This window comes from Crinia signifera, chromosome 8, assembly GCF_055691185.1.
Source record: "Crinia signifera chromosome 8, ASM5569118v1, whole genome shotgun sequence".
Lineage (NCBI taxonomy): Eukaryota > Metazoa > Chordata > Amphibia > Anura > Myobatrachidae > Crinia > Crinia signifera.
In genome coordinates this window covers 9,549,210-9,776,236 of record NC_139224.1, presented here as the reverse complement: position 1 = coordinate 9,776,236, position 227,027 = coordinate 9,549,210, and the positions used below count along the sequence as shown (strand labels likewise).

Sequence of the window (227,027 nt, the reverse complement as noted above, 5' to 3'; positions counted from 1 at the left end):
AAATATTTATAAACATTATGACATAACAAACATGATCTGTTGTTTCTACAATAAATAGGAAACGTTTGTTGTTATTAATAATAATAATAATAATAATAATAATAATAATACAGGTGTAAAGTAAACATAACAGGAACTCTGGGCAGCAGAACATTGTAACATTTACATTTCCCATTAGGAGATTCCTTGTAATCGGCTCCAAGCATGGTGTGTACAGGGAGAGGGTCCCACCATCCCAGCCTCTGCTGGAATGCTGATGGGCGGGCACACCTCATTAACCCCTCCATGACCAGTGATGGATGGATGATTATCCAGGCAGGCTGAACAGGATGCTGGGCTGTAAATAAGGGTGTTGTTGCAACATCCATCCTCAGCTCCTAACCCTTTATGAGGCAATAACTGGGTGTGGCTGCGTGTGTAGTGGTCGGGAATCTGGGCTCAGGGACCTGCATTCTCCTGGCTCTTATAAGGATTCCTGCCTGCAGGAGCTTCCTCGTTATCTCTTGTCTGAGGCCCGTCCCAGCTCACAGATCTGTTTTTCTATGAATCAGTTGTTTCCTTTATTTTCCTAGGTTTTTTTTTTTTAACTTGATAGAACATTGTATACAGTGTATTCATTTATTACCAGTTTCTTGTATAGCGCACACGTATTCCGCAGCACTGTACAGAGAATAGTTGAGCTTTCACATCAGTCCCTGCCCCAGTGGAGCTTACAATCTATATTCCCTACAACATGTACACACGCACACATTCTAGGGTTAATTTTGTTGGGAGCCAATTAGCCTACCAGTATATTTTTGGATTGTGGGAGGAAACCGGAGAACCCGGAGTAAACCCACACAAGTACTGGGAGAACATACAAACTCTGCACAGTTAGGGCCATGGTGGGAATCAAACCCATGACCTCAGCGCTGTGAGGCAGTAATGTAACCATTACACCATCCGTACTGCCCCTTATATATAACACATGGTGGGGATAGAACCCATGACCTCAGCGCTGTGAGGCAGTAATGCTAACCATTACACCATCCGTACTGCCCCTTATATATAACACATGGTGGGGATAGAACCCATGACCTCAGCGCTGTGAGGCAGTAATGTAACCATTACACCATCCGTACTGCCCCTTATATATAACACATGGTGGGGATAGAACCCATGACCTCAGCGCTGTGAGGCAGTAATGCTAACCATTACACCATCCGTACTGCCCCTTATATATAACACATGGTGGGGATAGAACCCATGACCTCAGCGCTGTGAGGCAGTAATGTAACCATTACACCGTCTGTACTGCCCCTTATATATAACACATGGTGGGAATAGAACCCATGACCTCAGCGCTGTGAGGCAGTAATGCTAACCATTACACCGTCCGTACTGCCCCGTATATATAACACATGGTGGGAATAGGACCCATGACCTCAGTGCTGTGAGGCAGTAATGCTAACCATTACACCGTCAGTACTGCCCCGTATATATAACACATGGTGGGTATAGAACACATGACCTCAGTGCTGTGAGGCAGTAATGTAACCATTACACCATCCATACTGCCCCGTATATATAACACATGGAGGGTATAGAACACATGACCTCAGTGCTGTGAGGCAGTAATGCTAACCATTACACCATCCGTACTGCCCCGTATATATAACACATGGTGGGAATAGAACCCATGACCTCAGTGCTGTGAGGCAGTAATGTAAACATTACACCATCCGTACTGCCCCGTATATATAACACATGGTGGGGATAGAACCCATGACCTCAGTGCTGTGAGGCAGTAATGTAAACATTACACCATCCATACTGCCCCGTATATATAACACATGGTGGGGATAGAACCCATGACCTCAGCGCTGTGAGGCAGTAATGCTAACCATTACACCGTCCGTACTGCCCCGTATATATAACACATGGTGGGAATAGAACCCATGACCTCAGTGCTGTGAGGCAGTAATGTAAACATTACACCATCCGTACTGCCCCGTATATATAACACATGGTGGGGATAGAACCCATGACCTCAGTGCTGTGAGGCAGTAATGTAACCATTACACCATCCGTGCTGCCCCGTATATATAACACATGGTGGGAATAGAACCCATGACCTCAGTGCTGTGAGGCAGTAATGTAACCATTACACCATCCGTGCTGCCCCGTATATATAACACATGGTGGGAATAGAACCCATGACCTCAGTGCTCTGAGGCAGTAATGCTAACCATTACACCATCCGTACTGCCCCGTATATATAACACATGGTGGGGATAGAACCCATGACCTCAGTGCTGTGAGGCAGTAATGTAACCATTACACCATCCGTACTGCCCGTATATATATAACACATGGTGGGAATAGAACCCATGACCTCAGTGCTGTGAGGCAGTAATGTAACCATTACACCATCCGTACTGCCCCGTATATATAACACATGGTGAGGATCGAACCCATGACCTCAGTGCTGTGAGGCAGTAATGCTGACCATTACACCATCAGTACTGCCCCGTATATATAACACATGGTGGGGATAGAACCCATGACCTCAGCGCTGTGAGGCAGTAATGTAACCATTACACCATCCGTGCTGCCCCGTATATATAACACATGGTGGGAATAGAACCCATGACCTCAGTGCTGTGAGGCAGTAATGTAACCATTACACCATCCGTACTGCCCCGTATATATAACACATGGTGGGAATAGAACCCATGACCTCAGTGCTGTGAGGCAGTAATGTAACCATTACACCATCCGTATTGCCCTTTATTATTTATTCGCCACATAGGGGGGGGATTCATTAATGGCAAATCCACTCACCTGGCCTACTCAGCGTGCCAATAGTCGCGCTGTACAGCAGACCGATCTCGCACAAAAGTAATCTCTGCCACACAGGGCAAAGCGGCATAGGGAGCTGGCGAACCAAATGGGTATGCACAGTGGCACAAGCCAGATCAAAGTTGGCATTGATTCTAACATCTATACTTTAGCACATAAACTCCTCCAAAATATATGAGCCAAAACAGCAGCACACACTTCTACAGCATGTGCCGTGCTGACAGCAGGCTCACTGACAGTGTGAGAGCTCATGCTGAGCCTGCTGCCAGCACAGCACATGCTGTAGGTGGCCACACCTCCCACACTTAGGCCACACCCAATTTTTTTTACCAGGGACCGGCATTCCTTTCGGCTGCCCTGGGGGGAAGAGGTACCAGGTTCTGCGCTGGCACTAGTGGTGTAAGAACAGCACCGCAGCCCAAGCAGTGGCAAGGGGGAGCTGGCATTGAGGGGCACAGAGTATCAGGAGCTCTGCAGTTTCCATGTGGTCTGGCCATCCACAGGGGATGTGCTGAAAATGGCCATCCAAAAATGGCCACCAGCTTGTATGAGACAGATGCTATAGGACTTACTGGACCTCTGGCACCTGTCTGGGGAGCACGGCGCGTACAGCGCTACCTGGAATTGCCAGATTATGGGAACGCTGGCGCGTCTGTCAGCACTAAACCCCTGGCAATGAGCAAGAAACCCGCAGGCAAAGAGCATGTAACCACTGACATCGAGCAAGCTATCACTGTCAATGAGCATGAAACCCCTGGCATTGAGCATGGGGGGGAGGGGGGGCACCAGATACTTTTTGGCAGGGGAGGGACAAATAAAATTCTAGTTATGCCACTGGCCCACTGCTTCAAAAAGCTTCACAATCTAAAGTCAATCCTTGGGGTAAATTTACTAAGATGGGATTTCTAACTAATTAGATTTCAATTCTTATTTATTTAGCGTCTTCTAGATGATAATAGCCTAGGATCTGATTGGTTGCTATGGCAACATCCTTTTTCAATGGAAAAATGTAAGTAAATGTACCCATCTAAGTAAAAGATGACATTGGAATCCTGCAATGTATAAATGGGAACTTCCTCCTAATAGATGGAGTCTCCCGTAGGTTTTACACCCAGCGGATGGAGGACACTGAGCTAGACTATTTGGAAAGGGTGGAATATTGCCTAAAGCGGATCGGAATCTTTGGGCAATGCCGGATTTGGCAGGTGGACAGAAACACATTTCATTTGATATTGCAGATACTCACCACCAGGTGGAGATGGGGGACAGGTGTAAACTACTACCTGGGGCTGCGTAAAAAGGTTCACGGCACCCCAGGCAAAAACGTAATCTTAGGCCATTACCAACCCCGTGCTGCCACCTGTACCCACATCCCAGCCCCTCAAGTGAACGGGTTGCGATGGCATCCTAGAAGTTCCTCAATAATTTTCATCATGATGTGCCTTGTGCCTAGCACTCTGCGGACACTGTGGGAGCTGACACACCACAAGGGTATGCACAGTGGTCAGAAGAGTGTGATGGGGGGGGGGGGGGGGGGGGAGTACAATAATCCCTACATACAAAATATGAATTATTATTATTATTATTAGTTACCAGTCCATCAAAGTGCTCACCGGCATGCAAAACGCTTTAATTCCCCTATAGAGGTGAGGAGCAGCATTAGGCTTTCATTATATAGGATTATAATAATAATAATAATAATTATTATTATTAGTGTTCTTGGCAATGTGCAAAAGGAAACAGGGTACTTGTGTATTATAGCGGCGCCCCCGATTTCCATCGCACAATGTTTTAATCGAATCGCATCGCATGCCATGCACCCGATGGCATGCGATGCGACGCGATTTTTGCCCCCTATACGATTAAAGAATGTATAAGCACCCTAAAGGGTGCTTTTAAGCACCGTAATGGGTGCTTATGTGGTGGCCGGGGAGCACAGGGAGGATTCTCCCCTTACCTTGCGTCTTCGGGCACTTCAGGTTCTTCAGATTTTCCGTGGGCAGGAGAGGGACACTTCAATGAAGAGGACACGTGCTGCAGTACAACTCGGATTTATTATGAATTAGATGCAGTCCTTGCCCACTGACCCTCACAGCTGAGTAGTGACTGCAGGGTAAGGCAACGGTAATGAACAACAGGCAATTACAAACAATTTTCCTGAATACAATTGGTTCTCAATGAAACAATAGTACAGAGTCTATCAGAATACAAACGTACCCACTCGGGCCTGCAGGCTTCACGTGTTCGAAGCACCGTGACGGCGGTCGGGGTCAAACACCCCCGCTTTGACGTTACTACTGGATTAATACGTCGACACGGTACCGTCAACACTGAAGGCTACGTTCAACGTGTAAACATATATCAGACCGTACATAAATACCACAACAACAATCATATCGGTAGGCAAAAATCTAACTAACTGGTGCACCAGGGTACCCTCTTTACCAACCACCCGAGGTGATGTCACCATCTGTATAACTCAGTCCCAGGCTACCTGTGCACAGGGCTTCTTCTTTAGGGTATAAGGTCCCGGCGGTCCCCTTGGGGTACAGGCTTGGGGCCTAGGGATCAATTGAACAAGTCCCCCAATGGCAATCACACTTTATGGTCCAGGAGCAGGAGTTCCTTGTTTTCACCAACACGTGGCGCTGTTCCCTCACAGACGGAAGGGGTTTCTATATAAAGGGGTGGCAATGGGGCATGCAATGTACCCGGAGCCCCTGAGTAGGTCTCCCTGTGGCGAATGATAGCCGTGTTCACAGGGGGGTTGAACGCTGGGGGTCCTGAGATGTATCAGGGAGGCATTACCACTAGGAGTGTACGAGTGGGGAAAAGGCTGTACGTGGGGCAAGGAGTCGATACCTGGGTACTGGATACTGCTGCAGGCTCCTGCCCGTCACGATCTCCGACTTGTTCTGGACACCTCCTTTCCTTGGGGACACTCACTAGTGCGGGCGCTGCAGCCGCAGCGTTGCCGCACTCAGTGATCCTCCTGGCGTCTGCTAGCTCCCGCAGCGTGGCACACGACAGCCTCCCTCTCCTTAGCTGCACGGGGTGAACGGAGCTGTCCGTCACCCGCCGTGGCTACCGCTCGGCTGCTGCTGCCGGGATCTCCCTCCTCGTGCTCTGGCGTCTGCTGGTAAGGAGGCGCGTCGCGTCTCCCCTCTCTTTCCTCTTGGGGTCGGCGGGGGTCACACTGCCGGGTGCTGCGGCTCAGGTGCCCGCTCACTAGGGCTGCTGAAATTCTCTCCGCGCCATCTCCTGCCTGCAGGTCAGCGGGGGTCACGCTGCTGCTCGCCTCTCTCCTCGTCTTCCTTCCTTTGCTTTCCACCGCACTCTCCTCAGTCAGTCCTCCTTCCTTCCTGTCTCCCCCAGCCAATCACCTCCAAGCGCGCGAAGTCCCGGGGGAACGTTAACCCCTTGCGCACTGAAGGAGGGTTGTGTGGCCAGCAGGAGGCTGGGGCACCACATTCACCCCCGCTTTAACGGATGCGTGTCCCCGCGCATCATAACACAATAACTAATTGTCTCTTGGCTCCAATTACATATTTACAACAGTTATGATAACAGTGCCTTACATTTCACAGTACGTACACAATAAGTTGTTAACAAATATCTAATCCTGGTACCGCCGGGGAAGTGTACCCCGAGTACTCCTTTCGGAGCGCCTTAGCTCGGGCTCGGGGGCCACCTCCTCGGCCGCGCGAGGCGCGATTAAGTCAACTGGCGACCTAGACTGGGCTCGCTGTGGCATAATGGACCAGCCCACCATCATCAATAGCTCGAGAGGGTCAGTGGGCAGTGGAGGCGAGAGGACCGCTTCACCCTTCGGCTCTTCCTCCCAATCATCCTTTGGTGCTTCCTTTAGCCTTTGGTCCGGTCTTAGGCGGAGCCTGCGCTGACTTCTGTGGGACGATGCCGGAGGGGCGCCGTCGAACTTCGAGGTCTGGCCACCTGCCACTATCAACCTGGATTCGGCTGTGTGCGAGTTCAGCCCCCGCTTGGGGTTCACTTCGATATGTGGCCGCTTCTTCCTCATTGGCTCACTCCGTACTCGAACCTGAGAGCTCTGTTGGCCGCATCCGTACGCTTTCCTGTTACTTCTTCCTACCCCATCTTCTGTTTCTTCGGGGTACACACGGCTCCATCGGGGTGGATCTTTCGGGGGGTAGTACCGTGGATGACTTCTGTGGCTTGGGTAATCCCAACGGCGCTCTCTTCTTGCGGCATATTGGGTACCTCTGACTGGAATGCCACCAGGGCCATTGACGTTGACTGCCCGGAGGCCCCTTTTTCCCCTGATGATGTCGAATTCCACCGGCTCTCCGGCCCCAAGGCTTCGATAGGAATCTGTGGCATTTTTCTTCTCGATAGCTGTGAAGTGGACAAAGATATCCTTTGCTGCGTCAGCACACTTAATGAAACCGTATCCCCGTTGTACGTGAAACCAAACCACTCTCCCCTGGTTCTTCATGCGGGTTGGAGGGTGACGATCCGGGGTGGCAGATAACTCGCTTGCACCTATGTAGCATTGTCTGCCGTAACAAGCCTGCCCATCTTCGGGAGCTGGACCGATGCTTCCTGTCCCCCCCGAGGCTCAGCCCTTGACCTCGGGGCGTTGGGGTTTAAAGCTTCGTTCCGGTCGCAACCTCTCTCTGTGTGTCCAGCCTCTCGGCTGTGATGGTGCATCAGACATCCCTGTCCCTCAAACTGGTCGGGGGGGGCTGTCGTCCATACTCTCGGGGCGGTTCCCACCTGCTTCGGGCCGGTCTTTGTCTTTCGGCTCTCCATCTTGGCCCCGAGTAGTTCTGTGCCGGCGAGCTCGCCATTCGGCGCATCTCCCTCTGCATCTCTGCCATCCCTACGACCAACTCCTCCATTTGTTTCTGGAGTGTCTGCATCGCGTCCCCGTCAGGCTGTTGGCCACCCTGTACCGCCAAGTCGTAGGGCCATTTCGTCTTCTCCGTGCCGCTGGCTGTGGCTCCGGTTGAGTTTGCTCCTTCTTTGAAGACGATCAGTTCTGGATACTCCTCTTCCCTATTTTTAGGGTTACCAATGATAGCGAGGGCAGCCGTCTTGAAGTCCCGGAAGGTCTTGCCAGGTATCTGCGACCTCAGCAGCCGTAACTGGACCTTGACATTTTCTTGGGCCACCCCTTCAACAAATTGAACTGTTAAGGCCTTGTATGCATTTCGCACCTCCTCCGGGTCCACTGCTTGAATAGCCTTTAACGTTTCCTGTAGGCTCAGAGCGTAGTCCCGTAGGGACTCATTTGGCCGTTGTTTGCGAGCGTACAATTTCATCTTCAGCTCAGGGATGGTCTTCGTTTCGAACGTCGTGAAGATTTTCTTTAGCATGTCTGTCACACTTTTTCTGTCTTCCATTGGCCATGAGGCCACTTCTCTGCGCGCCGACCCCGTCAGCTGCCCCATCAGCATTTCCACCTTCTGCTGTTCGCTAGGCTTGTACATCCGGAACGTGGATTCTATGTTGTTCCTGAAGTCTGCGAATGTGGTTTTCTGTAGCAAGTCATCGTCTCCGCTGTAGGTCGGGAGCCACGGGGCTCCGAAGTAGTACGGCAGGGTGATGGCCGCGGCCGGTGTTGCATCTTCTGCGTCTTGGTTCTGTGGGTTTGGCGGCTGTGCCGCCCCTCCGCCTTGTTGCTGTTCCATTTTTCACTGGGTTGTCGCTCTCCTTGTTAACACGGATCCTGTTCGTGACGCCAAAAAGAATTGTGGTGGCCGGGGAGCACAGGGAGGATTCTCCCCTTACCTTGCATCTTCGGGCACTTCAGGTTCTTCAGATTTTCCGTGGGCAGGAGAGGGACACTTCAATGAAGAGGACACGTGCTGCAGTACAACTCGGATTTATTATGAATTAGATGCAGTCCTTGCCCACTGACCCTCACAGCTGAGTAGTGACTGCAGGGTAAGGCAACGGTAATGAACAACAGGCAATTACAAACAATTTTCCTGAATACAATTGGTTCTCAATGAAACAATAGTACAGAGTCTATCAGAATACAAACGTACCCACTCGGGCCTGCAGGCTTCACGTGTTCGAAGCACCGTGACGGCGGTCGGGGTCAAACACCCCCGCTTTGACGTTACTACTGGATTAATACGTCGACACGGTACCGTCAACACTGAAGGCTACGTTCAACGTGTAAACATATATCAGACCGTACATAAATACCACAACAACAATCATATCGGTAGGCAAAAATCTAACTAACTGGTGCACCAGGGTACCCTCTTTACCAACCACCCGAGGTGACATCACCATCTGTATAACTCAGTCCCAGGCTACCTGTGCACAGGGCTTCTTCTTTAGGGTATAAGGTCCCGGCGGTCCCCTTGGGGTACAGGCTTGGGGCCTAGGGATCAATTGAACAAGTCCCCCAATGGCAATCACACTTTATGGTCCAGGAGCAGGAGTTCCTTGTTTTCACCAACACGTGGCGCTGTTCCCTCACAGACGGAAGGGGTTTCTATATAAAGGGGTGGCAATGGGGCATGCAATGTACCCGGAGCCCCTGAGTAGGTCTCCCTGTGGCGAATGATAGCCGTGTTCACAGGGGGGTTGAACGCTGGGGGTCCTGAGATGTATCAGGGAGGCATTACCACTAGGAGTGTACGAGTGGGGAAAAGGCTGTACGTGGGGCAAGGAGTCGATACCTGGGTACTGGATACTGCTGCAGGCTCCTGCCCGTCACGATCTCCGACTTGTTCTGGACACCTCCTTTCCTTGGGGACACTCACTAGTGCAGGCGCTGCAGCCGCAGCGTTGCCGCACTCAGTGATCCTCCTGGCGTCTGCTAGCTCCCGCAGCGTGGCACACGACAGCCTCCCTCTCCTTAGCTGCACGGGGTGAACGGAGCTGTCCGTCACCCGCCGTGGCTACCGCTCGGCTGCTGCTGCCGGGATCTCCCTCCTCGTGCTCTGGCGTCTGCTGGTAAGGAGGCGCGTCGCGTCTCCCCTCTCTTTCCTCTTGGGGTCGGCGGGGGTCACACTGCTGGGTGCTGCGGCTCAGGTGCCCGCTCACTAGGGCTGCTGAAATTCTCTCCGCGCCGTCTCCTGCCTGCAGGTCAGCGGGGGTCACGCTGCTGCTCGCCTCTCTCCTCGTCTTCCTTCCTTTGCTTTCCACCGCACTCTCCTCAGTCAGTCCTCCTTCCTTCCTGTCTCCCCCAGCCAATCACCTCCAAGCGCGCGAAGTCCCGGGGGAACGTTAACCCCTTGCGCACTGAAGGAGGGTTGTGTGGCCAGCAGGAGGCTGGGGCACCACATTTACAATGTTAAATGCACCCCCACGCCACCCCCCCCCCCCACTATAAACGTGAACCCGAAGTGTGGCGAGCGCAGCGAGCCCGCGAGGGGCGGCGGTACGCGTCCTCCGACATTTTCATACCCCCACTATCCAAGTCGGCGTGGAGTTGAGAATAGAAAGTGTGGCGAGCAACCGAACCCGAAGCGTGGCGAGCGCAGCGAGCCCCGCGAGGGGACGCGGATACCTTCACAGGTATCGGAGTCCCCTCGCGGGCTTCACAGGTATCCGCGTCCGCTCGCCACGCTTCAGGCTCGGTGGCTCACTGCGCTCGCCACACTTTCTATTCTCAACTCCACGCCGACGTGGATATTGGGGGTATGAAAAGGTCGGAGGACGCGTACCGCCGCCCCTCGCGGGCACGCTGCGCTCGCCACGCTGCGCTCGCCACGCTTCATGTTCAGGTTTATAGTGGGGGGGTGGCGGGGGGGTGCATTTAACATTGTAAGCACCCATTAGGGTGCTTATACAATATTTAATCGCATTGCATCGCATTGTATGGCATTGTATGCCATATACAATGCCATACAATTTTAAAATTGTATGGCATTGTACAATATCGCGCGATATCGCATCGCATACCATCGCATACCATCGTATGCCTTATGGTATGCGATGCGATGGGCGCCGCCAAAATACACAAGTACCGGAAACAGTAAAACAAATATTATAAGCATCATAAGTACAATGTAGAGCTGCAATGCAGCCGTGCAAAGCATAAATACAAACAGTACAATACACCACAGACAAGACGCGACAAGCACGGGGAGGGGGGTTCGGCAGCCTGCCAAGATGTCACCAACCTCTTCTTATTCATCATTATCACAGCTTCTTGCGAAATCTAGTAACCGCAGTCTTCCTCTGATGCCGGTATTTACCACATATCGGAAATTGACGGATTCCGGATTATCGGTCAACATGCATTACATTGAGAAGTTCAAAGGGTCGACATGCATAGCCTCCAGTGTGTGCGCCCCTGTTTCCCTTCCACCCTTGAATGCATTTTGATTTGTGTCTAGTTTAAAAACATAGTTACCCACGGACGCCAATCGACACTGGGTCCGTAGAGTCAGAGCAGCGGTGTATGTGCCCATCACTGTTGATTGCTGATTCCAGGGCGGACAGTGCATCGGAGGTGCCACACTCATACACCCCGGTCCTCTTCCGTCTGTCAGCGGTGACCGCAGCTGATGGCTGCTCCTCTGAGCGGTTAGGTGATTGAGTGTCGGAACTCAGGGGTAGATTTATTAAGCTCCGTGAAGTGATAAAGGGGTAGATTTATGAAGCAGTGATAAGGGAGGAGAAGCATACCTCCCAACACACACGATTTCAGCGGGACAGTCCCGATTACCGGGTCCTGTCCCGCTGTCCCACTCGCGGCCGGAGGTGTCCCGCTGCGGGGGGGCAGTTGGGAGCCCCCCCCCCATTTAACAGAATAGACGCTGTGCGCATGTGCACAGCGTCTATTCCCGGCCGAAAACGGGGATGTGGCTCATTTGCATAAGCCACGCCCCTCATTTACATAAGCCGCACCCCATTTTTGGCCGCTCGCGCGGCTTCGCCGCACAAGTGTCCCTATTTCTGCAGCTACAAAGTTGGGAGGTATGGAAAAGTGATACAGTGCCTGGTAATTTATCTCCGGCCAATCAGCTCCTATTTAAACCCAGCCTGTAACAGTCAGGAGCTGATTGGCTGGTGATAAAGTACCAGGCACTTTATCACTTCTCCTCCCTTATCACTGTTTCATACATCTACCCCAAAGTGTCTGGTTTTTATCACCGGCCAATCAGCTCCTGACTGTTACAGACTGGGTTTATATAGGAGCTGATTGGCCGGTGATAAATTACCAGGCACTGTATCACTTCTCCTCCCTTATCACTGCTTCATAAATCTACCCCTTTATCACTTCACGGAGCTTTATAAATCTACCCCTGAGTTCCGTAACTTCACAGTCAGGAGATGATTGGCTGGTGATAAAAATCAGACATTTTATCACTTCACCGAGCTTAATAAATCTGCCCCCAGTCCGTACACTGCGCCTGACCGGCTCGAGAAAGTGCAGCAAGTCGGAGCGTGTACGCGTCCTCTGCACAGTGATCCAGGCATTGGATTGATACGTATCGCCCAATATTGTATCAAAAAAATAAAAATAAATTTAAGAATTGTGTCTGCCCACCACACTGTAACTGTATGATTTAAAAACAACCATCTCCCTGTCTTTCATATACCGTGACACACAAGCAGCTACACTTATAAATAGGGAACATCCCTCCCTCCAGTCACAGTATACTTGAACCTTTAATGAATGTGCATGGGTAACTGCATACTATCAGCAGGTTACAGCACATTTTCATACCTCCCAACAGTCCAGATTATCAGGGCCTGTCCCGCTGTCCCTCCCGCGGTCGGCAGTGTCCTGCGGTGAGGGGGGGCTGTTGGGAGTCCCCCCTGTCGGCAGCTAAACAGCGGGGAATAAACGCCGTGCGCATGCGCACAGCGTCTATTCCCGCAGCCAGGGGCTGGGGGCATGGCTAGAGGCTCACAAAGCCTCTGGGTCATGCCCCCATAGCGGCAAAATGGGGGCGTGGCCTCGCGGGGGAGCCGTGCATATAGGCCACGCCCCCGAAATTAGGCCACGCCCCGACATTTCCAGCGCGCCCCCGGCGCGAAGGAGCTGCGTCCCACATCGACGTTGCCAAAAGTTGGGAGGTATGCATTTTGTATTTATTTATTTATTTATTTGCAGTTTCTTATATAGCGCAGCAGATTCCGTTACAGCGTCTTATATAGCGCAGCAGATTCCGTTACAGCGTCTTATATAGCGCAGCAGATTCCGTTACAGTGTCTTATATAGCGCAGCAGATTCCGTTACAGTGTCTTATATAGCGCAGCAGATTCCGTTACAGGGTCTTATATAGCGCAGCAGATTACGTTACAGTGTCTTATATAGCGCAGCAGATTCCGTTACAGTGTCTTATATAGCGCAGCAGATTCCGTTACAGCGTCTTATATAGCGCAGCAGATTCCGTTACAGCGTCTTATATAGCGCAGCAGATTCCGTTACAGCGTCTTATATAGCGCAGCAGATTCCGTTACAGTGTCTTATATAGCGCAGCAGATTCCGTTACAGTGTCTTATATATAGCGCAGCAGATTCCGTTACAGTGTCTTATATAGCGCAGCAGATTCCGTTACAGGGTCTTATATAGCGCAGCAGATTCCGTTACAGTGTCTTATATAGCGCAGCAGATTCCGTTACAGCGTCTTATATAGCGCAGCAGATTCCGTTACAGTGTCTTATATAGCGCAGCAGATTCCGTTACAGCGTCTTATATAGCGCAGCAGATTCCGTTACAGTGTCTTATATAGCGCAGCAGATTCCGTTACAGTGTCTTATATAGCGCAGCAGATTCCGTTACAGTGTCTTATATAGCGCAGCAGATTCCGTTACAGTGTCTTATATAGCGCAGCAGATTCCGTTACAGCGCCTTATATAGCACAGCAGATTCCGTTACAGTGTCTTATATAGCGCAGCAGATTCCGTTACAGTGTCTTATATAGCGCAGCAGATTCCGTTACAGTGTCTTATATAGCGCAGCAGATTCCGTTACAGCGTCTTATATAGCGCAGCAGATTCCGTTACAGTGTCTTATATAGCGCAGCAGATTCCGTTACAGTGTCTAATATAGCGCAGCAGATTTCGTTACAGTGTCTTATATAGCACAAAAGATTCCGTTACAGTGTCTTATATAGCGCAGCAGATTCCGTTACAGTGTGTTATATAGTGCAGCAGATTCCATTACAGCGTCTTATATAGCGCATCAGATTCCGTTACAGTGTCTTATATAGCGCAGCAGATTCCGTTACAGCGTCTTATATAGCGCAGCAGATTCTGTTACAGTGTCTTATATAGCGCAGCAGATTCCGTTACAGTGTCTTATATAGCGCAGCAGATTCCGTTACAGCGTCTTATATAGAGCAGCAGATTCCGTTACAGAGTCTTATATAGCGCAGCAGATTCCGTTACAGTGTCTTATATAGCGCAGCAGATTCCGTTACAGCGTCTTATATAGCGCAGTAGATTCCGTTACAGCGTCTTATATAGCGCAGCAGATTCCGTTACAGCTTCTTATATAGCGCAGCAGATTCCGTTACAGCGTCTTATATAGCGCAGCAGATTCCGTTACAGTGTCTTATATAGCGCAGCAGATTCCGTTACATTGTCTTATATAGCGCAGCAGATTCCGTTGCGCTTTACAATAGTAGACAGTGATAAAACAAACTGGGTAACAGACAGACTTGGAGGTTAGAGCGCCCTGCTGCAATAAACAGTAACGCTCTTCAAACAAAGAATTGAAACAATATATTGGGGAAGACAGTGCAGAGGGGGATCCACTGTGCGAGGATATAGTATCCTTTATAAACACACTGTCTATGTCATTAAGTCATTATATATATATCATTTTATGTCCATGTTTCTCATTAATTTTTTTAAGAATAATTAAATAGCACGGCATGGAGAACGATACGGGTCGGCAGTAAACAATATTCGGTCTTTCTACCATTTTGGCGTAACCCAAATTTTCCACCGAATCAGTATATGTGCATCTTTAATAAATGGCATAAAGAAGGGTTAAAATATGTGGTAAACATGTTAAATAGGGATATGAAAACACTGTTAACTTATATAGAAATAAAAGAAAAGTACCCCCAATTGAACATCCCGCACTTTGTATATATTCAGACACTAAGGGCCTTATTTTGGTTCACTCTTTCTGACAAAATCCTTCTTAGATGGACAAAACCATGTGCACTGCAGGGGAGCAGATGCAAAATGTGCAGAGAGAGTTAGATTTGGGTGGGGTTTTACTTCAAAGTGAGATCTATATTGCAGTGTAAAAATAAAGCAGTCAGTATTTTCCCTGCACAGAAACAAAATTACTCACCCAAATCTAATTCTCTCTGCACATGTTACATCTGCCCCCCTGCAGTGCACATGGTTTTGTCCATCTAAGAAGTATTTTGTCAGAAAGAGTGAACCAAAATAAGGCCCTAAGTTATGTTTATTCAGTGGTGCCAAAATGCCAAGCTAAAGAAGAACTTGTAATACTAGACAAACATGTAAGTGTGGGGAAAAATATTACGACAGCACAAGTATATGAGTTATGTCGGGTGAAAATAAACTTCATCAAAAACCCAAAAGGGTTGTTAAAATGGCAACTGGACTTTCCAGACATAAAAATGAGAGAGATGTTTAAAGCATATAACCAACTAAACAGAATATTGGTATCCACAACATATGTAGAAATGCATCAAAAGCTACTACACCGAGCTTATCTGACCCCTAAAATGAAGGAGCTGATAGGAGAGGCTACTGATGCGAAATGTTACAAATGTGGGGAAGACAATGCTGAATTAATACATTATATGTGGTCCTGTAGGGTGGTTCAAACCCTGTGGCGAGAGCTAAAAGATTACGTAAAACAGACCTTACAAATAGAGTTCATAATTACGAGAAAATGGGTATTTTGGGGCTTATACTCACCTCAAGAGCAAAAAGAACATACACTACCCATTAGGAAACTGCTCATAACATTAGCAGCCTCCACAAAGAAAACCATATTAGCACAATGGATTAAAACTACCCCAACTTCTATGTCCCTAGTACAGCCTAGAATAATGTACTTATTTCTTATGGACAGGACAGAAACAACAACACACAAAGAAAAATTGACAAAGAATTTTATAGAGACATGGTTACCATATATTAGAACGACATCATCATCATTAAAGGTGGCCCTAAGGAATTCATTTGCAGATACATCTTGGTATAGACAAGAAACAGTAATGCCCCTTTCAGACCGCACTTTTAAAACGGTAAATTGCCGTTTTTTTACCGTTTTAAAACGGTAATGTGTGCGGTCTGAAAGGTCCAGTCCCACTTAACCGGTTAGAAAATGCCGTTTTTTCTAACCGGTTAAAATGCAGGGTCCTACCCGTTTCTGAACCGGTATTTTAGCGCAAAAATCGGCTCAGAAACGGTATTTAGGACCCAGCCAATGAGCTGGGTCCTAAATTCAGCACAGTGAATACTTAATGAGCGCTCATTAAGTATTCACAGCACTGGAGCCCCCCCCCCGCGCGTGTCGACACCCCCCGCGCGCGTGTCGACGCCCCCCCCGCGTGTCGACCCCCCCGCGCGTGTCGGCGCCCCCCCCCGTGTCGACTTACCCCGTGCCGGTATCTCCGTTGTGGTTCCCGGCACTGCAGCTCAGTATGCTCGGAAAGCACTTATGAAAAAAGTGTCTTTCAGAAAATGGCTGCCCCCTATACGGAAGACAGTTTTTTTAAACAGGGTTTCCTATGGGGCAGCCATTTTCTGGAAGACACTTTTTTCATAAGTGCTTTCCGAGCATACTGAGCTGCAGTCCACAACGGAGGTACCGGCACGGGGTAAGTCGACACGGGGGGGGGGGCGCCGACACGCGGGGTGGGGTGGGGCGCCGACACGCGCGGGGGGCGTCGACATGCGCGGGGGGGCGTCGACATGCTCTCGGTCGACACGCGAGGGGGGGGGGGGGGGGAGCTGCACGGAGGGGAGGGCTGAAGGCTGCACTGGCTTTGACCCTGTATTTGGAAAGTTTCCAAAAACGGGTCTGCCAGTGTCAAAAAATCGGCACTTAAACGGTAATATACCGTTTAAGTGCTGCGGTGTGAAAGGGGTTTTATCTGGCAGACCCGTTTTTGGAAACGTTTCCAAATACAGGGTCAAAGCCAGTTATGCGGTCTGAAAGCAGCATTAATGAGGAACCCCCCTTTTAGGGAAATAAGAGAGAGAGGAAAGGGAAGAGGAGTGATAGAGTGGAATTATAGGTAGGACAAATGTGTTATGTTTGCTTTGTTACTGGATTTTAATTTTGTACTGTAAGTGATTGTCAATAAAATTTATAATTAAAGAATAATTAAATAAAGGTTATATTTTATGGAAATTTCTTCTATGTAGAGTGACACTCCTTTTCTTCTTATCTCTAAATTGTCTCTATTCTGTGTCCGATGGTAGCACCCCCTCCTAAAAATACAAACTTACTAGAGAATATATAAACCTATCATGGTGAATACCAAATAAGAGGGGGCATAACACATGTACCAAGTATAATACTTTCCAGTGCGACAGGCACCATCTCGGTTTTTGTGGTTTGGATCTCACCTCTTCTGTGGGTTATGTGGTCGCTGTTATCTCCTGTAATGGTTCCAGTCATCGGAGAACCGAAGCCTCCCAGTGATTCTGTCTGTTCCATTTTCATGATATTGGCAACAGAGTATTTAAGGAAGTGATTATGATTCCTGTTTCATCAACATGATTGCAAATACATTTGTAACTGTTCTCTGTGTGTGGCTGTGACACAATGTACAGGGAACACATCTTTTCCCTGACACATATTTTCAAAACAATATTTGTCAATTATATTGGTGATTCCGCCGCTAATGCAAACATGGTGAAAATAACCATTTCCAGGCATTAGGGATACTGTGTCCTTTTTTTGGACCCTGCATGACTGAAAATTTGTACTAAAGGTGCATACACACGGAACAATGTCGAAAACGTTCAGGAGTGTATCAAATCGTTCATCGCGCGTAAACACAAATGATTTGAAACACTTCACAAAAGATTGTTCAATGATCTTCCTACATGCATGGAAGATCATAGCCCATCGTTAACGATCTGCGGATCCGTGCATCGTTAATGATGCATGGAACCATTTGAACGATTGGTTGTTCTGATCAATCGGGAGCACCCATATTGTCCTTCAAATCGTTCCGTGTGTAGGCACCTTATGAACGCAAAAGAAGATCCCGCAAGAAACTATTCACACGTAGTTAGTATTTGAGAAACCAAGGTATATTATATGTGCCGACTCTCCCTGATTGTCGGGGAGACTCCCTTAAATAGCAGCAATCTCCCTGACTCCCAGAGAAGGCTAGCCATCTCCCTGATGCCTCCCAACATTGATGGTCAGATGTGTGGGACGCTGCATGCACCAGAGTCATGTGCACAAACTACAAAGGGGGTGGAGTCTAAGGAAACAGGCGGAGCTTGCAGCATCCCTGTTCCTGTCATTGTGGTAGCGTGCGGCACAGTGATGGGAACAGGGATGGGTACAGTGCGTGCCCACCACTCTGCAAGATGCTGTGCAGCTCCAGGGCTCCTCCTACAGTTTGAATAGATGTCATGCATGGGCACATAGCATCTATTCACCTGCCACTCACGCGAGGAGAGGTGCATGCTCCCACAACTCCCCACCCCAATGCATGACACTGCGGCCTGTGAGTGTGACATCGGGACAGTCCTAAGAAAACTTGAGTGCAATTTAAAACTGCGCTATTAGGTGTTGCTTCAATATCTCCCAGGAAATATAATTCAAAAGTACATAACATAACTTACAGTAGAGGTGGCCAAACCTGTCCTCAAGATCTACCAACGGTGCATGTTTTCCAGGCAACCTGTGGATCTATAGTAGGAATGAATGCAGCATGTTTGAAAATGTGACAGTTAGTAATGTCTACAGCTGTGCAGCAGCAAGGTGATCTGGAAAACATGGACCATTGGTAGATCTCGAGGACTGGTTTGGCCACCCCTGACTTACAGTATATATAAATCTGGTTGGTGGTGAAATGACACTACTGCAAATAAAATGAGAGGACAGCAGACGATTCTTCCTAATCTTTGCAGCCACCGCTTACGCTATGGAACTTCATACTTGCCTACCTGACCCTCTCCATGCAGGAGAAAATGCTCTGTTCCTGGACTTCCCTGGTAATGTATGATTGCCATCACCTGTGGGGAGCTAGGTAAAGGTGTTTGGCCACAGGTGATGGAAATCATACATTACCAGGGAAGTCCAGGAACAGAGCATTTTCTCCAGCATGGAGAGGGTCAGGTAGGCATGTATGTGGAACTTACGTAGCGTACGGCGAGCCGCAAGGGTTATTTTCGGGGTCCACGCCACCCTCCTTTGTGACCATGCCACCATCTATTACCCTTAGTAAAGTTGTGGCGAGCAATCGCGATTCACGTAGCAGCTAATATAACTGGCATAAGCGATGGCCGCAAAGATGAGGAAGTACCAAGAAGACTATTGCTGGGGCACTCTTACAATGACATATTAATGTGTGTGAGGAGTGTGTGCATTTATATTATAACATAACTTATTAACACTTTTCTTTAACATATGAAGTCTCAGGCAGTTGTTTTATCCACCAGCCAGCTAACTACTTGCACTAGTGTACACAAAATACTTCTTTATTTCTGATTTCACTGTCACATGGGAGGATTTGTGCTGTAACTATGTAGGGACGCAACCTGACTCCAGTACAGGAGACATTTCCCTGGAGCTTACACCGTTATCGCCAAGCAGGTTTGGTCTTCAAAAAAATGGAGTCGGCACCACACCAATGTAAGGCACGCTGGGACATGTTTTAGTTTCGTTATTGGAGCCAATCAGAGAGTGGGACCGGGCTGTTGCCATGGTACCCTGACGGCAACAATAAGCCTGGAGAGAGGAATGTGAGAGACCCAGGTATGTATGAGATGGACATGTACTGGAAGCCTCTTGCACCCCCCCTGCACTACACAGTAATGCTGGGGGGCTACTGCTTTCTCCTGTCAGGCAGGATACTGTACTTGTTTCATCTGTTGCAGAGAGCAGGGGTATGCACTGCGTCCAGCTGCCGTGGAACTACACATCCCAGCATGCTCTGTTGCAGTTTGGCTTAGTCAAACTGTGGCAAGGCATGCTGGGATGTGTAGTTCCACAGCAGCTGGAGTGCCACATGCAGGGGTGACACACACACACACACACACACACACACACACACACACACACAATTAATCCAGGACTGAACTCTCCTTCTCTGTAACTGTATGATTACTATCAGCATAGTTGCCCCCTGTCCCTATTTTCTGGATCTGTCCCTGTGTTTCCCTGCACAGTACCAACCTCAGCTGCTGGAGTCTATTATCATTCGCTGTTTGAAATGGCCATTTCAGCAGTGGCCGGTGTCAGTCATTTAGGTACTTGTGGAGTATCACGGCTCCCATCGCATGCCATATATAGTGGCATGCGATGGCATGCGATTGGATACGATTTTTGCAGTTTTTAACTTTTTTTTTTTACAAAATCGCATGCGTTTTTTAACAGAAAAGCATTGAAATGCATTGAAATTATTATCAAACATGTTCAATGGCCCCCAAATGTCATTTTTGAGTCTGTACCACCCCCACTATCAACGTGAACCCAAAGCGTGGCGAGCGGCGGCGGTACGCGTCCTACGACCTTTTCATACCCCCACTATCCACGTCAGCGTGGAGTTGAGAATAGAAAGTGTGGCGAGCGCAGCGAGCCACCGAGCCCGAAGCATGGCGAGCGGACGCGGACACCTGTGAAGCCCGCGAGGGGACGCATATACCAGTGAAGGTATCCGTGTCCCCTCGCTGCGCTCGCTGCGCTCGCCACGCTTCGGGCTCGGTGGCTCGCTGCAATCGCCACACTTTCTATTCTCAACTCCACGCCGACGTGGATAGTGGGGGTATGAAAAGGTCGTAGGACGCGTACCGCCGCCGCTCGCGGGCTCGCTGCGCTCGCCACGCTTCGGGTTCGCGTTGATAGTGGGGGTGGTACAGCCTCAAAAATGACATTTGGGGGCCATTGAACATGTTTGATACTAATTTCAATGCATTTGGATGCTTTTCTGTTAAAAAACGCATGCGATCGCATGCGATGCGCTTTTTTGCTATACAATGCACATCGTGGGAGCCGTGATTGTCCACAAGTACCGTCATTTAGACCAGACGGTCGTGGAACTACAACTTCCAGTATGACCTACAAGTTACACAGTTTCTCTCTAATCTTTCTTCCTCTTAATTACGATGATCTTTAAAATCACTTTAATTTAGTAATTGTCTATTATATGCTTTGATTTTGTTTTTTTCAAAATATCTGTAAGACCGCGGGCCTTATGCCTAATGTCCCGGCACCATAAAAAACTTTGAAACTTGATCGGTTCTCCTTTGCCATTGATGTAGGGAAACCATCTGGTCCTCCCACATCGATGGCAAAAGTATTCAACATCGGCCATAAACCATCGATGATTTGAAATCATTAATGGTCGATGGGCATCCCTAGAACTGGAAGTGGGTGGGGGACAGTATGCAGCTCCCGGCAGTGGGTGAGCGTCTCCTCCCACTTAGGGAGGTGTATGAGAGCAGGGGGCTGTATAATAGTGGTATGTGGGCAAGACATTGATAAAAGTTGTGGCGCTGGTGCAGAGGACCGTGGGGACACTTCTGGCAGTGGGGGAACCTGCAGCATGGCAGATAGGGCCGGATTTCCCACCTAGGGGCGGCACCTGCTTGTGGCGGTACAGGATCCCCCATTCTCATGGGGGTATGTGAAATGCGGGAGCGGGGTCACAGGGGTCCGCTGGGGGAATTGCCGGAAGGGGGTCAGGGAGGTCTGCAAATTGCGGGAGGGGTGGTGGTGCAGGGATCTGCGATTAGCGGGAGGGGGCGGGGGTCCGCAAATCGCAGGAGGGGGCGCGGGGGGGGGGGCCTTGAATCGCTGGAAGGGGGGGTCCGCAAATTGCGGGAGGGGGGTTGTCGGGGTCAGTGAATTGCGGGAGGGGGGGTCCGTGAATCGCGGGAGGGGCGCGGGGGGTGCCGTGAATCAAGGGAGGGGCGCGGGGGGGGGGTGCAGGGGTCCGCAAATCGCGGGAAGGGTCGTGGGGGGCCACAAATTGCAGGAGGGGGGGTGCCGTGAATCACGGGAGGGGGGGGTGAATCGTGGGAGGGGGTCTGTAAATTGCGGGAGGGGGTGTGTGAATCGCGGGGGGTGCCGTGGGGGTCCGTGAATCATGGGAGGGGGTCCGCAAATCGCGGGAGGGGTGCGCGGGGGGTGCCATGAATCGCAGGAGGGGGCGGGGGTCCGCAAATCGCGGGGGGGGGCGCAAATCAAAGGGGGGCTAGAATCGCGTAAGGGGGGCGCGAATCGCGGGAGGAAGGGTCGCGGGGGCCGCAAATCGCAGGAGGGGGGTGCCGTGAATCGCGGGATGGGGGTGGGGTTCGCAAATCGCGCAAACTTTAATTTAGTAATTGTCTATTATATGCTTTGATTTTGTTTGTTTTTTCAAATATCTGTAAGACCGCGGGCCTTATGCGGCTAGAGTACTGCGCCAGTGGGCATAGCGTATCTATCGTGAAATCAGTATCACCATCACTATCATTATTACAACAAGTAAGTTGGGAACAGGGGTGGATTCATGGGGATGGGGGGTAGGGCAATTGCTCCCCCTAACGTTGTGTGACTGTGATCACTATACCTATATGCTATTGTCCCCGACCCACACTCACTGTACTGTGGAGGCAGCCAAATATACATGTCATTATTCAATATGTCAAAGTTACTAAAACAATGATTGTGGACCCTTACGTGTTTCTCCATTCCAGGATCAGCTGTATTATGATCTGCCGTCCATGGAAATACTCAATAGATAGCAGATTGGTGCCACCATTGCCCGGCGCATGTAACGCACACGGGCTGGTCCTATGAGCTTTCCCTTTGTGGAACTATACTGAATGATACAATGTCTACAAAAGTGGCATTTCAGGACTTACATCCACCAACGGATAATCGCTTCAAGGGGTACAAGCAGCGAGATCTGTCCCAAACTCGTTACTTCAAGGCGGCCTGCAGGACGTTTGGGCCACCACAGTCAAGGACACGACGCATCATTGCTCCCCCCATGGAAAAACTGCAATCTGGATCAGCGGCGTTCACGGAACCGTCGCCTGTGGCTTCCGGCAGCAGCATTACCTGGGAATCAGATAGGATGGCAGAGACGGGAGAGACCGGTATCACCGGTCAGAGCATTTCAGACTGGTTGCGGGAAAGGCAGACGTTCAGGTCCCAGCTGGACAGTATGGGAGATGTGGAAAAATGGCTGCAGGGAAAAGCGGACCGGACAGACCTAGAAACACGGGTGCAGGATCGGATGGAAGAGAGAAGTCTGAAAAGCCGAATGTCCCTAGAAACCGCTCATGAAACGGTGGGTTCAGCTCCTGGAAATCACAATTCCCAGCACCTTTAATCCTCTGGACCGTCAAAGGGGCAACCTCCAGCCACAGGGCTCCTTAAGGAGGAACGTAACCAAAATGTCAGATCATAATCATCATTCAGACCTTTCATAGTGTCATATGGGTATTTTATACGGAATCTTAGTGGGAGCTGCCATGTTGGCTTTGCAGAGCCTGTTTTACACACTGAGAGCTAAGAACATGTTACAGGTTGAGTATCCCTTATCCAAAATGCTCGGGACCAGGAGGATTTTGGATAACGGATTATTCCGTATTTCGGAATATTTTAATATTTCAATGATGTATTTTGAAGTATCTTGCATTTATGCTGTATAAACACATAATATACACACAAATATATTTTATTACCACATAAAATACACACAAATATATTTTAATTGTTCAAAAAACAAGGTTTCAAAACGTGAAACAAAATGTGTGTACTATCTCAGCACTGAATTTGAATGCCAAGCAATCATTGTCTTGCACATATATAGTGCCAGTTACATATCATGTCCCCAGTGATGCTGTTACAAATGTCCCCAGTGAGTTTTTAGCAAAAAAAATATTTTTTTTCACTTTCTGGAATGTCCGTATTTCGGAATAATTTGGATAACGGATATTCGGATACGGGATACTCAACCTGTATTGTTACACAAGGGAAGTATTATATATATATATATATATATTTATTAATTAGACAATTAAAATGAGGACTTCTGCAATGTACTTTCACTTTGAGCTGTGACCATTTTTACTTTCACTTTGAGCTGTGACAGTTTTTAGCCCACAAACTCTCCACCCCACCCCCAGTCTCTATCTGCCCCTACCTCCAATCTCTGTCTTCACAGCTCCCTCTCTTCATACCCAGCAAGCTTGATCAGTTTCCCTGCAAAAATTGCCTTCACTTTCTGTTATGACACCTTTTAGCACACAAAGGAGTAAATTGATCTGCCGAGTGGCTTCTAGTGGTCAGTGGCACTACTTCACCTCATAGAGGGGAGACGTAGTTAGCCTTTTATACAGGGGTTAAAGTGAGGGGGAACTGAGTTCCACCATCTCTAATGGTAGGGGGAACTGAGTTCCACCTCTACCACAGTCCTGAACAGTAATTCCAATAGAAAATCTTGTCCCAGCGGCTTCTTCTTCTGGCACGGCGTATGTAATATAAAGTTAAGATGGACAACTGTGGACAATATGTGTATAAGGGGCATTACTTTGTGATTTGATATGAATTAAGGGCACTACATGTGGTGTAATGTGTATACAATTGTGCTACCATGTGTTGTGGGACCATTATCCCTTTATGGGCACAAATTCCCTGGCGCTGGTCTAGGCTCTGCCTAATAAGGGGGAGGGGGGGGGGGGGTGTTAGGGGAATGGAGTTCCACCACCTCTCTAGGACCACTTTAAGCCCTGCTTTTATATCTATCTATTTATCTATAAATCTTACTAGTGTATGGGCACCTTTACCAGATCACTGAGGTCTTGTGCTTCCAGGTGTCTAAAACGAAGGAATTCGGTGGAAGTATGGCGAGAAGCGCGCAGTCCCGTGTGATCACACCCTTCATCCAGCAGCCTAGCCCGGAAGCCCTGACTATCCTGGAAGGTTACCTGAATCAGCGCCGGCTCCGCCTTGTAGACCTCTATAATCAGACAGACAAGAGCAAGAGGAAGCAAATCTCCAGCCAGGACCTGAAGACAGTGAGGAAAGAGGTGACGTTCTGGGAATGGAGGCTAGGGAGTGCGGCTGAAGGATAACGCTCTCCTAAATTCTTATTAGTTCTTAAGTCTATGGCAAGGGGATCTTGGAATGCACATCCTAATTACACATATAGGAAGAGGTTCCATCATGCTGAGACTTGTAGTCCGACAAAGGAAGAAAAGATAGAGAGCCGGTGCACACTCTACAAGGTTCTTCACATACTTTTAGGCCATAAAATACCAGCCCTGAGCCCACCAACCAACGTCTAGGGAACCTCATCCTGGTGGGTCCCTAATGCTAAGTTTAAGGTCTAGGGTGCAGAACCCCACTAAGCCAGTGAAGGTCAGACCCCCCCCCCCCCCCCCACCGAGGGCCATGTAATAGGTCCAGGTCCAGGAATTCAGCTGCCTGGTGCAATGTGACTGTGACCCTGCTCTGTCCTAGGCCAGTATTCCCATCAGCGACGTGCAGTTTGACGACCTGGTCATCTCTCTCAGTGGCAAGCAGCCAAATAAAATCGACTACAAGGAGCTGTCAGTGGGACGTTCTTCCTGGAGGAAGAAGAACATGGAAGACCGTAAGAATGGAACCACCGTCAGCCCAGGTAGACTTATACGTTCATGGTATAGCATACATTCTATTGATGTGTAATGCGAGCTGCGGCGCTGTGTGTGTATTGTCTCCGGTCACCATTGTCATGTAGGACATGTTTCTCCTGTCCTTGCAGCCGCGGTGATGCGTTTCCAGCCTTCCACTGACCTCAACACCGAGGGAGGCGATTCTCAGCCCACGGCGACGCTCTCCGGGGTGCCCGATGGCTTTGGAAGTGCGAAAACGGGTTCACGGCCGGTACACAGTGTGCAAAGCGCAGGGAGCGGGTCACAGTATCTACAAGTGCCCCCGGTCAGCCTGGAGGAGAGGAGACCCCTCAGCTATGAGGACATGGAGGACATTGGGAAGAACTACAGAGAGAGGAAGCGCAGAGTGAAGGTCAGGAGGGGGGCGGATTATTAAATAGACAGTCAATAGGTCTACCCCAAGACGTCGACATGCAATAGGATGACAGGGTCGACATGAAAAAGTTAGGCACATAAAAGGTAAACATGATTTTGGATCACTTTTTTTGCTGTCAGTGTCGGCAACTGTTGACATGGACACCTAATTAGTGTAAAGCGCGCTCCCCATTCTTCATGCTCGGTGCCACACTACTGACGGAACACTGATATTTTCTCCCTCTATGCCGACATGGATGGTGAAGTAAGAACAAGCCAGTTTTTAAAACATATATGAAAAACTCATGTTGATCTTGTCATGTGTCTACTTTTTTTCCATGTCGACATTTTGACTCTGTCGACCTTTTGACCCTGTTGATCTTTTGAGATAGACCTATCTAAATACTGTAGATCTATCAAGCGGAACCAGGTGAGGACGCCATCGATGGAAAGCAGGGCCGATGATGTTGCCCACAGCAACCAATCCGATTCTGTCAATCATTTTCAAGGATGCAATAGAGAAATGATAGGTAGAATCTGATTGGATGGTACGGGCTCCGCAGTGACACGATGGAAGCATCCGGTGTTCACCTCTGTCTTCCATCCCCCAGAGTAACACTCGGCTCTTGGACTGGTTGGAGCAGTGCCGGTTGGTGCGCAGCGGTAACGCTGCCTTGGATGCCCACTCCCTGCCCTCTACACTGGGAGGGGAGACAGCAGAGCTGGTGGAACAGTTCCGGAGACAAGGGCTTCAGCAATACTACAAGATCCTGAGGCTGTGTCAGGCCTATGAGATTCCTCTATCCGAGCAGCTGCTGGAAGGAGGTGAGGAGTCACTTCTACTACCTGCGTCATTTGGCATTGGGGACTCTTCTGCAGGGAGGGTCCGGTCAGCTGTCAGCAGCAAAGGCAGAGAGGGGGATTAATGGGGGGATGGGACGCTTTATCTGATTGGAGCTGAGGGGAGGCTGAAATGTGCAGAGAAGTGACACTATAGTCCAGGGCTGGCGAACTGGTCCTCGGGATCTACCAGCAGTCCATGTTTTCTAGTACACCTGTGGTTCTGGAGAATGTGTCGGTTAGAAATTAATGCACCTGTGCACCAGCTAGGTGGTTTATGAAATGTGACAGTTGGTATTGACTACACCTGTGCACCAGCTATGTGGTCTGGGAAATGTGACAGTTAAGGTCCCCATACATGCTGCGATAAGCAGCGTGCAATGCGACGTGATGCGCGCTCCCGCGGGCATCGCATCGCACAGTACAAAAAGTATGTGCTACACATACTTTTTGTACTGCCCGCGGATCGCATGCAAATTGCATGCAAAACGCACGTGTGCGATCCGATGAGATCCACTCGATAACGTGTCGCATTGCACGCTGCTTATCGCAGCCTGTATGGGGACCTTTAGTAATTACTGCATCTGTGCACCAGCTATGTGGTCTGAGAAAAGTGCTTCCAACAAGTCGATTCTTTAACTGCGCCAATATTTTATCTGACCTGTCTGAACAGAACTACTTATTTACGAAAATGTCGTTTTCGCTCTCTTATGTGGCTATTCCAGTGGTTCCCAAACTTATTGAATCACGGCACCCTACAGTAGCAGAACATTTTTCATGGCACCCCTAAGCCAAAAGTTTTTTACTAAGAATTTCAGACAAAAATATTAAATTAAATAAGTTGTGATAAGATTTTATACTTAGGCCAAGCTATGTGGTGAGGAACATGATTCACTCCTGTTTCCCCACATATGTTATAATTGAAAGCCCCAAGCACTGATTTTGTCTTTTTCATTGACCTTAAAAAAATTGAATTGGTTCTGGACCACCAGCCTGAGGGACCCCTGCAAGTGCTCCGAGGCACCCCAGGGAGCCTAGGTGCACAGTTTGGTAACCACTAGGCTATCTTCAACATACAGCCTTCCAGCTATTGTTGAACTACACAACCCAGCATGCTTTGCCACAGTTTTACCATCTCCTTATAGCAAAACTGTATCAGGGCATGCTGGTATATGTAGTCCCACGCAGGCTATTGCATGCTCCTGCTCCATTATATAACCACAACGACACTGAATCCCCCTCGCAGGTGCTCCGATTGTGTCGGCATGGTGATCTGCGGGGGTCATACTGTAACACAAATCTGTGCTTCCATAAACAGCATTATTATATCCCGGGGACAAACTGATCACGTGCGGACCAGGGCAGCAGCTGCCGCTGCGACAGCCCGGGACGGTAACCATGTCCAAGGAAAAGTTCAAGAGGAAGAGCAGAGCTGCATGGAGTGGCAGCCAGGAGAGTGGGAGAGGGATGCTTGGACGGCCAGGGACAGCAATGAGGACCAAGGATAGATCCATGAAGGAGAGCAGCCTATCAGCGGATGGCACCCAGGACACAGGGAAGGTGCACATGGAGAGATCTCCTGGGACTGGGTGAGCGTCCATTTTGGATCAGGTCATGTGACACTCAGGGTGCTGGCACTATGCTGAATGGGAAAGGGAACACACATCCATAATTATAATATATCATGGGTGTAACTAGACATAGCAACATTCTGTAAGGACCCCATGTACATATTGTCCTTGTGAAACTGTCAGCCTTTTAAATCTGAGTTCCAGTCGGCCGTTCTTCTGTCGACCTTCTGTCACTGTCGACCAGTGGTGATTTTTACCTATGGGCTGCGGGACTCCATCAACCCCAGGAAACATCCGCCACTGTGCTCAGTCTGTGAGACTGCACTGGCTTCACTCTGACTGACAGTGACTTCCTATTGGAAGTCCTGTCTGCCAGTCACCTGCAGAATGGCAGTCCCAGTGGGAGGTGTTCCCTCCCTCTGGGACTGCCAGTCTGGGGTGCTATAAGCAGAGAGCTGGCTTCCTGGAGGAAGCCACTCCCTGCCTTGCCATGCAGCCCAATTTGGCTTCTGTGGGCTGCAGCCGATGCAGCCCATAGAAGCTTGGAGCATGCACATGCTCAGTACACAGGCACTGGGACCATGAAATGAATGGGAGCAGCGCTGAGCGGCAGCAGTGGCAGTGAGCGGCGGCAGCAGGGGGTTTGTCGCCGACAGCAGGGCCAGCGGCAGCCCCCCTCCTTCAATGAGGTAGGAGCCGCCGCAGCTGTCGACCTAATGCATGTTCACCTTTTGTTGACGTAGACATTGTAGATCTTTCATTCGGACACCACTGTATTGAGAAGTATTCCTTTACTCTCCAAAATATTTTCAGAACCCAAGTAGCCCCAGGCAACAGTTAGATAATATGAGGGCGATTATTCCAGTTGCTTATTCCTTGCATGGAAGTTTTCTGTTCCTTGAGTCCTTAATCAATGTTTCCTCCATATTGTGTTTTATTTCTTAGCGACGGCCCGTATCCTCCGGAAACTTACGTCAGACGGGTGAGGACCAAAGTGAGGGGCAGGAAAGGAGGGCGGAGAGAAACTCTGAGATGCTGGACCACATATGAGCAGTTTCAGGAAATGATTGGGTGAGTTGAGGACAAAGGAGTCCGGAGATCTGGTACAAAGTTCGATCTGTTCCTGCAATTCAGCAAATACCAGTAGCCAGTCGGTCCATATCTAGTAGCAGAAGACGAATGTAGTGATGTAGTGCGCCTCCTCGTGCCCATTGAGAAAGGGGATGTGCTCAGTGCTTTGTAAGTTCAAGGCTAAACCATACCCTCTTGTGGTTCCCTTAGTTCTGGTTCTCTGGTGCTAGTAGTAGTTACCATGGTGGTGTCATCGCTTTCATCTTCTTACAGGTTAGGACAGAGGGGAGACCCCTCCACACTTCACCTTATTGACTCCCGCCTACCACATTACCTCTCTCCTTCTGCCTGCTCCCATCTGACCTACCTGTCCAGTCTTTGCCTCCCATCAGACACTGTCCCCGCTGCCTTCAAGCATGCCCTGTCTCCCCTATTCAGCAAAAATTCCACCCATTCTCTTCCCTCCACGCCACTTCCTCTCTTTCCTGTCTCCAAGATGTTGGCCATACTGCTCACTACCTCTGGAATTCTCTACCTCTCCCTATCAGACTTTCTATTTCTTCACCAAACCCTGTAATTTCTCATCCAAACCCTCTGTGCGCATGTGTCAAGGGGGCGTGGACTAACGCTTTTCGCAGCCCACCACGATAATTGGCTGCTTCTTTACGCCCCCTTGACACCTGAGCACTACAAGTGTATGCTACAGTCTGCAGTAAAGGAGAACCAAGCAGCCATCGGTATCCTGCCCAGCTGGATTTGCCCGTATGATTACTGGTTTCACCGGCTTGAGCGCATGCGGCTCTCTTCAAGCTGGGGTAAGACAGGTGGACACGGCTGAGCGGAAACTACACTCGGTAGAAAGGTTCTACCACTGCAGCCTCCACCCCATCCACTGCAGATCCATGTGGACACCGCCGTGACGCAGTCCTCTAGCCCAGGTTCACACAGCCCAGAACCGACCGCGGCAGTACCAGCAACTGGTGCCATCACCGAGGCACTGGGTCACTGACTAGAGATGTGGGGTGGTTTTTCCTATAAATAAGTGGACAGAGCTGGCGTGTCATTCATGGAAGGGGTCAATGATGCAGGTCCCGATTTTTCGTACAATTTGACTTGGATTACAATAATAAGAAAGAGGCCCCGCCCATTTCCAACAAGACCTCGCCCCACATTCCACATTGAATATGTGACGTATATATTGATATTATCTTCTTATCCTATGTAGAAGCCTGAGGCGGCGGTTCCCTCACAGTTTCTTTACGTCGGATGACAACGCGTTCTGGCCAGGACACCTTGCGGAGAAGCTTCGTGTCTATCTGCCGACGGCTGCTGAGAGAGACACAAACCCGTCACTGACGAGGAACCAAATCAGTCACAGGGGCTAAGCCGTCTCCGAGACGTCAGTGTTAAATAAATATAATAAAATCAGATGTTACATTTGTAACCTGTGTCGCTGTTTAATAGTCAGGGATAACTTGGTATAACCTGGTATATGCGGCTTATTGCCAGCCATACATAGTGCGGTGTGTGTGCAATATATCAGACTTGTACAGTGCTATCACAATAACCTGTTACACAGAAGTGGAACCAGCCTATCAGAGCTGAGTATTTTACTTATTTACATATGTGAGCAACGGCTAAAGACACATGTGCATACATAACACATACCTCCCAACATGACCCATTCCAGGAGGGTCACAATGCTCTGTTCCTGGACTTCCCTCTGCATGTATCATACCTCCCAACATGACCCATTCCAGGAGTGTCACAATGCTCTGTTCCTGGACTTCACCCTTCATGTATCATACCTCCCAACATGACCCAGTCCAGGAGTGACACAATGCTCTGTTCCTGGACTTCCCTCTTCGTGTATCATACCTCCCAACATGACCCATTCCAGGAGGGACACAATGCTCTGTTCCTGGACTTCCCTCTTCGTGTATCATACCTCCCAACATGACCCATTCCAGGAGGGACACAATGCTCTGCTCCTGGACTTCCCTCTTCATGTATCATACCTCCCAACATGACCCAGTCCAGCAGGGACACAATGCTCTGCTCCTGGACTTCCCTCTTCATGTATCATACCTCCCAACATGACCCAGTCCAGGAGGGACACAATGCTCTGCTCCTGGACTTCCCTCTTCATGTATCATACCTCCCAACATGACCCAGTCCGGGAGGGACACAATGCTCTGCTCCTGGACTTCCCTCTTCGTGTATCATACCTCCCAACATGACCCATTCCGGGAGGGACACAATGCTCTGCTCCTGGACTTCCCTCTTCGTGTATCATACCTCCCAACATGACCCATTCCGGGAGGGTCACAATGCTCTGCTCCTGGACTTCCCTCTTCATGTATCATACCTCCCAACATGACCCATTCCGGGAGGGACACAATGCTCTGCTCCTGGACTTCCCTCTTCGTGTATCATACCTCCCAACATGACCCATTCCGGGAGGGACACAATGCTCTGCTCCTGGACTTCCCTCTTCGTGTATCATACCTCCCAACATGACCCATTCCGGGAGGGACACAATGCTCTGCTCCTGGACTTCACTCTTCGTGTATCATACCTCCCAACATGACCCATTCCGGGAGGGACACAATGCTCTGCTCCTGGACTTCCCTCTTCGTGTATCATACCTCCCAACATGACCCATTCCGGGAGGGACACAATGCTCTGCTCCTGGACTTCCCTCTTCGTGTATCATACCTCCCAACATGACCCATTCCGGGAGGGACACAATGCTCTGTTCCTGGACTTCCCTCTTCATGTAAAATACCTCCCAACATGACCCAGTCCGGGAGGGACACAATGCTCTGTCCCTGGACTTCCCTCTTCATGTATCATACCTCCCAACATGACCCATTCCGGGAGGGACACAATGCTCTGTTCCTGGGCTTCCCTCTTCATGTATCATACCTCCAAACATGACCCATTCCGGGAGGGACACAATGCTCTGTTCCTGGGCTTCCCTCTTCATGTATCACACCTCCCAACATCACCCATTCCAGGAGGGACACAATGCTCTGTTCCTGGGCTTCCCTCTTCATGTATCATACCTCCAAACATGACCCATTCCGGGAGGGACACAATGCTCTGTTCCTGGGCTTCCCTCTTCATGTATCATACCTCCCAACATGACCCATTCCAGGAGGGACACAATGCTCTGCTCCTGGACTTCCCTCTTCATGTATCATACCTCCCAACATGACCCATTCCGGGAGGGACACAATGCTCTGTTCCTGGGCTTCCCTCTTCATGTATCATACCTCCCAACATGACCCATTCCGGGAGGGACACAATGCTCTGTTCCTGGGCTTCCCTCTTCATGTATCATACCTCCAAACATGACCTATTCCGGGAGGGACACAATGCTCTGTTCCTGGACTTCCCTCTTCATGTATCATACCTCCCAACATGACCCATTCCAGGAGGGACACAATGCTCTGTTTCTGGACTTCCCTTTTCATATTAACATAAGTCTACTAACGCACTGGATACTGCATGTTATACAGCAAGGCTGGTGAAACTGGTCCTCAAGGTCTACCAGCAGTCCATGTTTTCCAGACCACTTACTGGGTGCACAGGTGCAGTGATTACTCTCAAATTTTTAACCATGTGCTGCATTCATAACCAATACATTCCAGTGGCGCATGCAAGGGGGGGTTCTGGGTACCTCCCTCTGGGCAATGAGCATTTAACTCCCTCTGGGCAATGAGCATTTACCTCCCCCTGGGCAATGAGCATTTACCTCCCCCTGGCAATGAGCATGTAAACTCCTTATAGCAATGATCATGGAACCCCTGGCAATGAGCATGTAACCCCCTATGGCAACAAGCATGTAAGTCCCTTGGCAACAAGCATGAAATCCCCTGGCAACGAGCATGTAGGTAAGCAGCACCAACAATGCGATTAATAGCAAAAAAATCATGCGGTTAATGGGATTTAAAAATTGTATTTGTTGCCCGGCACTATGTATATAATCTTTATATCTATTTACACTGCAGGCAGGGGAGGCACTACCTCCCCTGCCTGCACGTTCCTGCTCTCCACCCCTCTCTGGAACTGCCCCCCCCTTGCAAAAATCCTGCAATTGCACCTGCATTTTACAGATCCACAGTTGGATTGAAAAACATGGACTTTTGGCAGGTCATTAATATGATTCGCATCTCGAGATCTCGCACTTAATAGGAACGACCCCATGGACTGTTGGAGTTAAGGTCCATACACACTAGAAGATTATCTTTCCAATCTGGCTGGTTGGAATGAAAATCTGGAAATTTCTGGAAACAAAAGCAGTCATCTGCATGAAGGCCCTTACACACTAGAAGATATTGGCATTAATCTCCTTCAGAAAGGGGCTTCTGAAAGATATTGATGGCAATATCTTCTAGTGTGTATGCCTACTATCTTTAACAATGCGCCACCCCCAGCTCATTGTTAAGGATATTGACATTTTCCGGACATGCAGGTCAATCTGCCAATATTGCTTATGCACAGTGTTCAGTGTGTATGCACAATATCTTTCATGATTCAGCCAATATCTTTTGTCTTTCATATCTTCTAGTGTGTATGACCAATTTGTCTGTAGGACCATTTTGTGTCTGTTTTCCATGTTTAGGAGCAAATGGACAATTGTCATTTGCTCCCCAAAACGTCCAGATTTTCATTCCAACCAGCCAGATTGGAAAGATAATTTTCTAGTGTGTATGGGCCTTTATTGTCAGACCATACTTAGGAATCAATGCTGCAGGTGAGCCTCACTCTCACCCTCAGTTGTAGCACCTGTGGAGGAGGAGGGATAACACAAGCTTAGTTTAGGGCTGCAGTACTTATAAGAGCCGCTGGGTGGTGATATTACGTCTGCCGGAAGTGCTGAGCTCCTCTATACCTCGGCCTGCGTCGCTCGCTCTCTCTCTCTCTTCCTCGGTCTGCCTGCGGAGAAGGCGGACGCTCCATACCGGTGAGTGAATCTGCCGCCATCCTCCGTTCTGTGGCCGTATATCGGTACCGGCGGGTGCCATCCGCCTTTATCAGCCTGTCCCGCACCCTGCACACCGCTATTGCCGAGGGTTTAGCTGAGGTTCAGGTCGTCCCAGCCTCTGAGGCCTGCGGGGAACATGGCGGCCTGCATGGGTCCCGGGCCCGCTCTGTGACTGCTGTGGTTACTGGGCATGCGGGGTCCGTGTGGGGCCCACTGGTCAAATTTTGGGCAGGCAGCCCGGGTTACCCAGTAGAATAGTTCAAATGTCCTCTGCTCTAGGCTCCCCGCTACTGGGAACTACAAGTTCCAGCATGTCTGTGAGCTGGATGGGATGTGACCTGACACTGCAGCAGTTATGTGGGAGAATTACTGATCTTCCCTATGTCACTGCTCATAGCCCAGCATGGGATACACAGACATATAGGATACGGTGTAGCTTTGGCTGTGTATATAGTCCCTGTGCTGCCTGTAGGCTCCCTGTATAGGGTACGGTGTAGCTTTAGTCCCTGTGCTGCCTGTAGGCTCCCTGTATAGGGTATGGTGTAGCATTAGGTGTGTGTATAGTCACTGTGCTCCAGTATATCAGGGATGGGGAACCTTCGGCCCTCCAACTGCTGAACTACAAATACATACCAGCATAACCGGCTTTAACTTTCATATTTGGCCATGCTAACTGTTGCTGGGATATGTAGTTCAACAGCAGGATGTCCGAAGGTTCCCCATACATGCGGTGTAACATTAGATGTGTGGGGTCACTCTCCTCTATAGCCTTCCTGTATATAGTCACTGTGCTCTGTAGGCTCCCTGTATATGATATGGTGAAGCATTACATGTGTACATAGTCACCATGCTGCTTATAGGCTCCCTGTGTTGGTTCCCATGTGCTCCATGTTTTGGGCAGCATCCCTGTTGAAGTGTTGCTACAGATTGGAGATGCTCGATACTGAATGTTATACAATACAAACACATCTAAAGTGCTGTAATACAGACACAAACTGACCTGTATTAGTTTCAGTGTGTCAGAAGCTAAACTTTAATGTGGGTTTTTTCCTCTGTCCTCCGCTGACCTCATGGGATAACCAGACGTGTGTGTGTGTATGTATATAGACTGGTTATACCATAAGGAAGACAGCCTCAAGCTAAAGTTCAGCTTTGATATTCTGTGCTGTTACTGCAGTAAAAGTACCACCAGGTAACAGTATAAGGCCTTCTCCCAACCCTAGTCTGTGGAGCGTTCCGTGCTCTTGCAGCTTGGTCTGTAGGAGGCAGATGACCGCAGCGTTATAACCCATTCCGTGGCTGGTCTGTGGTATTGGTTGACGGAAGTGACTCTGCTACATGTGCTGCTATCACATTGTTCTGCACCTATAACACGTAATCATTGTGCTATACAGTGGCTGGGAGCCAGGTTCTAGGGCAGGTATGTCCAAACTATGGCCCTCCAGCTGTTGTGAAACTACAAATCCTAACATGCCTTGCCACAGTTTTGCAATTAGGGAATGCTAAACTATGGCAAGGCATGCTGGGATGTGTAGTTTCACAACAGCTGGTGGGGCACAGTTTGGACATTAGGAAAAGGTGGCATTATTATTTTTTTGCAGTATGTGTTGTAAGTTCTTAAACTTGGCCCTAGACGTGTCTGCGCCATTGTAAATGATGGCCATTGTTAGAAATGTGCTACATATACTGTGGCAACTGTACTCATGGTGTCTTCTGTTTAGGCGTCATGGCGGCCCTGAGACCGCTCATCAAACCTAGGATCGTCAAGAAGCGGACAAAGAAGTTCATCCGCCACCAGTCAGACCGTTATGTCAAGATTAAGGTCAGTACAAATAACTGAAGCACTAGATGGCTTTATAGTCAGACTATATAGTTCAGCATCTTGCTTGGTCCCCTATGTACTCTTGTTTCTGTCCTGATTACACAGCAATATCGAACTACCATATTAGGAACCTATGGGGTCATTAAGTGTCCTGTGCTTAATGGTTCTTCACATTTTGGCCAGATCTGTACTAATATAACATGTGTATGTCCAGCTGTTGTGAAACTACAAGTTCCAGCATGCCCTACCATAGATTTGCTATTGGCTAATTCAAAAACACTGTCCGGTCATGCTGAAATGTGTAGTTCCACAGATTGGCTGGGTATAGCATGTTCTGTGTGCTTATAAGTGACATATTGGGCACTTGGTTCCTCCTGTACCAAACAATACCCTTTGTTTTTCTTACAGCGTAACTGGCGCAAGCCCAGGGGTATTGACAACAGAGCTCGCAGGAAGTTCAAGGGACAGGTTCTGATGCCCAACATTGGTTACGGGAGCAACAAGAAAACCAAACACATGCTGCCCAGTGGCTTCAGGAAATTCCTGGTGCACAACGTCAAGGAACTTGAGGTTCTGATGATGAGCAACAAGTAAGTAGCAATTGGGGGGGGGGGGGGGGGGGGGGGAGAGATACGTGTGCATGGGGAAATACCGCTTGCAAGATGAAGGGGAAATAGGATCCTGGGGGCTGTGGGGTTTTTTTGGGGGGAGGGGGGGTAAACCTGTGTAGTTCACCGGTAGGTGCCAGACGGAGATCCTTCTAGGAGCAGGGTACAAGGGTGATCCCACTGCTGTTGGCATTAGTGGGCTTCCCTCGAGTGTGCCAGACGGCTCTAGCAGGGCTCTGCTAGAGGGACAGAGCCCAGCTAAAATAGCCCAACATGAACACTAGGAACAGCACAAGTATACTATTGCGAGCGAAGGCAGCATGCATCGCTGTGCAACTGTGTACTGCAATGACTGGTGTGTACACACGGTGAGATATGGCTTCCGATGTTGCCGATATAGTGACCACCGCATACCTCCCAACTTCCGTAGTTGGGAGGGCAGGACTCCCAAAAAAGGGGGCGGTATGACGCATCCTCCGGCCACGCCCCCGTTTTCGCCACTTGTCGGCGCTGAAAAGCATGTGCACTTAATCTATTCTTGGTGGGCTGGGGGCTCCCAACTGTCTCCCCCCCCCCACCACCACCACCACGCAGGACAATGGCAGGATGTGGGAATGTCCCTGACTATCGGGATGTTCCCGCGGTAAGCGGGACAGTTGGGAGGTATGCATCGGAAGCCATGTTGCATACGTGTTTTTGTTTGGGTTTTTTTTTTTTTTGGGCTTGCTCCCGTGTGAGCTAGAGATGGGCAAAACGGATCTTTTCGCGGACCCGGCTCGACCCGGGTCGGTCACTGAAAAGATCTAGATCCTTTGGGCGGCTCTACGGATCAGTTTGTGTAAAAAAGACAGTTATTTATGGTTTGAGTTAGTGTACCATACCTCCCAACATGACCCTTTCCAGGAGGGACACAATGCTCTGTTTCTGGACTTCCCTCTTAATGTTTGATTGTTATTACCTGTGTGGAAACACCTTTCTTACCCATTTACCTGTTTAGAACAGGTAATAGCAATCATTCGTTAAGAGGGAAGTCCAGAAACAGAGCAAAGTCGTAGGTCAGAGATGGGGAACCTTTGGCCCTCCAGCTGTTGTTGGACTACACATCCCAGCATGCCCTGCTACAATTTGCTATTTGGCCATGATAACACTGTTGCAGGGAATGCTGGGATGTGTAGTCCAACAACAGCTGGGGCCAAAGGTTCTCTAACCCTGACCTAGGTGGTGCACTTAACATAGATAGTCGTTTGGTCGACTGATCTAGGTCGACATTAGGTCAACAACACTAGATCGACATGCTGAAAGGTCGACGTGGAACAAGATCGACATGGTTATAGGTCAACATGAGGAAGGTCGACAGGTCATAAGGTCGACATGGGGATTTTCACTGTTTTTTGAGCCGACATGTGCCGACAGGCGGTATTTCATGCCCTACCTTCCACTAGGGCATGGAGTGAGATTATAATAGTGTGGCGAGCGAAGTGAGACACTGTGCCCAAAGCATTGCGAGCGATGCGAGGGTCCGATTCTCACTTCCAACTGTGTCCATGTCAACTGTGTTGACATTCGGGTCAAAAAACAGCGAAAACCCCATGTCGACCTTATGACCTTCCTCATGTCATCCTAACGTCCATGTCTACCTTTTCCCATGTCAACCTTTTCCCATGTCGACCTTTCTGCATGTCGACCTAGTGACTGTCTGACCAACGCTTGTCTGACGAACAATCCAGTTCCCAGGACCTGGGTAGAAGTCCCGTGTAAAGGGACACGGCGTGTCCCATTTACACTGCCGCTGACAGGGGTCTGACCCGCTGAAGACCCGGGGTTTTGCAGCGGTGTAAAAGGGGTATTAATTTGCTCGTTGCCAAGGGAGACTAAATTTGCTCATTGCCCCCCTCCCCCCCCCCCCCCCCCAAATGAAAGTTAAAAGAAGGCCCCCTCCCCCTCCAAATTAAAGTTAAATGTACTACACAGCCCAGCAAACAGAGATCTAGTAAAAAAAAAAAAAACACATGTGCACTGCCTAATTTATGTCTGTGTGTCTGTGTGTTCATACTTCTACTACACACCTTTCTGTGATACTACTGGTGAACTCAGGTGAAGCAATCTTGAAATGCCTGCCAGTGCCAATGCCTCTGCTCTGCTTAGTCTGCTGTTGATGTGTAGTCACCAGACCTCCCTCAGGGCTTCCAGATTCAGAAGAATCTAGATCTGCACGTGACACAGCAGCAGCAGCACAAGCAGCCAATTAGAAGAAAATATCTCAGCTGCCAAAGGGGGCAGTGCTGAGCTCAAGCAATGCAATGTGCATTGTATTGTATGTAATGCTAAGCGAAACCGATCCGGATCACCATTTTGGGATCGGCGGCTCGCTCGTTCTTTTGATGGATCCGTTCAAAAGAACCGCATCGTTCGCGAACGACACATCTCTAGTGTGAGCGCAAATTGGCAGGAAAGACTATATAGTGCAGATCTGCACTATATAGGCTAAATTGTGCTATGCGATCTGATCGCATCGGGACTCTCCTATCGCCTCCGCGTGTACACACCATTACTTGTTCCTTGTCCCTTCTGTACTCTATAGCAAACCATATAAAATGTTTCCTGTTCTGTCTGCTGGGTGGATCCATTGCCTGCACTATGACCCTGCAGTTGTGTGGACAGTACAGATGCAGGGTGGATTGGTTCTCAGTGGAAAACCTGATCCATCAGTGACCAATGTGTAGAAGAGTCTGTCACTTGTCAGCATTGGTGGCTCAGTCACTTTATCCCGTGTCCCTGCTCAGAGGGGACACTGCAGTGTACAGAGACCACACCTCCTGCCATATCTTACATGTGACTAATCACTGGTCTCTCCCTCCAGATCCTTCTGTGCAGAAATTGCTCACAACGTCTCCTCCAAGAACCGAAAGACCATTGTGGAAAGAGCGGCCCAGCTCGCCATCAAAGTGACAAACCCCAACGCCAGACTGCGCAGCGAGGAGAACGAATAAACATCTTTCCTGCTATGTGTAAAATAAAAGATAAAGTACAGCTGAGACTTGTGGTTCTGTGAGTGCCTGGCAGCATGGCGTGGGTGGTGTATGTCTGTGGGCCTGGCAGTGAGTATGGTCTGAGTGAGTATCTGCAGGCGTGAGTGAGCCTGATATCTGCAGACAGTACAATGGGTCTGACTACGATTTGTAAGGTATTGCACAACAGGGAAGCGCAACTGCAATACTGTATAGATGTAGTGTATGAGGTGCCTGTACAACATGGACACCTCCTACGTGCAGGAACTGATGTGACCTGTGATGGTAGCAGTTTACTCAAACTTGTCACCAGGGTCCAGGAGGTCTTCATCTAACATGGGCCCTTATCACTGCTTCCCCAAAATACTGCATAGTGTCCATCATACTGCAGCTATGGGGGCTGCCAGGGTTATTGCAGGCCCCCAAACATCTGACTTGTATATGAAACAACCTGGCTTAGGTCTATGGGTATGGGGCCAGTGGTACATTAGGGATTATAATCCAAAGCATTCCGCCTGACCATTGGGCACATGATAAACACTGCATAATCTGGATCTATATGGTAGACTTTCCCTATACCACCTGATATCTCCTGTCAGGACCCGTAGAAGCGCGGTACAAGTCCTCTGCCTTCAGCGTTATGCTGTGTACACACGGTGAGATTCCTTTGCTATTTGAGTGCTATGCAATCTTTGCTATCTCTGTACTATTTGCATACAATCAGCATTAGATTTGTGCTATAGTCATTGCTGCCCTGTCTATCGGATTCGATTTGTACTGTCCAAGGAGTGCGCATCTGGATCGGAAGGTAAAAACAAAAAGCAGGGGACAATATAAAGAACTGTCCAGCGCACTTTTTATATAGTCAAACCTCAGTGTGTAGACAGCATTATGTCTGTCACTGACCAGATAAAAACTTCTGCCTTCATTGGGTTGTGGTTACTACAATATAAAGGTTATGGGTCTGTGCTCCTACAACGTTATCGGCTGCAGTGCTTTTATACAGGGGACTGATCTCCAGGGTGACTTGTATCTTATGGGAGCAGTCAAACATAGCTCAGAACTCAGCAAATCTCCCAGTGTGTAGGCTGCACTAGTAGATAATCTGCAGAGATCTCTGGACATTTACATTCGTCACCACCGGCTCCTGGTGTCAACGGAACCGCACAGGTGTTCGGTGGTATGCCCGTACATAGCGTGATGCACTGGTATATTGGCCATGAGCTGATGCCATGGGTCTGAGTTATGCGTTTACAGAAACCTATCACAGTAGCTGATCACTGATCTGCCATCGTGTACTCACCATTAGTGCAAGATACACACTAAGCCGCATGTACCCAGCCAATCTCATAGCCCTAGCATCAGCAAGGGCATAGTTGTGGTATTTGTAGAGATGGCTTCTGTTGGCCCTGCAGCAGGACTATCCAGAAAACATGCTAACAATGGCTTGGCATGCACATATGGGAATGATAGGTCAGTCTGATCCTCTGAAATTGTGTGCCTAGCTTTACATGCAATACTGCCGAGGTAGCCAGCGTCTGGCCTTGTTGGCTACCAACAGGTTCATTTTCCCGACCTAGCTGGTGCATAGGTGTGCATTACTTACTGATACACCGATCACATTGCAAAGCTGGCTTGCGCCTGGGATTTTGTATGTGTAACCTGGCTGTGGCTGGCACCCTTATCTGGCTTAACGCTGGGGTGCGGAGATCACTGCTGCCCGGTCCGAAGCCGGTCATTGGAGAAGCACTGGCTTTAGGCTGTGAACCCGGTACTGGATCCCATTGACCCAGCTTACTTGTTCACACTGCACTGTGAGCTGGGTTAAACCAGTTTTTGTACCCTGCTCCATACCAAGTTGAAATGCAGAGTACCTTGACCTGGCTTATTTGGGCTAGTTGCGTGCACACGGCACAATATCCCCAATTGCTGTATGTTTGTGTGATAATCTGGTATTATAAGATGACAAATTTATTGTAAGCAGTGCATTGGTTCCCAAACTAAGTCTGGGTACACACCAGAATGACAATGATTTAGTTTGAAATCGCACAATGATCTCACGATGGATTAGAGTACACAATCGGTACCCAATCAAAGGTAGCATTACGAATCTCTACTGCAGTAGCTACACGCTCCAATCTGAGATGACCGGCGCATTGGATCGGAACCGTACTGACAACTGGTAAGCTTCTGCTCGTTTCACATACAATCAGTTGTACATTGCGTTGAAATCAGGGGATTGGGGCCTAAATCGTCCTGGTGCGTACTTATACTGTCACCTGTGCTTAAACTTTGATATTAATAAATCCTGGATTGTAATGGCGGTACGGGAAGCTGCTTTGTCATCTGCAAAGAGAATCCTTATTAATGACCACCATTGCAGTCTCCGTAAAAGGATTGGTTACTATCAGACCTTAATCTGTGCAGAGTTTGTATGTGCTCACCTCCTTCTGATAGTTACCAGTAGTGCATGTTTAGGTACTTGTTTCCTATCTGGGCGCCCAGGTTTTCTACGTACGGCACCGTAATGAAATCGCATTGCATCGTACACATACACGATATTGAACGATGCGATCCGATTCGATTTCCCATAGGAAACAATGTGAAATGGCTCAATTTAGCCAAATTATCATAGAAACAATAGTAAATGGGCCAAAAACACCCCTGAACATTGAAATGTCCCCCCAAAAGTTGTTGACGCCACCCCGCCATCAACGTGAACCCGAAGCGTGGCGAGGGGCGGCGGTACGCGTCCTCCGACCTTTTCATGCCCTACTATCCACTAGGGCGTGGAGTGAGAATAGAATAGTGTGGCGAGCGCAGCGAGCCACCGAGCCCGAAGCGTGGCGAGCGGACGCGGATACCTTCACAGTTATACGCGTCCCCTCGCGGGCTTCCCAGGTGTCCATGGCGACGCGGACACCTGGGAAGCCCGCGAAGGGACGCGTTTACCTGTGAAGGTATCCGCGTCCCCTCGCGGGGCTCGCCACGCTTCGGGCTCGGTGGCTCGCTGCGCTCGCCACACTATTATATTCTCACTCCACGCCCTAGTGGATAGTAGGGCATGAAAAGGTCGGAGGACGCGTACCGCCGCCCCTCGCGGGCTCGCTGCGCTCGCCACGCTTCGGGTTCACGTTGATGGCGGGGTGGCGTCAACTACTTTTGGGGGGACATTTCAATGTTCAGGGGTGTTTTTGGCCCATTTACTATTGTTCCTATGATAATTTGGCTAAATTGAGCCATTTCACATTGTTTCCTATGGGAAATCGAATCGGATCGCATCGCATCGTTCAATATCGTGTATGTGTACGATGCGATGCGATCAGATTTCTCTACGGAGAATAGCATGGTGCGCAATTAACTTAGTGGGCGCCCAGATAGGAAACAAGTACCCATGTTTATCTGTGGTTGGTCATATAAGCTGCAGTGGGGACAGTTGCTGATATATCCAGTGTAATGTGCTATAAAATATGTTGGTATAATAGATGTAATATGCCCCTTTTTCCCCCGCAATCCAAAAATATACAGATAGGTTAATTGGCTCCCAACAAAATTAACCCTAAAATGAATGTGTGCGTGTGTACATGTGGTAGGGAATATAGATTGTAAGTTCCACTGGGGCAAAGACTGATGTGAATAGTCTCTGTACAGCGCTGCGGAATATGTGTGCGCTATATAAGAAACTGGTAATATTCTCTGTACAGTGCTGTGGAATATGTGTGCGCTATATAAAAACTTAATAAATAAATAAATAATATAACTAACACATGCTGTTATAGAGCAACATTGCCTGTAGTGGGGGTCCTTTTGTATGCGCTTGCATCACGGATATAAAGAGGTGCCATCTGCCTACACAGTACCCTATATACAGCATCCCGGAACGGTAGGAATTTACAGAGTCTTGTGGCACAAACGTCATTTATTCATAGCCGCTACAGCAGCGGTGTAACCACTAGTAGTGTCCTCACGGGACGCATAGGTAGCCACTATGCAGGGACACAGCAATGCAACTTCTCCTTATATGTAATACTATAGGGACCGCTCAGTGAGCACATGCACCATCGCCATCCCCCTGGGTGAAGGGTCGAGTGTGTCGGCAGGTGTGTATCATGCCTGGTATATTGCACCAGTGGCGCTGTCTTTGGTTTTGCAGCAATAACTGATGGCGGTAATGGCCGGTTCCTAGCTGATGTCCATGGTCTCTGCGCTGCACACTGCCGCTGAGTCTTTCTGGATGTTGTCAAACAAAGAGGAGAGTTCGGTGTTGGCTCTGATCTGTGTCAGGAACTCTGCCATGTGACAGCTCTTCTCCACCTCTGGGATAGTGAGAAGCGCGGTGATGGTTCTCATGGCTGACCGCTTCAGCTCGTCCTGCTTCTCAAACTCCTGCTTCACCGAGCCGGCTTTTACCTGCAAACACAGAAGCGGCCGTCAGGGTGTCTGTAACTCCTGATAGGGCTTCCTGCAGCCTAATATGTGCTGGGCCAGATAATAAGATGTGCCCTGGTGTGTTTGGAACCTATTCATAGTTTGGTCTATAGTGTCAGCCCACTGCATTTCATGTTGGTGATCTCTTGTCTTGGACCATGATCATCTCAAAAGTTTGACTATAAAAAGACAGTGGTTGGAGCACTTCCCGGACTGGCAAAGGTGGCATATCAATAAGTGCCATGGCCACATACTGCCTCATAGCCAAATACTTTTCCCAAAATATACCCCATCACCTCTCCAACGTCTCTCATGCTGTCCATAGCTGACTAAACAGCGGAAAAGTTATCACTTGACGCCTGCCAAGCATTGACCTGCCTATAGCGCCGTACTTGGGTGAAATATACGTACTTTGGTGGTACAGGTGGCACGGAGGGGCTCAATCAGCTGGTCTAAGCGCTGGAGGACCGCGCTGGGGCAGAGGGTGGTCAGACGGGTGAGAATGATGAAGTTTAGCATCTGCAAGAGAGAAGGAGACATTGGTCACACCAGATAACAGGCGGGTGAGTGATATAGAACCGTGGAACGTCTGACGACCGATACCCCATAAACCCCTCACTGCGCCGTCCCCTGACGTTACCCTGATGTCATAGTGATCTCTCAGTCCATCCTCCACGTGATGCAGGTACTCGTATATATCCAGCTGGTCCAGGCAGCCCTCCAGCAACGTGTACATGCACTCGAACGCGGCTTTCCGTACATCCAGGCCGTCGTCCACGGTGTGCTTAAAGGGGCCCATCTCCACCTTACCAGAATACAAGTGGCCAGATATTACAGGACGAAGATTACATACATGGCGTACACGCACAGAAGAATATAAGGCCCACCCTGGCACCACTGGCTGGCATTACGGTAGTAGTCGCACATGGCGGCATCTCAGAACAGCCACCACATGTAGATGTCCACCTCGTGGTCCGCTCACCTCTCGGATAAGCTCCCGCCGCACCTTCGTCTCATTATACATAGGGGGCAGGACGGTGCCCAGCAAGTTCCTGACCAGAGATGGTTTGTTATGTGCCGCTGAATTGAACATGACCAGGGCCACACGGCGGACATTGGGGTCTGGGTCCTGGAGCGGTTTTAAGAAGTCTCCTGTGAGCGGGGGCAGAGAAGAAAGTGACCATCATATATGCCTTATGCATGCGCAGTCTACTGGTAATCTAACTCGCAGCTGTGCAATCGGGCCTGAATTAGCCCCATTGCCGGGCACTTACCACAAAGAAAGAAAAGTTTGATATGAACGTCCCCCGTATGGCAAAGCCGGGCAGGGGCGGTTAGTAAATCCAATTGTGAGGGTCAAATGTAAAATTGAATATAATATATTTTATGTAAGAGACAATAGTCTACAGTACAGACGTATATGGTTACTGGGTTTCATTATTAGGGGGCGATAATGTCACAATGGTACAGTCCGGCCGGATTAATGGTCTGTCCCAAAGTAAAAGGAAACTATTTAGATAAATGTTTTATTTACAGAGAGATATAACGTAGAATGGCATTGTATCTAATGAAAGGGAAACCACACAGGGAGAGATGTACAAAGCCTTGGAGAGTGCTAAAGTGAGGAAAGATAAAAGTTCCGGCCAATCCGCTTCTAACTGCCATGTTACAGGCCGGGTTTAAAAAAAATATGACAGGAGCTGATTGGTTGGTGGTTACAATGAATTAAACCTTTGAGTGCCAATATCTCTGTGAGAGATGGGCAAAATATCTGCCAAAAATGCCAGTGTCGCTCACATTTGTTATATAAATTCAAATAAAAAATGCAAAAAAAATTATAATTTATATTTCCTATATAAGGTAACATTACAGGGCATTATGAGGAATAAAATTGATGTTTGCGTGGCAATTTTCACACCTATTTTGAGAAATTCACTTGGCACTCAAAGGGTTAAACCATATAAAATCTTATTACGTTGCCAAACTGGGTGTTGTGTCACCCTCAATTTGGGGACCACTGGTTTAAGGTTTTTAGGTTTGCCTGTCTATCTGTACAGTTTCCACTAGGTGTCAGTCGTGTGCCTCACTCACCTATACAGTTCTTCAGTAGAGAGTCAATGGGAGCGGGCTGGTCCGATATGGTGAACTTGATGGCAGTAACCAATGTGCTGCGGATATGAGGGGAACCTACAGACGAGGAAGGATCATTAGTGCAGGTAACAGAAAATAGTATTTATTTTGTAATTCACCCTTAGAATCTATTTAGTTATTAGTGCATCTTTCCCCTGGGAACGTCTCCATGATCCTCTGTACTCTTCCCTACACACATCAGCCCCTGATATTGAGCATACACACTAAACGATATTGTGACATCACCGGGTCGTCCACTCCGCACCTGCATCATTGAGGATATCGTTAACATTGAGCATGCATTTACAGTCAACGGGGAAACAATGAGAGACAGCTTGTTCATCCGATTCCAGTCCATACATCGGTGCTAGGCAACTTGTGGCTCTCCAGTGGCTGGTGACTACATGTCCCAGCATGCCCTACCACAGTTTTATCACAATTATGGAAGGGTATGCTGGCATACGTAGTTCCACCACAGCTGGAGTGGCACTCATTCTCCATCCCTGCCTTTATTTGTTCCCAGCTTCTGAAACTCTCTAGAGTTTGTATATTCTCCTTTGTTTAGGTGGGTTTCCTCTGGGTGCTCTCTTTCCTCCTATAGACCGAGTATGTACTGCAGGTTAACATATGTGATGATAATTAAAGTTTACAGCTATTGATGACCACACATTCTGTATCGGAGAGACAGAGGTCCAATGGCAAAGTTCTACTTTCCCCATGTACCCCTCCCACAATAAATCTGGTGTCCGAGATTACCTGAGCTCATCTGCTTGCACAGTCTGGGCAGGAGTTGTGTAGGGTTCACCAGGGTCAGCTTCCCCAGACATTCAGCCACCACATTTCTGGTGCCTTCTTCTGCCGCCTCACAGTGCTCCAACAGAAGCTTCCACACATCATCCTGGTATGGCCTCAGCTCCTCGCTGGGCAGGGATGTCAGGGCTTCCTTCAGAGAGTGTAGCAGTAGATACTGTCTCCGCAATTGGCCCCCAATCTCATGCAACAAGAAGGGCAGGAAATCCGCTGGGCTTCCCACACATGCGTTCCCCAGAGCGTAAGATGCCGCAGACTTCACCTCCTCATTGGGGGATGCAAAGGCCTCCAGGATCACACTCTTCAGCTCCTTCTGCTGGCTCCCAAGGCTCCTTTCTCGTCCAATCTCTGCCAGTGTCAAGAAGGCTAGGACCTTCACTGGGTCTCCGACGCGAGAGTTCTTGGCATCTTGTACGAACTGGACAATGGAGGCGTTAGACTCCTTGGGGCAAGTGCTTGCCAAAGTGGCTACGCACTTGGCCACAGAGTGAAAGGCCTGTTTATGAAGTGTGGGTCCAGCCGAATATACTGGGGCTGTAAGTTGCTTGAGGAGATCAGCATAGCCAAATTGAGAGGTGTGGCTGGTAACTAGCGTTCTCAGGAAAGACAATATAGAGGCCAGAGCACCACCTTGGAGAAGTGGAGAGTGGACTAGCTGGAAGAGCTGTGGGAGGATGCGGGCGCTAAGTTTGGGCAGAGATGCAGGATGAGCAGAGACCAGGGTAGTCAGAAAGTCTACCGTCACCTGAGCCACATGCATGTCCGATTCAGCTAGGAGGGGTGGAAGTTCTCCAAGTAGAGGTTCCAACATTGGCGGCTTTAAACAATCACTGTAATTCCTCACTAGCACTCCTAGGGCAGAAACAGTCCCAAGCCGGAGGGCTCGCTGGTTTTTGCGCAGAAAGGAGGCCAAAATGGGCAGCCCGTCCTTCAGCACTGGGCGCAAGTCAATCTTGAGAGGAGACCCTGCAATGAGAGTGAGGACCTTCACTGCAGTGAGCCGAGTGATCTCATTGCGGAGACGTTCCAGGATGAGCTGGAGAGTGGGGGCCAGGTCACTTCCCAGATGGTTCCCAAGGTGACTAATCAAATGGCCCATGCAGGACAAAGCCCTTTCCTTTACCTCCTGGTCTATGTCTGTTGCCTGGAGCCTCTTCAAAGTGGCTGTGAACACCTCCCTGGTGTAGGATCCGGAGGAGGATCCTGGGGTCTGGTCCAGCAGGCAAATAACTTTGACCAGCTGCTGGGCCACCAGCAGAGCCTCCGAGGTAATCTTGTAGAAGGGGTCAGAGATGCAGGTGACCACAGGTAGCACCAGGGCTGGAAGGTGTGGCAGGAAGCATTCGGGAACATGGCTGCTGAGGATAACGTGGAGGAAGGTTAGTGTATCCAGGCGCATGTTGGAGCTGCTGGATCTATCAGTCAGGGAGAAAACAAGCCCTGTGGGAGGAAAAATACAGAGGTCCATCAGTAAAACGCGTGGACGAGGATTTCACTTTTTGCAATAAGGATCTACCACACACATTTGTTTTCAACTGAACTCGTACCTGGGACCAGCGCAGGTATATGTTGGGCAAGGCAGCCTGGGAGTGCGCTGGTTAGCTCTGTGAGAACCGCAAAGCAGCCCTGCCGGGACTTGGGGCTCTTATCCCTTAGGAGCTTGTGAAGAGACTTCATTACGAGCGGAACCTGTGGGTACAGAACTGCTGTAAAGGCAAAGACTCGAAACGAGCACAGGAGGCGGGGGGGGGGGGGAGGTTCGGTGTGCGTTCCAAAAGGAAAATTTGAAGCTGAAAAGCGCCGGTTAGTTTCAGAAAAAACTTTGAATGTTCCAAACACCAGTGGTTGAGTTCATTAATCTACGGTTCCACAATTCACCACCAAACCCATCCATAGCAATTCCCCTGTGACATCATAGTTTATATTGGCCAACTAGTCTGATGTTTGGATCCAGATAATAGTGTTATGGTAATAAACAGGATCACCATCAGCCCGAACAATTATCGAACAACTGGAAATGTGCACGGTCCGCAGTGCGCAAGCCACCCTTGAGCACACAGCCAGCGATGGCTAGCCGTCACAAGGTTCCGCCTGTGCGTTCCGCCTGTGCTTTCTGGGGCACTCCCCAAAATGCCGGCCATTGGCAGGGAGGGGCGCTGACGTTAGCAGTGCCCTCCTCCCCACGCCCATTGTAGAGCAGAGTAAGTCTTGGCTTACTCAGCGCTGCGAACAAGGGGGGGATAAACATCGATGGTGAGTGATTCCCAATGGTTTTCCCTTCAAACGTATTTGCAGCTGTGCACATGGGTGGGATTTAGCCCATCATCCCGGGGGAGCCTATGTACTAAGCCTTCGTCAGTGATAAACTATCAACCAATTAGCTCCTGTCATTTTCCCAGCTTTCTATAACATGGCATATAGGAACTAACTGGGTGCTGCTTTAGCTTTACTTTATCTCTCTCCGAAGCACAGTACGTAGAGCCCACAGCCTGTAAAACGACAGTTAGAAGATTGGCTGGTCATTTATTTCTCTCCACTTTATCCCTCTCCAAGGCTTAGTACATCTGAGCCCAGAGACAGCGGCCTTGGCTTACCTCCCCACAGCCATCCTTCCCTCACCTGTTTCTGCAGAGCGTTGAGCGGAGCCTCTCCTTTGCCCGTGGCATCGGCGCTCTGCCTCCAGTTCTGAGAGCACCGCGTCTGCCTCAGCAGAGCAATGTACGCAGAGAAGATGTCCGCTTTGACATTCTCTTCCCGTTCCTTAAAGCGGGCAATAATGGCGGGAGCTGCCGTCCTGTAGAACTCTGTGAGGAGATCGGGTCTGGCCGTGATCAGAGTATCCAGGCACTTGGCTGCGGAGCGTCTGACTTTCCAGCTCATGTCATCATCATCACTGTACTCGTCCTCACTCTCTGCGGAGACCAAACAATCAGTCAGAACCCTCCGGTATCAGCATTTGTCTGACACATTACACCGCTTTTACATCGCACCCGGGATTTGAACACAGGTCCATCCCGGGAGCGACCCGGCATTTGCAAGGTGAAGCTCCCACAGCGACCCAGCAATAAGCCGGGTCGCTGATGTAATCAGGTGGGACTGAGTGGCGGGGCACTCGGAGCTCCAGGTTACCCGTTCACACTGCTCAGCAACCAGGGTCCGACCAGGGTAAAACCCTTCTTTTAACCCATGTCGGATTGCCAGGTTGCTGGACCGAGGATTTTTCAAAAGGCCCTTTCACACCGCACAGTGACCCGAGTCGACTGCAACAATTGTATATGTCAGCTAGATGCAGGGCTTCTCAGGCTGGACCCTCAGGAATCCCCACAGTTCCTGTTCTCCAGGTAACCTGTGGATCTTTAAATGTGACACCTGTGCACCTGATGGGTGGTCTCAAACACGTGAACTGTTGGGGCTCCTGAGGATCAGCATTGAGAACCACTGGGATAGAGTCAGTGGCGGATTTCCCACTAGGAACTTTCCACCTTCTGGGGACAGCACAGCAGGCCCCCCCCCCCCCCCCCCCCCCCCCGCACCAGAGTCACTGAAGCGGTTGTAGGTGGCAATTTGTGTGCTCAAGGTGTGGGAGAGGTTGGCCATACTGGCCTATTTGCTTTGTGCTGGGAGGCTACAGCTTCTGGACTGGGGGGCAGAACCTGGGCCAAAAGTGACATTATAATGTTGTCTATACAGAGCTGGCTCTGCAGCTATGAAATACAACCGTCAATGCTGAGGCTAAAGGGATTCGTTAAGGGGGCATCAAATAATATTTTGCCTAAGTTCAGCTTGATCATTGAACGGGCCAGATTTCATGGGTCCCACTGGGACCTGCCGGACCCTAATGTGAAAAATCCGGGGGTGCTTTTATATCTTTCACTTTTGAAGTTGCATGGTGCCCACCTTGCTCTTCCTCACTTTCTGTCTCCATCATCTCATCCTCCTCCTCACTGTCGTAGTTGTAGTTGGGGTCATACGCAATGTACTTCAGGCTCAGCTCCATGATGGTGGAGACGTGAGGCGAGATCTCCTTGGGACAACGTCTGATGAAGGAATCCAGGGCCTGGAAACACTGCTCCTGTAACTCGTCGTCTTCCACCTTGCAGAAGCCCAGCACCAGGGGCAGGATGGTCTCCAGGTGAGGGCCTGGAGAGGGGAGATGATAATATGTGGGTGTTAGGGCGAGAAGTGTGGGGCACGATGAACACGGGTGGCTTCTTCTCCATAACAACACAACAGCTGACGGAATTACTGAGCCAGTATCCCACCCCCAATCTGCTGCATCCCTGAGACGCTGCCAGTCAGGAAGCCGCGCCCACCATTAGCAGCATGTCAGTAAATATTAGACCGGATAAGAGAGTTTGCAGATTGCCATATATACAGGCATCTTTTCTCCGCTGCTGAGACCAGCGCGACACTATTCAATTGCACGGCAAACACAAAGATACCGAATGTCATTATGCTGCTGCAGAGATATGATCAGCAAACACACATGAGATAGCAAAAACCGTAGGCGCTGCTCCTGTGCCGCCATCTCCTGAGACATAGAAGCCCCACACGGACACAGGGACACAGGGACACAATAGAGACAGCTGGAGATAGGGGCCTGTTTCTGAGTCGCACATATATGCTGCAGATTTATCACAGCTTGGAGAGAGATAAAGTTGATAGAATAAATTACCAGACAATCAGTTCCCCACTGCCCATTTACAGGCTGTGTTGGAAAAATGACAGTTGGGGGCTGTTGACTGTTCCTTTGGGGTCTGTGAATAAATATATTTATCTCTATCGAATTTATCTCTCTCCAAGCGTTGATAAATTTGCCATATAATGCGGTAGTGATTCTGGGCCTCATTCATGATTGTATGGAATTGTGCAGCTGCAAGATGTCTGCAGGAGATAGACGCCTTCTTCGTGAATTTGCGAGATCCGAGTGCTGCGTTCAGGAACTCAGCCTTGGATAACTTAGCAACCGCCAGTCAGTCAGTGTAAGGTGAAGCTTCCTCAGCCAGTATCCACCGGTCCAATAACTCTGCGTCTAGCAAACAGACCCTGGACCCAGGCCGACTTCAAAATGGGGCTGAGGCCCCTCATTTTTAAGAACGGTGGCAGATCCTGCCCCCAAACATGCTGCTACTGATGGCGGACTGTGAGCTATATCCCAAGACCCATTCTCCATATGTGCAAAACGGGTCTTTCACTCCATCGATGTGACTTCGCCCTCATTTTGAAATTGGGAGCAGCTCAGAACCAGGCCCAATATGAATGTGAAGTAACGTAGTTACAGGTGTTCTAGGTGGGCTGAGGGGGTTCCCTGGCTCTCAACGCATTTTGGCCAGCAAAGACCACGAGATGGGCCCTCCTTACCCAGTCTGTGCCCTGCTTGCCAACTGACAGCTGCCAGGCACTGGATATACGTCCGGGTGGTGGATGTGGATTCATTCTTCTTCAGTTCCACCACTAGATGCTCGACAAGCTCCGTGAAGAGGTTCCCATTGCATGTCTGTACCAGAAGCCCCAGGGCCAAGACCGCTCTCTTCCTCACGGCAAGCCGGGGGCTGGTGAGCTGGGGCAAGAGACAGCTGAAGATGGAGGGATGGAAAGAGAAGAGAGCACCTCCCAGCCTGCCAGCGACACAGAGACAGACATTACACTGAGGAATGTGGAGAATATAATGTACACTAATATCAGCACCCTATATAGTATATTCCCACCTTCCCAACATGTCAGACAATATATCCAGGGCCTCCAACTGTACGGCTGCGTCGTCCTGCTTTCCGATGGCGCCGGTCAGCTGTCCTGTGATCTTCCTGCACACATTCACAGCTAGCAGAGAGCCTAGAGGGAAAAGGGTGTGTTATTTCTCCATCTATGGGGGCCAATTTATCAACAAGTGATAAAACTCATTGCGAGTGATAAAACTTGTTGTGCTCCAGCCAATCAACTCCCAACTGTCATTTTTCAAACACATGGCAGTCGGGACCTGGACACGTGGCAGTTGGGGGTTGAAAGCAAGACGTGCTGGGACCTCAACACATGGCTGAACACGTGACAGTTGGGATCTGAGCACATGCCAGTTAGGGGCTGAACATGTGACAGTTGGGAGCTGAGCATATGACAGTTGGAAGCTGATTGGCTTTAGCACCCTTTACCATACACAGCAAGTTTTATCACTCAATAAATGAGCCTGTTAATTCCCCGTGACCCCCCTGGACTATACAGAGGTCTACCTGAGCTTGCCATGGGCAGTTCGGATATAACAGTCTTCAGCCCCATGCTGCAAATGTCTCTCAGCTGCTCCTTCTCTGATAACATGTTACTGCACAGAGTGTCCACTATAGTCTCCACCTGGTGCTCTTTCACCTTCCCCACCAGAGGTCCCAAGCTGGAATCAGAGAGATAGAGCCATAAAACACAGGAACTGCCCCACTGGGCAGCCCACAAACTTCATTGGACTGTCAAATTATTGTTTTGTTTTTGTTTGGCCTTCAGCCTTCATTTGAATGGTGAACTGCGAGTAGGTGGTGGTCAGATGGAGGTCAGCTGTGACTAGGTTCGGGTCAGTTGGATGGAGGTCAGCAGTAGGTAGGTGGAGGTTGGTTGGATGAAGGTTAGCTGTGAGTAGGTGATGGTCAGATGGATGGAGGCCAGCTATGTGTAGGTGGTGGTCAGACTGAAAGTGGCCAGCTTTGAGTAGGTGGTGGATAGTTGGATGAAGGGCAGCTGTATGTAGGTGGTGGTCAGATGGATGGTGGTCAGCTGTGTGTAGGTGGTAGATAGTTGGATGAAGGGCAGCTGTATGTAGGTGGTGGTCAGATGGATGGTGGTCAGCTGTGTGTAGGTGGTGGATAGTTGGATGAAGGGCAGCTGTGTGTGGGTGGTGGTCAGATGGATGGTGGTTAGCTGTGTTTAGGTGGTGGATAGTTGGATGAAGGGCAGCTGTGTGTGGGTGGTGGTCAGATGGATGGTGGTCAGCTGTGTTTAGGTGGTAGATAGTTGGATGAAGGGCAGCTGTGTGAAGGTAGTTGTCAGCTATGTGCAGGTGGTGGTCAGCTGTGTGGTGGTGGGGGATAGTTGGATGAGGGGGTAGATGTGAGTGGGTGGTGGTCAATATGATGGATGTCAGCTGTAAGTAGGTGGTGGTCAGATGCATGGTGGTGAGCTATGTATAGGTGATGATGTGGGTGGACCTTATCTGTGAACAGTTGGTGGTGAAAAGCCGCTGAATGGAGATGGCATATGAATTCTGCAGTGGTGAACTTTTGATAGGATAAACTCTGATTAGGTGATGGAGAACATTGCAATGATGGAGAGAACCTGTGACCGATGTTGTACTGTGGATAGAGGTATGGTAACTGTGGTTGGAAGTAAGAGTAAAGCTTTGGTGACTTATCGGTAGATGGGAGAATAGGTGAGGAGTTGTTACTATGGATGGCACAAATGATCAGTGATACATATGGGTCCCCACACCTCTCTCACCACTTTACTGCCAAGTTCTGCACCTCTCCGTTCCTGTCCTCCAGCAGCTTTAGAAGCATCTTCACCACTCTCCGCTCACTATCCTCATCCAGCTTGATGGAGTCCTTCTGCAGCTCCATCATCAGATCATTGGTGGCCATGAACCTGTGACATGAGGAGGACGCATGGTAGAAGACATCTGTCCAGGACAACAGTCTACCAAGATGTTTCCCTGTTGCATTACTACAGTATATACATGGAGCAAAATAATTTTTTTTACGGATTTTGGCTGTCAATGTCGACACCTGTCAACATGGACCCCCAAATAGTTTAGCGCGCTATACTGCTTTACCATTCCCTATCGTAGTGCGAAAAAAGTGAAAACTCAGGTCAACCTTTTTATATGTCGAATTTTGCATATAAACCTTTTGGCAATGTTGATTATCTATCTAGACCAGGCATGTCCAACCTTTGCCCTCCAGGTGCTGTGAAAGTACAAGTCCCAGCATGCCTTGCCACAGTTTTGCTATTAGGGAATGATAAAACTATTGCAAGGCATGCTGGGATGTGTAGTTTCACAACACATACCTTGTCACAGTTTTTCTATTAGGGAATGATAAAACTATTGCAAGGCATGCTGGGATGTGTAGTTTCACAACATCTGGAGGGCCAAGGTTGGACATGCCTGACCTAGACACTGTTGACCTATTCTCCGGATTCTGTATCAGCAGACCGCCAAATACTGACTGTGAGCCGTACGTAAAAGCGCCTGTAAGCGCGGATGGCCGCAGCAGCCGGATTGATGGCCTTATTCTAGCCTTAGTATCAGCATGACGCCATGTGTATGCTCACAAAGGCCGCTGTTGTCCGCAGATGCCATCATTGTAATTGGCACTGAGCAGTATGCCGGAGCATGCGCTGGACTCCGGTAACATGGCGCCATGTGTACACTCACAGCCCGCTGTTGTCCGCAGGTGTCATCATTGTAATTGGCACTGGGCAGTATGCCGGAGCATGCGCTGGACTCCGGTAACATGGCGCCATGTGTACACTCACAGCCCGCTGTTGTCCGCAGGTGTCATCATTGTAATTGGCACTGAGCAGTATGCCGGAGCATGCGCTGGACTCCGGTAACATGTCTCCATGTGTACACTCACAGCCCGCTGTTGTCCGCAGATGCCATCATTGTAATTGGCACTGGGCAGTATGCCGGAGCATGCGCTGGACTCCGGTTACATGGCGCCATGTGTACACTCACAGCCCGCTGTTGTCCGCAGATGCCATCATTGTAATTGGCACTGGGCAGTATGCCGGAGCATGCGCTGGACTCCGGTTACATGGCGCCATGTGTACACTCACAGCCCGCTGTTGTCCGCAGATGCCATCATTGTAATTGGCACTGGGCAGTATGCCGGAGCATGCGCTGGGCTCCGGTAACATGGCGCCATGTGTACACTCACAGCCCGCTGTTGTCCGCAGGTGTCATCATTGTAATTGGCACTGGGCAGTGTGCCGGAGCATGCGCTGGACTCCGGTTACATGGCGCCATGTGTACACTCACAGTCCGCTGTTGTCCGCAGGTGTCATCATTGCAATCAGCATTGGGCAGTGTGCCGGAGCATGCGCTGGACTCCGGTAACATGGCGCCATGTGTACACTCACAGCCCGCTGTTGTCCGCAGGTGTCATCATTGTAATTGGCACTGGGCAGTATGCCGGAGCATGCGCTGGACTCCGGTAACATGGCGCCATGTGTACACTCACAGCCCGCTGTTGTCCGCAGATGCCATCATTGTAATTGGCACTGGGCAGTATGCCGGAGCATGCGCTGGACTCCGGTTACATGGCGCCATGTGTACACTCACAGCCCGCTGTTGTCCGCAGGTGTCATCATTGCAATCAGCATTGGGCAGTGTGCCGGAGCATGCGCTGGACTCCGGTAACATGGCGCCATGTGTACACTCACAGCCCGCTGTTGTCCGCAGGTGTCATCATTGCAATCAGCATTGGGCAGTGTGCCGGAGCATGCGCTGGACTCCGGTAACATGGCGCCATGTGTACACTCACAGCCCGCTGTTGTCCGCAGGTGTCATCATTGCAATCAGCATTGGGCAGTGTGCCGGAGCATGCGCTGGACTCCGGTAACATGGCGCCATGTGTACACTCACAGCCCGCTGTTGTCCGCAGGTGTCATCATTGCAATCAGCATTGGGCAGTGTGCCGGAGCATGCGCTGGACTCCGGTAACATGGCGCCATGTGTACACTCACAGCCCGCTGTTGTCCGCAGGTGTCATCATTGCAATCAGCATTGGGCAGTGTGCCGGAGCATGCGCTGGACTCCGGTAACATGGTGCCATGTGTACAGTCACAGTACGCTGTTACCTACAGATGTCATCATTGCAATCAGCATTGGGCAGTGTGCCAGGTGCCATGTTCCCGGTGGTTCTTGATCTGCACATGCACCAATGTGGGACCCCAGAGAGGTAAGTATTCCACCCCTGCACCCATTATATAGATATGCCACTCCTGTTATGAGACTTTAGGGGAAAATTTACTAAGATTTGATATTGCTATGGGCAACCAATCTGATCCTGTCTATTATCTTCTAGAGGGTGCTAAATAAATAACTAGGAGATTCTATAATAATAATCGGATGACTCAGTTCGTTGTACAAGATCGTGACACATGCGACAGCCACATACACTATATAGGAAGCCAGAAACGGAGCAGAGCAGGTCATTGCTATAGCATAAGCTGGGGCAGCGGTGATCAGTGTGACACAACCGTCCACATGATCTGAGCCTCAGCAATGCAGTTTATGTAACTGAACACGGCTGGGTCTGGGCTGGGAACCATCCCAGTGACTCAGTCAGGGTGGAACAGGTGCAGGGAGTCGCTGGGTGACACAGATGACATCGGCCTGCGCGCTGCTGCAGTTATATGGGGCATATCTATAGTAATGATTATATGACCTGGGGTAGTACTCTGGGGCGTAACGAGATATTTGTAGGCCCCATAGCAAAAGTTTTTAAGGGCCCCTATTTAGGAACTGATGGTGTTAATTTTGTGCATAAAACATTATTTAAACAGTAAAGATGGGCCCCCTTCAGCTCTGGGCCCCATAGCAGCTGCACCCCTTGCACCTATGGTAGTTACGCCTTTGAGAGTACTGCCTGTTACCCAGGAGGGCGTACAGCTTTCTACTACCTAATGCTGGCTGCCCCCATTCAATACATTATCCGATTAATGGTTTGTGCCATTCTAGGCTAATGTAGTGCCCCTACCCCTAAACAATTCTAACATTCGGATGGAGAAACCCTAGCTGCAACCATTCAAGTAATCACTACAAGGATGCGCAGGGAGGCTTATCATGTATACAGGGAGCTTCCCACCGTACAGTACAGAGAGCATTATAGTGACTAGAAAATACCAGCATCCTAGTGACCACCATACAATACAGAGTGCACGGTGGGGGCTGTTATACCATACAGAGAGCCTCCTCGTCACCATCATACAATACACAGTGCACTGTAATGGCTGTGAAACCATACAGAGAGCCTCCTAGTGACCACCATCCAATACATACTGTACCAATTTGGTATATCATAATACAGATAGCATCCTAGTGATCACCATACAATACACAGTACATTGTAATGGCTGCCATACAATACAGTTTTCACCATGGTATACCATACAGAGAGCCTCCTAGGAGACGAGCTGTACTGACCTTGAAAAGTGATAAAATGGAGAATGATTAAGTAGCAGCCAAACAGCTCCTAACTGCCATGTCTCAGACTGGGTGTGATAAAATGACAGTTAGGAGCTGATTAGTTGGTGGTTTATCACTTTGACCCAGTGACCGCCATACAATACACTTTGTACTATTAGGCTTATTCTTATTCAGCCATTACTTGTGTAAGAGACCCAGGTTGGAGCGTAGTTGTTGGCCACATTAAACAATCTGGGACACGGGTTGGTCTGTATATTGGGATACAGTCGGTTGGTCCACCTAAAGATGGTCGACAGTCATTAGGTCAACACTGTTGGGTCGACATACTGCAAGGTCGACAGGCGTCTAGGTCGACATGGGTCATGGTCGACATGACATTAGGTCAACATGGTCTAGGTCGACAGTCAAAAGGTCGACATGGTTTTTTTCACTGTTTTTTGAGGCGACATGTGCCGACAGGCGGTATTTTATGCCCTACCATCGGCTAAGGCGCGGTCGGAGAATAACATAGTGTGCCGAGTGCATCGAGGCACGGCGAGCGGACATGGTACACGTATACAGTGTCCATGTCAATTTAAGTCGACATAGACACCCCAAAACAATTTCCCACCATGGTGACCTTTTTCATGTTGACCTTTTATAGGTGTCGACCTATGGCCTGCAAACCTAAGGGTGTTTACCCAATGACCCATACCCACTGAGCCAGCTGTGAGGCCTGGACCACACTTGCCAGAATGTGGTAGTTTGGTGCCAAGATCACGCCATCCTACAAAGCCATCATTCTCAGGATTGCAGTCCCATAATGCATTGCAACATAAATCACATCATCAATCTGCCCGGACCATCACACAGGACACCGGCCTATTCTCCCTGCAATCCAAGCAGTGTCTGAGGAGGCTGCAGCCTGGGGCACCAGGACTGGGGGGCGCCTTGCAGGAGACAGCCGAGGAATAACATAAAGGTCTAATTTATTCCATACTGTGGGGGGGTATAGTTATTAAGGTGACTGCCAGATGACAGTGCCAATGTAACTTACTGATTACATTACCATTACATTATGTACATTGTGCTACAGCACCAGCCGGGCAGCCTAAAGCCAAAGTCTCCTTCACACACCACAAGCATTAGATCATACATGCCAGCTGTATAACCTGCGTTACATGCACATGGGCAGTATGACTGGTGAGCCCCTGAGCGCCCATAGGTGCTGCTCAGTCGCTAAGGTAGCACTAGCCACGCCCCCGAAATTGATAACAACAGGGGTCGCGGTAACAGGTCATGCCCTCTGTACCCAAGACCACTCCCTTCTGTCCTTTAACTATTGCGTCATCTTAGTCAGACGGAACTTGGACAGAATTGTCTTTCCGTTAAATAGATCATTTTGGGGCAGGAAATGGGCAGTGATTATGCAAATGCATGTGACCACCCTGACGTGGGCGTGTCCTGGTCATGGGTGGGTGTGTCATAGGCGTGTATCTAAAGCCCCATGTGATTCTGAGACGTGCATAAGGGGAAGATAAGCTTGTGTTCCGCTCGCAGAAATCACCTCATTAGCGCTACAGATTCTTGCATTAGCATAAGGTAGTTTTTCAGGTTGGCGCAGCTTCCGGCAAATGCAGCCCCACTAGATGTGCTATGTCTTATACTAACACTGAATCCCAATTAGTAAGATAAAACCCCTAAACCCCCTCAGTCCACAATGTATCACTCATTGGGGCAGATGTATTAAGCCTTAACAAGAGATAAATGCAAGGGTGATAAAGAGAGATAATCATCCAGCCAATCACATCCTAACTGCCATGCTACTGGCTGTGTTTGAAAAAAGTCAGTAAGCAGCTGATTGGCTGGATGTTTATCTCTCTTTATCACCCTTGCATTTATCTCTTGTTAAGGCTTAATACATCTTTCCCACTATATAAAGCTATTAACTGTTTCATCTCCAGATCGCTCCTCTATAAGGCTGCGGTTATCCCATGCTGTAACACTAACCCCCCCCCCCCCCCCCCACACACACACACACACACACACACACATACAGAATGCATGCACACCTGTTCCTATAACTCCGCCTGTCCCCTCCTCACCTGAAGTCCTTGTCACTGGATGTCATCTTCTCCAGCAGGCTGGAGATATGATAGGTGACGTTGCTCATGGTGACAGTCACAAACCTGCAGCCACTCTACAAAGGGCCGTATGGTAGATAGCTGCTCCCTCTGACTATGGGAGACTATGGCGAAAGCAGGGACATGCGAGAGGGTGGAGGGGGCTCTTGTTTGCTGTCCCCTCTTTAGAAGTCGCTGGAAAACCTGACACTGCACTGGATATAAATAGCCAGTGAGTGTCCCAGGAAAGACCTCTGCTGGTCACCGGCCTGTAATACACTGGTAGGCCACAGTGCAAATAATATACACACTGCTGGGAGCTGCACACCGGTAATCCTAATGACATATAGAGGAAACAACATTAAACGCCAGTATATGTATTTTCAAAAGGGAGGACGGGTTGGCACAGCCTTGAGTTTCTCCAGCCATTGTGGAAGTCTCAGAATCCCCACTACCTGTGAAGTCTAAGCTAAGGATGTCCATCGACCAGAACAGAGCAGCAGTGATTTCCTGCTTCCCCCAACTGCCCCCCTTCCCGCGGGACATTGCCACCCACAGGAGGGACAGTGGTACATTCTACAAATAGCGGGACTGTTCCTCTGTACTCCGGACAGTTGGGAGGTATGGGGAAGGGATGGCAGAGAGGACGGGTGCAGGATGACGCTCCGACAGTGGGGATCCCAACAGTCAGTATCCTGGCTGCCGGTGCTCAAACAAGGGGGATCCCCACTCACAGGGGCTATTCTCCCTTGCGGGGGTCCGCGACCCCCATAGAGGGAGATTAGAACCTGTGGCGAATGCAGCGAGCCACTGGGCCCGCAGCATGGTGAGCACAGCGAGCCAGCAAGGGGCTTCTTTGCACTTGCCCCACTGTCGGAGCCCCATACCACAACCGAGAGGTCAGTTTTCTTCCAAATCCATCCAGTGGAAGACTCAGAACAGGCTTCATAGGTCACAGTTCTGGCCAGCATATGCCAACTGAAGGCATGGGCATTCTGCAGGAGACTCCCTGAAATAGCAGCAATCTCCCTCTCTCCCTGATTATTCTAGCAATCTCCCTGATTTCACCTAGCCCACATTACACTGTTACATCATAGTTACCTCCCATCCTGCATTCTGCAGGAGACTCCCTGACATAGCAGCTATCTCCCTCTCTCCCTCATTAGTCTAGCAATCTCCCTCATGTCACCTAGCCCACATTACACTGTTACATCATAGTTACCTCCCCTCCTGCATTCTGCAGGAGACTCCCAGACATAGCAGCAATCTCCCTCCCTCATTAGTCTAGCAATCTCCCTCCCTCATTAGTCTAGCAATCTCCCTCATGTCACCTAGCCCACATTACACTGTTACATCATAGTTACCTCCCCCCTGCATTCTGCAGGAGACTCCCTGACATAGCAGCAATCTCCCTCTCTCCCTCATTAGTCTAGCAATCTCCCTCATGTCACCTAGCCCACATTACACTGTTACATCATAGTTACCTCCCCTCCTGCATTATGCAGGAGACTCCCTGAAATAGCAGCAATCTCTCTCTCCCTCATTAGTCTAGCAATCTCCCTCATGTAACCTAGCCCACATTACACTGTTACATCATAGTTACCTCCCCTCCTGCATTCTGCAGGAGACTCCCTGAAATAGCAGCAATCTCCCTCTCTCCCTGATTAGTCTAGCAATCTCCATCATGTCACCTAGCCCACATTACACTTACATCATAGTTACCTCCCCTCATGCATTCTACAGAAGATTCCCTGACACAGCAGTAATCTCCCTCTCTCCCTCATTAGTCTAGCAATCTCCCTCATGTCACCTATCCCACATTCATTACACTGTTACATCATAGTTACCTCCCCTCCTGCATTCTGCAGGAGACTCCCTGACACAACAGTAATCTCCCTCTCTCCCTCATTAGTCTAGCAATCTCCCTCATGTCACCTAGCCCACATTACACTGTTACATCATAGTTACCCCCCCCCCCCCCCCCCGCCTCCTGCATTTTGCAGGCGACTCCCTGACATAGCAACAATCTCCCTCATTAGTCTAGCAATCTCCCTCATGTCACCTATCGCACATTCATTACACTGTTACATCATAGTTACCTCCCCTCCTGCATTTTGCCTGACCAGTGGCTATGTAAGCTGCTGGTGGTCAGCCTCCAGGCTCTCTAGTATGGGAATACTCAATAGACGCTGTGCGGCCCTGGGATGGACGTGGGAACGTCCTCGAAAACCGGGACGTTGCCACAGAAAACGGGACAGTTGGGAGTTATGGGTGTGGGGCTCATCTGCATTTGGATGTAAGTCATTTTATGACACACCTCTTGGATGTAACAGAGTGCATACCTGATTCTAGGTGCCACCTTCCAGGGCCTGCACAAAGGTGGCACACAATTTTGGTGCCTCCTTTACAATATCCCTGAAATACTTTTTCAAAAGCAGGTAAGTATGGTTAAATCGCATTTGGAAGTTATTGCATAGGCATATAATATAATATGCTGAGTTAGAATAAAATAAATATTAGGAAGCCGGGGTCTGTGATGTGTAGGAGGAATGTAATGTTTGATACAAGCTGATATATCGGTCCTGGAGTCGGACTCGGAACATTAGTTGCGGGACTGTGTGTGTCCGGGGAGCGGAAGCGGCGATGCACTAGCGGAAGTGCTGGTTGCCAGACTGTACAGGAGCAGCCGGGAGCTGCCACGTCTGACTGCAGGACAGAGGAACCTCTGAGCGGCACTGAGGCCGAGCCATACCCGGGGGGGACATCCAGGAATTGCCGCCATGGTCAGTAACACCCGGCCTCCGTATTCCGTAGTACCGAGGCCTTGCCCACCAGCCGCGGCCATGGCGCTTTTACCCACCAGCTCCAACCCCAGGGTTTTTAACCACCAGCTCCAATCCCTGGGCTCTTACCCACCAGCTCCAATCCCGGGGCTCTTACCCACCAGCTCCAATCCCGGGGCTCTTACCCACCAGCCTCAACCCCATGGCTCTTACCCACCAGCCTCAACCCCATGGCTCTTACCCACCAGCCTTAACCCCATGGCTCTTACCCACCAGCCTCAACCCCATGGCTCTTACCCACCAGCCTCAACCCCATGGCTCTTACCCACCAGCCTCAACCCCATGGCTCTTACCCACCAGCCTCAACCCCATGGCTCTTACCCACCAGCCTCAACCCCATGGCTCTTACCCACCAGCCCCAACCCCTGGGCTCTTACCCACCAGCCCCAACCCCTGGGCTCTTACCCACCAGCCCCAACCCCTGGGCTCTTACCCACCAGCCCCAACCCCTGGGCTCTTACCGTCCAGCCCCAACCCCTGGGCTCTTACCGTCCAGCCCCAACCCCTGGGCTCTTACCGTCCAGCCCCAACCCCTGGGCTCTTACCCACCATCCCTGGCCACTGGGGCCTTAACCAGCATCCAAGGAACTCTTGCATGCCAGTGTCAGTCATGGAGTCATTCTTACACACCTGCTCCAACCACTGAGCACTTACCCATTAGCTTAAACCACTGATCTCTTACCCACTTTTTCTACTTAGGTGTGGCTGGGAGTTGTTGCCCTTTCTGTGCTGTGCATTAATACTATCCCTTGCTGCAGACATGAATGGTCCCTCCCTCAGTGCCAGCTGGCAGGTGAATGTAATCTGTATACCTTACCCACCTGTCCCATCACACAGGGTCATGCTACTCTGCTCCTGCTTCCCCCACAGCCCAGACCAGGAGACTGCAGTAGTAAAATAAAAAAATCACACGTAGACTATAATCACGCTTCTAATGAATAGCTGAATGAAATTAAACAGTCAGCACAGTAAATATGGGGGGGATTGCACCCTTTTTGTGCCATTTTGGTCTAAAATAATAGAAATGTTGGGGTTTCTCTGTCCCATTGGCCTGTGAATTCTGGTTGCTTATACCTATATCCCACTCCCAGAAGACATTAAGCTCTGAACTTGGCCATAGTGGTGCTGGTGGTCCACTGACATTCCCAAACCCTTCCACATCTGATACATGTACTGATTCCATAGCTATCCGGTTTACATGGACAGATCAGACCTTCTCCATCCTATAATGTCACATTTGCAAGTGGTTTCGATGCCACACTCTAGAGACAGCTACTTATGGGACTGTCCTGCTCCCGAATCCCTAGTATTATGTCTGCTTGGTGTCAGCAAGTCGCCCGCAGTGTTCATCCCCTTCTGTCTTTCTCTTCTCCTCCCCCTTTTCCTTTTCCCATTCTTCTATTTGTGTTCCTGTATATACCATGTGTGACTGTTTCATGTTTCTGTAATGTTCTGCTCCTCTTGGGCTCCCTGCACACTTCTTGTGGTGTTATCCTTATCATATTAGGATATCTCTTGGCTAAATACCATAGTCAGGTGTCAGGTGTGTGACTTCTGTTCTTCTCACAGGTATCCGTAATAAACACCGTGGACACATCCCATGAGGATATGATCGTAAGTAGTAAATCCGGTATTGTTATCTCTGTTAGTTTCATATCTATACTAATGTTCGTTCTCAGAATGCTTTATATAAATGGCTACTATGACCAGTTTTGCCATATGACTACCTCTGGAGTTGTTAGGTGTGTATGGGGAACTACAAGTGCCAGAATGACTTAGGATCCAATGGTACCATGCAACCATGAAGACGCCTTGTGAAATGCACATTAAAAAATTGTTTTATTAATTGGGTAATTAAGGCATGAAGGCTGATACCCCTATTGCTCATTTTACTTTAAATATTAACCCCTACTTCCCTTGCCTTAATCCAGCACATTTTTTCCCTGTTCTCGGGGTCCCTTAGTAGGACTTTTCTCAATAGGTCATTTCTGTCCCAGCTAAACAGACAAATGCAATTTTTCATGATTAAAGAAATCCAGAAAACATGACCTGCTAGTGGTACATGAGTATGGGAGAAGGAAAAACTCTTAGAGTTGCTGGACTTGGACTTTTGATGGACGTGGGGGGGGGGGGCAGAAGTTTTCGGGAAATTGAATGTCCGTTACAGAAGCCTCAAGCATCTGTTGCCAAAGTTAGTCACAAGTGGGTGCCTGCGGCTGTATATACCCCTAATATATATTTAAGTGCCATAATCATTTTAAGCTCTGAAAGCTTTCAGACAGGAAGTGCAGTGTCTCCTGGAAAAAGGCTTCCCCCACAATTTCATGATCTATTCTGTTTTGGTGCGGTTTGTGAATATTGTTAGAACGGGTTTTTGTTTGTTTGTTTTTATAATCATACCTCCGCTGTTGGATCATTTTATGTGTCTGGGATGAAAGTAGGAGGCCGCGGTCTGTAATTCTGTCTGTTCTCCCCAGCATGATGCCCAGATGGATTATTATGGCACCCGTCTTGCCACGTGCTCCTCCGACAGATCAGTGAAGATATTTGACGTTAAGAACGGGGGCCAATTGCTGATAGCCGATCTGCGGGGGTGAGTGATGGGCACCAGACTCATTATAACCCCTGGTAATACACCCATAACAAATCTTGGTTCCAGGGAGTACAGTGAGATAATCAGTGATGTTCCATATGCCCAGGGGTTCCCAGCATTGACTGGCATAGTATTGCCTACATATATGTTGGCAGCACCTGTGTAAATTTAGGGATCAATCCCTTATATTTCTGTTGTGTGTAAATGATCCCTGGTTTGCCCTGGGTATTTCAGCAGAATTTACTGCTGTTATACTGGTGGGGTTACAAAATCTGGCTGTCTGGGAGAGTCACGCAACAGTGTGTGTCAGGTACTTGGGGCATATATGCCCGGTAGCGGTTTGCAATATCCCCTAAGTGTCTCCCCCAGGGGGGTACTGGGCATCATGGTCCACACAGCAGCGGACTACAGAACCCTTGTTACAAAATAATTCCATTCTCCCAATGTTGCAGACATGAAGGACCAGTATGGCAAGTGGCCTGGGCACACCCGATGTATGGCAACATCCTGGCATCCTGCTCGTACGACCGGAAGGTCATCATTTGGAAAGAAGAAAACGGGACCTGGGAGAAGACGTACGAATACACCGGCCATGACTCATCAGGTAATTTTCCTGTAGCAATGCTGGCTTTGTCCATGTTCTCGCCCCCTTGAAAAGGCTCCTGAGAACACATCACCAGGTTCTACGTGTGATACATAGGAGTGACTGCGGATTAAATGTCTGCTCTCTGTTGCAGTGAACTCCGTGTGCTGGGCTCCCCATGACTTTGGACTGATGTTGGTGTGCGGCAGCTCAGACGGGGCCATCTCTCTGCTCACTTACACGGGGGATGGTCCCTGGGATGTCAAAAAGATCAGCAACGCCCACACGGTGAGCACCAGAAATTCCCATTTAGGAAGTGCCAGAGACCAATGCAGCCTAAGCACACAATGCATTGCTGTGTATTGTGTAGCAGCTCTTGTTGTGGTTTCCACTTACTAGTCTATCTTTGCTGTACTCAGATTGGGTGTAATGCCGTGAGCTGGGCTCCTTCCGTGGTCCCCGGTAGCCTAGTGGATCAGCCATCTGGGCAGAGGCCCAACTACATCAAGAGGTTCGTCTCCGGTGGTTGTGACAACCTTGTAAAGATCTGGAGGTAAGTCGGAGCGCAGTCCCTGCGACATACAGCCGGGCCTATAACTTCTACCAACTTGATGATTTTCTCTGTGTCTGAAGTCTCTGTAGTCTCTGCAGCATTGTAAACCCAGAATGGTGATTATTGTTGTAGGGAGGATGACGGACAATGGAAAGAAGACCAGAAGCTGGAGGCGCACAGTGATTGGGTGCGGGATGTGGCCTGGGCACCTTCTATCGGTCTCCCCACAAGTACCATTGCCAGCTGCTCTCAGGTACATATAGAGATGACCGCTGTTGTAACTGTGATATATGGTGCAGGTGTGATCCTCTGATGTCTTCTTACAGGACGGCAGAGTTTACATTTGGACGTGTGACGATCCGGCCAGCAACAGCTGGAACCCGAAACTGCTGCACAAATTCAATGACGTGGTCTGGCACGTGAGCTGGTCCATCACGGCAAACATCCTGGCGGTGTCTGGGGGAGATAACAAGGTGCGTATCACAATGAGGACACTGCTGTCATCGTCATTACGTATTTCCTACTGTAGCGACTGCTGTGTGGGCGGATTCATCCGGCGCCTGCATATTGTTTAGTTTGTCACCAAATGAAGCGTCCGCAATGTTGTTTTTGTGCCACTGCTCCGTCTCTATGTATCTGCTTCGATATTGGATATTTCCGTAAGGTGCCCCTACACTAGGGCGATATACGTGCGATTTGGACACTTTTTTATGAGATTGCGGTGATCAGTTACATAAAATCGTCCCAATCGCATGTATTTGACAGCGGGTCCGATGCGATGTGCGGTCACTGACTGCAGGAGAGATGTATCAGATTGCAGCCAGGGAGGCTTGGGGGGGATCGCATGCGATATATCGTAAAGAAAAGAACCGCATGTGATCCTGCCGCCTGGAAAGCTCCCGAGCAAAGCAAGGGAACTCAGCCAATCAGCGGCCCCCAGTCTTTTGAATAGGTTTCTATTCTCCCGCTGCTCTGCGGTCCCCACGGCGAGCGGGAGAATAGAAACCATCCTATTCAAAAGACTGGGCGGCCGCTGATTGGCAGAGTTCCCAGCCAATCAGCGCCCGCCAGTCTTTTGAATAGGATTTATTTCTATTCTCCCGCCGCGCCCCCCGGTCTCTCTGCTCTGAGTCTGCACTGCGCCGCGGTCCCCGCTCCCTGCCTGCAGGTACATCTCGTGCCGCTCCCCGGACCACTCCCTGCTCCTGCCGCTCCCCGGACAAGTCCCCACTGCCAGCCTGCTCCTGATGCTCCCCACTCCCAGCCTGCTCCTGCCCCCCCTCGAACCGGTCCCCGCTCCCACGGACCGCTAGCTCCCCAGCAGCTCCCCGGATTTTTACATGTGATAAATCGCATCTGATTTATCACATGTAAAAAATGGCACATTAAGTGCCACATCTTATCAAGCTCCCCCGGGGAAGCTCAGGGGAAATCGGGGCTGACTTGTCCTTAGGACAAGTCGCCCTAGTGTATGGCTGCAAATTTTGCAGATGGATAAAACCATGCTGCGCTGCAGGTGGGGCAGATGTAACAAGTGCAGAGAGTTAGATTTGGGTGAGGTGTGTTCAAACTGACATCTAGATTGCAGTGTAAGAAGAAAGCAGCCAATATTCTGCACATAAAAATGTAACACTCCCATGTTACATCTGCCCCACCTGCAGTGCAGCATAGTTTTCTCTATTTGCAAAATTTGCAGCCTTACCTGAATCTGGCCCATAATGCATTTGTGTGTCATAAACACTTTATACACAGTGTTCATTCTAGCACCCTGCACCTTTCAAAACTTCTTCGGTCTGATTAGTATTTCAGCAGAGATACAGACCAGACTGTGCTAGAGCACCGCAGCAGAGAGTGGCAGCCCAAGCAGGATAGAGTAACTGCAGGGATTTTGGAAGGTGCAGGGTGTTAGAATGAACAAGTATACACGCAGCCTGTCCGTGATTTCCCACAATGGTTTTCATACATTTGTGTATACTGCGCCATCAGGAAACAATGGTGCCGCTGTCTCAGCCGCGCTCAGATTACGGGTGCGGCAGGGCTTTCCTGTATCTGTATACACAGAGTGTCCACAGTGTTATGATCGCCGGGTTAGTCCTTTATTGGGCCACCTTTCTCATATTGTGTTTAGGTGTGGTCTTGGCTCTGGCTGCTGGTAATATGTTTGCTAGGGGGGAGCAGGAGAGCCCATGAACGTGGTCGGTGGTGGAACTATAACCACTGCAGGGTTATGTGGTGGTGGTTGTCCGAGTGTGTGGCACTAATGCCCAACTCGCTGTAGCAGTATGCCCGGGTGCTTTGTTCTGTGCAGACACCACTCCAGCGCAGAAGCCTTCACGCCGCTGTGTTAAGAACAGATAGTGGGAGACTCATAACTGTCCTATCCTGTACTTTATGTGGCCCAGTGATGCCGCTATTACTGTGGTCGGAATGTGGTGTTCATTAGAATTCGTCCATCGCTAGGAACCAGCCATATATTTGTGGCACAGATACTCTGTATGACGTTACCTCAGTGGAGTCCCTGCACCTTATTTTGTTCATTATGTATCATATTTGACAACAAAATGGCTGCCTTCGCTGTTTTAAGCCCTCCTTGTCTTGCCTCTGTATCTAGGTGACCCTGTGGAAGGAGTCTGTGGACGGGCAGTGGGCGCTGATCAGTGATGTAAACAAGGGACAGGGCGCAGTGTCTGCCGTGACAGACGGACAGCAGAACGAGCAGTGACCTTTCTCTGGGCAAATGGCGATTTGGAGGATCCAGAGGAGGAACTCCTGCTTCCTGTCCGTGGCCCCTCATGCAGCTGGCAGGCGGCATTCCTACCAGGACAATTTGCACATTATCATTAACTCCTCCCCCAGCGGGGTGCCGCCTTTGACAATACGAATTGTGGGATTTTACTACTTCTGAGCTGTTTTGTTCCATTATATTTTTGCAGGACGAGCAGCTTCCTGGGAAATTAAAAGCTAATTATTTGTACAAAGTCATTGGTTATTTGACTGACTGGTTACATTATCTGTATTAATGGGTAATGTGGCCGTATGCCAGGAAGAGGCCTTAGGAATATTCCTGGGTAGATTCGGACTCCAGCGCTACAAAGAATTCCCAATCAAATGACCAATTATTATTGATGAGAATATCGCCCATCCCCCTCTCTGTGCGTATCAGCAATTTGTGTTCAATTATTAAAAAGAAAAAACCTGTTGGAATAAAATCTGCAATTATTATAGTTTATATTATGTTTTCTATGGTACCACAAGGGTTCTGTATAGCACCATAACAACAATTTGTAGGAGTACAGACAAACATAGCACATTACTTACAAATATATGTATTTACAGTGCGGAGATTATGGCCCTTATTCTGGTTCACCCGCACAGAAACAAAATAACTCACCCAAATCTAATTCTCTCTGCACATGTTACATCTGCCCCCCTGCAGTGCACATGGTTTTGTCCATTTGAGAAGGAATTTGGGTACTTGTGTATTATCTGGGCACCTGATTTCATACACCCAGTATCCAACTACGCATGGAGTTGATTTTATATAGTGTGGCGAGCCACCGAGCCCGAAGCGTGGCGAGCGGACGCGGATTACTTTATATGTATTCTGCGTCCCCTCACGGGGCTCGCTGCGCTCGCCACACTATATAAAATCAGCTCCATGCGTAGTTGGATAGTGGGGGTATGAAATCACCCATGGGAGATTATACAATTAAAAATCTGGTCTTTACAATGAAGCATCGCATTGCGTTACATGCCTTAAGTGGTGCGATGCAATGCAGTGAAAAATCGTGTGCCCAGATATTACACAAGTACCGCAATTTGCCTTTGTGTGTGAACCAGAATAAGGACCTATATCCTATCACTTTTACTAAACCGAAAATAAAAGATGGTAATGTGCCCTTTTATTATCAAGGGAAGAAAATGTTATATATTGCAAGTAACCTACAGACGGATCGGGCAATGTGCTCTGCCTCCACCCTTCCGGTTCAGTTGTGGCTGATGTCGCAGCAGCGCGGGCATTTACATGGCCTGCCTAGATGCAATGTTAATCACTGCCGGCCTGTGCAAGGAGCGTACAGGCAGTTCGTGAATGGCCTGTACACACCTCAAGATGCATCATTGGCTGTATCAAGCTACATTGTTCAAACCTATCACAGTACACACTAGGCCGACAGACCAGAAACATATCGTCCGTTAAATTTGAATGGAAAAATCCATCGCACTGTGTGTGCCCAGCATAGAAACTGATCCAACGCTGCCATCTAGAGCAGGGATGGGGAAAGTTCAGCTCTCCAGCTGTTGTGGAACTACACATCCCAGCAACACTTGTAGCATGGCCACATAGCAAAGCTAATGAGGCATGCTGGGATGTGTAGTTCCACAACAGCTGGCGGGCCGAAGGTTCCCCATCCCTGATCTAGAGGGTAAAAGATGTAAGTGCATTACATTAAAATATTAGGAATTAAATCAAAATGCAGCCATATTTCCAAAAATACAGTGATGTTCTGTGCAATATAGGTGCAGGCAATGGGAACTTCTTAACAGTGTTCACCTGGAGCAAGCTGCTTTCCTGTACATCACATGAGAACAAGTCATTTGCTTTTGGTAGCCCTACAAGAAAGCTTGGATACATTGGCCTTGGGACATGGTACTCTAGATCAGTGGTTCTCAACCTCTGTCCTCAGGACCCCACACAGTGCACGTTTTCCAGGTCTCCTCACAGAATCACAAGTGAAGTAATTAGCTCCACCTGTGATCTTTTAAAATGTGTCTGAATAATGAGTGCACCTGCTGGGAGACCTGGAAACCGTGCACTGTTGGGGACTGAGGTTGAGATCCACTGCTCTAGATCACATGGTGCCGCCTCTTGTAAGCAGCTCCTCGGCCAATGGAGTTTCTAGAAGCGTGGCCTGCGGGAGCCTTGTCACCACATTCCTAGCTCAGCATAACCGATGCTCAGGGCTTGCTGTTATTGGCCATTGCTTCCAGTTCTGATGCCGGCTTCTCTCCATCTCCTGAGATCTTTGTGTGTAGTTCTTGTGGCTGTTCTTAGGAAACATGGACTAGGTCTCTGGGTGGCATTCTGAAGACCACCGCCCATCTGCAGTGCTAGAATGCCCAGGTAATGTAGTTCCTACGGAAACATGGCATGATCCATCAATATGGAAAAAAGTCCTCTTGTACAGTCTCATCCTGTCATCAGGCCAAATGTAATGGGCCACGGTTTGGGGGGAGCCGGGCACGTCATCAGACTTGCATAGATGATTCCCTGGAGCGGGTGGAAGGATGCAAGGCCGCAGGATGGTGCAATGTCCCGCTCAGAACCAGAACGCATGGTGCTCACTGCAGATCTGAACTCCATTGGTTGTCAATTACCTCTTAACCCCTTCCCGACGCAGCCTGTTTTTGCCTTCCTGACAGAGGCCTTTTTTTCAAATCTGACATGTATCACTTAAGTGGGGATAACTTTTTTTTGCTTTTACTTATCCCAGTGATTTTGAGATTGTTTTCCCGTGACACATTGTACTTTAAATTAGTGGTAAATTTTGGTCGATACAGTTTTTTTTTTTTTGTGAAAAATACCAAAATGTCGTAAAAAAATGGATATTTGGCCATGCTAAAACTGTAGCAAGGCATGCTGGGATGTGTAGTTCAACAACAGCTGGAGGGCCAAAGGTTCCCCATCCCTGTCTTAAAGAGATCATTCAGGTGGTCCCAGAGCGCCTGGGAAGTGGAAGTGATGGCCGGTGTGACCTTGTCACCAGATGCCAGTTTTTCATCCAAATCTGCTGGATGCCACCTTGTGCCAACACAGAGGTAGAGAGGCACCTTGGACAAGTGCTTCTCCGCTCTAAGAAAATAAATGCTTCCTCTGCTTACTGCAGGACGAGGCAGAAACTCATATTGTAGTACAGGCATGGCCAAACTATGTCCCTCCAGCTGTGGTGAAACTACAGGTCCCAGCATGCCTTGCCACAGTTTTTCTATTAGGGAATGCTAAAACTATGCAAGGCATGCTGGGATGTGTAGTTTCACAACAGCTGGAGGGCCACAGTTTGGACATGCCTGATGTAGAGCTACCCCAAAGTGGATGTCTCGCCCCATTCACCCTTTACAAGGTGTCTCCCTTATTTGTAATGTTTCCGATAGCAACCACAGTCTTTATCTCCATGCACAGGATATGTATATTTTGCTGACGTGAATGTGTTGTTGGGTGATGCCGACAGCATGTTTGGTTCAAGCATTTTAACCGTGTTGACATATTAACTTTAAATTATGTTTAAATTTATGTCGATATGGATAAAATGGTTCAACAAACATAACTGTCGGCATTTTACTGATGACAGACTAACTGTCTATCTACATATTGATTCATCTCCCGACTCCTTACACTTAATTCCTACTGTATTACTGATACGAGTCATCGGACGGTTTGCAGCACCCATGGAGGAGGCCTGGAAAGCTCTGTGCAGTGATGGAGATGACCCAAGTCTCCTTGTCACTGCCAGAGGGCTAATGCTGATGCATCTACGTGTGCTCACAGCACATGCCTTGCACATTGGACACAGGGGTGTACATCAGGGAAGGGCTCTGTAGTGGAGTTTGCGTAAAGTCAAAGACATATGACCAAAAGCCACGTCTTCACCCAACCCTGGCGCAGGCCCATACTGAAATAAAAGGGTGCATCTATGGTTACTGATTTTTGCAGTGGCAAGTCTGGTAACCTTTTCAGAGTTCAGCTGAACAGCGCCCCTGGTGGTCACAGCAGGGCAGGCGACGGGGAGGGGTCAAGGAAGACACCTGTACTGGGCCCCAAGCTTGTAAGGAGCCCCAAAGTTCTGACGGGCTGTAAGCATAGCTGCGGCAGTGCCTAGAAATGGTTTATAAAGGCACCCACCTGGATTCCTGTAAGGGTACTTACCCAGACACCCCTCCAGTATTAGTGAATATTAATTGTGTCTTTTGTTATAAGAAAAAAAAATACTAAAAATGTTCTGCTCAAGGGGGCGTGTTTAGGGGGGGCCCAGAGATATCAGTGTCCCGGGCCCCAAGATTTCTGTCGCTGGCCCTGGGTCACAGCCAATGTTCCCTCTAATTTTACGAAGGCTGTGTGCGGCAAAAGATTTTGGCTGTGCAACTTTGGAAGGAAATTTAAATTTTTGTGCGTCACTTATATATAACTGGAAAATGACGTTCAGAATTTGTGTTAACTTTACTTCAAAATGATATTAAACATTTAACATTCAAAACACAGCATACAATGTAGTTAATGGGTGAAACACACATTAATTGAGTCCCCAACTGCAAAAAGGGACCAGTGCTGCTTTGTGCGCTCTGTTGTAATGTCTGTGCGCACGCTTGTTGAGTTGTGTGCGCGCGCACGTGCGCACAGCTTAGAGGGAACACTGGTCACAGCAGGAAACAGCTTTATTTCACCAAAATGTTAGATTACTGTAGTTCAACAACAGCCACTGCATTTGGAATTGTCTCTATGCCAATCTATCTAAATAAAATAATACAAAGAATATACCCATGACGCACATAATTTGTGTCATAAGTATTTTCTTTATTTTAGTAATTTATATCATTTAAATCAGTTCGGGGGCCCATTAAAAAAAATGGTGAACGCCGCACCTCTAGAAGTGCTTCATTGACAGGGGCTGCTGTGATTGGACAGCAGATCCAGCTGTGCCTGGTATTTTAATGGGCTACGCCCCAGGCCTACATCACACATACATGTAGCGGGTGCAAAAGACAAACCGCCTAGCGGGTGAATATTGCACGTTTCTTTCTCCTGGTGTCTGAACAAGCAAAATGGTGACATTGACAAAATGACAATATACAAAAGATTGACAGAAGTTCGACCTTCAAAAGGTTGTTGTGGGTTTTCACGTTTTGTTTTTTTTACACACCCGTTAGCTACATGTACAACTGAGCATTTGGATCTCGCCGGCGCAGCTTGCATTGATAGGCTGCATTGATTTGGTCCTGGACAGAAATGACAGATACATCGCTATGGAAATTCCCATTCTGAGACGTTTACTCTCCAGCTCCCATGGAAGTGGCAGAGCGCTGTGTAAACATGGCCGCCAGTCCCCAGAGACGGGTCTCTATGGCCCAACTAGTATATTAGCACTTATCCTGCAAGAGTTATCTTACAATGACACAAATGCAAACAAGATCACACCTGTGCGGTCACTGTACCGCGTCTCCCGGGTCACAGGTGCCAACCACAAGCATTCCCAGCTGCAGAACACAACCAGGGCACAAGCTCTACATTCCCACGTTGTGTATGGAGGACACGCGGACATCTGTGCTGCATTACAGAGATCACCCGGTCACAGATACCATCGCATTTCGTTTCTCAGGTGACACAAATGTGACGCTCTAAGTGACATTCCAAATAAATCCGATTATGCTTTTGCTATAAATATGAAGGTGTCAAACAAAGATCAGTTCTCCCTGTGAGATAGTTTATGTAAGTCACAGAAGCTCTGCGGAGAGGCCATATATGGGTTAGGCCACAACAACCTTAACCGCTGTTACGCGTTTCTCCTTCACAGAGATACGTTGGATCCGCTGGGAATCTGAGCTATGATGTTGGGGAAAGTCGCGGTCTGTGGGCTCGTCCTGTTTTGTCTCCTGTGGACAGAGGAGGCCGAGGCTGGGTCCAGCTTTCTGAGTCCGGCAGATATGCAGAAAAACGCGGTAAGATGGGACGTAAGGGTCCGGCTGTGTACTTCTATAGGTGCTGTATAGGGTAATGCGGTAAGATGGGACGTAAGGGTCCGGGTGTGTACTTCTATAGGTGCTGTATAGGGAAATGCGGTAAGATGGGACGTAAGGGTCCGGCTGTGTACTTCTATAGGTGCTGTATAGGGTAATGCGGTAAGATGGCACGTAAGGGTCCGGCTGTGTACTTCTATAGGTGCTGTATAGGGAAATGCGGTAAGATGGGACGTAAGTGTCCGGGTGTGTACTTCTATAGGTGCTGTATAGGGAAACGCGGTAAGATGGGACGTAAGGGTCCGGCTGTATTCTTCTATAGGTGCTGTATAGGGAAATGCGGTAAGATGGGACATAAGGGTCCGGCTGTGTACTTCTATAGGTGCTATATAGGGGAAACGCGGTAAGATGGGACGTAAGGGTCCGGCTGTGTACTTCTATAGGTGCTGTATAGGGAAACGCGGTAAGATGGGACGTAAGGGTCCGGCTGTGTACTTCTATAGGTGCTGTATAGGGAAACGCGGTAAGATGGGACGTAAGGGTCCGGCTGTGTACTTCTATAGGTGCTGTATAGGGAAACGCGGTAAGATGGCACGTAAGGGTCCGGCTGTGTACTTATATAGGTGCTGTATAGAGAAATGCGGTAAGATGGGACGTAAGGGTCCGGCTGTGTACTTCTATAGATGCTGTATAGGGAAATGCGGTAAGATGGCACGTAAGGGTCCGGCTGTGTACTTCTAGAGGTGCTGTATAGGGAAACGCGGTAAGATGGGACGTAAGGGTCCGGCTGTGTACTTCTATAGGTGCTGTATAGGGAAACGCGGTAAGATGGGACGTAAGGGTCCGGCTGTGTACTTCTAGAGGTGCTGTATAGGGAAACGCGGTAAGATGGGACGTAAGGGTCCGGCTGTGTACTTCTATAGGTGCTGTATAGGGAAACGCGGTAAGATGGGATGTAAGGGTCCGGCTGTGTACTTCTATAGGTGCTGTATAGGGAAACGCAGTAAGATGGGACGTAAGGGTCCGGCTGTGTACTTCTATAGATGCTGTATAGGGTAATGCGGTACGATGGGACGTAAGGGTCCGGCTGTGTACTTCTAGAGGTGCTGTATAGGGAAACGCAGTAAGATGGGACGTAAGGGTCCGGCTGTGTACTTCTATAGGTGCTGTATAGGGAAATGCGGTAAGATGGGACGTAAGGGTCTGGCTGTGTACTTCTATAGGTGCTGTATTGGGAAATGCGGTAAGATGGGACGTAAGGGTCCGGCTGTGTACTTCTATAGGTGCTGTATAGGGAAACGCGGTAAGATGGGACGTAAGGGTCCGGCTGTGTACTTCTATAGGTGCTGTATAGGGAAACGCGGTAAGATGGGACGTAAGGGTCCGGCTGTGTACTTCTATAGGTGCTGTATAGGGAAATGCGGTAAGATGGGACGTAAGGGTCCGGCTGTGTACTTCTATAGGTGCTGTATAGGGAAACGCGGTATGATGGGATGTAAGGGTCCGGCTGTGTACTTCTTTCTATAGGTGCTGTATAGGGAAATGCGGTAAGATGGGACGTGAGGGTCCGGCTGTGTACTTCTATAGGTGCTGTATAGGGAAACGTGGTAAGATGGGACGTAAGGGTCCGGCTGTGTACTTATATAGGTGCTGTATAGGGAAATGCGGTAAGATGGGACGTAAGGGTCCGGCTGCGTACTTATATAGGTGCTGTATAGGGAAACGCGGTAAGATGGGACGTAAGGGTCCGGCTGTGTAATTATATAGGTGCTGTATAGGGAAATGCGGTAAAAACCCAGTTATCTTTGTATGCAGTTAAATCCGCACGCCAGGTTACCGCTGCGAGGGGGTATCCTTTGTGATAATAATCACATATCTTCGTGCATATGCGAATATTATCAATGCGGTAGCGGCGATGTACTGCAAAGTGAAGCGGTGGATGTTGATGCACCCCCCACCCCCAAGGTGTGTTACTAAGTATCCTGTTCTGTAGGGCAAGGCAACGGCGGTCACCAATTAAGCTGCTGTACAGGTGCTGTAATGTTTTGTTTAACTTAGCGGCTACTTAATAATGGAGATAGGGCCCGATTCTGGTTCACTCGCAAAAGCAAACTCCTTTAATAGACAAAACCATGCTGCACTGCAGGGGGGGCAGATGTAACATGTGCAAAGAGAATTAGATTAGAACTGCAGGAGAAGTGTTGGGTACAGAGGAAGATAGTCCAGATGGCACAGCAGGAGAGGTGGTGGGCACAGAAGAAGTTTCCCCAGGCTAATGCCCAGATGGCACAGCATGAGTGGTGTTGGCTACAGAGGAGGGTCACCTAGGCGGTACGGCACACCTAGGCGGCACAGCAGGAGAGGTGTCAGGTACAGAGGAAGGTCATCCAGGCAGCACAGTATGAGAGGTGTTGGGGACAGAGGAAGGTTGCCCAAATGGAAAGGGGTTGGGTACAGATGAAGTTCGCACAGATGGCACAGCAGGGGAGAGGTGCTGGGTACAGAGGAAGGTCTTCCTGGTGGCAGAGCAGGGGAGGGGATCATGTATTATTAACATTTATTTATAAGGCACCAGAAAGTGTGCACAGTGCTGTACATGGTATACATAGAAAACATTTCCTAGTAAAGAGCATAAGTATGTGGGGCGCAGAGTTCAGCACACTTTATATATACACATGGATCTTTCACACGTGGGCTAGTACTGGTGCGAGCAAGCACAGATAATTAGGACACCTATGAAAGCAACCATACATATAGGGGCACAAGACTGCATACTGCACACAATTATTATACAGAGGTTATAAGCCCCCATTGTATAACTCAGTGGTTCACAAACTGGGTGTCTAGGCACCCTGGGGTATTGCAAGGATCTTGCAGGGGTGACTCGGGTTAGTGGTCCAGGACCAAATCAAATTATGGTCAAAGGGATAGGCAACACCAGTGCTAGTGGCTGCCAATCATAAATCGTGGACAATCACATGCAGAACGGTACTCCACGCTATAGATGTGCACCACCACATAGCTCTGCACCACCAGATAACTCTGCACCACCACACAGCTGTACTCCATCCCATAGCTCTGCACCACCCCATAGCTGTGCACCACCCCATAACTCTGCACCACCCCATAGCTGTGCACCACCACATAGCTGTGCACCACCCCATAACTCTGCACCACCCCATAGCTCTGCACCACCACATAACTGACCTAGGGGTGACAACAGTTTTGTGCATTCCATATATTCTCAAGTACAGAGTTTGTTTTATTTGGTGCAGGGCAAGAAACCGCCCAAAAAGCTGCTTTACAACAACAAGAACCGCAGAGGGGTGGTAGAAGACCCCCGGGAGAGTCTTGTGGATAAGCTGCCTGAAGATCACAGTGAGATTGGGGTTTGTATATTGTGTTATTATATCTGGTAATTCTTATATGACAACCGGGTGCGGTATGGGAGTCCGACCGCCAGTACGCAGACAGGTGGACGCCTGGAGGGAGAATAGCGCCTGTAAGTCAACATTCTGGATACCAACATTGGTCTACTGTCGGAATGTCATCCGGCACCCATGACAACCAGCTCCTAACTGCCATGTTACAGGCTGATTGAAATAATGACAGGAGCTGATTGGCTTGTACACAGCTTGGTAAATAGATCCCTTAGTTACAACCAACCAGACCATAAGACTTTATCCGCTGACGTGGCTTTATAGACCCCCTTCTACATTTCAGGTGATAATTCCCCTGGACATTAATCTGAGACTGACGCAGGAGGAATTCCAGCAGCAGAAGGACGCCATACGGGATATGGTGCGCGGGTTCCTCTCTCTCGGGTCCTCTCACGGTACGTACATACTGTATAAATGCCTGGGGCTCCGGGTCACAGCGGTCTATTCCTGAGGTCTCAATATATCGTCGCACTCCTGAGATTATTATCCTGCAGCCAGTTATAGTATATGTGTGTGACGTCACTACCAGCCACAGTAATGTATGACCGGATTGGCTGCTGTGATGCGATTTGGTGATGGAGGGACGGGTTTAGGTGTCCGTTATCACCACACCGTGGGCCTGATTCAGAGTTGCTAAATAGAGAACTTGCAAACCGAGCAATCGTTTGACTGCATATGCGCACCGCATGGGTGCAGGTGAATAGCGAAAGAAAATGTGCATGGATCGTAAATGCAAAGTCAGAGGTTCACTGACAGGAAGTCGGCTTTTGGGGGTTTCACGCGGAAGTTTTCTGGGCGTGTCAGAAAGAACAAAGGCGTTCCCAGGCGGATTAAGGGAGGGTCTGTGCCGTCAGTGCCGGCCTCAGTAACAGAGCAGAGGAAGGGTCAGTGTCTCACGTTTGCACAGACTACAAAAACCTTTAAATTGTGAGTGAATTGTGTAATGGTGTGGGATGTGCAGGTGTGATCCAGTCACAATTCACACGGGTGGGTTTTCTGTCTGTCTGGGTGGCAGCTATCTACTCGCAGTTATCGGTCAGGTATGAATCAGACCCTGTGTTTCTCTTTCCAGATATAGTGGAAACTGAGGAATAGCAAAGGATCCAGGACGAAGCCTTAAATCACCTCCCTGGTGCCACTTTCTACCAGTCCTGACCGTTCGCCGCTTCCAACCAGACTTCCCTGAAGCGGCTTCCTACCCCATCCCTGATTGGTGCAGCTTCCAATCCACCCTAACCGGTACGGCTTCCTTCCTGCCCTTCGCTGAGGCAGCTTCCAACCCAACCTCCCCGGTGCAGCTTCCTACCCCTCCCGCCACTCTCCACACTTTGCCATAATATTACTGTGAAATAAAGTCATTTACAAGCAAGGAACTGGATCCTGTGGTTTCTGGGGATCACACCTGTTATTCTGTAAATTATATTTATCATCAGAAGACACTTTTCCCAAATCATTATTATATTTAGGGGAATAATCTCCCACTTAAAAATGTTGCTTTGCAAATCATATGAGCAGAGTCCCGAGAGGTATGGGAGACCAATCAGAACACGCCCTGGCACTTTTCTTACCATACTGCCTACATCTGTGTAAGCCTACAGTGACCTCCATGAGCACCGAAGGTCCTCATCGGATACACACAGCCAGCGAAGAACAACCCTTGGCCATTTTGATCCGGTAATCCGCAGCAGCTCTTCCATGGTGTATAATGAATGCAGCGATGACCATAGGACAAATCCCACTGTACAGCCAGACAGACCATCGCCCTCTACTGGTAGCTTCAAGTCATAACATTTGATTTAAAAAAAAAAAAAAATATTGTACAATAAATTCAGATGAACCATTTTAAAACAAAAATATATATATATATTTTTTTTTAATAGGCAAGAAAGATATTTTAAAAGTGGCTTAAGAAACAGAAACATTAACACTGATTACTCGGGTTGTAAACCCCCCTCCCCCCCATTCTGACTGTCAGGGAAAATTAAAACATTATAATTAAAATAAGGCACTTCTGTTTTTCTTCACCTGAAATCATAAAAATATTTATGGGCAAAACTAAAGGTAGTCTGGTGGCCAGGCACTTATATGTTATAGATGCGGAGGGTGTTTTCTCGTAGCTTTGACAAGACCTTCTTGACGGGTAAATTCTTCAGCCTGGCAATTTCCTCTACAGTGTGCAAGGCCAGACCGGGGTGCGAGAACTTACACACACTTTTAGGCACCTAAAAAGCACAAGATATATACATTTATATTAAAATATAAGCAGTTATCATATGTACCCTGGGCAGGGGTACCCGTATGCAGTCTCTCAAGGCCTCTTCCTCACTAGCCGGCAGAGAAAAAGACTCTGGCCACTAGGGGGAAGATGTATAAATCAATGTAGAAGTTGCCCATGGCAACCAATCAGCGTTGAGGTAAAAGTATCAAGTGCATTCTATAAAATTATACATAGAAGCTGATTGGTTGCCATGGGCAACCTCTCTAATCTTTTCACTGCTTCATAGATTTTCCTGTAGGGCCATTAGCGCTGTCTCAAAGTCCAGTGCGCATGTGCAGGTCTTCGGCAAAATGGCCACCACACCATTTTTTTGGATGGTTTCTGCAGTGCTGCTGATAAAAAAAAACGGTACTTATGTAATATCTGGACTCCCGTTTTTCTTATGAGACCGCGTCCGCTCACCACGCTTCGGGCACGGTGGCTCGCTGCGCTCGCCACACTATATAAAATCAACTCCATGCGTAGTTGGATAGTAGGGGTATGAAAAAATGGGGTGCATTTAACATGAGAGTCCAGATAATACATAAGTACCAAAAAAACATTATAGATATACAAGTGGTCCTGATCTTCCCATACAGACAATGCTACAGCAAAAAGCATTCCGACAGGTCCGGCCTTGAATGTGTCATTCCTAGGATGCTCCCAACGTTGGATTCATTGCTGCGAGTTGAGGGGCGTTCACACAGTGCGATTTCGCTTGAGATTCGATCCTGATTCAATTGGGATCGAATGGAAAGGCAAGCGAAATGCATTCTATTTGGACTATATAGTCTTGCCTGCAAAGTCTATTTTTCTATTAGATTTCCATGCAGCGCTTCAGAATGGAATCGGCATCTAAATTTTCTTATATAAGCAAAATCGAATAGAAAACTTGAACCGTGCGTACGGGGCGTTACCCTAAACATACTGTATTGTCCGGTACACACACAATTAGATTTGTTCTATTTTTCCTAACGATTTTGCTTATATAAGCAAAAATCGAATCAAATGGACATCAAAACGGTCTTCAGCCGCATTCAATGCAGGTTCGATCCCGATGAGCGCACCCCCGCAGCATCGAAATCAAATCGAAAAATACACTGTGCAGGCAAGACTATATAGTACAGATCGAATGTGTTTTTCTTGCCGTTTGATTCGATTCCAATCGAATCGGGATCAAATCTCACCATGTGAACACCGTAACATTTCTGAAGTGGTTATATAGGAGTGTTTCCCAGGACTGTAATGTGACAATTGTGCACAAAGAATCTGTTTATTAATCTTCATTTCCAAATAACTATGGGGTGATTCAGGTTGGTTTACAAAACCAAATTCCTTCTTTTATGGACAAAACCATATGCACTGCAGGTGGGGCAGATGTAACAGGTGCAGTGTGTAACTGCAATCTCTTCCTACTCTTTACCTGTCTGGGAACAAAGAACGGTGCATCCGTCTCCACAATCAGCCTCTCCAGCGGTATCCGCGTCACTGCCTCCCGCGCGTTCACCGCAGAATTGTACGTCAAGACGGCGGTAAAGCCCACAGCCATGTTCGGGAACTCATTAAGAAATGGTTCTATGTCTTTGTAGCTGCCGGTAAAGCAATGTCTGAGAGGAGGGAAGAAGGGGGAATAATTACATTAACACGAACAAAGGGTTTCAGTCTCCATCATTTTGAGCATCTATCTTATTGATCCTCCTAGAACCCAGCATCTTTAACATCCCATACAGTTCCTCTTCCCTGTCTTCCTGTCTCTGCTGCTACAAATAACATGGAGTGGCATCTAGCGATCCCGCCTGCCTGGTTTTGAACTAGCCAATCGTGGCGTCTTGTCGCTTCGGATGCACCCGCCTCCAGTGAACCTCCCAGTCATTCTGCCTGTGGTCTCTCCACAGATGCCAAGTGATGGAATCAGGCAAATGCCTCTCCACCCGAGCCCACACCAGGTGTACCCTCCTCAGTGATCAGAGCTGTACATTATAGACGCCTCTTGCCATCTGCATAATCAGATCACCCTCATGTCGGGTCACCCCCCCCCACCCCCCGCTAGTTGTGTAAGTGCAGACCCCTCTGAGGGGTCCAGGAAACACAAGCCGTGCTTGACATGCCTCATTTTGCAGAATGATCCCCAAAACTTGTATTGACCATAACAATGTCGAACTACTAATCTTCCCCCGTTTTTTAAGGCTGGTTTTGTCTTCTGTATTTTAGTCCCTTATATTCGGTCTATTATCTTTGTGAATTGTGAGGGTTACCCTATGTATATGTCTCAGTCACATGCCTGTATGTCCCCCACCATAGTACGCATGTAGCGGTTGTTGGCATGTATTGTATTAGCGCTGATGCACTACTAGTGTTTATTCTTGTACTATAGCCTTCTCTTTGTTTTTTTAAAGATCTAGTGGTGTTTATGGCGCCATCCGCCGTGTTACGTCGCCTGTAGCTGCCATGGAAGTCAGAACAACCTGTCCCATAGCAGGATCTGACCCCAGATCTTTGCTCACCGATGTATCTTGTAATCCCGGGGAACCCATTTCTTCATGATTTTAAACAAATCGGCGTCTGCGTCCCGGCAATGGATCACCAGTGGCTTTCCCAGAGGCACCGCCACCTTCAGCTGCTTCTCAAACACCTGTTGTCATAAAACAAAAGAAAATTCCTAAAAAAGGACCAAATAAGGCGGCGCCGCCTCTCTGAAGGTGAACACCAATATAGTCTAAATGTTATTTACTGGAGCCTGAATGAAGAAACACTTGAACAGCTCTGTCAGGCGCCATCTAGTGGCTTCCGGTACACACACTTGAATCCCCCCCCCCCCACAGAGGTGAGGAGCAGCATTAGCTTTTTATTATATTGGATTCAAATGAGTCAGTTGAGCCGTGAGACAGAGGCTCGGCAATGCAGTTTGGGCACTTCACCCCTGGCACTACACCTCCCGCGCTGTACCAATGTAACCCACCAATGCTGTGTCATTTTCCTATTGAAGCCCCAACAGAATTAAGGAGGAATCAAGGAAGACAGAGAATGGTTCACAACGCAAGTAGACAAGAGCATAAAGGGGTGGGTTGCCAAGGCAACACTAACAGGCGCTGGGAGGGGTGGATCGCGGAGCAGCAACTAAGAGGGAGGGAGAGTTCCCTCAAAAAAACGGGAAAAATAACAAAAGTAGCTCTGACAATAATTAAAATAAATTATAAAGTTTTTAATAAAAAGCACATAAATGAAAATCAGCATATGGCACCCTAAGCACAATGCTATATACTATATGGAAAACTAATTGGATCAGTTCCTATTGATCCCGCCAATTAATAAACCACATTGATGTCCAACAGAAAAGTTTGTTTTCTGAGGGCTTTTTGTTCCCATTTGTTCAAATTAGAAGATTTTTTGGATCTGCTCTCAACATCCCAGCATAGATTTAATCTGATCTTCCCCCTCTTGAGCTGTATTTTTCTCCCACCCTTTCTTCCTCGACACTTGAATCCCTCCTTCTTTTGGGTGTGCCTGATGGGGGTTTCTGATTTTTCAAGGGATCCTTGGGTCTGGCACCCGAATCTTGGTTGAATGGGTACCATGGGTATTGTCACGAACTGAGTCAGCCCTAGATATAGGAGCCATGCACCAAGACACTCCTTTGTCACCTTGCTTCTTTCTGGATCCAGACCAGCCGCCCGTAACAACTTTACTACACCACCATCATTCATTCCAGGAAAAATTCTCAACTCTCCCACTGCTACTTACTATGGAGGACACTGCTGCAATGCCATCCTAAGGTGGATTAACCCCTCCAGCGGACACTCAATGCGCTAACTATAAAGAGAGACTTTCCTGCTGGACATCATAGTGGTTTATCAATTGGCGGTATCTACAGTAGTGTTCATTCTAGCACCCGCCATCTTTGAAAATCTAGCACAGTGTGGTCTGTATATCAGCACTGATATGCAAACCAGACCTGTGCTATCAGTGCTGATATACAGACCACACTGTGCTAGAAGAACTACAGCAGACAGCGACGCCTCAGGCAGGGAAGAGGAACTGCATGGGTTTTCAAAGATGACGGGTGCTTGAATGAACACTAAATAGGAAAGGATTCAATTCGTTTTCCATATAATCTATAGCAGTGTGCTAAGGGTGCCATGTGCTGATTTTCATTAATGGGCTTTTTTATTAAAAACATTATAATTTATTTTAATTATTGTCAGCGCTACTTGGTTATTTTTCTCAAGAGCATAAAGGGACAGCACCAAATTTCACTCAATAGATCCATGGGGTTTACTCGAATTATAGAAATCCCACTCTCTCTTCAGTCATATTGGGGGTCCCTGTCTCACTCCTACAGAAGGGTGTGCTCAGTGTATTGTGAAGCCCCATACAGCCAAACACTGGCACCTCCGGAACTCAGATGTCTGATCCTTTTACACTTGGTGAATGAAGGTCAAGTGGTCACATGTGCCCTGTGGGTTGCGCAGCACCAGCCATCGTCTGGTGCTGCCCAGCCCACAGGGCACGCGACGGTCTGGTGCTGCCCAGCCCACAGGGCACGCGACGGTCTGGTGCTGCCCAGCCCACAGGGCACGCGACGGTCTGGTGCTGCCCAGCCCACAGGGCACGCGACGGTCTGGTGCTGCCCAGCCCACAGGGCACGCGACGGTCTGGTGCTACACTCATGCCCTCGTGTTCCTATATTACTTTCTTGCAGTAAAAAGGGTGTTTGACAGTTCCTTATATTGGCCCTTGATGTATTTGTACAAGTTAAGCATATCCCCCCTTAAACTTCTCTTCTCTAGTGTAAATAGTCCCAAAGTGCTCAATCTCTCCTCGTAGTTTATATTCTCCATTGGACCATAGGTCTATGTGCCATGCATCTCTCACCTTGTGCTGCTCTTCAAAGACTGTCGAGCATTTGTGTGAATAATCAAGACCCATCTCTCCGAAGGCGATGGCTTTCGGGTGCCTGAGGGCCTTCATCATCTCGTCCAGCAAGTGATCATCATAGTATTGTGCAAAATGGGGGTGACAACCAAACGCCCCCCAGACCATGTCCTCGTTCAGTATCTGCTGCCACGGAAGGTTCTGCAACGTGCGAGGGTCACAGTAATCTGTAATGCAGCCCCGGAACTCCCTGGGAAAGGTGCTGGAGAACTGTCTTCTGAGCGCAGCGAAGGAACTTCTGTGCGAGAGCCTGGAGAACAGCATGTCCAGGTGACAGTGCGTGTCTATGAACCCACAGTCCGTGGACTTGGGGGAGGTCCATGGCGAGTGGAGGGAACCCAGGGGCTGCTGCTCCTTGTCTAGGATGCATTCGCCGTCACTGCTTACGTTACTGCTGTCCAGCGCATTTGCTGAACGCTCTGAAGCGCAGCTGCTGTTGAAGACCTCCTGGCGCCAGGTGTCCTGTCCTGCCGGTGGTCTGTACATGGGACTTCTAGGCCGAAGATGTTTGTACGGATGCCAGGGACTTACATACAACTGACGAGGTATCATAGGTGAGGCGGGGGGTTCCCGATGGTCTTCTACAGAGCAGCAAGGTTCTACCACATCTTCCTGGGAGAATCTGGCCAAGGGTCCAACGTCCTCCAGGTCGGAGAAATCGCTGCCGATCGAGGGATCCTTTTCTGGAACATCACCCTGCGTACATCGGAAGACAGAGAGGCGGAGTTTACACCCGGCATACATCAGAAGACAGAGAGGCGGAGCTTAGACCCCAGCACATAAAACGCCGTCAGCGGTCTGTACCTTACTACAACTCAAAAGGCCCCCACTTCATAGCACAGGTACGGCTGCCGAGGGCGCCATTATTAGAAGTGCCGCCGATCCTATTGCCCTATTTCCAAGGGTAAGGGGCCAATTCAAACCCACTCGTAGCGGGCTGAATTTAAACCTTCCCCGATGTTTGGGGTTTGCGCAGGGGGAATGGGCAGTGTTTTATGGTCATCCCCACTGGGAACGCAGGCGGGTTGGTGCCAGATTGGGGTGGCCGGCTGACGTCACATGACATCAGCTCCGCCCCCTTTTCTGCCATCTCCGTGTGAAATAACAGTCTGTTTCCACTGACTTATTTCCAAAGGGAGAGAAATCATTCGATGGTCGGTGACCATTGAATGATTTCCGATTTCTCTCCCCTTCAGCCGTGTTCTTGTACACATCCCTTCGCATGCTGGCAAGGGGATGTGGGCGAGCGTTCAGTGGGGCGGCGCTGACCTGGTCGCTAGGCTGCGAGCCTAGCCAACCGGTCCGAATCAGGCCATAACTGAAGTACTCTCTTCCCCTAGAACAGGCGTAGGCAACGTGTGGCTCTCCAGGTTTTGTGAAACTAAAAGCCCCAGCATGCCTTGCCACAGTTTTCACACTCCCTAATAGCAAAACTGTGGCAAGGCATGCTGGGACTTGTAGTTCCACAGCCGCAGGTTGTATAGGCCTACCCCAGAACCTCTGCGGGATCCCAGCATCTGATATCACTACACTAGATTATACTATCTATATATACCGTATCCGGGTCTTTATCCTCTTCATATAGGAACACCAGCCTTCGGGTTTTCTCCATGACATCAGCTCCTCGCTTGGACGCAGAGTCTGCGACGGGTCGTCTAGACGTACGTGATCTCCCCGCATCTGTGTCCTTCTTCTCCGATGATCTCTCCCGTGCAGGCTCTGTCCCTGGGCTATTTGGCTGGACAGCTGGGATTGCTCGTGCTGCCTCTTTCGGGTCTGGCCGACTTCTCTCCTCCCTAGACTCTAGTTCCCGGGGACTCGTAGCTTTACTGTCCAGTGACCTTCTGACCCTGGAGGGTGTCCCCAAGATGTCACTGACCGCTCTCTTGAACAAGGCGCACTGCACGCGGTTTTCCCGTGTCCGCGACTTGGGCGTATCCCTCAATTTCACGTGGTCAACATTTCTCTGTAAATAATGATCACTCAGAGAATTATTTCCAAAGAACTGGATGAAACTATAGGAGCAATCTGTGCAAGTGTCACACACACACACGCGCACGCGCACACACACACACACGAGACATGTCGAAGGACATCCTTGTAATGCAGGGCTCGACAATTTTTTTTAAAGCCAGGATGAAAGAGCCAGACAAACTAACAAAAATAAAAAATTACACATTATGCCACACGCCATAATGCCCATTACATATTATGCCACACACCATAATGTCCATTACATATTATGCCACACACCATAATGCCCATTGTACATTATACCAAACACAGGGGGCAGATCCGGAAGAAAAAATATGACAGTGGGGGAACACACACCCCCAGCCTCCTAACTGCCTAGCTCTACCCCTCCCCCACCTAGAAGCAGCCTCCTAACTGCCCAACCCCTTCACCAGCCCCCTAACTGTACCCCCCCTCACCCAGAAGGGTCCTAACAGCCTCCTAACAGTACCCCCCTCAATCAGCAGCCTCTAACTGTACCCCCTCCCAGCAGCAGCCTCTTAACTGTAACCTCCTCACCCAGCAGCAGCCTCTAACTGTACCCCCCTCCCAGCAGCAGCCTCCTAACTGTAACCTCCTCACCCAGCAGCAGCCTCTAACTGTAACCTCCTCACCCAGCAGCAGCCTCTAACTGTAACCTCCTCACCCAGCAGCAGCCTCTAACTGTAACCTCCTCACCCAGCAGCAGCCTCTAACTGTACCCCCCTCCCAGCAGCAGCCTCCTAACTGTAAACTCCTCACCCAGCAGCAGCCTCTAACTGTACCCCCTCCCAGCAGCAGCCTCTAACTTTAACCCCTCCCAGCAGCAGCCTCTAACTGTACCCCCCTCCCAGCAGCAGCCTCTAACTTTAACCCCTCCCAGCAGCAGCCTCCTAACTGTAACCTCCTCACCCAGCAGCAGCCTCTAACTGTACCCCCCTCCCAGCAGCAGCCTCCTAACTGTAACCTCCTCACCCAGCAGCAGCCTCTAACTGTACCCCCCTCCCAGCAGCAGCCTCTAACTTTAACCCCTCCCAGCAGCAGCCTCCTAACTGTAACCTCCTCACCCAGCAGCAGCCTCTAACTGTACCCCCCTCCCAGCAGCCTCCTAACTGTAACCTCCTCACCCAGCAGCAGCCTCTAACTGTACCCCCCTCCCAGCAGCAGCCTCCTAACTGTAAACTCCTCACCCAGCAGCAGCCTCCTAACTGTAAACGCCTCACCCAGCAGCAGCCTAACCATCCCTCCCCCTCACTCACCCAGCAGCAGTCACTGAAAAGAAGCAGCGCCAAGGCTGGCCGGACTGGCGAATTGCTGGCCGGAAAGACCCAGAGGCAGTGCCAGCGTGTTGTCCCTCTGTAGTCTCAGGAGCGTGTGGTCCCCTGACCTCAGCTGAGCAGCGTCCACGCGGCCCCCACACAGGACACCCTCAAGTGAGCCGTGCCTGCCCCGCCGCAAATTCAGGAGGGGGGGGGGGGGGGGGGGGGGGACACAGGCCAGAGCACGATCTGCCTCGCATTCAGAAATTGCCGCGCCGCAGACCTGCTCTGTTATAGCTGGAGCCGGCATCCATGTAAGACCACCACTCTGCCCGGGGCAATCTGCTTCGTGGCAAATCTGGTCGCCAGGAAGCAGAATCTGGTCGCCGTGGCGACCTGGCCCCCAGGTTTTGTCGAGCCCTGCTGTAATGCCAATAATATACCTTTAAAAATCAATCATACACTTTCACAACAATACCTACAGTATAAACCACCGTTCCCCAAATCCCGTCAACATGCCCCCCAAAAACTCATCTGCAGGAGACTTCTGTCTGTGGCAACTGCAAATATAAGCACTGAGGGGTATGAGTCATTGGGTCCACCACAGAAAGTTGACATGGCTAAGGTCGAAACATAAAATAGCTTGACATGGCTAAGATTGACAGGGTTGGAAGGTCGACAATGGCTAAGTCGACAGTCAAAAGTCTACATGACATATTCGGGTTTTCTGGTCCAGAATGTGGACATGGACACCATCAAAGAGCACCGCGTCCCCTTGCATGGCATTCTGTGCTTGCCATGCTTCGGGCACGGTGCCTCACTGTGCTCCCTCCACGCCCTAGTTAGCGGATGTAGGGCATGATGATTGACCTTTCAACCCTGTGGACCCATTTTATGTGTCGACATAATGACTGTATACGGCACTGAAACAGCCAATAGAATAAGGGGGCAATCTACCACACCTTCTTATAGAAGGGCTGTTGGCTATAAGGACCAATTAGATCCTAGCTATAACGTACCTAGTACATTCTGTAAGGTAATATCTACAATTTGATTGGTTGCAATTTGGGGTGCCTAAGGATTGGATGTGGGAGACAAATGCTTCATACTGACTTGTCTAATTAACAGATAAAAGGTTACAAGCGTCTCAAAGTAAAAACTAGAAAGTAGTAGGGATCAAGCAATCAAAATCCCTACTGGTGTAAATGTCACATTGACTTCTATGCTCCAAATGCTGAACATTTGTACAAGACAGGAACCGGATACCGGTGGAACCAGCTTTTCCCAACGGTCTCCGGTAAAAACGCCCAAACAATCAGCGGCTCATTATACCTCTCCTCGTGACGCAAACTTTCCCGGCACATCCGCGGACTTTACCACCTGGGCGCTTTCACGGATGTCTTGTCTGGGCACCTGCGTGTCGCTCCTACTTCTACTTCTGTTCCTCACAGGGGAACGGTCACCAGAACAGGAACCCAGGCGGTATTTTGGCGTACTCTCGTAAGGAGACAGCATCACGCGTCTTTCCCATGGTGGGCTGGGACTCTCAGAGCCTCTGCTCTGATTGGCCCCTCTAGGGATTTTGGAATCATCGCTTTTCAAGTATTTGCTAGGAGACATCTCTGTCATACTTGACCATTTTTGCTTCCGCGAACCGCTCCTGCGCCAATCGGCCATCGTGTCTGGAAAAAAACAAGAACATGGAAAGTGACGGATTGAATAAGAGAACATTTAAGAACAGCAGAGTTACAGCCTGGAAGACATCTAGGCCGGGATTAAGAACTTCAGATGATTTGCAGATTAAACTAAAAGCTGGGTACACATTACCCATACCCCTCTGCAGGATACTGGGAGCGCCTTGGCGTGGTGCCGGGATCGGGAAGTGCTTGCCACATGCCGATGTATTGTGTACCAAGCGATGGCGGCAGGGTGGGTAGCGAGAGGCAGGCTGGATTTTGTGATATCCTTTGCCATTCTACATGTAGAGACAACAGAGGGCATACAATCTAGACGATATACGAGACTATGTAGTTACCATCTACTGTGTACGCACCTTCAGAACGGCCAGTGGACTACATTAAAAGGTCTCACTCTTGGGTTCATTTTATTGTGTCGATAGTTACATGTCAACAATTCATTTCTGCTGTATCCCTAACTCAAAGCCAATATTTTGGCTATTTTGGCATATGTTGACATGTTACCATGTCAATATAAGTGTCGACAGCTGGACTGATAGCCCTCAGTTTTCCTTGGGTTTGGTTCATTGGGTCAATGGTGTCTAGACCAGTGGTTCTAAACCTCGGTCCTCAAGGACCCCGACCGTGCACGTTTTCCAGGTCTCCACACACAACCACAGGTGAAATAATTAGCTCCACCTGTGATCTTTTAAAATGTGGCAGTGACTAATGAGTGCACCTGTGTACCTGCCAGGTGATCTGGGAAACGTGCACTGTTGGGGGTCATTGAGGACCGAGGTTGAGAACCACTGGTCTAGATCATCTCTGGGGAACATTTGGCCCTCCAGCTGTTGTTGAACTACACATCCCAGCATGCTCTGCAACAGGTTTAGCATGGCCTAACAGCAAAACAGTAGCAGGGCATGCTGGGATGTGTAGCTCACCAACAGCTGGAGGGCCAAACGGTTCCCCATCTCTGGTCTAGGTCAACCCCAAAAGGTTGACATGCACAAGGTCAATATGACGACACAAGGAAAAGGTTGACATGAGATTTTTAGGTTTTTGAGGTGTACATTTTCCTATTCTCTCATAGCTACCCAGGAGCAGGAGATGGTCGGCCCTTACCCCTCCAGGTGGGTTTATTAGGAGAACAGGAACATAACTGATAGGACCAGCCTGGCCCTGCATGCGGATGGCACCGTCCCTAGACACCGGGGTGATCAGGAACGTCCCAGCTGACGGAGTATAAGGAAATGAATTGGGTTTTCCCCGGGTATGGGTCATAGTGTCGACAGTATGAAGGTCGACAGGGCTTAGGTCGATACATGAAATAAATCGACAGGGTCAGAAGGTTGACGTGAGATTCCACGTTTTTTGTCAAAGGTGGCTCGCTGCACGCGGCGCACTATTCTATTCTCCCTCCATGCCCTAGTGGACGGTAGGGTATGAAATACCGACTGAAAAACTCATGTCGACCTTTTGATTGTTGACCTAATGCTTTTGTCAACTTTCTGACCATGTCGACATTAGGCCTGTCGACCTAAGCACTGTCACGCTAGCGACCGTATTTCATTCTCCTCCCCCCCCCCCCCCGAGATGCCCTTAAGGGTTTGCACAACCCCATAGATTGCCATCTGCAAAGCTTCTTCTTTTCCTGCAATATAACCTTGGCTAATGTTCTTGTCCTCAGATAGGAGCCATCTCCTCTCTAATCTCCGGACACCGGCTCCTGGGTGCCGCTCTCAGATGTGAGCCATCTCCTCTCTAATCTCCGGACACCGGCTCCTGGGTGCCGCTCTCAGATGTGAGCCATCTCCTCTCTAATCTCCGGACACCGGCTCCTGGGTGCCGCTCTCAGATGTGAGCCATCTCCTCTCTAATCTCCGGACACCGGCTCCTGGCTGGGCGGCCCAGTGCCGCTCTCAGATGTGAGCCATCTCCTCTCTAAGCTCCAGGCACCGGCTCCTGACTGGGCTGCCCAGTGCCGCTCTCAGATGTGAGCCATCTCCCCTCTAAGCTCCAGGCACCGGCTCCTGGCTGGGCGGCCCAGTGCCGCTCTCAGATATGAGCCATCTCCCCTCTAAGCTCCAGGCACCGGCTCCTGGCTGGGCGGCCCAGTGCCGCTCTCAGATGTGAGCCATCTCCCCTCTAAGCTCCAGGCACCGGCTCCTGGCTGGGCGGCCCAGTGGCACTCTCAGATGTGAGCCATCTCCTCTCTAATCTCCGGACACCGGCTCCTGACTGGGCTGCCCAGTGCCGCTCTCAGATGTGAGCCATCTCCCCTTTAATGTCCAGACACCGGCTCCTGGCTGGGCGGCCCAGTGCCGCTCTCAGATGTGAGCCATCTCCCCTCTAAGCTCCAGGCACCGGCTCCTGGCTGGGCGGCCCAGTGCCGCTCTCAGATGTGAGCCATCTCCCCTCTAAGCTCCAGGCACCGGCTCCTGGCTGGGCGGCCCAGTGCCGCTCTCAGATGTGAGCCATCTCCCCTCTAAGCTCCAGGCACCGGCTCCTGGCTGGGCGGCCCAGTGCCGCTCTCAGATGTGAGCCATCTCCCCTCTAAGCTCCAGGCACCGGCTCCTGGCTGGGCGGCCCAGTGCCGTTCTCAGATGTGAGCCATCTCCTCTCTAATCTCCGGACACCGGCTCCTGGCTGGGCGGCCCAGTGCCACTCTCAGATGTGAGCCATCTCTCCTCTAAGCTCCAGACACCGACTCCTGACTGGGCTGCCCAGTGCCGCTCTCAGATGTGAGCCATCTCCCCTCTAAGCTCCAGGCACCGGCTCCTGGCTGGGCGGCCCAGTGCCGCTCTCAGATGTGAGCCATCTCCCCTCTAAGCTCCAGGCACCGGCTCCTGGCTGGGCGGCCCAGTGCCGCTCTCAGATGTGAGCCATCTCCTCTCTAATCTCCGGACACCGGCTCCTGGCTGGGCGGCCCAGTGTCACTCTCAGATGTGAGCCATCTCCCCTCTAAGCTCCAGACACCGACTCCTGACTGGGCTGCCCAGTGCCGCTCTCAGATGTGAGCCATCTCCCCTCTAAGCTCCAGGCACCGGCTCCTGGCTGGGCGGCCCAGTGCCGCTCTCAGATGTGAGCCATCTCCTCTCTAATCTCCGGACACCGGCTCCTGACTGGGCTGCCCAGTGCCGCTCTCAGATGTGAGCCATCTCCCCTCTAAGCTGCAGGCACCGGCTCCTGGCGGGGCGGCCCAGTGTCGCTCTCAGATGTGAGCCATCTCCTCTCTAATCTCCGGACACCGGCTCCTGACTGGGCTGCCCAGTGCCGCTCTCAGATGTGAGCCATCTCCCCTCTAAGCTCCAGGCACCGGCTCCTGGCTGGGCGGCCCAGTGCCGCTCTCAGATGTGAGCCATCTCCCCTCTAAGCTCCAGGCACCGGCTCCTGGCTGGGCGGCCCAGTGCCGCTCTCAGATGTGAGCCATCTCCTCTCTAATCTCCGGACACCGGCTCCTGGCTGGGCGTCCCAGTGCCGCTCTCAGATGTGAGCCATCTCCCCTCTAAGCTCCAGACACCGACTCCTGACTGGGCTGCCCAGTGCCGCTCTCAGATGTGAGCCATCTCCCCTTTAATGTCCAGACACCGGCTCCTGGCTGGGCGGCCCAGTGCCGCTCTCAGATGTGAGCCATCTCCCCTTTAATGTCCAGACACCGGCTCCTGGCTGGGCGGCCCAGTGCCGTTTTCAGACACAAGTCGCCGTCTTGCACCAAATCCTGCCAATCTGCTGCTCACGGATAAGGGTCATTATTAGACATACTGGGCCCTACGGTTCAAAGCAGTGAGAAGTACCTGTGTGGGGAGGAGGGATAATGACCTCAGGACAAGGCTGGCAATAATGTCATTCAATGGTGCCTGAAGAATTGCATCATGCTAATGGGAAATGCATCAGTCCAAAATTTTTCATCGGGACACAATGTTCTCCTGTTATTTCCACAAATGTATTAGCTGAAGAGGTCATATATTCAGGTCAGGTAAATGGGGGTTTCAAAGCCATTGCATTTGCTGTAGCTAGATTTAATGAGTCAATAATATTAGACACAAAAACCACGTGCAGATTTTGTTCCACACCATTGTCCATTTAATTCCAGAGGTTCCTTTGATAGGGATACGGTCATTTTGGTCGACATGGGAAAAGGTCGACATGATTCTAGGTCGAAAGGTCATTAGTGCAACAGGTCATTAGGTCGACAGTCAAAAGGTTGACATGGGTTTTTCCCCTGTTTTTTGACCTGACATGTGCCGACAGGCGGTATTTCATTCCCTACCATCCATTAGGGCGTGGTGGTAGAATAAAATAGTGCGTAGCGAGGCACCGTGCACTTTAAACTGTGCTCACTTTAAACTGTGTTGACATTCAGGTAAAAAAAACTGTGAAAAACCCTGTGTCGACCGTTTGACTGTCTACCTAGTTATTGTCGAACTAATGGCCTTTCGACCTATAACCATGTCGACCTACAGCCATGTCGACTAAATGATCCTAACCCCTGTGATAAGTGCCCCAAGTCTTTGTTGTCTTGTTACCCTCTTGTCACATTAACAACAGACACTGCAGGCTCGGGGCAGCTGCAGTAATCTGGCACATACCGCGTATAATGGAAGCTGGTATCAGCACTACACTCTCTACTGTAGGCCAAGACAAACACATCTACTTTATTATCATCCTTTATTAATATGTCACCAACATACGACACAGTGAGGTACAGGAAATATCATCCACATCAGTCCCTGCTGCAGTGGGGCTTACAATCTACTCCCTACCAACAAGGACATTAAAATACTATCATGTATTTCGGCATTCGTATAGCCTGGGCCGAGGGCAGCGCTGTGAGTAACCTGGGCGCTCCCATAGCCTGTGTCTGGAGGCATCGCTGTGAGTAACCTGGGCACTCCCCTAGCCTGGGCCGAGGGCAGCGCTGTGAGTAACCTGGGCGCTCCCATAGCCTGTGTCTGGAGGCATCGCTGTGAGTAACCTGGGCGCTCCCATAGCCTGTGTCTGGAGGCATCGCTGTGAGTAACCTGGGCACTCCCCTAGCCTGGGCCGAGGGCAGCGCTGTGAGTAACCTGGGCGCTCCCATAGCCTGTGTCTGGAGGCATCGCTGTGAGTAACCTGGGCACTCCCATAGCCTGTGCCTGGGGGCAGCGCTGTGAGTAACCTGGGCACTCCCATAGCCTGTGCCTGGGGGCAGCGCTGTAAGTAACCTGGGCACTCCCATAGCCTGTGCCTGGAGGCATCACTGTGAGTAACCTGGGCACTCCCATAGCCTGTGTCTGGAGGCATCACTGTGAGTAACCTGGGCACTCCCATAGCCTGTGCCTGGGGGCAGCGCTGTGAGTAACCTGGGCACTCCCATAGCCTGTGCCTGGGGGCAGCGCTGTAAGTAACCTGGGCACTCCCATAACCTGTGCCTGGAGGCATCGCTGTGAGTAACCTGGGCACTCCCATAGCCTGTGTCTGGAGGCATCACTGTGAGTAACCTGGGCTCTCCTATAGCCTGTGCCTGGGGGCATCGCTGTGAGAACCTGGGCACGCCTATAGCCTGCGCCTGGGGGGCATCGCTGTGAGAACCTGGGCACGCCTATAGCCTGTGCCTGGGGGCATCGCTGTGAGAACCTGGGCACGCCTATAGCCTGTGCCTGGGGGCATCGCTGTGAGTAACCTGGGCACTCCCATAGCCTGTGTCTGGAGGCATCGCTGTGAGTAACCTGGGCACTCCTATAGCCTGTGCCTGGGGGCATCGCTGTGAGAACCTGGGCATGCCTATAGCCTGTGCCTGGGGGCAGCGCTGTGAGTAACCTGGGCACTCCTATAGCCTGGGGGCAGCGCTGTGAGTAACCTGTGCACTCCTATAGCCTGAGGGCAGCGCTGTGAGTAACCTGGGCACTCCTATAGCCTGAGGGCAGCGCTGTGAGTAACCTGGGCACTCCTATAGACTGGGGGCATCGTTGTGAGTAACCTGGGCACTCCTATAGCCTGAGGGCAGCGCTGTGAGTAACCTGGGCACTCCTATAGCCTGAGGGCAGCGCTGTGAGTAACCTGGGCACTCCTATAGCCTGAGGGCAGCGCTGTGAGTAACCTGGGCACTCCTATAGCCTGAGGGCAGGGCTGTGAGTAACATAGGCACTCCTATAGCCTGAGGGCAGCGCTGTGAGTAACCTGGGCACTCCTATAGCCTGAGGGCATCGCTGTGAGTAACCTGGGCACTCCTATAGCCTGGGGGCAGCGCTGTGAGTAACCTGGGCACTCCTATAGCCTGGGGGCAGCGCTGTGAGTAACCTGGGCACTCCTATAGCCTGTGCCTGGGGGCAGCGCTGCACACCCTGCAGCAGGATGTATGACTGGAGGGTGGATAATAAGGTCAGCACCTCTGTGCCGGCCTCAGTCGCGATTACATGTTACTAGTCATATGATGCAGATCATTTACACATAACAATAATATTACCGGTCCCTATGTACGTCAGGGGGTCACGGCTATGGGTGCTGTGGTCTCTCTTGCTCAATTAACAAAACAGTACATCATTGTAAGAATGCAATGGAGCGCAGTGGGCGTAGCTTTCTGCTCTGGCACAGTGCACCACGGCCATCTACGCCCTAAAGCAGTGGTTCTCAAACTCACAGTCCTCGGGACCCCACACAGTTCACAGTATCCAGGTCACCCGACAGGTGCACTCATTACTGTCAGACACATTTTAAAAGATTCACAGGTGGCGCTAATGACTTCACTTGTGATTCTGTGAGGAGACCTGCAAAACATGAGGACCGACTTTGAAGACCTGTGCCCTAAAGTATTTACAACCCAAAGAGGTACTCAGGGAAACCTGCAATGCGCCATTACTGTACCTGGCCAAATTGGCCGCTGCCAAGTGACACCAGGTGGCACAGCGCCAGTGCCTGAGTGATGCCACCCTTACAGCTGCTATAGGAACATCCTGGTGACCCAGGAGCTGTACGTAATTACAGTGGAGACGTTGCCCATAGCAACCAAGCACTATAAGATTACAGCTTCCTCACGTGCCCACTCTGCAAGGCGTGATACATCTCCCCCTGTGTACAGTAATTGGGGGGGGGGGGGGACACCCCAGGGTGCACACAGGGTAATGCGCCCCCCGGGGTCTTCCCACAGATAGGTGCAGCCTGAGGCGGACACACGCGCGGCGCACTTACTACTAGCTGCCCCGTCTCCCGCGAGTCCCGGATCTCCCGCCGCCCGCAGCTCCTTCCGAACCCGGGCTGGGGCCGCCGCTCTGATTGGCTGGTTTCCAGGTCGGGCTCACGTGTGGTGTCCCTGTCACCGTAAGAGTAGGGGCGGGGCCAGCCAGTGACCTGGGGTGGTGGTGCAGTACCCGAGGCTACGGGCCAATCAGAGCTCAGCCCAATCAGAACTGGGGGCGCGGCTTTGCCAGGTGGGAGGCGCCTCGTGGGGGAAACCAAGCTGCATGATCCGCCCCGCGCCGGTCGAGCAAGGATTCTGCGCCATCGATGCCAGATGATCCCCTGCCATCGATTTGAAAACATATTAGGTTGACATGCATTGGGTCGACATGGCTTAGGTCGACACATAAAATAAGTCAACATGGCTAAGGTCAACAGGGTTGGAAGGTTGACAAAAGTTTTTCAAAATTTTTTTGGTACTTGTGTATTATCTGGGTGCCCGATATATCGCATCGCATGCCACTAGTTAAGGCATGCGATGCGATTGTACCCGATTTTGAGCCTTTCCCGGAAGGAGTGTACAATTTTAATATCGTGTCGCATCGCATGCCTTAACTAGTGGCATGCGATGCGATGCGACACGATTAAACCCGATATTACATTGCCACCGAGCCCGAAATGTGGCGAGCCCCGTGAGGGGACGCGTATTACTTCACATGTATTCCGCGTCCGCTCGCCACGCTTCGGGCTCGGTGTCTCGCTGCGCTCGCCACACTATATAAAATCAACTTCACAGCGTCGTGGATAGTGGGGGTATGAAAAGGTCGGAGGACGCATACCGCCACCGCTCGCCACGCTTCGGGTTGGCGTTGATAGTGGGGTGGCGTTAACAATGGGGGGCCATTTAACATAGTAATCACCCATCAGGGTGGGTGTACAATCAAAAATCGGGTCTGGGGGGGCATTTAACATAGGAATCAGGCATCTGGGTGCCTGTACGATTAAAAATCGGGTACAATCGCATCGCATTCGATATGATTGTATGCGATGCAACGCGATTTTTTAACGTGCAATGAAAAAATCGGGCACCCGGATAATATACAAGTACTTTTTTTTAGCCGACGTGTGCCGACAAGCGGTATTTCATGCCCTACCATGTACTAGGGCATGGAGGGAGAATAAGAGAGTGTGCCCAGTGTCGCTGTACAACGTGACGATGTCCATGCTGACCATGTCGACATTCGGGACAAAAAAAAAAAGGAAAAACTCATGTCAACTTTTTTACAGACGACCTAGCCATTTTAGACCTAATGCTTGTGACGACCGTCGAACCCTGTTGGCCTTAGCTGTGTCGACCTATTTCGTGTGTCAACCAACATCATGTCCACCTTCTGTGGTTGTCTCAATGCATGTCAACCTAATATGTGTCATACCCATGTACACACTCGGCACAATACGACACAGTACTACTGCCCCCGGCACACCAGGGTGACCATTTATATGCAATAAATGGTTTACCCTGTGGCACACTGCGCTCACAACCTATTAGAGATATCCTAAATAGTTATTTGGTGGTATTCCTCCTGATCCTTGTTCAAATAGTAAACTTATTTTTTATTTTTCCGTAACGGGGGTTATGAAAAAGAGAAAGAATAGGATATGGTGAAGTACGTTTTTATAAAGTCCTAAGTTGTTATGACCACCACCCTATAAAGATGAGGTTTTTATGCTATAGAAGGGTAGCGTACCCTATTCACACCAAAGAGGGGGTGCGCTCCTCACATAAAGGTTTCTTTTGTCTGTAAATAGTGCCACAATTCACATCAGAACGATATATGGCCTCTCACACGGGTGTTTTCTTCCCAGAAACGGATATACCTTCACCCAATGTGTACACAGAAATGTAGACGGGGACGTACCGCACTTACACAGCACAGCGTATTATCAATCCTATCTCGGTTTCTTTATAAGGGCCTCAATTCCAATTCAGCTTTTCCGTAGTATATCGGTATATAGATCAAAAGAAAAGCAAAATTCGGTACTTATAGGAATAACAGATTTATTCTTTAAAAAACACATAGCTTAAAAAATGGGGTACAGTGAACCATAACAATCTGCAGAATAAAGATGGAATAACTTAACTTTGTTCAGGGGATCAGGTCCGGACTGATACCCCTGAATCAGAAGCAAAGTGCATGCCGTAGTATTAGGTCTCTGGATAAGCCCCCAACTCTCCACCAACGCGTTTCAACCTTGACAGGTCTTCCTCAGGGTGTGAGAGTCTGGAGTCTAAAAGATGTGTGTTTTTTAAAGAATAAATCTGTTATTCCTATAAGTACCGATTTTTGCTTTTCTTTTGATCTATATACCGATATACTACGGAAAAGCTGAATTGGAATTGAGGCCCTTATAAAGAAACCGAGATAGGATTGATAATACGCTGTGCTCTGTAAGTGGGGTACGTCCTCGACAACATTTCTGTGTACACATTGGGTGAAGGTATATCCGTTTCTGGGAAGAAAACACCCATATGAGAGGCCATATATCATTCTGATGTGAATTGTGGTACTATTTACAGACAAAAGAAACCTTTATGTGAGGAGCGGTGCCCCTCTTTGGTGTGAGTAGGGTACGCTACCCTTCTATAGAATAAAAATCTCATCTTTATAGGGTGGTGGTCATAACAACTTAGGACTTTATAAAAACGTACTACACGGCACCATATCCTATTCTTTCTCTTTATCATACCCCCCGTTACGGAGAAAAAGAAAAAAGAAGTTTACTATTTGAACAAGGATCAAGAGGAATATCACCAAATAACTATTTAAGATATCTCTAATAGGTTGTGAGCGCAGTGTGCAACAGGGAAAACATTTATTGTATATAAATTGTCCATGTTAAAAGGTTGGGTGACCTTCATTTCCCTGTACTCACTGCTGCCCCTTTTGTGCGCCAACACGATACTGTCATTCTTGTTTGTCTTAGTGTAACACCAGGGTGACAGACAGCACCCCTGCCCCGGGCACACCAGGGTGACAGATGGTACCCCGGCACACCAGGGTGACAGACATCATCCCTGCCCCGGGCACATCGGTGTGACAGATGGCACCCCTGCCCGGGCACATCTGAGAGACAGACGGCACCCCTGTCCCGGGCACATCAGGGTGACAGACGGCACCCCTGCCCCGGGCACATCAGGGTGATAGACGGCACCCCTGCCCCGGGCACATCAGGGTGACAGACGGCACCCCTGCCCCGGGCACATCAGGGTGACAGATGGCACCCCTGCCCCGGGCACATCAGGGTGACAGACGGCACCCCTGCCCCGGGCACATCAGGGTGACAGACGGCACCCCTGCCCCGGGCACATCAGGGTGATAGACGGCACCCCTGCCCCGGGCACATCAGGGTGACAGACGGCACCCCTGCCCCGGGCACATCAGGGTGACAGATGGCACCCCGGGCACATCTGGGGGACAGACAGCACCCCTGCCCCGGGCACATCGGTGTGACAGACGGCACCCCTGCCCCGGGCACATCTGGGGGACAGACGGCACCCCTGCCCCGGGCACATCATTGTGACAGACGGCACCCCTGCCCCGGGCACATCAGGGTGACAGACGGCACCCCTGCCCCGGGCACATCAGGGTGACAGACGGCACCCCTGCCCCGGGCACATCAGGGTGACAGACGGCACCCCTGCCCCGGGCACATCAGGGTGACAGATGGCACCCCGGGCACATCTGGGGGACAGACAGCACCCCTGCCCCGGGCACATCGGTGTGACAGACGGCACCCCATGCCCCGGGCACATCTGGGGGACAGACAGCACCCCTGCCCCGGGCACATCATTGTGACAGACGGCACCCCTGCCCCGGGCATATCTGGGGGACAGACAGCACCCCTGCCCCGGGCACACCAGGGTGACAGGCATCACCCCTGAACCGGGCACATCAGGGTGACAGATGGCACCCCTGCCCCGGGCACATCAGGGTGACAGACGGCACCCCTGCCCCGGGCACATCAGGGGGACAGACGGCACCCCTGCCCCGGGCACATCAGTGTGACAGATGGCACCCCGGGCACATCTGGGGGACAGACAGCACCCCTGCCCCGGGCACATCTGGGGGACAGACATCACCCCTGCCCCGGGCACATCTGGGGGACAGACAGCACCCCTGCCCCGGGCACATCAGGGTGACAGATGGCACCCCTGCCTCGGGCACATCAGGGTGATAGGTGTGAATTACTAGGTTAACAGTGTCTCAATTGGCCGTCATTAGCTCGTCAACATGGACCCCCCCGATTAGTGTAACGTGTACCCCCACATGGCTCGCTTCGCTGGCAATGCTTCGGGGCCTGCTGCTTTGCTTGCCACAGGTTACCATTCCCAAATGTGTTCCAGGTGGATTGTAAAAAATAAAAATTCTGAAATACGTCAACCTTTTATGTGTCAACAATTGCCATTTCAACCATTTGCTTCTGCCAACTTTTTGACAATGTCGGCCTTTTGCCTGTCCACCAATTGTGGCCGACCCATTGACTGTCATCCTAGTCACTGTCAAATTAACAACTGTAACCAGCTGTCCCCGGGGGCAGGGGTTCTGTCTCACCTTGTTCTGATCTGCTGATATAGGTATCGGTGTGTACCCGGCTTCAGTGCCCTGTGAGGACCTGGTTTGGGATCCTACCATCTACTGTCCATCAATTAATCACTGTGATGTATGGGAACCCGTACCCCTGTGTGCTGGAGAGTGCAATGTATGGGAGCCCGTACCCATGTGTGCTGGAAAGTGCGATGTATGGGAACCCGTACCCATGTGTGCTGGAGAGTGCGATGTATGGGAACCCGTACCCCTGTGTGCTGGAGAGTGCAATGTATGGGAGCCCATACCCGTGTGTGCTGGAGAGTGCGATGTATGGGAGCCTGTACCTGTGTGTGCTGGAGAGTGCGATGTATGGGAACCTGTACCCCTGTGTGCTGGAGAGTGCAATGTATGGGAGCCCATACCCGTGTGTGCTGGAGAGTGCGATGTATGGGAGCCTGTACCTGTGTGTGCTGGAGAGTGCGATGTATGGGAGCTCGTACCCGTGTGTGCTGGAGAGTGTGATGTATGGGAGCCCGTACCCCTGTGTGCTGGAGAGTGCAATGTATGGGAGCCCGTACCCGTGTGTGCTGGAGAGTGCGATGTATGGGAGCCCATACCCCTGTGTGCTGGAGAGTGCAATGTATGGGAGCCCATACCCGTGTGTGCTGGAGAGTGCGATGTATGGGAGCCCGTACCTGTGTGTGCTGGAGAGTGCGAAGTATGGGAGCCCGTACCTGTGTGTGCTGGAGAGTGCGATGTATGGGAGCCCATACCTGTGTGTGCTGGAGAGTGCGATGTATGGGAGCCCGTACCCGTGTGTGCTGGAGAGTGCGATGTATGGGAGCCCGTACCCCTGTGTGCTGGAGAGTGCGATATATGGGAGCCTGTACCCGTGTGTGACGGAGAGTGCGATGTATGGGAGCCCGTACCCTTGTGTGCTGGAGAGTGTGATGTATGGGAGCCCGTACCTGTGTGTGCTGGAGAGTGCGATGTATGGGAGCCCGTACCTGTGTGTGCTGGAGAGTGCGATGTGTGGGAGCCCGTACCCGTGTGTGCTGGAGAGTGCGATGTATGGGAGCCCGCACCCATGTGTGCTGGAGAGTGCGATGTATGGGAGCCTGTACCCGTGTGTGACGGAGAGTGCGATGTATGGGAGCCCGTACCTGTGTGTGCGGGAGAGTGCGATGTATGGGAGCCCGTACCTATGTGTGCTGGAGAGTGTGATGTATGGGAGCCCGTACCCTTGTGTGCTGGAGAGTGCGATGTATGGGAGCCCGTACCCTTGTGTGCTGGAGAGTGTGATGTATGGGAGCCCGTACCTATGTGTGCTGGAAAGTGCGATGTATGGGAGCCCATATCCTTGTGTGCTGGAGAGTGTGATGTATGGGAGCCCGTACCTATGTGTGCTGGAAAGTGCGATGTATGGGAGCCCGTACCCATGTGTGCTGGAGAGTGCGATGTATGGGAGCCCGTACCCATGTGTGCTGGAGAGTGCGATGTATGGGAGCCCATACCCCTGTGTGCTGGAGAGTGCAATGTATGGGAGCCCGTACCCTTGTGTGCTGGAGAGTGTGATGTATGGGAGCCCGTACCCTTGTGTGCTGGAGAGTGCGATGTATGGGAGCCCATACCCCTGTGTGCTGGAGAGTGCAATGTATGGGAGCCCGTACCCATGTGTGCTGGAGAGTGCGATGTATGGGAGCCCGTACCTATGTGTGCTGGAGAGTGTGATGTATGGGAGCCCGTACCCTTGTGTGCTGGAGAGTGCGATGTATGGGAGCCCGTACCCTTGTGTGCTGGAGAGTGTGATGTATGGGAGCCCGTACCTATGTGTGCTGGAAAGTGCGATGTATGGGAGCCCATACCCTTGTGTGCTGGAGAGTGTGATGTATGGGAGCCCGTACCTATGTGTGCTGGAAAGTGCGATGTATGGGAGCCCGTACCCATGTGTGCTGGAGAGTGCGATGTATGGGAGCCCGTACCTGTGTGTGCGGGAGAGTGCGATGTATGGGAGCCCGTACCTATGTGTGCTGGAGAGTGTGATGTATGGGAGCCCGTACCCTTATGTGCTGGAGAGTGCGATGTATGGGAGCCCGTACCCTTGTGTGCTGGAGAGTGTGATGTATGGGAGGCCGTACCCTTGTGTGCTAGAGAGTGTTTTGTATGGGAGCCCGTACCTGTGTGTGCTGGAGAGTGCGATATATGGGAGCCCGTACCCATGTGTGCTGGAGAGTGTTTTGTATGGGAGGCCGTACCTATGTGTGCTGGAAAGTGCGATGTATGGGAGCCCGTACCCATGTGTGCTGGAGAGTGCGATGTATGGGAGCCCGTACCCATGTGTGCTGGAGAGTGCGATGTATGGGAGCCCCTACCCTTGTGTGCTGGAGAGTGTGATGTATGGGAGCCCGTACCTATGTGTGCTGGAAAGTGCGATGTATGGGAGCCCCTACCCTTGTGTGCTGGAGAGTGTTTTGTATTGGAGCTTGTACCTATGTGTGCTGGAGAGTGCGATGTATGGGAGCCCCTACCCTTGTGTGCTGGAGAGTGTTTTGTATGGGATGCCGTACCCTTGTGTGCTAGAGAATGTTTTGTATGGGAGCCCGTACCTGTGTGTGCTGGAGAGTGCGATGTATGAGAGCCCGTACCTATGTGTGCTGTAGAGTGCGATGTATGGGAGCCTGTACCTATGTGTGCTGGAGAGTGCGATGTATGGGAGCCCGTACCCTTGTGTGCTGGAGAGTGCGATGTATGGGAGCCCGTACCCATGTGTGCTGGAGAGTGCGATGTATGGGAGCCCGTACCTATGTGTGCTGGAGAGTGCCATGTATGGGAGCCCATACCCTTGTGTGCTGGAGAGTGTGATGTATGGGAGCCCGTACCTATGTGTGCTGGAAAGTGCGATGTATGGGAGCCCGTACCCATGTGTGCTGGAGAGTGTGATGTATGGGAGCCCCTACCCTTGTGTGCTGGAGAGTGTGATGTATGGGAGCCCGTACCTATGTGTGCTGGAGAGTGTGATGTATGGGAGCCCGTACCCTTGTGTGCTGGAGAGTGTTTTGTATCAGAGCCCGTACCCTTGTGTGCTGGAGAGTGCGATGTATGGGAGCCCCTACCCTTGTGTGCTGGAGAGTGTTTTGTATGGGAGGCCGTACCCTTGTGTGCTAGAGAGTGTTTTGTATGGGAGCCCGTACCTATGTGTGCTGGAGAGTGCGATGTATGGGAGCCCCTACCCTTGTGTGCTGGAGAGTGCGATGTATGGGAGCCCGTACCCTTGTGTGCTGGAGAGTGCGATGTATGGGAGCCCGTACCCATGTGTGCTGGAGAGTGCGATGTATGGGAGCCCGTACCCATGTGTGCTGGAGAGTGTTTTGTATGGGAGGCCGTACCTATGTGTGCTGGAGAGTGCGATGTATGGGAGCCCCTACCCTTGTGTGCTGGAGAGTGTTTTGTATGGGAGGCCATACCCTTGTGTGCTAGAGAGTGTTTTGTATGGGAGCCCGTACCTGTGTGTGCTGGAGAGTGCGATGTATGGGAGCCCCTACCCTTGTGTGCTGGAGAGTGCGATGTATGGGAGCCCGTACCCTTGTGTGCTGGAGAGTGCGATGTATGGGAGCCCGTACCCATGTGTGCTGGAGAGTGCGATGTATGGGAGCCCGTACCTATGTGTGCTGGAGAGTGCGATGTATGGGAGCCCATACCCTTGTGTGCTGGAGAGTGTGATGTATGGGAGCCCGTACCTATGTGTGCTGGAGAATGCGATGTATGGGAGCCCGTACCCTTGTGTGCTGGAGAGTGTGATGTATGGGAGCCCCTACCCTTGTGTGCTGGAGAGTGCGATGTATGGGAGCCCGTACCCTTGTGTGCTGGAGAGTGCGATGTATGGGAGCCCGTACCCATGTGTGCTGAAGAGTGCGATGTATGGGAGCCCGTACCCATGTGTGCTGGAGAGTGCGATGTATGGGAGCCCGTACCTATGTGTGCTGGAAAGTGCGATGTATGGGAGCCCAACCCTTGTGTGCTGGAGAGTGTGATGTATGGGAGCCCGTACCTATGTGTGCTGGAAAGTGCGATGTATGGGAGCCCCTACCCATGTGTGCTGGAGAGTGCGATGTATGGGAGCCCCTACCCTTGTGTGCTGGAGAGTGTTTTGTATTGGAGCCCGTACCCTTGTGTGTTGGCATATCACCCCAGTTACATTTACCATATAGTAATATACATAGGACACTGTTGTGCAGGTTGTATTTCAATTTATTTTAGATGATTTATAAAACCAATATTTATAAAGCAGAAATAAAGTTACCAGTTCAAGTCCAGTAGATATAACTGTGCACTATGGAGGCAGCCAATGAATTTGCACGGACTGCAGGGGGTGTGGCTCATTATGTAAACAGTGAATAGATCGACCACTATTGGTCGAAATGCAAAAGTTGTCACAGCAATAAAGTCGACATACGTTAGGTCGACCATAATTGGGCGACATGATCAAAGGTCAACATGAGTTTTTATGTTTTTTTTTGGTGCCTGTGTGTGTCGACCAATAGTGTTTGTCGACTTAATCACCGCCTATCTCACTGCTCCTGGGATAGTTCCGTGCAGAGCGCGTATGATTACTTGGCTGGCCCATAGAGGTAGTGTCTGCTGAGGTAGTCTCCTAGAAAATGGTCAACGTTTAACCACTTTACCAACAAATTCACTTTACACTGAAGCCACGTAAAAAATAATAATAATAATAATAATTAAAAAAAAATAAACTTCAAATATTATTATCTTTTAAAATAAATTTAAATATTTTAATTGAAAAAAAATGCCCTCTAGTCTAGTAGCACACTCCTGGCAGCGGTCGTATCTCATACGTTAGTGCCGGCCAAGCGGTTAAGCTGCAGGACCTAGATACACAGCGGAAGCAGCCATTTTGTTAGTGGCTGGTTTTCTGCAGCATGGTTACTGTAATGTCCACTGTATTGACGTCAATAGATTCCAAATCATATCTGGTGGCTGGATACTAAGGATCACTGATTGTTTCATTGTTTTCTTTTTAGTTAACATTTATATATTCCATATAAAGTATTACAATTATTTTTATAGTGAACATAATCCAGTATCCGTGTTCCTAGTCGGATATTAATGAGGTAAATATCATTTTTAGCTCAGCGATGTGCGAGCCGGCTTGAACGTGGTTGTGACCTCTCGCCTTTAGATCAGATGTTTCCTTAATTCACTTCCAGCAATTGTTTATCAAACCAGTTGGAGAATATTTCTGGTTCCCCCCAACAAAATGGCTGCCGCTCTGTGTAAATATGGTGGGTATACTTTAGTCTTGAGGGGAGCTGAATAAAACAGAGCTGTCCACCTTCTCCTCCTCGTACATCGCAATGGCTTCCATCAGCTTCATTTTGGATTTGTTCACTTTGATTCCCCAAGACGGATCCCCGCTTTCTGCGAGACAAAACAATAAGTATTATGAGGCAGGAACACATAGAACATCAAATCTATTCCTCACTGTGTGATATTGGATACAAAAATTCTATTGCAGTGTGCAGACAAATATTAGTACCCGTCACACAGTGAGAGCGGCCATTTTATGGAGGAAGCATCTCATGGCTTCCTACCAACCAGTCAGACAAGGCTGATCACATGACACAAGCCTCAGCATGGTCTGGTTCAGCCCACAAAATGGTTTAATCTACTGTGTCTAAAGGTTGCCATACTCTGTTCTGACTTCTCGGAGCAGTGTATGACCATCTGATTTCCCGGGTGGCGGGATTGCATGCAGTACATCGCAAGCGGTCTTTTCACATGTGATGTATGTATCACATGCCCCGCCGCCAGGATGAAACTGAATCCGGAGATCATATGTGCAGCACATATGATCTTTGGATCCGAACCGATGTGCACAGGAACACATCCGATTTGACCATTTTCCACCCGATCTATCGGCCCAATCTGTCAGATTGGAGGAAAACAGGCTTAATTGGGTGTATGGGGTGTATGGGGGCCTTAAGCTATTAGTGCTCTATGCTGACGCATACGAATCTGTGTCCGACTTAGAAATAGGTCCTGATAATATCTAACAATAACAAGCGGCCCCGCAGTACAAATCTGCCCAGAACTGAAGGTTACAGCCGCGTCAGCAAGGAAATCACAACTGTAAGTAAACTTGGTTGTCGATTAGCTCACAGAGTTAGACAGTCAATGCACTAGGACGACATTGACAAAAAAGTGGACACACTAAGTCGAAATTGACAAAAGGCTGACACAAGCAAAATATTAACATGGAAGGTCGACACGTGAAAAGTTTGAGTATTTCACTTTTATTTGTGTCGACACCTGAGCACATGGATCCCCAATTAGTGTAGCATGTACTATTCGGAGATTACGTGGACAGTAAAGCGTGACAAAATAACAAAAAAATGGAAAAAATTTGTGAAAAACTCATGTTAAATGTTACATGTGTCGACCTTTACCATTTTGATCTTTTAATTGTGTCGTCCATTTGTCAATATCCCCCTAGTGCATATCAACCTTTTGGTGTTGACCTAGGACTATCTGCTACCTAGACACTGTCAGCCTGATTCAGGCTTGTTCCCAAGGGGCCCAATTCAGCCTCATTCCGATGGTGGGGGCGCTGCCTATGCACGCATTTGGGCATGTGCAGACTCCCTGTACAAAGGCCTTCGGTGGTGGAGGGAGGGGGGCGGGCAGGGGATGGGATTCGTGCATTGAGGGAGGGGGGGGGAGTGTTTACCCGCACGCTGGCCAGCGAATATATGCTGCTTAGCGAGCGAGTCACACTAAATCAGGCCCTGTGTGCGAGCCATCGGGATACCGTTTGTTACTGCGTGTCAGTAATTGTAGTTACACATTGGCCCACTCTATACATATAGATGTTACCCAGGTCCCTGGTAATTACCTGTAGGCGACAATGACGTCTCGGAGCACTCCTGGGCGATGTTCTGTACCAGGAGATGGGGCCGTGTGGCACACGAGTCCGCCTGATGACCAGTGGTCGATGGCTGGGATGATGTTGGCTCAGATCCTTGATCGTACCAAATACCCCCCGAGGACAGGTGGTAGTCGCCAGACTCGTCTAGTTCGCACGGGCTCCTGTTTGACACCTCGCTGGCTGCTGGGGGAAGCTTTGCCCTGGGAACAGACGTGTGGGCGTTGGTGGAGCTGCTGGGCTGCTCTGCAGCGTCACCTTCTGCACGGCCAACAGACATGAATTCGTCACTCTCCTCGGGCATATTCATGCTGGTCGCCGCTACTGCCAGGGGCTCTGTAATGGGCATTCGGAACACATGCTCTGCCTTCTCCGCCTTGACTAAGACCTGGGGTGCAATTGTGACATATTCAAATATTAATCTTTATAAACATGTTGACATTGTGAGGACGTTGCCTGTCGATATTCCAAGAACGTTGAATTTTTAATTGTCAAAATTGTGATGTTGACATTATTTATTGTCGATACTGAATGTCAACCTTATGACTGCATCCTCTAGTAACAAGTTGTGAGTCAGAAGGCCAAGAGGGGCCTCAGCATCTACATTTAGGTTTCCCAGATCATTAACAATTGTTATATGCCAGACTCTCTTATAGTTTGCTCTCCAGATACGTAACTACGGGCCTGATTCCATCACTACCTCTGTCAGTCGGAGTTCCGCAAGGCTGTGTCTTAGGTCCTCTGCTTTTCTCAATCTATACTTCCTCGCTTGGCAAACTAATCAGCTCTTTCGGATTTCAGTATCACTTATATGTGGATGATACTCAAATCTATCTATCAACCCCAGAGTTGTTACCAGTGGTTTTGGGCCGAGTCTCTGAATGCCTCTCTGCTGTCTCATCCTAGGATGTCTTTTCGCCAACTCAAACTCAATATTTCCAAAATGGAATTACTTATATTCCCGCCAACTAAGAACAGTTACCATCCTGATATCTCCATCGCTGTTGACAACTCGACAATCTACCCTACCCCACAAGCTCGTTGTCTGGGGGTCATCCTCAACTCTAAACTGTCCTTTGTTCCCCACATTTAATCTGTCTCCAAATCAGGATACATGCATCGAAAAAACATATCCAAAATACGACCGTATCTCACACAAGACACTACCAAATCTCTTATCCATGCACTCATTATATCCCGCATTGATTATTGCAATAGTCTCCTAACTGGTCTTCCCAAGAACAGACTCTCACCACTGCAATCAATTTTAAATGCTGCTGCTAGGCTGATCTTCCTAGCAAGACGCTCATCCTCTGCTGATCCGCTCTGCCAGTCCCTACATTGGTTACCTGTATCTTACCGTATTCAAGATAAAACACTTCTACTCGCATATAAAGCAATTAACCATACTGCACCAGGTTATATCTCTGCACTTATCACAAAATATCTCCCATCTCGACCACTCCGCTCTGCACAAGATCTGCGTCTCTCTTCTGCACTGATCACCAGCTCCCATTCACTATTACAGGACTTTCATCGGGCTGCTCCCATCCTATGGAATGCCCTTCCACACACAATAAGACTCTCCACTAGCCTCCAAACTTTCCAGCATTCCCTGAAAACTCACCTCTTCAGGCAAGCCTATCATATTTAAGTACCACACGCATAACCCTCTGAGGCACTTATGTATTATATAGCTTCCCTTCTGGACTTGGTGGGACTGCTATGCTATTACTGGTGCCTGTCCTTGTGTTTCCCACCTATATCCCTACAGATTGTAAGCTTGCAGCAGGGCCCTCTTACCCCCAAGTCTGTCTGTTGTTACCCAGTTTGATCTATCACTGTCTACAATTGTAAAGCGCAATGGAATCTGCTGCGCTATATAAGAAACTGTAAATAAATAATTTGAAAACTAAATGCATGATTCCATCAGTAACTAAGAGCCTGGCTCCATTGGTAACTAAGGGCCTGATTCTGTTCGAAACTAAGGGCCTATTTCCATTGGTAACAAAGAGAATGATTCCATTGGTAACTAAGAGCCTGGCTCCATCGTAAACTAAGTACCTGATTCCATCAATAACTAAGGGCCTGATTCTATTGGTAACCCGGATTCCATTGGTAACTAAAGGGTCCTGATTCCATTGGTAACTAAGAGTCCTGATTCCATTGGTAACTAAGGGCCTGATTTCATTGGTAACCCTGATTCCATTGTTAACTAAGGGTCTGATTCCATTGTTGACTAAGGGTCTGATTCCATTGATAACTAAGGGCCTGATTTCATTGGTAACTAAGGGCCTGATTCCACTGGTTACTAAGGGCCGGATTCCATTGATAACTAAGGGCCTGATTCCATTGGTAACTAAGGGCCTGATTCCATTATAATTAAGGACCTGATTCCATTGGTAACTAAGGGCCTGATTCCATTGGTAACTAAGGGCCTGATTCCACTGGTTACTAGAGGGCCTTATTCCATTGGTAACTAAGGGCCTGATTCCATTATAATTAAGGACCTGATTCCATTGGTAACTAAGGGCCGGATTCCATTGGTTACTAAAGGGCCTGATTCCATTGTAAATAAAGGACCTGATTCCATTGGTTAATAAGGACCTGATTCCATTGGTTAGTAAGGACCTGATTCCTTTGGTTACTAAGGACCTGATTCCTTTGGTTACTAAGGACCTGATTCATTTGGTTACAAAGGACCTGATTCATTTGGTTACTAAGGACCTGATTCCTTTGGTTACTAAGGACCTGATTCCTTTGGTTACTAAGGACCTGATTCCTTTGGTTACTAAGGACCTGATTCCATTGGTAACTAAGGGCCTGATTCCATTGATAACTAAGGGCCTGATTCCATTGATAACTAAGGGCCTGATTCCATTGATAACTAAGGGCCTGATTCCATTATAATTAAGGACCTGATTCCATTTGTACTAAGGACCTGATTCCATTGGCAACTAAGGGCCTGATTCCATTGATAACTAAGGGGCTGATTCCATTAGTAACTAAGGGCCTGATTCCATTGATAACTAAGGGCCTGATTCCATTGATAACTAAGGGCCTGATTCCATTAGTAACTAAGGGCCTGATTCCATTATAATTAAGGACCTGATTCCATTGGTAACTAAGGGCCTGATTCCATTGGTAAGTAAGAGCCTGATTCATACTTGAATGCTATAATGAGGGTTTTGTAAGTGAGTGATTATCTGTGGCATATTGCGCACACATGTTATTGACTGACAGGGAGCGGCCATTTTGTGGGAGGTAACATTCATAGGCTTCATTTGTGTTACCTCTGATAACTGAATCTTCTTTTTCGTCAGACATAAGCAGACTGCTGAAGCCAGACAGTGCGCAGCGTCTCCCTGCAGATTCCCGGGCTTTGTATCCAGGTATTTGGTGCTAATTTCCGTTGCACATACAAACTCTGCAGACTCCATCTTGTTGCCTTTGGACTCCACCCACATCTTTGCCTGCTCCATCTCCAGGAAAACCAGATCTTTCTACGTGGAAGGAGACATCCTGGTGTCAGGTTCTGTGTGCAAGACAGAGCTTGCCATACATACTGTAGCCATAGGGTCTGATACGGCCGTTCTTACCAGGTACGCCGGATCTCTGCTCTTGTCGCAGGCTTTCATCCCCGTAATGATTTCTGCTAGAACCTACAAACAGATCGGATTTACATTGCTGTACAGAAATTGTGCATTTAGCATAAAAAAATGATTGGAAATTGCTAAGTGCCCGCTGCCATATTTCTTGGAAAGTCTCTTTCACACGGTCAGTGATTTGGATCAATAGATAATACACACTCCTGTATTTTGTAATCAGGCCTTGTTTCCCGGCTTACCACGCCAGAGGAGAAGATGTCAGTGTGTGCGGTAAGCTGGCCGCTCCTCAGGAAGCTGTCCGACAGGTAGGGCTGGAATCTCTGCAAGTCGCAGGTTTTCATCTGAGTGTAACTCACTGATCGGTCCGTATGCAGACAAGGCCGAGCGTGGCCCAGCTTTGGGGAGAAATCCTGGTCCAGCAACACGTTGGAACTGAAAGGAAAACAGAACGTGGATTAAATTCGTACGAATCCGTATGAACACCTCAAACATTTGGCACTGAAAGGGTTAATGGTTGCCGGAAAAATGAAAGAGGAAACAAAACTGTAACACACAGGAAGGCAGAGATAGCTCCCAGCAATAGCGGATGTGCTTGTGTGTGTACTGCAGCCAGGGAAGTCCAGTGGTGGGTCCTATGTGTCATGCGGTTATCAGGGGACACTGCGATACTTTAATATGGGAAGGGAGAGAACATCTGATACACGTGGCTCCCACCTCCTAATATTTCCATGGAATATCCCGGACTGGTGCAGGTGGTGGACGGCGTGGAGGAGCCCTGTAGCGATGCGCAGCCTCCTCTCCCAGCTCAGAGTGTGAGCTCCGGCCTGTAATACACATAACGCAGGGCATAATTCAGGTTTGTTAGCAAAAGCAAAAAAAGCACTCAACTGGGCAAAACCCATGCTGCACTGCAGGTGGGCCACTGAAGCTCCAACTGGGCAAAACCCATGCTGCACTGCAGGTGGGCCACTGAAGCTCCAACTGGGCAAAACCCATGCTGCACTGCAGGTGGTCCACTGAAGCTCCAACTGGGCAAAACCCATGCTGCACTGCAGGTGGGCCACTGAAGCTCCAACTGGGCAAAATCCATGCTGCACTGCAGGTGGGCCACTGAAGCTCCAACTGGGCAAAACCCATGCTGCACTGCAGGTGGGCCACTGAAGCTCCACATGGCTGAAATAGATCCACATAGCTAAGGTTGACATGGCTGCAAGGCCGACACAAGCATTAGGTCGACAGTCAAAAGGTCGACATAGGTTCTTCACTTGTTTGGTCCAGAATGTCGACATGGTCACCGTCAAAGTGTACCGCACCTTGCTACTCGGCACACTATTCTATTCTCCCTCCCTTGTGGATGGTAGGGCATGAAATACCGCCTGTCGGCACATGTCGGCTCAAAAAAACAATGTCGACCTTTTGACTCTCGACCTAGCCATTGTCGACCTAATGCACTGTCGACCTTACAACAATGTCGGCTAATTTCATGTGTCGACCGAAGCCATGTCGACCTTCAGTGGACGACCAAATGCATGTCGACATTATACATGTCAACCTAACGACCGTACACCATGTAACACGTGCAGAGAGAGTTAGCTTTGCATCTGCCTCAGTGCAACATCCCTTAGTGTGATCATTCTTGTGCATCTGCCCCAGTGCAACCTCCCTTACTGTGATCATTCTTGTGCATCTGCCTCAGTGCAACATCCCTTAGTGTGATCATTCTTGTGCATCTGCCCCAGTGCAACCTCCCTTACTGTGATCATTCTTGTGCATCTGCCCCAGTGCAACCTCCCTTACTGTGATCATTCTTGTGCATCTGCCCTAGTGCAACCTCCCTTACTGTGATCATTCTTGTGCATCTGCCCCAGTGCAACCTCCCTTACTGTGATCATTCTTGTGCATCTGCCCCAGTGCAACCTCCCTTACTGTGATCATTCTTGTGCATCTGCCCCAGTGCATCCTCCCTTACTGTGATCATTCTTGTGCATCTACCCCAGTGCAACCTCCCTTACTGTGATCATTATTGTGCATCTGCCCCAGTGCTACATCCCTTACTGTGATCATTCTTGTGCATCTGCCCCAGTGCAACCTCCCTTACTGTGATCATTCTTGTGCATCTGCCCTAGTGCAACCTCCCTTACTGTGATCATTCTTGTGCATCTGCCCTAGTGCAACCTCCCTTACTGTGATCATTCTTGTGCATCTGCCCCAGTGCAACCTCCCTTACTGTGATCATTCTTATGCATCTGCCCCAGTGCAACATCCTTTACTGTGATCATTCTTGTGCATCTGCCCCAGTGCTACATCCCTTACTGTGATCATTATTGTGCATCTGCCCCAGTGCAACCTCCCTTACTGTGATCATTCTTGTGCATCTGCCCCAGTGCTACATCCCTTACTGTGATCATTCTTGTGCATCTGCCCCAGTGCAACCTCCCTTACTGTGATCATTCTTGTGCATCTGCCCCAGTGCAACATCCCTTAATGTGATCATTCTTGTGCATCTGCCCCAGTGCAACCTCCCTTACTGTGATCATTCTTGTGCATCTGCCCCAGGGCAACATCCCTTACAGTGATCATTCTTGTGCATCTGCCCCAGTGCAACCTCCCTTACTGTGATCATTCTTGTGCATCTGCCCTAGTGCAACCTCCCTTACTGTGATCATTCTTGTGCATCTGCCCCAGGGCAACATCCCTTACAGTGATCATTCTTGTGCATCTGCCCCAGTGCAACCTCCCTTACTGTGATCATTCTTGTGCATCTGCCCTAGTGCAACCTCCCTTACTGTGATCATTCTTGTGCATCTGCCACAGTGCAACCTCCCTTACTGTGATCATTCTTGTGCATCTGCCCCAGTGCAACATCCCTTAATGTGATCATTCTTGTGCATCTGCCCTAGTGCAACCTCCCTTACTGTGATCATTCTTGTGCATCTGCCCCAGGGCAACATCCCTTACAGTGATCATTCTTGTGCATCTGCCCCAGTGCAACCTCCCTTACTGTGATCATTCTTGTGCATCTGCCCTAGTGCAACCTCCCTTACTGTGATCATTCTTGTGCATCTGCCACAGTGCAACCTCCCTTACTGTGATCATTCTTGTGCATCTGCCCCAGTGCAACCTCCCTTACTGTGATCATTCTTGTGCATCTGCCCCAGTGCAACCTCCCTTACTGTGATCATTCTTGTGCATCTGCCCCAGTGCAACCTCCCTTACTGTGATCATTCTTGTGCATCTGCCCCAGTGCAACCTCCCTTACTGTGATCATTCTTGTGCATCTGCCCCAGTGCTACATCCCTTACTGTGATCATTCTTGTGCATCTGCCCCAGTGCAACCTCCCTTACTGTGATCATTCTTGTGCATCTGCCACAGTGCAACCTCCCTTACTGTGATCATTCTTGTGCATCTGCCACAGTGCATCCTCCCTTACTGTGATCATTCTTGTGCATCTGCCCCAGTGCAACCTCCCTTACTGTGATCATTCTTGTGCATCTGTCCCAGGGCAACATCCCTTACAGTGATCATTCTTGTGCATCTGCCCCAGTGCAACCTCCCTTACTGTGATCATTCTTGTGCATCTGCCCTAGTGCAACCTCCCTTACTGTGATCATTCTTGTGCATCTGCCCCAGTGCTACATCCCTTACTGTGATCATTCTTGTGCATCGGCCCCAGTGCAACCTCCCTTACTGTGATCATTCTTGTGCATCTGCCTCAGTGCAACATCCCTTACTGTGATCATTCTTGTACATCTGCCCTAGTGCAACCTCCCTTACTGTGATCATTCTTGTGCATCGGCCCCAGTGCAACCTCCCTTACTGTGATCATTCTTGTGCATCTGCCCCAGTGCAACCTCCCTTACTGTGATCATTCTTGTGCATCTGCCCCAGTGCAACCTCCCTTACTGTGATCATTCTTGTGCATCTGCCCTAGTGCAACCTCCCTTACTGTGATCATTCTTGTGCATCTGCCCCAGTGCTACATCCCTTACTGTGATCATTCTTGTGCATCTGCCCCAGGGCAACCTCCCTTACTGTGATCATTCTTGTGCATTTGCCCCAGTGCTACATCCCTTACTGTGATCATTCTTGTGCATCTGCTCCAGTGCAACCTCCCTTACTGTGATCATTCTTGTGCATCTGCTCCAGTGCTACATCCCTTACTGTGATCATTCTTGTGCATCTGCCCCAGTGCTACATCCCTTACAGTGATCATTCTTGTGCATCTGCCCCAGTGCAACCTCCCTTACTGTGATCATTCTTGTGCATCTGCCCCAGTGCAACCTCCCTTACTGTGATCATTCTTGTGCATCTGCCCTAGTGCAACCTCCCTTACTGTGATCATTCTTGTGCATCTGCTCTAGTGCAACCTCCCTTACTGTGATCATTCTTGTGCATCTGCCCCAGTGCAACCTCCCTTACTGTGATCATTCTTGTGCATCTGCCCTAGTGCAACCTCCCTTACTGTGATCATTCTTGTGCATCTGCCCTAGTGCAACCTCCCTTACTGTGATCATTCTTGTGCATCTGCCCCAGTGCATCCTCCCTTACTGTGATCAGTCTTGTGCATCTGCCCCAGTGCTACATCCCTTACTGTGATCATTCTTGTGCATCTGCCCTAGTGCAACCTCCCTTACTGTGATCATTCTTGTGCATCTGCCCTAGTGCAACCTCCCTTACTGTGATCATTCTTGTGCATCTGCCCCAGTGCATCCTCCCTTACTGTGATCAGTCTTGTGCATCTGCCCCAGTGCTACATCCCTTACTGTGATCATTCTTGTGCATCTGCCCCAGTGCAAGCTCCCTTAATAATCGATAGGATTGCGAATTTGTACAACAGCGATCAACTCTAAATAACCCCCATAGTACAGGAAAACCTTTCCGGAAGATTGTACCTTGTATTATTTTGTAAGGCAATACCTACACACAGAGACAATGCACTTACCTCCTGCAGAGCAGAATCTAGGGAACCATTCTTCATGAACTGGTGGATGAGGCAGAAGTGCTTGTTCTCCAGGCAGAAGCCCAGCAGTGGCAGCAGGTTTTGGTGCGCACAACTGAAACATAAACTGGACGAGATCAGCCACAAGATTTCTGCCATTATATACATACATCATCAGGAACAGAGTGGGGACAGATGGTTCCTATCCCTGCCACATATGGGAAGATTCAGAGGCTCCATATCTGGATTTAATGTCATTAAACAGAGCGTAATGTGGACACATTGGGCCAGATGCACTAAGCTTCAAAAGTGATAAAATGGAGAGTGATAAACCGCCAACCAATCAGCTCCTGCCTGACATTTTTCAAACACAGCCTGTGACATGGCAGGTAGGAGCTGATTGGCTAGCTGTTTATCACTCTCCATTTTATCACTTTTGAAGCTTAGTGCATCTGGCCCACAGTATTCAGCATGAAGGCGGACACACGCTTTGCTTTACATCTGACCACTAAGAGCTAATACTGCATTTCCAATGGGTCATCCTTAGGGTCTGCCCTGGAGTCCGAATCAAGCCCAGTGAGTGTAGGGTCTGCCATGGGCACAGAATCAGGCCCAGTGAGTGTAGGGTCTGCCATGGACTCAGAATCAGGCCCAGTGAGTGTAGGGTCTGCCATGGACTCAGAATCAGGCCCAGTGAGTGTAGGGTCTGCCATGGGCACAGAATCAGGCCCAGTGAGTGTAGAGTCTACCATGGACACAGAATCAGGCCCAGTGAGTGTAGGGTCTACCATGGACTCAGAATAAGGCCCAGTAAGTGTAGGGTCTGCTATGGACTCAGAATCAGGCCCAGTGAGCGTTGTTTCAGCCATGGACTCCAAATCAGGCCCAGTGAGCGTAGGGTCTGCCATGAACTCAGAACCAGGCCCAGTGAGCATAGGGTCTGTCATGGACTCCAAATCAGGCCCAGTGAGCATAGGGTCTGCCATGGACTCCAAATCAGACCCAGTGTGTGTAGGGTCTGCCATGGACTCCAAATCAGACCCAGTGTGTGTAGGGTCTGCCATGGACTCAGAATCAGGCCCAGTGAACGTAGGGTCTGCCATGGGCACGGAATCAGGCCCAGTGAGTGTTTTTTTTTCTGCCATGGACTCCAAATCAGGCCGAGTGAGCGTAGGGTCTGTCATGGACTTCAAATCAGGCCCAGTGAGCAAAGGGTCTGCCATGGACTCCGAAACAGGCCCAGTACGTGTAGAGTCTGCCATGGACTCAGAATCAGACCCAGGGAGCATAGGGTCTGCCATGGACAACATATCAATACATGTAAGCAGTGACACAGACAGAATATTCTTGTGTGTCAGTTTCTTCTCTTACCGAAAGCTTATTTGTGCTTCTGTGTGGAAGAAGGAATGTAACCTGTCTGTCTGCTCGCTCTGTATCTGCAGGGGAAACACAAATATTGCTGACATGACCACAAAACAAATATATCTATTAGATATATATATTAGAATCATCCTACTTTAGCAGAGTCACTTAGCCAATAAGAGAGCAGGAGAACACCAGTACGAAAATATAAATACAATGCTTTGTAATATATCAAATAAAACAGCTGCAGGTATATTATACCATCAATAAACGCATCCCACCTCACTAACTCAGTAACAGCTTCTCTCCATCTATCTCTCCATCACACTCTCCATGTCCCGAGGGCTGACCTTCCCCTCAATAACTCACAGCTTCTCTCCATCACATTCTCCATGTCCCCAGGGCTGACCCTCACAGCTTCTCTCCATCACACTTTCCCCGTCCCCAGGGCTGCCCCTCACCTCTGTAACTCACAGCCGCTCTTCATCACACTCTCCCTGTCCCCAGGGCTGCCCCTCACCTCTGTATCTCACAGCCTCTCTCCATCGCACTCTCCCTGTCCCCAGGGCTGCCCCTCACCTCTGTAACTCACAGCTTCTCTCCATCACACTCTCCCTGTCCCCAGGGCTGCCCCTCACCTCTGTAACTCACAGCCTCTCTCCATCGCACTCTCCCCATCCCCAGGGCTGCCCCTCACCTCTATCTCACAGCCTCTCTCCATCACATTCTCCCCGTCCCCAGGGCTGCCCCTCACCTCTGTATCTCACAGCCTCTCTCCATCACATTCTCCCCGTCCCCAGGGCGGCCCCTCACCTCTGTAACTCACAGCCTCTCTCCATCACACTTTCCCCATTCCCAGGGCTGCCCCTTACCTCTGTCTCACAGCCTCTCTCCATCACACTCCCCCCGTCCCCAGGGCGGCCCCTCACATCTGTAACTCACAGTCTCTCTCCATCACACTCTCCCCGTCCCCAGGGCTGCCCCTCACCTCTGTAACTCACAGTCTCTCTCCATCACACTCTCCCTGTCCCCAGGGCTGCCCCTCACCTCTGTGTATCTCACAGCCTCTCTCCATCACAGTCTCCCCGTCCCCAGGGCTGCCCCTCACCTCTGTATCTCACAGCCTCTCTCCATCACGTTCTCCCCGACCCCAGGGCGGCCCCTCACCTCTGTAACTCACAGCCTCTCTCCATCACACTCTCCCCGTTCCCAGGGCTGCCCCTCACCTCTGTATCTCACAGCCTCTCTCCATCACACTCTCCCCGTCCCCAGGGCTGCCCCTCACCTCTGCAACTCACAGCTTCTCTCCATCACGCTCTCCCCGTCCCCAGGACGGCCCCTCACCTCTGTAACTCACAGCCTCTCTCCATCACACTCTCTCCGTCCCCAGGGCTGCCCCTCACCTCTGTATCTCACAGCCTCTCTCCATCACACTCTCCCTGTCCCCAGGGCTGCCCCTCACCTCTGCAACTCACAGCTTCTCTCCATCACACTCTCCCCGTCCCCAGGGCTCTCTCGATGTAGTGAGAATCCCCAGCACTTTCTTTTTGTCATCAGAGATACCTTCTCAATATAGCACAATGACCATCCCGGCAATGTACTAATAAAATGTGATAATAATTTACCTGCTTGAGCCACTTTATGGCATATATTCTGTCTGCTTTCCGGCCTACAAAGACATCAGCAAATTGTCCGCTATGTATTCTCCGGTCAGCGCTGAAGTTGTCTGTGGCTTTGTCCAGCAGCTGCGGAGTCCAATGCTGGCAGGATGTGCCCGGGGTCAGGCTGATCTCCTGCTGGGGGATGCTCAGTGCCTTGTATGAGACAGAGGTTATTTATCACCTCATTCAATAAAGTAGTGCCTAGAACAGTTCTACATCCATTCGTTAATGACCCCATCACCCACTGCTGCTCCCACCCCACACAGACACACCCCCTTGTGTCTCTCTGACCCACACAAGTGTCTCTCCAGCCGCAGCAATAGAACATTGTTAGAATATCGCACACTAATATACAGCCTGAAATTGCTAATTACAGTAGAATTTAGATGTCCAGCCACCCAGGTGCCCCTGGGCATTTATATTAATGTCATTGTGTATTTTACCATTATATACATGACCAATATCATTTATTCTATATAAGTGCAATTGTAGATGACATAGAAGAAGGTCTACAGCTGAAGGCTGGTGATATTATGATGTTATCGTGGGTAACTGAAGACACAATGACATCACATTTACCTGGTCCGTGCTGGACACCTGGACAGCATCTGAGTCTATGTGCAGGGATAGCAGCATGTCAGCCGGGGGAGGGGGTGGCGATGGGAACGATTCTGCACCAAATGCTGGAATAAAGAATTAAGCAGTGACCAATAACAGCACAGGAATACCCGTTCACTGCACAGTAACACCCAATCACAGCACATTAGCAACCAATTACAGCACAGGAACACCCAATCATAGCACAGTAACACCCAATCACTGCACAGTAACACCCAATCACAGCACATTAGTAACCGATTACAGCACAGTAACACCTAATAACATCACAGTAACACCCAATCACAGCACATTAGTAACCAATTACAGCACAGTAACACCCAATCACAGCACACTAATAACCAATCACAGCACAGTAACACCCAAACACAGCACATTAGTAACCAATTACAGCACAGTAACACCTAATAACATCACAGTAACATCCAATCACAGCACTTTAGTAAGCAATTACAGCACAGTAACACCTAATAACATCACAGTAACACCCAATCACAGCACAGTAATAACCAATCACAGAACAGTAGTACCTAATCACAGCACAGCACTACCCAATCACTGTACAGTAACATCCAATCACAGAACAGCAGAACTCAATCACAGCATGGTAACACCCAATCACAGCATGGTAACACCCAAACATGGCATAACAGTACCAAATCACAGCACAGTATCATCCAATCACAGAATAATAGTACCCAATCACAGCATGATAACACCCAATCACAGCACTGTAACACCCTATCACAGCAGAGTAATACCCAATAAATGCACAGTAATACCCAATCACAGCACAGTAATACCCAATCACAGCACAGTAGTACCTAATCACTGCACAGCAACATCCAATCACAGAACAGCAGAACTCAATCACAGCATGGTAACAACCAATCACAGAACAGTAACACCCAAACACATCATGATAATACCCAATCACAGCACTGTAACACCCTATCACAGCAGAGTAATACCCAATAAATGCACAGTAATACCCAATCCCAGGACAGCATTACCCAATCACTGCACAGTATCATCCAATCATAGAACAGTAGTACAGATAAAACCCAATCACAGCACGGTAACACCCAATCACATAGTTATTACCTGAAACCTTTTCAGTTGAATGGTTACTGTTTGTGCAGCTCTCTTCTGCTCCGGAGCGCTGGCCTGTTCTCCTCTCCTCAGCCAGAGGAACAATTCCAGAACTATTGGAACCTACAATTAAGTATAAACACCCAATTCTGTATCACAGCCAGATCTGCGCTGCCAGTCACCTGCTTCCACCGATAGGCAAGACACTCACATTGCCGGAGGATGTCCAATGCCCGGTATAGCTCCAGGTTCTGAAGGATGGCTTCCAATTCTTGTACAGTGGCCAATTTCTGCCCCCAACTCCACAGCACCTCCCGGGTCACGCCGTCCCCCGCTTTCCGCTTCATCCAGAACCGCTGCACAGTCGTTTGGTCATTCATGATAAAGGATGCTAAATAAAAACACAGGCGCCTTTTAAGAGAGACAACAAAATGTAATCCAGTACACAGCACACTGCCTCACTTTTACTACTGTTCACTATTGTTATGTGGGGAGGACTGAATGCCTTGTTGGGGAAATGTGTGTCAGTTTTGGAGCTTATGGGTCTGAATATATGTTAGGGCCTTATGGGGGAAGGGCGAATCTGGGGGCGTCTGAGTGTCATGTAGCGGAATTTTGGAGCAAGCGAGAGGCATTAGTGACGGAACTTGTGGTGGTGAAATATAATTGCCCCCCCCTCACCTAAATTCACAATATGCAATAGGGCAGTGGGTGACAGGGAGAAACAAAGGGTGAGAGGCATAAACAGTGGATGACAGAAAGAGGGTGACAAAGAGAGGTAGAGGGTAACAGGAAGAGGCAGGGGAGGCAGAGGGTGAAAGGGAAAAATAGTGGATGATAGAGAGAGGCAGAGGGTGACAGGGAAAAACAGTGGGTGACAGGGGGATGCAGAGTGTGGCAGGGAAAAACAGTGGGTGACAAGAAGAGGGTGACAGGCATAAACAGTGGATGACAAGAAAGAGGGTGACAATGAGAGGTAGAGGGTGACAGAAAGAGGCAGGGGGAGTCAGAGTATGATAGGGGAAACCATTGGGCAACAGGAAGAGGGTGACAGGGAGAGGCAGAGGGTGAGAGGAAGAGGCAGAGAAAGGCAGAAGGTGACAGGGAAAAACAGTGGGCGACTGGAAGAGGCAGAGGGTGATGGTGAGGCAGAGGGTGACAGGGAGAGGCAGAGTGTTACAGTCAAAAAGAGTAGATGACAGGGAGAGGCAGAGGGTGACAGAAAAAGGCAAGGGAAGACAGATGGTGACAGGAGGAGGGTAACAAGGAGAAGCAGAAGGTGACAGGGGAGGCAGTGTGTGACAGGGAAAACCAGTGGGTGACAGGAAGAGGGTGGCAGGGAGAGGCAGAGTGTGACAGGAAAAAACAGTGGGTGACAGGGAGAGGCAGAGGGTAATGGTGATGCAGATGGTGTCAGGGAGAGGCAGAGGGTGATGGTGAGGCAGAGGGTGACAGGGAAAAAGAGTAGGTGACAGGGAGAGGCAGAGGGTGACAGAAAGAGGCAAGGGGAGAAAGAGAGTAACAGGGAAAAACAGTGGGTGACAGGAAGAGGGTAACAGGGAGAAGCAGAAGGTGACAGGGAAAACCAGTGGGTGACAGGAAGAGGGTGACAGGGGAAGCAGTGGGCCCCTTAGTCCTCACTGTTGCACCTGACCAATAGAGTTCCGGCCTCTGTCCTGGCCTACCTAGGTCATTTTCAGGCTGTTTTTTTTGCATTCAGCAGCCACTGAAGTACATAAGATATTGCCCATCCCCTGCTCTGGGACCACTCGTCATACGTACAATAACATATAAATACAATTACATATGAGCAGCAATGTGATATTGAGAAATAGTTATAGATAGTGGGGCAACAAAATATATAAAGGCTTATTATGAGTGATATGAAAATGTTGCCCAGGTGCAGGAGCTGAGCAGAAAAGCTGCAATGCAGGGGGGTAGATGCACAATCTGTTGCATGCAGGACAGATACTGCATGCTCTTGCATCAGTATAATGGCCGGCTCTGTCTATACCTTGAATATCAGACCAATGATAGCCCGGCACCCCCCTACCCCACCCAACTCAAAGCTAAATTGTGCAATTTGTATTTTCCTTTCCGCATCATACCATACTTTTCCCAGGTGCAGCCAATGGTGAGACTTAAATCCCTGTCTCGACCATTAACCACACTTCCGTCATCATAGAGACTTGAGAAACTGCTGGCAGCCACTCCTAGTGTAACAAGAGCAGCTGCAGCCAGAGAGGGAGAGCTAGGCGGAGAGGGGTTTGACAATAGGTATAGAATAATGACATCACAGAGCAGGTGATCTAGAACTCCCCCCCCCCCCCCCCCCCCTTCCCCTAAAGACTGGGGCGACCAATGTTCTCAAATCCATCTACTAATAGCAAATATACTTGCAGTGTAATATATTTTTTTGACATCAGAATGTCGACATCAGTATGTCAACACTGATGAAATGTCAACAAGATTAGAATGTCGATAAAACGGTGGCTTCAGTAGCATCTGCCGACTTATGGCAGATCCTACGTCACTTCCAGCAGTAACCCTTAGCCCTACACCTAGTGCCTAACCCCACCCCTTTCTGGTCTCTGCAGAATGTCAACATTCGAATGCCGCCATTATAAACATGTCGACAGTCTGCAGTAATGACAGAAATGGGACTGATTAGAACAAAAGGCTTTGGGGAATGAATTGCCACGCATGTGCGAGGTTACAGAGAGGCAGCAGGTATATCGCACCGAAGCGTAGCCACTCCCAGTCGTTCAGGCAGTCGACGCAGCGACAGAACTCGTCCAGAACCCTGGCGGGGATGTCTATGATCAGAGGCGAATCGCTGCTGCTCCGCAACGAACTTGTCATCTTCGGCTTTTTTCCTGATCGACGGCCCCAGATATGACGGCGCCAATCTATAAAGAGAATGATAAATGATCAATGCAAATTTCTGCCGTATTGTGGGTGTGTGATCAGTGCCGGCTCCTACACTGTGGGGTACATTTACTAGGATGGGAGGAGTTCTGTTGAAGATGGGATGTTTCCCATAGCAACCAGATTCCTCTTAGTTATTTACCACCTCCTAGAAGATAATAGGCAGAATCTGATTGGTTGCTATGGGCCACAAACCAGTTCAATAGACTATGGTGTCATCCCCTTGTGACGTCACTGTCACCCACCTTTGACATATGCAAGTTCACACAAGCAGGAGCCTGTAAGAAAAAATGATTAGGAAGCAGTTAGGGGCCACAAGTGAGGACTTGGGAGGGCCACTTGTGGCCCCATAGCCACCTGTTGCTCATCACTGATACTAATAATTACATCTTAACTGTTCAGATCATGTATGCTGGCAAATTTTAGCCTGCTAGGGGAGCTATGGGGGAGCGGCAGAGAGGCTGTGGAAGGCTCAGACGGAGCGGGGTGTGCGAGCCTGATGGCGGGTCCTGGCGGTTGGTGATAGAATCGCCAGGACCCGCAACAATCAAAGGTTCTCTAAGTACAAAAAGTATGTGAAGCATCTACTCTTTGGACTAAATAGCAGCGCATCTAGAACAAAACACACGGAGCACATTGCACCGTGTGTGGGAACCTAAAGAAACATACAGACACATCCACAGCATACAGCAAGAATTACACAACACTGCCATACATCACATTCCTGTTACATCACGACTCGGGCATTGGTACCTGTCCTATAACACGCCATACATCACATTCCTGTTACATTACGAGCCTGGCATTGGTACCTGTCCTATAACACGCCATACATCACCTTCCTGTTACATCACGACCCGGGCATTGGTACCTGTCCTATAACACGCCATACATCACATTCCTGTTACATCACGACCCGGGCATTGGTACCTGTCCTATAACACGCCATACATTGCATTCCCGTTACATCACAAGCCGGGCATTGGTACCTGTCCTATAACACGCCATACATCACATTCCTGTTATATCACAAGCCGGGCATTGGTACCTGTCCTTTAACACGCCATACATCACATTCCTGTTATATCACAAGTCGGGCATTGGTACCTGTCTTATAACACGCCATACATTACATTTCTGTTACACCACAAGCCGGGCATTGGTACCTGTCCTATAACACGCCATACATCACATTCCTGTTACATCACAAGCCGGGCATTGGTACCTGTCCTATAACACGCCATACATCACATTCCTGTTATATCACAAGCCGGGCATTGGTACCTGTCCTATAGCACGCCATACATCACATTCCTGTTATATCACAAGCCGGGCATTGGTACCTGTCTTATAACACGCCATACATTACATTTCTGTTACACCACAACCCGGGCATTAGTACCTGTCCTATAACACGCCATACATCACATTCCTGTTACACCACAAGCCGGGGATTGGTACCTGTCCTATAACACGCCATACATCACATTCCTGTTACACCACAAGCCGGGCATTGGTACCTGTCCTATAACACGCCATACATCACATTCCTGTTACATCACAAGCCGGGCATTGGTACCTGTCCTATAACACGCCATACATCACATTCCTGTTACATCACGACCCGGGCATTGGTACCTGTCCTATAACACGCCATACATCGCATTCCTGTTACATCACAAGCCGGGCATTGGTACCTGTCCTATAACACGCCATACATCACATTCCTGTTATATCACAAGCCGGGCATTGGTACCTGTCCTATAGCACGCCATACATCACATTCCTGTTATATCACAAGCCGGGCATTGGTACCTGTCTTATAACACGCCATACATTACATTTCTGTTACACCACAACCCGGGCATTGGTACCTGTCCTATAACACGCCATACATCACATTCCTGTTACATCACAAGCCGGGCATTGGTACCTGTCCTATAACACGCCATACATCACATTCCTGTTACATCACAAGCCGGGCATTGGTACCTGTCCTATAACACGCCATACATCACCTTCCTGTTACACCACGAGCCAGGCATTGGTACCTGTCCTATAACACGCCATACATAACATTTCTGTTACATCACAAGCCGGGCATTGGTACCTGTCCTATAACACGCCATACATTACATTCCTGTTACATCACAAGCCGGGCATTGGTACCTGTCCTATAACACACCATACATTACATTCCTGTTACATCACAAGCCGGGCATTGGTACCTGTCCTATAACACACCATACATTACATTCCTGTTACACTACAAGCCGGGCATTGGTACCTGTCCTATAACACGCCATACATCACCTTCCTGTTACACCACAAGCCTGGCATTGGTACCTGTCCTATAACACGCCATACATCACATTCCTGTTACACCACAAGCCTGGCATTGGTAACTGTCCTATAACATGCCATACATCACCTTCCTGTTACACCACAAGCCTGGCATTGGTACCTGTCCTATAACACGCCATACATCACATTCCTGTTACACCACAAGCCGGGCATTGGTACCTGTCCTATAACACGCCATACATTACATTTCTGTTACATCACAAGCCGGGCATTGGTACCTGTCCTATAACACGCCATACATCACATTCCTGTTACACCACAAGCCGGGCATTGGTACCTGTCCTATAAAACACCATACATTACATTCCTGTTACATCACAAGCCGGGCATTGGTATCTGTCCTATAACACGCCATACATCATATTCCTGTTACATCACAAGCCGGGCATTGGTACCTGTCCTATAACACGCCATACATCACATTTCTGTTACACCACAAGCCGGGCATTGGTACCTGTCCTATAACACGCCATACATCACCTTCCTGTTACACCACAAGCCTGGCATTGGTACCTGTCCTATAACACGCCATACATCACATTCCTGTTACACCACAAGCCGGGCATTGGTACCTGTCCTATAACACGCCATACATCACATTCCTGTTACACCACAAGCCGGGCATTGGTACCCGTCCAATAACACGCCATACATCACAGTCCTGTTACACTACAAGCCGGGCATTGGTACCTGTCCTATAACACGCCATACATCACCTTCCTGTTACACCACGAGCCGGGCATTGGTACCTGTCCTATAACACGCCATACATTACATTCCTGTTACATCAGGACACGGGCATTGGTACCTGTCCTATAACACACCATACATTACCTTCCTGTTACATTACGAGCCGGGCATTGGTACCTGTCCTATAACAAGCCATACATCACATTCCTGTTACACCACGAGCCGGGCATTGGTACCTGTCCTATAACACGCCATACATCACATTCCTGTTACACCACAAGCCGGGCATTGGTACCTGTCCTATAACACGCCATACATCACATTCCTGTTACACCACGAGCCGGGCATTGGTACCTGTCCTATAACACGCCATACATCACATTCCTGTTACACCACAAGCCGGGCATTGGTACCTGTCCTATAACACGCCATACATCACATTCCTGTTACACCACGAGCCGGGCATTGGTACCTGTCCTATAACACACCATACATTACCTTCCTGTTACATTACGAGCCGGGCATTGGTACCTGTCCTATAACAAGCCATACATCACATTCCTGTTACATCAGGACCCGGGCATTGGTACCTGTCCTATAACACGCCATACATTGCATTCCCGTTACATCACAAGCCGGGCATTGGTACCTGTCCTATAACACGCCATACATTACATTCCTGTTACATCAGGACCCGGGCACTGGTACCTGTCCTATAACACACCATACATTGCATTCCCGTTACATCACAAGCCGGGCATTGGTACCTGTCCTATACTATAACACACCATACATTACCTTTCTGTTAGATCAGGAGCCGGGTGAAATGCTTGTGAGAGTCTGTGAAATGTGGAAGTAGAGTAAATGCTGGGTCCAGCATATCAGCTGTCAGTGCCGGCAGTTCCCAGGGTGTTGCTGTACGGCTTGCAGGGGGGGGGGGGGAGAGAGTTTTCCTGCCTTATGTAACAGGATTTTCCTCACATCAGGGGTGATGGATGCTGCTGCAAGTCCCTGGGATCCCCCAGCTGCTTCCCGTAAGAGCTGGCACTCTACACTACACGCCCTGTAAGAAGCAGGAACTTCCCTCTGTGAAACTAGGGGGGTGTTCTGTAGCTACCTGGGTGTCACACAACCAGTAGAACAGGAAGCGCAGAGTGTGGATGAGATCCAGGTCTGACCTGATGCTGCTATACAGGCTGATAGGAAGTGCCGGAGCTTCTACTGCCACAGCCTGTACCGAAGTGTTTATCAATCACACTCAGGGCTATTTTTGTGCAGGCTCCAGCAGGAACTGAGGCCCTTATTCTAGTTCACTCTTTCAGACAAAATATTTCTTAGATGGACAAAACCATGTGCACTGCAGGTGAGGCAGGTGTTACTTGTGCAGAGATAATTAGATTTGGGTGGGGTTTTACACCTGCCTCACCTGCAGTGCACATGGTTTTGTCCATCTAAGAAATATTTTGTCTGAAAGAGTGAACTAGAATAAGGGCCTCAGTTCCTGCTGGGGCCTGCACAAAAATAGCCCTGATCACACTAGTGTGCCTTGAGCGGTTCTCAGGTGTGCCCCCAGATCTAAGAGATGCCCAAACCAGTTTACAGCCACCACCAGTTCAACTGTTATTTACTGGACTCTTCTTTTCATGTGAAGGGACAATGTATTTTATTTTTGTTACATGTGGGGACCAGTGAGATTGTTTTTTATATATGGGGGCCAATGTTTTTTTTCCTGTGGGGGCCAATGTGTTTTGCCCTGTGGGGATCTCAAGGTGTGCCTTGGCAATTTTAAAATCTAATTTAGTGTGCCGCAAGGTAAAAAGGTTGAAAATCACTGCTGTACCAGCTGCATGTGCCCTGGTTACCTGCCGCTAGGAACATGTACGGGTGATAGGGTAGACAGTAACTAGGTATACAGTCAATAGGTAGACACAGGAAATGGTTGACATAAGTCTTCACTTTTATTATGTCATTGGTGTCACCGGAGCATACAGACCCCCAATTAGTTTCCACCGTATCCTCGCGTGGCGCGCTGCTCTCCCTTGCTTCAGGATAATTTACATTCCCGATTCTACTCCACGTGGATGATAAAGAAAGAAAAACGTCAAAATAAAGAGGAAAAAAATTGTGAAAAAAATCATGTTGACCTTTCCATCGACAGTCTGATACCCGGGGAATATGGCGCCTTTTCCCCCTAACTGGCAGCGATATTTCTGTATGAGCAGGGAGTGTTCATAGACAGATGTGATGCATTATTAGATGTAACACTAATTACCAGTCAGTTACAGCATTTAATACATTTCCTCTATGGTGCTACCTGATTGGTGCTTTCACTGAATGTCCTCACTGTCCCCCAATGCAGTGGCGTAACTACTGTAAGGCAGCCCCAGCTGCCACTTGGGGGGAGCAAGCCACAGTGGGGTCTATGTGGGCGCCAGCACCCGCTTGACGCACTGACACGGTGCTGCCCCATCGCTGTCCACTGGCTGAGCACCGGAGGCTAGTCAGACACAGCGCGGGTGCGGCCATGGCAGAGATGACAAATTCCCCCACTGTTACCCCACTGGTGCCGTTACTGTTGTCCTCACTGTCACCCCACTGATGCTGTTACTGTTGTCCTCATTGTCCCCCACTGGTACTGTTACTATCCTTACTGGTGCTGTTACTGTTGTCTTCACTGTCATCCTTACTGTTACCCCACTGGTGCCGTTACTGTCGTACTCACTGTCACCCCACTGGTGCTGTTACTGTTGTCCACACTTTCACCCCACTGGTGCTGTTACTGTTCTCACTGTCACCCACCTGGTGATGTTACTGTTCTCCTCACTGTCACCCCACTGGTGCTGTTACTGTTGTCCTCACTGTCACCTCCCTGGTGCCGTTACCGTTGTCCTCACTGTCAACCCACTGGTGCTGTTACCGCTGTCCACACGGTCACCCCACTGGTGATGTTACTGTTGTTCTCACTGTCACCCCACTGCTGATGTTACTGTTGTTCTCACTGTCACCCCACTGGTAATGTTACTGTTGTTCTCACTGTCACCCCACTGGTGATGTTACTGTTGTTCTCACTGTCACCCCACTGGTGATGTTACTGTTGTCCTCACCGTCTCCCCACTGGTGCTGTTACTGTTGTCCTCACTGTCCCCCACTGGTGCCGTTACTGTTGTCCTCACTGTCACCCCACTGGTGCCGTTACTGTTGTCCTCACTGTCACCCCACTGGTGCCGTTACTGTTGTCCTCACTGTCTCCCCACTGGTGCTGTTACTGTTGTCCTCACTGTCTCCCCACTGGTGCCGTTACTGTTGTCCTCACTGTCACCCCACTGGTGCCGTTACTGTTGTCCTCACTGTCACCCCACTGGTGCCGTTACTGTTGTCCTCACTGTCACCCCACTGGTGCCGTTACTGTTGTCCTCACTGTCTCCCCACTGGTGCCGTTACTGTTGTCCTCACTGTCTCCCCACTGGTGCCGTTACTGTTGTCCTCACTGTCACCCCACTGGTGCCGTTACTGTTGTCCTCACTGTCACCCCACTGGTGCCGTTACTGTTGTTCTCACTGTCACCCCACTGGTAATGTTACTGTTGTTCTCACTGTCACCCCACTGGTGATGTTACTGTTGTCCTCACTGTCTCCCCACTGGTGCTGTTACTGTTGTCCTCACTGTCCCCCACTGGTGCCGTTACTGTTGTCCTCACTGTCACCCCACTGGTGCTGTTACTGTTGTCCTCACTGTCACCCCACTGGTGCCGTTACTGTTGTCCTCACTGTCTCCCCACTGGTGCTGTTACTGTTGTCCTCACTGTCTCCCCACTGGTGCCGTTACTGTTGTCCTCACTGTCTCCCCACTGGTGCAGTTACTGTTGTCCTCACTGTCTCTCCACTGGTGCTGTTACTGTTGTCCTCACTGTCACCTCACTGGTGCCGTTACTGTTGTCCTCACTGTCACCCCGCTGGTGCTGTTACTGTTGTCCTCACTGTGTCCCCACTGGTGCTGTTACTGTTGTCCTCACTGTCACCCCGCTGGTGCTGTTACTGTTGTCCTCACTGTGTCCCCACTGGTGCCGTTACTGTTGTCCTCACTGTCACCCCACTGGTGTTGTTACTGTTGTCCTCACTGTGTCCCCACTGGTGCCGTTACTGTTGTCCTCACTGTCACCCCACTGGTGTTGTTACTGTTGTCCTCACTGTGTCCCCACTGGTGCAGTTAATTTTGTCCTCACTGTCACCCCGCTGGTGCTGAGAGTGTGTGGTGTTCGGGTCAATGACCTATAATGTAGTTTAGGGATTTGATTTCAGGAAGAACAGACTGTTAGGTCGGCATTCTATCCTGTCAGCAAGTCATCCATGTAGACATCATGACCTCTCACAGGTCACTGCCAACATGCTGACACTTCAACAATGTTGACATTCTTGTGCCAACATGAGAGCTGCCACCTAATACAGCATGGGTCAGATGTTCTAAGCCTTAGGTGATAAAGTGGAGAGTGTTAATGTAGCCCACCAGCTCAAACACAGCCTGTAACATGTCAGTTAGGAGCTGGTTGGTACTTTATCCCTTCCTAGGCTTAGTACATCACAGATCTCAGTGACCGCAACACACGCAGCTAATATATCTGGCCAGGGACCCGTATACTCCTGTGCCAGCCAGTCACACAGGATATCCGAAGTGATGTCAGGCGGCTGGAATTTCCCTATTAGGAGCAGAGTTTCTGATCCAAGTGCACAACAGGAAAACCAGCGCAGAACTGTGCAACACACAAATGTCGTCTTCAGTGTCAGATTGTGCAACTATACAGGGATTACTAGCAGTGGTGGCCCCCTGTTGTCACATACAATGTTATGTCATCAAACGGGCTGGGTGCATTGTTTAGTAACACCCAATCAGATGTTTGTTTACATTTTCTAAACAATGCTAGAAAACGGAAAGTCAAAATGTGATTGGTCAGCAGGCGTTGCAGGATGTTCCAGTGTGTCATCATAATTATGTCTACGCACGTAAGCCAGGAACCACAGACAGACGCCTCAGGGAAGTATTACATATGTAATACACACACACACACACACACACACACACACACACACACACACACACACACACACACACCGCATTGTGGGGCCTGTGGTAAAATGCTCGGTGTAGGCAGATGCAAGACGCACTTTGCATTGATTCTACCCCTTCATGTGACATGTAAAGCTATGAAGCTATAGATTTGTTCATCTATATTAACTTACACTAGGGATGACCATCGATGATTTGAAATCATCGATGGTTTATGGCCAATGTTGAATACTTTTGCCATGGATGGAGGACCAGATGGTTTCCCTCCAGCGATGGCACAGCCAATGATGTTTCGCTTTTTCAAAGTGCCGGGACATGGGGCATAGCCCCGCCCCCGACACCCACAAAGTCCCGTCCCCATTTTTGATTGGCCGACAGGCCAATCAGTCAAACACAATGGATGGCCATAGATATGTAAAAATATCAATGGTCATCCATTGCAGTTTAGCACTATCGATGCCAGTTGCACTATTGCCATTCATGGCTACGATAGCCATCCCCAACTTACACTGCGCCCCTTACGCTAGACCACAAAATACAGCAGAACAGTCAGGGCAGGAAATAGGGTGGTGCGGAAGGTGCCACTGCACACAGCACTGCAGAATAGGGGGCGCTGTTGGCAGCACTTGGAAATTATCTGTTTAAATTACTTTCACTTGTAGCTTCTCTCCCCTCCTTGAAACCCGGAATCTCCTGACCGCTCCCGACTCCTTCGCCAACACCTTCCATCGCTAACATCTATAGAACATTTATACACCCAACCTGAGAGCTTTGCCACCCAGTTACACTGCCCCTTATTACTTTTCAGGGCAATTATCTTACTGGCACAGGGCACCAGAAACTTTATTTATTGCTCTGAGGACAGATATATGCTCCAAAGATCTGTATACACTATGCGATTTGGGCACGATTTCACCCGATTCGGATGAATCGGGCCATGAAATCAGAAGCAGAGCACTTAAAAATATCTCTTATATATTTGGCTACATCTGTCACTCAAAGTGTGTCTGGAGCTATAACGCTGGGTGGAGCCTCTGACTCACATGACTGACTCACATGACAGAGAACCAGCCCAGTGAGCCCACAGACAGTGCCAGACACCCTCTGCCTCTCCATTTTACACATCAAAGACACAGCTACTCACCAGACACACCAGGTGAGCGCCCCACACCTCCATACCTCCCAACATGACCCTCTCCAGGAGGGACAGAATGCTCTGTTTGTGGACTTCCATCTTAATTTATGATTGTCATCACCTGTCATTTTAAACAGGGTAATTGATAAGAAAGGTGTTTAAGCACAGGTGATGGTAATCCATAAATTAAGAAGAAAGTCCAGAAACAGAGCAATGTGTCCCTCCTGGAGAGGGTCATGTTGGGTATGCACCTCCCTCCCTCCCCCCCCCCCCCCCCAGCCCCCCCCCCCCCCATTCACAGCATCCCCACGATTAAATGGCACATGCAAAACACTGACATGGCTATGGTCGACAATGAAAAAGGTTGACAAGATTTATTTGTCACTTTTTCAATGTTTTCATATTCATTCTCATGTGTCGACATGGACACCAATGAAGTGCCACACTTATGTCAACATTTACATGTGTTGACCTTTCTGTGTTGATTTTTTCTTGTGGCGATTCGCGGCACCCCCCGCGACCCCCCTCCCGCGATTTGCAGCACACCCCCCGCAATTCGCGGCACCCCCGGTGACTCCCGCGATTCGCGGCCCCACCCCCTGACACCCCCCCCCCTCCTGCGATTCGCGGCACCCCGCGCCCCCCCCTCCCACGATTCGCGCCAACCCCCCCGGGCCCCCCCCCATTCACGGCATCTCCACGATTAAATGGCACATGCAAAACACTGACATGGCTATGGTCGACAATGAAAAAGGTTGACAAGATTTATTTTTCACTTTTTCAATGTTTTCATATTCATTCTCATGTGTCGACATGGACACCAATGAAGTGCCACACTTATGTCAACATTTACATGTGTTGACCTTTCAGTGTTGATTTTTTCTTGTGGCGATTCGCGGCACCCCCCGCGACACCCTCCCGCGATTTGCAGCACACCCCCCGCAATTCGCGGCACCCCCGGTGACTCCCGCGATTCGCGGCCCCACCCCGTGACACCCCCCCCTCCTGCACCCCGCGACCCCCCCTCCCACGATTCGCGCCAACCCCCCGGGCCCCCCCCTCCCGCGGTTCACGGTGCCCCCCACGACCCCCCCTACCACGATTCCTCACCCCTAACCCCCCCTCCTGTCATTGCAGCAACCCCCGCGACCCACCCTCCCGCGATTCACTGCAACCCCGCCCCCCCCATCCCAAGATTCGCGGCACCCACACCCCCCCCCCAACGCGACCCCCCCTCCCGCAATTCACGGCATCCACCCACGATCCCTCCTCCCGTGATTCGCGGACACCCCTCACCTCCTCCCTCCCCCCCACCCCCGCACGCGATTCACGGCAACCCCAGGATTAAATGGCACATGCAAAACACTGGCACGGCTATGGTCGACAATGAAAAAGGTTGACATGAGTTTTTGAAGATTTATTTTTCTTTTTTTGAATGTTTTCATATTCATTCTCATGTGTCGACATGGACACCGATGAAGTGCCACACTTATGTCAACATTTACATGTGTTGAACTTTCTGTGTTGATTTTTTTCTTGTAGCAATTTTTTTCCAGTGACAACTATGAACTATGTGCACGTCAACCTACACATCATCAACCAATTCTTTGTATAATATATAACACCTGTTCAGTTTTACTGTAGGTGTTTTAAGTCAGACCTTTTTCTGCTACTATTACTGTTTATGTAAATGCATTCTGAATGACAGCAACATCCTACCATCCTTCTACAAGAATATATAACCAACTAAGTGATTCATCACGCCCCGTGCCCCCCCCCCCCTCCCGCAATTCAGGGACCCCCCACGCACCCCCCCTCCCGCGATTCGCAACCCCCCCTCGCGCAATTCACGCCCCCTCCCACGCTTTGCGGACCCCCGCCCTCTCCCGCGATTCGCCGACACCTGTGCCCCCTCCCTCCCTTGATTCACGGCACCCCCCGCGCCCCTCCCGCAATTCATGGCACCCCTAAGCCCCTCTTTAGTCCCCTGTATACTCACACACCCCTATCACTACCCAGCTTCCTGCTCTCCTGAACCGTAACTTCCACCACTGGGGTGTCGCTGACGCTGTTTTGCCCACATGCCCCTATCATGCCTCATAGCCCAGCCTCCTGCTCTCATGCACCCGAACTCCCATCCAGTAGGAGGAGACACTGACTAAGGGCCACCATCCTGTACTGCCACGCTGGACCCTCACCCACTGGCAGAAGCTGCACAGTATCTCCCACCCTCCTCTTTAGTCCCCCTTATGCCCACACACCCCTATCACTACCCAGCCTCCTGTTTTCTTGTGTCGTGACCTCCGCCAGTGGGGAGCCGCTGACTCAGAAACACCCTACTATACTATTGCACACACACACCTAAACAACATGCACACACAGCCCCCCCCACACCCACAAATGTCACTGTACCATCCACACTATTAATGTACATCTTACTCTGTAACCGCTTTTTAATTAAACATAACAATACACCCCCCCTTCCACATCATATGCTCTCTATTTAACACATTTCACCTATAACTCAAGTTGCAATACAGGCATCTTACATACAATTCTAACCATATTTCTCACAATACAAACGTTCACAAATTAAGGGGGCGCAGGCCAGCCCCTTACGACGGTGTGAAGAGCGCCCGTAGGGTGCGATGAATCACCTAGTATATATATATATATATATATATATATATATATATATATATATATATATATATATATATATATATATATATATATACATACATACATATATATATACACATACACACATATATATATATACACATATATATATACACATATATATATATATATATATATATATACACATATATATATATACACATATATATATATACACATATATATATATACACATATATATATACACATATATATATACACATATATATATATACACATACACACACATATACATACATACAAAGGCATAGGAAGCCATTGTTTGGCTGAGACCTTTTCCTGCGCAGCCACCCCCCCCCCTCCGGTCACGGGTGTACCCCCGTTGCCATCCCCCACTCCCTGGGAGTTGCATGAGATTTATCACATGCAAAAATTGGCATATTAAGTGTGATTGGCATGTGATTCCTCCCGGGGTATGCCGGGACAATCAGGTCCGACTTGTCCTTAGGACCATACACGTTATAATTATTATATACTAGCTGACCCGCCCGGCGTTGCCCGGGAAAACCTTGGGGTTTTTTTATTTCCAAAATTGCTGAAAAATGTAATCTTACAGTATGCTGTGCCAAAGACCTAAGATTGTAATTTGTTGTAGATTTCACCATAATGTTAGAATGTGTTTGCATTGATACTCAATGACGGCAATGAATTCAGGTGTGGTGGTGTTGTTTGAAACACAACGATCCTGAGTTGATGAATTCTACATCCACTCCTGAGATTTAGCACCTATGACATAGCCTGCAACATCTGAGGGTCAGAAATCGGTACAAAATCAGAAAGGGATGTGGCCACACCTCCATTTCTATACTTTCAATGGTACAGTTTCTAGGATGTGTAAATACAGGTGCTGAGTGCGTGGAGACCGGGGTGGGCGTTACTTACCGCGCCATAATTAATAAAAAATTCAACGCTCCCTGCCACTCCCGCTCCCCTCACCAATCCAGCCTGCAGCAGTCTCTGAGGTCTGGAGATCTGTAAAGCACATGCACCGGTTATCTCTACCAGTGGGGCAGCCCCTGAGAGTGGGAGCATGTCCGCAGGCCTGGCCACATGACGTCATAACGCGACGCAGGCTACCCGCACAACACTGCAATGCACCACTGGGAATGGGTGCAATGGGCCAAATTCTTCCCTACACCCGCCGGGCCAATCCACCGATCCAGCCATCGCAATCATCAATGGGTGCATTGATAAGGTTTGGAGTGTAAGAAGTTGAAGAATAAGACTCAGATAAAGATTTTAAATGTTAAAGTGTACAATTTACTCAATAAATCATGCAAAGATATAAGTGTACATAGAAGTACAATCAAGAAATGAAAGTAGGATTAAAAATAAGTTCTGATTCAAACTCATAATTGTTTGGATGGGGGTGGGTTGTGAAACAAATCTATAGGTGGAGGGGGATATGGATATTGTGGGCATAATTGGTGTTTGGTACACCTACAGGGGCTACTCATTTGATGGGATTTTCACTACAGTGTCATGGTCACAGTGTCACCATAAGGGGATTCCCAATTCGGGTCCAGGTGGTCTTTTAGGAACCCTTTACAATCCCGTAGGTCTCTTCTCCTTGAGCCTACGGTCTCCCTTAATAATAGTCAATCACTGAGGGAGACCATAGGCTTTAGGAGAAGAGACCAATGGGATTGTAAAGGGGTCCCTAAAAGACCACCTGAACCCCAATTGGATTTCCCCCTACGGTGACACTGTAGTGAAAATTTCTCATCAACTGGGGACCACCTGTAGGTGTACCAAACACCAATTATGCCCACAATATCCATACCCCCCTCCACTTATAGATTTGTTTGGCAACCCACCCCATCCAAACAATTATCAGTTTGAATTAGAATTTATTTTTTAAACCTACTTTTATTTCTTGGTTGTACTTCTATGTACATATATTTTTTTCATGATTTATTGAGTAAATTGTACACTTTAACGTGGCAAATCTTCATCTCAGTATTATTCTTCAAATTCTTACACTCATAACATTCAAACGAATACATGCAGCGCTCATGCCCATCGACCAAACATTATCTATGAACCAAAAGAGTCTGGGACACCCTCAAGGCAGAGCAGTGCCTAACATACAACTGACAGGGTGAGTGCAGTGTACCCACTTTGTATTGATCAAGGGGTGCATTGGCCAGGACAAAGATTTCTCAGTGCAACTGGCTGGGGAGCGCAGTGACAGGCTGGAGGACTGGAGAGACGGATATGCGGAAAAAAGAAAAAACGGTACATTAGGTACAGTTTTTATTTGCTGGTACAGACTGTTAAATAAACGTCAATTTTTTATGTGTTCTGTGTGTTGTACTGTTTTTGTTTGTGTGATGTAGTGTATGTGGTTGTGTGTGTTGCATGTATCTGTCCAATGCGTAAGTGTGTGAGGTGTGCTATGTATATACAGTATGTGTATGTTGTGTCTTTGTGCAATGTTTAAGTGTGTGTTTTGTGTATGTTGTACTGTTTTTTTGGGTGTGTATGGTGAATGTGGGTGTGTGTTGTGTTGTTAGAGGTATGTTATGTGTGTGTGCTGTGTGTATCTGCCCTATGTGTAAGTGCGTAAGGTGTGCTACGTATAAATGTGTGTGCCGTGTGTATCTGTGCAATGTTTAAGTGTGTGTGATCTGTGTATTGTACTATTTTTGGCTGTTTGTTGTAGTGAATGTGGGTGTGTGTTGTGTTGTTAGAGGTATGTTATGTGTGTGTGTGCTGTGTTTATCTGCCCTATGTGTAAGTGCGTAAGGTGTGCTACGTATAAATGTGTGTGTGTGTAGTGTGCCGTGTGTATCTGTGCAATGTTTAAGTGTGTGTGATCTGTGTATTGTACTGTTTTTGGCTGTGTGTTGTAGTGAATGTGGGTGTGCGTTGTACTGTGAGTGGTGTGTTATGTGTGTGTTGTGTGTATCTGCTGAATGTGTAAGTTTGTGAGGTGCGCTACGTATACATGTGTGTGTAGTGTAGTGTGCTGTGCCTATCCTGGCAATGTTTGTGTGTGTTTCTGTATCTGCACAATGTTTAAGTGTGTGTGTTTGTTGAACTGTTGTTATGTGTGTGTTTTGTGTGTCTGTCCAATGTGTAAGTGTGTGAAGCTCGCTACGTATATATGTGTGTGTTGTGTACTATGTGTGCGTATGTGGTGTACTGTGTGTGTGTGCACGTGTACAATGTGTACATTTGTGTGTGATGTGTGGTCTATGTATATCCTCATTTATTCCTAATTGTTTAAAGTCTCCACCATAGTGTTAGAATGTGTCATTCATACTCAATGACAGCAATGAAATCAGGTGTGGAGTTGTTCCTTCGTAACGGTTTCCCAGATCGTCGATCCTTTTCCCAGATCATCAATTAAGGCAAATTAAAACTTGGTGTTTTTTAAATTTATAAGTGAGGACTTCCGGTGGGTGGCGCATCCAAGATGGCCACATCTTACATGAGCTCCGCTCAAACTGACTCCATCTAGTCCCATCCTCCCTCCTAACTGTACCCGCTGAACCCCAAACTGCAAACGCTGTGATCCTCAGCCCCTGGGGGTCCAGCCAAGCTAAATATCGCGGAGAGAGGACGACTGGGGAGCCCTCCCCGCACCGGAGTCCGGCCTGTGTTCAGGCCACATCGTGACCTGGAGAGCTGCACCGGGCACACTAAAGCCTACCTGCACATCCCCCTCATACCCAGCCGGAACATCTGCGGCTTGAGGGCTGAAAGATCTGGACGCCGTGAACACGGAAGAGACGAGCGGGACCGGGAGACACAGACCATCTGCGCCTGGAGCCCCGTCCGCGCCCGGAGACACGCACACCACGCCGCACGTCCCCCGCCACCTCAGTGCCTTATCCCCCGGCAGCGGGACCGCTGGCCGGCAACTGAGCGCACTGGAGAATCTGCCTGCTTCCCTGCCGCTGCTACCGACAGCTCCTGCATCAGCACCCGGACGGCTGAACGGGGGACGCGATCGCGCGCCCCTGAGAGGTAGTTGCGCACCCTTCCCCACCCCACTATAGACCGGGAGACCCAGCCAAAGACCCCACATACCGGCTCCCAGGTGCTACCGACTCCCACGGACCCCCACCCACCCTGGCACTGCTGCACATCTATAAGGGGTGACTGGGCGCTCCCCCCCACTCACTAAAGACTGAGATATAACAGGTGCACAGTGCATAACTGAGAGCCTGCGTTAGATAAAGGGCCTGATACCCTGCATCACACAAAGATCCGACACCCCTGCCCTACAAAGTGACTAGTGGGGTCCCTGGAGCTGTGGAGGTGCTGAGGGTCCGCCCCTGCCAATTTTGACACCATATGACCTTGAACGCAGGCACCACACCCAGCACTTGAGTGGACTGCACCAACCACCACACAGTCTGTGAACATTTAGTGTATACCCCCACACCACCTGCTGTAAGGGACCTGGACGACTGAACACTGGCCGCCCTGACGCTGTGGGATTCCCAACATACCCCATCAACCAACGGAACCCCATAAACAAGAGGCTTGCCCACACCCTGTGCCGCTCCACCCTATCCCTGACCCCGCATCTCCCTCTTTTCAATTCCCTGGCGATATTACAAATTAAGTACGCTTGCAGGAACGTACTCACTGGGTGAAATGCCCCTCACTCTCCTGTGACTTTGTACTAATTGGTATGGGAATTTACTCATATGCTGCATAATTGTTTTATCTTATAATATCTGTATCTTGTTGCCTAATTGACCTAAATATATAGTGCACTGTATTAACTAGCATAACAAACTAGCTAAGATTAACAACAGATTTGCCCAGCACTCTACAGGTTAAATTACTCACCTTCCTATCCTTTCAAACTAAAGAATTGTGTATAGGCTATATTTACTAGGTAGATACTGCCATCTTGTGACGAAAACTGAAACTGCCCTAAATTACCAATTGTAGAGGCTCATACCCTACATCTTGGAAAGGTATTGGAAAACCTATTACACCTTAAACCTCACGTATACTAATAGCCTTTAGCTACCCCACAGAATAGCTTGGGCTTTAGTCTACCTGTCGCTGCTTGGAACAAAATATACCTGGTGTTAAGTGCCTATAAATACTAGTGTACCGCAACTACCCATAAGGCTAATGTGCACTGGGCAAATCCTTTGATTGCATAACCTGCCTCTTACCTCTGCAGTTGCAAACAAATACCAATATATAGCTATAATGTAGACCTCTACCCTTAGCAGGGGGAAACAGACACTTGCCATAATATGACATTGTGATATTTAACCACTCTCATATCTGACCTCCACTGGTGGGCCCGATCCTACCTTAAAATCCTGCTGTCCGATCCTTGTCACTCCGAAGACTGAAAAATTGAGTGAACCCGGGAAAAAGTGCACCACTCGGCACATCTAATCTATTACTGGTATACCTACCACCCATTACCGGGGCTGATTGTTGCCTAAACCCTAAATTCCAGGTGGTACCCCTCTCCTAATTTTTCTTATTTCCCTTCACCCCCCTACACCAAATCTGGTTAATGGACAGATTCCTGTCCCCGACACGCTCACGCCCCACCTCGCCACTTGAAGAGCACAAAATGCGCCGTAACAGGAACGCTAACAAGACACCCTCAGCTCCCCATTCCTCACAATCCACTACGGATGCCAACCCCCCACATGACAATGACCTCCCCTCAGACAGCCAGTCAGGCTTCTCATCTACAGCTCAGGAAATATTGTCAGTCCTGATGCCACACATCGACAAAAAACTAGATGAATTCAAAACTTCTTTCCAGACTACAGTCAGGGAAGTCGCAGCTAACACCTCCCGTATTGCCGACCTTGAACAAAGAGTGAGCGACGTGGAGGATTCTGTTACTAATATACAATCCTCCTCAGACTCCTCAATAATGATGATACAGGAACTCCAAGACAAAATTGAGGATTTAGAAAATAGAAACCGGAGAAATAACCTCCGATTCATAGGCATCCCTGAAAGCATTAAGCCAAATATGTTGTCAGACTATCTCACCTCCAAATTATTACTAGCACTAGATGTCTCAGACACAGTTGACTTCCCACACATAGAGCGAGTGCATAGAATCGGACCAGAAAGGACGGACCCCAACTCACGCCCTAGACCAGTAATAGCACGATACCTTGACTTCAGAACAAAAGAATCAATAATACGTGCTTACAAGAAAACGGAGCAACTCACAATTGATGGCACACGTGTACTCATATTCCAAGATTTTTCTGTGGCAGTAGCCCAGAAACGTAAGGCCTTCTCCCCAATATGCAAATTTTTGGTGGACTCCCACAGGAGATTCGCCTTATTGTACCCGGCCAAGTTGCGGGTAACGGACAATGGACGTACGGTATTGTTCGATGACCCTGAAGCCGCAAGAGCGCACCTGATGCCATCAATTGACTCTCCTAGCTCACCAGTGACAACATGAGCTATTACACAATACTGCTGATCTTAATTGTTTCTCCCTGTGCTAGACCTTAATTAATGTTAAGTTTATTACTGTTAGATATACTGTTACTGTTGTATAGTCCACATCCGGTCGGTTCTGATACCCCAATCAGAACCCACTGGGAAAGTTTGGTTTGGAAAATATGGAAAATGTTGTCAAAGCTTCGCATGTTACTTACAACAAAAAATTTTTTTGTTATTGTTGCTCGAAATACATTGCTGTATCAGACATGTTTAATCTATCAGACATGGGGATTACCACATGTCGCAATACGGTCCTGTACTCGCTGGGATGGAGGACCGTCTTGTATATTTAATTTCTGTTCTAATGTTTTTGCCAAGGCTGGAGTAGGATGACACCACACGTTCCCACGACCCTACCATACTCACCCCCCTCGCACTCTATTAACGTATTATCTTGGAATGTGAGCGGCCTAAACTCCCCAATTAAAAGGAGGAGAATAATATCCCATATAAAACACCATGACCCAGATATCATTCTATTACAGGAGACCCATTGGAAAGCCGGTGAAGACTCATCACTTAGGGCACCATGGATCGCAGAGTGCATATCAGCCCCTTACGTCACCAAAGCAAGAGGGGTAGCCGTACTTTTCTCAAAAAAATTAGTCTATTCCATTACTGACTCAATCTTAGACCCTGAGGGCAGATTCCTGCTATTAGACATACGGATAGGAGACTCGACATACACCATCTTAAATATATACGCCCCTAACACCCAGGCCCCAGACTTTCTCTGCCAGATCTCCCAACTATTAGCACAACGACCACACTCCTCGTTAATCATAGGAGGAGATTTTAATATAGTTAAAGACCCCACACTGGATAAATTACCTCCCCCACGGTCCATCTCTTCCGCCATATGGACAGCATTCAATACATTCTTAACCCAAACACATGTAACTGATGCATGGAGGCTATTCCACCCGACTGACAAATCATTCACATTTCACTCGGGAGTCCATCGTTCATTCTCACGGATAGACTACATACTTGTAGCAGACCACCTAATCTCCTCCGTTACCTCAGCTAACATAGGAGACATCCTGATCTCAGATCACGCCCCCATAACCTTATCCCTCAACATATCCTCTACAAACCCATTGCACAGATCTTGGAGATTTCCCTCATATCTCTTCCACTCAGAAAACTTTTGCCAATACCTAAAACACCACTGGCTTGACTACATGGACACTAACATAGAACACTGGGACACGCCGGTGCTGTTTTGGGAAGCTGCAAAATCAGTAATGAGGGGTCACATAATAGCATACGTGGCCAAACGGAACAAAGCCTCCAGAAAACAATACGAATCCCTACACACCAATATGACCACTTGCCTTAGCACCTACATCTCTAACCCCAACGATGACAACCACACAGCTTACCAGCAGGCGAAACATCTTCTTGAAGACTTTTTACTCTCACAGGCCCAAAGGCATCTTGATTTCAATAAAAATAGATATTATCGATGGGGTAATCGCACCGGGCGCTTATTGGCAAATCTGACTAAACCCTTCCACCGCAGGAGCCACATCACATCCATAAATCAAACTAGCGACTCCCCACCCCTGACAAAGACACATGACATAGTCAATGCATTCCAGTCTTTTTACACCACTCTATACTCAGCTGACCCCCCGGACTACACACAAATGGACCAACTACTCAGAGACTCTAGACTACCCTCTCTCTCCCAATCCCAAATAGAAATGTTAGACAAAGACATCACAGCTGAGGAGGTGACACAAGCCATCACATCCCTTCAAACAAACAAATCCCCGGGACCAGACGGATTTTCCGGGGAATATTATAAAATATTACAACCAGACATCATCCCAACACTGTTAGAACTCTACCAGACCATACATAAAGCCCAACCCTCTTATCCCTCATTTAATGCGGCATACACGACCTTAATTCTTAAACCCGGACGCGACTCCACGAAGTTGGACTCATACCGCCCTATTACTCTTTTAAATGTAGATTTTAAACTCCTATCTAAAATTATGGCAACAAGAATACAGTCCTTCCTTTCGGAAATCATCTCACCCGCCCAAATGGGGTTTGTCGCGGGACGACAATCCGTTAAGGGTATTCGCACTGCAATAGCCTCAGTAATTACTTCCAACCTCCACCCCAATGCCCCACACATGTTACTGAGCCTAGACGCCCATAAGGCATTTGACACCGTATCTTGGCCCTTCTTATTCCTAACACTCTCAGCCTACTCTTTCGGACCTCACTTTATAAATTTGGTAAAATTCTTTTACAACGCCCCAGACACCTCCCTACTTATTAATGGAACTAAGAGCACACCCATCAGGATGCACAGAGGGACTAGACAGGGATGCCCCCTTTCCCCGATCTTGTTTAACCTTTCCTTAGACCCCATACTCAGACTAATTGACTCTTGGCCCACCCTACAGGGAATACATGTAGGCAACATGGAAATTAAAACTACTGCATTCGCCGACGATGTCTTAATATACATTTCAAATCCCAAAACCTCATTACGTCCTCTCCTAGATCTTCTACGTAACTCAGGTCGGCTATCTGGGTTCCAAATTAATCTGGAAAAATCTGAGATTCTATATCTGAAACAGGGGTTCACCCGCCCCAAGTGGGCATCACAGTTACCCATGAGATGGGCTAAAGGTCGTCTGACTTATTTAGGCATAACCCTACCCAAAAACATACAAAACCTATATACCTATAACATAAGCAGGACTATCAAAAATCTCACTAGAGATTTAAATAGAATGGGCCATCTCCAGCTGTCCTACTTGGGCAGGGCGAACCTCCTACGAATGATATATTTCCCAAAACTCTTGTACCAGATCCAAGTTCTGCCTCTTCTACTAACTAAATCTGATACCCTTACCATAACAAAACTGTTCCGGACTTTTATTTGGAACAAGGGAAGAGCAAGGATTGGAATGATAAAATTAATTCAACCCAAATGGAACGGGGGCATTAACTTCCCAGATATAACAATATATAATCAAGCGGCAGTATTCAGATACCTTAAAGACTGGCTACTCACGAACCATACTTATGCTAACACCACCCTAGAACAAAACTTTCTACCCCGTACATCCCTAATTGCCTTCCTACACCTAGAAGATAGGGACATCCCTCCGGAAATACATCTTAATCCACTCCTGATGTCAGTCCGTAAATTATGGCTAACCTTACGCCACTCTTTTCACTTGAACCCAAATCATTCTATACATCTACCATTCGTCCGAAATCCTCAATTCCATGAAGGTAACGCCCCACCCCTCTTTACGAGTTGGAATAATGCAGGACTGCATAGAGTCGGACAGTTAATAGATGCCCAAACTCACAAACCACTCACTTTTTTAACAGCTTCTAAAGATTTTCCGGTGATAACCACCCTTAACTTAAATTTTATTCAGGCCCAATCGTATGCTGACAAAATTTCCAAACTTATCCCGGAAAGGGATTGGAATAATGACCTTGATAATGTACTCTTGGCTCCCCCCCTGCCCAAAAAAGCGATCTCTACTTACTATAAATTTCTTCGGAAACCTCTCGACTATTCATCACAACGCACAGGCCTTAACCAATGGTTAGAACACTTCCCTTCCTTAACGACAGACACTCTGTTAAAGACCTTACAGACCTCAATCACGACATTCCCAATGGCCAAATTCTCGGAAATGTACCTAAACATTTTTCACCGATCATACATTTCTCCCTCACGAGGGTTTCAGATGCAAATCCTGGACTCACCAGGATGCACCAGATGTAATAACCCCCAGGCAGACCTGTACCACTGCTTCTGGGCATGCCCGTCGGTGAAGAAATTCTGGACCGACGTCCGTGACTTCGCCAACGAGCATTTGGTAAATTACACTCCGCTCACCCCAGAATGGGCTATATTTGGAATCCTCCCAGAAGAAATTAGAATCCGTAAACCCATCAAAAAATTAATGTTGGCAATCTCATCGGCTGCCCGCAAAACGATACTCCAAGTATGGATCCAAGCCTCCCCTCCAGCCTTGGCAATGTTCAAAGATAAGCTGTTTTTTATTTTTCACATGGATTGGTTGGAGGCCTCCCTCCAAAAAGACTCACGTACCAAACAGTTCTTTGCTACTTGGAACAGCTATATGGAAACCCTACCCATATCAACCAAGCAAACTCTTCATCAATGTTTCAAACATACCCGCTGGTACGAAGAACAGTTGCTACTTAATGACCCTCCGCTAATCCTAGAATAAGGGATGATCCTACTCAGTTAATTTCAATATTTTGTACAAAGTATAATAATGACAAGGAAACTTGTGAATACTATGTATCCTAACCTCACTGTATGTATTCTTATATAAATGTCTGAATCACATGCCAGTATGTACAGCAACGTATTATTTTTGAATTGATGCTTTGACATAATAAAAAGTTTTGAAAAAAAAAAAAAAATTTATAAGTGAAATTTCCCAAAAACGGCTTCGAGGTGCACACCACCGGGTACAGAGGTATCTTGTTGCAGAATTTGGTGGCTCTGAGTGCCACGGTGTGTCCGCAATGCAACGGACACGCACACAGACTCTTCAACTTATTATATAGACAATATCCCATCTCATCGCATCTCAGTGAAATCTAGTACAAAAAGTATGTGCAGCACATTGTAATGTGTATGGGCACCTTAATGTATGGGGGCCTTAAGGATCCAGGATTTGAGAGATGAAACACCTCTGTCCAATATCCAGTGTACACACGAATGAAGTATAGCTTCTAGCAGTCCTAATCATCATTTGATCTCCCAAATGTTCCTATCGCGCCATTCTAGACTCCTGCTCAGCACAGTGTCAGAGTTAGCCGCCTCCATCAACATCCAATGGACAAGAAGGACCTGTCAGGTGCCTGGCTAGTACAGGGAACCCCAGGAAAGCAGGTACAGTGCATCCTGTGCAGCAGTTTCTGCAGGTACAGTGCATCCTGTGCAGCAGTTTCTGCAGGTACAGTGCATCCTGTGCAGCAGTTTCTGCAGGTACAGTGCATCCTGTGCAGCAGTTTCTGCAGGTACAGTGCATCCTGCGTAGGATGACATCACCTGTAGCAGCCCCACTGCAGGACGATGTACAAATTGTCCCAAACTTAGGTCCTTATTCTGATCGGTGCGGCCGGATCCAAATATGCGGCCAGCACCGTGCGTCCTAAACCCCGCCTTCCATACGGATCGCCAACTCCGTCCGTACGCGGTAAGAAGCTTTCCGAACGGACCGCACGTGTATTTCTCAAGAATACACCTCCTCCATCTCTGGGAACCTCCCCCATCATTCGATGGTCGCAGACCATCGAATGCAGGACTGAATGGCCAGGCAGCTCCCGCGAGCTCAGACCACTCGGGCATTTCTCTGTATAAAAGCAGGGATATGGGCGGGCAGCTGACATCCGGCAATGTCATATGTCCGCCCCCTACACGTGCGTCACGGCCGCATTACCATACGTACGCCCAGCGTTTTCATGGGAACGCCCATGAAACGCGGGGCGTATGCATATGTTAATGCGGCCAAACAGCCCTTCACGCCCCTCTCCACCCCCTGTTCGTAGTGTACACATTTCATGCGGAATTTGGACGTGCGTCCCGCTCGCACATGCGCAGACACAAAACATCGGCGGCACGAACGCACGCGGCCATTACCGCACCAACCAGAATAAGGGCCTTAGTATTTGTGTGTGTGGATCAGTGTTTCATTACCGATCTACGGTTATACTTAACGCTCCCTACTAGGGATTAGAGGTCTGGAGGGATAAGAACAGAAGAACAAATTTAAATCAGAGGCAAAAATATGTACAAAGCTTTACAGGAAATCTTACAATGTTACATAGGAGTCACATAACGCACACGAGCAATGATATAGAACAGGCAGAAAGAGATCACCTTGTATCCAAGGGAATGACGGCTGCTGCTGCTTGGGGTCTGCATAGAAAGATACAGCAGGACTCCAGATGGCGGACAGAAAATGTCTAGGTCGACAGTTAAAAAAGGTTGACATGCACAAGGTGGACACTTTCCCGAAGCATGCAGGGAGATGTGGTACACTAGCTGGAGGTCCACTCGCTCAGGTGTCAACAGTGACTGCCAAAATTTTTTTTAAGTCATGTCGACCCTTCACTTGTGTCAAACATTTGCTGTTGACCTAGACATTGTCTGGGAACCGTACCACACCCCCCCATAGGGCTGACACTCCGGTACGTACCACACCCCCCATAGGGCTGACACTCGGGTACGTACCACACCCCCCATAGAACTGACACTCGGGTACGTACCACACCCCCCATAGGGCTGACACTCGGGTACGTACCACACCCCCCATAGGGCTGACACTCGGGTACGTACCACACCCCCCATAGGGCTGACACTCGGGTACGTACCACACCCCCCATAGGACTGACACTCCGGTACGTACCACGCCCCCCATAGGGCTGACACTCTGGTACGTACCACACCCCCCATAGGACTGGCACACCGGTACGTACCACACCCCCCATAGGACTGGCACTCCGGTACGTACCACACCCCCCATAGGGCTGACACTCGGGTACGTACCACACCCCCCATAGAACTGACACTCGGGTACGTACCACACCCCCCATAGGGCTGACACTCGGGTACGTACCACACCCCCCATAGGGCTGACACTCGGGTACGTACCACACCCCCCATAGGACTGACACTCCGGTACGTACCACGCCCCCCATAGGGCTGACACTCTGGTACGTACCACACCCCCCATAGGACTGGCACACCGGTACGTACCACACCCCCCATAGGACTGGCACTCCGGTACGTACCACACCCCCCATAGGGCTGACACTCCGGTACGTACCACACCCCCCATAGGGCTGACACTCCGGTACGTACCACACCCCCCATAGGACTGGCACACCGGTACGTACCACACCCCCCATAGGGCTGGCACTCCGGTACGTACCACACCCCCCATAGGGCTGACACTCCGGTACGTACCACACCCCCCATAGGACTGGCACACCGGTACGTACCACACCCCCCATAGGGCTGACACTCCGGTACGTACCACACCCCCCATAGGGCTGACACTCCGGTACGTACCACACCCCCCATAGGGCTGGCACTCCGGTACGTACCACACCCCCCATAGGGCTGACACTCCGGTACGTACCACACCCCCCATAGGGCTGACACTCCGGTACGTACCACACCCCCCATAGGACTGGCACACCGGTACGTACCACACCCCCCATAGGACTGGCACTCCGGTACGTACCACACCCCCCATAGGGCTGACACTCCGGTACGTACCACACCCCCCATAGGGCTGACACTCCGGTACGTACCACACCCCCCATAGGGCTGACACTCCGGTACGTACCACACCCCCCATAGGGCTGGCACTCCGGTACGTACCACACCCCCCATAGGGCTGACACTCCGGTACGTACCACACCCCCCATAGGGCTGACACTCCGGTACGTACCACACCCCCCATAGGACTGGCACTCCGGTACGTACCACACCCCCCATAGGACTGACACTCGGGTAAGTACCACACCCCCCATAGGACTGACACTCGGGTAAGTACCACACCCCATAGGACTGGCACTCGGGTAGGTACCACACTCCATAGGACTGGTACTCGGGTACGTACCACACTCCATAGGACTGACACTCGGGTACGTACCACACTCCATAGGACTGACACTCGGGTACGTACCACACTCCATAGGACTGACACTCGGGTACGTACCACAACCCATAGGACTGACACTCGGGTACGTACCACACCCCATAGGACTGACACTCGGGTACGTACCACACCCCATAGGACTGACACTTGGGTACGTACACAACCCCATTTATTCCTGCCCTCCTGTTCCTCTGCCCTCCAGCCCTGAGACCTTATCAGGGAATGTGTGCAAGTTACTCCCTCCTGCAATTCATTTACTCCTTGGCACAGGGGCATAGCTTGGTCATGTGACCTCTCATCACCCTAAGGATGTAATAGTGCCTGAATTGGCGAAAGGTTACCCTGTAGCCCTGTGCTATAACCCCCAGTCTGTGGCTTCTTGCTGCCCCCATTCCCCTCCTCACATCATGTCACTGCCCCTGTCACATGCAGCTCTGTCCTCACTGACATATCACTCATCTCCTGATATACTCTGTGCTGCTGGGGACCCTGCTCCTCCCACTATATAACTGCCAGTCTGTGGCTTCCTGCTGCCCCCATTACCCCCTCACATCATGTCACTGCCCCGGTCACATGCAGCCCTGTCCTCACTGACAGATCACTCATCTCCTGATATACTCTGTGCTGCTGGGGACCCTGCTCCTCCCACTATATAACTGCCAGTCTGTGGCTTTCTGCTGCCTCCATTCCCCTCCTCACATCATGTCACTGCCCCTGTCACACGCAGCTGTCTCCTTACTGACACATCACTCATCTCCTGATGTACTCTGTGCTGCTGGGGGACCCCGCTCCTCTCCGTCATGACACTGTTCTGTCCACAAACGCAATGAAATAAGACGACAGGTCATTTGCCCCCAGATTACCAGTGCACCTGACACCCGAAAATGCGCTTCCTTGAAGATTACAAAACAAAAAAGTTAGTAGGAGAAGAGAATACAAGGGATTGCTCTGGATAGACCGGAACGCCTATAAAGAAACAACACTTCCGGGTAGTTAGTAAGGCTGGGATGAAAAGCACAGAAATACAATGCAGTGTATTCAGCAGAAGTTGTAGGTTGGGAAATACAAAACCATGAAATCTTTATCGGTCTATCAGTTGCGGTTTATATCACCAGAAGGAATCCTATACCAGAGACCATGACACAGGCCACTAACGAGCCCCTCGCAGTCACCACCACCGTGCCAATCTCTAGCAATGCCGAAGACTAGGGTGCCGCTGCAGTATCTGATGCCACCACTATTATACGCTGGCTGAGCGGTACAAGCAGAATAGGAGTAGGACGGACAATGCTGGCTGCTGGACACGTTGCAGCTGGAGGAGACAGCGTATGGGCAATAATCGGGGCCTCGTCACCCTCTCGCCCATCTAGAGTGTAAGAAGAATTGCACCAGTCCACTGCAGCTCTTGTCTCAATGCACCATGTGGAGCAGTCTGCTTTCTGCGTCTTCTAACCTAGTCTGTTCTGCAAGTCGGCGCAAGTCCTTGGTGATATTTGGCCGGTTCTCAAGGTCTTCATACAGGGATGCCACAATCTCCAGCTTTCGGTAATCTTCCGGGTTCACCAGACTCCGGACCACCTGCAGGCACCGATCCTTCAGGCTGAAGACTGTGGAGGAAACATGTTCTTATGTTGAGTTATGAAGGTTGTAGTTCCCATTCATCCTAGAACCAATGAGAGTGGTTCTAGGACAGGCATGTCCAAACTGTGGCCCTCCAGCTGTTGCAAACGACACATCCCAGCATGCCTTGCCATAGCTTTAGCATTCCCCAATAGCAAAACTGTGGCAAGGCATGATGGGACTTGTAGTTTTGCAACAGCTGGAGGGCCATAGTTTGGACATGCCTGGTCTTGGCTCTGTGTCACATTGCGCAGGCCAAACAGCCACTCCTCCCGCCCCTGGCAGCACTGCCGCCGCACCACACAAGTAAGTAAATATGTGGGGGAGGCCGAGGCGTGTTTTTTGTTATTAAGGAAGCCAATCCCGGGATTGCAAAAATGCCCGGGAATTGGCTTCCCTGGTTCAAAGGGTTTGTCCCCATGAGTCAGCTGTTTTATAAATGGAGTCTGTAACATGCAGCAGGCTATGTAGCACGTGAACAGAACGTTACCTGGCAACGAGATGTTGACAACCGCTGTCTGTCCGTTCTCATTTGGCGAAGGCACATAGATCTCCTTCTTGTTCACCATCAGAGCCACGTCTGTGTCAACCTCACGGAACAACCAAATATGTCCTGAGGCATAGAAGTAAATGCAGATTTAGCAAGGGATATCCTTGTTACATATAATATAAATGGTGCACCAGCCAATTGGCTCCTGGAATGTGCTTGAAAAATTACAGGAGCTGATTGGTTGGAGCACCGGATCTGCCCCTTAGGCTGGGTACACTCTTGGCGATTCCCGTCACTGACAATATTGGTAACTATATCGCCGGTGCCGTGGGAGAAAGATATAGCGTATACACACTGACCGATATCGGTCGGTGACGTGACCCCCACTTCGTGTTTGCAGTCGCTGATGATATTGTTAGATTGAGCTGCATGTACAGAAGACAGGAAGCGGCCATTGTTAACCATATTGAGCATAAACACTGGCCGATGTTGATGATATATCGTTACCAATATTGTTATTGTGCAAATCATTAATGATATATCACTAAAGGCCGCCATACACTTGTGCAAAGTATTGCATTCAGCCTCAAAAGCGATTCCTCAGAAACTACCTGCGGCTATGATCCATCCCCCCCCAATCCAATGTGTACGGGACCGCGGATCGGAATCGGAGGTAAATCGCATATGATATGCCACTTTTTTACATGATCAGCCCAATGAGTTGTAATCGTGTGAAAAAGAGCCAATGTTGGGTACAGCAATGTGTGCCAGTGGGCCAATGTGTCGGGCCTATGCATCGACAGTTCGGATAATGGGCCCACAGAATGATGGAGCGATAGACGCAGACCTAGCATTATGACCCGGGTGGCAACGCAGCAAGGCCGACGGGTGACTGCATTACTAGCAACCACCTACTGGGCATAGCACACACACACACACTGTGATATACACACACACAGTATATAGACACCAGCTGTGACCCTGCAGGACAACACACACACTACATATACACTGTCATTTACACACACACACACACACACAGTATATAGACACCAGCTGTGACCCTGCAGGACACCACACACACACACACACACACACACACACTACATATACACTGTCATTTACACATACACACACAGTATATAGACACCAGCTGTGACCCTGCAGGACACCACACACACACTACATATACACTGTCATATACACACACTACATACATACATATACACAGTATATAGACACCAGCTGTGACCCTGCAGGACACCACACACCCACTACATATACACTGTCATATACACACACTACATACATACATATACATGTACACAGTATATAGACACCAGCTGTGACCCTGCAGGACACAACACACACACACACTACATATACACTGTCATATACACACACTACATACATACATACATACATACATACATGTACACAGTATATAGACACCAGCTGTGATGACCCTGCAGGACACCACACACACTACATATACACTGTCATATACACACACACACAGTATATAGACACCAGCTGTGACCCTGCAGGACATCACACACACTACATATACACTGTCATATACACACACACACAGTATATAGACACCAGCTGTGACCCTGCAGGACATCACACACACTACATATACACTGTCATATACACACACACACTACATACATAAAGGTACACAGTATATAGACACCAGCTGTGATGACCCTGCAGGACACCACACACAGGGACACAGCTGTGACTAGAACACCGGGCGTTGGCTGCACTGTACCCAGGTAGGTGATCATCCTGCGCCCGGTGCCGGGGGGCAGGGCAGGGTAGGGTTGCGGGTCCCCGTTGAAGTTCACCCAGATGGGCTGCACGGTGCGGGGACTCCGGTTACAGAACAGGACGAGAGCATGCTGGCGGCTGTTCAGGGACCGCAGCTGGGGAACGGAGCCGGGCAGGGAGACCTCCTGCGGCATCCCGAGGCTTCGCGGTGGGAAGTAGGCCTTGGAGGCGTTGCCAGGGTAACAGGCACCAGCAGCAGCGCCGCCGCCATGTAGGCAGTGGTCACGTGTGCGCGGGGAGTGACGTCAGAGGCCCAGGAAGTGACTCACCACAGCCCGGCCTGGTCTGCTCCTGTGCAGGTTTATGTGTTGTGGGACTACAAGTCCCAGCATGCACTGGGCACCTGTATGTAAATTATGTGTGTGTGTGTGTGTGTGTGTGTGTGTGTGTGTGTGTGTGTATATATATATATATATATATAGATATATATATATATATATATCTATATATATATTTATATATTTTTTTTACACACATGGCTGGATTAACTGGGGCAGGAGGAGCTACACAACTCCAGTCACTACATTTAGTATAGGCCCACAGAATTTCAGTGGTTTACATACGGTGGTATAGGCCTTTATTCTGTATGTAACTATGTACCACATTACCTACCACCCAGCTGCTCAGGTACATGCCACCCGACAGATGAGTGTCACTGTTTTTGGTAGGCATCGGGGCGATCTGCTCCTCTCACGCGGGATCGGGATGTACTAACAATGACCTGCAAATCGCAGCATTAGCTGCGAGGTTTAAACAATAGCTATGATACAAATGTAGATTGTAAGCTTGCGAGCAGGGCCCTCCTACCTCCATCTTGGTTTATTACTACCCAGTTTGTTTTATCACTTTCCAATTGTAAAGTACAGAGGAATATTCTACGCTACTGTATATCCGAAACTAAGGAATAAGATCAATGTATACCTGGAGGGGGAATATAAATTTGTGGCGATCCAACTGAAATAAAACATAATAACCTACATCTACGTTTAGTACATAGCTAAAATATAAAAAATGCTGTGAGGGCATCTAACAACTTCCACCCTCACCTAATGTCACATCCAACATCATTATGGGGCCCCTGCCATGGTGCTTTAAGCATTTTGTAAAATGCTTCTTTGAAATGCATTACTCCAATTCGCTAGTAACTTGTGACGTTACTGAGGCACTAGGTACTGGTGCCTCATGCTTTTTTCCAGCAGTTTGTAGTGAAATGAATTTGAGCAGACCACTAAAGGAGCTCTGTGATATTTTTAGACAGCATGTACAACTGTAACTTTACTAGACCAGAGGTCATTAGCCTACATATAATGACTCCTAACATGTAATTATAATAGAGCAGCGAATCCCCAAACTGGTTATACTCTACACAGATTTGTATGTAAATTCCAATTATGCCCACAGAATGTATATTTGCATATTTCCGTAACCAGAATGCCTCATTATCTCGTTACTACAAAATCATGTCTGACACTAATTGTAGTGGTAGAACAAGATGTTATAATATTTGATGTTGGTGGTACTACCATTATATGCGCGTGTGCAGTCTATATTCTTTAATTATGCGTTTGCTTTATTTGTTGGGCGTTCCTTACTTGTTGCTATCGTTTTACATTTGCCACAGAGAAAACGTTGTTAATTTATTAGGAAATATAAAGTTGTTTTTCCCCTTTCAGACAGGGAACCTAAACCCGAATCAACTGTACTTATTTTTTGCTTGCAACCTTACGTCAACATTGACATTTCGGAGGCATGGCTTAAATATCGGGGAATTTTGAGGACAATAGGAGTTTATCAGGCATATAGGAGGGTAAGGATCATATCTTATTCCATGAACTGGCAATAAATACTAATATATATATATATATATATATATATATATATATATATATATATATATATATATATATATATATATATATATATATGTTTCCTAGTCATTGCCCACAGTTATATTTTATAACGACATATCTCTATATATTTAAGCAGCGTGCTTGCTGTAGTGGATAGCATTACTGCCAAACAGAACTGAAGACATGAGTTCAGTTCCCGGTCATGGACAATCTGTGTGGAGTTTATATGTGCTAAATGTCTTTGTGTGGGCTTTTTCACAATCCAGCAACATAGTGGCAGGCCTCCTGGCTCCACTGGTGCAGGCCTCTGATGTCACTAGGGGCCTTATTCTAGTTCACTCTTTCTGACAAAATCCTTCTTAGATGGACAAAACCATGTGCTCTGCAGGTGGGGCAGATGTTACTTGTGCAGAGAGTATTAGATTTGGGTGGGGTTTTACTTCAAAGTGAGATCTATATTGCAGTGTAAAAATAAAGCAGCCAGTATTTACCCTGCACAGAAACAAAATAACTCACCCAAATCTAAATCTCTGTACCTGTTACATCTGGTTTTGTCCATCTAAGAAGGATTTTTTCAGAGTGAACTAGAATAAGGCCCTAAGTGCTGCAGTATAGACACGCACCTCCCTGCTGGTTAAATGTAGCCGTGGCGACTCTATATAGGATTGATCAGTGCCATTCAGTGACGAGTGATGACAGGCAACAATAATCAAACTGTAACACAAGGAAAACTTTATTCCAAGTAAGAAACAATACAAATATATCATTTCCAGGAATTAGCCACCTCGACTATAAGGAACATATGGCAACACCAAACAGGGCAGTGTCCAAACATAAATAAAATAACTTTGAAAACCGTTTCCATGTAACTTTTCTAACAAACTGAAGTAACACAGAACAGTGCACCCGCTCCTGGAACCCCTCAGCATGAGAAACACCCCATATGGCACTCAGTGATCATCCGTCACCTGGCTGGGCTTCGGCAAAATGGACCTACTGCCACTGACAGGGGAGGAAGCTGCAATGTATGCTGGACCAGTATCCAGAAGCCGGCAGCCTATGAAATCACTGAGAACAAGTAATATCATCGACTCATATGATGTCACTTTTGTCCAAGTAAGACGATAGGCTGCTATCGCGAATGTTGCTTTAGGCTACAGAATGGCAGCCTCCAGTCCCTGGAGACATTGACACAAGGCTATACCTCTAAATAGGTGCAACAGAAGAAATACAATCTGAATTCTAATGGACGTCGCAGTCATCTCAGCCAGACGATACTGATTGACATAAGCAAATGTGTATATATAAAGCTATTACCATACACTGGAGAGCCAATGTTTGGCCTGTATGTCCCATAATCCTCTCCTGACCAACGTAATGATATGTAACAACAACCTTTCCCTTTGGGGGCGTGGTGTGACTGCATTAGGGGTGTGGTCAGGATGGAGACAGGTCAGACTGCAGGCAGAGGTAGGTACACAGGTCGGGGCAGTGCAATGCAGTATACCATGGGCAATGGAGTGCGAGAGGTTGTCCGTCTATTTCTAGAACATGTAACGATGACAGAGTATTAGCTCAGCGCTTAGCCAGGGTTCCTCTGCCGAAGGGCCATCCCGGAGACCTCGCTTACTCCTCTTTGGCAGGTGAATCGGGACTTAGGGGTTGGTTCTCCACCAGCTTCTCACTGCAGCAATCAGAGAGGTCCAGAGCGGTCCGTTTCAGCAGGTAAACGCCAGCGTGGAGCCCTCCGACGTTCACCCAGACCGTGTGCATCTTCCTCCATAGGTGCCCAGCCTTCGCCAAGGCCTGGAAGGAAGTAATGACTTACATGACCTCACAGATACAATATACGTATACGCTATAGGGGACACTGGTGACAGTGGATCCCCTGGGAGATGTAATCCCTCCTTACAATCTTGCGTTAGCGGAAGGGACTATGACATAGACGGAGATGCCAGCCAATCAGCTCCTAACTGCCATGTTACAGGCTGGTTTTGAAAAGTGACAGGAGCTGATTGGCTGTTATTTTATCTCTTTCCGAGGCTTCCTTAATAGGCCACTAAGTACTAAACCTTGGAGAGAGATAGGAAGGATTAACCAACCATCTCCTAACTGTCACTTTTCAAACGCATCCTGTAATATGACAGTTAGGGGCTGATTGTCTGATACTGTATCTCTATCCACCTTCTCTCTCTCTCCAAGGGTTCTATTTACTAAGCCTAGAGCAGAGATAAAGAAAAACCAACCAGCTCCCAACTGTCATTTTTCATTTTCCTTCATAGATATGTCATGCTGAGAGCACAACATATCGTTCTATCCGGTTACCTTAATGAAGCATTTCCTGTCGTGAGTGAGGAGGACGGCTCTACCAGTACCGGCCCGGCACACGCGGCTCATCTCTCGCAGGCAGGCCGGGTACAGGTCCCAGTTCTTCTTCCTCGACCCGATTCTGTGTGGAGTACAGAGAACAGTTAGTGAGGCAGCTGGATGGAGAAGAGCCAGGTTCTGCCCGGATTACAGCAGTGATACCCGGACAGTCTCTCACCTCTTCCCAAATGGCATGTCTGTGATTATAACATCCACGCTCCCACTCCTCAAAGGCAACCTAGAGATGTCCCAGTGTGCAGCATCTATTGGAAGCCCCTGGGGGGCGCTGTACAGACACGAGGAGAGAAATGGAAATTAGAACAGTTTTCTTGTCTTAAATCACAGTAAAATGCCATTGTGTCCTACGGCTTTCTCAGGCATCTACCCTACATTGTGTAATTTGTAATCCCACCTCCGGGGGCACCTCCTCCTCCCGTCCCCCCCACCGTAATCCCACCTCTGGGGATGCCTCTTCCTCCCAGCGCCCCACCATAATCCCACCTCCGGGGCCGCCTCTTCCTCCCAGCGCCTCACCATAATCCCACCTCCGGGGCCGCCTCTTCCTCCCAGCGCCCCACCATAATCCCACCTCCGGGGCCGCCTCTTCCTCCCAGCGCCCCACCATAATCCTACCTCCGGGGCCGCATCTTCCTCCCAGCGCCCAACCATAATTCCACCTCCGGGGCCGCCTCTTCCTCCCAGCGCCCCACCATAATTCCACCTCCGGGGCCGCCTCTTCCTCCCAGCGCCCCACCATAATTCGACCTCCGGAGTCACCTCTTCCTCCCCTCTCCCCACCATAATCGTAGTCCCGCCTCCAGGGTGACACCTTCCCCCTGTCTCCCCACCATAATCCCACATCCGGGCTAGCCTCTTCCTGCCGTCTCCCACTGTAATCCTGCCTCCGGGCTGGCCTCTTCCTCCCATCTCCCCACCTTAACCCCGCCTCCAGGCTGGCCTCTTCCTCCCGTCCCGTTGATTATAACTATTGGGTACTACGCAGTTTAGGGTCCTCCTAATAATTAATGAAAGGTCCCAGGGTGCCCTCAGTAATTTGGATAAAACAGGTTTAAAGTGCATTACATTTCATTAATGTCCTACACAGATCCATAACAAAGGCTATTTCCACAATGACAAAGATTCACATTTATATCAATGAACCAAATGATAAAAAAAAAAAAAAAAAAATATATATATATATATATATAGTGAGGACTACTGATGACATGTAGCAGTGGTGGCTGCCAAATATATCCCCCAGTTTGGGACCGGTCACCTCTCTGGGCTCTGCTGCTTCCTCAGTAGAGAACAGATGTTGCTGGCCGTTCTGTTCACTGCGTTCAGGTTGTTGTCGCCAGCGATGAAAAAGCAGCTCGGCCACTCGCTCACACCCTGCGTAAGAACACAATTCATGGTTAATGGAACATGTCACATATACCGTATAGCTGCAGTTTAATGTCATCGCTCTAGATGTACTTTATAAGAACAGTCTAGACCAGCGGTTCCCAAACGCAGGCACCCCAACGGTCCAAGTATATCCATGGATCAGCCCAGATGGTTAACTCAAATTGACAAGGTACTAATTAAGCCACCTGTGGCCAGGCATGGTTATATTTAAAGCCTGAATCCTTGGGGGTACCTTAAGGGACACGTTTGGGAACCTCTGGTCTACACAAAGAACACACACACACACGCTCTATGGCCCTTATTCTGATTCACTCGCAAAGGTAAATTTCTTCTCAAATGGACAAAACCATGCTGCACTGCAGGGGGGCAGATGTAACATGTGCAGAGAGATTTAGATTTGGGTGAGTTATTTTGTTTCTGTGTAGAGAAAATACTGACTGCTTTATTTATACACTGCAATATAGATCTCACTTTGAAGTACAAACACCACACAAATCTAACTCTCTCTGCACATGTTACATCTGCCTCACCTGCAGTGCAGCATCATTTTTGTCCATTTGAGAAGGAATTTGCCTTTGCAAGTGAACCAGAATAAGGGCCTATATAAACAAACACACACACACACACACACACACACTGGAGAGAACACTGTATGACAAATCGATTCCTTCGTCCCTATTAGCTGAACTACCTCAAACACATAAAAACCGTTTTAGAGCCAACTGTACAGCCAATAGCATCCCATCTAACTTCAATCTATAAATGAAAGCTACTGTATGGGGGATTTGCTTCTGTGTTTGGAAACATCTTTCCATACAAATAATTAATAGGTTCTTATCACCTAAACACAGCTGAGGCAGCCATTTTGTGGACCGACTGTATATTCCTGTGAGTGCAACCAATGAAATCACTAGGATTTTGTGATATCACTGGGATTATCTCATTAGTTCAAATGGAATAGATAAATTGCATTTGTGTGACTTTGGGTTGAGCAAACAAGATGGCTGCCTCCAGTGTGCGTAGGAAATAAGTCATTATTAATTATTTTCTCCGTATCCCGATTCCATTCCATTTGGATAAGGGATGAATGAGCCCAAAGTTACCTCGATGGGGATGGCTCCGGTTCCGCACATTGGATCGATGATCACATCTGATGGCTCCAGGTCGCACAGCCTGGAAAATAAGGAAGGAAACTTTGTGGTGACAAAATGAAGTCACCACGAAATCCTACGCAGGTCTTGGAAAAGTGCCACGGGGCACCACCTGCTCACATGACCACTTATTCCGCTAAGGAATCTTCCCCCATGTCCCTGTGCCCCTCCAAGGGGTGCAATGAAAGGAAGGTGCCTTCCGTGGGCATGTCTCAGCACATCGATGTGAAATGAATAGCCACCTTCAACATTTATGATAGAAAAGACAACAAATCCCACAGCGGGTGCATTCAGCGCACCTGAGCATCCCGTAAGCCAAGGTGGAGCGCAGGGTGGTGGGGCCAAAATGGGTGATATTCCTGCGGTGCAGACTTTCCTCTGTCAGAGCGATCCCCACCAACATCTCATTGTAACTGATGTTCAGGAGAACCTGGAAGCAGATCAAAGCAATAAGCAGAGACAATGCACAGGAGCGGGAACTACCACAGTACAGTGTAAGGTACGGCGGCCATATTGCAGTCATCCAATTCACTAAGAACTAGCAAAATAACTTCAGCAGAAGACCATGGGATGATCTTCTAAATCAGAACTAAGCAAATTTAAGAAGCTAGATACTCAGTGTCAACTAATATAATTACCTACATTTTATTTTAATGTTATAGATGCAATGGGTGAATATCTCGAAATCGTGCATTGGAACATGAAGAAGTCAACTACATATTTGGACTTTACTTTGTATAGATACATTACACACTACAATGTCCCTATATCTGTGTGACATGAAGAACACAACTACTCTCTCCTGATATACTCTGTGCTGCTGGGGACCCTGCTTCTCCCACTATATAACTCTCCGTCTGTGGCTTCCTGCTGCCCCCATTCCCCTCCTCACATCAGGTCACTGCCCCGGTCACATGCAGCCCTGTCTTCACTGACACATCACTCATTTCCTGATATACTCTGAGCTGCTAGGGACCCTGCTCCTCCCACTATATAACTCTCAGTCTGTGGCTTCCTGCTGCCCCCATTCCTATCCTCACATCATGTCACTGCCCCTGTTACATGCAGCCCTGTCCTCACTGACACATCCCCCATCTCCTGATATACTCTGTGCTGCTAGGGACCCTGCTCCTCCCACTATATAACTCTCAGTCTGTGGCTTCCTGCTGCCTCCATTCCCCTCCTCACATCATGTCACTGCCCCTATCACATGCAGCAATGTCCTCACTGACACATCCCACATCTCCTGATATACTCTGTGCTGCTGGGGACCCTGCTCCTCCCACTATATAACTCTCAGACTGTGGCTTCCTGCTGCCCCCATTCCCCTCCTCACATCATGTCACTGCCCCTGTCACATGCAGCCCTGTCCTCACTGACACATCAATCATCTCCTGATACACTCTGTGCTGCTGGGGACCCTGCTCCTCCCACTATATAATTATTAGTCTGTGGCTTCCTGCTGCCCCCATTCCCCTCCTCACATCATGTCACTGCCCCTGTCACATGCAGCCCTGTCCTCACTGACACATCCCTCATCTCCTGATATACTCTGTGCTGCTGGGGACCCTGCTCCTCCCACTATATAATTATTAGTCTGTGGCTTCCTGCTGCCCCCATTCCCCTCCTCACATTATGTCACTGCCCCTGTCACATGCAGCCCTGTCCTCACTGACACTTTCCCCTATCTCCTGATATACTCTGTGCTGCTGGTCGAATACCCACCGTACTTACCTCTACATCAAAGTTGGTCATGTCGGCCTTCCACTGGAAATGCTCTTGCACTGCCCCTCCGAAATCCCTGGCTGCGTCGTTGGACGTGAAGCTGTGTTTGTCCCCAGCTCGGTTGCATGTAACTCGGAACTTTAGGACATTACTCGCGTCTGTGGCCGCTGCGCTGCCCTCAGCTTCGCTGAATGTGGTCGGCACATTGTCAGACGACGGAGCGGAGAATACCTCAGAACTGTCGTCTGGCTGACTGTCTGCATTCCCAGCCTCCTCCTGCCCCGGAGAGGGAACCATTGGCTGCTCGCTGGCCTCCTCCGCCCCATCCTCTCCCGGTGTCTCAGGTGAGGTTGCCGGCGGTTTCCTCTCCTTGCCACTATTGACGGCTTTCTTCCTCCGCTTCTTCTTTTTCAGATTGTTATTTAGCTCCCAGGTCTTCAGGCCTTTCTCCCAGGACAGCTTTGCCGCGAGCTCCTGGAAATCCTGCAGGGCGGCGTCCTACGGAGGCACAGGAAAACATTATCAATATTCAGCTTTACACATCGGTTACTGCGGGCCTGACTCAGGAATTGGACAAATCCGCGGGTGCTATCCTGTACCACAACGGAGCCTGCTTACTACCTCACGGTGATGGGAGATTCCAACGTGTATGCAGAATACCTGCAGGTCTGCCTGCTGGCGTATATCCCGCCCACCACTAATAGTATCTGTGCTCACACCCAGCCCATGCTAAGTTGTAAGTGAAACGTACGTCAGCACTCCGTCTGCATGCTACAATTTAACATACAAGGATAGGTTCCGCGCCTCTGAATGCCAACGCGTGTTTCACTAAGAGTGCTCCGCCCCTGCTTTCAATCTACGTCCATGTATATGCGCCTTGTCTGGTGCAGGCGCCAATTTCTTTGTAATGCACATGCGCAGTCAGTTTGGTGATTGCGCCAGCAAAGCCGAATGCTATGTTCTATGGGTTTGGAATTATATTCCTAATTTTGAATAGCAGATCTGAACAGCATTTATGATTAAGCTCCACAATTATATGTCTGTATTTGCCTTGTGGTTATCAGTAATTAGGATCAGTGTGTTTGTTCCCTGGGGCCCCCTGTACATAGATGTCAGCCTGCTGCATGTAGAGATGGCAGAACGCGTCGCTCTTCCGTACGAACTGACCTTTGATTCTTTGAACGGAAAGTCTGTGAACTCTTGAACGACAACGAACAGATTGTCCACTGACCGAAGACGATGAACCTGGAAAATAAATGAGGGGATATAAAGGGTTCAATCCAATTAGGAGTGATGATCTGCCGTGACGCGAAGCTGCACACATTTGGCCATGACATTCCACGTGGTCTGGTTCCGATACACACGACATGGGCGCGGTACTGAACTCATCACAGGCAATTATAACCTGGAAAGGGGTCTTTGGGGATTGCTATGTTGATTGGAGGGGCTCACATACATGGACCAGAAACCTGACCATGAATAGCGGGTTATCCAATTGCCAAATCACCTAGCACTGAGAGCAAGAGTGATGTGTCCAATAAGCTGTAGGCAGAGCAGGAAATATTCCATCACATGACACAGGGAAAGGCTGAACCTCATGCTAGGCCACCCAAGGAGCTGTCACTTAGCGGTCGCTCCAGGTTTCCACCGCACTCACCTCTGACAGAATATCTGCACTGATGTCAAAGTAGATTTTGCCCCGATCTTTGCTGATTTTGCAGCAACATCCCAGCTTCTCCTCTACTTCCGCTGCGGCGGTGAATTCAAACCCTGTTGGCACGGTGGCTCCGATAGTCACCAGATTAGAGGGTATAGAATCGTCAGGCACTTGGTCATCCACAGTAGTCTCTGCTAAGATGTCTGCCACCACATCTACCTCAGACATGATGGCTGCAACGAATCTGTATGAGAATACCAAGTAAGTATGTACAGTATATATATAAACACAAAACGTGAGGGACAGTGTCACGGTCACTGCTGCCCCATGCACAACGAACGTCACTCAGGCCGGGCCACTTCTGCTGATAACCGGCACTTTGTGGATGCGCAGGACCCGTTCTGAACGTGCATGAAATGGTGATGTAGAAAGCAGGACGGCAGCTATCAGTGATCCCCCCCCCCTGCTGTCGACTGGGGCAGGGGGGGATGGGGTTGTGTGGCGACATTTTCCAAAATGAAGGTGCGACTCCCCAGTCTGTCTACTAAGGAACAGTGGGTTACTTACTTTGTATCTATTAGAGCTGGGGTAGCCAACCCTAGTCCTCGAGAGCTACCAACAGTGCATGTTTTGCAGGTCTCCTCACAGAATCACAAGTGAGCTAATTAGCTCCATCTGTGTATCTTTTAAAATATATCAGTGATTAATGAGTGCAGCTGTGCAGCAGCTAGGTTGTCTGGAAAATGTGAACTGTTGGTAGCTCTCGAGGGCTAGGGTTGGCTACCACTGTATTAGAGCAATGATACAGAATCCTCTCTCGCCACCCAGAGACTCCTCCTCACCCTTTCTGTTATACGAGACACCAAAGGTATCCCGCATCTAGCGATTGTTAATAACTTACCAATGGGTGTAATCAGGGGCAACAATAATGTAAATATGAACAAAATCAAATCACATTATTATTATTATTTGGCCCCGATTCTCTTGCTTTTCTGTCTCAGCAGACCCTAGGAGGAGAAGGGGGACTACAACCCCCATCCAGCCACCATGACTACATTTCCTAGCATATTCCTTTAGCATATTAAACACAGCCAGTAACTATCTATGTACAAATAAGAATACATCATGGAAATTGCAGCAAGAACGCAGGCAGGGGTGGGGGTGGGGTTCCGCACTAAAAAACAGGGACAACCGGCCCGATAACAGCTGTGAAGTAGGGACAGTCATCTGCACCTATAGTCCAACAGATGAGGACTCGGAGCCTGGCCACTGAGTGCCCCGCAGACATCACACCCTATACCTATATAATGATGGCTTATGTGACTATGAAGTCCCGGGTTCCTACCAGGGCTGGATCCTTCCTGATCAGTCAGCGTGCTCCCAGGGTGCAGACATGACAGCCAGCATCGATCACTCGGCAGTCCGCTCTTTGGGGCTGATGGGAGTTGGCACCGCCGATGCAATCGATGTGTGGCCGCTAGGTTGCGCTGTGTGGCCAACAGAAACGCTGCACGCCTGCAATGACGGGTGGCGGCCGCTAGATGGCGCTGGGTTGCCGCACAGAACCGATCGGAGTGTTCAACCACGGTAGCCGCTAGGTGGCGCGGTACCCAACAGAGTATTTAATTGGAGTTTAGAGCATATCTGTAGCAGAGATGCATGATTCAGTACAGTGGGATCAGCCAGTGTTACAGCCTGTATTCCAGGCACACACGCACTCTGCCATTATTGTGTCTCATCTGGGCCAGCTCCTGATCTCTGCAAGGAAATAAGAGCATGTGTCGCCTGCTTCCTGCTCAGCTTTATAGTAGACTTTGGGGCAGATGTGCTAATCTTTGGAGAGAGATAAACCCCATACACAATAAAGAGTCCACAACGGAGGCGCTGATATTGCATATCCGCCGATGCCAGTGAGGGGCAGTGATGGTAGGCGGGGGAGCAACTGGCCATTGTTACGGAGGACCCCCTCGCTTGAACATGCCGGACTAGGTAGGTGGTTGTTAATGATGCGCGGGACGTGGATATCTAAAGTATCAAACCAGCCTCTAACTGTCATTTTAAGCATCACATGTAACATGGTAGTTAGGAGCTGTTTGGCTGCTACTTTAGCTCTCTCTGTTCAGCAGACTAAGGCGGTAGTTACCAAACATTTTTGCATCACGTCACTCTGTCTATTGTATCAGAATTATATCTACAGCCAGGGCCATCAGGGCCGGCTCTACCATTAGGCAGCTTTAGGCAGCTGCCTAGGGCGCCGGGATCTGGGGGGGCGCTACCAAGGCTGCCTATCAAAATATCAATGATGTCTGTGAGGATCCTTGTTGTACTTAATGCAGGTGGCTGCTGTGGAACCTCTAGACCTCACCTCTATAATTTCCCTTGAGGCATACTTCCTTACATTGCTGCCCCCTCCTCCTTGTACTCTGTTGTGGGTAGCAAAGGGAGGCCTCCAGGGAAAGCAGGGGACATGCCCACCTTCCCAGGGGTGGGCTGGGAAGACCCCCTGATTTTTGGGAGCCTCCCTGCAATTCCAGAATGTTAAGCAAGGTATGCCTTAATGGTTTGGAAAGTGGATATTGGTGGCAGTATGGATGGGGGAGGGGGGCACAGTAGGTTGAAGTTTTGCCTAGGGTGTTGAGAAGCCTTAAGGTGCCCATACACGTTACAATTATTGTATACAATATCGCATCTCATCCGATCTGGGTTTTGCGATGACATCAAATGAGATGAGATCTAGTACAAAAAGTACGTGCTGCACATACTTTTTGTACTAGATCTCATCTCATCTGATGTCATCGCAAAACCGAGATCGGATGAGATGCGATATTGTATACAATATTGTATACAATAATTGTAACGTGTATGGGCACCTTTACACCGGCCCTGCTGGGGGGTGTTCAAACTGAAATCTAAATTGCCGTGCAAAAATAAAGCATCCAGTATTTACCCTGCACAGGAACAATATCATACCCTCCAACTATACCGATTTTGCCGGTACAGTACCGTTTTTTAACGGTCTGTACCGGCAAAATACAATGTGTACCGATGTACCATTTTTCCAGCCGGCCCCGACCGCGGGTAGTAAAAGCTAGCACTCGCTCCCAGTGGTGCTTTGCGTGCCCCAGCCAGCGTGCATCGCACCGACGTCACGCGGCTCCGGCACGTACCTCTCCAGCACTCCTCTATCGGCGCATGCTCTGCTGAGGCGCCATGGAGCAGAAGGACCTCCCGCACTCCTCCGCATGCCCATACTCTGCAGAGAATACAAAGCGCCATGGAGCAGGACTGTGGAGCACCTGCGGCGGCTGACAAGACACAGTGAGAGGGGAGCAGTGAGTGGGCATACACGCGTATTTAACTTCACATCATTTGGAAAAGGAGTGTGACCACGCCCCCATGACCACGCCCACTTTGCTCATGGTCACGCCCCCTTTCCATGTGTGTACCGCTTTTTGCGGTTGAAATGTTGGAGGGTATGCAATATAACTCACCCAAATCTAAAGGCTTGTCCAATTTTGGCCTTTTTCACCCGATTCTGATGGATTGTGAGGTGAAAAGATGTCAAATGGGAGGTGTTTGATCCGATGCGCAGTCCTGTGTGCATCAGGTTCGGAGGTCGGACCTGCTGCGCACCCGACCTCCGACTTGGCCCCCTCCTGGCAGCCATCCACCAGCTTGACATTCACTGTTTGGCTGCAGTTGGGAGGCAGAGAGAGAATGCTTTTCTATAATTGGTGGATAGCTTCAGACATCCACCAATCGGCAAGCTGACAGCCACTCACTGTCTGACTGCGGGCTGGGAAGCAGGAATATAATGCTGCCTGGTTGCTCTGTGTGTGAGTCACAATCATGGTGACCAGGCAGCTTTCTCTACTGCCCCCAAGACGCTCAGAAGGCAGATGCCCACAACTAAATGCCCCAGCTCATAGGCCCATAGAATTGGGGGACCTTGGGCAGCTGCCCATATGCCCATACGTTAAGATGGCCCTCAGGGCCGGTGTAAGGCTTCTCAACACCCTAGGCAAAACTTCAACCTACTGTGCCCCCCTCCCCCATCCATACTGCCACCAATATCCACTTTCCAACCCATTAAGGCATACCTTGCTTAACATCTGGAATTGCAGGGAGGCTCCCCTGGGAAGGTGGGCATGTCCCCTGCTTTCCCTGGAGGCCTCCCTTTGCTACCCACAACAGAGTACAAGGAGGAGGGGGCAGCAAAGTAGGGAAGTATGCCTCAAGGGAAAGTATGGAGGTGAGGTCTTAGAGGTTCCACAGCAGCCACCTGCATAAAGTACAACAAGGATCCTCCCAAACATCATTGATATTTTGATAGGCAGCCTTGGTAGCGCCCCCCAGATCTCGGCGTCCTAGGCAGCTGCCTAATGGTAGAGCAAGCCCTGCACCACAGCCAAATGTAACTCTCTCTGCACCTGTTACATCTGCCCCACCTGCATCACAGTATGGTTTTGCCCATTTTGAGAACAAATTTGTCCTGCGGCCATTTGTGAATTAGGCCCACTTGCGGGCAGAGTGGGCGGCTACATACAGATGTGCAGCTCTTGGGTACTCACTGGCAGAGCCTCGCGGTAGTTTACAGATATAGGTAGGTTGTACAGATCCTAATGATATGTCTAGGGCAGGGATGTCCAAACTGTGGCCCTCCAGCTGTTGTGAAACTACACATCCCAGCATGCCTTGCCATAGTTTTAGCATTCCCTAATAGCAAAACTGGCAAGACATGCTGGGATGTGTAGTTTCACAACAGCTGGAGGGCCATAGGCCCTTATTCAGATCTGATCGCAGTACAAATTTGTTCTCAAAATGGGCAAAACCATGTGCACTGCAGGTGGGGCAGAAGTAACATGTGCAGAGAGTGTTAGATTTGTGTGAGTTATTTTGTTTCGGTGCAGGGTGAATACTGGCTGCTTTATTTTTACACTGCAATTTAGATTTCAGTTTCAACACACCCCACCCAATTTTAACTCTCTCTGCACATGTTACATCTGCCCCACCTGCAGTGCACATGGTTTTTCCCATTTTGAGAACAAATTTGTACTGCAATCAGATCTGAATAAGGGCCATAGTTTGGACATGCCTGGTCTAGGGCAACACAAAAAGATCGAAGGTTGACGTTGTCAAAAGGTTGACATGCACTAAGGTCAACACAAGCAAAAGATCAAAGATGGGCGGCATTTAACCACTTAGTAAGCGGTGAGTTTCGCTGCGAGCCGAGCTGAATCACCCCGGCAGTATAAACTTCAGTGGTGCAAAGACTCCTGTGCACGATGCAATATTCTCTGTAGTAATAATAACACTTATAATATGAATGACGAGCTGCCTCCATCTTGCGTCCCTGCTGCGCACGTCTGATAGCGCCAGGCTCGGTGGCTCCTCTAGGAGTAATCACACTTGTGCTTGGGAATCGCTGCTGTTTCTATGAAACATGTTGCAGCCACATTGGCAGAGAGATCCCCCCGAGCCTGCGCTGCACTTGCTTTGGCTGGGAAGATGGTAATTTGTGTTCTGTCAATATTTCCTGGAAACATATTGTCAGTGGCTGCTCGTAGCGCAGTGAGGGAGGAGACACAGTGGGAACACTCTGCCTATTCTCTCCTGTCACTCAGGGCCATGTTTATCACATCCTGCGTTCCCAGTGCGGTTATTATGTGATAGTGACGCCGATAAAGTGTCTATTCTTACAAGGATCATCCTTCAGGTGCCAGGACAGAGACAGGGAGCAAGTCCTGCCCCAGGGAAGGGTTACAAGGGATTGTTGCTGGGTGCTGCGTTGTAGGCGCGGCCGCTGGGATGAGCATATGGCAGTAAGGCTACCATAGGCTACTGAGTACTAACCTGCTCTACATACATTCTGGGGATCCCATGCTACGTACATTCTGGGGATCCGGCACTACATGCATTCTGGGGATCCCCCACTACGTACATTCTGGGGATCCGGCACTACGTACATTCTGGGGATCCAGCACTACGTACATTCTGGGGATCCGGCACTACGTACATTCTGTGGATCTCGCACTACGTACATTCTGGTGATCCCGCACTACGTACATTCTGGGGATCCCCCACTACGTACATTCTGGTGATCCCGCACTACGTACATTCTGGGGATCCCCCACTACGTACATTCTGGGGATCCCGCGCTACGTACATTCTGGGGATCCCGCGCTACGTACATTATGGGGATCCCACGCTACGTACATTCTGGGGATCCCACACTACTTACATTCTGGGGATCCCGCTCTACTTACATTCTGGGGAACCCGCACTACGTACATTGTGGGGATCCTGCACTACGTACATTCTGGGGATCCCGCACTACGTACATTGTGGGGATCTGGCACTACGTACATTCTGAGGATCCCATACTACGTACATTCTGGGGATCCAGCGCTACGTACATTCTGGGGATCCCGCACTACGTACATTGTGGGGATCTGGCACTACGTACATTCTGGGGATCCCATGCTACGTACATTCTGGGGATCCAGCGCTACGTACATTCTGGGGATCCCACGCTACGTACATTCTGGGGATCCACCGCTACGTACATTCTGGGGATCCCATGATACGTACATTCTGGGGATCCAGCACTACGTACATTCTGGGGATCCAGCACTATGTACATTCTAGGGATCCGCACTACGTGCATTCTGGGGATCCAGCACTACGTACATTCTGGGGATCCAGCACAACGTACATTCTGGGGATCCAGCACTATGTACATTCTAGGGATCCGCACTACGTGCATTCTGGGGATCAGGTACTACGTACATTCTGGGGATCCAGCACTATGTACATTCTAGGGATCCGCACTACGTGCATTCTGGGGATCCAGCACTACGTACATTCTGGGGATCCAGCACTATGTACATTCTAGGGATCCGCACTACGTGCATTCTGGGGATCCAGCACTACGTACATTCTGGGGATCCCACACTACTTGCATTCTGGGGATCCAGCACTACGTACATTCTGGGGATCCCACACTACTTGCATTCTGGGGATCCCACACTACGTACATTCTGGGGATCCAGCACTACATACATTCTGGGGATCTCGCACTACGTGCATTCTGGGGATCCCGCACTACTTGCATTCTGGGGATCCCACACTACGTACATTCTGGGGATCCAGCACTACATACATTCTGGGGATCTCGCAGTACGTGCATTATGGGGATCCCGCAGTACGTACATTCTGGGGATCCCGCACTATTTACATTCTGGGGATCTGGCACTACGTACATTCTGGGGATCCCGCACTACGTACATTCTGGTGATCCCGCACTACGTACATTCTGGGGATCCCGCACTACGTACATTATGGGGATCCCGCACTACGTACATTATGGGGATCCCGCACTACGTACATTATGGGGATCCCGCACTACGTGCATTCTGGGGATCCCGCACTATTTACATTCTGGGGATCCCGCACTACATACATTCTGGGGATCCCGCACTACGTACATTCTGGGGATCCCGCACTACGTACATTCTGGGGATCCCGCACTACGTACATTATGGGGATCCCGCACTACGTACATTCTGGAAATCCTGCATTATGTGCATTCTGGGGATCTCGCACTACGTGCATTCTGGGGATCTCGCACTACGTGCATTCTGGGGATCCCGCACTATGTACATTCTAGGGATCCGCACTACGCGCATTCTGTGGATCCAGCACTACATACATTCTGGGGATCCCACACTACGTACATTCTGGGGATCCCACACTACGTACATTCTGGGGATCTCGCACTACATACATTCTGGGGATCCCGCAGTACGTGCATTATGGGGATCCCGCAGTACGTACATTCTGGGGATCCCGCATTATGTACATTCTGGGGATCCCGCACTACGTACATTCTGGTGATCCCGCACTACGTACATTCTGGGGATCCCGCACTACGTACATTCTGGTGATCCCGCACTACGTACATTCTGGGGATCCCGCACTACGTACATTATGGGGATCCCGCACTACGTACATTCTGGAAATCCCGCACTACGTACATTATGGGGATCCCGCACTACGTGCATTCTGGGGATCCCGCACTATTTACATTCTGGGGATCCCGCACTACGTACATTCTGGGGATCCCGCACTACGTACATTCTGGAAATCCCGCACTACGTACATTATGGGGATCCCGCACTACGTGCATTCTGGGGATCCCGCACTATTTACATTCTGGGGATCCCGCACTACGTACATTCTGGGGATCCCGCACTACGTACATTCTGGGGATCCCGCACTACGTACATTCTGGGGATCCCGCACTACGTACATTCTGGGGATCCCGCACTACGTACATTCTGGGGATCCCGCACTACGTACATTCTGGGGATCCTGCACTACGTACATTCTGAGGATCCCATACTACGTACATTCTGGGGATCCAGCGCTACGTACATTCTGGGGATCCCGCACTACGTACATTGTGGGGATCTGGCACTACGTACATTCTGGGGATCCCATGCTACGTACATTCTGGGGATCCAGCGCTACGTACATTCTGGGGATCCCACGCTACGTACATTCTGGGGATCCACCGCTACGTACATTCTGGGGATCCCATGATACGTACATTCTGGGGATCCAGCACTACGTACATTCTGGGGATCCAGCACTATGTACATTCTAGGGATCCGCACTACGTGCATTCTGGGGATCCAGCACTACGTACATTCTGGGGATCCAGCACTACGTACATTCTGGGGATCCAGCACTATGTACATTCTAGGGATCCGCACTACGTGCATTCTGGGGATCAGGTACTACGTACATTCTGGGGATCCAGCACTATGTACATTCTAGGGATCCGCACTACGTGCATTCTGGGGATCCAGCACTACGTACATTCTGGGGATCCAGCACTATGTACATTCTAGGGATCCGCACTACGTGCATTCTGGGGATCCAGCACTACGTACATTCTGGGGATCCCACACTACTTGCATTCTGGGGATCCAGCACTACGTACATTCTGGGGATCCCACACTACTTGCATTCTGGGGATCCCACACTACGTACATTCTGGGGATCCAGCACTACATACATTCTAGGGATCTCGCACTACGTGCATTCTGGGGATCCCGCACTACTTGCATTCTGGGGATCCCACACTACGTACATTCTGGGGATCCAGCACTACATACATTCTGGGGATCTCGCAGTACGTGCATTATGGGGATCCCGCAGTACGTACATTCTGGGGATCCCGCACTATTTACATTCTGGGGATCTGGCACTACGTACATTCTGGGGATCCCGCACTACGTACATTCTGGTGATCCCGCACTACGTACATTCTGGGGATCCCGCACTACGTACATTATGGGGATCCCGCACTACGTACATTATGGGGATCCCGCACTACGTACATTATGGGGATCCCGCACTACGTGCATTCTGGGGATCCCGCACTATTTACATTCTGGGGATCCCGCACTACGTACATTCTGGAAATCCCGCACTACGTACATTATGGGGATCCCGCACTACGTGCATTCTGGGGATCCCGCACTATTTACATTCTGGGGATCCCGCACTATTTACATTCTGGGGATCCCGCACTACGTACATTCTGGGGATCCCGCACTACGTACATTCTGGGGATCCCGCACTACGTACATTCTGGGGATCCCGCACTACGTACATTCTGGGGATCCCGCACTACGTACATTCTGGGGATCCCGCACTACGTACATTCTGGGGATCCCGCACTACGTACATTCTGGGGATCCCGCACTACGTACATTCTGGGGATCCTGCACTACGTACATTCTGAGGATCCCATACTACGTACATTCTGGGGATCCAGCGCTACGTACATTCTGGGGATCCCGCACTACGTACATTGTGGGGATCTGGCACTACGTACATTCTGGGGATCCCATGCTACGTACATTCTGGGGATCCAGCGCTACGTACATTCTGGGGATCCCACGCTACGTACATTCTGGGGATCCACCGCTACGTACATTCTGGGGATCCCATGATACGTACATTCTGGGGATCCAGCACTACGTACATTCTGGGGATCCAGCACTATGTACATTCTAGGGATCCGCACTACGTGCATTCTGGGGATCCAGCACTACGTACATTCTGGGGATCCAGCACTACGTACATTCTGGGGATCCAGCACTATGTACATTCTAGGGATCCGCACTACGTGCATTCTGGGGATCAGGTACTACGTACATTCTGGGGATCCAGCACTATGTACATTCTAGGGATCCGCACTACGTGCATTCTGGGGATCCAGCACTACGTACATTCTGGGGATCCAGCACTATGTACATTCTAGGGATCCGCACTACGTGCATTCTGGGGATCCAGCACTACGTACATTCTGGGGATCCCACACTACTTGCATTCTGGGGATCCAGCACTACGTACATTCTGGGGATCCCACACTACTTGCATTCTGGGGATCCCACACTACGTACATTCTGGGGATCCAGCACTACATACATTCTGGGGATCTCGCACTACGTGCATTCTGGGGATCCCGCACTACTTGCATTCTGGGGATCCCACACTACGTACATTCTGGGGATCCAGCACTACATACATTCTGGGGATCTCGCAGTACGTGCATTATGGGGATCCCGCAGTACGTACATTCTGGGGATCCCGCACTATTTACATTCTGGGGATCTGGCACTACGTACATTCTGGGGATCCCGCACTACGTACATTCTGGTGATCCCGCACTACGTACATTCTGGGGATCCCGCACTACGTACATTATGGGGATCCCGCACTACGTACATTATGGGGATCCCGCACTACGTACATTATGGGGATCCCGCACTACGTGCATTCTGGGGATCCCGCACTATTTACATTCTGGGGATCCCGCACTACATACATTCTGGGGATCCCGTACTAAGTACATTCAGGGGATCCCGCACTACGTACATTCTGGGGATCCCGCACTACGTACATTATGGGGATCCCGCACTACGTACATTCTGGAAATCCCGCATTATGTGCATTCTGGGGATCTCGCACTACGTGCATTCTGGGGATCTCGCACTACGTGCATTCTGGGGATCCCGCACTATGTACATTCTAGGGATCCGCACTACGCGCATTCTGGGGATCCAGCACCACATGCATTCTGGGGATCTCGCACTACGTACATTCTGGGGATCTCGCACTACGTACATTCTGGGGATCCCACACTACGTACATTCTGGGGATCCAGCACTACATACATTCTGGGGATCCCACACTACGTACATTCTGGGGATCCCACACTACGTACATTCTGGGGATCCAGCACTACATACATTCTGGGGATCTCGCAGTACGTGCATTATGGGGATCCCGCAGTACGTACATTCTGGGGATCCCGCATTATGTACATTCTGGGGATCCCGCACTACGTACATTCTGGTGATCCCGCACTACGTACATTCTGGGGATCCCGCACTACGTACATTCTGGTGATCCCGCACTACGTACATTCTGGGGATCCCGCACTACGTACATTATGGGGATCCCGCACTACGTACATTCTGGAAATCCCGCACTACGTACATTATGGGGATCCCGCACTACGTGCATTCTGGGGATCCCGCACTATTTACATTCTGGGGATCCCGCACTACGTACATTCTGGGGATCCCGCACTACGTACATTCTGGGGATCCCGCACTACGTACATTCTGGGGATCCCGCACTACGTACATTCTGGGGATCCCGCACTACGTACATTCTGGGGATCCCGCACTACGTACATTCTGGGGATCCTGCACTACGTACATTATGGGGATCCCGCACTACGTACATCCTGGGGATCCCGCACTACTTACATCCTGGGGATCCCGCACCTGTATTGGATCATAGTCTACCGTTCCAACAAGGAACATTAGGGAAGACTCTTCCTCAGATAAAGATGGATATTGTCCATAATGACCAATGAGATTTTTACTGATATTTTTTTAGGACAACTTCGAAACTAAGGGGGGTCATTCTGGTTGACTCACAAAGCTGTGAATTTGCAGCCTGGCGAGTCCACCAAACCCCTCCGGTGAATGAACGCCCACCCGCCACCCCCTCGTAGCGCGGGTTTGCCCGCACAGGCTGCGAATGGATGTTAACATAAACATCCATTTGTGTGCCGTATTCGGTGACCATCGAAAGATGTGGAAAGTACACGCATATAAAAGTCACTTCCATATGCGTTCACGCTGGCACGGATATGAGCGGGCAGCTGACATCCGGTGAAGTCAGCTGCCAGTCCCCCGCTCCTGCGTTACCGCCTCATTACAGTGTTCCCATATGGTAATGGGGCAGCCCGGCGCCTCTAACCCTTCTCCGCCCCCCGCACGTCGTCATGGGTGTGTGCACCCGACGAACCGAAAGTTCGCCGTGGGTGCACGCACCCTACGTCTGCACATGTACAGAAACGCTCCTGCGCAGACGCGCAACATCGGTCCTCCGTGCGATTGCACAGAGGACCAAATGGACTTGAGTAACTCCCTAAAAGCAAACTTCTGAATGGTCGCTATGGGCAACACACCATTCATTCACCAGTATATCCCTCATGATTTAGGTGGGACTGTATTTAAGGGTGCATGCGGGAACGGAACAGATTTTGGAACGCCGGACTGGACCAGCCGCCTGCAGCGACCTTGGCTACTCTGGACCTCCCCGCGCCTGTTTCCGTGCACCGTTTGCTGTATGACATAGAAATGTAAGAAGTTGCCAGTTAGTGGTCTCCCCTGTTAGTACTAGGATGACGGCGGGATGGGAAAGGTGGAATCTGACACGTTTGCCGCTCTATGAAGCACTGTTGGGTTACTATGACGATAAAGTGTACGAACTGCTTCCCGCTGCTTCCAGGAATCAGCATAACAAATGCTGCAGTATAATCCTGCCTCAATATATAACATGTCGTGAGCTCCGGGAGAATGCAGACGGCACAACAGTATCCGCAGATGACAAACGTGGCTCTAAGGACCTGCACTAGGGCAACCTTAACACTTTAGGATGCTATGGCAGGTTTAACACTACATGCACTCGTATCTTGCCTTGTGGTAGCATCACCATTGTGCTCTGGAGAATGTGGCAGTTGGTGAGTTCTTCCTGTGTACCTGCCGGATAATGTAACCTCCTGGGTTTTCTGGAAACTGTGACAGTTATTTCCAGCCTCCCTCTAAGTAGAATTAATTTTTTAATTTGACTCTTTAAAGTCTGAAAAGGGGTAAAATCAGTGGGGTAGCAATGGTGCCGCAGACCCCCCAGTAGCTTGGGGAAGAAAACAGCAGAGCATCTGCAGCAGGGAAAGACAGACCGTCCAGTATCACATTTGATGAGGCTCCTGCAGCTCCTGCCACAAGCCCTCCCATTGGTTAAGGCTATACACAGCAGCCAATAGGAGCATGTAACATCTGTCAGCAAGCATGTAACTGCAAGTGACCATCCCTGACAGCGAGCATGTAACACTGGAAAATGGGCATGTAACCGCTTGCAATGAGCAAGAAACCCTTGGCAACAAGCAAGAAACCCCTGGCAACAAGCATGTAACCTCTGGCAATGAGCAAGAAAACCTTGGCAACAAGCATATAACCTCTGGCAATGAGCAAGAAACCCTTGGCAACAAGCAAGAAACCCCTGGCAACAAGCATGTAACCCATGGCAATGAGCAAGAAACCCTTGGCAACAAGCAAGAAACCCCTGGCAACAAGCATATAACCCCTGGCAATGAGCAAGAAACCCTTCGCAACAAGCATGCAACCCCTGGCAACGAGCATGTAGTCAAACTTTTTCATATTTCCCTCTACGTAGACTTGGCAAAGTGTGACGAGCACACTGGTAGCAGCATGAGGCACCTGTTCTGAAGCCATTTGCAGGGACGCGGTACACTAATTAATGGTCGACATACTCAGCTGTTGACACTGACACCATAAAAACCTCTAAAAACTCACCTCCACTTTTTTTCACGTGTGTATATTTTTGGTGTCGACATTTCACTTGTGTCATCCTTTTTCTAGTGTCAACCTAGACATTACCAACCTAATATACCACACTGGCATGGTGTACTCCCAGCTAGGGGACTCCCTCAGGTAGACATTATGATGTCGTAGCACTGATTTAGTCCGCACCATTTCAGGCTCTTGTATCCACGGTTACTCAAACAGGCCCGAGTTCCCCGTTAGCTGCAGCACCCCACGTCATCCCCGGACAGGATGCACCTACAGTTCTATAAGGAAATAAGAAAATCATGGTGTATGTTCATTGGGAACACGTGCCACACAACTGGGCGGTAAAACCTCTGTGGTGAAGCCGCGGAATGCGATTACCCAGAAGGTGCAGAGTCACCCCCTCATGCTGCGGCGTAACAGGAATGAGTATGGCACCCGTGTAGGATGACAGGGACCCTCGCTGTGCTACCAGCACTACTCTCCCAGTGACAGAAAACTGCCCACCCAGCTGGAATGTGGTAATGAGAGTCGGGCCACAATGCCGCCATTATTCTAGTTGTCACGGCGAGAAGATTACACCCGTCATCAGAGAGCGGAGGGACACAGATTACGGAAAGAATGTTTTAACCACTACAGAACTTGATGTTCTTCGCTCTCTGAGACTCCCAGTGTCCAGTCGCAGACAATCCCCCCATTATAGCTCATCTGTGTTAAAGGGAATGTTTTCCTCAAAACTACGTTAGGCTTAATTAACTTTAAATTGTGTGTAGTGTCTCCCACTGTCATTGTTGTCTTAGCTGTGCCGCTACTCTGTAATACGCAGCATTGAGCCGCTGGTGACCCCCATTCTGCCCGACCTATGACCTCAGCGATTAAACGATTAAGGTCTCATGTTCCGCAAACCAACCATGGTAAGAAATAAATCCTAAAGGTTATATACCACGACTAAAATGTCATTCTAATCCGCAAATAAGTACACTGCAGCCACTGGCCGAGTGCTCGCTCAACCGCAAGACCAAATATGGAGGCCGCAGAGTGACTCTGCTGCAAGTTTTGAGGACGCGCCAATCGGCATGTTCAGGCGCTAAGAGAGGGTGCCGCGGGCCTTGCTCATGCGGCCACACAGATCTTGTATCCGCATCTGCGCAAAGTTGCAGACAATTGTCGCTGCTGCCAGCCAGTGACCGGCTGCATAGAAGCTGCTGAAAATGGCCCTCCAAAAATGGCCACCACCTTGGAGGAGACTGAAGCTGGAGGTTTTACCGGACCTCTAACGTCTGTCAGGGGAGCGGCGCACATATATAGTGTAACCCTAAAGTGACAGATTTCATTTTATCCCTTGCAATGAGCAAGGTTCCTCTGGCAATGAGCAAAAAAACCCAGGCAATGAGCATGTAACCCCAGGCAATGAGCATGTAACCCCTGGCAACAAGTATGTAGGTTTAAAAAAAAAATCATAATTAATGTATGAGGGGGATGGGGCGCTAGAGACATTTTTGACAGGGGGTTGCAAAATTTCTAGTTACGCTACTGCCGCCAAGATTTCTGCTGTTGGCCCTATACAGTCGGGATACGGTCATTTGGTCTACAGCATGATGGTCGACATTGGAAAAGGTCGACATGGGTCTAGGTCGACATAGGGAAAGGTCGACATGGGTCTAGGTCGAAAGGTCATTAGTTCGACAGGTCGTTAGTTCGACAATGTTTAAGTCGACATGGGGTTTTTCACTGTTTTTTTCTTTTAGCTGACACGTGCCGACAGGTGGTATTTCATGCCCTACCATCCACTAGGGCGTAGTGGGTGGAATAAAATAGTGTGACGAGTGCAGCGAGGCACCGTGCCCGGCGCATCGCGAGCGCAGCGAGCGATGCAAGGGGATGCAGTGCACTTGAAACTGTGTCCATGTTGACTGTGTTGACATTCAGGTAAAAAAACTGTGAAAAACCCCATGTCGACCTTTTGACTGTCGACCTAGACATTGTCGCACTAATGACCTGTCGAACTAACGACCTCTTGAACTAATGACCTTTCTACCTTCTCCCATGTCGACCTAGACCCATGTCGACCTAATGGTGTCAACCTAATGACTGTCGACCATCATGCTGTAGACCAAATGATCCCAACCCATACCGTCATCCCTGGCAGTTCTTTATATACTGTAACAAGCAGGGCCGGATTTGTCACTAGGCCCGTGAGGCACGGGCCTAGGGGCGGCACCTGTCATGGGCGGCACTTGCTGTCACTCAGACACTGACACTAATACAGAGCTGGCGTTCGCCGCTCAATAAAGGATGCAGTCAGCAGGAAGGAGCTCTCTACTCTGCACCCCACTACTGTGCCTGTGCGCTGCCGCTGTACCTGTTTCACACTCTGGGCAGCAGCGCCGGCAGCCTGAAGGGACAGTCCCGTCCCTCCCTCGAGTCCTGAGCAGTGCATGCAGGCATATGTCACACACTGACAGCCTGATGCTCTGAAACTCCTCCGTCCACCTTCCGGAGTCCCGTCCACACAAGCTGTCCAAACCAAAAGAGTTACGCGTGTTTTATGTTCCTGACACGAGGCAAGGAACTATCCTCCCTGCAGTCAGGTTACTGGGCGGAACCCTCCTTCCTCTCCTCATGCTGCTGCTGCACTGTGTCTGGACTCTGGAGCAAACAGTTTAACTGTTTGCATCCCTTCTATTAAAATAAACAGTAAGTGCTAATACATTTTTATGTTAAAAGTGTGTTCCTCCAAGTGTGTCCCAGAGCTATGTATTGTGCTGCCTTAAGTGTTATATATATATATATATATATATATATATATATATATATATATATATCACTTATGGCAGCACAATAAATAGCTCTGGTACACACTTGGAGGAATATATATACACACACACACACACACACCCAAGGGTCTGGCAATGCTTGTCCTTGCAGTAGTCACACCTCTCATACCAGCATTATATCAGTAATATATATATATATATATATATATATATATATATATATATATATATATATATATAATACACGTGTGCATATATATGGGGGGGGGGGGGGGCGGCCAAATATTTTGTGCCTAGGGGCGGCCTGACCGTTAAATTCGCCCCTGGTAACAAGTGAAACAGAATTAAAAAAGGTAAACTTCTATACCATTGTATTAAATACTACACACGGGCAGCACGACTGGCGTAGTGGTAAGCATTGCTACCTCACAGCACTGAGGCCACATCATGGCAACCCAATTTCACAGATGGATAGAAACAGGCACCATCTTTGTGATGCGCTAACCTGCATCGACTCTCTACTGCGCGCACGCTCGGTGCTGGGCGTCCGCCAGTTGCTGCCGCAGCCCTAAGACTGTCTTATCGCTGGCTCCTGTTCAAGGACTTCTAGAAGTTCTCTATCAAACGCTGTGACTGCATCAAGGATAAATCCTAGAGAGCCCAGTAATGTGAATAAAGCCAGGCGGGCAGTGGAATATTAATCTCCCGCCAGCGCAGGAAAAGCTGCTTCTCGCCTCTAATGTTTTGGCTTAAAGGGTTTTTTATTATTATTAACCTCTTCCAGGGCTCAGAATAAGATCGTTTGCGCTGTACCAGTATATCCCAGTTAATCTGCTGGTTTTGCAAAGAGATAAGTGGCAGATGACAGCCACTGAATCGTAGCAGAAATGGCCTTTATTGGGAAATACTCCTGGGTATAGGAGGCGATGGCGGCGGCCTCAGACTCTCAGCAGGATCTGGGATAAGAGTCGGCCGTAGAAGCTGCCACCGCGCTGACACCAGATCTGCAACATCTAGAAATGAAGGAAGCGAAATAAAAAATTCCTGAAAAACATATTTTTTGTGCAAGTCGCCGAAGCCATTCGCAAAGGGGACCGATACGTGCGCATAACAGGCCATGATCATGCGCAGTCCCCAAAACATCGGGACAGGGCGGAACTCACTAAATAGCGTGTTAACTAGAATCACCCCCTTAATACAGCTGCCCCAGAGAGAGAGAGATAAAGTAACAGCTCCTATCTGTCATTGAAAAATGCCAGATAGGAGCTGGTTGGCCAGTACTTTATCTCTCTCCACGCTATCACTCTCCAAGGCTTATTACATCTGGCCCGATAACTCTAAAACCTATTCAATCTTCTTCACAGGGCTCTGTCATATACATAGTTGGGTCCCCGCAGCATAAGAGGCTCGGTGGCCATAGGAACTCCCGTTCCTAACACTTGAATGAATCCTCATCCAGAACAGGTTTATCCCCCACCCCACCTCCTCCATCCAGCGGGACCCTGATTCATCCGTTACAAGGGGGGAGTGTGGAACAATAGAGGCTTCCCAGTCACAGATTCCCAGGCTCCTGAGGGCATATGAATGAGGGAAGGGAGGGGATCGGGGGGTACAGGTGCTTTATTACATACTGACCCTTACATATATTACACAGTGTGATCCAGTGCAAAACATTGCACGCTTAATGCCAAACATTTATCACTTCCCTGTCCACACATTTATCACTTCTCTGTGCCCCCTTACTCCAGTCATCGGGAAATCTGGATGCTGCGGATTTCTGGCGCTGCCCTAAAGTATCATATTATAGGCAAAAGAAAGTTTCGGCCCTATCTAAGTAAAGGGGGTGATTCAGGTTTAAGCTGCGAAGCCCCGGCGAATGCTGCCACCGTTTTCTGTGCTACAAAGACACATCCCCTCGCATGTGCCCACAGCAGGGGAAATAATTTGCCCACGAAATACTGGGCGTTCATATAGACGACACCCAAGCACGCCGCCACACGCCCGCAACCTGCTCCGTACCACAGCCCGGCGGCATTGCAACTCGCCGCGGCCGTCTACAGTCGGGGTTTGCGCCTGCGCAGACGCAAACCCGTCCATTGGGGCAGGTGCCGATTTCGGTTCACCGTTCCCCATTTAGGAATCTCAGGGATTCTGGGATATTCGCTGACGGGCCACACGATCATGGCGGTGTTCATCTACGTCTTTCTATCATTTGTAGACAATATTTTTGCACTTTACCCACCACAACCTCTGCGCTGTTCCCTGGTGGGTGCAGGAACGACAAAAGATTTCCTCGCTCTGAGTGACTGAAAGGCTTCAGTGAATAGGAGGAGATCTGGCAGGGAAAAGGGCTTGTGCGGAGGTTGGTAAACAAAAGAGTGAGCCGGCTTCGGACCCCATGTGGGGGTCTCTGACCCTCAAACAGATTACGTAATGCTCCCACCATTGGTGTCCCGGCATGGAGCGGAGGCCAGGCGCAGCTGAGGTAGAATGTTTTCTAGAGGAAGCTCGGGGAAATCCTGCTCGGATCACTGGGAAGATCCTAGAAATTTTCCACTCTCCATTCTTCAGTCCATTAAATCAGCATTCACTCCGAGTCGCTTCTCTGTCGCTTCATTGACTGCAGCCCTGCCTAACTGAGGGGAGCACTGACTGGCAAGGGGGGGGGGGGGGGGGAATGGGGGCGAGGGCACCAGCTTCGCCAGCAGCATATTAACAAAACGAACACTTTATTCTGGTATTACTAGCAGTCATTTATTGCCAATTTACTTTGATGGCATGGTCTGACAGAAAAGAACACACTCAAGGCTAATCACAGCTCGATTTTGGATATTTCCCCGTCCAGATAACGTGACTGCTGTTCACAAGTCTTCCAGAGTTTTCCAAGCGTGAATCTCCCAGCATGCACCTGTATGGCTGGTCGCTTGTGGAGACCACACACAATGGGGCCTATTAGCTTTGCCGAGCCTCCTCTGGTAGTAGCAATGACGTTTTACAGGCCTCAAAACAGAATCATGGGGGACAGTAGTAATCATGCGCTGCAGCCCTCCTCCCATGGCCAGGTACTGCTGCTGTTAGCCACAGTGCCAGCTGCTTCAGCAGCATGGGCCCCTAGATTCGTGGGGCCCTTGGGCAATTGGCCATGGAGCCGATACAAAAAGAAGGCCCTGGCTGAGAGTCAACAGTAGGGCCTGCTGTGCTTAGATAGCAGATCACTGCCCCTGCAAATTCCTTGGTGCTACCCTGGCTGCAGTAAATTATCAGGGAGATTTGATTTCTGATGCAGGTCAGCAGGAGATAAAAACTTTAAATGGGATTCTCCCACAGGATCCAGAGGGCAGGCAGCACTGATTAAAATGCAGACGATTAGTACAATAGGAAAAAATGGAAATCAGTCCCGGGCCCCAAAATTCCTTGTTGCAGCTCTGTCTATAATCAGCAGAATATAGGGACTGTGATAGCTACCACTGGCGGTGTCCTTTCAGTTCCTGCCTTTGCTGAATTGGACCCTTGCACCAACATATCACAGCTTGAGGAGGTCCAGCGGAGAACGTCAGGTGCACGATACACAGACACACACAGTAATAAAGCTTTATTGTAATGTGTTGTTATTTTACACAGACAAGCCCAGAAGCCCCCGGCGTGTGCAGCCACATCCATAAAGCCACTGGTTTCTCCTGCCCTTCTCCAAGGCGTCCGCACACAGCCAATTGTGCTGGTTGACTCACTTGAATTCCAGAACCCCAGGAAACATCTGCAGGCTCCTGGCCTGAGCTCTCGGCTCCAGTTTACGCGCAACATGTGCCAGTGAAATTTAGCGCTGCTTGGGCCTCCAAAATACACAGGTCGGGCACAGCTGTGATACCGTCTCACACACAGCCTGGAAACCACACAGGAATCGGACCGTCTTGTCCTGTGCACTTACACAATAACCTGTCGCTGATCCCACCACCAGTCTCGTATGTTATACATTAGGGCAAATCCCACAATGCAGTTCAGGACTCCTTCCACACCTGGATTAATGGCACCCAAGAGCTCGTTCATATTACATCACGTGTTTCTGATGAACTGTTGCATAAAGATTTCAGGCTATATTGCAGGCTATTAATATGAGCCTGTGGTGTGCGGGGTTCCAGTGGCAAATGCAGGCAGCGGTGTGCAAATACAGCGCACAATCTCCCACTCTGCAGAACATTGGACATTGGAGTAAGAGCAGGAGCCTGGGAAAGAACCTAGTAACGACCCTGGATATTAATGTACACACTGGTCTTTTTATACACTGGGTGCTGTATGGAATACAATATTAATATCTAACACTATAGATGGTCTACAGCAGGGCTGGGCAACACCGGCCCTCCAGATGTTGATGAACTACACATCCCAGGATGCTTTGCATTAGTTTTGCTATGTGGCCATGCTGAAACTAATGCAAGGCATGCTGGGATGTGTAGTTCATTAACATCTGGAGGGCCGGTGTTGCCCAGCCCTGGTCTACAGTATAGGCTGTATCGCACATTTATATCATATAAATAAGTGCTCAGGAAAAGGTTAAACTTACTATAATAAATACACAAACACAATAGAACCAGTATTGCACTTTCTAAACACATGTTCTCCCACCTCATGGTAAGGCTCCTGTCTCTTCTTCCTGGTAGCTGCTCTCTGATCCAGTGCACTTATTCAGGACTCAGATCCACACACACATACACACACACACACACACACACACGTTTGGTAGAAGGAGCTGCTACCACTGGGTGTGTGCAGCAGCTCCGCTCTGTCCCTTACACTTGCCAGAGGAGGGGGGTTTCCGGGCGTTATACCATCGTGTATGGTGTCTAACAGTACAGATGGCTTTCCTATATAACATTGGTAGATTGGGTTTCTATATGTAATGACAAGCACACACACATTCAGCTGTGCATCAGCCACACAGACTGCACTTATACCGAAAATAAACAAATAGTAAGTGCTAATGACAGAATATAGTGTTCATTCTAGCACCCGCTATCTTTGAAAACCCATGCAGTTCCTCTTCCCTGCCTGGGGTGTCGCTGTCTGCTGTGGTGTTTCTAGCACAGGTCTGGTTTGCATATCAGTGCTGATATACAGACCACATTGTGCTAGAAGCACTACAGCAGACAGCGACACCCCAGGCAGGGAACAGGAACTGCATGGATTTTCAAAGATAGCGGGTGCTAGAATGAACACTAGAATTAAGATGTACAGAACCACCAATCCAGCTGCTAACTCAATGGGATCACCAATCCCAATAACAAAAAAAGGATTAACAAATAAAAGAAAGCGCTCGGATAGGATAGACATTCAAGCCGTCTAAATAAATTAAAAATATTTATAAAAATAATACAATATACATAATGATCATACATTCAGAGTAAATACTATAAAGTTTAATAACCTATATAATAAGTACCAGCCGATACCACACAAAAATAATAAAAAAAAAATGAAAATCTCATATATTTAGCCAGATCTGTCACTTATCCCCTGTGTAGCTAACGTTCCCGCCCAGCGTCCTACACAAACCCGCCCCCCCCCCCCCCCCCCCCCCTAGGGAAAAGACCAGTGTTTTATGTGTATAACGTTTTCATGTGTATAAAGTTCCACCCCCTTGACATCACCTCCCCCCACCCAGCCAGGGCTACAGTACACGCCCACCATTCACCATTACTCCACAGCCACCATCCACCATTACTCCTGCAACCCCCCCCCCCCCCTCTGCCAGCACCCCCCCGGACCCCCGTGACCCCCCTCCCGCGATTCGCGGGACCCCCGCGCCCCCCCTCCCGCGATTCGCGGGACCCCCGCGACCCCCCCTCCCGTGATTCGCGGGACCCCCCTCCCGCGATTCGCAGGACCCCCGGGACCACCCCCCCCGCGATTCGCGGGACCCCCCTCACCGCAAAGGACAGCTCTTAACGCAAGAGCTGTCCTTTGCTATAATTATCGCATATGTTAGAACATATGCGATAATTATGATTGCGATGGGTGGCGAGATTTAGAGAATCTCCCCCTTAGTATGGTACTTATGTAATATCTGGGCGCCCGATTTTTTCATCGCATCGCATGCAATATAGTGGCATACAATTCATGCAATGTGATTTTTCATTGTAAAGACCCGATTTTTTATTGTATAGTCAGCCATGGGTGATTTCATACCCCCACTATCCAACTACGCATGGAGTTGATTTTATATAGTGTGGCGAGTGCAGCGAGCCACCAAGCCCGAAGCGTGGCGAGCGTAGCAGAATACATGTTAAGTAATCCGCGTCCCCTCGCGGGGCGCGCTGCGCTCGCCACGCTTCGGGCTCGGTGGCTCGCTGCGCTTGCCACAGTATATAAAATCGAATCCATGCCTAGTTGGATAGTGGGGGTATGAAATCACCCCTGGTTGACTATACATTTAAAAATCTGGTCTTTACAATGAAAAATCGCATCGCATGCCTTAAGTAGTGGCATGCAATGAAAAAGTCGGGCATCCAGATAATACATAAGAACCGTTAGTATGACACTATGCAAGCGGTCTGATAGCAATTAGTATTGGTCACAGCAGTTGGTTGAATATTAGTTATCAGTCTTCTGGATAGTACAAATTGTTATGCAAATAGGTAACATCCGTGATGGTATTGGCCGAGATGAATAGTTAGTTAAGGTATAGTTACCGGTCCTTCAATTGTTGGTGAGATGGCGTAAAAAGCGATAGTAACAGACCGTAGTAAATGCTTGTCAGCATAGGATAGTTGGAGACAAAGACTCCGGTTCGTAATCAAAGCGTGGAAGTGCCAGCCGGCGGTTCCTTAGATGGTAAGGTATCAGTGCTGACGCGTTTCCCCGCTTACTTATGTCAGTGGCTTCTTCAAAGAGATGATGTCACTTATACCGCTTTCAGATCACAAAATGCAGGGTCGCACCAGGACTTGGAAATTGCTCAGTCCCGATGCGACCCTGCATTTTGCTCTCTCTGGTCACTTCAGTGACCTGGCAATATTGCGAGTTCACTGACGTCGGGCCCAGTGCCTCTACGCTCGGCACGCTAATTTATTCTCCCTCCAGGGGTGTGGTGGACACCCACGGAGGGAGAAACTGTCTGGATTTCAGCGGTCGGGATTCCAGGGTCGGGATTCTGAACGCCGGGATCCCGACCGCCGGGATTTTAACTGCATCCCGAATGCAGTGCAGGAGAATAATGCAGTGTGTTAGGCATGGAGTGCTGTGGCGAAAAGTAATGTGGTTGATAAGGATGATAATGCAGTGCAGTGCGTTAGGCATATAACATGCAGTGGTGGATAAGAAATCAGTGAATGAAGATGATAATGCTGGGTATGAGGTATAGAATGCAGAAAATAAATATGCAGAGAATTAGAATAAAAATGCAGTGTGTTAGCTGTAGAATACAGCGGAGACGAATACAGTGAATGAGAATGCAGTGTATAAGGTGTACAATAAGGAGGAGAAATATGCAGTGAATGAGGATGATAATTCAGTTTGTTAGCTGTAGAATGCAGCGGAGACGAATGCAGTGAATAAGAATGCAGTGTATAAGGTGTAGAAGGCAGAGAAGAAATATGAAGTAAATTAGAATGAAAATGCAGTGTGTTAGGTGTAGAATGCAGTGGAGATGAATGCAGTGAATGAGAATGCAGTGTATAAGGTGTAGAATGAGGATAAATATGCAGTGAATGAGGATGATGATGCAGTGTGTTAGCTGTAGAATGTAGCGGAGACCAATGCAGTGTATAAGGTGTACAATGAGGAGGAGAAATATGCAGTGAATGAGGACGATAATGTGGTGCGTAAGGTGTAGAATACAGTGATCCTGAAGAATTCAGTGTGTTATGTTTAGATTACAGTGGGTTATAAGAAAGAATGCAGTGTTAAGTGTAGAACACAGTGTCGGGAAAAGAATGCAGTGTATGAGGATGAGAATGCAGTGTATGAGGATGATAATGCAGTGTATGAGGATGAGAATGCAGTGGATGAGAACGATAATGCAGTGTATGAGGATGAGAATGCAGTGCATGAGGATGAGAATACAGTGTATGAGGACGATAATGCAGTGTATGAGGATGAGAATGCAGTGTATGAGGACGATAATGCAGTGTATGAGGATGAGAATGCAGTGTATGAGGACGATAATGCAGTGTATGAGGACGATAATGCAGTGTATGAGGATGAGAATGCAGTGTATGAGAACGATAATGCAGTGTATGAGAACGATAATGCAGTGTGTTAGAATAAGAGTGTGAGTTTGATTACAAGGGTAACTGAATCACAGTGAGGATAAGAATATACAGTGAATTAGGATGTAAATATATGGGGGCTGGATTGAGGGGTCTATTCTGGGCATTCCCAAACACACGGGGGAGCGATGTTTTGCATCTGCGCATGTGCAGATGCAGGGTGCGTGCGGCCACGGCAAACAGTGTGTTCGTTGGGCGCAAGCACCCAAGTGTGTGGGCGTGGGGCCGGGCCATTTACAAATGGGAGTGCCCAGCATTTCATGGCCATTCTCATGTAAATGCCCTGATGACGCGGTGCTGGAGGTGGCATCACCTGATTTCAGCTGCCCGCTTCCTCCCGAGCGTCCGCGCATATGTAAGTACCTGGCGAGTCACTGTTATATGCGTGCGGCTTCCCCATCATTCGATGGTCACCGACCATCGAATTATGTGGGCGGATCCCCCAAGGCTGCGAATGGATGTTACTGTGTTTACAGGCCCTGCGAGGGAATCGCCCTTGCGAATGGGTGGCGGCCGGAGCACCATTCGCAAGGCTGCGAATCAACCAGAATAACCCCTGAGTGTGGATAGCAGTACAGTGAGTGAGCAGTAGGATGCAGTGCATAGGGAAGAATGTGGATAGCAGTACAGTGAGTGAGCAGTAGGATGCAGTGCATAGGGAAGAATGTGGATAGCAGTACAGTGAGTGAGCAGTAGGATGCAGTGCATAGGGAAGAATGTGGATAGCAGTACAGTGAGTGAGCAGTAGGATGCAGTGCATAGGGAAGAATGTGGATAGCAGTACAGTGAGTGAGCAGTAGGATGCAGTGCATAGGGAAGAATGTGGATGAGAACATTGTAATGAAGACAGTGAAATACTAGCGTGCAGAATACCATCAAATCCAGTGTTACAGTGTGACGTGTGTGCAATGTGTACGGGAGTTAGGGTGAGCAGGCATCAGGTGACAGTAATGGGAGGAGGGCCGGGAATGCAGTGAATAATACAGTGGGTTATTGGGCTGTGTGCAGTGAATATTGCAGTGTAGAGGGGTTGCGGTGCAGGGAGTCAGGGTGAGCAGGCATCAGGTGACAGTAATGGGAGGAGGGCCGGGAATGCAGTGAATACTACAGTGGGTTATTGGGCTGTGTGCAGTGAATATTGCAGTGAAGAGAGGTTGCAGTGCAGGGAGTCAGCTTGAGCAGGCATCAGGTGACAGTAATGCAGGGAGTGGAGGGAGGAAGGCTGGGAATGCAGTGCATGAGCAGAATGCAGTGAATGACACAGTGGATGTTTGCAGTGCCAGATTAAGCCTTCGGGGGGCCCGGGGTACTTTAGATAGGGGGGCCCCCTTGCACTTGTCATTACTGGCATGAGAGAATATTACACTGTCAAAACACAGAGTAAAGGCAGTATAAACTTGGTCAATGTGTAACTGCAGGGGGAGATTATATTTATTTATTTATTTATTTATTTATATATATATATATATATATATATATATATATATATATATATATATATATATATATATATATACACACACATACATACCACATGAAAAGCCTGTGTTTGTCCCTCTGCACTTTACTCTGTAGGAGACCTCACAGTCCTAGTACTGCCTCTGATTAAAAACCCTCCCATGACTAAGCTGCTGCTGCTGTTCTCCATGGGCCTGAGAAGCATGTAATGACCTCCACCAATCAGAGCTCAGCACAAACCTCTCAGCCTCTGCCCTCTGGTGCAAAGTGTCATGGGACTTAGTCAACTCCCAGTAATGCACAGCATACTTGTGCAATAAGTGTGCCTTGGCACCATCATTCATTGTCACATTGGCAGATAGGTGAAGCTGCAGCACTACCCCACTCCCATGCACAAAACCTTTAGCTAAAAAAAAAAGGGGGGGGCCCAGGGGCACTGACCCCTTGTGCCCCCATTATAATCCGGCCCTGGGTGTTTGGGCTGTGTGCAGTGACTATAGCAGTGTACAGGGGTTGCAGGGCAGGGTGTCAGGGTGAGCAGGCATCAGGTGACAGTAATGCAGGGAGTGGAGGGAGGAGGGCTGGGAATGCAGTGCATGGGCAGTGAATAATGCAGTGGATGGTTGGGCTGTGTGCAGTGAATATGGCAGTGTAGAGGGGTTGCGGTGCAGGGAGTGAGGGTGAGCAGGCACCAGGTGCCAGTAATGTAGGGAGTGGAGGGAGAAGGGATGGGAATGCAGTGCATGAGCAGCAGAATGCAGTGAATTATACAGTAGGTGTTTGGGCTGTGTGCAGTGAATATTGCAGTGTGGAGGGGTTGCAGGGCAGGGTGTCAGGGTGAGCAGGCATCAGGTGACAGTAACACAGGGAGTGGAGGGAGAAGGGCTGGGAATGCAGTGCATGGGCAGAAGGGAGTGAATAATGCAGTGGGTGATTGGGCTGTGTGCAGTGAATATTGCAGTAAAGAGGGGTTGCGGTGCAGGGAGTGAGGGTGAGCAGGCATCAGGTGACAGTAACACAGGGAGTGGAGGGAGGAGGGCTGGGACTGCAGTGCATGGGCAGAAGGCAGTGAATAATGCAGTGGGTGATTGGGCTGTGTGCAGTGAATATGGCAGTGTAGAGGGGTTGCGGTGCAGGGTGAGCAGGCATCAGGTGCCAGTAATGCAGGGAGTGGAGGGAGGAGGGCTGGGAATGCAGTGCATGGGCAGAAGGCCAGAGCCGAATTACCTATTAGGCACGTGAGGCACCGGCCTAGGGGCGGCACATGTTTGGGGGCGGCACTTGAATGCCTGTGATAGTACTGTCAGCCCAAAATGTACCAATAACTGCAAAATATCCACTGTACTGTACTATATTCCATCTTAAATAGGGTGTAAATGGATAGGACATGCAGATACTGCCCCTATAAACTGTCCTACTTAGTAAACATTATTGTTGTGCCTAGGGGCGCCCTCCTCCCTAAATCCGCCCCTGCAGAAGGCAGTGAATAATGCAGTGGGTGAATGGGCTGTGTGCAGTGAATATTGCAGTGTAGAGGGGTTGCGGTGCAGGGAGTGAGGGTGAGCACTGCAGGCATCAGGTGACAGTTATGCAGGGAGTGGAGGGAGGAGGGCTGGGACTGCAGTGCATGAGCAGAATGCAGTGAGGGGGAGTTGGGGACAATACCCCAGAGGGTGTGCATGTTGCTGTGGGTGAGGATGGGCACTGGGGGCCGGGGTGAGATGGTCTGCAGCAGCAGGCTCCCATAGACATCTCCTGCATGTAATTGGAGCTGGGAGGAGCCGCTGTGACGTACTGCTCAGTGCAACCCTGCTGCAGCAAGAAAAGAAAGAAGGAGAAAAGGAAAACAATCCCAGCGGCGGCAGCAGCAGCAGCAGCAGAGCCCCGTGCAGAGCAATGCAGAGCTCCATGTGTGCGGGCTGCTCTGCAGGTGATCTCCCCCAGTGCTCATGAAGGGGGGGTCTCTCCGGAGGTAGAGTGAAGTGATCCCCAGGAGGCAGCTGCCAGCACAGGGCACAGCCCGGCACCCCGCAGTCATGTCCAGGTTCAAGAAGGACAAGGAGATCATCACAGACTATGAGAACCAAGTGAAAGGTGAGTGCAAGCTGTGTGCCCAGCCCATGCCCCCACTGCCAGATGCACTTGTCTCTCCTGCAGTGTGTGCAGCGACCAGTGGGGGCATCTTCTCTCAGGTGCTACTGCCAACTCTGCCAGCCTGGGCATTTCCAAGCAGTGTTGCATCTTCCTGCAGCCTGGGCATCAACCTGCAGCCTAGGCATCTCCTTACAGTGTGCCATCTCCCTGCTGTGTGCCATCTTCCTGCAGTGTGCTATTTTCCTGTACCCTGGGCATTTTCATGCAGTGTGGCATCTCCCTGCAGCCTGGACATTTCCATGCAGTGTGGCATCTCCCTACAGTGTGCCATCTCTGCTGTGTGGCATATGCCTGCTGTGTGCCATCTTCCTACAATGTGCCATCTCCCTGCAGTGAGGGCATTTCTCCCCTGGGTATATAATCCCGCGCTGGGGGAGCTGGGCACTGCATTACCGCAGACAAGTAGTATTATGTAATCTATCTATCTATCTATCTATCTATCATCCATCTATCATCCATTGGTTGGGCTGGATAATGTCTCCTGTGATCGCAGATGATGGAGAGCAGGCTCTCTCTGCTGCCTGGTGATAGCCATTAATAATGATACATGTGGTCCTATGCAGCCATCACATCTGCTTGGAAGGAAATGTTTTCCTCCAGGAGACAGGCCCACACTCAGATCTGTAATGTATGGTGACTGTGTGCTGCTTGTAATTCCCCATTCTCTCCTCCTGTAACATCCCGCCAGGTCTGGAATTATTCCCTTCACTTGGCTCTGCTCCAGATATGAAACTTTCCCTGCTGCTCCCCCACCCCATCACTGAGTAAACCCCCCCCCCCCCCCACCTCCTGTGTAAAAGCTTTCCCCCAACCACCTGCATTACAGTCATGTGTTAGACATTGATGATTTTATGGCAGGGTGTTTGGTGCAACATACATTTGTTTTTGTGTATTTTCCAGTATCCCTCCACTCAATCATGCTGTGGGTCATGTCATATACAGGGACCACCCCCTTATCAGTGAGGGGGTTCTGAGAGCACATACAGCAGCTACATGAGACAATATACCTGGATCTGTTTAATACACTGTATGCATGTCACCCATGATCTGCCATTTCTATAACATCTCTGTCTCCAGCTGCTGCTGCATACATGTCACCTCAGTGGCCGTTACTGTGCATTACACCCAGACTGTATCCCGCAGTTGCCAAGTAGTGGAGATACATGTGTTTGTATGTTGGCAGGTCTACATGGGAAGTTGGAGCATGCATGTCTGTATATATTCGTGTTTATGTATTCATACATCTGTATGTGTGTGTGCTACCGGCTCCACATTGGAAGTAATACAATATTTTGGTGCCACACCCAAATCTGAATGTGGTATCCTGATCCCTGGTTACAGACAATGTACAGAGAATTGAAAATGTAATATTGTGTTCTTCCTTTCAATGCTGCATTAAGAGCAAGTGCATACTGTGATATCACAGAACACAGAAATGTAATTATGTGTAATCTCCCCCCCCCCCCCCCCCCCCCCCCCCCACAACTAACTGGGAGACTGGATGATACGGTCACTGTAACTGTGCAAAACTACAGGGAGACTGGATGACACAGTACTGTAACTGTGTGCTGTACTGCAGGGAGACTTGATGGTACAGTCACTATAACTGTGCTAAACTACAGGGAGAATGGATGATACTGTAACTGTGTGCTGTACTACAGGGAGACTGGATGATACAGTAACTGTAACTGTGTGCTGTACTACAGGGAGACTGGATGATACGGTCACTGTAACTGTGCTAAACTACAGGGAGACTGGATGATACAGTACTGTAACTGTGTTGTACTACAGGGAGACGGGATGATACAGTAACTGTAACTGTGTGCTATACTACAGGGAGACTGGATAATACAGTCACTGTAACTGTGTTGTATTACAGGGAGACTGGATGATACAATAACTAACCGTGTGCTGTACTACAGGGAGACTGGATGATACAGTAACTGTAACTGTGTGATGTACTATAGGGATACTGGATGATACAGTAACTGTAACTGTGTGATGTACTATAGGGATACTGGATGATACAGTAACTGTAACTGTGTGATGTACTACAGGGAGACTGGATGATACAGTAACTGTAACTGTGTGATGTACTACAGGGAGACTGGATGATACAGTAACTGTGTGCTATACTACAGGGAGACTGGATGATACAGTAACTGTATCTGTGTTGCACTACAGGGAGACTGGATGATACAATAACTAACCGTGTGCTGTACTATAGGGAGGCTGTACTACAGAGATACTCGATGAGACTGTAACTGTGTGCTGTACTACAGGGAGACTGGATAATACAGTCACTGTAACTGTGTTGTATTACAGGGATACTGGATGATACAATAACTAACCGTGTGCTGTACTACAGGGAGACTGGATGATACAGTAACTGTAACTGTGATGTACTACAGGGATACTGGATGATACAGTAACTGTAACTGTGTGATGTACTACAGGGAGACTGGATGATACAGTAACTGTGTGCTATACTACAGGGAGACTGGATGATACAGTACTGTATCTGTGTTGCACTACAGGGAGACTGGATGATACAATAACTAACCATGTGCTGTACTACAGGGAGGCTGTACTACAGAGATACTGGATGATACTGTAACTGTGTGCTGTACTACAGGGAGACTGGGTGATGCAGTAACTGTAACTGTGCTGTACTACAGGAAGACTGCATGATACAGTAACTGTAACTGTGTGCTGTACCACAGGGAGACTGGATGATACAGTAACTGTAACTGTGTGATGTACTACTGTGAGACTGGATGATAAAGTAACTGTAACTGTGTGATGTACTACTGTGAGACTGGATGATACAATAACTAACCGTGTGCTGTACTACAGGGAGACTGGGTGATACTGTAACTGTGTGCTGTACTACAGGGAGACTGGGTGATACAGTAACTGTAACTGTGCTGTACTACAGGGAGACTGGATGATACAGTACTGTAACTGTGGTACTACAGGGAGACTGGGTGATACTGTAACTGTAACTGTGCTGTACTACAGGGAGACTGGATGATACAGTACTGTAACTGTGACTGCGGTACTACAGGGAGACTGGGTGATACTGTAACTGTGCTGTACTACAGGGAGACGGTGATACAGTAACTGTAACTGTGCTAAACTACAGGGAGACTGGATGATACAATAACTAACCGTGTGCTGTACTACAGGGAGACTGGATGATACAGTAACTGTGTGCTATACTACAGGGAGACTGGATGATACAGTACTGTATCTGTGTTGCACTACAGGGAGACTGGATGATATAATAACTAACCGTGTGCTGTACTACAGGGAGGCTGTACTACAGAGATACTGGATGATACTGTAACTGTGTGCTGTACTACAGCGAGACTGGATAATACAGTCACTGTAACTGTGTTGTATTACATGGAGACTGGATGATACAATAACTAACTGTGTGCTGTACTACAGGGAGACTGGATGATACAGTAACTGTAACTGTGTGCTGTACTACAGGGAGACTGGATGATACAGTAACTGTAACTGTGTGCTGTACTACAGGGAAACTGGATGATACAGTCACTGTAACTGTGTGATGTACTACAGGGAGACTGGATGATACTGTAACTGTGTGATGTACCACAGGGAGACTGGATGATACTGTAACTGTGTGATGTACTACAGGGAGACTGGATGATACAGTAACTGTGTGATGTACTACAGGGAGACTGGATGATAAAGTAACTGTAACTGTGTGATGTACTACTGTGAGACTGGATGATACAATAACTGTAACTGTGTGATGTACTACTGTGAGACTGGGTGATACTGTAACTGTGTGCTGTACTACAGGGAGACTGGGTGATACTGTAACTGTGTGCTGTACTACAGGGAGACCGGATGATAAAGTAACTGTAACTGTGTGCTGTACTACAGGGAGACTGGGTGATACAGTAACTGTGTGCTGTACTACAGGGAGACTGGGTGATACAGTAACTGTACTGTACTACAGGGGGACTGGGTGATACTGTAACTGTTTGCTGTACTACAGGGAGACTGGGTGATACAGTAACTGTAACTGTGCTGTACTACAGGGAGACTGGATGATACAGTACTGTAACTGTAACACTACAAGGAGACTGGGTGATACTGTAACTGTGCTGTACTACAGGGAGACTGGATGATACAGTACTGTAACTGTAACTGTGGTACTACAGGGAGACTGGGTGATACTGTAACTGTGCTGTACTACAGGGAGACGGTGATACAGTAACTGTAACTGTGTGCTGTACTACAGGAAGACTGGATGATACAGTAACTGTGCTGTACTACAGGGAGACTGGGTGATACAGTAACTGTAACTGTGCTGTACTACAGGGAGACTGGGTGATACAGTAACTGTGTGCTGTACTACAGGAAGACTGGATGATACAGTAACTGTAACTGTGGGGTGTACTACAGGGAGACTGGGTGATACTGTAACTGTGTGCTGTACCACAGGGAGACTGTGTGATACTGTAACTGTGTGCTGTACCACAGGGAGACTGGGTGATACAGTAACTTTAACTGTGTTCTGTACTACAGGGAGACTGGGTGATACAGTAACTATAACTGTGTGCTGTACCACAGGGAGACTGGGTGATACAGTAACTGTAACTGTGTGCTGTTCTACAGGTAGACTGGATGACACAGTACTGTAACTGTGTGCTGTACTACAGGGAGACTGTGATACAGTAACTGTAACTGTGATGTACTACAGGGAGACTGAATGATACAGTAACTAACTGTGTGCTGTACTACAGGGAGACTGGATGATACAATAACTGTAACTGTGTGCTGTACTACAGGGAGACTGGATGATACAGAAACTGTAACTGTGTGCTGTACTACAGGGAGACTTGGTGATACAGTAACTGTAACTGTGCTGTACTAGAGGGAGACTGGGTGATACAATAACTGTAACTGTGTGATGTACTACAGAGAGATTGGGTGATACAGTAACTGTAACTGTGCTGTACTACAGGGAGACTGGATTATACAGTAACTGTGATGTACTACTCGGAGACTGGATGATACAATAACTAACCATGTGCTGTACTATAGGGAGACTGGATGATACAATAACTGTAACTGTGTGATGTACTACAGGGAGACTGGATGATACAATAATTGTAACTGTGTGCTATACTACAGGGAGACTGGGTGATACATTCACTGTAACTGTGTGCTGTACTACAGGAAGACTGGATGATACAGTAACTGTAACTGTGCTGCACTACAGGAAGACTGGGTGATTCAGTAACTGTAACTGTGTGATGTACTACAGGGAGACTGGATGATACAGTAACTGTAACTGTGTGCTATACTACAGGGATACTGGATGATACAGTAAATGTAACTGTGTGCTGTACTACAGGGAGACTGGATGATACTGTAACTGTGTGCTGTACTAGAAGAGACTGGATGATACAGTACTGAATCTGTTCTGTACTGCAGGAAGACTGGATGATACAGTACTGTAACTGTTCTGTACTACAGGAAGACTGGATGGTACAATAACTAACTGTGCTGTACTACAGGGAGACTCGATGATACTGTAACTGTGATGTACTAGAGGAGACTGGATGATACAGTACTGTAACTGTGTGCTGTACTACAGGAAGACTGGATGATACAGTAACTGTGTGCTGTACTACAGGGAGACTGGGTGATACAGTACCTGTAGCTGTGTGCAGTACTACAGGAAGACTGGATGATACAGTAGCTGTAACTGTGTGCTTTACTACAGGAAGACTGGATGATACAGTAACTGTAACTGTGATGTACTACAGGGAGACTGGATGATACAGTAACTGTAACTGTGTGCTGTACTACAGGGAGACTGGATGATACTGTAACTGTGTGATGTACTACAGGGAGACTGGATGATACAGTACTGTAACTGTGTGCTGTACTACAGGTAGACTGGATCATACAATAACTAACTGTGTGCTGTACTGCAGGGACACTGGATGATACTGTAACTGTGTGCTGTACTACAGGAAGACTGTATGATACCGTAACTGTGTGCTGTACTACAGGGACACTGGATGACACAGTACTGAAACTGTGCTGTACTACAGGAAGACTGGATGATACAGTACTGTAACTATGTGCTGTACTACAGAAAGACTGGATGATACAGTGACTGTGTGATGTACTACAGGGAGACTATGATACAGTACTGTAACTGTGTGCTGTACTACAGGTAGACTGGATCATACAATAACTAACTGTGTGCTGTACTACAGGGACACTGGATGATACAGTAAATGTAACTGTGTGTTGTACTACAGGGAGACTGGATGACACCGTACTGTAACTGTGTGCTGTACTACAGCAAGACTGGATGATGCAGTAACTGTGTGCTGTACTACAGGGAGACTGGATGATACAGTAACTTTGCTGTACTACAGGGAGACTGGATGATACAATAACTGTAACTGTGTGCTATACTACAGGGAGACTGGGTGATACAGTCACTGTAACTGTGCTGTAGTACAGGGAGACTGGGTGATATAGTGTTCATTCTAGCACCCGCTATCTTTGAAAATCCATGTTATTCCTCTTCCCTGCCTGGGGTGTCGCTGTCTGCTGTAGTGCTTCTAGCACAGTGTGGTCTGTATATCAGCACTGATATGCAAACCAGACCTGTGCTAGAAACACCACAGCAGACAGCGACACCCCAGGCAGGGAAGAGGAACTACATGGATTTTCAAAGATAGCGGGTGCTAGAATGAACACTATGATACAGTAACTGTAACTGTGTGTTGTACTACAGGGAGACTGGGTGATACAGTAACTGTGTGATGTACTACAGGGGGACTGGATGATACAGTAACTGTAACTGTGCTGTACTACAGGGAGACTGGATGATACAGTAACTGTGATGTACTACTCGGAGACTGGATGATACAATAACTAACCATGTGATGTACTACAGGGAGACTGGGTGATACAGTCACTGTAACTATGTGCTGTACTACAGGAAGACTGGATGATACAGTAACTGTAACTGTGTGCTGTACTACAGGAAGACTGGATGATACAGTACTGAATCTGTTCTGTACTACAGGAAGACTGGATGATACAGTACTGTAACTGTGCTGTGCTACAGTAAGACTGGATGGTACAATAACTCTGTAACTGTGCTGTACTACAGGGAGACTGGATGATACTGTAACTGTGTGATGTACTAGAGGAGACTGGATGATACAGTACTGTAACTGTGTGCTGTAATACAGGAAGACTGGATGATACAGTAACTGTGTGCTTTACTACAGGGAGACTGGGTGATACAGTTACTGTAGCTGTGTGCTGTACTACAGGAAGACTGGATGATACAGTAGCTGTAACTGTGTGCTTTACTACAGGGAGACTGGGTGATACTGTAACTGTGTGCTGTACTACAGGAAGACTGGATGATACAGTAACTGTGTGTTGTACTACAGGGAGACGGGATGATACAGTAACTGTAACTGTGTGATGTACTATAGGGATACTGGATGATACAGTAACTGTAACTGTGCTGTTCTACAGGGAGACTGGATGATACAGTAACTGTAACTGTGTGCTGTACTACAGGAAGACTGGATGATACTGTAACTGTGTGCTGTACTACAGGGAGACGGGATGATACAGTACTGTAACTGTGCTGTTCTACAGGGAGACTGGATGATACAGTACTGTAACTGTGTGCTGTACTACAGGGAGACGGGATGATACAGTACTGTAACTGTGCTGTTCTACAGGGAGACTGGATGATACAGTACTGTAACTGTGCTGTACTACAGGGAGACTGGATGATACAGTACTGTAACTGTGTATAATGGAGGGATAGGTTATAATGCGACACACCAACCTGTCACAGCGTTGCTGTAATGTGTACAGTAAACATGTGATATGTTCTCTCTGTCATGCCATATTTGGGATGTTTTTCCCTTGGTGCATCTTGTAAACATGTCTTGTCTGCTCGGAGGCTGTCCAGTTATCTCCCCAGATGTATAATGGCCCAAATTAGCATGGATCAGAAATCAGAGAAAAATCACCTGACTGCGCAGAGATAGCCGCCCCCCAGACACAAAGGACAAACGTCCCATACAAAACTGCAAATGCATCGCAGACCACTGCGCATTCATAGATCCATTCGCATATCCTGGAGCATGGAAGAGTACTGAGCAAATGATGGGTAACTGAGGCTGCCATTAATGTACCACTGAGACAGGCTGGAAGTGGTCAGCGCTGATGTCAGAGACACCCCCCAAAAATGCCTGGGTATGCCTGCATGCTTTTTCGAACACCCCCAGAGATTTCCGTTTCTGCCTGCAAACACCTCCTGTCAGTTTACCTGCATTGCGATTGGTAAGCGTTCGCATATTCATTAGAAATATACAGTCGCTGTCCACCCGTAGTTGGACAATAATCTCTTGATTCGCGTTTTTCTCTAATTAGCGACTCAGGCTTAATTTTGCCCAATGTTCCTTTAATATGAAGCAGGGTGGTAGGATCTGTGTAGTACACTGCTTTGACATAAAGATATCTATCTATCTATCTATCTATCTATCTATCTATCCAGCCAGCCATCCATCCATCCATCCATCCAGGTGTGTGTGCATATATATATATTTATATATATATATATATATATATGTGATACGATAGATAGGTGGCCGTATCCGTCCAGGGGTGATGCTTAGTGTGCTGTATTAGTCCAAGGGTGATGCTAAGTGTGTTGTATCAGTCCAAGGGTGATTCCAAGTGTGCCATATCAGTCCGGGGGTGATGCTAAGTGTGCTGTATCAGTCCAGGTGTGCTGGTAAGTGTGCCGTATCAGTCCATGGGTGATGATTAGTGTGCCGTATCAGTCCAGGGGTGATGCTAAGTGTCCCGTATCATTGCAGGGGTGCTGCTGTGTGTGCTGTATTAGTCCAGGGGTGATGCTAAGTGTGCTGTATCAGTCCGGGGGTGCTGGTAAGTGTGCTGTATCAGTCCAGGGGTGATGTTAAGTGTGCTGTATCAGTCCAGGGGTGATGCTAAGTGTGCCGTATCAGTCCAGGCGTGCTGGTAAGTGTGCAGTATCAGTCCAGGGGTGATGCTAAGTGTGCTGTATCAGTCCATGGGTGATGCTAAGTGTGCCGTATCAGTCCAAGAGTGATACTAAGTGTGCTGTATCAGTCCAAGGGTGATGCTAAGTGTGCTGTATCAGTCCAGGGGTGATGCTAAGTGTGCTGTATCAGTCCAGGGGTGATGCTAAGTGTGCCGTATCAGTCTAGGCGTGCTGGTAAGTGTGCTGTATCAGTCCAGGGGTGATGCTAGGTGTGCCGTATTAGTGCAGGGGTGATGCTAAGTGTGCCGTATCAGTCCAGGGGTGATGCTAAGTGTGCCGTATCAGTCCAGGGGTGATGCTAAGTGTGCCGTATCAGTCCAGGGGTGATGCTAAGTGTGCTGTATCAGTCCAGGGGTGATGCTAAGTGTGCTGTATCAGTCATGGGGTGATGCTAAGTGTGCCGTATCAGTCTAGGCATGCTGGTAAGTGTGCAATATTAACAAAGAAGTGATAAAGAACCTGCACTCTGCACCCCATACACTAGCCGATTTTGGTCAGATTTCGGCCAGATCAGTCGGATCTGGCCGAAATCGGACCAAAATCGGCTAGTTTTGATGTCCCCTCAGATCCGATGCGCGGTCCCGTGCGCATCGGATCTGCGTCGGGTGGTCGGACCTGCTGCACGTCCGACCACCCGACTTGGGACCTAGTGGGGCGGCGTGGCGGCGCGGCGGTGGAGGGAGCAGGGGGGGCTGGGGACGCTGCGGGGGACACAGGCGGCATAGAGCCGGGCAGGGGGAGCCGGGAGCTGTCAGTACTGAATAAAAAAAAAAAAAGCCCATACAATGAATGGGCGGCCTGTGATTGGCTGAGCGCTCTCTCAGCCAGTCAGCAATTGGCTGAGAGAGCGCTCAGCCAATCACAGGCTGCCCATTCATTGTATAGGCTTTTTTTTCTAGCACTGACAGCTCCCGGCTCCCTCTGCCCAGCTCTATGCCGCCTGTGTCCCCTGCAGCGTCCCCCCCCCCCCCCTGCTTCCACCAGCAGCCCTGCTCTGTAGCCCCCCCCCCCCCCCCCCCCGCGCTCCCCGTGTTTTTTACATGTGATAAATCGAGACAATTTATCACATGTAAAAAATGGCACATCAAGTGCCAATCTAATCAAGCAGCCGGGGAAGCTCAGGGGGAAGTCGGGGGCGACTTGTCCTAAGGACAAGTCGCCCTAGTGTATGGGGGCCTTAAAAGGCTGCAGCCTTATCATAAAAGATAATCACCAAACTATCCAGCAACAGTAGATACAAAACAGAAGGGTCTGATAGGGCGCTCCCACTTGAGATATGAAGGATTTCAATGTCGACAAGTCCTGTAGAGATGCGATACCTCAAAGAAAGAACCGACAAATCACAACCTTCATAGTGTAGATTTTAAAATAAACATATGGTAAAATCTCTCTGGTCAATAAATATTCTCCGTACCGCAAATGAGCCTTTCCTTAGGCCACAAGATATCTCGTATAATATTGTATGATGTTCCAAATAAGATTCCCTTTCTCCTTCCCTCGTATACCTCGGTTTAAGATTCAATATTACACATAGCGTAAAACTGTAACAATTTATGCAAAAACGATAATACACACAATAAATTGGCCTAGTACCGTGTCTGGCCTGATCATCAAGGCTATTTATGTCGCTTAATGGACAGGTAGAGGAGTAGTTCTTAGTGGCCTCCACCGAAAATGGTCCTCCCAGAATAGCCTCAGATGGTATAACAGTAAGTCCAACGGCCTCTATGTCCTTTAAAAACCAAAAAAAGTGTGCAATATAAGTCGATTGTGCTGCTCACTTGTGTCGCTTAACTTAGTCATCCACCTACCTCTGTGCAACCTTTTGGCTTAAAAATAATATTGTCAGTTGTTCGGAATAGACTGGAACGGAGTGGAAATTAGTGTTATTGAGTGTAATAACAGCATAGGAACTACAGTTTTTATGATATAAAACAAAAATACAGATCCAAAACCAAAAGATGAAAAGGAATGACGATAAAGTGATTTCAGAAATGGACGTGCTTCATGTAGCCACGGAAACCACAACTGGACGCGGAGGAGAATAGATTGTCACCCCGCCGAGGGATTAATGTCCCCTGTGTACCGGCATTGGAGATGTATAGATAAATTAGGATAGAGCAGGTGCACTTGACCATTCTGCAATTAGACCATCAATAATACACGCATGGCCGGGCAACCATGAAATGAATGCAGGTTATGTACTTATAATGTTATTCTTCCATATTCCGTGTGCGATTATTCGCAGTCACGTCGTTGTGTAATCATAATACACAAAAGCATTATATATTTGTGCAGAGATTGTTTTATATGAGTTTATCATAAGACACAGAAGGCGGCCGCTCATGTCCACCAGGGAATCGTTTTGGTGGTGAATCCTTCTCTAGGGGCAGATGTACTAAGCTTTCTAGAGAGATAAAGTACCAGACTTGATGATGCTACCAATCGTGGTGGTGCCCCTTGCAGGCACTGAGCAACCAATGAAATTCTACCTTCCAATTGAAAATGCTGATTTGAAAACCAAAGCAAGTATGATTGGTTGGCTTTTGGGGTCCTTCAAAAGTGGCCGAAATGTGTTGATTTGGGGCTTGAGATATGTTCCTTAGGCTCACAGCTGCGCTCCACTGCTTTGCGGGACGTCCCACGGAGTTTCTGGCACGGTAGGCGAATACTATGTGCATCTATTGGAATCCGTAGAAACGAATTCCATAAATTAGGCGTCAACATTCATTTTTTAGCTGTGACATCTGCGCCTTGCGTGTTGCCACACAAGTGTGAACTACAGTCTTCTCCATCTGTACGTTTACTGGTGCTAGTTATCTTCTGGGGCACAGCTTACGCCTTGTCTCGCTGTAAAAGTTTTATTTACGTACAAATGGCATTTTTGTGGAGGAAAGTCTGTAAAGAGCTGTAATGTGAATATAAACGCTGCACTAGGTGCCCTGCGACCTGTCCCGGGCCGCAGACAGTAACCCTGACCACAGACCGGTGTGACCAGCAGGACGGTTGTGGGCTAACGCGAATGTCTGGATTTTGTACCTGTGCATCCCGGGCAGGGAGATGTCACCTGTGAGTCACAGGTGTCTCTGAGCGCAGCCACTGTTAACAATGGATGACCTGAGGCCGGGGGCTGTGTGACACATGTAGGGAGTGTGACAGTGTGCTCGCAGGTATCCGATTACGCAGCTGTTGGGGCAGTTCCCCGTTCTGCCTATAAAATGATCGGGGTGTTGGCGATTGCTAACTTGCTGGATTTTCCCCGTCATTGATGTCATGTACGCACTATAGGGACACACGCACTAAAGACACATACAAACAATCACATGTATACATTCGAGACACAAACATGCACTAGAAAGACGCACATTTTTTTCTCCGTATTTTGGGGTTGTGGACCCCCACGGGGGGAAGAATACCACTGTATATATTACCTGCAGACAGGAAATCAGCGCCCCCAGTGGCAGCAGGAACATACACCCTGACCCACTGTATACATTACCTGCAGACAGGAAATCAGCGCCCCCCAGTGGCAGCAGGAACATACACCCTGACCCGCTGTATACATTACCCGCAGACAGGAAATCAGCGCCCCCCAGTGGCAGCAGGAACATACACCCTGACCCACTGTATACATTACCCGCAGACAGGAAATCAGCGCCCCCCAGTGGCAGCAGGAACATACACCCTGACCCGCTGTATACATTACCTGCAGACAGGAAATCAGCCCCCCCAGTGGCAGCAGGAACATACACCCTGACCCGCTGTATACATTACCTGCAGACTGGAAATCAGCGCCCCCCCAGTGGCAGCAGGAACATACACCCTGACCCACTGTATACATTACCTGCAGACAGGAAATCAGCGCCCCCCAGTGGCAGCAGGAACATACACCCTGACCCACTGTATACATTACCTGCAGACAGGAAATCAGCGCCCCCCCCCCAGTGGCGGCAGGAACATACACCCTGACCCGCTGTATACATTACCTGCAGACAGGAAATCAGCGCCCCCCCCAGTGGCGGCAGGAACATACACCCTGACCCGCTGTATACATTACCCGCAGACAGGAAATCAGCGCCCCCCAGTGGCATCAGGAACATACACCCTGACCCGCTGTATACATTACCCGCAGACAGGAAATCAGCGCCCCCCAGTGGCGGGAGGAACATACACCCTGACCCACTGTATACATTACCTGCAGACAGGAAATCAGCGCCCCCCAGTGGCAGCAGGAACATACACCCTGATCCACTGTATACATTACCCGCAGACAGGAAATCAGCGCCCCCCAGTGGCAGCAGGAACATACACCCTGACCCGCTGTATACATTACCCGCAGACAGGAAATCAGCGCCCCCCCCCCCCCCCCAGTGGCGGCAGGAACATACACCCTGACCCGCTGTATACATTACCCGCAGACAGGAAATCAGCGCCCCCCAGTGGCAGCAGGAACATACACCCTGATCCGCTGTATACATTACCCGCAGACAGGAAATCAGCGCCCCCCAGTGGCAGCAGGAACATACACCCTGACCCACTGTATACATTACCCGCAGACAGGAAATCAGCGCCCCCCAGTGGCAGCAGGAACATACACCCTGACCCGCTGTATACATTACCCGCAGACAGGAAATCAGCGCCCCCCAGTGGCGGCAGGAACATACACCCTGACCCGCTGTATACATTACCCGCAGACAGGAAATCAGCGCCCCCCAGTGGCAGCAGGAACATACACCCTGACCCGCTGTATACATTACCCGCAGACAGGAAATCAGCGCCCCCCAGTGGCATCAGGAACATACACCCTGACCCACTGTATACATTACCCGCAGACAGGAAATCAGCGCCCCCCAGTGGCAGCAGGAACATACACCCTGACCCGCTGTATACATTACCCGCAGACAGGAAATCAGCGCCCCCCAGTGGCGGCAGGAACATACACCCTGACCCGCTGTATACATTACCCGCAGACAGGAAATCAGCGCCCCCCAGTGGCAGCAGGAACATACACCCTGATCCGCTGTATACATTACCCGCAGACAGGAAATCAGCGCCCCCCAGTGGCAGCAGGAACATACACCCTGACCCACTGTATACATTACCCGCAGACAGGAAATCAGCGCCCCCCAGTGGCAGCAGGAACATACACCCTGACCCGCTGTATACATTACCCGCAGACAGGAAATCAGCGCCCCCCAGTGGCGGCAGGAACATACACCCTGACCCGCTGTATACATTACCCGCAGACAGGAAATCAGCGCCCCCCAGTGGCAGCAGGAACATACACCCTGACCCGCTGTATACATTACCCGCAGACAGGAAATCAGCGCCCCCCAGTGGCATCAGGAACATACACCCTGACCCGCTGTATACATTACCCGCAGACAGGAAATCAGCGCCCCCCAGTGGCATCAGGAACATACACCCTGACCCGCTGTATACATTACCCGCAGACAGGAAATCAGCGCCCCCCAGTGGCATCAGGAACATACACCCTGACCCGCTGTATACATTACCCGCAGACAGGAAATCAGCGCCCCCCAGTGGCGGGAGGAACATACACCCTGACCCGCTGTATACATTACCTGCAGACTGGATAATCAGCGCCCCCCAGTGACGGCAGGAACATACACCCTGACCCACTGTATATATTACCTGCAGACTGGAAATCAGCGCCCCCCAGTGGCGGCAGGAACATACACCCTGATCCATTGTATACATTACCCGCAGACAGGAAATCAGCGCCCCCCAGTGGCAGCAGGAACATACACCCTGACCCACTGTATACATTACCTGCAGACAGGAAATCAGCGCCCCCCAGTGGCGGCAGGAACATACACCCTGATCCGCTGTATATATTACCTGCAGACTGGAAATCAGCGCCCCCCAGTGGCAGCAGGAACATACACCCTGACCCACTGTATACATTACCCGCAAACAGGAAATCAGTGCCCCCCAGTGGCGGCAGGAACATACACCCTGACCCACTGTATACATTACCTGCACACAGGAAATCAGCGCCCCCCAGTGGCGGCAGGAACATACACCCTGACCCACTGTATACATTACCTGCAGACAGGAAATCAGCGCCCCCCAGTGGCGGCAGGAACATACACCCTGACCCACTGTATACATTACCTGCAGACTGGAAATCAGCGCCCCCAGTGGCAGCAGGAACATACACCCTGAACCACTGTATACATTACCTGCAGACAGGAAATCAGCGCCCCCTAGTGGCAGCAGGAACATACACCCTGACCCACTGTATACATTGCTGGCAGACAGGAAATCAGCGCCCCCCAGTGGCAGCAGGAACATACACCCTGACCCACTGTATACATTACCTGCAGACAGGAAATCAGCGCCCCCAGTGGCGGCAGGAACATACACCCTGACCCACTGTATACATTACCTGCAGACTGGAAATCAGCGCCCCCCAGTGGCAGCAGGAACATACACCCTGACCCGCTGTATACATTACCTGCAGACTGGATAATCCGCGCCCCCCAGTGGCAGCAGGAACATACACCCTGACCCACTGTATACATTACCTGCAGACAGGAAATCAGCGCCCCCAGTGGCAGCAGGAACATACACCCTGACCCGCTGTATACATTACCTGCAGACTGGAAATCAGCGCCCCCCCAGTGGCAGCAGGAACATACACCCTGACCCACTGTATACATTACCTGCAGACTGGATAATCCGCGCCCCCCAGTGGCAGCAGGAACATACACCCTGACCCACTGTATACATTACCTGCAGACAGGAAATCAGCGCCCCCAGTGGCAGCAGGAACATACACCCTGACCTGCTGTATACATTACCTGCAGACTGGAAATCAGCGCCCCCCCAGTGGCAGCAGGAACATACACCCTGACCCACTGTATACATTACCTGCAGACAGGAAATCAGCGCCCCCCAGTGGCAGCAGGAACATACACCCTGACCCACTGTATACATTACCTGCAGACAGGAAATCGGCGCCCCCCCCCAGTGGCGGCAGGAACATACACCCTGACCCGCTGTATACATTACCTGCAGACAGGAAATCAGCGCCCCCCCCAGTGGCGGCAGGAACATACACCCTGACCCGCTGTATACATTACCCGCAGACAGGAAATCAGCGCCCCCCAGTGGCATCAGGAACATACACCCTGACCCGCTGTATACATTACCCGCAGACAGGAAATCAGCGCCCCCCAGTGGCGGGAGGAACATACACCCTGACCCACTGTATACATTACCTGCAGACAGGAAATCAGCGCCCCCCAGTGGCAGCAGGAACATACACCCTGATCCACTGTATACATTACCCGCAGACAGGAAATCAGCGCCCCCCAGTGGCAGCAGGAACATACACCCTGACCCGCTGTATACATTACCCGCAGACAGGAAATCAGCGCCCCCCCCCCAGTGGCGGCAGGAACATACACCCTGACCCGCTGTATACATTACCCGCAGACAGGAAATCAGCGCCCCCCAGTGGCAGCAGGAACATACACCCTGATCCGCTGTATACATTACCCGCAGACAGGAAATCAGCGCCCCCCAGTGGCAGCAGGAACATACACCCTGACCCGCTGTATACATTACCCGCAGACAGGAAATCAGCGCCCCCCAGTGGCAGCAGGAACATACACCCTGACCCGCTGTATACATTACCCGCAGACAGGAAATCAGCGCCCCCCAGTGGCGGCAGGAACATACACCCTGACCCGCTGTATACATTACCCGCAGACAGGAAATCAGCGCCCCCCAGTGGCAGCAGGAACATACACCCTGACCCGCTGTATACATTACCCGCAGACAGGAAATCAGCGCCCCCCAGTGGCATCAGGAACATACACCCTGACCCGCTGTATACATTACCCGCAGACAGGAAATCAGCGCCCCCCAGTGGCATCAGGAACATACACCCTGACCCGCTGTATACATTACCCGCAGACAGGAAATCAGCGCCCCCCAGTGGCATCAGGAACATACACCCTGACCCGCTGTATACATTACCCGCAGACAGGAAATCAGCGCCCCCCAGTGGCGGGAGGAACATACACCCTGACCCGCTGTATACATTACCTGCAGACTGGATAATCAGCGCCCCCCAGTGACGGCAGGAACATACACCCTGACCCACTGTATATATTACCTGCAGACTGGAAATCAGCGCCCCCCAGTGGCGGCAGGAACATACACCCTGATCCATTGTATACATTACCCGCAGACAGGAAATCAGCGCCCCCCAGTGGCAGCAGGAACATACACCCTGACCCACTGTATACATTACCTGCAGACAGGAAATCAGCGCCCCCCAGTGGCGGCAGGAACATACACCCTGATCCGCTGTATATATTACCTGCAGACTGGAAATCAGCGCCCCCCAGTGGCAGCAGGAACATACACCCTGACCCACTGTATACCATACCTGCAGACAGGAAATCAGCGCCCCCCAGTGGCGGCAGGAACATACACCCTGACCCACTGTATACCATACCTGCAGACAGGAAATCAGCGCCCCCCAGTGGCGGCAGGAACATACACCCTGACCCACTGTATACATTACCTGCAGACTGGAAATCAGCGCCCCCAGTGGCAGCAGGAACATACACCCTGAACCACTGTATACATTACCTGCAGACAGGAAATCAGCGCCCCCTAGTGGCAGCAGGAACATACACCCTGACCCACTGTATACATTGCTGGCAGACAGGAAATCAGCGCCCCCCAGTGGCAGCAGGAACATACACCCTGACCCACTGTATACATTACCTGCAGACAGGAAATCAGCGCCCCCAGTGGTGGCAGGAACATACACCCTGACCCACTGTATACATTACCTGCAGACTGGAAATCAGCGCCCCCCAGTGGCAGCAGGAACATACACCCTGACCCGCTGTATACATTACCTGCAGACTGGATAATCCGCGCCCCCCAGTGGCAGCAGGAACATACACCCTGACCCACTGTATACATTACCTGCAGACAGGAAATCAGCGCCCCCAGTGGCAGCAGGAACATACACCCTGACCCACTGTATACATTACCTGCAGACAGGAAATCAGCGCCCCCAGTGGCAGCAGGAACATACACCCTGACCCACTGTATACATTACCTGCAGACTGGAAATCAGCGCCCCCAGTGGCAGCAGGAACATACACCCTGAACCACTGTATACATTACCTGCAGACAGGAAATCAGCGCCCCCTAGTGGCAGCAGGAACATACACCCTGACCCACTGTATACATTGCTGGCAGACAGGAAATCAGCGCCCCCCAGTGGCAGCAGGAACATACACCCTGACCCACTGTATACATTGCTGGCAGACTGATCGGGAGAGATTCCCTTTCCCAGATCCCGACATACCGGATCCCGTGTCGTGTGCGGACACGTGAACTCTTCTGTGTCTCACTTGCTGCAGGTGCTCTGCTGAGTAATTCTCTGTGTATTGTGGTGTCCTGCTCTGATCTCCACTCAGAACATTCCACCAGTGGAAAATAGATCCGTTTCCTGACATCTAGGTTAAGTAGTTCCCTGACCCGTTATCTAGTAGGAGACCGTCAGTCTCGTGGAACATTCATAATGTGGAACACAATGGCCAGGAATATATAAGTGCTCATGGCTGCTCCGCTACAAGTCTGTGCAGACCCAGATTTGGGAAGAGGCGGCCCAGACCCAGCACCCAGTGGGGTTTATTTACTAAGATGGAGTTCTGTTGAAGGTGGGATGTTGCTATTGGCAACCAATCAGATTCTATTATCTTCTAGAAAGCGATAAATAAAGAAGAACTAGATTCTGATTGGTTGCTATGGGCAACACCCCATAGATAATAGAACTTGCATCTTCGTAAATAAACCCCAGATACTTTATTGTCTGTATCGTGTCTCTTCACCTTTGTACGGAAATTATTTCTTATTTACAAAGGATCCACGTTTCACCTTGGGCTGATTTAAAGCCTATTTATCATGTATAAGCCATAAATAATCCAAATGTGCTAAACGAGGAGAGCATTGAGGGCTGGCAATGTGCAGACTCTTTGGGCGACATGTACTAAGCCTTGAAAAGTGATAAAATGGAAAGGGATAAACCATAGGTGCCGATTTATGTTTTTGCTGGTGGGTGCTCAAGCCAAAAATATAGGGGAGTGACTTAATGGGAAAGGGGCGTGGCCACAAAATAATACTGATTTATATTACGCAGCACAGTTGTCTCCAATATTCAAATTATGGCAACAGTGCCAAATACATAAATGCCCCCACAGTGCCAAATACATAAATGCCCCCACAGTGCCAAATACATAAATGCCCCCACAGTGCCAAATACATAAATGCCCCCACAGTGCCAAATACATAAATGCCCCCACAGTGCCAAATACATAAATGCCCCCACAGTGCCAAATACATAAATGCCCCCACAGTGCCAAATACATAAATGCCCCCACAGTGCCAAATACATAAATGCCCCCACAGTGCCAAATACATAAATGCCCCCACAGTGCCAAATACATAAATGCCCCCACAGTGCCTAATACATAAATGCCCCCACAGTGCCAAATACATAAATGCCCACACAGTGCCAAATACATAAATGCCCCCACAGTGCAGGTACATAAATGCCCACACAGTGCATGTACAACAATGCCCCCCCACTGCCAAATACATAAATGCCCCCACAGTGCCAAATACATAAATGCCCCCACAGTGCCAAATACATAAATGCCCCCACAGTGCCAAATACATAAATGCCCCCACAGTGCCAAATACATAAATGCCCCCACAGTGCCAAATACATAAATGCCCCCACAGTGCCAAATACATAAATGCCCCCACAGTGCCAAATACATAAATGCCCCCACAGTACCTGTGCCAGCGACGAGGGAGGGGGAGTGCAGTGGGACATGGGCGAGTGGGACGCTGCTGAGGTGGGTGCTCATCAATTTCCGTGGGTGCTCGGGCCCTGAAGCACCCACAGAATTGGCACGTATGGGATAAACCACCAGCCAATCAGCTCCTACCTGTCATTTTTCAAACACAGCCTGTGACATGGAAGGTAGGAGCTGATTGGCTGGTGGGTTATCACTCTCTATTTTATCACTTTTCAAGCTTAGTACATCTGGCCAAAGTAATTGGTATTTTTAGCACACAGTCTGCTTTGAGACAAAACCATACCTTTGTTGCGGGCCGAGATGTCACTAGGGTTAGTGGCATCCGATGTAGTGACTCATGGCCCCCTTCAGAATTGTAGACAAAAACTCCTTAAAAATGGCCACTGTGTCCTATTGAAATCAATGAGAACTATAGGGAAAAATACTATATTTAGATATAAGTAGGTTAACTGCACCAGTGCAATAGTGCTTCTCATATCGAGGGACCATCAATGGCAAAAGTGGAACTGGCCATCGATAGTGTATAACCATTCAATGGATGACCATCAATGTTTTTACATATCGATGGTCATTCATTTTCTCTGATTGAGTGGCCTGTGGGCCAATCAAAATAATGGGTCGGGGCTTCACAGGTGTCGGGGGCGGAGCTATGCTCAGTGCATAGCAACAATGAATCTATTCGTTTAAGCTTGACATTGATGGTGGGAAACCATCTGGTTCTCCTCATCGATTGCAAAACTATTCGACATCGGCCATCAACCATCGATGATTTCTAATCATCGATGGTCGATGGCCATCCCTACTCATATCCTACTATTTGCTGTCAGGGTGACTTGCCAACTGCTTACGCGAGGTTCCGGATGTGAGCACAGCTCCGTTTGGTGTCACCCCCTGGTCGCACCCCCCCTAGTAATGCCACTGCCGTGTACTGTGCCAAGACGCTATGTGCTACATTTATTAAAGCCTCTAAAAGTGTAGTGTGGTGCGGTTGCCCATAGCAACCAATCAGTTCTGTGTATCATTTTCTAGGATGCAGTAGAGAAATGCTAGCTAGAATGTCATTGGTTGCACTTTTCACTTTGAGAAGCTTTAGTGAATTTCCCGCTGAGAGTGTTCTCAGTTATGTATAAAAACATGATTTATTTGCACATTCTCCCTCAGAATTGGACAGGGCATTAGCAGAATTGCTTTCCTCCGTCACCTGAAGCATTGGTACATTTATTTATTGCTAATTTAGTTAAGCAGCTTCCAAATCAATTGCTACCAATGTCAGCATTCCGCGGAGCAGAGGGAGATGCATTCTGGGAGAATTGCAGGCGCAGTATAGTCCTCAGAACTGGAAGGTGGTCGGTGGGCCACGGACCCCTGGTGCCTTCGGTGCGCTCACTGTCCTCATGTCTCGGGCCTAGATGGACGAGAGATAGCATTAGCGCTATGGTGCGTTTGATGAAGGTGGAAGGCATACCGGCGGACCCCGCTATTAGGCAAAATGGGTAGCAGTGTGTGCGATTGACACCTAAAAGCACACACCCCGTACCTAACATCATCACACCATAGTATATATGAAAATGGCTATATGAGCAAGTGATATTGCGGACCACAGAGTTGCACTTTTGGTTTTATCAAATTATGTTAAATACCATCTATTATGTATATTTGTTTTAACTAATGATGTTTTATACAAATTGTTTGTATTATGTACTCCACTTTTATCTGTTTTGAAATACTGATATGTATGTACAGATTGCTTGCACAAACCCTGCCCCTAACAGGAAGAGGAAGTACTCCCTGGGGTATAAATATGGGTCACTGCAGATGTTATTATACACCCTGAGGAAGTCCCGGGGTTGAGATGTACTAAGGCAAAAATGCAGTAAAACCCCCGCTTCCGGGGGTTTTACTGCAATTTCAAATGTATTGAGACCCGGCCGCCGCAATTTTGCCGGGTATATAACCTATAGAAGCCTCTGAGCTTCTTGTTGCCACAGATGCCGTATTTCCATTTATTGTAATATTGAGATAATACGGCGCCATGAGATTTTCTTCTTATTTTAGATGTGAATAAGAATCAGAGAGATTTTGGGACATAAGAAGACAAAGTTGTTAATTAGGGCGGGATGTATTAATATACATCGCCGCCCTTTGCATGGCAGCCGCCGCGATGCTGCCGCATATGTACTAACATATGCGGCTAGCATCGGGTTGCGGTGACAGAGACCCCCGTGATACCTGTGATGTGGTCTGCGGGGGTCTCCGTCACCTCCCCGCGGCTGCCAGCGTCCCGCTGGGTCTCCTCCTCCCCCCTGAAGCCGGATGTCCTGCCGGCTGTGACACCTGCTGGGGGAGGAGGAGATCAGGAGGACGGGAGGCGGACGTCAGGTGGCGATAGAAGCCCATAGGCTTCTATAGGGTGAACTCTGATTGGAAATGGGAAAGTGTGCTGAGCTCAGCGGGAGTGAGGCGTGCCAAGCGAGGGTACGTGCTATCCAAATTGGGGGTCGACATTGACACCAAAAAACCCTGAAAAACTCATGTCGAACTTTTCCATGTCCACAGTTTTGCTTGTGTTGACCTTTTGTCAGTGCCAGGACTAGGCCAGGAAATCCCTTCCACAGAACAAACTTCCCTAGAGGCTCCGTAACACTTATTACTGTACTTGAAGTGTGAGCTCCCGGGGTCCTTCACTACAGTGTCACTATGGTGATAAAGTTCCTCTGGTTGGCTTGGTAACCTCACAGGTCCCCTGAAACGCACCCTATTGTCCTGTGGAGGACCAGCAGTGGGCCCACCATTGTCGTTCACCCCCCCTACACTAATGCGAGGAGGAAAACTCCCAGCTGGAAGCTGAACTTTATCCCGGCCCCCTCCTGCCATCTCTTTTGTTGGCTTTCACGGATTAGAGATTCCACCGGCGTCTCAGCCGAATTCCCTCCGAGCACCTATAGATATGTAACCTCCGTCTCCTCCCGCACTCTGACTTCTTGCTGGGGTAACAATGGCTACGTCTGTCTACCACTTTCACCCTTTGTCCTAAGAACCCTTGATGCGTATTCCGGCCGTAGGAAATTGTTTGGAGGTCAGAGAAGAAACGTTGCTTCTATAAGGCGACTTTTGCTGTATCGCCTATGTATTGCCAGAAAAGCCTATTAATGGGTAATTCTGGACTGCGGGCTTATACCGGTGCTTGCTTCCTTCTACTGATGTGAATCGGACGTGCGGTAAAGTGTCTCCGCTCTGATAGTAAATGAAGGGGACGGTTAGAGCAGACATATCTTTAGATCAATATATGGAGCGCCTGTCATTCAGTGCCAGCTCTTGCCCGATCCCCTCCACTGGCGAGAACCGGCGGACAGGCACCCCATCTGACGGGGGCACGCGAGCTTGTGACACGCACGCACGTACCCAACTCTCGGCAGCGTGGAGCGAAATCCCTGCCCGTCTCCACTTCAGGGAGATGGGCAGGGTTATGGGGGGGGGGGGGGGGGGGGGTAGCAGCGGGGCGGTTGCCTCCGAATCGCCCCTGGGGATTGGCGATAGAATCGCCAGGACCCGCTCAAATGACAGGCGCTCCATCTGTAGGAGCGGGTTGTTTATCACTCTCCATTTTATCACTTTTTTGAAGCGTGATACAACAGTTGTAAAATGGGTGGAGATAAAGTACCATCCACTCAGCTCCTAACTGTCATGTTACAGACTGTGCTTGAACATGACAGTTGGGGGCCAATTAAATGGTCTTTTATCTCCGCCCACTTTACGTCTCTCCAAGTCGCTATATAAATTAAACCTACTTATGTAATGACACTGTCTAGCAGATCGCCGGCACCTGCTGTCTCCATTCCGGTACGTTTACAGGATGGAAAATAGAACTATAATAAAAATGTAGAAGTGGAGCAGTGGGGATTGGCGCGTGTTATTTAACGTGTAACACGTCGCCGTCTGGAGACGACTGTAATGTTCTGCCACAAACAAGGACATACGCCGCACACCCTCGGAAAAGGTCACATACATTTCCAACATGTATCACGGAAGCTGAAGGACACGATGTCTGTGCTGTTAAATTTACAGGCCACAGAATAGAACGGTCGTAAAAAAAAAGTAGCCGGCTCCATCATGTCCCAGCATAGGGCTCAGCGTACTTGGGGCCTGATTCAGAGTTCATTGCTGTCCTTTCAATTATCAAATTACTTGCGATGCTTGCCGCCAGCCTCCGCATGCTTACAGGTGGTTACGAGCGCCGTACGCAGGAAGGATTCTGCAAAGCACGACTCTTGCGGTAAGAGTTGTCCTTTGGGATGATCGGACTTCCAGGTTCTGCACCCGGAGTCCTATATACGCATGTACCAAGTGACGTAAACACCGCTGGGGATGCTGGGAGAGATCTAGGTAGATCCCTAATAGCAGGGGAAGTGTGAGAGGTAAGAGGTGTCTTACATCGGCGACCACCGAATGATTTCCTCCAACACACGCAAGTTACGAATGGATTTTTATGCAAAACATCCTTTCCCATGCGTGCGGGGAAACTCGGCGTGCAAGGGGTGGGCGTACAGACATGCGGGCAGCATTCGGTTGACTCGCAAATCAACCAGAATGACCTCCTTTGTGTATTGTAGTAGTATTTGCCTGTTTTTTCTGATCGAATCGGACTTCCATCGTTTCTAAAAATTGGAAATTATTAGGAAACAACTGGACCGCGACCCTCCTGGGGCATACAGAAAAGCACAAAAGGCCATATTCAATATTGTAAATAACATTAAAAATAAAATAGAAACTGCCGTAAGCAGATATAATTTTCTATTATTATTTTAGAACATTTCCGGACTCTCCGGCTGCACTCCTATCTCCGCGTAGTAACCACTGCCGCTTATGGCACAATGCCTGACCCGCTTTCTGCTGCTCTGCGGTGATACATGGGAGAGCGCGTGTGATAGGACTGATCGCCAGAACAGATAACGGTTTGCAGGATGGGGCTGCAGAATGTCTCCACCAAGATGACACATCCTTGTTCCGTTGCCTAGATGTGCGTTGTGCAGCGGCCCAGCAGTGATACTCTGTGTCTGAATTGCCTGCGAGATACACGTTCACCTTGTGACGAGTCGAAATCAGGCAGATTCTGCGAGATGTGCTGAGCTTCCCTTTCTAAATATATCCACAAGTGTCAGGCAGATAGCTGTGGGTCCTGTGGGGGGAACAGAAAGAACGGCCCTTTTCTCCACTGAAATATGAATTATTCATGGAGTCTGTCCATTACACACTAAAGAATCAGAATCCGTGATAGGCATCCTAAAAATGGGCATGAACTTGTTGTACAAAGGCGAGGCTTTGTGGCTGTCTATCTGTAGCACTCCCAAGCTGCCGGGCTGCTCACAAGCTGTCCTGTACATAGCAATTTAAATACCTATTAAGCATGCAGAATCGTTCCTAGCTAGCTTTATTCAAACTATTATATCTCCTTTTCAAAATCTCTCTGCAAGTAGTTAAATATGTATGCCAGCAATGCAGTCACCGACTCGCAGCTGTCAGTATGTTATGGTATAGCAGTAGGGGGAGAAGGACAGATTTAGGACCTTTTTCAGGTCCGTTCACAGATTGCCCGCGTTCTCACGGGGGGCGATGTTTGTGCTGGCATTTCAAAGCCACTCTGTTCATGTGACTGTGGTTGCCGTGGTAGTCTGTGAAGAATTAGATCTCAGAATTAGTAGTCTAAAGAAAACTCAATGTAAATCAAATTCTAATTTAACATCTGTAGGGTTTTTAGACCTAAAGTTGTTCTAAAAGAAATGACAAAAAGCTTAAACAATAATGCAAAGTATGTCAGTTTGCCAGTTTTGTTACATAGGAGATTAGAAATCAAGCACACGTGCCGTGGTCTTACCGATGGGCTGGAGTAATGCAAGATCCCAATGCCACACCCACCTATACAGGTTTATTGTAAGAATAATATGAAAAGTTTACTGATCTGTTCCCTTTCACTTTTGTTTTTCTTTCCTGCACCATGGAGCAAGTGTAGGGGAAGGAGGGGGGTGGTCTTACCGACACATTCCGCACAGTCAATAATTTCCACCCTCCACCAAAGACCCTAAACCAGGGGTTCCCAAACTTTGTGGAATCACGGCACCCCAGAGTATCAGATCGTTTTTCATGGCACCCCTAGACCAAAGGTTTCTCATTAAGAAAGTCAGAAAAAATATTAAGTTAATACATTTGTGTTTATATCTGATTCTTAGGGTCAGTTATGTGGTAATTATCAGGATTCACCTCTGTTTGTCCACAATTTGGCTATTACTTTGGCCATAAACAACTTAAATTTGATCATGGACCACCAATCCAGGGCACCCCTGCAAGTCCCTCAAGGCACCCCAGGGTGCCACGGCACACAGTTTGGGAACCACTGCCCTAAACAATATCCCAGGGAAGTGGGCGGAGTCTGGATAGAAGGCCGCCTCTCCCAGAAGTATGGGAAGTCTCCTGGATATTAGGAAATTCCTCTGATATGCAAATCCTGATATCAACCCTCCCCTTGTACACTAGTGCACACCCGACTGTACAAACACAGATGCGCCCACGCACGCATGCATTAAAGCCCAATGTTCTAGATCAGTGGTTCTTAAACTCGGTCCTCAGGACCCCATACAATTCATGTTTTCCAGGTCTCCCGGCAGGTGCATTCATTACTCACTGACACATTTTGAAAAATCCACAGGTGGAGCTAATTATTTAACTTGATTCTGTGATGAGACCTGCAAGACATGCACTGTGTGGGGTCCTGAGGACCGACTTTGAGAACCTGTGTTCTCGACAGTCTTAACGTTGCGGTTCCAAACCATCTCAACATGTCCTCTTTGAACATGTAATCTGTGCGTCTGATAAGGCCGCCGCGGTCACTGACCCACCCGTGACACTCCCATTACACGCTCATGCGTTTAATTTAGGCCGCTGCCCAGGAATACCGCTTCAGTTCGGATACCACCGGTCCCGTACACAACCACACCTTCGCTTGTACACTAATGCATGCACCATTGGGATTTCTTCATTTATAATGCTTGCACTGCATGATCATTGAATTAGCGCGCGGTTTTCGAGCGTCCCTGAATGATGTTGAAAATGGATTCAGTATTGAATCCCGGCGGTCGGGATCCCGGCGTTCAGAATCCCGACGCCGGAATCCCGACAGCCGAAATGCCGACAAGGGGGGGACGTGGATCGCCCCCCCTTGCGGGCTCGCTGCGCTCGCTACGCAGCGGACCCGGTGCCTCGCTACGCTCGGCACGCTATTTTATTCTCCCTCCAGGGGTGTCGTGGACACCCCAGGAGGGAGAAAGTGTCGGCATTTCGGCGGTCGGGATTCCGGCGTCGGGATTCTGAACGCCGGGATCCCGACCGCCGGGATCTTAACTGCATCCCGTTGAAAATAGCAAATTATTTTTGCCTTTTTTTTACCATTTAAACATTGCAGTAAAGAAAGAGGTTCCCCCCATCCCCCCAGTACACATCTGCAGCTGGCAGCGCCCCCACATACATATCCCTGCTACGTTTGGGAGATGAGCAAAGTGAGGGATATATAAACAGACAGGCTGTTCTAGCACCGCTTATCATTACAGGCTGTTACCACAATGCGCCGCACCCTGCCATCCCCTGTAGCCGCTCTGTAATGCAGCGAGGCCTAAGTAGAGTGTGGAGATGTGGGTTACTAATTCAGTGCTACAGATACTTCTAAACTGAGCTAAACACTTAACTCCTTCCCTGCCGCTACAGATGCTGCCGCCCTGCCCGGTCCATGGCTTCTCCGGGACCCAGGGTCCGGGCAACCGAATCAAATACAATCACGGTACAGCGCTGTGTACAAGCCTCAAATATGTTGCCCACCCCATGAATATATATATATTTTTAATTTAAATTGTGTTGATAATAGGATGACCTCACACTACAGTGACATCACACACACAAATTTGGAGACAAAAAAGAGATTGCTACTCGCACAGGACCCTCATGAATATTGAGGATGGTGGGTGGACCCCCAGGTAACGTATACTGTGGACGTTTCTAAGTAAGGCTTGTCAGGGGTGTGCTACCACTGGACACAAAAATACACAATTGACAAAGAAGAAGAAGTATGTCCTGGTGTGGTGCACCTTATTGAGACTTCAAACTAATAAAAATGAACGGTACTTGTGGAGTATCACGGCTCCCATCGCATGCCATCGCATGCCATATGTAGTGGCATGAGATGGCATGCTATGAGATGCGATTTTTACAGTTTTTAAGCTATTTTTAGCAAAAATCGCATGCAATCGCATTACATGCAATCAAATCGCATGCGATGCGATTGCATGCGGTTTTGCACTGAAATGCATCCAAATGCATTGAAATGTGCAGCAAACATGTTAAATGCCCCCAAATGTAATTTTTTAGAGTGTACCACCCCCACTATCAACGCCAACCCGAAGCGTGGCGAGCGCAGCAAGCCCGCGAGGGGCGGCGGTACGCGTCCTACGACCTTTTCATACCCCCACTATCCACGTCGGCGTGGAGTTGAGAATAGAAAGTGTGGCGAGCCCGAAGCGTGGCGAGCGGACGCGGACACCTGTGACGCCCGCGAGGGGACGCGGATACCTGTGAAGGTATCCGCGTCCCCTCGCGGGGCTCGCTGCGCTCGCCACACTTTCTATACTCAACTCCACGCCGACATGGATAGTGGGGGTACGAAAAGATCGTAGGACGCGTACCGCCGCCCCTCGCGGGCTCGCTGCGCTCGCCACGCTTCGGGTTGGCGTTGATAGTGGGGGAGGTACACTCTGAAAAATGACATTAGGGGGCATTTAACATATTTGCTGCACATTTTAATGCATTTGGATGCATTTCAGTGCAAAATCGCATGCGATGCGATGCGACTTTTTAGCATGCGATGCACATCGTGGGAGCCGTGATACTCCACAAGTACCAAATTAACTTTTATTTTACAATTTTAAGAGAGCGAAATATAAAAACACACAAACAAAACATAAATGTGTTTAAAAACGGCGGCTCTCTGACTCCACACGGTTTTTGACTGTAGATCAATGTAAGAATTTACAGATATTGTTAGCCGACACTTCTAATAGTAATAGGTCTGTAATTCAATATACTGGTGTCTTAATGGCTGAGTACCCCTGTGCGTAAGTGCAAGAACCTGACAGAGGTGTGGTGGTTTGTATGATTGACACCTTATATATGTACAATGCCGACAGACAATTATTAGAACCCAGGAATAGTGTCTTGGTGATTGTCTGGGTGTCTGCCAGAAAATGCCACCGATTTCTTACATGTGTGAGATTCTTTCTGGATTGAGTTGACACTGATGTCGACCAATGTCACTGGTTTATCACCAGATTAATATACTACTGGCTGCCTTTATTACCAGGGCCAGATATCTCAGTGTCAATCACCAGAAGTCTACAAATTCATGAAAATCGGTGACAAAACCGGGTCAACACAGATGTCGACCCTATATGTCGACAAGTGATGGTGAATGTTCACTGAAAAGCTTTGCAAGTTTCGTTCCTTTATATATGAGAGATCATCCTATATAGTTTTCAGGGTATCTCAGGAGCTTTGTGCATAGCCTTTTCAGTAATATCAGCTGTCTTACAGAGTCCGTATTATACACAATGTATCCAGCTGTGTCAGATGTAAAGTAGCTCGTATTTATTAAAACTACATCTGCACCTCACATACATGTATCAACTCCACAGCTACTTGTTGCAGCTGGTAATATGTTTCACTGAGTATAAGTAAGCGGTCACCTTATCATGTCGACTACTGTGTCAATCATTACTATCACAAGTGCTTGTGGGCGGCGGTTTGCTCACTATAATAATGTTGAGTCAGGGTCTCTATAATGTAATACACACTTTGACTTGTGGCTATTCCTTAAGTATTCACTGACTGAACATATTCCTTTTAAACAAGAGGGCTAGAAAAACTGCTAGGTATAGTGGCCGCAGCTGAATACATAGTATCCCTATGGGTTGGTTGATTATGATCCACTAATTGATACGTGGATACTGTACATGCGGCAATTAGCAGTGAGTATACCCTTCTCTGCGTGTTGTGTGTATAATAACACAGTCCTGAGCAATACAGGATGGTATTGTGGGTTCTTAAACAGAGACCTAAAGGTGCCCACACACTAGAACGATTTTTGGGCCGATTGGCCGATTTCCGATAAATCGTCCGATATATCGTCCGATGTTTACCGATAATCGGACGAAAATCGGCCGATTTTTGTCCGATGCGCGCTCCCGGGGATCTTTAGCTGAATCTTCTGATCTTACGTGCTGCACAAAAGATCAGAAGATTTAACAAAAGATCCATAGGAACGCACATGGGATCTTAAGAAAAAGCTTTGGTGAAGATGTGCGCTTGCCTGAAATCTTTTGTCCAGGACTGAAAAAAGATTTCAAGGCTAATTTATGCGCACATCTTACGATCGCAGATCTTTCTAGTGTGTGGGCACCTTAAGGGTTTGAGCAGTATCGCTGGATAGGAGTGATAGGGTGCGGCAGCCATCAATCATACTCAGAACCATGACGCCCAGCATAGGGGATGGTATATCAGCAGCCTCAGTATGGCCAGTCGGGTTGGCCTTGAAAAAGCTATTGCGAAGCGTGCGCCGGCTAGCGGTGACGCTCCTTGACTTATGAAAACTATATAGGATGATCTCTCATATATAAAGGAACGAAACTTGCAAAGCTTTTCAGTGAACATTCACCATCACTTGTCGACATATAGGGTCGACATCTGTGTTGACCTGGTTTTGTCACCGATTTTCATGAATTTGTAGACTTCTGGTGATTGACACTGAGATATCTGGCCCTGGTAATAAAGGCAGCCAGTAGTATATTAATCTGGTGATAAACCAGTGACATTGGTCGACATCAGTGTCAACACAATCCAGAAAGAATCTCTCTCATGCTAAAAATCGGTGGCATTTTCTGGCAGACACCCAGACAATCACCAAGACACTATTCCTGGGTTCTAATAATTGTCTGTCAGCATTGTACATATATAAGGTGTCAATCATACAAACCACCACACCTCTGTCAGGTTCTTGCACTTACGCACAGGGGTACTCAGTCATTAAGACACCAGTATATTGAATTACAGACCTATTACTATTAAGGTGCCCACACACTAGAAAGATCTGCGATCATAAGATGTGCGCATAAATTAGCCTTCAAATCTTTTGTCCGATCTGGACAAAAGATTTCAGGCAAGCGCACATCTTTACCAAAGATTTTTCTTAAGATCCCGTGTGCGTTCCTATGGATCTTTTGTTAAATCTTCTGATCTTTTGTGCAGCACGTAAGATCAGAAGATTTAGCAAAAGATCCACGGGAGCGAGCATCGGACGATTTTCGACCGATTATCGGTAAATATTGGCCGATATATCGGCCAATCGGCCCAAAAATCGTTCTAGTGTGTGGGCACCTTAACAGTCCTATTCTTAAGGATTGCAATACTTGAACAGAGATGTCTTTAATTAGTATTTTGGTTTAACCATCTGTGTTCAGGCATGGATATCCTTGGTTGCTATGGGAAACATCTCTCACTTTTAATAACTCACACTTTAGTCACTTACCCCATAGCTACTGGAAGGAATACCCGTGGCATTGCAAATTGAAGGAGCTAATTGAGACAATAAAAGGTTCCTGAGGACAGAGACAGCGACAATGGCGTTCCGTAGAGTAGTTAACGCTGCAAGACATATGCAGAGACACAAGGCCATCCTTGGACCGACCCGGCATCTGCGGTCTGAAAGCTCATGCTGTGTCCAAGCGGTGCCGCCTGCGCTTCACAGCAACCCGGGTCAGAGCTGTGTTCAACCCTGGTCAT

At 49.2% G+C, this 227,027-nt stretch overlaps 8 protein-coding genes and 1 long non-coding RNA gene across 13 annotated transcripts; 5 read left to right on the top strand and 4 right to left on the bottom strand.

Annotated features, from left to right (window-relative positions):
• Positions 1-19,675: 19,675 nt before the first annotated feature.
• Positions 19,676-30,869, top strand: EFCAB12 (EF-hand calcium binding domain 12). Its single transcript, XM_083157975.1, has 9 exons — positions 19,676-19,741; positions 22,666-23,264; positions 24,793-25,008; positions 25,442-25,601; positions 25,725-25,987; positions 26,601-26,814; positions 28,148-28,418; positions 29,346-29,471; positions 30,697-30,869. The coding sequence occupies exons 2-9, from the start codon at positions 22,803-22,805 to the stop codon at positions 30,854-30,856; spliced, it is 1,872 nt and encodes a 623-aa protein (XP_083014101.1). The 5' UTR covers positions 19,676-19,741; positions 22,666-22,802; the 3' UTR covers positions 30,857-30,869.
• A 3,420-nt stretch (positions 30,870-34,289) lies between these two features.
• RPL32 (ribosomal protein L32) lies at positions 34,290-39,924 on the top strand. Its single transcript, XM_083155727.1, has 4 exons — positions 34,290-34,443; positions 36,186-36,286; positions 36,695-36,876; positions 39,755-39,924. The coding sequence occupies exons 2-4, from the start codon at positions 36,191-36,193 to the stop codon at positions 39,882-39,884; spliced, it is 408 nt and encodes a 135-aa protein (XP_083011853.1). The 5' UTR covers positions 34,290-34,443; positions 36,186-36,190; the 3' UTR covers positions 39,885-39,924.
• A 3,888-nt stretch (positions 39,925-43,812) lies between these two features.
• LOC146025711 (cullin-associated NEDD8-dissociated protein 1-like) lies at positions 43,813-63,362 on the bottom strand. Of its 3 annotated transcripts, none has more exons than XM_083155723.1 (14): positions 62,657-63,362; positions 54,744-54,887; positions 53,495-53,649; positions 52,979-53,102; positions 52,632-52,888; positions 51,168-51,410; positions 49,890-50,182; positions 48,818-48,959; positions 47,217-48,710; positions 46,422-46,517; positions 45,313-45,482; positions 44,971-45,135; positions 44,742-44,849; positions 43,813-44,312 (listed from the first exon to the last, which is right to left on the bottom strand). In XM_083155723.1, exons 1-14 carry the CDS (start codon positions 62,668-62,670, stop codon positions 44,085-44,087), a joined length of 3,633 nt encoding a protein of 1,210 aa, XP_083011849.1. In that variant the 5' UTR covers positions 62,671-63,362; the 3' UTR covers positions 43,813-44,084. The 3 variants fall into 3 exon arrangements, with proteins under 3 accessions (XP_083011849.1, XP_083011850.1, XP_083011848.1); XM_083155724.1 differs by having other exon boundaries at positions 62,900-63,362; XM_083155722.1 differs by lacking the exon at positions 62,657-63,362 and adding an exon at positions 60,540-61,031.
• On the top strand, positions 63,167-70,348 carry SEC13 (SEC13 homolog, nuclear pore and COPII component). The gene is made up of 9 exons (XM_083155726.1): positions 63,167-63,340; positions 64,970-65,014; positions 65,878-65,993; positions 66,446-66,597; positions 66,731-66,864; positions 66,996-67,129; positions 67,262-67,382; positions 67,456-67,602; positions 69,741-70,348. The coding sequence occupies exons 1-9, from the start codon at positions 63,338-63,340 to the stop codon at positions 69,849-69,851; spliced, it is 963 nt and encodes a 320-aa protein (XP_083011852.1). The 5' UTR covers positions 63,167-63,337; the 3' UTR covers positions 69,852-70,348.
• Positions 70,349-75,034: 4,686 nt separating this feature from the next.
• Positions 75,035-80,624, top strand: GHRL (ghrelin and obestatin prepropeptide). The gene is made up of 4 exons (XM_083155721.1): positions 75,035-75,838; positions 79,132-79,245; positions 79,580-79,691; positions 80,369-80,624. Exons 1-4 carry the CDS (start codon positions 75,725-75,727, stop codon positions 80,389-80,391), a joined length of 363 nt encoding a protein of 120 aa, XP_083011847.1. The 5' UTR covers positions 75,035-75,724; the 3' UTR covers positions 80,392-80,624.
• Positions 80,625-81,136: 512 nt separating this feature from the next.
• On the bottom strand, positions 81,137-98,751 carry TATDN2 (TatD DNase domain containing 2). Its single transcript, XM_083155720.1, has 7 exons — positions 98,583-98,751; positions 91,069-91,418; positions 88,041-88,451; positions 86,426-87,181; positions 84,058-84,185; positions 82,977-83,160; positions 81,137-81,518 (listed from the first exon to the last, which is right to left on the bottom strand). Exons 2-7 carry the CDS (start codon positions 91,411-91,413, stop codon positions 81,378-81,380), a joined length of 1,965 nt encoding a protein of 654 aa, XP_083011846.1. The 5' UTR covers positions 91,414-91,418; positions 98,583-98,751; the 3' UTR covers positions 81,137-81,377.
• Positions 98,752-107,396: 8,645 nt separating this feature from the next.
• On the bottom strand, positions 107,397-156,639 carry LOC146025705 (interleukin-1 receptor-associated kinase-like 2). Of its 2 annotated transcripts, XM_083155716.1 has the most exons (15): positions 156,317-156,639; positions 154,540-154,662; positions 126,122-126,289; positions 123,592-123,771; positions 123,393-123,503; positions 122,250-122,353; positions 121,635-121,823; positions 120,019-120,083; positions 118,651-118,762; positions 114,422-114,531; positions 113,947-114,139; positions 113,699-113,761; positions 113,393-113,602; positions 110,070-110,487; positions 107,397-108,595 (listed from the first exon to the last, which is right to left on the bottom strand). In XM_083155716.1, the coding sequence occupies exons 1-15, from the start codon at positions 156,507-156,509 to the stop codon at positions 108,471-108,473; spliced, it is 2,364 nt and encodes a 787-aa protein (XP_083011842.1). In that variant the 5' UTR covers positions 156,510-156,639; the 3' UTR covers positions 107,397-108,470. The 2 variants fall into 2 exon arrangements, with proteins under 2 accessions (XP_083011842.1, XP_083011843.1); XM_083155717.1 differs by lacking the exons at positions 154,540-154,662; positions 156,317-156,639 and adding an exon at positions 130,161-130,577.
• LOC146025707 (uncharacterized) lies at positions 155,991-160,964 on the top strand. Its single transcript, XR_014454269.1, has 3 exons — positions 155,991-156,320; positions 158,049-158,182; positions 160,508-160,964. It is a non-coding gene; the product is annotated as an uncharacterized LOC146025707 (long non-coding RNA).
• Positions 158,937-183,020, bottom strand: THUMPD3 (THUMP domain 3 tRNA guanosine methyltransferase). Of its 2 annotated transcripts, none has more exons than XM_083155719.1 (10): positions 182,859-183,020; positions 166,533-166,776; positions 166,043-166,120; positions 164,885-165,373; positions 163,450-163,580; positions 163,103-163,172; positions 161,869-161,984; positions 160,771-160,878; positions 160,551-160,674; positions 158,937-160,031 (listed from the first exon to the last, which is right to left on the bottom strand). In XM_083155719.1, the coding sequence occupies exons 2-10, from the start codon at positions 166,758-166,760 to the stop codon at positions 159,852-159,854; spliced, it is 1,524 nt and encodes a 507-aa protein (XP_083011845.1). In that variant the 5' UTR covers positions 166,761-166,776; positions 182,859-183,020; the 3' UTR covers positions 158,937-159,851. The 2 variants fall into 2 exon arrangements, with proteins under 2 accessions (XP_083011845.1, XP_083011844.1); XM_083155718.1 differs by lacking the exon at positions 182,859-183,020 and adding an exon at positions 167,878-168,110.
• Positions 183,021-227,027: the final 44,007 nt, after the last annotated feature.

Coding starts and splice junctions, on each gene's coding strand:
- EFCAB12 (XM_083157975.1), top strand. CDS start 22,803: ATGTCTACAAAAGTGGCATTTCAGGACTTACATCCACCAACGGATAAT. Junction 25,009..25,441: donor TGAAGACAGTGAGGAAAGAG/GTGACGTTCTGG, acceptor GCTCTGTCCTAG/GCCAGTATTCCCATCAGCGA. Junction 25,988..26,600: donor AGAGGAAGCGCAGAGTGAAG/GTCAGGAGGGGG, acceptor TCCATCCCCCAG/AGTAACACTCGGCTCTTGGA.
- RPL32 (XM_083155727.1), top strand. CDS start 36,191: ATGGCGGCCCTGAGACCGCTCATCAAACCTAGGATCGTCAAGAAGCGG. Junction 36,287..36,694: donor ACCGTTATGTCAAGATTAAG/GTCAGTACAAAT, acceptor TTTTTCTTACAG/CGTAACTGGCGCAAGCCCAG. Junction 36,877..39,754: donor GTTCTGATGATGAGCAACAA/GTAAGTAGCAAT, acceptor CTCTCCCTCCAG/ATCCTTCTGTGCAGAAATTG.
- LOC146025711 (XM_083155722.1), bottom strand. CDS start 60,607: ATGAGCAACGTCACCTATCATATCTCCAGCCTGCTGGAGAAGATGACA. Junction 54,888..60,539: donor TCCAGTGACAAGGACTTCAG/GTGAGGAGGGGA, acceptor CTCATGTCACAG/GTTCATGGCCACCAATGATC. Junction 51,411..52,631: donor GCAAGCAGGGCACAGACTGG/GTAAGGAGGGCC, acceptor TCCCCTCTCCAG/GCCCTCACCTGGAGACCATC.
- SEC13 (XM_083155726.1), top strand. Junction 66,598..66,730: donor CACCGGCCATGACTCATCAG/GTAATTTTCCTG, acceptor TCTCTGTTGCAG/TGAACTCCGTGTGCTGGGCT. Junction 67,130..67,261: donor AACCTTGTAAAGATCTGGAG/GTAAGTCGGAGC, acceptor TTATTGTTGTAG/GGAGGATGACGGACAATGGA.
- GHRL (XM_083155721.1), top strand. CDS start 75,725: ATGATGTTGGGGAAAGTCGCGGTCTGTGGGCTCGTCCTGTTTTGTCTC. Junction 79,246..79,579: donor AAGATCACAGTGAGATTGGG/GTTTGTATATTG, acceptor TCTACATTTCAG/GTGATAATTCCCCTGGACAT. Junction 79,692..80,368: donor CTCTCTCGGGTCCTCTCACG/GTACGTACATAC, acceptor TTCTCTTTCCAG/ATATAGTGGAAACTGAGGAA.
- TATDN2 (XM_083155720.1), bottom strand. CDS start 91,413: ATGGCCGATTGGCGCAGGAGCGGTTCGCGGAAGCAAAAATGGTCAAGT. Junction 87,182..88,040: donor AGGATAAAGACCCGGATACG/GTATATATAGAT, acceptor CGATGTACGCAG/GGTGATGTTCCAGAAAAGGA. Junction 83,161..84,057: donor CGGGATTACAAGATACATCG/GTGAGCAAAGAT, acceptor CCCTCCTCTCAG/ACATTGCTTTACCGGCAGCT.
- LOC146025705 (XM_083155716.1), bottom strand. CDS start 156,509: ATGCCGCAGGAGGTCTCCCTGCCCGGCTCCGTTCCCCAGCTGCGGTCC. Junction 126,290..154,539: donor TGTCAACATCTCGTTGCCAG/GTAACGTTCTGT, acceptor TTCTCTTTATAG/ATTGGCGCCGTCATATCTGG. Junction 114,140..114,421: donor TTCCATGGAAATATTAGGAG/GTGGGAGCCACG, acceptor TTTTCCTTTCAG/TTCCAACGTGTTGCTGGACC.
- THUMPD3 (XM_083155719.1), bottom strand. CDS start 166,760: ATGTCTGAGGTAGATGTGGTGGCAGACATCTTAGCAGAGACTACTGTG. Junction 163,581..164,884: donor TGACCAACTTTGATGTAGAG/GTAAGTACGGTG, acceptor ATCTGCTTCCAG/GTTCTCCTGAACATCAGTTA. Junction 161,985..163,102: donor CCGGAGCCATCCCCATCGAG/GTAACTTTGGGC, acceptor GTTCTTACGCAG/GGTGTGAGCGAGTGGCCGAG.